Source organism: Rissa tridactyla, chromosome 6 (genome assembly GCF_028500815.1).
Source record: "Rissa tridactyla isolate bRisTri1 chromosome 6, bRisTri1.patW.cur.20221130, whole genome shotgun sequence".
NCBI classification, from domain to species: Eukaryota; Metazoa; Chordata; class Aves; order Charadriiformes; family Laridae; genus Rissa; species Rissa tridactyla.
Genome location: NC_071471.1, coordinates 2,556,111 through 2,791,943, shown reverse-complemented (window position 1 = coordinate 2,791,943; position 235,833 = coordinate 2,556,111). Strand labels below are relative to the sequence as shown.

Sequence of the window (235,833 nt, the reverse complement as noted above, 5' to 3'; positions counted from 1 at the left end):
TCTGTGATGCCTTTTCTGCTAGAAACCAGACTCGGACACAGTTCACATCATCCATCAGGCTGTGTTAACACGGTAACAGTTTCTAGTCACTAATGACCTGGGCTGGATTCGACTGGGCAACAGGCCATAAACAAGAAAGCCTCCCTAAACCATTACCAGCTCCTCCGAACCATTCAAACCTCTGTAATGCTGGCAAAAAAAATAGGCACTTTTTAAAATAAAGCTTCTCACAACTGACAGAGAAGCAGTCGCCCCCGCACACACCTTATTCACTCACTGTACTGAACTGGCATTCCTTCAAGAGCTGGGAAGGGCCCAGAGCTGCTGATTCAAAGACATTCGGAGTTAGAACTCAAAAAATTGAAGGTTTTTGTTCCTTTCTGGCTTCTTGCTTCTTTCCTTGGACTGCTCTGCCTGCCCATGCTGAATGGCAATCAGCAGAGCAGCAGCACCTTTGCAAAGAAGGACCGAGTATCTCGGCAAATACATTAACAAGTGTGTGAAAAAAACCCAAAACCACAACTCCGGAGAAGAAAAGGCTGGTTTGGAGTGGTGGAGGCTGAGTGACAGGCAGGGACAGAGGGTTAGGAATCGATAAAGTCATACAATCTTATCTAAACTAGAGCAGACACAGAGGTGTCTTTTTTCAGAAAAGACTTCTGAACAATCCTCGTAGTGCATCCACAGCTTATTTTCAGAGACATTTGCTCATATCACATACCCCTGGAAAAATTCCCAAGAAAATTGCCAGAATCAGTTGCTATCTGCACTTGCAAAAAATTGCACCTTATGTCAAAGCGGTTGTAATCAACCCAAAGCATTTCTCAAAAAAGGCAGCTGCATTTTTATTCAAGTCTCTGCCACCTTATAATTGACAGCTATTTGGTGTTCAGTGCCACCTTGGAATGAGTAACAGCTCAGAAGTTTATTAGGAATTTCTTATGAACCTGGGGTTAGGACCAGCCTAAGTGAGCAAGCAGAAAAAAAATTATCTGAATTCAACAAATTCAAGTCTCCCTCTTCGATGGTCTGATTAAACTGGATCATCTTGATCTTTTATAACTACTGAATAGCTGGGAATCTGTTTCTTTTGCAACCTGTCAGTTTGACAGTTACATTTAAAAAAGGAGCTGTTTTCCTGACGATTACCATATGAAGCTCTAAGTGACTGAGCATCTCATCTTTCCATTTCAGCAAAGAAATGTTGTATTTACTATTTATAATAACATTATCAAGGTCAATACAACACGATATTCCCTACAGTTGTTTAAATTATCAATGTAACATTTTGAACCTTAAAATAAATACAACTGTTTTAAGATGGCTGGTCAAATTCTGCAGCTACGTTGATCAAAATCCTAAACAATTCCATTCACTTCATTAAATTCATGGCAGTTTCAAGCACCTGTAATGGGGAAGCTTTTGCTTGCGTTACTAAAACAGAAAAAGAAAACAAAAGCACCCAGTAGTGCTAATATGAACCCTAGCATTGTCTCCACTAGGATAAGGAATACTGTAATAAAAAGATAATTAATCTTTTAAGGCTAAATCGTGTTCAACCCTCCCTGTTGCACGGACCGGGTAGGCCTCTCAGAGCAAACACGAGAAGAGATCTGGCTGTTCTTTGGATTTCTTCAAGTTACCTGCTAGATCCACCGCAACAGGAAACCGGGGAGTTGAGCAATAGACCTGGCACAATAACCTCATTGATCTCTCAATTATTTCTGCTAAAAGAAAGAAAAATACAGATAGTAAAAGGAACTGGAGAAATCAGGATACACTGGCTTATGTGTGCATTGCAGAAATGATTAGCTAAGGTAGAACATCAAATGGGATAATGTCCCTGCATGATTATCTTCAGACTGCCCTGATCGGTGACAAAGGGTAGAGAGCTGGAGATCTATACAAATGTCATTAGCCCAAGGACTGTAATGTGATTTAGTGACATGGCTACAGTGAGAGCTGGTTCCCTTGACACAGCAAAACAAAGGGTGTTTTAGCATTGTTGGTTGACTACTGTGCTAAAAAGCAAGCATCCAACGTGAATGCTTGTCTGTAAGAGTAGACAAGCAAGAGGCTGATGCTTCTTTGCATCACTGTGTATTAAACTGATGGCTTAAATTGGCATAAGGACAGCCAGGTCCTAAGACAAAATGTACTTCAAAACACTGCAACTCTGCAATGCGGTTTGATCTTTCCAGCACACAAAATAAAGATTAATTCCTTTTCCCACTGTTCCCCTTCCTGTTTTTCTTTCATTCCCGTTCACCTTGCTCCATCCTGGACTCTGGCACTGCCTTCTCTTGGTGGCACCTGGCGGGTAATGCCTTCTGCAGAGTTCTGTTTCAGGGGATCACCAGTCCCAGTCACGCGGGCTGGGCTCCAGCTGGCCATGCTAGCGCTCAGATCGCTCCTGCTGGCTATTTATTGGGCAGTCCTCATCCCATAATAGAGCAATTTTTAACTCTTCTCTCAAGGGAAGTAGCAAGAAATAAACTTACTTTGGGATAATGAGAGATAATGCTGCTTGCAACCCCATAAAACTTTTAGGGTTGTTTTTGTAATCTTAATTATATCCTGGTTGATTTAACCCAGTAGTCTCTGCAATACAGGAGCAGGGACTCATCTACTTCAGGGCATCGCACCAGGAGAGCCAGAAAAAACATCTGTAGGAAATTGCCCCAGTCCTTTTGTACTCTTCAGCTAATTAAGAATGACAGAGGCCCTCTTCAATGACTAGAGGATCGGAGTCTGGGTGCGTTCAGTGCAGCAATGTATTCATAAGCAAATGGATTTTTGTTATTAAATGATACAGTTTTAGGAATAACTGAATCTTAATATAATTCTTTGCAACCAACTTCCATCCATCAACAAAATCAACACAAAAAGACATTCTTAGTGAGTACATTGGACAGAATGAAGTTAACTATTTGAAATCTTGGTTGTCAAATTCATATTGGTGATGAGGTTCTCTATAGACTAATTGCAGCTGATCTCTTTTTTAGCATTTTACGGTTATGTCTGTCATCATCAATCTACAAAGCATATGAATACAATTTTCTGTTTTACAACCTTGATTTAATTTCATCTGTAAACGCAAGGCAACAAATTTAGCAGTGTGCAACTGATGAGCAAGGCACCGAAACACAGTGCACAGAACCATATGCCCTCTATGCAGTTCCTGGGCACCTTCTTTCATCGTCATATTGTTCATACCAGTGGGAGTTTGCTCCCTCGTGACATACGAGTGGCAAAACATCAGCGTGCATTGAGAACAGATACTCTGCAACAGTTTTCAGACACTCTGCATCTAAGGAGAGATGAATGGAATGAAAATATTCTCCGCCTAAGATAGGAATGGAGGGACAGAGGCTCCAGCACTTCCTTGAAGGCCTTCACGACATAAATAGTAAATTATGTACCTGATAACGCTCAAACTCATTGACAAAGCAAGGAACCAAGTCCTCAGCACTAGTTTTGAGTGATCATTTAAGAAAACACTATTTCTGTGATGGTTTCGTTTTTCTACAATATTTGTAAATTCACAAGGGAAGGAGAGAGCTTAAGCAGAGAAGACGGTACTGCGCTTTCTGTTTATTCTGGACACAAAATAATACCCAGAGCTTCCTCTAAAAGCCTGCTGAGAACATAGACTAAGAGAAAGCCTCCAAGAGGAAGTACTGAAAAGTAAATAGGCAGCGCAGGCAGCGCTGCTGAGACTCCCTCCAGCAACTCTGTCAGTGTGTCAGAGTTTTGGTTAGTACCCTGAGCATAAGCCTGGCAGACCAAAATTGCCATATAATTCTTTCTGCAACATGTAATTACATTCTTAACCTCTTTGTCTTTTTTTCCTTTTTGATAAAGAGGAAATAATTCATTTCCAGGAATATAAGTGGCTTTAATTCACTTGGATCAAGCCTCTTTTTTTTTTTTTTCCCTTTTTTTTTTTCTGATTCAGTGCCTGACTCAGAACCATCATTCTTATTGCTTCTGTCAGACTATTCCACATTTCCCAGCGGTTTTCACTACTGCAGTTTGGAAGCACTCTTTGTTCTTATAGTCCCAGTGCCTACTAAGGCTTTTCTTTTCATGTTCTTTGACGTTTATTCCCTAGGAGCTGGATCCTTGTGTCCTTACATGTGAGCCAAATCTCCCAATGAATTTGCAAACGTGCAGGATCAGCAACTTAAAAAGTTTATTTATTCTTCAGGGTTCTCTATGTTCACAGGAAAAAGGACGCCTATAAGCAAACACTGCATCACTAGGTTTCATCTTCACAAAAAGGAAGCTAAGAGAGGAAGGAAGGCACAACAGTGCAAAGTTAACGATTAAAAAACAAAAGCCAGCCTTCTCAAGCTTTTTTCCTGAGAGGCTGGTGGTTGCGGATGCACTTACAGGACACTGAAGTTACACATTTCTTGAAATACATCAAAAGACTCCTTCGCTGGGCTGGCACACTGTCAGAAGTAAGAGCTGATTCCAGAGTGTTGTCAAAATAATATAGATGTTTGGATATATTTTTGAGACATCTTTCAACTTGGATATCTATACTACATTTACATTTAGGCACCTGAAATTTCTAATGGCCTGACACCTCAGGCTGGAAAACACCCCTGCTCCCATTTACTTTGGTATCTGCGTCAGAGAATGCTGGCCCGGCGTGTTAGAAAATGTAATGTATTCAATTTATGTCCTACATAAAAGTTGAGATCAGCATCAATGGCTAGATCCAATCTGCAGCTTTAATTCAAACAAGCAGCGCTGCTGACAGCACTATTTCTGTGGATAAGTACTCCATCTCACAAACTTACATATTTGACAGTCTTCAGATTTCACTTTAATGTAGATGTCCCTCTTCTGATGTCAGAAATTTTATGGCGAGTAGTCTTGGTGATAAGCCAACATTTGACACGATCTAACTATCTAATTTTGTGAAAATTGTTGGTGAGACAGTGCCGTTAATATCTTCTTATGCAGCAGAATGAAAACCTTCTCTTGCTCTCTGTCTGCTGTGCGCATACAGGACAGAGCTATTGCGATAGACTCGTGTATTTTCCAGCCAGGGAGATTATTCTCATCTTTTAGTCTGACATTTTCCAGCAACAGAGTCAACGGTATTCCCTAAGTAGTTCCTACATCAGATCCTTTAACTTCTCAAAGTTAATTCGGATTACATGTGTGTAGTTTTATGTAGACAAACCCTCAATTTACTGTGCATGTGAAATACCACGTTTCTTATCTAGCTACGCTAATGTTTAATGACCCACGCTAAGAGAGACACATGCCTCACTGCCACTCTGACTCCATCTGGACTCAGCTTCCTGCTATGGGATCTAAATACATTCCAGGCATGTATTTTGTTGCACTGTCCATTGTTTCAGTGTGATCTAGCTTGGGATATGTAAAAGTGATAAATATACTTCCACAGTTGTTTTACAAAGACTTTTACTCTAATTTTATTGATTTTTTAGGTCCACCATCCTTAGTTTTTCTACAAAAATCAGGCAGATCCATTCACAATCATTTACACAGTTCAGTTTTCTACGTTGCTTCTATTTAAACGGAGATAATTTCCATCCACAGCAGGTCAGTCTGCACCCAAAAAGCACAGCACAGGGGTTTGAATGCTCAGCTAAAGTCAGGCCTAAGGCTCAGGTAGTTCTACCTCTTGCTGAGAGTATTTTTTACACTTCTTTGTTTAACCTTGAAAACAGAACATGCAAGACAGTGCCATCACCTATAGATGACGCAATAAGTGTATGCCTCATCAGCACTACTTCGACAGCATTCCAACAGGAAATTGTATTTTGTAGAGGATATTTTATTCTATTGGCATTATAATAAGTGCCAAGGCCATCAGTGAAAGTGTTAAGCAGACAGAAAGTCTGCCAGAAGATCCCAGTTTGGTGCTACTGCACGTGCCTTTAGCCCTGACAGTATCCCCCAAACCAAGAGAGAATAATCTTTTTATGAATAAATTACTTTAAATTCAGAGAAATGCATGCTAGAGCAGTGAGATGCTCCGGAATACTGAAACAGCTTGTGAATGGAAAAATCATTCGCTAGTACAAAATAAGGGCGCTGCTGCATTGTCTGCAGGAGACGGCAACGATCAGCCTTCTGGGGGGATACAGCAAGGAAAATTTAATGCAGCAGGAAATCTTTCAAAACAACAAGTTGGCCACCTGCTAAAAACTGTATGCATTTTATGTTGTAAAAACTTCCTTGTATTTCTATTTCTTATTATCATTCTCTTTCAGATGCTACTCTTTCAGGCAATTTTAAGGAGTCGCCTAAAAATAGTCCTTTTCCTAAAGAAAATAAATCTCACAAACCCATGCAAAGAGGAACAATTCTTCAATAAGGGTTTTTTTAATTATACTATATCTTGTCCCTCCAGCCACCACCACTGAATATAGAATTTCTTCTGTCTTTTTTTTTTTTGGTGCCTGTTTTGCAGACTGAAGAAAATGACTGTAAATCAGTTTGCATTCAAAACACCACACTTGCAACTAAAAGCACAAGATATTATACCATTAACAATAAGATTCAGTATAACAGTAAAAATTTTGTGACTGACAGAGGAGCACCTTTTGAGTCATAAATTCTCATTTTCAAAGGACAAAAGGGACTATCACAATCACTATCTGAATTCCTACACAACAGAGACAATGTAATTTCACACAATAATTCCTACGTCAGTCCCCTGCCTTCTGATCTGCAAGAAAAACTTCTACTTTACATGTCACACCCCGCAAGCAAAAGACCCAGGGATTCTTCAGCTTTATCCATGAGAATTATTAAACAGATTTACAAAAAACATTATCAGCAACAAGGCAGAATCAAATCCTGGCTCTAAACAATCTTGAACACAGATGAATCTGCACAAGCAAATAATGATAGGATGGGAATATTTTTTTAGCGACATCATCTTTTACAGGATGAACACAGGGTAAAATCAAACTATTTTATACTTCACAAAGTTCCTGTAATTGGATCTTGCAAAATGGATAAATACTGTAATGGATCTGTGGCTTCATTAGCACACACTCTGATAACCTGCAGTACAATATCCATCAAGCTCTTCCTTCCCTCTGGGGAAGGCTGCTGCAAGGGGCTGACAGAGACGTGAGTCAGGCTCTGGAGGATCAGCAGATTTGTGTTTTTAGCTTGCATTTGGTCTGGCAAACAGGGGACCAGGCAGTTTGGAGCCAGGGTGCAAGAGTTGGAGGGAGAAGAGGTTGTTCTCCCTGAGAAGGGGACCGGTGCCATTTACAAGTCATTTCTGCTGGTTTTGACTCACCGTGAAGCTGTCGTAGGTGACCCAAATGGGTGAGAAATAGATTATACCTTGGCCAAGGGAGTTTCAGGCCCATGGGTGAGCATTCGTAACTTGGAATGAGAACCTTTGGCCTTTGTCTGGAAGAGTCACAGCTTCGTATTCCTACCCCTGCCTGCCCATAACAGTAAGTTAAGAATTGTAGAAAAGACAGTTATGAGTAGCTCAGGTTAGAAAATCTTCTAACAATAAGCCTAGTTGAATATTTCTGTCCATGGCCTAACTAGTACAAAAAGCCTAGGATGAGATTTTCAAAGGTTGTGAGACACCCAGTCCTATGTTAATCTTAACTTCCAGGTTATACTGTTTCTGTATTTCTATGTGTTTTCTTTATTAGATCATCTCTAATTTGGAGCAGCTTAATATCTGAAACACCTTGCTGGTACCACAGGAACATTAAACAGGAGTCTACATTACAAAACTGGAATTAAGTTAAAGCCTGAAAATGTGACCTCTGTCTTCAAGCCTGTCTTAGCTAATAGGTTTGTAATCGAGGCCTAGAGGTCATAGGTGGTGTCAAAAGAACTTGCACCAAATAGCCCCAAAACATACCCATGCTGAGCAGGACACTTTCCTGGACGTGGAGACTGGAGGCACCATTTACGCCTGCCTATACTTTTTTACTGTACATTATTTCTTAACCTTTGAACGCTTCATTTTACAATATGAATATTGCTTTGTGTTTTATTTTTGAATAGAACAGTGATTATACTGGCAGTAACACTGACATCATTCTCGTGCTGTGAATCCCATAGCTACACTTACATTAAGAACTGCAAAACACAGATTACTCAGATCAGATAACCTAACCAGTGGGAAATAAACACAAAAAGCTCACTTACCATGACAGTTTTGGAATTGCACCAGGGATGAACTTGCCTCTGTGGGCTCTCCCAGCTCCCAAGTCCTAAAGCATCATCTGCAATGTTTGCCAGGGTTGCAATCCAACATTGTTGCCCTTGCATTTAAATAAAAAGCCTCTCAGCCGAGCTCTATCTCTTTACCTTCCCATTCACTAGCAGTTTAAGCAGACATTTGATTTTTCTGTTCTGTGTTTGCCTGTAACTATTTTTAGCAGCTAATAACTGACACCCTAGGGAGCATGATGTCATCACACTTCGCACTTACGGAGCTCTCGAAAGTCAAAACCAGACGGCAGGAGCTGTCATCGCAGCGAGCTGGCTCCTTAGGCGAGGGGAAGGGAGGGACACCCCCAGAGCTGGGTTCAGAAGACCAAACAGGAGGAAGGTCAGTAAGAGCTCGAATAAAGAATAGTTCTTTCTTTTGTAAGTAATCTGCAGCCAAGATGTGAAAAACAGTATGCATTTTGTAAGGCTGCTGGATCCTTTTTACGGTACTAATAACAATATAGTCTTACTGGCAATCCCCTTGTCAGTGTCACGTCCAAAAGTTTTGGGGACTTTTGGAATTAACACCGGTCAACGCTCCACTGCTGAACGGGCAGCAGCTGGCAGCTTTGTTAGTGATCTCAGCAGAGAGGTGAAAGACTGAGTGGTCATGTACACTAAACCTATCAATTTATCAATATTTGCTCCCAGTATATTTAATGAATGATTCATCGCCCTAGAAACTTCCATTTGGTTGGGTATACGAGGCATTTCTAATTTCCCTTCAAAAGATCGAGCTTCATTCCCTTGTTCATCCTGTAACTCTTCTTTGCACTTCTCACAGTTTAAGTTCATTTGTCTGAAAATAGCTAAACACAACTGGAGGAGACAGTTAACTCAGGAGGAGTTAACACTCCTTGTAAGATGGCAACGATATTTCCTTCTCCCTGTTAAAAGCCTCTTACCTTCCAAGACTGCATTATCTTTCCTACCATATTTATATTCCACTGTCTAATTGTATTCATCCTTCCACTGCTGTTACTTCCAGTTCATAAACCACCAGGTTACAGAATAAGTTATTATTGAACCTAAAACGTATGGCTTTGTACAGTATACTACTTACTTACAGCATTTTACGAGCAAGCGAGTAAAAAAGTTAGTCTGATTCTTTTTGAACAACAACCCAGTCTTCCTCAGCATTGGCAGTGCTTCCCAACTTTGTCTTATCCAGAAATTTCACCGCGACACAATGGTAAATATATTAAATATAACAGGTTCCAGAGAAACACCACTAGTAACATTTCTCCAACCTTGTCACTTTCTTTTGAATATTATTTTTAGTCAGCGCTTTGGCCAGATCACAATTCTTGTGTTTACTGCCATCATTTCCAAATTCAAGAACAATTTCCTGTAGTATATCGGTTACTGGAATTTAAGTGGATTAAGCTCACTTTTATTACTCCTAAAAAAATCAATTATCATATTGAAATATATTGAGCATTATGATCTACCTTTGATAAAACAATGTTGTAATTTATTCCAAAACAGGTCCACACTTGCTATTTTCATAGAATTACAGAATGGTTTAGGTTGGAAGGGACCTTAAAGATCATCTAGTTCCAACCCCCCCCACTGGACTTTTTTCCAGTTGCAGGAAAAAAAACCCAACTTCCCAAAGAACCCAAAGAAAACAAAACAAAAAACCAACTCACTGCAAACCCCATGTTACTGCAGTTTCTTCAGTATTCTGGGAACGATCTGCATCACCTAAATTTGTCTTACCAGCAAGCTTTGCTTCCCCACCAGCAGCTGTAATTTCTAGCGCATCACTGTAATTCGTATGATAGTGTTATCACTGCTCTCATCAACTCTAGTGATAAGGGAGGCTAAACATTCATTTTCAGTCGATATGTGGGTCACACCTACCGAACTGCTAATCTGTATCCTGGCCTTTGTATGAGGCGTCCCACTTCCTTCTTATTTTTGCATTGAATATAAATTGTCCATGCAGTACAATACACCTTGTTTTGTATGTGCACACAAGTTGTAACAGATTCTTTTTGCAAATAACAAGTATCAATATAGAGACCTAACCAGGAATACCAATTACTGAAGAAATGCTGTGTGATATTTTCATTCCGGAATATCCCCTTATTAACAGTTTTCCTTTTTCTCCCTAAACGCCCTTGACACCTTGAGCACCTGGAATCTCATGCATGTGGCTGAAATTCATGGGGAACATTTTTTTCCTCCATGAACAATTAAACACTTAGAATTTACCTTGGATTTTGTTCATTCTTAACTCTCTCTTGTAACCTCCTGAGGCAAAAATCTAAACAAGGATGTTCTAAATCTCCTTAGCACATTGGGCACACAGTCTCTCAGAGCCCAAGATGAAAAGGTCCCTTTCAAGTATCAAAGATGATGTCCCCTAGAGAATCATGCTGTGCGGCTTTTGCCCGCTCCTTTGAAATGCTGTATCAGGAAACCTCCCCTTATCAGTCACATGAAAAATACCAACTAGTCCCCAAAGCTGAGCTGACGTCAAAGAGGGACATTTAAAGGGTCTGTCTAAAGGCAGCTGAAAGGCTCATTATCAGCCACAGCGTAGGAGGACCCACATCAGACAAGTCCAGAGGAATCACTGGCACCAGAAATAACAGGATGACACAGTGGTGGCCCTGGGGACGTGGAAGCAGGCTGCTCACCGAGAGCTCTGCCTAGAGAAGGACATTTTGCCCCTGTACTGGGCACTGGTGAGGCCCCACCTCAAGTGCTGTGTCCAACACAAGAAAGACATGGAGGGGCTGGAGCGTGTCCAGAGAAGGGCAACGGAGCTGGTGAGGGGTCTGGAGCACAAGTCCTGTGAGGAGCGGCTGAGGGAGCTGGGGGGGTTCAGCCTGGAGAAGAGGAGGCTGAGGGGAGACCTTCTCGCTCTCTACAGCTCCCTGAAAGGAGGGGGCAGCCAGGGGGGGTCGGGCTCTTCTCCCAAGAAACAGGCGATGGGACAAGAGGAAACAGCCTCAAGTTGCGCCAGGAGAGGGTTAGGATGGATATTAGGAAAAATTTCTTCACCAAAAGGGTTGTCAAGCATTGGACCAGGCTGCCCAGGGCAGTGGTGGAGTCACCATCCCTGGAGGTATTTAAAAGACGGGTAGACGTTGCGCTTAGAGATACAGTTTAGCGGTGGTTTTGTCAGAGTCAGGTTGATGGTTGGACTCGATGATCTGAAAGGTCCCTTCCAACCTACGCGATTCTATGATTCTATGTGTGTAACTATGTTCACAGTCAAAAAGCACACCAAAAAAACCCTGAAAAGAACAGTAAAGCTTAACAATGGTGCAATGAGTAGGTTTGTATAGGTGTGTATTGTGTATTTTCTTTGGCACTATAAGAGTTTAGCAGTAACAAAGGTACAGGTTGCGTGCGCTTTAAGGGTCTGGATGAATTCATTGTTTATGAATACAAGTATCAGAGAAACAGGAATTTTCTCTCCACAAAACATGCATTCACGAACAGTATTAGTGTATTTTTCCATCAGATTCATGACATTTCTCAACCACAGGGTTGAGGATATTTTGTGTCTCTATGTATAACTTTCCAAAGTCATTTATTACAGTAGTTATATTTAGAAGTTAAAGTCTACTTGCTAGAATTTTAAAATGCATTTCCCTTTAGTTGTCTTTGCCACCCCTTTGCTCACTTTTTACAAATGTTTGAGTGGTTCGCTGAACAAGTCTTGTTTTATATATTTAAACCATTTCTTTGTTTATCCTTGTGCTCTTTCCCTTGAGATTTTTCCTTTAGGTAGTCCAATTATTTTTTTTTCCACATATTTACCCTTATTTACATACGCAAGAAAATAATGCTCAGATTCCTAAATAAAAAATCGTCTTCGTTCTGTTATCATCTCCAAGACTGAATTACCATCCTGCATAAACATCCGTTTCCTTGCTCAATTCCAAATTTTTCAGTTTTGGGGCAATATACCCGCTACAACTTTGCTATTCCATGCTAAGTATAAGGGAGTTCATTTCCTCATTTTCTAGCTAAGGGCATCTCTGCTCAGTGTTTCTAATTTTTATTTTAACTGAAATTATTTCTCTCTCCTCTGTCTTATGGAGTACTGTAGGACCAGAGATGGTCTGGTTAATCAACTGACCTTACGACCAAGACTGACAATTCTTGTTCACACAAGAACTAAACATCAAATCAAACAAAATTACAGAAAAGAATTAACATATTTCTATTTCATCCTTTGGCTAATGTGAAATTGTTCCTTAACACATAATATGTAATATTTTCTGTCCAGGCATAAAAGTCCAGTAACAGGCCTTTCACTAGGCCGTTTTAAAGAGTCGGTCTAGCAACAGGGCTTCAGAACGGTTTTGTGGCATGTAGCACACAAAATTCCTTTTCAGATTCCCTCCCCTAATTCCTAAATCTAACTCTGATCATACAGTAGTAAAAACTCTGACCAATGAGTCTGTCCTTAGTTCTGTCATAGGACCAACCCGGAACTCGTAACATCATTTCCAAAGCAAACTGCCATTTTTTACTTCTGCAGCAGTATTTACATTGTCAACCTGATTTTTAAATATTGCACATACTTCCTGATGATATTATCAGCTAAACTTGATCTTCTCTGTATAAAGGACCACTTAATAGGAGGATGAAGTTTCTTCTTACCCCTTTATTTAGGTATGGTAAATGCTTATGCAAGGACTGGTGATGAATGTCAGCCAAAAGGAAGAAATCCTTTCTTGCACCATGAAACATATTAATGTCATTGTCCCCCTGCTTCATTTAGGTTAAAAATAGTTTCCTATTAATATTACATTAAATCAGAACAGGCTTTTTTAATGGAGATATATACAGGAAAAAAAAAAAGCCGTTGCTTATATTTTTAAGTCTCAGTTGCAGCAGTAAGTGAAACATACAGTGAATATCAAGATCAAATCATAGCATCTGTCTGTAAAGATTTGTTGGTATAGAGCTGTCACCCACATGGCTTCTTGTCTTCTATTAATCAAGACAAGTGCAACAGAGAAACATGAAAAGTGTTAATAGCGCTGCAAGTCACACACAAGGGACAGAGAATTCAACAGATCTTCTGAAGCTAGGCCTTGGATGCAAAACTTTCAGTAATGATATTTGAAGAAAGTGTTTTAAACCATAAATAAAAATTTTTAATCCTTCCTGAGTTAAATTTTTTTTATCCATTTTAAGAAAAAGACAGATTTTACTTGTATTCCTTTTCAAGTAAATACTGCTTTCTTATTAAATCAGACATGGCACAAAAAACTATTGCTCCTCTTTTGATTACGAACTTTTCTCTATTTTTCAGAGATCTTGTTGAACCAAACAGCACCATTTATGATTTTGTCAGGGACTTTTACAAAAGCCAGTCCTGCTGAGAGAAATAACCTCCCATCTCTAGGAAGGAACATAGAAGCGGAAAGTCCTTGTGTCTGTCTGACCTTAGCTTCGGATAAAAATGCAATGCACAGATCGACGGTACTCTCTTCCATTGACTTTCCTTGTCTTTCAGACAAACTATTCAGCCTCGGCACATGAAATCTGAATGTCGCATAAAGAACAGAAAGAGAAGTCTGAGAGGAAAATGGAAGTTTCCCAAGGTGACGGCATACAAGGAAAGAACATTACCAATATTAGGTTTGCTGTCCTAGGTAGAAAGTTGCCTTTGCAGTGTCCCTACATGGACTGGGTTTTTACCACTGCTTAAATTTAATACCAAACTCAGGGGCTTACGGTACGCAGTTAATTTACCCAAGTCTCCTACATAATCAGTGAAGTGTCAGACTCCTCTAGAGGTGCTTCAGAGCAGAAGCCATACTTGTGGATTCTGAATTACTTTCTAAAAGAACATCCTCTGCATTTAATCTCTCAATAGCCCAGGAAAAATTGTCTTCCTCCTTTAGGCACCTATGTATGTAAGGATAGGCATAGGAACTGCCTTACACGTCTCTTTCCCTTGGTTTCTGCACTCTGTTACTATTACTTTCACAAATTATGCTGAAGCTAGAAGTAGCAGATTTTATCTGCACTAACTGGTTCAACCACACTCTTTCCTGCTCTTGATATTTCTGGTTGTTTGCATGTCTGAACAGCATCTCAGTCTTTGATCCCCTCTAGGGAGCATGCGCTCTTAAATCTGACTATTTTTAGTACCTCATGTATGACCGTCTTCTCCAAGATGAAAGGCAAAAGAGGAAAATTTCTTCACCAAAAGCGTTATCAAGCACTGGAACAGGCTGCCCAATGAAGTGGCTGAGTCACCATCCCTGGAGGTATTTAAAAGACATGTAGATGTGGCACTTAGGGACATGGCTTAGTGGTGGACTCGGCATTGTTAGGTTTATGGTTAGACTCCGTGATCTTAAAGGTCTTTTCCAACTGAAATGATTCTATGTCCATTCTATTCTGTATATATAACATGGGAAGATGATGCCTATGTAAGTTTATGAACTGCTTACATACTGATGTGTGAAAATCCCTATTCAGGCATAGCATATTGTATTTTTATAATTAATCAGACACAGAGTATGGCTGTTACAGTCTCCTGTATTTCACCCAAATATCAATTTATTTACTACTTGTAATTTGTCACACTTCAATAAAATCAATTTCCCACTTCTGAGAAGACAGAACACTGATTAATAAAAACTCCAGTCTACTGCACGTCCTCCCTCCTGTGATTTGTGGGCACGGAAAACACTAATACATTTTCTTTGCTGAGGAAAAAAATTCTGTAACAACAAGAGACATGGAAAAGAAGGCTTAAACTTTTTGAAGCAAAAAATTATAATAAAATTCTTATGGAAGAGCCAGTACATTATGTGATTCCCTGCCAATAGAAACAGTCTACATAAACTATACAGATAGACAGCAAAGACCATAATCACTGTTTTGGGATTAGAGGTACAAGTCAGGAGGCTCCAGCAGCTTGGTTCCATCCCTCTCAGAGACCCTACTGGACACATTGGGTCTGGATCCAGCCTGCAAGTTATTGTACGGACCACTACCAAGTCCTTTAAAAGTGACCCAGTCACAAAAGCTGGTAGCTAGCCAGAGGAGGAAAGGCATAAAAGAGAAACCAGGCTAGCTTTGTTACAGAGCAGATGTCAGTGTCTCTCAGGGAGGTCACAGAGATGTAAATGGCTGCACAAAATATTCCCAGCTCCACAGCAGTCACTTTACAAGGGGAAACGTGGAATCTGTCATGCTAAGGATTTATAAAGGGGTAAAGACACGCAATATACAGCAGAGTACCGTATATTCAGGAATAACCATATCTCAATGCCTCTGGAGACAAAGCGAAGAATTTGCACGGTACTGAGCAGGTCTTCAGGGGCTGCTCATGAAACTCCAGGGGTTTCTATGCAGCCATCATCCTACGTAGGGATTGCTCTCATTCTTAGCAGGGTAGTAGCTGAATGCCTGCTTGGATTACTCATGCTTTGGGGACACAAATGTACCTGGACATTTAGGTAGGAATTTTATAGGAGACCTCAAGGTAGGAAAATCCAAGCCTGGGTAATATTTGTTTTGGTTTTTTGAATGTCCTTCCTGGCTTGTATCACCACCATCTGAAACACTACTAGAAATACAAGTCCAAGCCATAATGAAGCTGGTATCAGATGCACAGATGAAAATATAAATACTGCTTTGGTTTGGTGGATGCGGAGAACATGAGACCTGCACCTGGGTTACACGACTTGAGTTTGTTCCTAGGTCTGTTACCAAGCTGCTCATTGATCTTAGGTACTCACTTCCTTTTTCTGTCCTTCCATTTCTGTAAAATAAGGCCATGAGATTGACCTTCATTATAAAAAACTTTGAGATCTGTGGATGAAAACTACTAAATGAGAACTAATTATTATCATTATACTGGATAGAGAACCAGAAGCCGTCAGTTTTCTAGTTCAGCTTTCCTTGTGAATATAATTATAATCTCATCAGAAGAGTTTGGCCTAAAATGGCAGAAATCTCCTAAGGATAATTCAGAGTATTTTAATGCAGTTCTATTAGAAACCCTAGCTTTACTTGAAACTCAAGTCTCAAAGTCCAGCCTTACCTAAATCTCATTGTCTGTGTGTCACCATAATTATTCATAGCTGCATTTCACTATTTAAAAGTTAGAATGCCTGAAAACAGAATTACTATTTGCTCTCAAAACAGTTGTTTTCCCCTTTACTACAAACTGAATGAAAACAAGCAGATACAAACGGGCAGTTATAGTTTCAAGCTGATTAGATTTTATAAAGCCATTCAGAAAATTATCAAAAGTATATCCTGTGTTTCTCTAAGACCAAAAATATTACCCTCGATTCCGTAAGATTTCAGCTTTTTCTTGACAACCCCACTGCTCCTTTTGGATGGTTTTTAATCTTTTTTTAAACCTCTTTAATAGGCAAACTGAATCCTGCCTCCTGACAGCATACCAACATACCTAAAACAAGAAAGTATATGTGCAGAACGTTTCTTTTGCTACAAGCTGATCAAGGCTTTGATGAGAAAAACACATTCTCTTTGTAAAGTTGAAACACTAGCAAATATTGGTGCAATATATCTGCTTTATTATAAAGAAAATCCTCTTTAAGAAAGGGCTCTGAATTCAAATTCCCAATCCAAACTGTGCGTCACAGACTGAATTTCCTAGTCTGATAGCACTACCAAAATGCCTCCCAGAGACTAAATTCAGCCTTAATTGAGGTTTGTCTGGCCAGCAGAGAATTAAGGAAAGCCCGCAGCAGAGCCTAATGGCTCTACCAGCTTCTCTGCTAACTCCCATATTCCCTCCACATGGAAAGGAGCTGGGAAAAGGAGCATTCCTCAAAACCAAATGTTTAAGAGGAAGACGAAAGAATCCCCACCCCAAGTGGGCAATTCAGGAGTAGTCCAGCTCTAGACAGTATTTCTTTTTAACCTCCCTTGAATGCTAATGATTATAACTCTAAATTCCTAACTTGTTTTATGATGTTCTTACTACATTACATCATGCTACCCTGTGTATAAAAACAATGGAATGAAAGCCTCTAATTTTAGCTGTCATAAGTTAGAGAATAAATGGCAGCAGAAACTTTCACTTATAATTGCAGGATTTTAGGTAGCTACAAAAAAAGTTATCTTTTCTGTATGTGAATAAATGCTCACACCTTCAAGCAAAATTTCAGAAACAGAAGTTGTGTGTGCTTAAGAGTTAATGGCGAAGGTGTCACTATGCTCAGAAATAGAGCCGACTTTTCCATGTCACATTCAGCTTATTAATAACCCAATTATTTCTGTCGCAATGGCACATGTCTCTCTCTGCTTTTTGTTATTGTTATGCAACTAGAACAGCTTTCAGAATCACTTTTGGCTGAGCTTGAACAGGTAAACTATAAAATTCAGCTAGAATTGAGTTTTATGCTGAAATGCTGTTGCAATTCAATAGATAGATGGTGAGTGACATAGAGTATGCAATTATGCAAGAAGACTGTTTGCAACAAGCCATCTTGGAACTACTTCCATTTGTGAGAGGATTTTTTCACATCCTGAATCTGAATACATTAAAAAGCCTGTAATCAGTTAATAGAGTCAGATCTGCAATTCTTAATTCTGAATACCTTCTGTAACAAGATGAGCTTCTCAATTCTTGTGATTAACTTACAAACAAAGCCAAATGCAAGAAGCTGGTTCAGAAAAATCAATGCAGGGAATCATTGCCAGTTTTCTCATAAATATTTCTCCCTTAGAAACCACTGAAATTTACACTCTCTTTATCATGTGCTGTATAAGGCTATACGCAATTACAGCACTTCCTACATAAAATAATATAGATCTGAGTAAGATCTTGCATAAATGGATATAAAAACTATATGCAGCCTCCTGGCAAATTGCCAAAGCGGCCCTTATGCTTACAAAATAGTGCATCAATCGAATTTAATCTCTGTGCGTACACATGTATGACAATATTACCACAAAGCTCCTTTGTTTAGATGTGTATTTTCATGACCTTCAAGCTCAGGATAACGTATTTTTTATTCTATTCAGTATCTTCACACAAGGATATCTACAATCATTATAAAAAATCTCCAGTCGGAGGAGTGGGAAAAAAAAAGGGACTTGAACTGCTCAGTTTCTAAATTAAGCTACATCTGAAGTTAAAAATAGCCTTTCCGCCTGAAGATGCTATGCTGCCTGAATTTAAATAGCCTGTTTCTTTCCCTGACAGATAACATTTATTGTGCTCTCTGCTGCAAAAAAAAATGTCTTCTATAAGGAGGCTACCTTTTTTTATAGTCAGTGTTCCAGCCAAGATGTTTATCCGTTTTCCCATAGATACATTTCTCAAATTTTACTAAAGAGACCTAAAAATATGTATGTGTATATGTGTGACTTTTCCTAGCTCTTTGTGCATATTTTTCCGGGAAGATCTGTACTAAGAATACATTGCCTGAAATGCAATCAGTTTTCTACAATACATGTCCTAGAAGTCCTTGTGCCCATCCCTACCAACCTCTCTTGTTTTCATTTACTTTCTTATGTATATAAAAAGGTATATATTTATAAATGTCATTCCTAGATGTTTCATTGCTGATTCTAGATAAAAAGAAATATTAAATGCAATGACTTGCACTATAGGTGAAATGGTTTACTTGCTGCTTTTCCCCAAAGCACTGCATGGAAAAGTGTAGAAGCCGTATCCTTTTTCTCCCTGGGCCTAACACAGAGCCAGCATCACCATATTCCATCTGTATTGCTACTGTCATCAGAGGTGAGTGGTCAGAATTAAGTTATGCAAGGCCTGCTTGTGCTACTCTCATAGAGTAACTCAGGCAATGGCTTTATATTGCACGCAGATTAGAAAGGTAAAAATTATTTTACTCCTTCCAGCCCCTTCTTGCCAAAGCAGGCTAGTTCTTTTTGTTAAAATTCTAGTGCTCCATCCTGTGTAGTTTTAAAGTTTCAAGCACTGCCTCCACGCTTGCCCGTGGGAAACTGTTAACTTTCTTCAATATTCATTCTAAATTTATTGAACCTTAATTTCATCATTTTACAAGAATTAAAATTAATCAGATTCAATTCTACATTTTTTAGGCAGGAAAATAAGAAAGGCATACTTCTAATGTACAAAAATGAAACTTGAATCTTGCTATATTGAGACAACCCTACTTTCCCCCTCCTTGTTAAATTGCGTATTTTATATGAGCACTCCCAAAGGAATAGCACAGAAAGACTCAGGAATAAGTAAATGAAAGATGAGATGGATATAAGTACTCCTCTTACCCCCAGGCAAGACTTTCACATTGCAGTCAATTTGTGGACTAAAAGCCTGAAAGATCCCTGAAAGCTTTATAAGCATCAATAATATTTGCAATGATGTAAGCCAAAGGCAGTGATCTAAATTCTGCAGCCCCTAATTGAGTAAAACACCCATTGAAGTCAATAGAAATTGCACTCAATTAAGCTGTACAGTATTTCAGGTCTATAGCATTTTACCTAATGTTACTACATAGCACCTACGAGTAGTTTTATTTGTACAGGGCAACGTTTGCAAGGTGCAAACCTCTGTGGAAGTAGACGGGACTGGAACACCCATATGTGGTTCAGTAGTTTCAGCTGAACCAAACTGCAGTCATCAATGAACACCACATGAAGACAGTATGCCCGTTCAGTTATCCAACACCACGTGAAGACAGAATGCCCGTTCGTTCAGTTTTCCAGGTGAAGTTCTAAGGCTACTTTGATGTGTAGCCCTGAAACAGCAAGGTCATAGGAGGGCTGAATTTGACTCAAGTTTTACATAAAATGGAAAATAAAATCAAATTCCTGCAAAATTTCAGGTGCATGTCCACAGCCCGTAATACTCATAGTACTGTAATTTTTCTAAACAAGTTAACCCAAGCTATAGCCTCAGCTGTTAAACACAAATAAACAGGTACGCGTATGGCAGAGCTGTGTTATGTTAAACAGAATAGTTTATATAAGGTAAACCTGGGTCAGGATTTACAAGGCTCCCGGACTTCAGCAGCTGGAGTCCTTAGCTGTCACACGCCTCACTCAGCTTCATTACCGAGCACGTGAAACGAGAGCCACATGTGTTGCCAGTGAGGAACAGGAGAGGAATGCGAGTCGGTCTGCAGCTCTGGCACTGCAGATGGTTTGGTATCACTCCTGCTTCTGGGGAAGACAGGATCATGGCTGCCAGAAACCATTCGCATTGCGCTGTGTCAGAGCGCTTCACAAAAGCATGTAATAATGCATGTAATGAGTCTCCAGAATCATGTTTGTGAGGCCTGGAGAATGTTTCTCTTTCCAAATGTGAACTACTGAGTCATCCTGTTCATGAGAGACAGACTGTATTCTCTTCCCGGAGAGCTCCTTTGAATCACTATTACCACCAGATAACAGATGTTGCTCTCCAGGAAAGTTTTTCATACAAGCTCTTATAATCATACGGCTTATTTCAACTTGACCTTGTATCTACAGTAGAAAAACAAGATGAACTGGGGGATCTCAGAGGGCTGTGGGTTATAGTACTTTGCATATCTAAGTAACTAGGCCCTCAACAACATGACTCAAAACACTACACAAAAAATAACAGATAACGTCCATAGTCTTACAAGGTAAATACGACTTATTCACAGCTTACATATGGGAAGAAGCAAGCCCTAAATTGTTAATGGACTTCTCCAACACACATTAAATATGTAACAAATCAGGAATAAGCGATCCAATGTCCAAAAGCATCTGTGTTCCTTTGAAACTTAGATCCTACAGACACACAATGAAACTCAAGTTAAATCATTTGAAAATAGGTCTAAAAGTATAAACTGGAAGTTTTCAGTAAAGTGCTTTAAAATGCCTGTCTTTTTACAACCACTTCTTTTTTTAAACCACAAGACACTTTCTCTCTAATTATTTGTTCAAAGTGAACCTTACCATGCACTTTATAAGAGACGTTGAAAAGCACTGTAATACACACTAAATTTCAAACTTTCGTAACTATTCATACTTCTGGTCAAGTAACAGTAACTGTCCTTCTGCCTGTCTTTGTTGTGTTCCTGGATTGCCACTTTGGATGATAAAGCACATTTTCACCACTCTTCCAAAAATGCCAGAGAGTGGCAATTTGAAATGAAACGTCTATATTGTAATTGTCAGCGACATGGACAGTGGCATAGAATGCACCCTCAGCAAGTTTGCCGATGACACCAAGCTGTGTGGGGCGGCTGACATGCTGGAGGGAAGGGATGCCATCCAGAGGGACCTTGACAGGCTGGAGAGGTGGGCCCATGCCAACCACATGAAGTTCAACAAGACCAAGCGCAAGGTCCTCCATCTGGGACGGGGCAATCCCAAGCACCGATATAGGCTCGGTAGTGACTGGCTTGAGAGCAGCCCTGAAGAAAAGGACTTGGGGGTGCTGGTGGACGAGAGGCTCAACATCAGCCACCAGTGTGCACTAGCAGCCCACAAAGCCAATCGTATCCTGGGCTGCATCAGGAGAAGCGTGGCCAGCAGGGCGAGGGAGGTGATTCTCCCCCTCTACTCCACTCTGGTGAGACCCCACCTGGAGTACTGCGTCCAGTTCTGGAGCCCCTACTACAAGAAAGATGTGGACGTGCTGGAACGTGCCCAGAGAAGGGCCACGAGGATGATCAGAGGGCTGGAGCACCTCTCCTATAAGGACAGACTGAGAGAGTTGGGGTTGTTCAGTCTGGAGAAAAGAAGGCTCCCAGGAGACCTTATAGTGGCCTACCAGTATCTTAAGGGGGCCTACAAGAAAGCTGGGGAGGGACTTCTTAGGATGTCGTGTAATGGTAGGACTAGAGGGAATGGATTAAAACTAGAGATGGGATGATTCAGACTGGACGTTAGGAAGACGTTCTTCACCATGAGGGTGGTGAGACACTGGAATAGGTTGCCCAGAGAGGTGGTGGAAGCCCCATCCCTGGAAGTTTTTAGGGACAGGCTGGACAGGGCTCTGAGCAACCTGATCTAGTAGGAGGTGTCCCTGCCCATGGCAGGAGGGTTGGAACTAGACGATCTCTAAAATCCCTTCCAACCCTAACAATTCTATGATAACTATTCCTGTGCCTTCTGGTGCCACTTTAACTAAGTTCATGCAATTAAATTATTTCTCTAATGCCCTGAATACACGCATTTCATGATTTCACATCAGAGTTTTGGAGTTGTATCACCAGATCCCAGAAGTAATAGAGCTATGCTTATTCATAGCAGTGGACAGGCAGGCCCAGGTAATGTAATAACAGCTTGGATTCCAATCAGCAGCAACAAAATACAGAAGCATAGGGCTTTGGTTAGATAAAAATGAATTAGTAAATTTTTCATCAGATGGTCTCATTAATCACTACAGTCATGAATTAAAACTCACAGTATTCCTTTAAGAGAGATATTATTCATTTAAAAAAACAAAAACAACAACCTAAACCAACAAAACAACAACAAAGGTAATGCCAGATCATGGATAGATGACGCTTATTAGATAAAATAATCTACCAGGTCTCGGGAGAATTAACCTCTATAGCAAAGGCCATGGGTTAGGCTGAGCTGTCCAGTGCAGTGACAGTACTAATATTTTACCAATAATGATTTGCTTTGTCATACACTATGTTTAGAAACTATTGTTCACTCAACAATTATTCACCTTCATTTATTTTTTGCCTTCTGCTTCTCAAGGGATGAGGACTTTGGGCTACTGAATGTTTTTATATATTCTTGCACTTATCCAGCATGTCTGAATCTTTCTAGGATAAGCACTGCTTCTCTTTTGTGATCCTAACTTCTCTTCCCGTGAGTATCTCCTCATTTTCCAGCCTGCGCCATACTTTTCCATCCTGGTCTGAAGCCTGACTTTTCACCAGTGGATCAATTTGTACTGGTAATTCTTCCTCTTTTTTGCTACATATTCAAATGTAGAAGATAAAGAAACAACTGGAATTCACCACTCCAAAGTTTCCAGCAATAGCCATGGCATTAAAAGGGTTAAATTGCTCAAAAGCACTTATGCTGCGTTATGGGTATTTACCCATTTACAGTAAATTACACATTTACAATATTTACCACATCCCAAACTTTAGTGTCTGTCTCTACCCAACCTGTGTAGTTTCTGTCCTCGCCGGCTTACCACCCCAGACCCTGCACACCAGTTTCTCGAGATACTCCAGGACTCTTTGTACCCTGCTCCCTGGAGCTCTCTGATACTTTGTTAGTTTACTGCACTCCCAGTACCAGTGCTGCTAAAACCACTTAGTCTCCCCTACCCTTACAGCTTTCCTTCATTACTCCCAGTCCATTTGCCTCCTGATTTCTCAGACTTGTTGCTGTAGAACTATCATCTCCTGCATCTCTCCTCAGAGCCACAAATACCTTGCCAGAATTGTTGACAGACATTATACTGTGAACAACTCACAATGCAGACTTCGTTCCCTTCTCCTCCTTCCAGCTTCCTTCTCTCTGTCCCACTGTCCAAAAGTAAACTATGTCCTCTGCATAATACAGTTACGGAGCATTTTCAAGTTGGAAGGAGGGAGATGGAGAAGCAGATAAGACAGGAAAAAGGTGAACAGAAAGATAAAGACTGAGGCTTGCTACCCACCATCTTCTCCAGAAAGGTCTACCTCTGAATCTCTCATTTGAAAACCTACTTTACTAATTAACATAATGATGACAACCTTATTTAGTTGTCATCGTGTTATATTTCTGTCATAAGACACTACCCGGAATACAAAATGATCTTTTTGTGGTTTTGCTTCCCAGATTACTGAAAATGGTGGAATCCTGTGGAATGCTGATAAACTAGGAACATTAGATAGTGATAAATTTTCTTTGAGCTTACTGATTAGTTTTCCTCCAGTGTAAGCATTTAACTATTATTCGTATCTTAAACTGCTTGAAAGTGATACCCAGAACAGAGATGTCAAAAAATCAGTAACAATTTTTAGAAAGAGGAAACAGGTCTACTTTCTGAACAAACATATTTTTCTCAACAGCCTGATGAAAAGATCATTTTTTCCTCAGACTAAAATTGTCACTCTCCATTCTCTTTTCTCTCATATGTATACATATCCAGAGTCACTGCTGTGCTCCAGTTGTTTTGATAATGCAAAGCTATCATAAACACATCTGAATACATAGTAACAGCTAAAATTCAGCAACTGGAATTTACCACGCAAAATTAAATGCCCTAACGGTATATTTCCATTGAGGAAAAGTGTGAGTCAAACTCACACTCTGTACGTCTTTGCAATAAGCAGGAAATAAATATATGTGCTTTATTCTGGTTACTATTATGCTGTGCCCATCCCGACACGTGAGATTGCCAGGATGTGAAGCACGTGGAAGCTATACGTAGGTGCAAAAATATTAAGCAGGAAATAGTAACTTTGATGAGACAGTCACTATTTTGAACTTTGATATCTTAGCATTTCTACAAAACAAAACACAGGCACCTTGTCAATTGTCCCTTCCTCCCAGGAAGCCGGCACACAAACAGGGGACTTTACCAACAAACATGCCCTTGACTCAAAATAATTCCAATGTAGTTCACTTAAAACAACAACAACAAAAAACCCCACCCCAAACCCGCCACTTCAGTCATATGTCTCATAACCCAGATTACACGTAAATACTTCATAGAAACTTCGGAGGTCACTAGGAACTTCTGAATTGATGCTTTTTGCCTCCTTTCCTATGTATTATTTATGTGCCCGCACATGCAAAAGAACAAAATCTGGGCCATTCTGCGAGGCACTTATCACCACCAGCTTCCACCGATAGCATCAGTTCCAGAAAAACAACCTGCAATCTGGTTGCTCAGTTTTCTTATTGCCCACAGGTGAGCAAAGAGTTAGCCTATGAACTTGCAAGTGTCCACTTAATAGACAAAATTTAAAAAAAACAGGAGTTCAACAGCTTACAGGATAGGGCTCAACTCTGGATTTTCAGTTTCCAGTTGATGTGGCCTATTATATACATACAGTACAATGAAGACTATTCAGAATTTCCCGTTTGCCTTAGAGGCAACCACAGTTAATGCTCTGTAATCTGCATTACAACACACTGTGGGTTTTTTTGTTTTTACTTAATTCTCCTGAAAATATTTTTGGGATGAGTGGATGTATATGGTGAATGTAGTGGTGAGAAAGGCTGTGGGATTCATAATTACAAAGCAAATAAAATCCTGACCTGCTGTAGATGCAGCACTACTAAGATTTCATTGTTCAAATTAGGCAAAATCTCTCTGCTATTACTAATTTCAAGGTCAGCTACACACATAGCAAAAAAAAAAATTGGTAATGATGCTCAATGTTTTGAATTAATCCAGACAGAGCCGTTAATAAAATAGAAAAGAAAAATCCTCACTTACCTCAACAGTTGTAAGCTGTTATTTCATACTCTGTAAACTTTCACTCCCTACTAACTAAACAAAAGTTCTGCAATCTTGATGCTAGAATAGCTCTCAAATACATACTGCAGAATACCAAAAAAGAGAAAGCCTATGTTGTCCTTACTAGCAGGCATCTCTCCAGGGATGATTGGTCATTACCCTGGCAACCCTCACAAATGGCAAATGACGTAAAGAGAGTGGGAAAAAAGCCACTGAGAGCAAAAAGCACTATATGCATTATAGATAGTTCTGAGAATCCATGCTCACATATGCATTAAATGGCTTCAGAGGAGCACAAGGGACCTTCCATTTTGCAGAGATGCCTGCCGAGGTGAATAAGAAACTTTCTAATTTTTTTTAATCAAAACACGGGAGCATCTGTAAGTCTTTAATTGAAGCAAATTGGTTTCTGGTGATTTTAATAACTCAGACACTGTTTTTATTCTCTTTTTTTTCAATTCTGTTAAAATTTCCCATTAAATTAGCTCACAGTGGTATTCAGACAAGAGTGGATGCATTTTTCATTATTCCTTTTCACTTTATTTATTGATATGTGAAGTTACTTATTATTACATTTATTCAAATTAGCTCTCATACCCTCATTTTTCCCTAACAATGCATTTGTAAAAATTATACAAGTTCTTATGCTTATGTCATTAGAAATAAAAACATTAGCAGTTGTATTTAGTGTTGCCGATAACTATATTCTGCCTAAAGACGACAAGATTCTAGCCAAACATCAGAGAACAAATTAAAAAGCATTTTGTTATTTTTGCAAAGCGTGATCACAGTGAATTTGACCCCACTATGAAGTGTACATCACAGAGCTAGAGAAATGTGGGTGTGGTTAATTCTTCCACAATTAGATGGAAAAAAAAAATCACAAGCAAGATAAAAAGGAAATCTGCTTTCAGATTCTTTAGCATCTGCACCACCCTTCTTTACACTATTAAGTAAAACTGAAGGAATTCCGGGTACAAAACCCAAGAAAAGCATCTTCCAGCCCTGCTTGCATATCTTACCAATTACAGTTCAGGGTCAGGCATCCTTTAACTTGCTCTTCTTTGGACCTCAGGATTTCTGGATTCCTAAATGCACGTAAGCCAACTTCCAAAGAGCATATTGGAAAGCATTAGCACTCAGATCATTTTATAAACTAAAGGAAGGGGCAATTCTCAGAGATGAAATAAGAAGAGCTAAGGAAGTATGCAAACCACGGTAGCTGCTCTAACCACTTAGCGATTATGGAAAAGTTGGATGGGAATGGCTCTACCACGACAACTGAGTTTTGTGCTGAACTGAGGAAAACACGTTAGATGTATTTGAACTCTGCCCCCTCTCAAACCTGACGTGAAACAGAAGTAACCAGCAGCTGCAACTAGGATATTTCTGTACCTAACTACCTAAACTCAAATAGTTAAAACTTTAAGGAGTAAAATTTAGCACTCATTGAAATTTAGATGCATTCAGCTTTGGTGTCCTTGAAGAAGAGGATAGACAGGCTTTAGAAGCCCAGCTTGTTCATACAAGAATAAGGGCAAGAAACTTTGCCAACTCCTGTAGTTAAAAAATTACATCCAGGTCATTCAAGAGCAAACAAACTATAAAGGTAGGACAAATCATCATATCAAACACAATGTACACCTTTCTACCAACAAAATTCTGTAGAAAATATAATTTTCTAAGTGTAACAGAAGGAAGACTCTGACCTGGCAATTGTACAGAGACGTACATGCACTACTTCACCAAATAAAGAAGCTGACGTCAAAAACCAACTTTATCAGAACAGTTGCTCTGGAATAGTGAGATTTCCTTATGGATGTAGCAACACTTACAGTCCTCGGTTTCAGGGTGTGGCAAAGGCATGACATTGCACGATCAGCAGCAGGGCCCTGATTCTCCTCATGACTAGAGCAGTGAGCTGAGATTTAAGAAGACGCAAGTTGAATTCTCAGCTATACTACAGGCTATACTACTTGCTATACTACTGGCTTCTTGGATGAGTTCTCACAAAACACATCCCCATCTGTACAATGTGAATAAAGATTCTAATTCCTTAAAAAGTGCTTTCAGTGCTATCATTGAAAAAGTTTATATAAGAAAGGGCTTCATTTCTATTATTTTCAAAATCTACTATCTCCCTGCAATCAGGAAGATTAGTGTACTGCCATACACTTGTATCATGACAATTTTCCAAAAAGGCTGAATGAGCCATTGCAAGTGACTGGATTTTATGACAAAACAAGTAATACACAAAAAGAATATTCAAAAGATAATGCTTCATTAGGTGTACTTTATTTATTTCCTGAAGACAACTCATTTTTAATTATTTAAACTCTGGCAACATCATACTAGCAAATGTTCTGATGGGTTATAATTGACAGAAATATCTTGATCTGAGTGAAGTGAAACCTCAGAATAACATTACCTCTGATATTACATTTTTCCCGACAGGAAGATAACAAGCACTACTTTGTTTTTAAAAACCACAGAAGGCAAAGTTCACCAATATGTAGATAGCCAATGCCTGCTCTATGCTTCCCACGAATCTTCCTCTTTGATGGTCCAAATCTAAGCATCTCATTTTTTCACAATTACCCTTTGTAGAAATTTAGATTCAACTACAAACTTTCCACCTACCTTCCACTCATAACCACAACTGAACAAAAATCTTACCCTCAGTGTTCCCAAACTTGCTTCTTTAAGAAAAAATGCAGTCTGTCATAGACATATTTTGTATGAAATGTTAAGTGTAAGACCAAAAAGTATTTTCTAATATACAAAAACTTTGTGGTTTTGCAAAAAGATGGTCTTAATAAAACTTTCATCTTTTTGAATCATGCCCAACCCTACCAACTTGCTTTTGACTCAGCTTGTGCAATTGACTCATGTGAATGTTCTGGGCAGCACAACGGGGACAAATCCAGTCAGTGAACGGGAAGAATGGGAAGACACTGGTGCAGAACTGCAGACAGGGAACAAGGCAATCTTAGGAAGAGGCACAATAACAGAATTTTACACTCATTTCACGATGTTGTGCATCAGTCATGCTGCTGAATCTAATATACGTAGTGCCTGATGGAAAAGTGGATTGCCAATCCTAAAGAATCCTTTCCATACACTGATAAAATTTTCCAATACATTAGAAAATTAAATTAAATATTGGTCAGTACATAGAAAAAAAAAGACTGGAGACAGAAATAATCAGATAAGTAAGTTACTACTGATGTTATTCTAAGTGATTCATCTGAAGAAAGGATCAGCTTAGTCAGTGGGAGTTAAAAGTCTGCAGAATTTTTCGGGACCAAATGATGGTGACACCTGCAGTCTCTCCTGAATTACTTTCAGAGCTGCTAGTTCAGATTAACCTTCAGCTACCAAGTCAACCAAACCACACTTTGGTACGTGGTACAGCCTCAGGATCCACACCACTAGAACTTCCAGTAAGCAACGTAGATTTTAAGTTCCTAAGACTGGCTATCCCTGTGCTAGCACCAGCAAGCGTGAAAGCGCTAGCTTCGAGAAACTGTTTGTACAACTTTGTTTAAGGCAGATCTAAGCAAGCCATTGAAAATAAGCAGCTTCTGAGAAATATAGCTTAAAAGGCCTGGTTTCCTCCAGTTGTGTTTCATGTTTGGATTCTTTTGTGTGTCTCAAAAGCAAAAATTTGTGATCCAAGCTCTTACTAGGATAAAGATATTAATGCAGTCTGTGTTCTAGATAGATTATCTGTTGTCAACTAACGTAATACAGCTTACACTGCAACCTTATCATCTGTGGAAGCAATCAAAAAGGTAGCACAAGCACAGTTTTCCTAAAAGCACTAGTTTAAAAATACCCGAGACTTGCTCACGTTAGCTCACCCCTACCACAAGCACTCCACGGTGCTTGACAGTTTTCTATCTCTGTTTTTCTTAATTGTTCAAAGAAAACAAATATCATGAGCGATAGTAAAACTCTCCCCCTAAAAGCCTTCGATAGTTAAAAGTTTCAAGAAATTAATAAAAACAAAATACCGAGACTATGATGGAGTGGTGCTCTTATATGCTGTTTACTTCCTGTGAGAAATAACATCCCTGACCACCCTCCTAGCCAGTATGCTCTATGTCATAGCTAATTTTCATATAAAGGAGTAAATAATGAAGACTACCCACACACGTAAAGTGACATATAAATACTCAAGGAAAGATCATCACCTGCAGATCTTGTCAAGTTCTGCACTGTACCACATCTTTTCCTGACAACACTTGGAAACATTAGTTCCTCTCAGTTTCACTTGCAAGGAAGATGTCTCGGGCCTGATGCACCTCTTGGCTACAGTTCTGCTGCACTGAAATAGAAGACGCTATGCCAGCGTAAAAGCGGTCAGAGAGAAGAATCAGACTCCAAGATAACCCCATAAGTGGAAGAAAAAGGGATTGCAAATTTGTATGTGATATAAAAATGGGAATTCTTATAATAGTTATTAAAAATGCCATGAACTTATCTGTTACAGCAATTTCAATAATCATCAAATAATGCAAAGATGTTCTATACCACCCCATCGGCTTTTTAAAATGAAGCATACTAATACAGATGTGTGCTGATGCTGTAATTTAGGAGATGATACTTTTGAACAGTAGTAGCGTGACTGCCCTAGAATACAGATTTTCTGTGAATAAATATTCAGATAAAGCACTGCAATACTAAGCTTCCCTGTATAAATCAGTGTCTCCTGAATGAAAGCACACCCTTTTCTGCATCAGACTTCTTGCTGGAGTGCAATTGCATTGCTCTACATACTCATTTTGGACGATAAAGTGCACACTTGTCATAGTAATGACCTGAATGAATTCAGGAAAAAAAAAAAAAAAAAAAAAAAAATCGACAATCTCTTTGCAAACATACCCATCCAGCAAATACACTATTATTTTTCCCTCACTGACCAACCATTTAATAATTAAGTTTATAACAATCTATTTTTTTGTGATACAGTAATACATAAATCTAGAAAATCAAGCTGATACCTTGTTTTTTTGAAACCCAGTAGAAATAATGCTACTCTAGTTTGTATTCCAAAACCACCTACATTGATGTTGATTGCCAGTGTCTCTGCCCCCTGCTTTGCCTATGCCCTGTCCTGGTAGTAGAACAAGCATTTTACGGAATAGACGTGGTGACACCAAAACGTCCCCTTCACAACAAACATTTCCAGATGTCAAGTGAAAGCAGCTTTCTATAATAAAACAGGTCAAGATTCCAAGCCTAACGGGGTTCCAAAAAGGTAACATAAAGAGCGTCACAACTCCCATAAGATCATTGATTAGCCCACCCTTACAGCCGTACTCCCAAGACTGCCGTATTTCACCCAAAATAGAATGCATATGCAGAAATAGGGACTCACGGCTCTTCTCTCGCAGAGGAGCAGGTTAATCAGCAGGATTAACTTTTATCCTTTTGGATTCCTTACCCCTGGCTGCACAGAGCCATGATTCTTAGCTGCATGGTATCACAGTTCAAAACTACTAGTGAGGAAACATAGCATCCTCCTTGAAAGCTGGGAATAGGAATTTGCAGCTCATCAGGCTGAAGACAGAGCATCTAACCAAGCAAAGGAGATCTGAACTCCATGCTACCTGTTCAGCTATTACAGTCAAATTTCCATTCTAGCACAGGGGATCAAAATGCCTCATATAATGGTAAGGCTCAGCTGATACAAAGATCTTCTGTTTATCAGGCTAAGCTGGCTTCCCAACTGTAAGTAGCTTTGTTTGTACAGATGAGAGGTACTGAGCCAGGTCAGGTTTGGCCCAGCTGCCAAGCTAATAAGCCCTGCAAGAATCCAAAGTGACTACAGACCAAGTGCTAAGCCTGAAACAGTAAGTGCTGCCAGATCTGCGCCAAGTGAGACATATGTACACAAGAGACTCATTTGAGAAGAGCAATACAGGCACACTTAAGTTCTGGCCAGGGCTGGCTTAGCCCAGCAGAATTCTTACCTCAGAACCAGTCCCAGGCAAATGGTGCCGTACCACCTTCACACTTAATCTGTGTCTGTGAATTCATACTGTGCCTGAGCTAAACAAGGAAAGTGGTCAGGAACCCTCCAGTCTGGTTTCACAGGAACCACTTACGGTTCAGAACAAGAAAACAGCACTAATATTATGCGGGTTTTTTCCCCATTCTCCAGTGTATCTAGCCACCATTATTCCAGCCAGAGTCAGCTGTAATCTCAGTATGCATTCTCCTCCCCCCTCACCCCCCGAAAACTAGTCAGGCCATCTATTGGTGATGGAAAGTTGACTGTGTATTAACAGCAAGAACCATCACTTCTTCCTTCAATCACGTTCTAAAATACGAGTCATGGATCTTTCACAAAAGGACAAGTTAAACACACCAGTTCCAAAAGAAGATTCTGGGACATATATCGCCATGACTACCTTACTGGAGTCACAGGCAGATTTCAGACATATCTCCTTTCCTCGGCATTTTCAACCACTAAGCCAAACGTCTTGTAGAGTGGTTACACTGTCACAAACCCAGTTTTAAGTTGTCCATCTTTAGTACATTTTAAATGAAACATAACTCAGTGCCTGGATTCCAGTCTGAGGTAAGAACCTAAACGCCAGGTGTGGCAATGTTGAGGCCCCTTAGTGAGGTTTAGCATCTATTTTGTGTTATAGCTCTTTCTCTGCAGAAGGATAGTAGCGTATTTATACTCACAGTACCCCTGTAAGGAAGGGAAGTATTAAAATTGAGAAAGTACCCAAGTACTTTAGCAAAGAAAGTGGAAAGTTGAGAGGTCATACAAAGTTCTTGAGTGAATAAGTATTAGTGATTGTTTTCCTTTTTCATTTACAGATGCTTTTGTAGTTCACATAAACATTTAAGACCTCTTCTGAAAATAAGAAAAATAAAACCTTTAACACGCATTTTGCAATCAAGAAACATGGAGGAACACAGACATTATGAATAACCCATTGTCACAGACGGTCTGCTGCCACATCTATAGCTGGCACTGCAGCCTGGGAGACTGACTGGCAGTTGTATGGCACTGTTCAGGAACAACAGGCCATCAGCCACCCAATGGGGAAGTCAGTGCAGCTTGTTGAGAAACAAAAAATCATTCTGTTCAGTTTTGGCTTGACGTATACATCACTTTCTACATTGCTTTGTATTACCAGAAAGGTGAATTCGTTTGCTTGAAACAATTACATCTTAATGAAGTTGTAAAAATCTCAAAGCAACAATGATGGAGTTTCAGATTCTCCAGACTAACACTGATGAAATTAGCTTTTGCTTACTTGTAACCCTCATCATTTGGTGCCTTGATTCATGCCTCACTTTTAAAATTATGCTTCTGTTTATTCCTGTAGACAATTTATGTTAGTGTCTAGATCTAGAGTTGTTATATACAATGTCACATACAGTAAATCAGTATGTGATATCCCATGAAAAGCACATAATTTCCATTATACCTACACCTGCAATTCCTGCCAAGATACTATGGCAATTTGTACCAATATGGGAACCTAGATAAAATACATTCATTGCTTCCATCTACTTTGATTTTATAATCCTTGCTTCTCAGTAAACTAAGCAAAATACTTTAAAAAACCCCAAAAGTATTTGGGTATGTTATGGACGGTGGTGGCAAAGCTCTAGATTCTACCTGCTCTTATGCAAACATAGGATGATGTGCAGGAATTCACCAAAATAATCCTAGATCTGTGTCTCTCTAAGCAAGATTGGACTCTGCTGAAAAAAGATGCCTGCAGTCTGTTTCTCTTGGATGTTGAACTTTGTAGGGTTATACACACTGTTGTAAAGCAAAGTCATTGTAAAATGTTATCAAACCACAGTGATGATGTTCTACACACTTTCCACTGATATAAATGCCTATAAAAGTGCAAGGCAGAGAAAAGTAAAACCTAGACAGTTGTCAGTCTAAATTTCCTTCCCCATATCCTCCAGGCTTCTTGAGGATTACATAGATTTGGCTTTATTTCCTGATGCTTGTCAAATCCTGAGACTTCTAGATATTAGCATGATTTCCAGTGCACGTTACCTTGCAGTTCCTACTATCGGTGCGGATCAGCCACTGGAGCAGTAAAGATGAGTCAGGCCCAGGCACGCCCTCGCTCCATGCCTCACACAGCCACAAGCCTCTTTACTCTGGTACACAGTTGCTGATGGCATCACCGGAATTCTTCTGTGTTGAAGAAATAAGGAATTAAAAATAAAGCAGCAGAATGCTGTGCTTGTTTCTGGCTTGCAGATCAATCTTAAGCAGCTCTCGTGCAGAGAGCAGTATCTGCCTTTAAGTGTCAATTATCAATACCAAATATCAATACAATGAACCATTAATACAACAATAACGTAAGTACAAGCAGGAGATAAATGAAGATCCTCTGGCATCGTAATTCCAAATTTTCTGAACTGCTTTTCCCATCTGCAATTAATTCCTCCTCCTCAAACAACTGTACCTTGAGTATTAGTGCCACATACTGGAAATCATGATAACACATTAACTTTAAAAGACTTCATAATACAAAATCGAGGTGCATTGACTTCATGAGGTATAATCAGTGAAACAGTAGTATTCATATTTACCTTCCTAATGCTAGCATCTATATTTTGTAGTTGTATTGTATTATAACTTATGTAAAAACTTCAAATTTCTTAATTGCACAATAAAATGATGAAGTTTCCTCATTAAAGAAACTGAGAATCAAACTGTGTGTCAAATTAAATTCCTTGCCCTTGAGAGTCAGTAAGTCCAATCACCTCCTGCTATTCTCGTAATTGTGCTTAAAACCCCCACCCCACTGGTTGTCCCCTACTGTTGGATTTTAATATTTTTCTTATGTTTTGATTCAGAATGACACTTAAAGAGGGACTGACAGTCACCAGCCTAAGATTAACTGCGGCATCTTGGGAACTTTTCTCCTTCACTAGCATAAAGCTTGATGGAATTTGTAATAATCATCTATTCTATTTACAACAGCTTTACAGACTTCCTGAATAAAACTACCAGGTACACCAAATGTAAATTTTCTCTCTCTTCTTACCTCACTGATTAAATTCAGTGTAAATTAGGACATATAATTGAAACTTAAGTCACAACCAAAGCTTTGTAGGAAGTTCTGAACTCCCTATCATAATAGGACAAAGTGAGACTCATAGCACTAATTTTTAGTTTACGATGAAAACATAAGAAACACTTTTAAATTATTTACAGTTCAATAATCAATTGCTATTAAGACAAATATTATGCTATGTAACACTTTATAGGTAAATGCAAAGGTAATTAAAAAAAAGTAATTCTATTATGCTGACTAAATCTAATCACTTGGGGATCCTTACTACAGAAGTAAGTTACACATCTTACGTGAACTTGAAAAGAACACTCATGATTATACTAGGCCACACACAACTACTCCCCAGCCCTCAAAAAAACCCCCCACATCAGTTCATGTAGGAATTCAAAAAGGTGCACAGCAGGAATGCTTGTACTTTAAGCCAGTTCCCCCATTCTCCAGTTAGAATTTTCTCTGGTGTTAACCTCTGGCTATGCCTGAGGTCTTTCTTTTGTTCCCTTTAATTCCTACAACTTTATAGTTTCCCCTCTGGTCGTTCTGTCTGAATACCAAGTTTGGCTGAGAACTCTTGCTGCCAAACAAGACAATCCAAAATCCTAATTACAAGTTCAACAGCTAAACGGGCAGCTGAGCTGGCAAACCAGAGCTGCCCAACCATCCAGCTCGCCTCAAGGATCAAGGTCTGAGGTGCAGAGGGGTGCCCCAAGCGAGAAAGGAACACCACAAGGTTGGGATATCAAGATATACTTGAAACGCGTTTTATTCTCGGTGGAAGAGCCCAGAGGAGCAGAGACAGTAGCAGGGGAAGGGGCCAGGGAGGGCCCCGCTGTAGTAGCTGTCGCTCCATTCCACAGCGGCCCCTCTCCACTCACCGCGCTCCTCCCTATCCCCTCAGGCGGCAGCAAGCCCACCCTATGAGCCCTCGGGATTCCCAAGATACCTTTCCCCACCCCGCCGAACCCAGCAGCTTTCCCCACCCCGCCGAACCCAGCAGCTTTCCCCACCCCATCTGCCCGCCCCAGGCACCACCGTCTCGCTCCTCACACCTCCCGCCTCGCCACTCTCCTCACACTGCCGCTCCCGCGCACTGCACCCACGCCTGATTGCCCGCCTTCCGCTTCCTGCCTCGTGATTGGCTCCCCACGGCATAGCCCCGCCTTTCTCCGGCCGCGATTGGCCCTTCTGCTGAACGGCGAGCGCTGCTATTGGCGGCAAGGCGGCAGCCTGCAGGTTAGGTTGATCACCGGTGGAGAGCGGGGCGAAGGCGCTATTGTTGCCGGGTCGCTGAGGAGAGGAGCCGGCGGGCGGCGGGGCCGGGTAGCGCGGGCTCAGCAGCAGCCATGAGCGGCGGCGTGTACGGGGGAGGTGAGTCCGGCGGCTCCGCTCTTGCCCGTCCTCCCTCCCTCCCTCCCTCCCTCCCCTCCCCCGCCCGGCGACTGTGGAGATCGGCGCCGTCCCGTGAGGCGGCGCGTGCGAGCCTCCCCCGGGCGCTTCCCGCCTCCCGCCGCTCCCTCAGGCCCCGGGCGCGGGGGGCCGCGGCCCGACCCTCCTAGAACCCTCCCGCAGCCCTCCCGGTTCCTCCGCAGCATGCGTGAGGAAGAGGAGGCGGCAGGCCTTGTTTACGTCCCTCCCGGCTGTCCCCGGAGATCGGCTCAGCCCCAGCCTTGGGCTGAATTAGCGCCGCTCGAGTGCCGGCTGGCCCCAGAAGACCCCCCGCGCTGTGGAAAGTGGGGTTTCGTTTCCTCCCAGGGCACTTCTGCCCACCCTTCCGTGAGGAGCGGTGTCCAGGTGTTTTGCCTCAGACTTTGGTTTTCCCGAGGGCGTGCAGAGCACCTCAGCGAGGATCGGGGCCCACGGGGGTGAGGTGTGGCAGCCCCCGCTGACAGAATTGGTGTTTTCAGGCCCACCTTGCTAATTCTCATTGCCCCCGGGAGGTCTGAGCTCACCTGGATTCGGGTGACTGTCAAGTTAGCACTTTCTGAAAGTTTTGTCATCTTTAGATGCAACTGTGTTGTCCCTTTTCTGTTAGAATTCCCGTTTTACTTCTGCTAAAGGAAGGTATTGCAGTGTCCTAGTTAAAGCGTATCTGTAGTCTTGTAATAGTTCTCTGGTAACTGGAGGTATGAATAGAGTTTCTTCTTGCCTTGGAAAAGATGCTTCGACTTGCTTTTCTTCTTTTGCGAGCAAACCAGATGGGGTAGTTAAAAAGTTCACGATCGTGGTAGAGCGTAATAACCATTCACTATCTCTTCATCTTTTCAGATGAAGTTGGGGCTCTTGTTTTTGACATTGGCTCGTACACAGTGAGAGCGGGCTATGCAGGCGAGGACTGCCCAAAGGTGAGAATCTGTGTGACTCAATAGAAATAAAACATGAATTTGTGCCTTAGGTCTTGTGTGTTAGTTACGAGCTTTCAGAATATGCTCGTTTCTGTTCTGACTGTATTGTGTAAGGAAAGCTCTGAATTTATGAGCAAAAAAACACCCAAAACATTAATAATTCTTATATACTGCTTATCTTTTGCCTTACAGGTTGATTTTCCAACAGCCATTGGTGTGGTGCTAGAAAGGGACAATGGCAGCACTCTGATGGAGATAGATGGTGACAAAGGCAAACAAGGAGGCCCGACTTACTACATAGACACCAATGCCCTGAGAGTTCCGAGGGAAAATATGGAGGCCATTTCACCTTTAAAAAATGGAATGAGTATGGTGCTCTGTCTTTTTCTACCTGTTTTTAAAATAGCATTGCTAGGCTGCAAAAAGTCCTAGGTTTCATGTAAACATATGCTATGTGTGGCAACAGAAGCCATAAGAACGGATACCTGATTTACAAATTGCATGAAGTATAGTTGGTTTACAGAGTCAGTGGACTTTCATCATAATTCTTGAAACATTATGATCGTGATGCTTACAGAGAAGAGAACTCTGCAAAGCTATGAAGGGAGGTGTATGTCTGCTGAGGACAGCTTTCGACTAAGGAGCTCTACTCAAAATAAAACAAAAAAGGCATTGGAAAACCTTTATGTATTTGTGAAATGGAACAAAACTTAGAAGTAACTACTCTGCTCGCTTCAATGTTGTTACAGTTGAAGACTGGGATAGTTTCCAGGCAATTTTGGATCACACTTACAAGATGCATATTAAATCTGAAGCAAGTTTGCATCCTGTCCTTATGTCCGAAGCACCGGTGAGTAAAAGCAGCTTTGCCTTTTGAAAAGTCTTAACTGTATCTTCTTGCTGACTCTGCAAACACGAGTCTTGGGCAAGTCTGACATTGGCTTGAAGGTTACGAATGTTAAAACTTAGCTTCAGAAATAACAATTTTAAAATACTTTGCCAGGTTCTGGGAAGTAATCTGTTTAAGAAACATGTCTAAAAAAGAAAACAACTTGAAATAGTTTGCATGAGTTACATTAGAAATTATTTACAATGTGCTATTGTTTTTCACTTATCAAAAAGGAGTCAAAATTAAAGAAAACATAAATCTCTTTTTACTGCCTAGAATAAAAGCAAAAATATATTTGGATGTCTTATTATGTATTAAGTTACACTTAATAAAACGCCACTGAAAATCTGTCGCTTTGTTCAGCCTTACAACTAATATTACATGATGGAAAATAAATATTTATAGTGGAGAAGTTTTGGTTTTTCTGTCTTCGTTTCTGTAAATGGCCCTGTAAGGTAAGTGAAGTGAGCGAATACAAATTTCTGGGAAAACGTGGACAAGGTTTCTGTCATTTAATAATGCTCAGCATTTGAAGGGTGGATTTTAAAGTCACAATGCAAAAGGTAGACATGCCATATAAAAGTTATGCCTATCTTTAATAAAATCTTATTAAAAGGATTTTCTTTTTCATTATTCCCTTGTGTTGAATTGTAGCTTGTGGAGTATGGATGAATTTGCAATGGTTATTTCATGTTTGATGACTCAGTGGATGTCTGATTAGAGGTTCCCATTGGCATTCTCCTTACAGAACTAATCTTACTTTAACGTATTGGCTTGGAAAAAACTTGATGTTTTCAGCAATGTGTAGAATATTTGATATATATATATTCTGGCTTAACTGCAAGTACAGTAGAACAGTAGAAAAATACCTTGGAAACAGGAAAATCTGGATTTATTTTTCTTTCAACTGGGCAAGTTATTTCATGTATCTTTCCCCTTGTAAAATGGGCATGTTACTTGTTTTAGAAAGTTCTTTGAGAGGCTGATACTGGAAGAGCTGTAGAAGTGTAAAGAAATGTCTGTTTTAACAGTAAAAGAGTATATCACTTTTGCCCTTCATTTTAAGAGGTCCTTCTGTATTTGTTAGTCGATACTTCTTTATTTCTGTGTGATGGATAAGCATTAATGTATTGTAGTAGAATTGGAATAAAAAAGGTTCTAAAGAAGTAAGTTACTAGAAATCTGTCTCTATAGAATTTTAATATGATTTGAAACCATGGGTATAATAATTCTAATTACTTCTTTAATGTGTTAGCATTCTCTTAGTGTGTTCTAATATAAACATATCTTGCTCTTGGTCACTTATTTGTGGTTTGGCTTATTTTTTTTCTTCTAGTGGAATACTAGAGCAAAGCGTGAAAAACTGACTGAACTGATGTTTGAACACTACAACATCCCTGCTTTTTTCTTGTGCAAAACAGCTGTCCTAACAGCGTATCCTTTGGAATGTTTCACTGCTTCCCCCCCTACCTCCCAGAAATTACAGTAAACTTATTCTAGGTAATTCCTAGTAAAACAGCATGTCTAACTTCTCTGAAATTAATTTTTCCGTAAACATCTAAGGATGAAGTAAACAAATTCTGTTTCTGAACTTTAGGGCTGTTTCTGAGCTTTAGAGCTCAGTTGTGAAATTCTCCTGATGCGACTGTTTTCCCTGAAGATGATGTCTCTCTTTTATGTTATTTTTTTCCCCCCCCATTGTATACCATGGGTAAGAATATTACAGACTTGAAATGGTGTTTGTCCAGACTACTAAATACAGTAATTAGAGCTTGAAGTTCCCATAGCCTTAAGATGAATATTTGGAATTATTTTAAAGTAATAACATGTTTCAGCTTCAGAGTCTAAATTAATTGCATACACTTAGAGCTTGCTGCATCGTATTGACTTGAAGTCTCACCTTTGTATGTCCAAAGCTCAAGTTGGTTCACAGACAGAAGTTAAATGCCATTCTCTCTTTGAGGTGGTGCGCTTCATAGAAAGATGATTTGCACTTGAAAATGGCAAATCCTTTTGTAGAGCCAATGAAAAACACATCAGGGTCTTCATTCCTCATTATGCTCTTAATTGTATGGCAATATTTTTTTCCTAAGGTGAAAATTACAATATTTTCCTTAATCATTGTGGCTAGTTTTGCTAATGGGAGATCTACAGGTCTCATTTTGGATAGCGGAGCAACACACACCACTGCTATTCCAGTGCATGATGGATATGTACTTCAGCAAGGTAAAAATTTTCATGGATAACAGCATTGCAGTATCAAGGTCAAGTTGGCTTTCTTTCTGCTTTTACACAGATTTAAAACCAACAAAACTCTTATCACCTTAAATATGGAAAAAAAACCAAACCAAAACAAACCCTAATGGTGTTCACTGACAAATAGTTTGTTGGGAGAATTTATTCATTATTTCAGTGCTTTCTAGGCTGGGGGGTGGTATTTGTTTTTTTGTTTCTCTTTCTCTAGTTTGGGGTTGGTTTTTTTTTTGACTTTTAGGTATTGTAAAATCACCGCTTGCAGGAGACTTTATTACTATGCAGTGCCGGGAATTGTTTCAAGAGATGAACATAGAAATAATTCCTCCATATATGATTGCTTCAAAGGTGGGAAAGGAACTTTATTTAGTAAGTGCTTGCTTGGGGAGAAGCTTGAATGGTTAACTGTTGGTCATGTTTCCTCCGATCTCAGGAGGCAGTTCGTGAGGGGTCGCCAGCAAACTGGAAGAGAAAAGAGAAGTTACCCCAGGTCACTAGGTCTTGGCACAACTACATGTGTAATGTAAGTAGGTCATTTCTCCCACTCTCAAACTTCCCTAGGCATCTCATAAAGAGGTTTTGGTTGCAAGTATATCAGGTTTTCCTCTTGAAGAACTAGAAAGTCTTTAAAAAAAAAAAATCAGTATCAATTTTAAAAAGTCTTTCAAACTCAAGACTGAAATTGATATAACCATGTTATTCTTCACTCCATAGTGTGTCATTCAGGACTTTCAAGCTTCTGTCCTCCAAGTATCAGATTCAACCTATGATGAACAGTACGTCACTCTGTTTTTCTTCTTGTAAAATTGATTATCAGTTGTGCGTGGGGTGCTTCGCCTGTTATTGCTGTCAGCTGGGTTTATTACAGAAGAAGTTTCTAGATAAAATCTGTTTATTTCTGAAAGTAGAAATACAGTCTACATACAGGTGGTAGGTTTTTTTATTTAATTCCAAGGTGCATGAGATAATAATAAATATCAAAAGTGTAAGTCATATGTATCTCAATATTCCAGTTGAAACTTTGGTTTATAATGCTACTTAGATAGCTTAACATCCTGTTTACGTTGTGTTGCTTTAATGTGTTACTTTCTGACGAATGCTCCAGGGTAGCAGCACAGATGCCAACCGTTCATTACGAGTTCCCCAACGGTTATAACTGTGACTTTGGTGCTGAGCGTCTAAAAATTCCAGAGGGATTGTTTGATCCTTCTAATGTAAAGGTAAAATAACTGTGATACGTAGTAATTGTAAGGCTTTAAATTACTAGATTATTGCATTACTTCCTTTTGTAGGATGTTCTTAATTTTGTGATTTGTATGTGTGTATTTACGCTCTGTGGTTCTCCTGGGGGTACAATTTGCCTGTGTTGGTTTTGGGTTGGGCTAGCAAAGAACAAAATGTAGTTCAAAATGGGTGGTGATGAGCTGAATGGGTAAATAGGATTTTTTTTTTTTTTTTTTCCCTAAAAAATGCTTAGCTCCCTCTAGTAATATTTGTATATTCAACTCATTCAGGGCTTCTGCATGCCTTTCTCTTTTGAAGCAATGATATGTAGATTACTAATTTTAATTCTAGGGTTTATCTGGTAACACGATGTTGGGTGTGAGCCACGTTGTCACAACAAGCGTTGGAATGTGTGATATAGACATCAGGCCGGTAAGTGTTAGTCAGACATGTTTTATTTTAAGGCATAGATATTTTTGTGCTGATAGGATTTTTTGGGACTAGAACACTGTTGTTGAAGAAATGTGGATTTCCTAGGATGATGATAAACACATTAGAATAATTCTCTAAGTACTACATATTTGTATAGAGAAACACGTAGAATTACTGTTTTGTCTTACAAAATGCTAAATCAGGATTTTTTACTCTTAATCAGTGTTTCTACCTATATATAAATAGCTAATGTCTAGATTTTGTGGCTGGCACTGCATAACGTGCATTGGATTGGCTTCAAATGAGCATTTTATGCTCATAACTTTGAGTGTTATCTTCAGATTTTTGGGTGTGGCAGATAGACAAAAGTTCCATATGATTGGTTATGTCTAGAAAGTAGAGAATAGAAGGAAGAGAAGAGGTTTAAAAGAAAAAAACCTTTCTTTTTAAAACTATGTTCTAACTTTCTCAGGTGTCAATTTGAAAATATTCAAGTTTGATACGGACTGCATGGGGGTTGTTTCAAAAATTTTTCCTCTTCCGTGGCGTCTCGGGTTGGCTGAGTAGGCCAGGCCATGAGTTGTGTTCACCAACTGCAGCATTAGTGAGACTGAAAACTGTTGCAGTGCTGTGGGGTTTTCCTTTGTGGTTGGAACATCCATCTGTAAGGAAACCAACAGTTCGGATACTGGAGGTATCTGTAGGTGTAGGGTTCTCTACAGTAGAAAATATTCTGTGAAATCATTTAGAATCATTAATCACATAGCTTCTGTCTTTCTTACGTAGTTTAATATTAAGCTGCCTTCAAATATTTTTCAAGTGATTAAAAACCTAATTGGATTGTGAGAGGTAATACTGTTAGCACCAAGTGATGTATGTATTATTGCTCTCGATTATATGTCCTTGAGTGCCATTCCTCTCTGTTCTGTGAAACAGTTGTTTTCAGAATGATTTCAGAGTTAACATTGTAGGTTACTTATTCTCTTTTTAGGGCCTCTATGGCAGCGTGATTGTAGCAGGAGGAAACACTCTAATACAGAGTTTCACGGACAGATTGAACAGAGAGCTGTCTCAGAAAACTCCACCGGTAAAACAGCTCTTTAAAGTGCTGCATTGAGTTACTTATCATTTTGCTTTTCCGCCGTATAAATACACAAGCGTGTATCATAGTGTTGACTTTGTTAGGAACCCAGCAGCTGAGGAGATTTCTGTGGGGTAAAGAAATCTCTTCTCTAAAGAAAAGAAAGAAGTCTCAACAAGTTCTTCTATGAAATTAATTCCAGCAGATATTATAACTGCTTCCTCGATATTTTACTTCTCCGTTCCTGCTTTCAGGTTGTGATTCTAAGTTCTGTAATTGTCCTTCAGCAACAGTCACTATTTCCCATGATGGCCTCTCCTGAAGTGCTGCTGACTAACTTGAGGCACATTCAGTCTTTCTGGCTGAGGTCTTGTCACTTTGTCATAGGAATTGTTCTTCCTGGATTCTACGGACAACTCAGCCTACTTGTAGATGAAACCTGGTGGTTTAACATACTTGTACTTATTTTTTTAAAATCACTTGATGTCAAAGAAAGTATTAATACCTTACACCTGTGTTCTCAAGAGTACATGTAGCTTATGATATTTCTTGAAAATTCGTATTCAAGAAAAAATGCTCTACTTGTAGCAACTCCGAAATCATGAATGTTATGAGAAACTAGGAAAAGTAGTTCCTTGCTGCTGCTATAATAGCCGAGGAGGAACCCACTGAAATTCAAAGATCTTACTGCTACAAGGCATTTCGAAAGCAAAAGGAATGAATGGGTCCAAAAAGGACCAGAGGAGTGAAGTTCAGCAACGTTAGACATCTTAGTCCCAGTGCATGTTTTAAGTAGCCAGGTGTTAGAGATGATGATATATACTGTGAGCGTTATTGCTCTCTACCTGCCCTATTTCTAGCCTTAGGCATTTGCTGCTGCTCCTTGTTGGGAGACAAAGATAAAAGCCGCACGTGCTCTGTTCCGCTATGGCTATTCTTCAATTCTAAGCACAGGGCAGATAAGCATTATTGCAAGTTTATTAAAATTGACCTTGTTCACTCGCATGTTGGAATACACACCAAGTTCTTTGCGCTGTCCTTCTCTTTTCCCTAAAGATCACCCACCTGCAATTTGTATGATTGTTCTTTCATTTTACCTTCTTTTCTGTTCAGAGCATGCGCCTGAAGTTGATAGCGAACAACACAACAGTGGAGCGGAGGTTCAGCTCTTGGATTGGTGGTTCGATTTTGGCTTCTTTGGTTAGTAAACCTCTGTTACTATGTTGCTACACTAAGGGACACTGGCACCCAAAAATGTAATTACACCTATGTGTGCATTGCAGAGTTTGTGCTACCATAGCAATCACAGTCTTGTCTATCCTCCTGGTAAGGTAAAGAGAATCTGTTTAAAAAACAAGACAATATGAGCATTTCCATTCAAAAAATAACTTGCCATTTTTAATGGCAAGGTGTGCATGCTTGAAATACGGTATCTAGAAATGACATGTATATGGTGCACCATGACAGTAGCATACCTGTTTCTGCGTCACATTCCCAAGCTTAATTCTATACGTTACTGAGTTACAAAATGGTTTGTGGGGATTAATTTAGCAGTATGGGAAAGGGAGACAAATCAGCTTTCGGTACTGCAACTTCCCGTCTTTAGTTTAATCGCTACCGATATAAAACTCAAAGGAAATAGTTAAGCAGGTCAAGTCCTCTAACCTCATTTAATATAAAGACTTTGGTAATTTTTTCCTCCTAGGAAAAGCTAGTCATGTTTCACTTAACCTTTTTTTATTGTGTGTGTTGTTTTGTTTTTGTAGGGTACTTTTCAACAGATGTGGATTTCTAAACAAGAATATGAAGAAGGAGGGAAACAGTGTGTAGAAAGAAAATGTCCTTAGACCTCTCACTGTGAAAACTGCTGCCTGCTCCGTGCTCCTTCTGTTTTATAGCTTTAGCATACTCAGGAATGGGATGGACTCTTTTTTGTAGAAAGTTTATATTGGATTTTTTGCATAATTCAAGTTCCATTTTTAACAAACCTTAGAAATTTTGAGAGACCTAATTGGTACTATCATAGAAAAAAGATTTTTACATCCCTTGTAAAGCAATACTTCATGTAACAAGCATTTTATAATTTTGTATAAATGTCTATTTTTCTCTAGTATCTTTTCCTGGGAACAGCTTTACAGTTTAGCGAGTAGAGGCATAACCTTGCAAATGCCCGTGCAAATTTATTAAAAATCTGTTGTCTACTTTAATATATTAGTCTTCCTTGCTGGTACTTTGGCCTTAAATTGCTCTTATTTTTCTCTTAAAAAAATAAAATTTGGTCTTTTATTTTGAGCAACTTTGTGAGTACTTGGAGAGAAAGTTACTCTTCTGTTTTAAAAATTGAAAGTTTGTATTTAGTAATCTACTATAAAGTGACTCAGTTCAGTGTAACTTTGACTCTCTAATGACAGTGTTACATTCCATGTAGTGAATGTTCTATTAAGCACTGGTTTGCTAATTTTCTATTCTGGAGCAATTTCATTTCAGTAAACTAATCAGTGCTTTCCACTTGATTTCTAAGAATGTATTTAATGCCTTTGTGATGTAGGTGAGAAGCAAAACTTGTTCGAGACAGGGAAATTAACACGAAGAATCATCTCTCCAGGACAAGGAGCGTAGTCATAGAAGAGCTCAGGATGTGGCTTGGCATTTTCCAGGGAGCTGTAGCTCAGAGGGGTGGCCACTACTTGTTTATTGCTGATCGGCTCCCTCGGCTGACTCGCAGCAGGGTCAGTAAGTGCCTGCGTCTCGCGGGGGGAGTGTGCACTCAGGGTCAGAGGAAGTAGGAAGATTTTTTTTTCAGCAGGAACCGGCTGTCAAGATGCAGCTCTGTGTTGCTGTTCAGCTTACTTCGGTTTCCAGCTGTGTGATGTTCTGTATTGGGACACAATGAAGTTTTGCTCCTTATCTTAAAAGCTGTGGAAAACCAAATAGCATTTAACTGATTTAAAAAAAAATAATAAAATATAAACAGTACCGCTACACTTTTTTGCTTCCTAAAAGACCTCCTGGGTAAATAATGATGAGGCCTCTAGTTGAAAACGGTTTGACATTACCTCCAAACAATAAAGTAATATATCAAAACAGCCTGCCTTTGTCCTATCATGGTAACCATTAGTTTGCTCTTGTGACAAAGTTGCTTGCTCTAGATTTTCAAAGCTATTGACAAACAACATTTCTGTCACAAAATGAGGCAAACTTAAGTCAGCTACAACAGGTGACATAAGTCACCAGCTACTGTTGTCACCCTGGAAGAAAAAGACTTAGTCTAGTTTGCATCCAGGTAGAGTGTGGAATATCAACTGAACTTGTATCTTAGCACGCCGCAGTGAATAATGCTTTATAAAATTACTGTGGCATCAGTGAAGTACTAAGATTGACTGGGCAGCTTGTTGCTGTAAGTGAAGATATAAAGTAGGCTTTTTTTGGTTTTCTTTTGGTTTAGACTATGAATTTTAAGCTTTCCTTCTGTGTCATGTGCTTGTGTTTCATTATGTCTAATCAGCTCTTATCTTCTGTGTATCTTAAAAGAATTGCAGTACGCTGGTAGTATCTGTGAATGTTCTAGCACCATATGGAGAGCAAAATGCTTTCTGGGGTTTTCTCACCACTGTAAAGAGTTTCTGTGTAAGAAGTGGGTATTTTGCGTGATGCAGAGGAGTAACTGAAGGTCAAGATGATGGAGATAAGACATACCTATCTCCTACAGTTTTGGTTCCCTTGGAGCTTCCAGTGTTTTACCAGATTATATTGTAGCACGTTTACTTCCTGAAAAACCAGTATTTGTGACTTTATTCTAAGTTTCTACACAACCTCATCTGAAGGTTAAAAGCTTTCATGAAGTAGGTGTTTACCATCAAGTGAGAGCAGTAGCAGTACCTTTCTACTTCAATTTCATAGAAAACTATTACCAGTCTTCCTTCAAACACTTTGCACACTGTAAAAAAGCACTGCACAAAATTTGAATTTATACCTAGGAATGTAGGTACAAAGACGGCATTGTTAAAAGTTCACATGCTAAATATTTCATCCTTTCTAATAAACCAGTTCCTTTTAGCAGACTGAAGAGCGTATTTTCCCATGTCTTTATGCAGAAAGCACAGGTAACTTAGGTGATGTACCAGTAACTCAGATGATCAGGGAAACAACGGCTAGTACGTGAACTTCTGAGGCTCTCATCATCCTATCTGGTTTTAATGCACACCTGTAAACCACACCAGGTAAATATTATCCCTACACTTTATACTTTCATCTGGCAGTCAGCTGCTGCTTTTCATATTAATGATGTACGTCTCTTACAATAGCTGATTAATATGTCAATTCTCAAATGCTTTTAGAAACAATTGTTAGGATTAATTTGAGTTATGCACCAAAGCTGCTTTGTAATTCCAGATCACAAGTTTAATTTAGGTCAAATGTGGTTTTAAAAAAGAAAAAAGATGGAGACTCTCAGGAATGCTCAGTCAAGTTGTTCGCTGGTTTCAGGACTTGTTTCATGTTCCAGTCACAAAGATACTCGAGCAATTGCTTCAGCACTCTTCCAGCATGTTACTGACTCTGAGACTTCACAGCAAGGTGAGGGAACTTCCTTTCCAAGACCTTCTGCCTCGTCTTCTCTAGGTTTTTCCGCCTTGCCCTTCTACATAAAGACTTTTCAAGTCTGAGCCTGAAATAAAGTCAGTGCGGTTAATTTCCAGATAGCTTGTAACAACCTTAATGAGTTCACCCCCTAGTCAAATAGAGGCTCCCAGTGATTAACAACTTCAGTATTAATTTGCTTGCAATATGCAAAAGTGCCTGCAAAGCAAACTTTTTTTTTTTGCTTTTGAATTCTACAAAAATTCAACCTCTGGGAAGATCTCGGGTAGTCTGCATGTAAAGTTACGTTTACAGTACAACTTCAGAGATAACCAAATCTTTTAATAACTAAGATAGGAAGAGCAAAAGAAGAAACAGAGCAAGCTGTAACTTTAAAAAGCTTTGTTTTCAGTCTACTAGCTGTAAAAACAAGATTGCTCCTATTTTTACCTTGCAAAGTGGAGTAAGGAGGACTGAACACCAGATCAGAAAGTAACTTGCAATGTCAAAAAAGTCTTTTTACCTGATGAAGTGATTCACATGAGGTAAGTAATAGAATTTCCTCTTTTTGTATTTTTTGTTCAAGTACCATGGTATTGGCCATTCCTTGTACGAGTACCTGTTAAAGATAGATAAAAGTGATTATAGAACGTACGCTTTTTTGTCTTCATTCGTAGATTCTACCAGTTACACTTGGTTACAGTAGGGTAATAAAGCGGTCTGACGGGTAGATCACAGAATTTGTATGTGGGTATTTACTTCTGGCTCTGTTGCTGGCTTAGTGTGTAACTCCACCTCGTACATCACTCGGCGTCTTTCTGTAGAAAGTGGTCTTGCTTTAAAAACGGTAGATGTTTGGAGAGAGGGCCCAGTATAGATAAAGATTCTTTGCATTTATATTTTAAAGTTACTCCTTCGTAACAAAATGTTCAAAAGCTGATGTCAACAAGCTGTGTGTAAAGCTTTATTTCTACTGCAATTTTCTTTTAAATGCCAGTGTTGGAGTGTCATGTCAAGTGCAAATCTGCCTGAACATAAGTCTTTCCCTCTAAATATAGACTTTATTATTTCTGCTTGGGGTTTCTCTTGCATATGGGCTGCACAGATGGTTTGTGCAGACTTACCTACAGACTCCAGTGCATCCAGACTGTGTCAGACCTACTACTGTGCGTGTGGCAGTTTCTGCCTGTGCTTACAGACCATTTTGCATCACCTGCCCCTTTCCTCCTGCTTAAAGTGGGGACTGGACTTCCAAATGTACGAGCAAACCCTTCTTTGGGAACAACGTTTCCATGCAGAAAGAGGTGTACAGAAGCCTTACCCTAGAGACGTAAGTCTACTGGTTAGTGCATTTGGTACTCTGCTGATCTATATTTAATGGGTAAATAAGTGGATAACAACTGAATATTCACCATTATAATAGTGTGTGACCTTGTGTTGTCTACACTGTTATTGCAGAGCTGAATACTGTAATTAGTGCTTCAAATGCCAGTATGATGAGGGTAAAATACTGGTTAATGAAATAGCAGGTCCTGCCAGAGCCTTCAGCATCGTCACCTGAAACTACAGATTATTGAAAGTATCTGGACAATAAGTAATTCTACAGGTAGATGCTTCTAAGTTCAATATCTGCAAAGACTAGCAGGGAATTCCAGCAGATGTTTATCTGGCCGCAACCAATACTTTGGGTAGTTGTCCCCCAATATGTTTTGCATTATAACTAGGGAAGTCCAGATGGTTCAACTTGAACAGTACTCCCTGGTTCATTCATGCGTTACAGAATAGCTATAGTAACAGACATGTCCTAGTACAGAAATCATATTAGTTACATGGAACTAGTTTTGTTATAATTACTGGTCAAGTTTGCCACTGGATTATTTAGCAACAGTTATAACCACGTTAAAAAAAACTAAGCCATCCAAAACTCAAGAAGAACCTGAATGCTGACCAGAAAACGTGTTTCTTTCTATACAGAATATGCATCCTTTCTTGATTAGATAAGGATTTTTTGGTAAAGAGGGACACCACAAGAAAAATTCACATATATGAAACAAACACTCTCTTTTTCATACCAGTAGGTGCGTCCTAAGAAGTCATGTCTCCACTCGCCAGGTACTGGTTTTTCATGGCCGGTTTGTAAAAGCCTTAAAGCAATTTCTCTTTCTCTGACAACCAAGTCTATATTTTTCATAGATTTTTGTACCTGGAAATAGGAAATAGTTTTAGGATGAGCCAAAAAAACAACACTGACAATCTAAGAGATCTCAAATGAGCTGCATCTAATGCTGATGCCAGAAGGACAGAAAGCTGGGAGCAGGGGCGGGAAGGAAACAGAAGATACACTGTATGTGTTTCTGTCAGATGGTTTGTAATGGCTGTTTGTTGTTCTAGTGTTCACTTTGGAGCCTGGTCACAGCCTCAGCGATGCCCGTTGATCGATCAGGAAGCTGCCTTGACCAAAGTATGACATTAGTGTTGAAGGTTTTTAGTCAGGTTTGTCTCATAATATTATTGTAACACACACTATGTATGGCAACACATTAAACACTTTGAGAAGCTGCTAGAGCTAATTTTAATAAGCAGATTGCTGCATTTTGCCTCTGTGCGATCATAGTATTTAACTGGTGCTTCATTTTACTTTTCTTTTGCTTCAGCCAAAACCAAACAGGCAATTAGTAAGATTTGACTTTTTGAAGTGTTGGGACCACCTGCTTCAGTTCCCTCCCAAAACAAGTTCTTCCGTGATTTGTAGTTGCTGAATATGGATGTGTAGGTGGGACCAAGCAGAAAATACCGTTCAGTACAGTGATGAAACGACAGGAGTAGGAGACCAAATAAATTCATGTCTGACACAAAATACAGAGATCATAATGCAGCTGCAGATGCATGTGATGGCAAATAGCAGTTAAATGATTAATGATACAAAGAAATTCAGGGGGAAAATGTAAAGGTCAGACTTTTCCCAAATTGTCCAAGAATCTCTCCTGTCAAACAGCTGGATTATTTAACTGGACAGTGAAGATGTAGATTTCCACCTGTGAGACATAAGTGTAGAGAGGGCAGCTGATGTATAAGTAAATGAAGTTTTCAATGATACCGAGGAAAGAATTTAATAAATTAGCGGTAGAATCACAATAATGCAAAAGAAGCAGGGGATGACAAAAGTGAGGACAGCAAAGACCCAAAGGACACAAGTTTGGAGAAGACAGTGTCAGGCAAGAAGCTGGCAACAGTTAAGAGAGAAAACAAAAAAAGTTTGAGAAGGTTTATCAGGAAGTTTCTAGAGATCCTCTAGTGCCGTTTCACAGCATGAAGATAGCAAAATATTTCTTAACATATAGCAGGTGGAGAGGCCCTTCCCACTATATTGCTTGAGCACAGTGTTTGTGCTTACACTAATATCAGGGAAATAATTTTAAAAATGCTCTTTAACAAGTTTACAAACGCTTCAGCTTTCACTCAGCAATTTTACTTAAGAGTTATGTTTTTAGCTAGTATGAAAAAGTTACCTTTTCTAATCGTTCTGGACTTGGCATAGGCCTGTGTTGTCGTTTTGATTCTTGCTCTAAAGTTAAAAGCATGTTTTTTTCCTTCAGTAGGACATACCTAGATCAGAAAGCACAGTACTTCAAAAATAAGTTCTAGATGCATTGGCAATTATTCACTCACTCCCCTGCTGGATAGAGCACAGTTGTCCAACCTATAATCCCATATCCTATACCCACTGGCTTCACATAAAAAAGCAAAAAAATACTGAAAAATACTGGAGAAAGCCCAGCAGAGGTGGGCAGGGGAGGGCTGGCGTACAAGACGCACAAGGAGAGGCTGAGGGAGACAGATGTACTTAACCTGGAATAACGAAGGCTAAGGAGGGAAGAGGTTAACACCAGGTAGTCTTCTGCTACCTGACAGAGCCAGGCTCTTCTTACAGGTGCACAGCAAAAGGACAAGATACAGCAAGGACAAAACTATTCACAGTAATACTGAAGTACTCATTTAGCCCTGGCACAGGTTGCCCAGAGTAGTGATGCAATCTCCATCCTCAAAGACTTTCAAAATCAGGATGGATGCACGCTTGAGCAATCTGATCTCATTTAGAGACCTCTAATTTAGAGGTCCCTTACAAGCCAGTCTGTCCTGGAGTTTGAACACCCCCAAAGGGCTCAAACTCAGCCTCCTCCTACCAAACGTGAGCCCTTTCTACTGGGCACAACTATCACACAACCCCCTGAGTACAGCTTTCGTATTCTGAGCAGTACCACAACTCGGGCTGCTCCAAGCCCAAAGCGGGCTAAAGTGTGCAGAACTGCATGGCACACTAAGTTTCCTGGCTATTCAGTTCACTAGTCACATTTTAATTAAGCATGCAGAGCTGCTTTGAAAGAAGAGAGTTCACTAAAACTTACTTACCAAAGTTTGTGCAAGTCTTCACTACTCTTGCCCCTTAGCTGCTTTATATTCCATGCATCCCCTGTAATAAAACCAGCAAAAAATAATCAATTTAACAGAACAAAGTTTGCTTATTCTGAAAAAAAAAACCAGTGCCTCTAGCAGCAGGCTCAGCTGACTCAACAGACCAAGGATCACTTTTCTAAAAAACACTGCCGCTTGGAAAACTATCCTTGTAGATATTCAGCTTTGCTGTAAATATACAAATACATTAAAAAGGCAATGACGCATACTGTTTATTTGTTTGTAAAAGGCTAAACACAGCGAAAGCTGTAAGATGAATCTTTACATCGGAACATTTTTCTTCCATGGTACTGTATATTTCATCAAATGACATTTGTGATACACTCTCATTTAAGAGCAAAGCAGAAGATTTATAGCAAAATATTTTGCTGCATAATAGCTATTTACTTTCATAAACACAGAACACACAGAAAAAATAAAACTGACAGGCATAAAAAGCACAAGCACATGTATGTACATATAAAAAAAGGTTTTATGTAGCTATGAATACTTTCTATAATGGAAAAGAGTACGTCAGATTTCAGCTCAAAAATCACTATCAGAAATGCTAAATATAACTCACCAGACTTTACTGTTTTTTCTCCCCAGTTTCTCGGATCATCAAAAAACTCCTCCAGACCTTTCCGAGACAGAGTAGTGTGCAGAAACTTCAGCTGGTGGAGCGGCTCAGCTTTTGTAAGGTTCTTGTGGAAGAGGTTCTGCGTCAATCTGCATAAAAATTAATGGGGAATTAGATATCAAAGAAAAAATATTCGGCTAAATGAGAGTATTTCTTTCATTCATAAAGGCACATAAAGGTCCTACAGACAGGTGAATACCACTGTCTAGGGGCTAAAGATGCAATTTCACTTCTTCATAAAAATGTCATTTAAGTGTTTTCTCCTTTACCCTCTATCATTTGTCTATAATCAGGGATAAAAAAGTTTGAAAATTAAAAAAAAGAATAAGATTGAGCTACACTGGAGAAGAATACATCCTCCTACACTGACTTATAAATAGCAAAAGCAGAAAATACACGGTATAAGCAGGAAGAACCCTCACGCTGAAGCACAACGACCGCAGACTGGCGATGCACAGCAGACGCCTCACACCGCGTTTACGCGGTGCCTCGGAGCATAAACCACCCCGCGACCGAGGCCCCGACAGCCGGCTACGGCGGGGGCAAGGCCGCTACGGGCGGCTCTCCTCCCCCCGGGACCCCGCGACGGGCCGCAACTCGCCGCATCCCGCGCCCCGGCCTCCCCGCGCCGCTGCCCACCCGCGGAGGCCGGCAGCCGCCGAGCCCAGCCGCAGGGCGCCCGTGAGGCGCCGACACAGGGCGGCCATCGCCACGGCGGCCGCCATCGCCGCGCCTCCCACAATGCCCGGCGCCGGAAGGAGCGCTGAGGGTCTGCCCTTTTCCAAGATGGCGGCCGCCTAGCTTCACCCCGCCGCGGAGAGCGGCGCCGCTGGCTCCGCCCCCCTGCCAGTTCCAGCGATGGCGGCCATGAGCCTGCTGCTGCGGGCAGCTGCTGCCTGGGGAGCGCGGCGGGCAGCGAGCGGCGCGGCGGGCGGCTTTCGCCTCCCCTGGCTCGCCGGGGCCGCCCGCCTCCCCGGCACCGTCGGTAGGGCCTCGGCGGCGGCGGGAATGAGGGGAGAGCGGGTGTGCCCGGGGCGAGGTGACCTTGGGGAGCGGAGGAGCGGGCCCAGCTGAGGAGAGGGACCCGGCTGAGGAGAGCGGGTGTTCCGGCTGAGGAGAGGGGGGGCCCGGCTGAGGGACGCTCGCCTCGGGGGGTGCAGCGCGTATCTCCCATTTCTCTGAGAAGTTGCAGTTCTTGGGTAGATGGTGGATGGGAATTGGCGGGCGGCCAAGCTTCCTAACATACTAATTTGTGAATTTGCTTGGCCCTGTGTAATGACATTCTGTCATGTATTTGTGGGGATTTACATGTAGAAATGGATATACGTCTATATGTAGAAGAAAAATAGGTTTGTTCTAGGAGAATAGTAAATCAGGCAGGCTTTTAGGAACATTGATATCCTCTGGAAAACCAGCTTGCCACTCCTCAGCTGCTGCCGTATGCTGGTTTGTTTGGTTTTTTTCACGTGTGTTGCTGACCTTATCCTGGCACAATCACCAAAGGGAGAAAAAAACCATAATACTTTGGTTCAATTTTCAGCTCCTGTACGACATAGCAGCGGCCACGGGAAGAGAATGTTTATTATCAAGGCCACGAGTTTTTATGATACTCGATTTCTGAACTTGTTGGTGAGTTAAAAACAAATTTATTACATTCAGTATAACACATCCCTTGCAAATGGTGTAAGAGCATCTAAAATATAATTTTCTCTATTGTTTATGTGACAGCATCTAAAACGTGGTTTAGATTCTATTCACATAAACACATAAATAAGAATTTCCAGCCCTCTCCTAAAGAATTTTTTTTTGTCATGTGTTGTAAAATCAGGGCCAGGTGAAGTAAAAAGATCCAAGATCAGCGAAATGGTGAAGATTGTGATGGGTGCTTAAATTAACGTTGCGGTAGCATTCTTAAATCATGTATCTGTGTTCATATATGTGTAACCTACAAATGCTTTCCACTCCACCCTCTTTTTAAAAATGTATTAGGTTACTCTTCTGCAGGGTTTTTGCCTTCAGTTATTTAAACCGCTAATACCAGAGATTAGACTTGGGAAGCCTGACCTGCGTTCGACCCCTAAAAAGCCAGGTTTCGGATAAGGCCTATTATGATGGGTAACAGCCAGCCTGATACAATTCCCTTCGTGCGATCAGGCTTCCTTTATCTGTCTTCTGCAGTCACCAAAGCCAGCAGCGGTTGTATTTATGCTGGATTATATTGCAGCGGTGTTAGTGCCTCATTCCAGTTAAATGATGGAGCCGGTCATCGCAAGGTGCTGAGCCAGCGTTCAGTGATGGCATTACTGTCTGCCTCTGCAGAGACTGACCTCTCCGGAGACTGAAAGCTCATGGAAAGCTCTAAATAGGCTTAGGGACTGACACAGCATCGCTGTTTCTGTATTCTGCTTTGTTAATTAACTCGTCTTAAGCAGCAATATGTCTTTACATCCAAACCCCTATCCTATGAATGCAAACCTGAGAATAATTGGCTGTTCGTCATTTTCAGACTGACTTCATCTAAATTTTGTCAGGCTGAGTTTCCCATACCGTTTCTTTTTTCTTTTTATCCCCTGGACAGAGATTCTATATATTTCTGACGGGAATACCAGTGGCACTATTCATAACATACGTCAACATCTTCATTGGTGAGTGTTCTGTCATGGCTAAGCTAAGTACGCAGCCCAGATTACTAAACGGAAGCTAAGTATGCTGGATAGAAAAGAGAGATCTTTTAGGGCTTGCTCTGTGGAAGACCATGACATAGGCCTAACAGTTGTGATAATATTGTATAAGTACATAGAAGATGTTCCCTGTATTTTTATTTTTCTGTAGTTGTTGCTTTTTTTAAAAAAGGCTTTCCGCATTTTTAAAAACAGAAAAATTCCATCTTTTGACAGTCTTTGAAACACCTGTGAGGTTTAGTGAACAGTACTCCTGTATTCAAATGAGGAGTTTGTATGACCTTGTTTTGTGTCTTTAAGAAGGCTGCATACACTGCAGCTGTAGCTTTTTATCTCTCAAAAAAGCCAAAATTCTGCTTGGCAATATGTGCTTTAAATCTACTGCTGTAATAATACAGAATGAATTTAATAGAGAAATTAGGAAAAAAAATCCATACTTTCAGCTTATATACTTTAAAGGGCATTTCTGTGGACTTAGGTATTTGTTCTGTATAGCTGCTAATTTCACCCTTTTGTTGTGTGGTTTAAAGTCTATGAGCTAGATACGGGCAGCATCGAGGGAAATGTCTGGAAAAATTACAAGTCCAATTTTTCTGAATTGAGGTCAGATTGAGGGATTAAGTACTCTCCATGTGAAATAATGATCTTTTAATGATCTTTTCCTAATGTGAAAGGCAGAACAAATCTAAGGTACTTAATTCAAGTATTAGTGTTTTGTTTTTTTTTTAAATGTTCCTCCCTTCCTTTCCTTGTCAGGTGAAGCTGAACTTGCAGAGATTCCCGAAGGTTATATTCCAGACTACTGGGAGTACTACAAAGTGAGTGTAACATGTGAGAGGGTGGCATGTTATGGATAGCCTTCCTCTTGATGGTGCTCTGGGGAGTACGATAACGAGGATGACCACATTGGGTATCAGTGAAGTAGAACTTGAATTGTGCAATTATGATTTTGGGAAACTTGCTTTTTTTCAGCTTTATGGAACGTACATGTTGCTGTAGGAAATCTGTTCATTGACACAAGTAGATGGGAATGATCTGTAACCTTATGCAAGCGAACTGCTGAAGCTATATGCCAAGAATTCTTTTATAATATTCCTAAACAGTAAGAACAGTCTTCTGTTCTCTTTATTCTTAGCATGCAGTCCTTGTTTTGTCTTTTGTTTCTTGCTCTGGAACTACAACATCTGAAGATACTGGAGTTTAAAGTGACAATACTTTCTTTTGTTTGCTAGCATTGTTTTGAAGTCCAACATCACGCATGCTTTTATATCTAGAATTGAAGATTTTTATAGTCAGAAACTCAAGGTTACACTTTTTTAATTTCATTTTATTTTCCTAAAATTAGTCCCTGGCTTATTGCTGCAAGCACTTTTTTGGTTTTGATAGGAAGTAACTGAATTCAGCAATACTATTATGATTGTTTCAACTCATTTAGACTCTTGCTTCTAGTAAAAATGACTTCTATGTGGAAGCAAAACTTTAAAATGTTACTGATTACTGTAAGAGGTTTGGAGTCCATTTCTGTGATTAGAGTGGCAGTTTAAGGAACTTTACTTCAACAGAAAGAAAATACATCACATGTCTTCCATTAACTTTTGATTTTCCTATAGAATAGTTGTTTACGGGTTTATCTTGGCATTAAAAATGGTAAAAGAAATACAGCTTTTTAGGGTTCGGATCTTACAAATAGTTGAGCGTGTTTTTAACTTTACTATTATCATTTGAATGGCAGCATCCATAGTGTTGATGACATATTTTCAGGACTGGGAACATGCAACACGATTCAGTTATGATGACATTTCTGTGTGGAAATTGTATGAATAATCTTTGCTTTTACATTTTCCAGCACCCTATAAGTCGCTGGATAGCTCGTTACTTCCTTGACCCCCCTGAAAAGAACTATGAGAAAGAAATGGCTTTGCTTGATGTTGAAGCGAAGAAAACTGAGATGAGGTATGTTACGTAATTGAGGGTTTTAAAACACTAATACGTGCTGTAGTTGACTCTTTTATTTTGGTTAACATACTGAGTTGGATGCTGACATAACATGCTTATTCCTGCATCACTTGACCCCGAGTCCTCGCTGCACTGGCTGGCTGTGGTACCTGCCCTGCCTTCTCAGTATTAAGATTACCAGAACTGCAAGGATCCAAAGGCAGTCTTGTAAATCAACAGTGTCTCTTCAAAACAGTTCATATCTATAAAGGTATCTTTAGCTCTCTCTTCGCAAGGCAGGAAACAGACAGCTCTTTCTGCCTCTGCTAATGCTCATAGCTTAATTGAGTAGCTGAACGGCAGTTGACAGGACCGGTCATGTTCCTTGTTGCTGTTGAAAATTTTGTGGGCAGCAACCACAGTGTTGTACTGATTTATTCTACACAGAGGAAACCGTGGCGGTAGAAGACAGTCTGTGTTCCACTAACTGTTGCTATTGGGACCAAGACAGCATAGTTCTTTCTACCATCATATTTACTTCCGATTTTTTTGCTCCTGTTTATTTTTAGTTGAAAGCTGTATCAAGTCTAGCCCCTTACTAAGCAAGAACCTGTGACAGAACTCCTGCAAGTATTTTTATTACCCTTTAGTGAGATGACTTGCTGAAAAAAATTGAAATAGAAGGATGTAATAGCTCATGTTTTAGTTGAACCCTTCATATTTTGGTATTGCCTGTTTCAGTAGTATTTTTAAACCATAGATGCTAAACTCATTGCTGTTGTCAGTAATGCCCTGATGTTAAACATTGATATATGTACAATCAAAACTAATAAACTTCATGTTGAGTGTGTCCGTTGCTCTTTTTTTAGGCTGATGGAATTGGAGGCACGCAGACTGATGAGACACAGGGGAGATGGACCTTGGTATCATTATGAAACACCTGACAAAAATCTTATTGACAATTCTATGAAATCTACACCTGACAATTAAACAGACAATTAAACAGTTTTAAGACAGTATGCATGGTCTTAAATGCATACCAACAAATTGTGACTGAGCTATGTAATATACATCCTGCTGTTCCACTGACCGAAATGAATAAAAATAAACAATGTTTGTGTTGATTCCGATAACTTGAAAGACACTGTGTGGCAGTTAAGCTCATGTTAATCAAAGAAAATGCCTTATATCAGTTGCCAACAATTAGTCCTTTTCTCCAGAACATCAATGTAGAATGGGCTTTGTGACCTAATATATGTGAGGCAATTTGGTGATATTAGTCTTCATCATATGATTTCTAGTATTTAAAGTTTTAAATGAAAAATACAGGAAACGGCGAGGCTTTTTTCTTTTATGATGCCTTGTGTCAGATAATTTGTGGAAGAGGAACTAAGAAAGAAAAATACCTTCAGATCTTTGGAATATTAGGATTATATATACAACTTTAGCCAAATATTTTCTTTCTCATTACTTGTAGTCAAACTCATCTTCCGTCATTTTTTCCCAACTTGCATATTGTGCAACATGTGCTATCATTTTCTCTGCACTATCTCAAAAGTTTCTCTCTTTAGATATCTCTTGGTTCCGTTCATCCCTGATAGTGTCAGCCATGATGCTCTTCCTTTATTAGTTCTGTCACTAGTTCTAAACTTTTTTCCTCGTGTATGCGTAATTTATGCTTGTCTGCTCTTTCAGTTTCTCCAGTCTCACCTCCTATACAGCCTGTGTCTGGAAAAGACTTCTTAAAGACTCTTTTAAAAAAATAAACAAACAAAAAAACCCCCAACAACAACAAAAAAAGATCCCCCAAAGATGACTGACAGAATTCTTTGCATCTTTCAGAACTGGACGCTTCTCTGTGTAAATCATCCAAAAGGTGGTCTTTCTAGAACATCTTTCTATGTTGCTCTGGTTATTTTTTTGATTGCTTTTTTTAATGGTTTGTTTTTACATGAGGTTTAAAAGCGTAACAGGTATTTTTGCTATGATATGTGTATGGTAATAGACCTAAAACAGAGCCACATACTGCCTTTGTGGCAGAAAGGATTTTCATTGATGAAAACGCAGTCAGGGTTCAGTCGTATGCTAATATTTCAGAAAACTCCTAGTGGGGGGTACCTACCATTGTCACATAACTTTCGTATTTTAAATATGTATCTAGCGACATGAATGAAGGAAGGATAGCCTCTAAAATTAATTTTAACAAGGCTTTGGCTTTATTACCTCAGCTATCTCCTGTGTTTCCAGAAGGCAGAATTAAGATGGAAGCGCTTACCTAGACCTGTGACTCTCTACACTGTCGGATGTAGGAGCAGAAAGTAAAGGAAAGGTTCTTAAACATTAAAAAGCATGTGGTGCGTATAATTTCACATTTTAGTAATTTTTGGGAGACTTTATAAGCCTAAGTCTTTCATATACTCTTGAAAATACCCCCACACTTCCTAGGCTAAAGTCTATGCTTCGTCATGTAAAGCTTGTCACGAGAAGGAAGAACCTAAGTGGACAAATATCAAACTAAGTATTTTCCTAGTAACTGCTGTATATCCAACATTTTTAGCAATATATTCAAGTTATTGATACTGTTGTTAGCTTTCTGCTTCCCGTAACAGGCTTAGTAAGATGAACAAGGGAAAAATAGGAACCTGCTTATTGAAGGTTGTTGCGGAAGGATTGCTAGCTGTCTGGATAGCAAGGATGATGTGGGAAAGTAACTGAAGATCAGCGAGATGATTTGTAAATACACTGAAATGACTCCCACCGGGGGTGCTGGGAACACATACACCACACTAATTGTTGTTCAGCCTTACGTGCTTGCTAGTGGAACATCTGCACTTAGATAATGTAAGTCTGCTATGGACTCAGGGACACCTCATGTGGCTGCTTGAGAATCCTGCCCTGTTGTTGAAGAAGATCAAAGCACAGTGGGAAAGCTATGCCTGCTTGAACCCTTGAAATACCAGCAAGAGCGGGGAGTCGGCGTGCTCCCGCTCTCTCACTCTCTTGCTAACAAGGTCTCTCTTGCTAATAAACACAGTGCCTGTGTCTCCTGCTCATGTGCCTCTGCCCGGGTGCTGCTTCAGAGACTCCCCAATCCATGAGGTATCAAGATTAAATTTGTTCTTTTCCTTTCATCCATGGTTTCGTGGTTGTTCATGCGTCCTGCCTGCATTGGCTCACACAGATGAAGCCAGGGAGAACAGTTTAGGCTGATGATAGTTAATGGGTTTTATGGATCATCTTATCACTGCTGGGTGAACAGATACCATCTTCTACTGTGCGATTACACAGCTTCTAGTACATAAAAACGTAAGTCGTACGCAAAATCTCAAGATGAAAATATCAAACTTTATACTCCCAATGGATTCAGCGTAGAGAGGCTGTGTAAGCGATTTTGGAGATGAAAAGGGTGAAGCTTTCTGGTAACGTTTAGGGTAACTGAAAGGCTTCCTTTCAAGGGTGAACTGGAATTAAAAAAAGCAAACTAAAAGTTTATATGAAAACTCCAGTGGAAATGTGCCACGCAACTGTTATTAACCAAGGAAAAATCAAGAAATAAATAAGGCAAGCTGCACCTGAGGACATCCGCACACATACCTGCCATGCATTTTCAGAGCTGTACAGCTATTTTTGTACCACTTTTGACAACGGCCTAGGGAAGATAGAGGGCGCTCCCTTCCTCTGGCAGGCTTTTGCCACTAGAGGGATGAGCTTCCTCGGGTTCTACCGGCCACGGTCCTCCTCCAGATTTAATGCCTCAAGAGAGTGATGGCAAGTGCTTCTTACAGTTTGTGACCCGAAACTACCTGTCCGTATTCAAAATTCCCAATTTTTTAAGGAAATAAGCCCTAGTCCTTTAGTAACCCCTGATCATCTTGTGGTTTCAAACTGTTAAAACACACAGATTTCCTTCTGTATGTTCAGCAACACTGAACAGACTATTTTAAGCAAAGACCACCTCGTTTGCTGTTTCTAGCATTGCCAAATATTAGAAAGACTCTGATTGATTCTGTATCAGTGCTTTGACTTGTCCTTTTTGTTTGAGTCAGTCTTTCAGGTTAGACAGCTCGTATGTCTTATTGTGGCTCTCATTGTTTGTAAAAGCTGAGTTAATCATAAGAGAATCCATTAAAAAAGCACAAAGTCTTCTCACGTAAAATAAATCTATCCGGTGAGCCTGTATTATTTTGTGGTTTTTATCCAGCGTCCAGCTGTCTTTGAGTAAGTCTAAAGCCACTCCATTGACATCATATTCTGCCCTCTATATTTCACGTTGTTCCCAACACTTGATTTTTTTTGCTAGAAAAATTGCTGAGAACAGACTGCCCTGGTCTGCTCATTCTCACAGCCTGTTTCTTCATAGCTGGATACAAACTCACTTTTCAGTTCTGTTGTTTTGTTTTGGTTTTTTTTTTTCCTTATTTTTCAACTCTGTTTGGATTCTACTAGAACCACCTTTTGAAACTTTAATTTATGAAGTAAAAGGTGGTTCTAACAAAGGTCCTATCACCTGCTTGGAAGCAATCGATGAATCCTTGGATATAATGTGGACTATGGGTGGAAGGCTATTAATCTACATTATACATCTTCATTTTAAATGGATTAGTCACTTCTTTAACCTTGCTGCTGTCAGGCATATGCAATAGTTATTAGATATTGCTTGAAAAAAAAAATATTATTTCAATATTTTTTCCCTACGAAGTTACTTCACTCTATGCCTCCTTCCCCTAACACTGTTCTTTCGAAGTGAAAAGCAAAGAGAAACACAGCAAACGCAAAAAAAAAAAAAAAAAAAAAAAAAGGTAATTTTAAGCAAAGGTACTGTCCCTCGAGCCGGCAAATGTGCGTTTGGCTGCCTCAAGCTCCCCACATCACCTCAGCCGGGGAATCCCGCTCCCTGTCCCTCCGCAGCGGCCCGTCCCGCTGCCCCGGCCCGGTTACTCGGGAGGGTGACCGGCTCCCTCAGCCCCCGCCGGGGCGGCCGCCTCACGCCGGCGGCCACCTAACGGCCACGCGCCGCGCGCGCCCGGGGCGGGAATCGCCTCAGGAGAGCGACCCCGCCAGCACCTCTCGAGGCCGGGGGAGGCCGCGCGGGGGCCGCCCGCCCCGCCCCTCCCTCCCGCCCTGGCTGGGACCCCCGAGTGCCGCCGGCGCAGCTGGTGCCGCTCCCGCTGCCATTGGATTAAAAATAGCATCTTCCCTCCTCCTCCGCTCCCCCTCCCCCGGGCCCCGCTCCCGCCGCCGCCGCGCCCTGCCCCGGGCCCGGCTGCCCTCCGCCTCCATTGCCCTCGCCTCGCCCGCTCGCCGTCGGCCGGCTGGAGGGAGGGAGGGAGGGAGCATGCAGCGGGCCGCGCTCTTCAGCGGCGGCGATGCGCAGATGGCCGCCGGCGACCTGGGCGAGCTGCTGGTCCCCTACATGCCCACGATCCGGGTGCCCAAATCAGGGGACCGGGTCTACAAGACGGAGTGCGCCTTCTCCTACGACTCGCCTGTGAGTGCAGCGAAGCCGCCCCCGGCTGCCTCCACTCCCCCTTCCCCGCCGCCCACCTGCGCCCTGCGGCAAACCCGCCCCTCCTGCCGCCCCTTCCCCGCAGCCCCCTCTCCCCGCGCCGCTGTCTCCCCCTCAGCCTTCCAAAATCTTCCCCCGTCCCTTCCTCGGCCAGCCCGCCCGCCTCCACCTGCCGTGGAGCCGGGTCTCCCCTCGCCCTCCCCGCCCGCGGCTGCTTCGCGGCAGCGGTGTTCCTGCGCTTGTTTATTTATTTTTTTTCCTCCTTCCGGCGGTCTGAAGTGGTTGCTTAGACGCGAGGGTTTTGCGGTTTTGGTGGGTAAAACTTCTCGGCCTGCGGGGAAACGGGCTGCGGCGGCCCGAGGGCTGCCCGCTCCCCCTGTTTTCCCTCACACGCTGAGGCAGCAGCGAGGGGCAGCCCCTGGCCTTCTCCTCTGCGCGCTTTGGATACCAGGTGCCAGTCGTTTTGCTTTCCTGCTGCCTCGGTGCTCAGTCTCCTTTTTAAAATCTTCAGCGAAAGCATCCAAGGTAAAGGCTGGACCTGAAAATCAGTGTGAAAGTCCTCCCGAAACACTTTCTCTCCCAGGGTTTCAGTTGTGTCACTGGACTTCAACCAACTTGCCGTGTTTCCCCACTAGCTCCTTGAGTTTGCTGTTAAATGAATGTTCGAGGTACAGTAAACTTTTTATGGTGTGATACCTGTCTTGCAGAACATCCACGAGCTCCACAGACTGCATGTGGCAGATTTGGGGCCTCACTGGTTTTTAACTTCGCTGACAATACTTGGAAGCCTTCTTAGATAGTTCAAGAAACAAGTGCTTAGAAATTATGCTTTTTAAACGGACCTGAAATTTTATTAAAAGTTGCTTCTCTACATGAAGCTGAGGTTTCCCAGAGGTGATTGAGCACTACATATTGTTGTTAAAGTCAATGGCAGCAATCAAAAGGAAGCTCAGGGTTTACATTACAGAATATTAAACGAAAGATAAGTTTCAGACAGATTTTTTAATCCTCCTCTCCCCCCCCCCCCCCCTTTGCTAATTCCTTTTAATGCAGAAAATCAAAATTGGTTTTAAAGGTGACTCAGCTGTCTGGTGTTCATCATGTCTTGTTGAACAGAGGTTATTTTTACCCGCACTCTTCAGATCTCAAGTGTCACCCAGCAGCCCTGACTGTACTGGGGGGCGGTCTGATTAAAACTGCCAAATCAGACTCTACTGCAGAGGCGCTAATTGCATTATATACTTAATAAGGGATTTTGGGGGGAAATCAATGCACCACAATCTTTCCTTCAAACTTCTGCTCGGCAGAGCACGTGATTGATGATTTTAGTTACACTTTCAGGCTTCTTCCACATTGTGGTTTACAAAATATTTCTGTTAACCAGTAAGAAAGGATATTAAAAACTGCTACAAATTAAAAAAAAAACAATCACCACCCCCACCAACAAGCCTCAGGTAAACACAGCAAATGCTGTGTTTAGTAGAACAGTTTGTTTCAACAACATATAAAATGTTTGAGCAAAACTTAACAGAAACTATATGTAAGAGTAGCAAAGGATTTGGAATCACCATGTGCATGTTTTTTTTCCCCAAGAAACGTTTCATCCTTTTGACTTTATTGGGAAGAAATTTCAGATTTTGGAAAATGTTGCCCTCCATTATTAAGGCTTTTTTTAAAAAAAACTGCATTATAGGCATTCACTGGGCAAAAGGCTGGAGCGAACCTATGCAGTACCAGTAAAAATAAGACTAGTCTCAGTGTGTATTGTTTTCCACAGCTTTTCAGCCCACACCACTCCTCAGCTTAGCTGGGCAAAGGACTTGTCTCAGATTTTAGTTTTTATTCCCATATAATCTAACAGATACTTGGATACTGTTTCTAGGATGACGACTCTAAAGGGTAGTGCTTTCTTGGGTAAAACACTGGCATTTACAAATTGAAAATAGCAAAGTTGTGTTTTTACAGTCTTTCATTCAGAAGGAAAGTGAAAGGGTAGAGGCGGGTTGTTGCCTTGGCTAAAGGGAGACGTTTCTCTCTGTGTGCTTTGTATTAGGTTGGGTTAGTGAGTTATTTTCTTAGGTTAGCTACGTATGACCTGAGCAAGCCTCTGCTATTGAGTCTGCCTCTTTTGAAAGAAGATGCACTGGTTGTTGTTTGGTTTGTTGTAATATTAAAGCAAATGATCGCTGTTAAAAAAGATGCTCTTGGTTTTATTATCCATGGTAAAATTCCAGATTACTTTTTTGACAGGGGAGGTGTAAGCTTATTTCTCAGTATTTTGTCATCTCTTCTCATTTTGCCATTTAAAATATGCTCCTTGTTACAGTTCTAACTTCAGCATGTCTCTGTTTGGAGCCAACTCAATGCAAGATGTTTTGTTCTGTCACTTTTCTTCAATACCAGGTCTTATTTCAGTAGTTTCTTTCATTAACGCTATAAGTTAATGGTTAACGCTATAAGGTCCCTCAAGTTTTACCCTTCTTTTTTTTTTTTTTTGCTTCTCCAAAGAGCTAAATTTCCTGAGTATTTGTCTGTATCTTTTAAAGCAACATACCCAGTCACACAGCAGCTCTATGCTAAAGTTTCTTTAGCTATACTAATTGTATATTATTACTTTTCCTGTAAGGAAGTGCTGTGATCTTTTAAATACACTAAAAACCATCAGGCCTGTGAGGATTAGGGTACAAAGTATTATTATTATAGAGAAAGATTCCGTCTTGGGCTGCCAAAGACAATGAGGTACTGGGTGTGAGTGGCTCTGTCTTTTACTTCCAATAGTGCAGACTTCAATTCAGTGTTCCAATTCACGTGGCTGCAAGACCTGGATTTTGCAGACCTGTTTCACACTCTGTCAGTTGCGTCTCTTGTCCGGATTTGAGCAGCGTAGTGTCACTGATGATCCATGTTCTCGTGGTTACAGGCAGCTTCACTGATTGTTCTCAAAATTGGTTGACTCACTGTTCCCCTTCCATGAGTTTTAAGTCTTACTTCCTTGGGTAAAGATGTGAGAACAATGGTGCCTTTGCACTACAAAGAGAGTCGTTACATGAGAGATTTCAGAAGTGCAAGTGTAGGAAAGGTACAAGTGGATATTCAGTGTATTTTTTTCCATGTGAATTAACCGCAGCATGATGATCTTGTCAGAAACGTGGTATTGTTAGAAAGGCCACTAAACAGGTGAGAAATTCATGTCTTCGATTTGGCCTATTTCTGACAGAACATACTAGGGTTAGTTTCCAGGAAATTCAGCAGAAACAGGAGGGAAATTTCTGAGCACTTAAGAGCCATAGTGACAGTTTTTACCTTGCTTGTCTCATAAGATTAGAAAATATGCCTTTCTATGACTTAATTTTTAATTACTTTTCTGTTTTTTTGGTGGCTTCTTGAAAAATTGCGTTTCCCTGATGAGGGCTCCTACTCCAGTTAGCCATTGATTCTTTATAAGAGAATTGGGAAGGGAAGGAAGGCTGCCTACAAAACACGAGTGTGTCCATGTGTTGAGTATCTCTCTCTCTACTGACTGGCACAGCAGCCATGGTGGCCTCTTGCTTCCCAGAGGTAACGGGCACAAACTTGAACATAGGAAGTTTCACCTAAACAGGAGGAGGAAGTGCTTTCCTGTGAGGGTGGCAGACCCTGGCACAGGCTGCCCAGAGAGGTGGTGGAGTCTCCGTCTCTGGAAACATTCCAAACCCGCCTGGACGCGTTCCTGTGCCACCTGCTCTGGCAGGGGGTTGGACTGGATGATCTCCAGAGGTCCTTTCCAACCCCTACCATTCTGTGATTCTCTATAATTTGACGGATGAAATCCAGTACTTCTGATATTTCAGATCTGACGCACAGTCCCTCCTGGTGACCGTTTTTTCCGTATCTGTGCCTCTGATGTAGGTTTCTTCTCTCCTATTTTGTCCACTTGTGACCTCACATCCTCTTTTGGTGGATGAACTTGACTTTGTGTTCAGTAGAACGCAGGAGGCAAAAAGGTTGTGTTTATATATCTTTTAATATAATCTTTTGTCCTCTTATTATTTATATAGAAGTATAGTACTCAGCTGGAAATTCAGCCTTTTAATGGGATCCTTGTCTCAAAGACCTCTGACCATTTTAGATAAGACTCATCTGAGGGAGAGGCAACTGCCGGAAAAGGGATGCAAACTGGGATTCTAAGAAAGGCTTACGTGCAGGCTCTGCGTGTTGTGGATGGATATGCTCTGCAGCCTTTCCCATGAAGGGCAGGGGTTACAACTACAGCAAAAGGCATGAGTCCGGCACGGCGACAGGACCATTCGAGTCCCATAGTCGAGTTCTGTAGATTGCAGGACTGTGTTTGTTTGAGCAGCTTAAAGCTTGGCTTCACTCTGCTGGAAAACCTTGCTGCTGACAACAGCGTCCTTTGTGAATCTTGCTGACTTCATTTTTGTGGCTCAGGGACTCAGTAGTGGTTATGTTAGGACAATTCCCGAAGGCTAAACTGTGCTGATGCTTGGCTGTTTATTAGACAGTATAGTGGAGGCTGAAATCCTTGAGAGTTTGGAGTGTGTAATGGATATCAGCAACTGTGCTACATAAAACTTTCTAGAAATAATTACCTCCTATCTGGCTGTTCCTTTGGTCGATATTCCTTGAAGAAAATTAGAAAGTCACTGGGCCCACTGTCTGGGAGAGGTAGGCTGGTGTCTTGTTTCTATTGATGGGACGGGAGCATCAGTGAGGAAAAAAACCAAGAGGACTGAATGCACCAAGGCAAATCAAATACTCCAGACGAAAGATTTTTGGCCAAGTTATTGAAGCAGTGAATTGCTTGGTGGTGGGTGATCACCCAAAAAATCAGAGCAGCGGTTTCCCTGCTGCATCACAGGGAGATACCAAAGCTGTCCCATGGGCAAGTGTTTTGCTGGCTGGGAGTGCACCAGGACACTAAGGTTAACTAAATGGTCTTCCAAAGTTGGAGAATGGTAAAATCCATTTGTGCATGACCAAACTTTAGTTATCCTGTTATCCAGAGTGATGGTGGACTGTAATATTTTGGGTAGCAGAGAGACTTTGTAAGGTACCTGGAGCTAAATACAGAGATGAAGATGAACAGGCAGCCCTGGAGTTCTGCTGAATTGCTGTGGAAACATTAGGTTTCCTGTAAACTCTTCTTCCCAGATCTTCTGTTCTGGAAGCACAGCACTGTCTTTGTGAGCAACAGAATTGTACATCTAGGGGTCTGCACAGAGCAAAAATCACCAGGCTCTCTCTAAATCTAAGCTGCCGTGGAAGCAGTACAGGTGGCACTGTTTAAGCTGCAGTACTGGGAAGTAAACCGCAATGGATCTGAGACATCTCTATCAGTGGCCCACGTAATCTGCACCTGGATAATCTGACCCCAAACAGTGTTGATTGATGGGTGGAAGTTCTGTATTCCTGGCTGCAGGTCAGATAACTCACAACCTAATGTTGCTTTTGCCATTGTATCTGCTCACTTATCATGAAGCCTTGATCCTGCCTGTGAATGTGACTTGTACAAGATACTGCTTCGGAGTTATGTATGCCCCGCTCAGGAGTCCGCCCATGCCTTGTGCACGTGAGTGAGCAGTCAGGCCACCTCTTGGAATGGTGGTTTGGTTTCATTTTAGTGACTGACTGTCCCACGCAGCTTTTTTCTTCCCCAGTAATGTTCTAAGTGCTGTACTGGATTGGCCTTGTCCCTGAGCCTGTCTAGAAGCTGCAATGAAGATACCAGACATCTTTGTGAAGCAATTGCTTAACAATCTGCTCATAGGGAAATATCCAGTGCCATCCTTACTAGTTGTCATTTAGCCCAGAACATGGAGGACTTTAAACCTTTCAAAACTGTAATATAGTTGCTGATATAACTTTATCTGGTTGTCCACATAACATCAGAACCCTAGAGTCCTGATACATTTTTAATTTCAGTGACATGTAGTTTCTGTACACTGTTCAGTATTTTGCATGTTGCTGTCACAAAGTGTGATAAAATAGTAAATAGTAACTTTGATCTCTCTTTCTGTCTTTCTTTTTAAGGGAGAGCAGGAGAAGGATTTTGTTGCGCTTGAAGCTAACAGTCCAGTTATTAGAAGCCCAGCACTTTATTTTCTGCTGCCAGGACATTTGTCCTTTCTTTCTCTGCCCAATCCAGCTCTTCTTTTCCCGTGTCTTTCACCAGTTCCAGTAGTACATGCCTCCTCTTTACTGTTTGTGTATATTCTCACGTCAATGCTTGTGTACGTCTGTGTCGTTCTGTTCCCTTTTCTGATTCTGTTGCTTCTCCTTCTTATCCTCTTTACTAGATGTCCAGTTTTGCCTTCTTATTATTCCTTTTCTGCTTTCCTTTTGTCACCATTGCTTTCTTGTCATCGTTGGGTGACAGAGGACAGTTGTCTAGAAGGCAGACTTATGCCATCGTTCATACCCCATGTTCCTTTTGAATGTGATTAGATATGTTCCTGGCCTTTGGTACACATTTTTTGGGTTGACTCCCACCCTCTCTTCTCTCCTCTCCCCTTAAGGAAGTTACCACATTTGTTGCAGTGGAAGCTTGAAAATGAATTTTTTGTTTTGCTGGAGTCATCTCTGTGTTCTGTTGTGTTCAGTTGGTTGCCTGTGATTTGCTTTGGTTTTTTTTTTTTCCTTGTTTCAATGTAGGTAGTTTTGGTGCATGACAGAGAGACAGGCTTTCTTTTTATTCCTCGTTGTAAATTACTATATGCTGTTGAGATAAATATTAAGTGCTGAAATGGCTGTTATTATTTTTAAGCCTGTCCCGAAATACAATACCTGTCATTTAGTTACACCATTGTGGGATTCGATGCAATATGTGTATGTTAGAGAATATTCTGTGGCAGAATGAGCAGAGGAGCCAGTGACCCTCTGACATAACCGGCACTTTTTACTTTATGTGTGATAGGATGAACAAACTTCTCATTCTTTATATTTGGGTGTGGGGGCTTGTGAATACTTGAGGTGCCATTTTATTCTCTTCTCTGATACCTGTATTAGCACATTTTACCGTTGTTCTAGTGGATCTAAAGCAAACACCTGTATAGTAGACACTGTGCCCAAGTCTGTAACTGTGTGCTGTGTTAGTAGATCACCACAGCAATTGTGTTTTTATAAAATCATTATTTTCTGAGCCACCTCAGGAGTTGAAATTGGTAAACCCTAGATTTCCCTCAGGGGTCTAAATGGTTCGGGGGTTTGGTAATGGGGTACAGGTCATTAGTTCAAATCCTGCTCAGGGTAGTAGTGTTTGAAAGCTATAACTGTCTGATGCCATGAGCGTGTGTAAAGTGCGGTGGTGAACTCTCTCTGGTTCCTTGTGGATTAGCATTTGTGTTTGCCAGACCTCTCATCTGCCAGCTTCCTTGCTCTGCTTTTCAGGCCTGAGTGGGAGTAACTGTAGCATTTTAGCTCTTTCACTGTGGATTCCCTGTCCCTTTCCTTCCTCATCTTACCTCTGCAAAACATGAATTATTGTCTAAATAAGTAAGATGAGCTACTTCATGTTTTAAAGTACTTCTCTCCCTGGTGCGGACTGTGCGTCTCCCTCTCTATCAATAAAGCACTTGGCATACTGTGACCATCTTAGCAGCAACAAACAGGAAGAAATACAGTGAATAGCAATCACTTTTCCTTCTGCTTAGAGGGCAAGAACACTGGCCTACTCTCGCGTGGCCTTCTGGGTAGCGACCAAGGCCTAAGCAAGTACAAACTTGTGCCCCAACAACGTCTTTAGACTGGAGCAATAAGGGAAGGCAATGTTAATATTTTATTTTATCATAAACTTCACACTACATGCCGAGGCAAGCGTGGAGGGGAAAAAAAAACAGCTAAAATTCCTGATTGTGTCTCCCAGGACAAGCTGTGTTTTTCTGGTGTAAAATAGTGTCTTCAGTACATTAGATATGTTGCCTTCCTCCAGAATAAACTTTCGCACATATCTAAAATGAATATTGATACAAAGATTTACATGGCACAGCCTATGTAAAACATCATTCTTCCCAGAACTGGTTGTGTGCTCAGTAAGGTTAAATTAACGAGCACAAATGCTGCTTAAATTGCAGTCAAGTGTCCTTTGAGCACCAAACAGGGGCCTAATCCTTTATACAACCTTCTGCAAAGGTGGCTTTTTCACAGGTGCGCCTGTTTTGCTGTGACCTTTTAGGCTTTTGAACAGCCTGTACACTTCTTTCCAAGTTGCGTGAGAGAATAGTCTGCCTGCGTTCTCCAGCAGAAATAACTGTTTTGTTAGTAACCACAACCAACTTACTCAGATTCTACATTTAGCTCATATACTGAAAGTGTCAGATTGTTGTCATAGGCTGCTTATCAGAAACGGTTCAGTGGTCTCTTGGACTCCTTCCCGAAAGAGAGAATGGTCTCCAAGAAAACAAATTTGTAAACAAAGTTCCTGAGACCCTAGAGTGACAAGACCAAATATTTTTATTTAGGTTGGGTGCCTGTAGGATCCTCTTGTAGAGGACACATCCACGACTTTCTCACAGAAGGAGATAATGCAAAAGTATTTGGAATATAGGATATAACAGCAGACAGCAAAGATATAATAGGCCTTAAAGCAGATAAATCTGTGAAAGAGTAGTGGAAATTAAAATAAATGTAATACATTTTAAATACAATTATATTTTATGCATTTTTTGAGTACCAGATTTGGAGTTTTCTTTTAACCACTTTATTACTTTTGAGCACAATTGCAGCTATCAAGTCTGTTCTCGAGGCTGTGTATATTTAAAATTCAAAGGAGCTGTGTTTTTTGTTGGTTTTTTTTTTTTTTAAATAGAATCTCAGTTAATTGTTATGTGGATCAGAAATGAGATGGCTAAATATTTTACTATTTACTCTGCAGAGATAATCATTGTGATATCTAGATGCTGAAAGAATGACTTCATGGTATATGTTAAGTGTGAATGGCAGATAGTCTAAACCCTTGTTTCAGATCGTGTATTTGAAGCTTGGAATGCTTAATGCAATTTTTTGTCCTTTAGAGGTAATTAAAGCAATGTCTGTATAGTTCATTACATGTTCATCTTTCAGCTAAATCTGGAAAGCTGAAGCTTGTATGTGTTGCTTCATGTTAAGAAAAGCAGAAGAGATGGGTATTTTTGAAAGTCTTGGGGTCTCTAGGACATCATTCTCTAGTCTCTCTTCATGTTCTGTTTCTCAGCTCGACGGCTCCGCTGGTCGCTGTGGAAGTACCAGTATTTAATTGGTGTTTGAGGCAGTTCTTCAGTTCTGGCTTTAGTTTTATTGATAAAAATGAACATGTTTGAAAGAGTAGCATATAGATATGGAAAAAGGCTGTAGGTAAGCTAGAAGCTGAGATTCCTTCCACTCCTACAGAAATACTCTGTGCCAGTCTTTGAAACCAGCTGGGGAGAATTGCCTGGGTTTAGAGTGGCACATTCAAGCCTGGTTTTGGGGCAGTGGTAGGAAGGGGGAGACTTGTCAAGCCCCAGCTGGTCTGTGCCAGGTATCAAATGAGCAACAACTGCTCAACACTATTAGCCCTTCAGCTTCCTTTTCTGGAAGAGAATAAGGTGTATCAACCTGGTGCTGGTTAGGAAAGTATCAGAGATCAGCTGTGGTCTCTGTCAGACTTGCCCTCTGCTACTTGTTATTAGGCCACGGGACAGGAGAGAGCCTAACTCGTGGCTGGCAGGGCAGGATGGCCAGCTTTGTGCTGGCTCTGGGAGGGGACCTGGCTGAGATCAGAGGTAGAATGGAGGTTCCTGCCTGGCAGAGCCCCAAAGAGAGGTGGGCCAGGCAGGAGAAAACTTCTTGGTTCACTGTATTGGATATGTTCCAGGTATTGCACTCTCAGATGGTATCCTTTCAAAGCAGTTGTTGCTGTAACAATTCTCAATACATGATTATGCTCATGTATGCACCTAATGTGACTTGTTTCTGGAGATAACGATTTTTATTTTTTATTTTTCTTTAAATTTCCTTCTAAGGTGCCTATGGATGAGTTTAATTCATGTTGTTCTTTGGGGAATTTAACATGAGATGTTCTGTACTATCCAATAGCACAAATGCATTCACAATAGCAGGAAGGTCATGGTGCTTCTGAAAGGCTCAATCTTTGTTATGCACCACCTATTCAAAACAATACATGCTAGAGAGGGCTTAAAAAATTGATCTAACATCAATGAACCAGATGACTGAAAGTCCTCCTGGCAGTCTGAATGATGGAGGAGAGATCTGGGAGTGGTGATAAAATGGAACAAGGCCCTCATAACAGCCAGTATCAACACCCAGCTTTTGGGAGAGCAAAAAGTGATGGAACTCCTGCCAGGATATGCTACTGAAATGCCAGCATTTGTGATCGGTACCAGGAATATATATATTTGTATTTATTTTGTAGCGCCCTTGTTTCCAAGCACTCTCACTGCATGAATAGAGAGAATCACTGGTAGATACTGAAGAATGTTCACAAAACACTTGCCAATTTTCTTGTTAGCCAGTTCTAAGAGCTGTAAGATCACTTGAGATCTGTTTTTCTTGGACAAGATTGTGATCAGTAGTAGAAGTTGTGGCTGAATCAGTCCCTGAACCATCAGCTCTGCTGCGCTTCTGATTTGGAATGCTGTTCTTGCCCAAAAAAATGGCCAAAAAAAGTTCGACTATTTCAAACAAATGTCTGTGTTTCATTATTTCTATGCTTTACAAATTTCTGCATGTACAAATCTCTGGGGATTGGGCACTCAAATGGAATTTTTCAAGACTGACTTCTAGACCTCCAATTTGGATGCTCACTAATCTGTAATTGTAAAGTAAGCCATTTCAATGAGTTTCTACAGGCTGTGATATGATGTGGAAGTTTCTTAGAGGACTGGTAATGTAAACAGCATAATGTGCTATGAAAGCCATGCTTTAAATGCCTGATAACAGAAAGGGTTTGCAATTCTTTGGTTTTTTTCTGCTTGCTGCATCTTTTCTGTCCTGATCAGTTCCTTCTGTGCTGTAACTATTTGTGTCATTCCTTTTAGGATTCAGAAGGAGGTCTCTATGTGTGCATGAACACATTTCTGGGATTTGGAAGGGAACACATTGAAAGGCATTACCGGAAAACAGGACAGTGTGTATATTTGCATCTGAAACGACGTGTGATAGAGGTGAGACTTGTGGCTTCCCAACTAACTACCTTGGCAGTTCTCGTGTCTCTTGTGCTCATTTCAGTAACATGTTTCAGTAACACATTTCAGACATAGACCAAACCTTGAATGACAGAAACGAACATGTTCAGATTTGGGGCTGGATATCAAATTCAGGTGCTTGGATCCCAACCAATCCTATAGCTTCAGTTCTGAGATGAATCAAAAGCCCTAAAGAGTCAGATCTTAAAGGCAGGTCATTGCCTGAGTTCCAGTGGTCTTTTTCATGACACGCCTCTGTGTATCACATGCATATTGTCTGCATATTATGTGCATGTGTTTTGTCTGGCATCTTTAAAGGGCTGTTAATGACTGCTGACCTGAGCTATATGGAAGGCACTGGGTTTGCTTGTTGCTCACTCTCCTGTAAGCTCTGTCTCTTTTGGCAAGGTAGAGGGCCTAAAATAGCTGCTTGGAGCGGGATAGAATACTTCACGTTTCTCATTCTACAGCAATGTTTCCCCTGGGTGATGAAGTTATGAGTTATGTGAAATGCCCTGACTACTTATTTTATTCTAGTAGATGACTGTTAATTTTCTTATCAGAATTATAGTGAGGTGGATTGTATGTCTCCCAAGTTGAGATTGTTAATGGTGTTTGTTATAGTTTAGAATTGTCTTTCCGTGTAAGGGTGATAGCAACATTTTCCTTCACACGGTAACTGAGTTTTTGGAGAGCCTAGTCTAGTTTTAGCAACAGTTCTTCTGAGTGAATTTAACACTCCTGAAAGATGATAGCTAGGACTAGAGATTGGCGGGCAGAAATCCTGTTGGCTTTCCTTGTATATAACTTTCTTCCAGCATGTGACCTGTGAATTTTCAATATTAAAGTAAACCGGGGCTAAAATGAGGCCTTGAAAATTCCTTTCCTGGATAAAGGTGAGGGTGAAGAACTCCAAACGGAAGAAACAAATATACTGGCTGTTGTTTAGTGTTGCGTACCCCTTCAATTGAACTACTTCAGTGGTTCCTGTTTTTCTTCCTGTGTATCATGATGTAGCAGAGGGGCCTGGCATCTATGTTTGAAGGTGGTGACACACTGGTGTGCTGGGTAATGTGGCAGGAAACAGTGTTTGACTATACAGTACAGGTGAAGATTGTGTCATCTAGCATGGCTCATAGATAGGATTCCTCATACGTTAGCTGTGGATTTTGTTTACCATGAGTGTTGGCTTCTTACGTGCTCTCCATGGTTTCCTTTGAGCAGTGTGAAACATCAGGCCTTCACTGGAACAGTTTTATGAAGTGTCTGGCACATGCTGCATTGTGGTTTTGTATTTTTAAGCCAAGCTTTTGATGGTGTGGGATACAGTAAAGCCAAAGGCATTGGATATGCTATCTTAAGATTCTTTTAGTAAGGCAGCTATTCTTGCCTGTGGTTCCCTTGGCATCATCCTTGCAGAATGCACTGCATTGCTGCAGAAATCCGTTTGCTTCCGATGGTATTTGGAATAAGTATCAGTTGTGTATCTTGTCACAATTCAATTAGAAAATATGGGTCAGATCTTTAGCCTAATGAAGAAAATAGATTTTTTTTTCCTTTTCACAGAACTTCACCCTTCAGAATTTTTAAACCAGCCACGATGACTCATACACAACTGCCTGGCTAGTATTCAGCCCCAGGAAGAGCTTTAGCTTGGTCTATAGTGGTACCTCAGCCCTGGTGAAAACACTGGGCAGAGAAGCATGAAATGTCCTACAGTGATGGGTTCCTGGATATTATTATAATCCTTGGAGTATGTGCAATTTATTCATAATGTATTTGCAACTGGTTGTCTTGTATCTCTCTGCTGCTTTTTAAAAATAGATTTGTATTCTTGGCTACTTCCTTTCCACTTGTTAAATTCCAGTAGTATTAAGATAAAAAATGTTGTGCTTGTTATTTTCACTTCATTGAGGAATTTTATTTTATTTTTTTTTTTTTTTTAAATGCTGAAGTTGCAACCCTGAGTTTCCCTTGGGCTCATATGTATGGATAATAGGTTGTGTTCTTAAGTGCAGCCAAAGAGTGTTAGTTGGTATCTGCTCTTTCTAAGAATGGAAAACTTTCCTATGATGTATAAGACCTCACTGATGATTCAAGCAGTCTGCTTTGGCCAAAGCTTTATTTACATGGTGAAGGGAACCACCCAAAATATGCGACCCTTTCACTTACCAAGGAGCAGAGGCAAACATGAACTTTCCCCAGGCTGACGGGTTCTTGGCTGGTTTCTCTCCACCTGCTGTATCCCAATATTATTATTAAAAAAAAAAGGTGCCTAACAACTTGCCAGTTACACTAACATTATACACTGCATAATGCATCACGTTGGCATTATAGCCACAGAGACTTATTTGATTTAATTTGATTTGATTTAGTGGTGCCTGTTAATAAACAGCTTAAGAAGCAAGTGCATTGACTTTTACATTTCCTCACCTACTGGTGTTTTCTCTAATATTTTGAGGTATTTTGAACTGGGAAATTAGTGATTGAAACTGAATGTCACTTGGAAGTTACTGTTCTCTGCTGTGGTGCTTAAATTAAAAAATAAAATAAAATCCCCCCCAGATAATTACTTGGGTCTTGTCAGGTTTCCTCCATACTTTCTAATGTTAAGAAAGCATGGTGGTAACTTGGATTGATCTTAGTGGAAGCAGGCATGGATCCTGACAGAAAGGCCTTTTTTTCTGGATAGAAGAAAATTAGCTGAACTAATAAATCACAGCAAAGTGGTCATACTGGAATTAGTTATGAAGGATTGACTCCCTTATGCCGATTTCTTCCCCTCTCTTGTTGAGCTTTCGTCATTAAGAAATACTGTAGGGGATCTAGTAGTGAGAGGTCTGAGTGATGCTAGGTGTCCCTGTCTTGTTGATAGAACAGCAGTCACCCACGGTGACTGTGAGACATGCTCTGCTTAATTGCCAACAGCAAAGTATGAAGGATTCAGATAGTGGCTTTCTCACTTTCATGAGGGTCGTAAGCAATGATGAGTCCCATTGTCAGAAGTGAACGAAGAGGATTTACGTTCTTGCTCAGCAAGGACTGTGGTTTAATAGAAGGACCATGAACAGATATATGTGTGTTCGAAATGGTGATGGTATGGGGTTGTTGCTGATTTACTGTTGTCTCACTTGATAGATTTTTAATTGTTTGTTTCTTTCTTTCCAGAAGGTACCAGGGGCATCTGGTGGAGCTTTACCAAAAAGGAGGAATGCTAAGCTATTTTTAGGTATTGTGAACAGCTGCTTTCACAGAGTCCTTTTTTGACCCTGTCTGCATGTTTACTTGGGTTCTGTCCACCATTGTGTCTGGCTTTGGGGCTCCTTCTGGGTTTCCTTTTTCTTTTTCTTTTGTGGTTTTTTTTGGTTTTTGTTTTTTTTTTTTTTTTTTTAACTTTTCGTTCTAGTTTTTAAAGTTGGTCCAGATAAATAATAATTCTTAGCAATTTTGGTGTATGTCAAGTGATATGTATATGTATACTTGAAACATTTTAATTTAAAGTAGGCCCTCAACTATTCTCAAGCAGCCTAGGGTTTGATGGTATTTTTTGGCTAGTTCTGTCCCTTCTTTCTCTTTGTGATTTCCACAAAGCATCCTTTTGCTAAAATGTTTATCACTACTTAATGTTCAGATATAACAGGGCCTCAGTGTGGCACTGTTCTGCACAGTGGCTGGTGATAGGAAGGGTTGTTAGCATTGCAAAATTGTTACCTAGGTAAATGTTCCGAAGTGATGTTGTGGTCTCTCCTGTAATGAATGCAACAGAACATATATCATGAGCATCTCTTACCAGTTCTTATTCTGTTATGTCCACAGTTATTCCCTTGCTTCACAGAAAGCCGTTTTCTTACCATGTCCATTTCATCCAATATCCATTGATTCAGATTACCCAGAAAACCTGAGGGCCTCATAAATACGGATGAGGGGAAATGATGTAAAGTCTATATTCTCCCTCCTCCGACCACTTGTGGTATTCCTCTCATTCATCTATTATTTTTTCTCTCTGTATTAATAGCAAATAGTGAATTTTTCTTCAGGTAATGAAGAGGTTAAATATTTTCTTTACCACTGCCAAGTCTTATGGCTAAAAGGAAACAATAGCATTGCCTCCCTTTGGAATTGCTTTGATCTGTGGAATGTGTCCCTAAGAGGCCTTTGCAGATTGTGATCGATTTAGTTGTTGTTGTTAGTGTCTGGAGTAAGTTTTGCAAGGAGGACTTAGAGAGAAAAAAAGTCTTAAGATGAGTCATAAAGAAATGAAACTTCTCTTGTAGGAAGAGACTGTTAAGTCACAGATGCTGGTCTAAACGCCATTTTTTGTCAGTTTATATTGAAAATAATGTTTGTCACAGGATGCTTGTAAAATAATTGGTTCAGAAACAAAGCTGGCTGCAATGCAGCAATAGTTGTACAGTGTTAGCAATGTGAGTGTAAGCAAGAATTACAAAAGCACGGTCAAATTTTATTCTTGCTGATCTACTGCTACGCTTTGAGGCTCCTGTCATTGTGGTATGCCAGCACACAGTGTACGTTGCACAGTATCTCTCATGTGCCGTGTTGGAGTCCTCAAATTCCATCCTTGCACACAAGCATTTTGTTCCCACAGAGCAGATCTGGTGCAGCAGTTCCAAGTGTCCTGGTCCCAGGGAACTTCTGAAGGTGGTGCAGTTTCACTGTGGTGGATTTAGCACGTGGAACTATCACCATTTAATTCAGCACTTCTGGAATCTAATGCACGTTTGAAAATATATCTCATCTGGTCTGTTGTTCTACCGCAGTCCTCTTTGCAGCCCCTGCTGGCTGGGAGTAAAATGGTATCAACTCTCTGCTCTAATCCTTGAGATAGTACTTCCATGCATCCAAATGCTTTGTATCCACTTCTTTGGCTCAGCAAATTTTATTCTTTTTATGTCCATGCTTAAAGAACAAATTATTCCTGTCCTTGTTCATAGCTGAGGAAAGGAAAGCACAGAGATGTCAGCTGATTCGATAATTTTGCATGAGAGAGCAGCAGAGATGGTTAGCAAAATCTGGCATTTTACCTCTTAATCCAACATCTTTCTCATTGGTTTGGAGCTGCTGGACTTCTTAACAGGTTGTTTTAGTTCTGTCTTTCTCATTGTGACCTTGGGCACCTACGGTAGAGGGCTGCACCAAACTGGCTGCCACTAGCCTGTATGTGTATCCTGCCATTTAGGGCTTACCCTGCCAGACAAGCATAGGCAATGATCAATGGGTGACTCTAACATCACTCTGTTTCTAGGTGTCTTTGAATAATTCCCTGAAGGCCCAGAGATATAAGCGTTGTGTACAAAGTCAACCCAGTTTGGGCATTTGTTACATTGCTTCTTATAATCCTCTTTGATGTAAAGCTATTAAAGATACTAAACCCTTTTCAATCTGTGTAGTAATAGGAAAACATCTTTTGGATGCTCACTGGTTACTTTCTAGCACTGCTGCTCTCCAGCAAATGCAACAGAAACACAGACTGGTTGGGTCACTCAATTGAAAGCTTTATCTTTCCCTAAACATTAAAAGATCCATAGCAAAGTGTGTGCATGGGCATTAGGTTTTGGGCTTGTTTTGTATTTCTTTTGGATAGGGCTGGAGGGCTGTCAGTGTTCTATGTAATCAGGAAGCATAATATTGTCCATTGAAATGTGTGAACTGCCTTTAATCTAGATTATTTAGGTGTTGCTAGGCAGTGTGGTTATGATAACTGCAGCTCAGGCTGTGCAAGCTTTCAGGGGATTTGGGGTGATAGTTAAAGCAGACTGGCTGCATCACAATGCATAGAGTAGTATCCTCACTGCATTATTATCTAGGCTGGCAAGTTTGAAGGTACCTAGTGCTTGTCAATATGCGTGGCTATCGCATAAAGAAGTTTTAAATCTGGTCTGTAAAATGGAAAGAAATTCATTGATGGGGCAAGGTGGTAGTTCCCCATGACTTCACAAGGCTCAGATCTTTCAGATAAGAAACAGCTGCACTGTCGTCTTTGGTATGCAACCTCTTGTTTAAATCAGCCACAATATGATAAACGTGATACCAGTTTGGGGGGAAAAAAAAAAAAAAGACATGATGGACCAGGAGAAGTATCATCACTAAATTTAATTTTCATATTAGCCCATCTGTAAGAAAAAGAATGGATCAGAATTGATAGAAAGGCATATAAAGATGACAGAAGAGAAAAGAACCCTTTTGGATTTTCCAAAGTGAAGTAATGGTTCTGGGTCTGCCAAAATGCTCTGGGACTATGTGTTGCAGTCCCCCTATGTATTCAGTGACTTATGTGAATAAGAGCAATTAGATTAACAGAATGTACTATGATATTCCTTACAAGATCCTGGTCAAAAGGAGTAGTAGAATAAGAAGGAAGATCCTCGTATTGAAGGGATTGGAGGCCCAGTTCTTACAGTAGAGTTACAAGCAGAGCCCCCCTGACCTGTTACTCCCAGGAGTTATCAGCAGCGTCCTCCATAATGCTCTAATTATGAAGAATTAATGCGATAGTAAATGGTCTGGAGAGGGACTGAAAAATGAGGAAATGGAGTTTGCTGGGTGATTTAAAATTATCTAAGAGATTAAATCTAAAAGTGATTTTTAATGTGTTACTGAGTAACTAAACAATAGATGAAATAAATGTTGAAAAATGCTAAGACGACTAGTGCTTTAACTGTATGTGCACAGTGTTGTGGTTTAAATTAGCTATTACTGTTCAGAAAGGTATTTCTGAGAGAGAGATGGTGTGAATGGTGAAAATGTCAGCTCAGTTGTTAGCAGCAGTGAAAGACTCAAGTGGAACATCAGTAGAGCAACATTTTATATTTTGTTCTTTATTACTTTGCTTTATAAATAAGAAGTGAACCTCTCTTTTGAAGAAAGAAACCACAGCTGTGTGTAGTATCTCCCCCTGTGCCTCTTTCTCCAAAACCAACCAGACAATCAAACACAGACACACCACCCACCCCCTGCAAACAAAAAAACCCCGATAGATATTTGGAAGCTGGGAGGTATACACTGAGGGAGGAATCACTGCAGTTTTGCCTTGTTTTGGTACCCTCTTCCTGGGCATCTGTTGATCCATGCCAGAGCCTGGACCTGGCTAAGCAGAGCTGGCAGAGTGGCTGTCATAAAACTTGTCCATAGACAGATGTCCTCTTCCAGATCAGTTACCACAGCAGTATCTGCCAGTGCAGCCAGTTGTCTGAGCTCTGTTTTGAGCAAAGTCAGGGCTAACTTATCCCATCAATTAAGTGCTTGGAAGTACTCAAATGAACAGCTCTGTCAGCAGATCTGTGAGGATGGTAATTGCTGGTGGGGAGTGTTAGTGAGGAGCAGTATCCACGACACACAGTTGATCTCAGAGAAGGACTCGGAAAGGAAGAGAAAGCATCCACTTAGAAAGTTTGTGAGAACATATAAACTTGCTGAGTTTTTCTTGCATGGCACCTGCCTGCCTAGGGCTGTGAATGCGCTTGTGGCTACCATTTCCAAAGGTAAAGACCATTCATAAAAGTGGCCATACTGGATTTGATCACAGCTCCACTTAACTCTCCTAGATCTCACAGCAGCCAGTAGCAGAGCTCTGTTTTCAGTAAGGATGTTTTTGTTTGGTAAGCTTCTGAAGAAGACCTTTACCACAGTGGTTTAAGTTTATATTTATGTAAGTAAGCATATAGAGTATATATCTGTGAATGGAAAGCTGTGATTTAGAAGGAATTGAGTGTTTCCTGACAATATTTTTAAATTTTAGCCCAGTAAAGTTGTGCATACTCCCCAACGGTGGCAGTGGAACTATTATACCATGAGTTGAAGGTGTTGCTTTCTGGTTTTGCCATCTAAAGTTGAGTTGAGTACGGAATGTTGAGCAGATACCTTACACTAATAGAGTCTTAACAGTTTGCTGGTTTAGGTAGAACTGCAGAAATTAAGCTAGGTTAACAAAGGCTAATGCTGCTAGTAAAATAGTTAAGAATTTGAATTTGTGTTGTTTAACTTTGCTTGTTTAACCCATGACTGTGCCAGAAATCCAAGGGGTGAGGTCTATATCTAGCAATAAGAACAGCGTACTAATGCTTTGGAGATGTAGCAAGCAATTTGAATGTTATTTGGCAAGTAGTGAATGATCCAAATGATCCTACTAGAAAATTTTGCTTTTCCTTTTGCCAGAAAGGAGAACGTTATGACTCTAAAGTGAATCTTTCTAAATTATTTTTAATTTCTTCTTTTTTATAGTTCGTCTGATGAGGTCAGTCTTTTAGATGTGCCTGAAAACCGAACTGAATAGCTTATAGTTTGCAAAGGGCTGCTACTGTGGATCACTATTATTTAGAGGCTTCAGGAGGAAATGATTTGATTTAAAGACTCAGTCTTCTACTTCCAAGTCAATACAAATTTGCCCATTGCTTCAGTGAGAGCCGGATCAAGCCCAGATTCCTAAGATGTCTTTCTAGGGTTTCAAAACTAGTTGCAAGCTCACTAGTCAACATCCTCATTCAATTTGCACGTTTGTATTCCCTTTCATACGCAGACAGACGCATCTATAGGCACAGGAAATCCTGTTTGGGGGTCCTGCCTGGAGTCTCCTTTTGCCACTATTATTAGTGCAGTCTGTTGGTAACTTGTCTAAATCTGATCTGGGCACGTCCATTCCTTTTCTTCCCCTCTGGTGGGTTGGTTTACAGTACTCTGTCTTCCACTTCCAGCTGCTGTTTTCAGTTAGTTCAGAAGCAATGCATTTCTCACTGTCGCTAATGTGATGCCTGTGAGCTGGAGTAAATTTACTCTACTGACCGCTTGCCCAAAATAACGATGTCAGTCGAGCCTCTGTTTTAACATGTGTGCTATTTTGCTTTGCCTGTCGTCCTAGCCTCCCAGCACAACACTTATGACCTACAGACACTTTGTTTTAGTGACCACAGTGTTTAACTGGGGCTCTGAGGAGGCACCGTAAAGCTCTTAGTCCACTAGAAGGGAAACAATGTCATGTGGACATTCACCATCAAGCTGTCAGCTCTTTAAAAACATTACAAACTGGTTCATTGTCTTGTGGCTCGGTCTTAGAACTGAGTAAACCCTTTTTTGCCCAGAGATTCTTCTACTCACAGTGCATCTTGGAAGAACATCCTTGTCCAAGAAACAGCTTTGTATGAAGTATAGCGCTTGAAAGTTCATATTTTTCAGTGCCTTTAGGGTTACAGTAATTTTTGATCATAGAATTGTCTAGGTTGGAAGGAGCCTTTCAGATCATCAAGTCCAGCCATGGATAAAACACTGACAAAACCATCATTATCACACACCATCACCATTGCTTCTCAGCCTTCTGGCTAAGATCAAGTGTAGTGTGTAATCAAATATCCTCCATTTGTAAGTAGATTTCCCCCTGCTCTGCTTTCCTATAGTTACTCTTCTTCCTCTCTCAAATTCTACACAATTTATAAAATCCAAGTTTGAAAACTGCCCGCAGACTGCACATGATGCCCCGTGGCTACAGGGTCAGCCTCTGCCCTCATTTAGCGTGGGCTCCATTGCCTTCTGAAGTAATAGTCGTCTGTTTTTATTATATCTAAGCTCATGGCTTTCTTAGCCATGTTGGCCCTTGCACAGGCACAGAAAATATGATGCAGGTCGAACTTCTTACTGAACTTAGCAATTCTGGCTCTCAGCACATACAAGCCAAAATTTTAAAATATGAGTAGTGATTTGGGGGTTTTCAACTGAACACCATTAAGGGGCCTGTCTGCCAGTCAATAAAAGGGATTAGTTTATATGGTCATCTGCTGTATCAAGGGATTTCAGTCAGTGACCTTAGAAGTCCTTTCCGCTCTTACGTACTGGATCTGAACCTTGAGAAACTGAGTGATAATTGCGAAAAAGCACTGGTGGTCCTTTTAGTTCCTATTTAGAGGGAGTACGTGTGTGGAGTGGAAGTGTACTAGCTTTACCTGGTCACCTTCAAAAGTGGAATTGCCAGTTAAATCCTCATGTTTTTTTTTTTCCTGGAAATTATGAAGCGGTGTGCATCTTTCTTTAAAATAAGAAGTGTGATGCTGCTGTATCAGTGTGTCAGACATCCAGAATGCCACGCTGACAGGACATTGTTTTCTGCTTTTCTGGTAACGTGAACGTTATGAAGTCTGAGAAGGTAAAAAGGAACTTTCCGTCCCTACCCATTGCACACAAAAGGCTGATGCTCCGAAGTGTGTGAAGTCCTTAGATGGCAGCAGATGATTGCTAATAGGATACTCAGTCTTTCATCCCAGGATCACTAGTTCAAATGCAGGTCAGGTCAGTAGCAGTAAAGTCCCTACTGTCTGGCTGATGTTGTTTGACTTGTGAGATGAGCTGAAATGTGTGTCTGAATTTTGAACCCAGGCAGCTGTATCATTGCTGTTTCTGTGTAGCGGCTTGAAAATACTATAAACTTAATGTCAGTATCGCAAGGAAATGAAAATACCAGCAGGTCTTGCTCGTATCTACAGATAACAGCAGCTGATGTGAGCTGTCCTCAGGTTCCCTCTGGTGGCTGAGCGACGTGTGTGACTGCAGGCCCCGGAAGAGGTGTTTGCTGCCTTTAAACCTCTGTTTACATCCACTGAGTTGTTATCCTCTCTGAGGAATCATTGTCATATTTAGGAGATGGTCAGTACTTTTAGTTTTGCTATGCTGGCCACCATTGAAGTTCTGGGCATTACGTGAAAATTCTCTGTTTCTTTGCTTCGTAGAGCAAAAGAGCTTACTGTTGCAGACTGCATCTGTTGAGATTCACTACTTTATTGAAACACAGGATTGTAATACAAGCTGGGAAAGAAGACCAGAGTAAAGTGAGGTCGCTGGTTATCTCTATTATGCTGCAGAAAGGGAAGGGATTGTTACGAAAATAATGTGATTCAGGGAATTAGTAGTGAAGTAGTATTTTCTTTATAAATGTCATGCTTTCAGTATAAGAAAAAGTTCTTGCTTTTGTGTCTATATGCAGCTAACGAGAAGGGGCTTTTGTTGGTTGCTGCTGAGAAAGAGGTGGTGATGCTGGAAGTCGCTGACAGTGGGTGTTGTCACCCCGCAGGACTAGCTGGTGCAGCAGGTGAGGCAGGAATTGAATGGAAACTGGATTATGTTCCTCTCAAGAGGTGGTTTTTCCAGGTCAAGTTAAAATATCTTTTGATACTTATTTTATCACTTAGGATGTTGAGGCTGTTACTGCCCACTGGGTAAATAGAGACCTTAGTTTTCTGAGTCTGGCCTCTGTCATCCTCACCTCTGTCCCAAATATACATTTGAGATTTCAGGCATTCCCAGAGTGCAGTGGTTGCTGCCCATATTCGTTTAGTATTGAGCGACTCATTAAGCATATGCAGTTACTTGGAGTGAATAAAAGCCAGCTTTAGCTACTGCTAATGCATCTTCTTTCTTGGTTGAACCTTATTATGTCAGTGACTGACTGGTACATCGGAATACAGCAGATCTGGCATCTCCAGATGGGAGAAGGATCCAGAAAATCCCATCCTTGCCCAGGCTGTTCTTGCAATTGAATCTTGTGAAATGTCTGACACAACAGGCACATGTTTGGTCTTAACTTTCTCAGTTGTCCTGGAAAGCACTGAGCAAGATTTTAATGTAGTCTTGTCACTATGGGATAATTATGTTTTTGATGAAGCTAGAGATAAAAACTCTAGCTGTTTAGTTACTTGTATGCCCGCCTGGCTTCTCCCTGGGTCGACTTATTTCTGGACAAGCATTTTAGCTGATGTTGCTTGATCAAGGCTCATATTTAAGCAAAAAAGTCATCCTTACACTGGAATAAGAGTTTACGTGAACACTATGGAAGGCTTGATCTTCAAAGGAAAGCTTTATTAGTTAATAAGTGTGTTTTAAATAGATAGTTACACTGATTACAGAGTGGAGTTTGCAAGACGGATAGTGTTGGTGTAACTGTACTGACTATTTGAGACTATGGAGGAGATGCAGGAATGCTACAAGCCATGGACGTCTTCATGGGAGGAAAGGCCACAGGTTCAAGATGCATGGGAGCCATAGCATGTTTCAGCCAGGTCTGGAAAATAAGGGGGGCTGAAACAGAGGTGCGTTATTCCTGCTCTGCAATTTGGGCATGGGTAATGTGACCTGGTCTCCATATTTTATAGTGTTTCAAGATCTTGGGTAAAAGGCACAGCAGTATCACATCCTGATTTTGTCCAAAATGAGCAGAATTTTTTTGGCTGCTTTCCAGAATGTGACGTCTGCAACAGTGCGCTGCTTGGAGAGGGGATAAATAATTCCTGACTGGGGTTGAGATTAAGATGGAAATTCTGGTCGTCAGAACATCCTCTTGCAGATTTCAGTTTAGATTAGGATTTCACAAACATTTCTAGCTGGAAGAAACTATTGACAGTGTCAACTTGCAGGCTGATGCCAGGCAAGCAATGCTTCAGAGTGGTACCCCAGCCACAATTTAGGAACCTTGGTCTCGGGACAGTCTCCTAACATTCCCCATCTTGTTTTTCAGATCTAGAAACAAACAGTGATCTCAACAGTGATGACTTTGAATATGAAGATGAAGCAAAACTCGTTATATTTCCTGATCACTATGAAATCTCATTACCCAATATAGAAGAGTTACCAGCACTGGTCAGTGAGTGTGTGCAAGTGGTGATAGGAATTGTCTCCTGCTTCAGTTTTTATCAAGATGGTGCTTTATTTTCTGATGTGTGGTGCTTGTTTTTACATAAAGAACTTTCTTAACCAGCTATAATAGAAGAGAGTGTCAGTGATTTTTAAAAGTCTGCTTTGTCTTTGTTTCTTGGATTTCCTTTTCCCTCCTGTATTCCTTCTCTTATTATGATGCCAGCTTGTCCCAGGGAAGCTCACATAGTACATGTCGTGCTTACTTCCCTGCTAAAATAACAACAACTGCAGTCTAGAAGATTACATGCATATTTAAGTATATAAATAGTTTTACTGATATCCAGTTCTGTATGTGGTTAGCAATGGGCTGAATGCCAAGTTCTGTCCAGTCACTGAATCCTGTTAGGTTTTGATTGACATTCATTTGTCTTCCAGGTGACGATAGCTTGTGACGCACTCCTCAGCGCAAAATCACCCTACAGGAAGCAGGACCCTGACTCCTGGGAAGAAGAGCTACAGGCATCTAAACATGCCAAAACACTTGTACAGTTAGACAATGGTGTTAGAATTCCCCCCAGGTGAGGGTAGTAAGGTTTGTTCATTGTAGGCTCTCTAATACAGTCCAGAGTAACAGAACTAAAGCCAGCAACTAAGACGACAGTTCTCTTGCATGACTCCAGGCTGGGTGTGTATGTTTGGTTTGACCTACCATAAGTGGAAATAAAGGACCGGTTCCTGCCTTACTTATTTCTGTCCTTCCTTCCTGTTTTCTCTTACAGCGGCTGGAAATGCTCAAAATGTGACCTGCGGGAGAATCTGTGGCTAAACCTGACAGATGGTTCAGTGCTGTGTGGGAAGTGGTTCTTCGATGGCAGTGGGGGCAATGGGCACGCAATAGAGCACTACAAGGAGACGGGTTATCCCCTGGCAGTGAAGTTGGGAACTATCACTCCTGATGGAGCAGGTCAGCCACCTGGCAGGTTCTGAGATGGGGTATCTTTTGTGCATGCGACTAAGGGTGTCTAATAAGACTGTTTATTACCAAATGGGTTTATGCTTCTAGTACAAATGTTTGAGAAACCGATAAAGGAAAGAAAACCCTGTGAGTCTGCGAATCTTCATTGGGGCTGGGAAGAATGACACGCACTCCATTTGGAGAAGCCCCTTACCTTTTTTATCTGCTCTTTTTCTCCTGTTTTATATTTTGTGTAAATAGTTTTTTGAGTTTGTATAATAGTAGATTTATGATAGAAGAATGGTATTATTTTGAAACAGCAGAATCCGGAGAAGTGGTATTTTTCAGTTCTGCTACATTTGCTAGGGCAAGTGGTTCAGTCTTATGTAATATAGAAACAATTACAGGGTAATGATTTTTGAAGTCAGAAAAGTCTGTTCTTATCAGCATGTATGCTTTTTCATCATAATGGAAACTGTACTATTTTTCCTTATTGTTTTGGTAACGTTTTGTTCAGTCTAATGGATGCTCATCTTCATGGGTGCTGTGATGCTCATTTGTAAAACGCCTGTTGATCTTAAGAGGGGAAAAAAGCTGTAGATGTATTCTTGTTTGCCTATTCTCTGAGTGTGATGTTCTGCATTGTTGCTGTGGAGAGGATTACGGTGTGAGAGGATTAGATGGAGTAAAAACATGAGAAGCTGAAAAAGTCATAAGCTTTTGCTGCAGCTGTACAGAGAAATAAAAAACGGAAGAACACATAGCATGATTATATTTTGGTTTTAGTGCTTATGACCACATGGATGAAAAATAGCTGTTTAGAGCAGCCCCTTGTTTTAACACAGATCAGTTGAGAGTTTTTTATCTTTAAGTCCTATTCAGCGTCAGGGAAAGGAGACTGTAGTCAGATTCAACCAGCTGTGCCACAGAAACACTGAGCAAAATTCATTCTGTTCTTTCCCAGATGGAATATTGTTTCCTTGCATGAGCCTGGTCTCAAATGATTTCTATCCGAGTCTCTCAGTTATTGAAGTTGTTTAGGATTTGCCCAGTTTCAAATGCATCTAAAAAATAAACAGAATATTCTTTAGTGTTTTTTTTCAATATTTTTTTCTTTTTGTTCTCATCTTCAGCAGCAGTGCTTGTTTCCTTATGGCTGCTGTCCTTCTGCCTTCCACTGATCAGCTGCTTCCTCTCTTAGGTGGCCTTTGGGATAACAAAGGACAGGCTGTCATCCTTCCCTGTGAATGAGGGGCACCAGCTGTTCCCTGCAGATCTTTGTTCTTCTGGATGACATTTTCCTGGTTTCCCTATAGAAAAGACTTCCCTCCCCCAACCCTCCTTGTTTCCTTTTCAGGAATTATTCTCTCTCTGATCTATATTGCAGTGGTAATCATAACCTCTCGATAGGGCTGGATGACAAATGAGCTTCAGGAAAGAAGGTCTGTGGCTGATTGTGACGCAGTCTGTCTGGTTTCTGCTTCCCTGGGCTGGAGGTGAAGAAGTGATGGTAGAGGAGTAATAAGCATTAGTCCCTCTGCTGACATAACTTATTCCTTTTTCACATCAGTAAGAAGGAGAAAGAGGTGGTGCCTGAATTCCACTTATACTTACCCTACATGTACACAGAGGGAGCAGAGGAGATCTCCTTGTCTTCTCTTGAGAAATCTGTGTTGAATACATCATGAAAGATTTCTGGGGCATTAGCCCCATTTTGTAGCATTCTGTCACCAAACAGATCTGGGATCGGGGCAGAAATTGAACAAATCTTCTGTCTTGCACTCTTGGACAGGATGCACAAGAGAGTCAGAAAAGTTGCTTGCTTCAACAGGTTGAGTGCTACTCAGCAGACTGCGCTGCCTGCTGCCTCTCTCGACCATACCTTTAGATTTCAAGTTATTGTGAGGTTGTGTGTTTGAAACTGGTTTGAGGAATGGAGTGGGGGTTTGGCAGTGGGAAACCCTGTCTGACAGGTACTTGAATGAGTTGCTTTGTGGCTGCCAGTCTCAGCAATTGCAAGATACTTCTTTGCGGGATGCCGAGCAACTTGTTTCTTCAGGGACAGGGTTGCCATTGCCTATTATGCTTTAAGTAGGAAGGAGTGATGTTACACAGCCAGAACAGGTGTAAATCTTGAGCTGTGGAAGAAAAGGAACTACAGGTAGCATTGTCATCTTTCTTTTCTTACCATAATATGAGTAATAATGATTAATCTCTGTTTAATAATATTGTGTTGTCTGTCTCAGATTTTTCTTGGGTTTTTTTTGTTTGTTTGTTTGTTTTTTCCCCCTTATTCCTTCCTTTTTCCCCTTTCTCGTTCTAATGATACCATCTTTTGTGTGTCACCTTTGCTGACTTGTCTACATTTCTTATCTACTGGAGTCCATATGACAGCACTACAGACCTGTGTTTGGGGGCTCTCATCTTCTTTCTTTCATTTACTGCTCTTTGATTTTTTCGAAGTAAGTGAATTCTGTCTCTCCCATGAAATTAAGTTTGCTACACAGCAGAAAGAACTAAAATGTGTGACACGAACTGGGCTTGAGCAAAAGATTAATGTGTCTTGCGTTCCATTTCTGCTGCTCTGGGACAGTAGTCCCTGGTGGCTGCTCTCTCTTCACTCGCCAGAGCTGAGAAAAACAAAATCAAAGCTTCCACATTGAAAGTAGTCACCCAAGATTAGTTGATGTGTAATCTCATTCCATTAGGTGTTTGAACTTTACAGGATCTTTTGGCTGTGCTGTGACCTCACCAGAAGACTATGGGAATGTTGTGATCTCGTGTGTGTGGATGAACAGTCATGTCATCTGGGCATGCTTGCTACCACGCAGTGGAATTCCAGCAGATGGGCAGCTACAGTCACACACATGCCAGAGAGGTCATCGGGACCAATGTTAATAGAGGGTCTAATGGCTAATCAGCAGCTGGCAGCACGACTCAAAAGCCCAATTCCCTGTTTTGAGGCAGTTAATGTTTTTCATAGGGCTGGTAAATTTTAAAAGTTGCATTAAGTCTTTGAGTTCTTGGCTAACCTTCAACCTATTGATGGTCCCTTGCAACCTACACAATTGTACAATTCTCTCATTTCAGTGTGGGTTTGGTACTAGCAGACTTTAAGTAGCCTGCCTTTTTGTTAAAGTCTCATGTTGGGGATGGGCTAAATCAGACCCAGGGTCTGTAGTTGAAAAGTCAGGACCTTTCAGAAGTGGTATTTGTGCTGTGAACATCCTTCCTCTGGGTTCCTGCTCTCTTCTGAGTTTGTTTCATCTTTCTCCTGGCTAAGTTTTCTCTGTCAGCCTAGATCTGGTCATATGGGGCAAGGTCACTGTGAGAAACTGCTGGGCATGAAGGAAACTTGGCTGAGGGAAGTGCAGGCAGAGTAGCAGAGGGATTCTGGGGTTCGATACGAGTAGAGACCAAAGCAGGGGAGTAGTCATTCACTACAGAGGAAGAGGCCAGAGAAGAGAAAAGATGGAAGGCCTGTTCAAGTCTTACTAGTGCGTGTCTTACCACTTATATCCTTTTATCATGCCTGCAGCTTTATTCCTCTTGGTTCAAGTAGGTGAAACCTGCCCTGGGCTCAGCGTGGTAAACACTAAAAATGTTTTTTTTTCTCTCAACCATTTTGTCCTTCTGTTGTATTTATTAAACTTGGTTTCATAATGAAAGTATCATCACTAGATATATTGCTTCCCTCCACAGTTTGAACTTTGCCCTGCCTAAACGTTTGTGGGCTTTTACTTAAGGCCGTAAGGACCCATCATAGAGCTAGAACTGAAACCTAGATCTGCCATGCAATAAAGCAAGACACCTCAGTCATGAAATCAGCCATTCTCCATAACCACAAGATTAATCTTCGAAGTCCAATCCAATGGTGTCCAACGCAATAAACACGTCTTCATTTCTAATAAAGTTTTTCTCAGTTCTCCCTCCATCTCTGTGGGAAAAGGGCATAAGTGGATTCCTTAAACTGTGCTAGAAATTAAAATACCATTTGCGGTAGTCAGTTCGCCCTATATACTCGCAGTTTTAATGCGTCTGCTTGTATCTAGTAGCTCCACAAAAATTCAGAATCTTTTGTCGCTGTGTTCAAAATGAGGACTGGCCACGTATCTGAGAATTTTGCCACCCCGCTCTTCGTTTTCACTACAAATTTCTTATTTGGGAGGGGGGGAATACTATGATCACTATAATATTCTTAGGTTTTAATACTGTGAGGACATGTAATTTCTTTTGAGGAGAGTAGTTGAGGTGATTGTGTTGAGAACATTTATGATATTTACTGAGGTCTGTGGATGTGCATTTTTCTGCTGGTCGTAACTAAACTTAGAGAATGTGATTAAGGCATCTTGCATAGTCAGTCATGTACTGAGAATGCAATGTTGGTAAACAAAGACAAGGGGTAATATTTGATACTACAGCTCATCTGTTTCTCTCTGCTTTTGTAGATGTCTATTCCTTTGATGAAGAGGAGCCGGTTTTAGATCCTCATATAGCAAAACATTTGGCACACTTTGGAATTGATATGCTGCAGATGCAAGTGGTAGGAAATCCATCTTTTATTTAGTTTGTTGTTTACTTGTTGTTTAGTTGGGGATGGGAGAGAAACGGGAGAAGAATGATACTTGTAGCTTATATTTGTGTCATTCCTTCAGACTGTTATGATAGTATTTAGTTTTGTAAAGTTCAGCCAGTCAGTTCATGTTTTATTTTCTGAGGTCTGAGATGAGCGGATCATTACTCTCAAATCCGAAAATCGCCTTCCAAAAGAGTTCCTTTGTAGTCTTTAACTTACACATTTCACTTCTCATGTGTTGTATACCATTTTCCTTCAAGATGAAAAACCTCATTCAGTTAGAGAATAATATCTAGAATATTTAATTACAGTGTGTGAAGGAAAGCCTATTGCATGTGTAAACGGATACAAATCTTAAGCAAAAGATCTTAAGCAATCGGTAAGTAAAAAAGTGGTTGAAAGGTTCTTTATGGAAAGTTATAAATTTCAGTTTAGGTCTTGTTAGTAAATACATTACAAAATGAAAAAATACCTTGTCTCAAGTCTAGAAAACAGCATGGTCTGTGGTGTGGTATGCTAGAAAGGGACTGCGGCAAAAAGGGTCCTGTTCCTGAACATGTTGCTGGTCTGTGTTAGTAAAGAATTCCTTTTAATAATTTGTATCTTAGTGGGTGCTGATTCCAGTTCTGTTTAAATCATCTAAGAAGTCTGAATGGATTATGTTTGTAAAGGCAGGTGGCTTTGTTTTTATTTTTATTTTTTCACTGAAGCACATAGCCTAGTATCACTACCTGAGAACCTGAACATGAAAACTGTTAAAAAAGAACAAACGTGGTACTGGTTTAGTGTATTTAATTGCCCAAAGGGAGAGAAAACTAATAATAACTGTAAAATGATAGAGAAGAGTCAAACTGCAGTTTCAAAAGCCTTCATGGTGCTAGTATTTTTGGTATGCTAATTTCCTTGTCAATATAATGAATAAATAGTGTCTTTTATCCAGCGATCTTTCTGGAAAACCTCTTTTACTCAGCAACCTTGAAAACTTAGTCTCAGCTGTTGCAAAGTTTTGCCTCCAGTTTTCAGACCCGTCTGAAAAATTCTTAAGTGAAGTGGTGAAGCAGTGCTAGCGGTAAACGACACTGCAGTGACCTGCACATACAAACTGTGAACGAGCTGTGGATCCAAAAGCTGAAAGCTGAGCTCTAAAGGGGAGAAACTTTAGCATTGCACATTTTGGCTTTTCCCATTTGAAAGAAGGGAAGAGTTCTTGGATCTGCAGCTTTTCATCTGGTTTGTTTGCTAGCGCCAGCTTCTACAGCAGCAGCTACTCCTGGCCATTACAAATAGAACGTGAAACCTGAAAAAATGCAGATGCTGATGCTTGAGGTCACAGCCCTGAGAGAAGTGAAGCTCCCAGCTGGGACTGAGGTCACAACTAGGAACGCTCAAAAGAGCCTGTGGTCTGTGGTAAAGAGCTAAAAGGTATATTGGAAGAACAAGCTGCTAGCCGTCTGACCCTGATCTTCTCCTGTACGTGCAGGGCTTACCTCCTTTTGCCTATTGGTTTGACTTTTCTAGAGTATAGAACACAAAGTTGGTGGTGATGATAGTGGAAGCATAATTGTTGTAGAACTAAAACAGATTAAAAAAGATCTTGTTGCTTTCAGACAGAGAATGGGCTAAGAGATAATGATATAAAACCAAGAGTCTCTGAATGGGAAGTGATTCAAGAAGCTGGTGTGAAACTCAAGCCCATGTACGGCCCAGGATACACTGGCATGAAGAACCTGGGAAATAGCTGCTACCTCAATGCTGTCATGCAAGCCATTTTCAGCATCCCAGAGTTCCAGCGAGCGTAAGTAGCTTCAGACTCGTTCTTGTCACTAGCTGCTGCATTCCTCAATCTCTTGTTTTTCTAAGCACAATGGTATTTTGTCTCACCTAAACAAGTCTCTTTCAGTCAGTTCAGTGGCCGCTTAGAGGATTTAGTGATTATATTGTTCTCTTCTGGAAAAGGTTGGAACGCAAAATCCAACCTGCCTTTGAAATCAGAACTTACTTAATTTCAGTGGTGGGAAATCATATGCTACCTTGCAAACTTGATTGTTCTGCCTCTGCTTTTTATACACATACATACCTATCTCTATCTCAGTATCATCAGTGTCACATTAGGGTTTTTTGTACTGGCCCATGCCTTCATACAGCTGCAGGAATCATTCTATTGCTCCAGTGTCATTTGTGCAAAAAACTGTACCGGCACAAACATGTTAATATTGATCCGTGGTAGTGAAAAGCAATGCACCTTTTGCATGCAGGTCTGGCTAAGAAGAGGGGAAACTATCAGAGGCATTATTTGAATTAAAAGTCTCATTAAAAAAAAAAAATCTCATTTCACAGAAAGGGTAGTGTGAGTATATTCTTCCACTGAATAATTAAAAGAGTAAAAGGACAAAAGCGCAACAGAAGAATATGAAATATTCCTGACTGATCAAAAATGAACACATCACTCCAAGGAGAGAAGCCTTTGTATAAAGGACAGTCTATGGTTTGCAATAAAATTCAGAGTGCTCTTTTATTCCACAGCAGTAATAGTGTGTGCGCTGGAAGTAAGGCTTTTAGATTTTGGAAAGCCTCCCAGGTTTTATGTAGCACTTGCCTTCTGGAGAAGAAGAGTGAGAAAACTTGTATTTGTTTGCTCTGTTAGCCATATGGAGTGCAGCCTGTAGATTCATTAGGTGCCAGCTTTTCTACCTCCATGTTTGAAAAATATCAAAATGGACTTTACTAAGGGAGGTTGTTTTCCACAGTCTGGTCCTAGAGTTACCTAGAGCACTTAGTATCAACAAAGTAATGGAGATCTTTGATCAAAGAGGGACCAGGCAGAAATTAGATGTGTTCTTTCAACATGGCCGTACCTACCTAGCCTGTTTTTATTCTTGTGGTTAAAGGAAGCAATGCTCCAGTAGAGTGCTATTAAATACTTCTCATTCCAACAAACTGGCTAGAACAATGCATACCTCAGTGTTTATTGTCAGGAGTTAGCCTTTGTTTCTCTGAAGAAACTCAGTAGAAACATTCTTTTTACACTCTTATCTTTGGTCCTGATACAAATTTGGAATTTATTTGGCGATGCTGCCTGGGAGTAGAAAGTACATTGGTTCTCAGCCCAGCCCTATGGTTTTGAGCAGCACCGTCCTGCAGCTATTTCAAGATCAAGAAACAGAATTTAAGTTCTGGGTGAACAACACCACCATATCCTTTATAGCTAGAAGCTTCTAAGCAAAACTTAAATGTCGTTTCCTCATTTCTTTACTATTATTTTTCCATGATGGAAGCACTCACCAGAGATAGATTAAGTCATTGCTATGATGCAAAATGTGACTTGTTAGCCCAGAGGAAGCCTGCTGATGTATCACTGCTGAGGGCTGAGGATCTGTTAGGATGTTCTTGAGTAAATCTAGCTGTGATATTTGAATGTTTCTGCTTTGTTGTGGTTGCCCAGGTATGTGGGAAACCTTCCACGAATATTTGACTACTCTCCTCTTGATCCAACACAAGATTTCAACACTCAGATGTAAGTGACACTTCTCAATGGTTTACTTGGTCAAGTTAAATAGAATCTAAATAATTTAATGGCAGGGCAAATGAACACCCCTGCATGGGTTTGAAAGTGAGATATGGCACAAGGTGGAATGGTAAGATTTGCCTACTTAATTGCAGGTAATGTTGTTTCATCAGGGGGTCAAAGACAGTAAACTTCTTTTTTGCTTGGAATAAAAATCTTCTCCTCTTTTCTGTTTTTCTCACATGTTTGTTTCCACCCCGCCACTTTTTTCCCTACAGGGCTAAATTGGGACACGGCCTCCTTTCAGGCCAGTACTCTAAGCCACCCATGAAATCTGAGCTTATTGAGCAGGTGATGAAAGAAGAACACAAGGTATTTGACTGAGTTTGTGCAGCCTGGTAACTAGGTAAAAGTGATATCCTGAGAAAAGGGAACAGGTGCCGGGCATTGAAGAACATGTGTGGATCCAGCATGGGATGCTTGGCAAGGTGGAATGTGCAGGATTCTAGTCAGGAATATATTAGTCAGGGGCTATTTGTGCAAAGCATTAAAACAACCATTGGTTCTGCTAATAAAGTATTCTGCTGCTCCAGTGATGAGTGCAAAAGTTCATAGAATTTGGAACTTATCCTCTTTGAGGAACAAAAAAAACCCGAAGAGCTATTAGAGTCCTCAGTATTTGGAAGCAAACTTCTAAACCTTCTTTAAATTTGAGAAAGAAGTATAAAGAGCTAAAGAGTTGTTTCCAGAAAGTGTCTGACGATATTCCACCTGATTTCAGGAGAAATTCAGGACAAATCAGGTCTAGGTAATACAAGATTAAGTGGTGCTGGAGGCTTTCATGTAGATGAAGGAGGGGCCATGCAGAGCCATAGAATCATAGAATAGTTTGGGTTGGAAGGGACCTTTAAAGGTCATCTAGTCCAACCTCCCTGCCACAAGCAGGGAGATCTTCAACTAGACCAGGTTGCTCAGAGCCCCGTCCAACCTGACCTGGAATGTTTCCAGGAACGGGGCATCTACTGCCTCTCTGGGCAACCTGTTCTGGTGTTTCACCACCCTTATTGTAAAAAATGTCTTCCTTATATCTAGTCTAAATCTTCCCTCTTTTAGTTTAAAGCTACTACCCCTTGTCCTATCGCAACAGAGCCTGATAAAAAGTTTGTCCCCATCTTTCCTGTAGTCACCCTTTAGGTATTGGAAGGGGCTCTAAGGTCTTCCCAGAGCCTTCTCTTCTCCAGGCTGAACAACCCCAGCTCTCTCAGTCTGTCCTCATAGGAGAGGTGCTCCAGCCCTCTGAGCACCTTTGTGGCCTTCTCTGGACCTACTCCAACACATCCATGTCTTTCCTGTGTTGAGGGCTGGATGCAGTACTCCAGGTGGAGTCTCACCAGAGTGGAGTAGAGGGGCAGAATCCCCTCCTCTGTCCTGCTGGCCACGCTTCTTTTGATGCAGCCCAGGATGCAGTTGGCTTTATGGGCTGCAAGCACACATAGAATCATTGTCAGCTCACGTCCAGCTTTTCATCCACTGGTACCCCCCAAGTCCTTCTAAGCAGGGCTGCTCTCAGTCCTTTCATTCCCCAGCCTGTATTGATACAGGACCCCGCACTTGGCTTTGTTGAACCTCATGAGGTTCACGTAGGCCCACTTCTCGAGCCTGTCCTGATCCTTCTGGATGGCATCCTGTCCCTCAGGCGTGTCGCCGCACCACTCAGCTTTGTGGCAGTGGGATCTATCCTGGAAACACAGTAGTATGTGAGGTTTTGGATATAAACTGAAACTCCAATTGCTGGGCAACCTGGGGAGAACAGTGTATATATCCTGATTTGTAATAATTCACAATAGAAAAAAACCTTGGAATCAGCTTTCTCAGAATAGGCAATTTCAGAACAAAGGTATTCTGAGGGGCAAGTACCATAAGCTAACATGCTAGACACAATGGAGAGGGGGATGAGATAACCTTTTTTCCCATGTTTATGTAATACAGAATTTTATTTGTCATAGTGAATGTTTTGTCTTAAGCAAAATATTAGTTATTGGGACAATGTTACCTACCCAAGGAAATCTGTTATTTTACATTTGGGTTGCTATTCAAACTGTCTACCTCAAAACATCTTGTATAGAGTGATGCTGGGAAAACTGGACCTAGAATATATTTGTGTCCCCACCAACCTCTGTTAATGTGACCCCAAGCAGCACAGGGAGTGAAACCACAGACTCCATAGATGGGATATTTAGAAATGAAAGGTCAACTGGTAACGAGTACTGAAAATACGACCTGTAGAAAAGAGCTGTCTTTATGGAGAAAGAATCTGATACTAAGTTGTAGTTTTATACACAGTAGAAGTCACGCATGCTGTTGTCACAGAAGCATGGCGATAGTTTCCATGGAAACAGATATTTTCCTCTACCTTCGTCTATCAGCTATTGATATAGGAATTTCTCCTTCTGAAATCAGAACGCCAAGGAGATTTTGGACAAAGATAGAGCAGCCAGTATGGAGTAGTTTGCATGATCTGAAAGTCTTGTGTCTCCTGCGTAATTGCTTTGTACAGTAGCTACTGATTGTTTTGGAATGACAAATGAATCCTGCTTGTTTCCTTTAAATAAAGTCTACAACTTAACACCACATCACTGTGACTAAGGAATAGTGGAATAGATTTCAACAAACTCCTCACATTAAATTCTGTATACTGACTGACCTGCTTTCTTCGACACATACAGAATACGAATAATGTGCTGGAAGTTCAGGGACTTGAAGCCTTCAAATAAAGCTACACCTCCATGTTTAGCCCGGCAGCCACTACTAGCAGTGAGATATTGAGAGCTTTTTAATGACAGATGCTATAAAACTCTGTCAGGCAGTAGTAGCCATCTACTGGCATTTAACAATAGTTGTGTTATTCGTAAGTTCAGTTTAATAAGGTTGAAGTTACATGTATTAGGTGAGTTCTTTATCAAGCAATTCATAGCACGTATAAGGCTTTGAAACAGCTTTTAGTGCTTTTGTTCCTTGTTGTATTGAAGATTTATTTAGAAAAAGAAAAAAAGTATAGATATTTTCTCTGTTCCCTCGCTCTAAGCATACAAATCTATGCTTTGTCGGTTTTGGGGTGCTTTTTTTGTTTGGTGTCTTCCCCCCACATCATACTGGTATACATACAGATAGTATTTTATCATCCAGAGAGTTGTACTGACATTTATAATACATCATTTTCAAGTGCTTCTGCTTTGTGTCTATAAAATCAATTATTAATTTTATTTTTATTCCTTTACCTGTCCCCACCCCCCCACCTCCTACATGCAAATAGGTTCTCTAGCTTTCTGGGTCTTTGGAATTCATCCAAAGTTTTGGGGAGTTGTTGCCTGTAAAAGCATTCATATGAGATCTGCAGTGGTCCAGCACAGTCTATATTTAGCTAAACTGTTTTGCAACTGTTGATGGGGAAAGTGTGCTAGGTATTCTATAAATATTCATGGTACTGGGGACCTAAAATTTTTCACCACAGGAGTTTAATCTGGAAATGGCAGTAGTTTTCTTGGACTCATTTTAACATTAAAAACAGGCTGAAAGCCTAAAGGGTCATCAGCTAGGGCTTGATTTTCTGTTTAGAGCTTTGCTATTTCTTCTCTTATTTTTCTTGTCCTTGAGATGGAAAGGGTTTAGAGGGCAAGATCCGATCCTCTTCTATAGACTGCCACACATGGCATGTTTCTCTTCTCCCTGCTGAAATGGCTGAGTAAAAAGTGTATAGATGGAAACAAGGCTTAATTCCAAACTCATTGCATTATACATTAGGGCAAACGTGCCACCTTGACGTATTCTTGCTTCTGACACAAAGAAGCCTGGTGTATAGTCATTTGAGCTGGTTTATGTGTTTCTCTCCCCAGTCCTAGCTTTGATGAAAGGCAGCTGAGGACACTGAAGTGATATATAACCTAAGATTCAGAAATCCCTAGAACATCTCTTTTGTTCAAGCAATACTGAGTCTCTCTCTCTTTATGAGAGCCTTTAAAGAACATCTTAGCCTAATGTGGTTGCTGGTGTACTGCCAGAAATTGAAAAAGCATTAAAATTGAGCATCTGCTCCTGATTTCAATGGGTCTATGAATACCTTACCTTGGTGAAACCAAGAATAAAATTTTGCTCTTTTAGTGTGTGTTTTATGTGCCTTTCATTTTATACTGCTTTTGCTATTTTTATATTGGTATGTTAGCGCAATGGTAGTAAAGAATGAGATTGGCTGAGTATTTAACAGCCTCTGACATATCCTAAAGGCTACACTTTTGCTTGAATTGTCTTGAAAATTATTTGGTCTACTGGAGGGTGAGAACAAATCTGAGTAAAAGATTCTGACCCTTTTAAAAGCGTTATTTAAAAGGGATGATAGCTAGCGTTGTCTTGAGGATGCAACTTGGGTTGGTTGGGGAGGCTTCTTAAAATGGTATAGAGGGTGAGAAAGTCAAAACTGGAACTCTCTTGGAAGAGAGGGATTTTCGGATTTGGGGTAGTTTCCTACTGATGTAACTGAATGGCTAAAGGCAGTATGTTACTGTCCTTCCAACATGACCAACACCTGCAAATTGCAAATTCATGTCTGTTCTTAACCCATCTGGGAACGCGTGCTGCACACATTTCTTGTTTTCTACTTGATTCTGTAGAGATCTCTGGAAAGGTTTTGTCCTGAATAAAGCTGCTAATTGATACACCGAAGTGCTTCAATGCCCACATACTTTTGGGTGGAACAGGGGTCTGAAAGGAATGTCAAATATTAGAAAACAGTGCAGGCTTTTAGCCTTTCTGAAAACTACTAACCTTTAGCAAACCTTCGGTAATTTCTTTTAACTTGCAAATGCCATAGAAAAGTCAGATAGAGTGAACGCTGTAGGGACTATATCATAAAAGATATTCTAAAACCCCTAAATAATGTTTCAGGACTCTTTCCATTTTTATTAAAAGGGAAAATTAGATGAAACTGAAACTGTCTTTTCTCCAGTGGCAGAAATGGGCCATAGATAGATCTAGTGGAGTGACTTTGGGATACTTGGTCCAGGAATGAATAAAAATCCTTCTTTAAAAGGTTTCTCTTTCTTTTATTTAGCCTCAACACAGTGGAATATCTCCCCAAATGTTTAAGGCTTTTATAAGTAAAGTCCATCCAGAATTTTCCTCTAATAGACAACAAGACGCACAGGAATTTTTTCTACATCTTATAAATCTGGTAGAGGTGAGAAAATCTGATTTCTGCTTCTTTTCCCTGGTTATAATAGACAATGAAGGTGGAGCTGTTATATGAATGGCTTATTTTTTTGTTATACTCTTTTTAACCTTGGATATGTAGAAAATGGCACTAATTTAAATGTATTTTGGTTTAGAAACATTTGTTTCTATAATTCTCCCTTCACTTCAGACTCTTGCATGACCACACACGGGCCCGAGGCTGCTGGTAACAACTGTGAGAGATATAGGGAGGTCAAACATCACCGTACAGGCTATAAAATTTATAAACATATGTGACTGTCCTTTTAAATTGCTGTTTGTTTTATGATTGCATGCTATCCATTTGTTTACCATATTGCAGTCTATCTTGGAATATTAATGAATTGGGTAGTATGATTATTCTTATTATTCCAAATCTATATCATCATTGGGAGCAAACTAATTACCATGTCCAGTTCTTTTACAAATCCCAGCTGTACGTCATTGAATGAAGGACTCCCCTGCTGAAAACAAAGTGACTATTTGTCAGTTGAATATTTCTGTATAAAATATTAGTTCCACTGAGCTCCAGCTCAACGCTGCGTGTAAAAGAATCAGTACTGTGAATTTTAATGCTGTCTTTCTGAAAAGGAAATTTACAAATACGTGCAGTTTTGATTTAAAGCATTTCTTTCTTTTCCATCTTTCCTCCTTCTTTTTTCCCATTTTTCCCAAGAATTGAGGGTGTTTATTCATGTATTACAGTCTAGATGAAGTTATTCACATTTGCATGCATAATGTTCCAGATCCCAAAACGCATGTACTGATTATAGGGTGGTTAGAAGACATTTTTCTGGTTTTTGCCTGATAACAGACATTAACATGAACAATAAAGAGGAGGTATTTTATTTGTGTGACATTCCCATCTGGATAATGAGCTACAAGTTGCTTGTTCTGTTTCAGTGCAGATTCAGAACAGTAGGAACAATTCTAGTTGCTGAAAGGATGCTCCGTGTTATTTACCTGAGCTTTCTATCTTTAGTGTAACCTGCCACCTTCCTACCTTCTTCTGTTCGCTTGACTCAGTCAGATTCATTAGGTACATGCTCTGCAAGCTGCTGTGTGTAGAAAGATACCGCTGTGTATGCAGACTTGGTGGACTTCAGTGGGATTCTCTGTGGGTACAAGTGTTCTGCATGCAGTAAAATGCAAGCTGAGCTGTCAGATCTGGGTGCAAGATGGGTGTTTTTGTGCTTGCCATAAAACAGCCAGCAGCCTTTGGGTTTTCTGGTCATTTTAATGATCATCACTTAAATGATTTGATCTAATACTCCTTTCAGAGGAACCCTGTAGGTTCAGAAAACCCCAGTGATGTTTTCCGGTTCCTGGTGGAGGAGCGCACGCAATGCTGCCAGTCCAGAAAGGTCCGCTACACAGAGAGGGTGGACTATATCATGCAGTTACCTGTTGCTATGGAGGCAGCAACAAACAAAGGTAAATAAAGGAACTGGTCCATTGACTGACCTTCTGGTGACTCTTTCAACCCTTATGTAGTCTCTTTGTATGGATAGAATGGTTTGAGGCCATGTGGCAAATGAAACCAATGAGCTGATCAAGGGAAAATTACTTGGTTTGGGTTTCTTTGATTATACTTTCAGGGAAGAAGGATTCTACCTGGATACTCTTGGTAAGTTTTCAGACAGATTTATTTTCAGACTATGGGACCACCATTAAGTGTCACCGCTCAGGAATATATCACTAAGAATGGTAGCAGTTTGTATGATAAAGGTGTCAGAGATTTGTGACTTAAAACCTTAACCTAGATTTGACCCAGGGATGTGCCACACCACTTGTAGTACAATTTATTTACCCTTGTTTTAAGTGCATGTGTGCACCCAAAGATCCTCATTAGCATTGAATTTCCCTTGTCCTGGACAGTGAACCCATATATAAAAAGTTCTTAATCCTTAAAAAGGAACTGAACATACTAGCTAATGACTATCTTGTGAAAACAAACACACACACAAACACAAAAAAAACCCCAAAACAAAAAACATTTCTAAAACTTGCGAAAAATGAGACTGGTAAGGTACATCATAACCACGACAATCTTCATTTAGCTTTTAGTGTCATGTACATTTCTCAGATGAATTAATTGCCTATGAATTGAAGAGGCGAGAAGCAGAGGCTGCAAGGAGACCTCCACCAGAGCTTGTCCGTGCCAAGATCCCGTTTAGTGCGTGTCTGCAGGCCTTTTCTGAACCAAGCAATGTTGAGGATTTCTGGAGCAGCGCCCTTCAAGCAAAATCTGCAGGAGTTAAGTAAGTGTGTGTCTGACTGCCAATTGAAAATCCATATGGTAGTGCTCGTGCTTATCTTGCTACCTGGACATGATGCAGAGGGAAACAGGCAAAGGCGTAGTGGGCTTCGGCATTGTATTGGTGGTGGGGCTTCTAAATGTAACACGCAGCTCAAGCCTGGCAAGAGTTGTAATGACCAATTGATCAGCAAATAAATTGTTCTCAACTATCAAACTTCAAGGGATGATGGGGTCCCGTTGTTAAGAGCTTGAACTTTAAATGCTTGTAGCTTAACTGTCTGCTCATGTTTTAAAATCAGATGCTACGGATCAACTAGTGATAGAGCTCTGTACAGTGTGGTAGGAGATACAGTCTGGATCTCTGCACTTGGTCTTTTGATGTCTTCATTTGACTAAAAATGCTGAAGGGTGATGTGTGGCAACAAAGCAGAGTGAAGCAAATGAAGGTTGTTTTTCTTGTGAGAAAGTTCTTTAGATGGATGCAAAATTTTGCATTGTGAAGTGCTATGCTGAAAACTTTTTTTTTTATTATGTTATGTTTTATGTTTGTTGTTTGCGTTTGGATTTCAACCCATCATCTTTGTATGCTACAGTGTTTGTTTGCATCTGTTAAGTTTGCTGTCACTTACATGAGGCCATCGTACAAGATGGACATATAAAAGAAGGAACCCATCTTGTGTGTTTATAGTTGGGTGGATAAAAGAACCAAGAACAGCTTGGTCTTAAAAAAGCATTAAGAAATAGGATGTCAGTCAGAGAACAATGCAGTTTTCAGGGCAGTATTTCATGCTGAGAACAAGAGTTACTGCCTTATCTGGTTACATTTCTCTGTCAGCAGCAAGGAGTGGTTGAAAATGGGGCTCTGCAACTGCTTTGCTGTGGCTAGGTACCTTCTAATTTTAGATCACTTAACATATCAATGACTCATCGCTGGTTTAGCATACTGTTTCAGTGACATATTGAAAATTGGGAGACAAGTGCACATGGTGAAGAGAAATGTAGCAGAAATCTAAAGGCTTGTATTAACTGTGAACATGGTGCAAGAACATTCTAGTCTTCAAATAGATCTAGGGTTAATTTGTAATTTAGCCGTTACTCATCCATTAGGTCTTTAAAAGCATCGAAAGATGCAGAATAATTTGCTATTTAAAATTCAAAAGTTTCGTGCTGCAGATGATAAAGTTAATAAAATTGCAAGGTGGTGCTAACAAGAATTTAGAAAGTAGTTATTTATAGTATGATAGGAAGGCCTTATATTTATGATACATTTACTCTATTTTACCCAGAGTTAGTTGAATTAGAAGAAAGAATGGTATGTGTGAATGCAAGATAAAGGGAAGGGTGCAGGGATTAAACGTGGGGAAAATGGGAGCATAGAGAAGGAGAATGGCTGTACGTGTAATGTTAAATTGTGTTCAAGATTAAACTTTTTCTTTTCACTAAGAGGGCAAATGTCAGAGATCCCCTGAAACTCAACAGTCATTCTCTATTTTGATAAAGATCATAGTAGTTCAATAAGAATATCATGTGGGTTTTTTTATATAGCACTTTCATGTGAAAAACTACAAATGACAGCTTTTCTATTTTTGCTTAATGAACTGCTTTATTGGTGGACTGATACCTCATGGACAATGCTACTGTTACTAGAAAGGCAGTGAAAAAAATGCAGAATTAATTGTTACTCCATTCTGTCTGAGCTGTGTTTTAAGCCTGTGCCCTGAAGTTCTAGACAATATGTCATTCAAAATTTATTTCCTGACATTCAACTTCAGAACAACTTGAATAAGCAAATTTAACATTATTTGTAGTTGTTTTCTATGATCTTCCTATAAGCTGAATTGTCTGCAAGGGTTTGGGCTGCCATTCAGGATATGAATGCGTAGAAAGCTACTACCATACTTCTCCACTGTACTTGAAAACTTTTTTGTGAAATTTGTGTTTATAAAATCCATGACTATTCATCTCACTCAGAGCTAAAGTTACTCATTCAGTGTGCATGAGCTACTGAAATCTGAGCCGCTTGTGATTTTGTTGCCTTGTTTCACTGAGTTGTATTTCTTGTGTTTCCCAGGACTTCTCGTTTTGCTTCATTTCCTGAGTACTTAGTGGTGCAGATAAAGAAATTCACCTTCGGCCTTGACTGGATACCCAAAAAGCTTGGTATGTGCCTTTTATATTTACCTTTTCCTCATTCTATCCAAGGGAAACCTGTAAGGTGTACACACTTTGGTCTATAATGAGGACCTGGCCTGAGTCTCAAATTTATGCTGTGAAGATCCTAATTCTATCTTCTTTTCTTTTATGACAACTTAAACCCATCCATCAGATCTGTGGAGTTAAAATACAGTTTAATGTAGTCTGACCTTCTAGTTAAATTGTGCTTTAGTATTCCAAATTTCTCTAATAACCGTTTTCAGATGAAGAATCCTGGCTGTGTTTGTGGCTTGAGTACCAGAGTCCCCTCTCTGATGGGGCAGGTTGTACCATGAGGTCATTTTGCTTGATTCATATGCTGAGCCTGTTTCTCTGCTTTTGTAGATGTTTCTATAGACATGCCAGATTTTCTAGATATCAACCACCTTCGGGCCAGGGGTCTCCAGCCAGGAGAAGAGGAACTTCCAGACATTGCTCCTCCCATTATCATTCCCGATGACCCAAAAGGTATTTACTGACTACATCTCTTTTGATTTTCTGCTGAATTCCCCTTTCCTTCCAGCACAAACTGATTCTCCTTAGCTTCAACTTTTGGAGCTATGGACAAAAAGCAGCTCTGTGCTTCTGTAATTGAAGACTGTTTCTTTTACGCTGAAGTTCAGAAACAAGAACGTTAGAATATACTCCTTCCTCATTCCTTGGGACTGTCTAGAGAATGAAATGGTTTATAACAAGTAAAATCACGTCTTTATAGCATGACCTTAAACCCAGGTTGCTGCTATTTCCTCCAGAGGGCTTAAGTTTGAGTGCCTCAATATTTAATAGGAAACCAGTAATGAAACTACTCTCATGACACGATTGCCCCATTTGCTTCGGTATTTATAAGAGTGGTGGTATAATATCAAGCTGTATGCACGTGAAAGAAAGCTAGTACCAGAAATCGTGTGTCAGAGCAAATTTTTGTCGTGGCAAAATTCAGTTCTCCAAAGGTTTTAATTTTGTCCCTTATCGGTAAGTTCCTTACCAAGGCCTATTCTTTTTTATCCTCTTGCTCAATGGACTGACCTAGTCTTAGTGTAAGTGCATGGATGATGGTACCTTAGTTATAGCAAAATAGATTTTTGCTTAAGTAGGTTTAGGTCAGCCATCAGCTATATTTCCTACTGGTTTATAGTACCAGTGACACTTTGCTCCGAGTTGAGTTAGGGAGATTACTGGGCAGAAACATCCCTAGTCTAATTCATGGCAAAAACGTCAGGGATGTAAGGATGAACATGACCTGCCTGTATGAGGTGAAATGTTTCTATGACTTTAAGAACATGGTATTATTTTTACCATATGCATCTACTTAGCCTTCACGTAAGTCCTTTTCCGTGTTTTTCTCCTTTCTCAATTTTCAGATCGTATGGCAAACCATTTGGTGGAGTGTACGTATCTCATTGTTCTGTGACTGGTATTTCAGCTGCTTAAAAAATGGTCATGCTTCTTTTGCTCCGCCAATGGCTTCTCTGTCCTCATGGAGATGCATGGAGTATTGCCTTGCATGCTTCTAAATAACAGATGATTTTTGTACTCATTCAGCATTTATTTGCATGTGTACAGGATGCTTAAAGGGTCTGTAGTAGCATCAGCGTATCCAGAATATGAGCTGCTCCTCTATCTGCTGCTCATCAGCAGGATCTTGCAGTGCTGCGGGTCACAGCTGCTTGATCCTGGCTCCCTCTGGACTCTGATCTCAGCTCACCTTCATCTCCGTCATTCAGAGATGAAGTTCAACTGGAGACTGCCAGATCCAGCAGTCGTTTCTGTCACCTGCAAGATTCTGCCTGTAAGAGGGGTGATTGCTTTTGGCTGCCATCTCTAGCTAAGCTCAGCACCCCTTGAAATCCAGTGGTGAGTTTTTTTAGTAAATAAAATCCTGTAGGAATTCATCAAGATTTAAGAATCTATGTAGATTACTGATACAAAAGATTACCAGTAATCCCGAACAAATACCATAATGCTTTGTACAAGGCTGTTTTCTAATGGGTGTGGGTTTACTGCAGAACTAAAATAAACACAAGAGATAAGTATTGTAATATGTGGCACCATGAATAACAATAAGAAATACTATACAATGGATGAAATTAGACTTTTATACTTTAGAAGGCCCTTTCTTGTAGCTCTAGATATCGATGAGTCTTCAGTTATGCAACTGGCAGAGATGGGTTTTCCTTTGGAAGCATGTCGGAAAGCTGTGTACTATACAGGCAACCTGGGTGCTGAAGTCGCTTTCAACTGGATCATTGCACACATGGAAGAACCAGGTCAGTGATTTGAAGGTTAATTTAAACTCAACTGCTTGTATATTTTGGCAGTCGGTAGAAAATTTATAACGTGTGACAGTGAAACAATAGCCCCCTTCCCCACCCCAGGAAACCTGGAGGTGTGAGTGAATTTTCCTAAGCTGCTACTGGGATATGCAGATCTTGACTGTTATGCGGCATCCTCTGCCTAGAAGAAGACAACAAACCTAAGCTACATGAGATGTAGACTCTCCTGCCCTCACTGACTGTGCGGGCCGGCTCTCTGTTTTCCACCCTTTGGCTAGGTCCATGCTGCTAAGGGGGAGGCTGACTTGTGGTCAAGTGTAAGTACAAAGAATCCTGTGGTCTGGATGCTTTTCTTCCATATCAGCCTTCTCTAGCTCCGGCTAGAGCATTCGTGCCGTACTTAGAACTTGGGCTGTCTGTTGATGGACAGGGCTGCTAGATGTTCTCCACTTCCTGTGCTTCATCCATGCAAAGTTTGGAGCCATGATTCAGCACTGGGTATACCTGAGCACTCCCTCGCCAGGGAACTCCAGATTTGGTTGAGTTCACACTTCACTGTGGGCTTTTGTGTTGCTTGTGTAAATGGGGAATGAGTTTCGTGTGGGCTTAAATGACATATTTCAGCTATGGAATCAGTTCATTTTACATCCATAGGTGTATCGGCTGGGTTGTCTACTATTCTGGTGTCATCATGGCTTCCATACCAATCTTGGCAACTTTCCTGCAGTTGTTTCACTCCTGTGATGTGCCAAGTTGTTTTAGCCTGCTCAGTTTGAGTTTGTCCACCTAGGTATTTTGTAATATGCATGTTCATCTTGTTCCTTTTAAGGCTTTCCACACATCTATGTCCCAACCAGGCCAGTGAAATGAACTTACATTGATTTCAGGACTGCTTTTGAAGTCCTGGTTGTTATTTGTTTGTGTTTGTCGTTGACTTTCCAGTTCAGAGGGGCAAAAGAACAAGCTGATGAATGTTTGTTTGTTGCAGACTTTGCTGAGCCATTGGTCATACCTGCATTTGGAGAAGTTGCTTCCAGTGGAGCAGCTGGATTTGGAGCTGTTGGGCTAGATAACCAACCTCCTGAAGAGATGGTTGCAATTATCATTTCCATGGGCTTCCAAAGGGATCTAGCAATTCAAGCGCTGAAGGCAACAGTAAGTTCCATGGGTTATTGGTAACACTTGGGTTTCGTTTCATATTATGTGCTCTGTACGTGTGCACGCTCAGATGTCTTTGAAACGTGCATTTAAAAATCCAGCTAGCGGATGGTGCACATAGAACTATTTTGGCAAAGTGTGGGATGCTTGACTTGTCTGGGTTAGAGTGGGGAAGGTGGTTTGTGTGTTTCACATGAATCTTAAAATGTGGAGGAAAGTGAGGAAAACTTAGCTTCTTTTACCATCTGCTGAGAAAAATCCTGGATGTCTAAAACTATGCGTTTTCAAGATGAGAACCCGGGGGCCGTGGGGATTAATTGTGGGAGGATGTCTTTTTCCATCTGCCAAGCTCCTGCAGAGTGCTTGTTGAGTACTATTTTCCATGGAGGTAGAGTATGTATTTTACAAGTTTTAAGCGCTGTCGAACACAATCCTTACTCTGTTCAAAGACTGATGATGGTAGACAATGTACTAAAGGCTGCTCTTTTGCTTGTTTAACTCACAGAACAATAATTTGGAGCGTGCGCTGGAATGGATCTTCAGCCACCCTGAACTTGAGGAAGAAATTGAGCCTGCTATGGACATGATGAATATGGCGAACAATGCTAACGCCAATATCCTTGCAGAGACAGGGTCAGAGGGACCCAGGATCAAAGATGGCTCTGGAAGTAAGTTCTCCTTCATCTTAAAACTGGCTGTCATGTTGTTGCGTCACACCTACACACCTTCTGTTTTGAAAGTAGCTATCATGGGGTTTTGGACATGATCCAGGCAATTTACTTCCCATCTTGCTTCTGGGGCCGAATCCAACTCTGGGGCTGCTAAGCTCTTTGGACTGTGTTTGCTCAGAAACTCTTTCCCTGGACTCACTGAATAACCTGAGTCTAAGTTTCTTGTTGCCACAGCATATAAGTCTCCTGGCCTAGCTTTACTTCTTGTTTTGTTGCTGTAAGATAAAAAGACAAAGAAAAGCTAGAATGTTTGAGTCTTCAGAGGCCGAGCATCCTAAAGATAACGCTGCTGTTACAGACCACCTGAGTTTCTGTCCTCCTGTGGTCTGATGAGAGATTTGATCCCTTCAACCAAGTTCTTTATTCTAAATATGGCAGGTATAGTTGGTATCCTACATGTACTGCTTTGCTATTTTCTTGTGGTTTTCTCTTTGAGATCCTCAGTCATGCTACCGCTAAATAAACCACAAGATGGGGCTAATGTGCAGCGGTCAAAGTTGTGAAGTAGGCAAAGAACTTCCTGTAAGCGTAAAAGCACTGGAGTACAAAAGCTCAGCGGTGGTTCTAACATAGGGATATCACATGACGTTTTTTGAAGGGTCTTTAGTGACCCGTTCTAATAACTATAATATGTTCTAAATTTGTATCTCTGATCTTGACTGTAATGGTCTTATAAAAAAACCAAACTAACAACCAATTTGATTTTTGTTTCTGAGGTTGCTGTTATTATATAAGAGCGTTCGTTTCTTGTTTCTAACATTATAAAGACCAATCTTAAGTCGCTTGCAGACGTGGGAAACATTGATTAGCATTAGGTTAAAACCAAAAGATTTGGAATAATTATTTTTTATGGTACTTAGCCTTTATAGACTGAGACCATTTACTGAGTGCCTGAAATCCTGATAACCAACATGATACTGTAAAATGGCTCCAGAAAGCCCTCTCCACCAAAATCCAGGCCCCTGTCCTTATGCAATATCCTGAAAGAAGGTACCCGTTTACTTTTGGTGGTAATTTGGGTGAATGGCATGAATGGGTGGGGAGCAAGAACCAATGCTGAGTTCTCCAGAGACTCTAAGCACAAAAATGGTCCTCGTATTAAAGGAAGAGGTTTCTTTCCTGTCCTCTCTTTTATGGGCTGCTGAAATTTAAACTTCTGTTTTTAACTTGATTTATAGGGGATCTGTGATCGCACTTTAGATATAGCTAATTTGCGTGCAGAATGAACTCCGTATCTGGCACTTCCTCTGGTGCTCTCTGTGAATCTGCTGTTTTCTCTTTCCTGGTAGGGGCTGTGATCACAGCCCGGCTGTATGCGCACAGATCTATGTGGGTTTGACTTGGATTGGTTTGATGTTTGATAATGAATCTGAGAGCTAGTTAAAGCAAGAATATGCTGCAATCTTAACAGAAACTGTGTTTGGGGATGCAGAGTTTGAGTTAGGAGTGCTAAGCTGCTTCTCCAGCATTAGAAAGAAAGCTTCCTCTGGAGTCATATTGCAACGTTAGCAAGAAAAGACTTATGCTCCCCTTCGTGTTTCTTAAACAGGATACGAGCTGTTTGGGTTCATCAGCCACATGGGAACATCCACAATGAGTGGCCACTACGTTTGTCATCTCAAAAAAGAAGGAAGGTGAGTGGAATTGGGAGAGACACAAGGATGAGCAAATGTTTTCTGTGAAGCATGCAGCTGTACAGAGCAGGGTGTGCATTCATGGCAGACAAAACGTGCGTGTCATTACCACATATACATTTCCCACCAAAGAATGAAGATTGTTACGGACTGTAGGTGCGATGAGTCGGTTCTGATTCCCCTGAGGTCTATGCCGAAACCTATCATCGGCTCTCCTGTGCTGGCTGTTCCAAATCTCTGTTCATTTTGGGTCATCAGTTCTGTATCTGGCTTTGTTTATCTGAGCTTCCCCCAACTTCTTTCATTCCCCATCGATTGAAACCCATCAAACTATGGGCTGATACTAGTGTTGCTATTACTGCAGTGCTGATCTTGGCTGTGACTTTGATATGTCTCTATTATTTGGCCTTGGGAATCCATGGTTTTCCTTCCATTGAACTGTAACTGCGCATTCCTCTGTGCGTCCCTCTTCCTGACTCTGGCAGTAAACCTGCCTTGGCTGTTTCTCTGATCCTTTGTTCTTGTTGCAATGCCTAATTTTAGATTCTAAGCTCTTTGAAGTTTGGGTCTCAGAAATCCCTGATAAACTTGTGATGAGTTTTATACACATGGAAGGTAATCAATGTTGTTTTCATTTCAGATGGGTGATCTACAATGACCTTAGAGTCTGTGCCTCAGAACGACCTCCCAAAGACCTGGGCTACATTTATTTTTACCACAGGATACCAAGTTAGGCCTTGAATCTATTACCTGGCCTTAAGAAGCCATAAGCCTTTTTAACCTGCCCAAAAAAAAGTACAATAAAAAAGAAAATCTAAAACCAATGAAAGACCCCTAAATCTTGGACTGCCAAAAAGCAAAGGAAAACATGGGATATTTATAGTTTATTTAAAACCAGTCGTTTGATGCTGCCTTAAGTGTTAGAGGGAAAATTTCTATTAGGTGATGTATAGTATGTTGTTTTAAATTTATACACCTTAAAGGATACCTTAAGACCATGCAGATTACTGGTGGAGTTTGCAGCAGTATATGGAGAAAACAGAAGTTTCAGAGTTGAACAAAAATAGCCCAGTTCAGCCCAGCTCCCGCCTGTTCTGTCCATGCATCCACTGGAGACCAGGAGGAAATATTTGCGTCTTTGGGAACTGGGAGCCAGTGTTTTCAAGCAGAGTTCAGAGCATTTAGAGAAATCACATCACGTACAAAGTTGGAGGGAGGGGGATGTGTGAGTGTTCTTCAAAGCAGAGCATCTTATTTAGGAGATTGTTTTCAGTACAGTGAGAAAAGTCAACTGAAGTTATATCTGTTGGAATTCAGTTTTATAGTATTTTGGTTTGCCTTTTTGATGCATAAACCTAAGAAACTAATGGAGATGGAAGCAATGTCCTGTCAGTGTCCTGTACATTTTCTGCCAAAGAAAAATAGTAGATTTTATTTTAGCAGACATAGGTTTCTTCATCTTCTCTTGAATGTTTGTTTTGCAGGTTTTCCCAACAGATTCAGGAATACAGATGGTTAAAAGAAGCAGGCTATAAAATTAAATGCATACCCTCAGGAAAGGCAAGGCTATTATTTAACTTTTATTTTCTTATGAAGGAGGTAGAGAAAGGGGTTAATGTCCCATTATATTTATTTCAGGGAAATTTGCATCTAGACATCTCACATTCCATCTGAAATTAACTCCCTTACAAAGTACTCACAGTGCAATTCTGCTTTCTGCCAAAGATTGCTTAAATATTTAGTCTGTCCGTGAGTGGGGGAAATTGCTTAGTAAAATTGACAATTTATTGATTTGCCATTCTCTCCTCTCTCCCTTAAAAAAACCCCTAAAGCAACAAAAAGCAAAACCAACAAAACCTAACAACAAAAAGAAACCCACCTTGAAATGATGTTTCAGCTTTCTTGAAACTTGCAAACACACCAGTAATCTGGGCTCTTCCACAGCCACCTTCTAAAAGGGCGTTTATATCTCTGGCAGGGCCGAAAGGGCGCGTAGGTAGGGGCTGGCCTTTCCTGTCTTTTTCTTTGGATGTTATTTCAGTTTGTGTCACAGACAAGAATATGTATGTGAGTTTTTAAATTGTATTTGAGAATGCTAATTCTAGAAAAAATGCAATGGTGAGTGCGATACCTTTCATAATTCCATAAAAACCCCAGAGGTTCACAGTGTTGGCCGCTGCTTAGAGACTGTTGCTGCACTGTTACTGAGCCCTCAAAATTTATTGCCAAAAAAAAAAATCCTCCTTACAGAGTGCAAGAGAGGCAGGGAAGTATAATTAAATTTTCTCTGCAGTCAGTGCCTGCCAGTTTAATAGCAAAATTCAGGCAGCTACGCACTACAGAAGAGAACCCAAATTAAAAATCTGGTTGTGAGTAGGGCATTTTATTTTTTCCAGCACCAGGGGAGCAATGGTTCTCCCTCCAGTCGTATAGCCTCATGCAGAGCCAAAAAACACTGTTGATTTTTTTTTTTAATCAGTTTTTGATCTTAAAAGATTATGAGAAAAATTCTAGTGCAATAATTCTGCAGTCTGTAAATGGTGCCTAATTGCTGGGAAAGCTTCCTGCACTTAGTGCTCTTCCTGACACATAAACCCGACGTCCTCGCACATCAGTAAGTGGCTCCTGTGAGATTCAGCTGCCATGTCATTATTGAGCCACCAGTTCTGGACAAAATAAAAGCTGCCAGTAATTTTTTTCTCCTCTTCCAGGCTTTGGGTATGTGTCTATTTCACCAGAAAATGGGATCAGCAAATTATGCAGTGACACACCTTCTATTTAAACTGAAGGAACAAAACTTCTGTATATCTATGTTTGTGCTTTTTCATTCTGGCAGTACAAAAAGGACAAAATGCTTTTCTTTTTTTTTCTTTTTAAATTTTTTTTTTATGTCCAGTTGTATTCCAAGGAAGTTCAATACAACGGCTTCCCTCTTGCCTCATGAACTTAAAGGGCTATTTATAAACTAACAAGTTCTGGTGGCCACTACCTTTTTATTTAGAAACCTTGGGTAAATAAAGGCCAACACAGTTGTTCCCATATTCATTATTAAACTGGAAACATGGCTGGTCTCGTAGGATTAAGGATGGAGCTTGGACTCTTGCAGACCATTTGTCTGGTACATCCTAAAACTGGAATGGCTGTGGGACTGACTGGTCTCAGTTAATGGGAGGCGCACTTAGAAAGTGGGTGGTAAACTGGAAATGGGAACTGGAAGGGGAGAGTGGTTCGCTGGGGCTGGTAGGGGAACTGTAGCACCCCGGCTTCTGAAATTCCTTTCAGCTCATCGTTCTTGGGTACTGGCTGCCCAGACTACCAGGTGGGTCAGAAGTGCAAGGAGCAGCTTGGGGGAAAGGCTTACGGATCTTCTAAAATTTAGCACTTGAAAATATGTTAAAGTTCTTCAGCTCTTGGAGGAATTATTGTCTCCTAAAGTAGTGGCTTCCCTCCTTTTTCAAATGGCGTGTTAAGTCATCTCACTTTTCCGATGGGATGTGTGTGAAGAACATCCTGAATCTGGAGGAGTGGGATGTAAAGTCCTGACTCTTCAGGGAGAGGAGTTTTGGGGTTTTTGGTTTGTTTGGCTTTTTTTTAAACTCCAGCATGCAGAAGCCACAACCAAACAGACTGTACTGAATAGATGACTAATTTATCAGGCTTTGCCTGTGAAGATTTGTGTGCACTTAACTGTGCCGGGCCAGGCCTCGGAGCGCAACCCGGGCAGCGGCTGCTGGGGGAGCTCCATGGGTTGGGTACTGCAAGCGCTGGCGGGGTGTTAGGGGTGCTGGGAGCCTCCCAACAAAAAAGCATGGAGGAAGAAAAATCACTGTGAGCTGTTTGAGACAATCTAACCTGAGAATTGTGGAAATCCAGAAGAAGAGCAAATTAACGCTCTTACTTCTTGGGATGAATTTTACTTTTTTGTATGATACATTGAGGTTAGGAGAGTGGAAGGAAGAAAAACTGAACAACTTTTCCCTTGGTTTCCTTTCCCTCTCTCATTCCTAGCAGCGTGCTGGATCCAGTAGACCCCTCATTCCGAGTCACAGTCTCCAGTCTCCAAAACACATGTAGACACAACTCCTATTTAATCTTCTTACCTAAAATATAATTAAGATAAAAATTTAATTTATTCAAAGCTGCGGTTTAAAAACAAGCCTAGATGTTTCTGGACTACTGTCACTTGCAATTCTGCTGGGTTTGGTGGCATCACTTCTGACTCACTTTGGTGTAACTGAAACCAGAATCAGTCCATTTTGTTTGATTCAGGCAGCCTCCACGGGGTCGTAGTGCACGTTTGGAACACAGATGCAACCAGAGCTCGTTAGATTGTTTTAGAAGTGTCTCCAATTCATTCCTTTTGTTCTCCATCCTGGCAGCAGCCATTTTTATCTTCTTCGCTGTTTTCATGCATTGAAAGACTATGCAAAATATTTAACTGGACATAACTTTTTGTTCTTTTCCCATCACCCTTCCTACCTTAATGGCTGAGATCAGTTTCTGATTTTTATTCACTCTTCGGTGGTTTTACTGTTGTGTCCTGGAAGCGTCTGTACTGGTTTACTTTGCACCATTCGGAGTTGTTTGCTTGAAGCACTGTTAACATTTTAGAGAGTATTTGTCTCAGATGAGAAAGGTTGTGAATGACATTGTTGCAACTGTTTTAAATTAAAAAGAAATATTCTCACATCTTGCGACTGTGTGGATTCTTGCTTCTTTCTTTTCTGTCTGAGCTGAAGAGGAACAGACTGACTGAGTGTGTTTTGATACTCCCTCTTTTCTTACTCCTTTTGGTCATGTTTGGTGTTTTACTTAAAAAAAACGTGCATAGGGAACAAAGAGCTTTGTGAGAGTCTTGATTTCTTGTGACTTGTGGCACATCTATGGCTGGAAAAAAAATAAAATAGAAATCCCCAAGCCCTGAGTGGGTATAAACCATGGCAAAAATAGAGAATAAGATTTAAACTAAGATTAATTTTTTCCGGTTTTAGCTTCTAAGCCAGGTGATGCTCTTTGAACACAAGAGCTCGCAATGTTCATGTGGAAGAGTGTTGCCATTTCACCTGCAAATTCCTGCTGTTCAGTCACAGTTTTATCTTTGTCTGTAACTCCTCGTACACAGTTAGAAATTTGACCTGCTGTTCGATAAGAAGTCTTTTTTCCTCATGTGTAAGGGCTTTCCGTAGCAGTGTGACCACTGGAACTCTTTGGTAGATGCAAAAATAGGCCAAAAAATAGGATTGAAGGATGGCAACCCTTGCATCTTTGTATAGGATCATGGGACCAGGAACTGGAGGAGAGGTAAGAGATAAATCCACAGGGCTGTAAGTGAGATTTCCTGACATGGAAGTAGAGGCCATGTGAAGTGTTGAATGATAAGAAAGGTAAAGGTGGTTCAGCTCCTGAAGTTGAAATGTAATGATCTATTTTGGTTTCTTTTCTATCACAGATGTCCTCTGTGACCACGGCAAGTGACACCGTGCTGTGTTCGCACCACCTGTAGCAACTGGAAGAGGTGGGAGAATGTGGCTCCTTGCACGAGCTGAAGGGCCCTGTTCAGACTTCATGCAAGAATTTCCTGTGCAGGATTTGCCTGCTGTCTTTTTCGGCCTGCTTGTGGGAGGCAGTATTAGATAACTGACAAGTTAACACCGCCCCTGGTCTCTGTTCCCCCTCACAAAACTGGGAAGTGACACCTCTCTGTCCCTCAGGTGTGCTACAGGGATGACAGGAGTAAGGGAGGCGCTGACAGCTGTGGTGAAAGATGAGTGCCATAAAAATGCCGAAGACAGATAGCGCATGGCTGGCAGCTGGTGTGGAGTAAGTGATTATATTTTAAGACTTCTTTACCAGTATCCTTCCCAGGGATTTTTTGAGCAGTTTTATACCTAGGATTTGGCACTGATGCTTTTCTCCCAACCGCTCAGTTTGGCTTCAGGACTGCAGCGCTGGGTTCCTGGACCGTGTTTCTACAGAGCCCGTAACTAAAGGGCATTTCTGCCGCGTCTTCATTGGTACATTTGAGCACCAAGAACTAAACTAACCTTAACATCTCCTGGCAAAACATGCCAGTTGCCAGTGCCGCAAAAGATTGTGTTCTAATATTATTTCTTCTGTTTTAATTTTGAGATGTGCAGTTGCATGATCCTCAGGAAAAATTTGGACCTACTTTTTTCCCTTCTTCGTATGGAGTGTATGCGCAAAATCCTTTGGGCCAGACCTCAGCTAGTATAAATTCCAGTTGTAAGTATAACTGATCAACATGTTGAAATAAAAATGAATTGCAAAAATAACTCTACCTCAGAGTAACGATGAATTTACGAAAAATGTTTGGTAATGAAAAAAAGCCTCTTCTGGGCTTGATTTTTAAGCAGAGAAGCATGTTCACATGGTAAACAATAGGATAGCAGACCTCATTAAAAAAATCCTTTATTTCACTTGGAGAAGCAGGTCCCTCCTTTCAGTTCAAGGAATCATAGTCAAGACCATTTTCAAATTGAAAGATATTTTGAAATATTTGAAGCCACAGACAAAGTTTATTTTTAAAACATATTTAAAAATCGCACAGTTATAAATACAGGTAAATAAATACAATTTAATATGTGGAAAAGAACCCAAGGAAGGCATGCTTCCATTACAGTACAAAAATACTACATTAAATGTGGTGCTCTGCAAATAGTCATCTATGACCTTAATAAATTTAACACATCCAATATGCGCATCCTTCATTTTTGAGGAAATAGATTATTTTAAAGAGCAGTGCAAGGAAACACCAAATTAAAGCATCAGTAAAACTACAGGTCTGTGTTTAATATTATACACAGCTGATAATGCACTAAGTATACAGAGGCAAAGTTACCTGTAGTAAGAAACTAACCTTTTACTCCGTCCGTACTTACAGACTCAGGTTCTCAGTCTGGGTCAATCTGAACCTTTGGAAGGGATTGTAATCATTCAGGTAGGGCTGAACTCCCACCTCCGCACCCACCGCCTGCCTCGCTGCGAAGCCTCGCACCTACACTTAACGGGCAACACAAGGAGTTGAGTGAGTGATGGAGGTCTCAGATGGCCCAGGCGAAAGTATCTACCAACCCTTTAATCTCCTCTTTCTTATATGTTGGCTTAAAAATAAAGCCAAAAAAACTGATGCAAGATTGCAAAGGTTTTCGAACCGTTTACAGCATATAGAAGAAGCCGCACGGAATGCCTCTCAAAACTATATAGCTTTATTTTACTCTAGATATGTTATACTCTGATATATAAAATATATTTATAAATGCTTTGATTTTTCTGAATTTACAATAGATTACTGATATTAAAAAGGCTATTTAAATTAAAGGTTTAGCCAATGTCGATGGCATTCTGTAAATGCGGAAGGGGAAAAAAGATCAAAGCACATTAAGTCTTGACCATGCAAGCTCGCTCAATGGGCTGTCACATGTGCAAGCATTTGTAAAGTTACATCTCATTTGAGGAAAATTTGGATTCCTTCTGTCTCTTTCCCATACCTATTCCTTTGTGGCTGAGGCTCTGAAACCTCCCGTGGATTCTGTGACATGCTCCTTTTTCATTTTGCCTAGGTTTGTTCAGAGTGTCAGTGATCTCTTCATGCATGGTACTCCTTTTCTCTGATTTATTTCACCAGTCCCGAAATAGTAGAACTGTAATGAAGGAATCTGATTTCTAGGCTAGATGAGGTTTGAGTAGTAGATAATACTGTATTGTGTACCCACCATTTTTTCACAACGTGCAGTGCATTTTGTCTGTCACTTTTCTCTGTGAATACTCAGTATTTTATAAACATTTATTACATAAATTCACTGTACAGACTGCTAAGCTGACAACACTGGTGACCAGAAATCTGTTTTTCAACCGTGCAGGTTGTTTGTGAGAAGTAATTAATATGTCTCATTTTGCAGACGCACGTTTGGGCAAAAGGGATCTACAACCAATTTATGTTTCACTCCAGTCCTCACTGGCTCCAGCAGGCAATGGTTGAGGCCTCTGTGGCTGCAAGTGATGTTATCAGTTATGATTTCTGGGGTGGCGTTTGTGTTCTGGAGGCCCGTGCTCTGTGGGTGTTCCTAGGGTCACCTAGCTGATCTCTTGGTGGTGTCAGGTTCCTCCTTTTCATCTGACTGACAGGCCCAGGTTTTCTAAATTGGCTCATTAGCTCTTCATCCTTGATTTCTGAGCTTTCAGCTGAGTTAAGTGTCTGCAGCTGAAATGAGGGATGCAGCAGATGCTCAGATCCTGTGAAGTTTTGTATCTATGTATTTCAAAAAAGGCAGTGGGACGCTGAGCTGCCTTCAGAGCTAGTGGGTGAGTTCGGAAAGCCTGGCCTGTGGCAAGTAAGTGTAGACCAAGACAATAGTTGTTTCACTGGATTTGGGGATCTTTTTCTCTGGTTTGGTGCTATCTGGTTTAGACTAGAGAAGAAAATGTGAAAATCCAAACATCCAGCTTCACTGTGAAAGCTGCGCACATTTAGCTTTTTAATTCTTAAGAGGATACTAAAACATGTCTGCAAAGGCTGTTACTACAGGTGTCTGTCATTAATTAAACACTTGGAGCAAACATGAAATCCACAACACAATATGATTTCAGAGGATGGAATTTAACAGGGGCTCTGCGTTTGATCTAACCTGTGCCAAATAACATGAGCAACTCAGTTTTGAGTTTGGCAGATGCAAAGTACTTCAAAAATATCCCATAGAAGATACCAATCGATAGTTTAAAAATACCCTATGTGTGGGCCTTCTGCGTGCATTCTGTAAACATATACTTAAGTAGCCTTACTGCATGCTTTGTCTTAATACTTCAGTGTGGTTATTTGTTAATGTAGTTGCGTGCAGTGTTGTCATGTGAGGTTTTGTGTCATTTGAACTTCCCCCTCGATATTTTTACAAATGCTGTGATTTATCAGATCATAAGAAAATACCATTACATACAGACGTGTATATGCGTTTACCTAAAGATCAAACTGACATAAAGCAGTCTGTTGCAACAAGGTTTCTAGAGTCATTACAGTTTAAAGAGATGAGCTTTGGTCACAAAGCCTCACTCCATAAATAATCACTTTGATTTCAGCGCCTGTTCAGCATGTGCAGTGGTATCAGAGGCCAGCCCTCGTCCGGCATCTGAATCCACACACACCAGCTGATCACACAAAGTGCTGAGCGCTCCCGTGAAGGATACAGGCTCGCAGTGCTCAGCAGCTTGATGGATCAGACTTACAGGTCAGACGTACTCAAAAAGCTTTGCAGAGGAGGGACAGTCACAAACTGGGGTTAGGAAAGCATTTTTTAATTGCATGAAATATAAAATGGAAGAAAGACTCAAAAACTTGAAACTAATTGTCAGGCAGTTATAAATCACCTCTGGAGAAAGAGGGGAGTAACAAGAAGGAGAAACGGGTGGGAGATGATGATAAATCATTGCAGTGCACTAATTTGGCATCACCCCATAGATGCTTTGCAGCTGTAATCCTGAAATGTCTCCGAGACTCTTCTCTGCTGAAATAGCTTGTCTCTATGTAAAACTGCTTCCTTACTTAGACCTGAGCAACCTTCTGTTTGTGTGTTTCCTTTCAGTTTTTGCGAGCGCTGACCTCACCTGTGCAGGCCATGAGAGAGCGGCGCTGCCCTGTTCTCGTGTAGTGCCATCCCATGCCACGGCTGTTGTGTGCCCATCTTCCTTCCGTGCACACCTGGGCGAGTCAGGGATGGCAGGAGGGTTTGACTTGGTCGAGCTCATGGGGAGCACAGGGAACAGGACCCAGATTTCCTGTCTGTCACTCTCAGGCTCAATCTGCCACAGTTTGGCAGCCGCCTTATTTATTCTACCTTGTGCCTGGCTGGAAGTACCAGTAGATGAATTTTGTTTTCAGGGTGTTAATACGTGGCAGCCTTCTCACACTTTTCCTCGTGCTGTTTCAGGCAAATACACACGCTTGCCACTGAATATTTAAGAAACACCATGAGGAGGTCAGATCAAAGCTGCATCTAATCCCGTCTTCTGCACTGACAGTGCTTGGCAGTGGGGGCTAAAGGAGGACGATAAAGCCCAGGATATTGAATAAATCCCCCAAAGTACCAAGAGCTGCTGAGCCTGACCTTTAGAGTGAGGTGAGCTAAGTCATCGGCCACTCTCCCACACAGACCAGGCCAGCACTGGTGTCTGGTAAGAGGAGATATGCCACCATTCTCTGTAAGGCTGTCTGCTTTAGTCTTTCCCTCACGCAGTGCCTCGGTCAGTGGTAACTGGACACAGGCTATCTAAACGAGGAGAAACAGTTGGGATAATCTCCAAGAGCGTGCACAACCTCTTTGGATAGGCTTTAGCCTGTGTCCGTACAGCAGAACTGCAGTGCTCGGGATGGACTGAGTCCTGAGTATCCCCTTGGGAGACAGCGTTCAGCCCTGGTGGTTTGTTTCTAGGTTTTCAGAGACGACTTTCCTTGTACCAGTCGCATGGGTGTGGACATGTATTGGCAGATGAATGCAGTTTTCAGCAGTGCATCCCAGGATAAATCAAAAGCTACCTACTTTTTCTATTCTTTTTTGGGGAGGCTAGGAGTTGCACTAGGTTTTCCTAACAGAATTGCTGTGTTACTCGTCCACACACTAGAGGAGAAGAGGTTTAGTCAACTGCCATCAGTGTCAAATTCTCCTTGTCGTTCTGTCTCTGAGAAGTCAAGCAGTTAAGGGTTTTGGTTTTTTTATTTGAAAGGTATAAAAATAAAGCTCTTGAACAGCTAATTCCTCTGGATAAGCACTGATTATCCTACACAACGGCACAGAGGATATTCTGGAAGAACTTGTGTGATGGCAGGGCATCAAGCACAATCTAAGCACATATGCCTTTGCTTTACAGCCTCTTCTCGGAGCTGCCTCCCTTCCCTCTTATCACTTCCCAGATTCAATTGCACTGCACCTTCTGCTCTGCCTTATCAATAAAGAGCTGTCATCACACATCGCTGTCAAAGCAAAAGAGCAAACTGTTGTCAGCAGATATGCATACAGCAGCCCACTTAGCTACAGTGACATTCCCAGCCAGTCCTTGATAACCAATCCTTAGAGGAAGTTCCGGGAATCAGTTATGAAACGCTTAATAGATAAACAGGCATATATATATATGAACAATGAACTAATAAAGCACTACTAGAAAAATTCCTGTAGCTGTTTCATCTTCTCTATTCTGTGGGAGAGAGTGAGGGTAAGCCTTTTATTTTTTTAATGACAATTTATTATTTTTATTTAACAAACTATAGTTGGTGATTAGATGCAGTGATTACACTGTCTTATATGGAATTTTCCTTTAAGTGGTTGCTCAAAATAACAGACAGCTGCAAGAAACTTTATGTTTGTACTGGTGAAACTGTCCAATTCCCACAGAGCTGCTTTCTCTGTGATGTCTGCAGTTAAATTTTTATTTTTTTTTTATCCAGCTGATTGAGCTGGATTTTTCTTTTAATGCTGTTTATAGGAAATGTGCTTCTTGTCCCACTTTAACACATTCTAATAGCTACCCTGCACACTGCATTCCTAACCACAGATCAACACAGTAGCCACCTAATCCCACTTTTTATCTTTCATTATTTAGGAAAAACATTAAAAATACCAACAACTGAAAATTACTTCTATAAAAATGTCTATTCCTGTCTTTGATTGACACGTTCACCTTGAGCTAAATGTGTTTGACTGTAGTCGAATCAATCCATTCATCCTGTGGCAGGGTCCTGCCCCCGGTGCTGTTCTCCATTCATCCAAGCGGGGAAAATTAGGATGGTGTAGATGTATACATTTTTAAGCAGCTACAAATAATGATGTTATCTAAGGATTTAGTCTGATATCATGGAGGTCACTGAGACTTCTCCTACTGCTTACCATAACGGCAGGATCAAATTTAGTCTCAATCCTACAAGCATTATATAGACCATTGTTTTCAGGGAAAATTTTCCCTTGAGCGTGGTCTGTGGGCATTAACTCCTATGAAGACTTTCCTTTATTAGCAATAAAGGTCTGTGGCTTATTATGTTCTGAAATGACATAATTCACATACAACATGTATGTGCATGCACATGCATGTATTTCCAGTACCTGATGGATGCATAATAGAATAATCTTTCTACTAGATATTGCAGTTTATACTGTATTTGCATTTTTTAAACATAAGAATATTGAAAACCCTCTCATCGCATTTCAGGAAATGATATTTGGTCCTCGATGCCAACAAGGCTATCCTGTACATTCTGTTGTTAGTAACCAAAATAAAAGCATAGCAGCATAGCACTTTTTTACAAAAAGAAAGGTTAAAGTGCATAAGTAGATAGATAGGTGCAGATCCTGCTCTGAGCTCCTTTGAAGCAGACGCACTCTGTCCAAGATCAAGGACAGCTGGTTTAAACAGCAACAATTCTAGTGCAAATTACCGCTTTGCTGGCAACACTTGCCTTTCCCATATGGACGTGGCCTAATCCCAAAGACCTCCGTTCCTCTTAACATCGCGCATGGTTTATAACTCCATGAGCCTGCAGAACTGGGCCCAAATAATTCGAGGTACCTTTGGAAGCAAAAATTTTCTTGACTGCCAACTGATAAATATATTCAAAGCAAAATGCATCCATTTCACATGCATCTATTTTCAGAGCTCTGTTAAAAATGGACCTTGAGAAGACTTTTCGACAAAGAAACCAAAGGATAGGGAATCCACGTTGTAGGGCAAAGTGATGTCAGCATAGTGCGATGAGCTACTAAGCAGGTTCCTTGGATGCATTGCTTGCCATTCTCATGTGCAATAATGATTATCTAGGTTTGTTCTCAATATATTTTTCTTTGTATAGCTGTGTACATATAGAGATATAGCTTGCATGGGATGAAGGTTCTTCAGAAATGGCTATTTCATCTAGTTCAGGGCTTTGTCAGCTTAGCCACAGCTCATTTCAATCCTTTGAGTTTGACTTTATTTACATTATCTTGTGCTTTTGAACTTCTCCTTTTTGAACAACGTCCGAGAGAATTCCCCTACTGATCTACAGCCATGATCTTTTGGAAAATGTGGTCATTTCGAGATGAGTAATAAAAGAGTTCTCTGTTTCCTAATTTAATCAATTTGTGGATACTTTTTATTACGGCTCTAGATTGAAAGCTCTTAAGAGAATGTCTAGATCACCCACATTGGCAGCTTGAAATAGTTCTGGCTGGTCCATCATAGACAGAGCAATTCGAAGTGCTGCCCAGATATTGCCTGATAGAGCAGGATGGGGAACCTGTTGTTGATTCCTGCTCTTTCTTTGCAAACTGAGAGCAGTGAGAAAATTGCTGACGGCCTCTCTGTAGGGAAGGAGAAAAAAGAAACAAGCAATATAACTTGCTTAACAACTAGAGTAAAACTATCTAAAGCTCTATGCTAGACTCAAGTATATCATTTTCCAATGCAGTTCATCGGTCTCTTTGTGTTATTCTTGCTTGATTTTCTTTAAACAACTGGATGTGGCTTGTGGTAATGCAGAACTCAGCCTATTTATACATCTGGGGTATTGTCTTCATTGCTGTGTAGCTCCCCTTCATCTTAACTGTTTAAAGCTGACAGCCTGGAATATCACCTGTGATTCCTGAAGGATGTACTGAAAGTGGTTTTGACGGCATTAACTACTTGAAGCAGTTTAAGTGAAGTTTCTCTTCTAAAGACAGGCTCTTATATTTTCTTTTAGAAAAGCTCTTAAGCACAGGACTAAGTTTATGTGTGAGAAAAATCCCACTGATTATAATAAAAGTACTTGCACTTAGAGCTAAAAAAATGCTTAAGCAGCTTGCTGAATAAGGGATTTATTTTCTTTTAATAGAAATTCAGTAGTTCTGTTATATCGAATTTGTGGCTATAAGAAAAGTATCATTGCTTTGTTAGTACTTTGTAAAAAATTTTACAATAGCTGAGATTATGTAGCTCTATTCTGATGGTTTTTTTCTTAGATAGCTCCAGCTAGAAAGTGAATTTTCAATTGGTAGTTATGACGTCTGACTTTTTTGTAACTTACCTGTATGCCCCTAGGTTGATGCAGCTTATCCCTAAATTGTATCTGGACCTAATGAAGCCAGGTTGTATTTCTAAAGCACGCGTGTAGGCCTCCACAGCTTCCTCGCTTCGATCCCCATTTGCCAAGGTCGCTCCAAGACGGTTCCATAACGTATAGTCCTGGTGAGAAAATGAACTTTCTACTGTAGGTATCAAAAAGGGACATAATAGCGCATTTTTGCTTTCAAAGGAGGACTGCAGAAAATAACAGTATTGTATCTTCTCTTAATTGACACAGAATGTGAGGTTCTGACTCATGGTTATAGGTAACTTTATATAACTAGTACAATTAATCACACAGCTAGAAATTGAACTTGTATAAATCTGCTTCTAAATGGGACTGTTTTGTAATTAACATTTCTATTTCAGGTATTAAAATTTTAATGGCTGAAGTGACATCTCATTAATATTAGCCTAATCAAAAGGGGAGAAAGAAAATGGCCAGCTAAATTCTTAAAAATGTAAAAGCATAAAATGTACCTCTGGTCGAACAGTTAATGCAGCACTAAATGCATCTATCGCTCTGTTAAATTCTCCATTCAGGTGGAAAAGAACTCCAAGTCCCGTCTGCAAGTCAGGGTCTATCATATCACCATTCTGGTGAGCAGCCTCCAGGTACAAATCCTTTACTTCTTCAAGTAATGAGCTAGACAAGGGTGAAAAATAACTGAAAGTTCCATCTTACAGTTCTTTACAAATATTGCAATATTGATTGCAAATTAGAATCCTCGTAGTGGATTTATCAGAAGCGGTATACTCCTAAAATTTGAAAATAAGCTTCTTAACTTTATCATGGCAAAGATTTACTTCCAGGTGCTGTTGTAAACTCATGTTTGGAATAAAAAAGTTCACCTATATAATGAACTCAAAGTGAGATAACATGAAGGCTTATTAAAACTATTTAAATTAGATGAGTTTCTCAGACATAAAAGAGTTATTTACTGGCAAAAATAGTAGTCATTCTTAAGAAGAACAGATCAAGCGACCAGCGAAGATCCCTGAAGAAAGTTGCCAAAATGTAAGACTTCTGTACCCACTGTAGGCTTCATAAAACCTTTGCACTGACAACACCAGATGTCAGCAGGATGAAGCCAAAATAGAATAACACCCTTAGCTATTGAGCAGGACTTGCATGTTTTATTTTTGCTTATGCTAAATGATCTTGTCAACCCAGAGCTTGTTTAGAAGGAATACAGAGGCAGCAGACAGGGTCAGAGGAAAGTGGTGGGAGCTGAGGGAAAGCATCTCTTTTTAGCTCTTTTATTTATTATTATTTTTTAAGTGCCAGGGCTGGAATAACATACAGCCTTCAGTCGCTAAACCAAATGTCCTGTGTTGGCTTCCCACTCCTGCCAGTGGAGACATTGAGGCTTCCATCACAGGGAACAGGCTGGACTTCTACAGAGTAAAGGGGCACAGCACGCACCATCATTTCTAGTGATGTCGTTAAAATTCCCACCATCAGGATTTACACTGCATTTACCTTTCATCTGATGTCTTAGACATTCTCCTGGTAAGTGCTGGGGACCCTTTTTTGCTTTTCGCTATATACTTGTATTTTGGATTTTGCTTTATCCAGTTTCTTAGAGCTTGATAGGCTTCTTGTTGATGGCCAGTGTTAGTATAACTTACAGCCAGGGCCATCAGAGCTTTTAGGTTGTTTGGCTGTAGTTCCAAGCACCTAGGCAGAAAATAAAAACAGATGAAGGTATTTTTTTAGCCAAACACTATTCTTGAATTCTTCCAAAATAATCTGCCTTAAAAAAAATCACTCACAGAAGTAAGGTCTACCCAGTCATCCTTTAAAGAAGGGACTTTGTCTTATTTTTCTATGGGAAGTGCATTAAGCATATGCACACACACATGCACGTGCACATTGCTGTGCACACACACCTATGTACATAAACGTATGCAAAAAAGTTTTGTTTCTGTCCTTCTGGTCATGAGTAAATGTAGGGATATTCATTTTTATAGTATCTGTCTAGTAAACAAAGAGCAGCTTTATGTAAATTCAAGTGAGCAATTTAATATGGTTTGCAGCTATACAAAAAAGTATTTTGAAGACAAAATTTCTTTTTGTGAACATCATTGTTGCTTGTTTCAAAACTGTGGGGATGAGAAAGCACTAAATCAGGCAACCCCTTGGATTTCTATCCAGGTAAGCTAATAAATTACATATAAATAAATTAGATTATCCTTAGGTGAAATGACTCGATGGTTACCATTGCTAATGCAACTGAATGTGGAGAGGGTACTTGCCTCACATGGAAACGTGAAAGCCCACTACAGAAAGATAATAATAATGCTGATATTTTGGAACTGGTATTTTACATAGACACATACTGTGAGCTTCACATCTCTATCAACCTAAAAATGTTGTCAGTTTAGTATTCAGCAGCTGAAGGGAGCTCGTTCCAGTTAAGAAAACCTCTTCATTAGGTTTCACAGGCTCCAGAAAATATGCCAAGTGGCTAGAATATTAAAAAGTCACTTTATTTGCATTATGTCTAATTCATGTTTATCAGGCCATGTAGCTTTTCCTTTGTGCAACTATTTAAATTACTAGATTAAATATTGCACTTATTTAAGAAAACAGAAATATTAATTGCTAGTCATCCCTCTGAAGTCACTGGGAAGATTTCTATATCTATGTCAATGCTTTACTTAGTTAACTAAATGCTTTATGTTACAAGATAATTATGATGTTAAATATACTTAGGCCACTGTTACCTAATAATCATCAGACCCCTTATTTAGCAATTATTTTCATCTACCTTTGGAGGGCGACAATGGCTGCCTGCTCGTTCTCATTCTCTGCCTGTGTTATGCCCAGGAACTGCCAGGCCTGCAAAAACAATCATAATTGTGTTATTTTGTTATATATACCCAACTGCAAGCAGAGTCACAACTAATTCTACTGTTAAGCAGCTGGCTGAATAAAAATAGCAGATCTTTCCAGCACTAACTGCGGATTTTTCTGTGGCGTGCATACCAACAGTACCAATCAATGCAGTTTTGAATGTCTTTGGGCCTGATAATATTTATAATCAATGAATGCAAAGGTATTCTGTCAGTGTATGCTGATTTCTTAAATTTGAGGTATTGTACATTTTAAATGTTGCAAGAATTTTATGGAAAACAAGAACAATTATTAAGTTGTATAGGTTTAAGGGACTCCAGAGGATCTGAGGGTTCTCTCTGCTTTTCAAAATACTGCTGCTTAATTTGATGTAGCAATAGATTCAGAGACATAGATACTTACACCATAAATATTTTTCTTGTTTCATAGAAACTGACTTTAAATATATACTCATTGAAAACATCAATATTGGGGAAATTGATATAACTTTTAAAAATTTGTCAGCGTTCTTGTTAAATCAAGTGTTCATCTTTTCAATAGCATTGTTTAAAAGATAGTTTGAAAACATCAGGAAAAAAAGGAAAGGTTTGAAATATTGTCTCTTTTGAATACGCTTAAACGACAACTTGGAAATGCTATAATTTCAAAAATAGGGTCTCATCTTATGGAGAGCTCACCTTTATCTATTTCAAGGCATACGCTATTCCAAAACCACCGTTAGCATTCCGTCTGTTTCAATCAGTCATGATCAGCAAAGGTTTGGGCCCTGAAATCATTCCATCATTGCATGCTAAAGGGAGCCCCCTTTTCCTTTACCAGTAAAAGGCACGTGAGTAAATATACCTCCGCATCATTGGGTTCTTGTAGAATAGCGGCCTCCAGGTACAAGATTGTAACGGGCAGGTCACCTTCCTTCATTTTTTTCAATCCTTCCTCAAAAGCACCAGGCCAGTCTTTGAAGGGATTCTCAGTATGGAAATAATAACCCTGGAGAACAGAGACAATGGGCTCATGATGAAGCACTGTAGCACGGAATGGCAACTCTATAAAATTAAATGACTCACTGTTTTCCAACTGGATGTAAACATCCCTTGTTCTACGAAAACGGGATGAGATTCCCCATGAAATTTTGACAACAAAAAGTGTAAAAAGCGAGCATCACTGGACACTTATGTTTCTGCTCTCTTTATGTTTGCTTTAGCTCTGGAGTTACACTTACTGGTCCTCATGTTGGGCTCTCCTGCTCCCATCACAGATAATGGGCACAACTCACACTGACTGCAGTAACAGCAGAACTGGTCCTGGCACGAGCCCAGTACCTCCAGTCTGATGGTAAAGAGCACACATCAAGCAGCTGGCTCCCTCCAGTGCTTGTAACCTGATGTCTGTCCAGTTAATAGCCTGAAATCTTCAATTAACCTTCAAGGTACAGAACAGTGTTGCAAGCACCTGAGTTTATTTTAATATTTCTTTAAATTTTGCCTTTTTCTTTTCTTGCCACTGCAGTGTAAAGGTATGCTCATATCAGCTACATAATATAAATCAAATTAAAACATACAATGGAGGGAATGAAGAAGAGAGACAGAATCTCTAGCATGTCTATCCTCAACAGTGTTTGAATGTGCCAGCCCAGATTTTTCAATTTGCTGCTCTTCCTTAAGTGCCCATCTTCAAAAGTGCCCACAATCCAGCAGTTTGCTTTGTGACCCTTTCAGCAGAATTCTTGCAGTGTGCAAGTCTAAATGTAGTCTCGCTATGGCAAGGTCTTTTAAATCTACCCCACTCACAGACAATTAAAGAGGATGAGCTCTTTTGGGTAAAATTAGCTTCCACGTCCAAAGAGTTTGCTTGGGTTCCCTTGAATAGCCGAGGCTGATCTCAAAGTTTCACAGGAAGGATGTACTGAATTAAAAAACCGTGTGTTACCTTCTCAATAGTTGAGATGGTGACTTGCCCTGGTGCTTCCTGGTTCTCTGAAATCCAATTTCTGCGAGCCATTTCTTCCCATTCTGCTTGCATTTTATCCCAAAACTCTGTATCTGACTAGGAGAGAGAGAGGGGAAAAAGGGAAGAAAAATGAACACCTAAGCCTTAAAGTAAAATGGTAAGCTTTTAATTTCTTTCTATGAGTGGTCTGAGTCTGGCAATTTTGCTGAGCAGTATTAATTCTATTAATAATCATTACTGACTGAAATACTACAGCACAAAATTGGAATTCCATATAATTAAATTTCATGTCTTGTATTGTTGCGTTTCGTCAACAGAAAACTCTCTATCTCAGAGGCAGCGTATGTTCTATTTGCAGCAGGATTTGCAGCAGCTTACACTGCATCTTACTGATGCTAACAGCAAAATGTTACATCAAATTTGAAGGAAATGAATGCTGCTAGTCCCTGGCAAAAAAAAAGAAAGAAAAAAAGAAAAATTAACTAAGCATACATGCTAAAGAATAACAATAGCTAAAACAGTTTAAAAGACAACAAGAATCCCACTTTGGTATATTCAGCATAATTTTCAACTATGTAAAAGAGTAATGGCAAGGCTCAGACAGAGGGTGTCTGCACAAGAGAATTAATACAAATGGGGCTTTTTGACATAGTGGAGAAATCTTGATATTTATCATAAACCGTGATGGTGAGAGGAACCTATAAGGGATTATAACACTGTACAGTCAGATTAAAATTCAGTTCAAAGACAAGAGTGAAAAATGCGTATACAAGAGAAAAAGAAGTGATGAGATTTAAGATGTGTAATGACTAGAATGAGGGAACCACTGTGGCTACTAGAAAATGATGCCAAGAAATTGAAATAGGATTAAAAAAAAAAAGAGGGGAGAATCCAAGTTAAGGTGCTATTTTTTCAGCCTCCACGCATTAGTCACAGTCCCTGAAAAGCAGTTCCATGGCAGAATGTATGCTTGGCACTATGAGCCTTTGCAAAGTTCTCCAGTGCCTACCAGGACGTGGCCAGAACTTCAGTGAACTGCCACTACTGAGGGCACAGTTTCTCAGCTTATTCATGTCAAAGACAACAGCACAAATAAATCGACTGAAGTTTAGACAGAACTATTTGTGAGTGAGGTGCTAATCAAAATTAATTGAAGGTATTGTAAACCGGTCCCGATAGTTTTGTCTGAATCTTCATTATGAGACTGCCCGCTTTGCCACCGCTCCATCGCCACGCGTGATTTGCTTAGTCTGTGATTGCGTGACTTGCTCCAACCCTCCTTAGGTACTTGGCAAAAGGAAAGCACAGATGATGACAGCATCTGGGTGTCAGTGATGAGAATGTTTGAGAGTAGGTGTGGAGGGTTAGGAGGACTTGCTCTGGCTAACATCAGCTGCTGGAAATCATAAGGTGCTTTACAAATGGGAAGGTGCATCCCCTCTCTAGAAATCTAACGGGCGTTTCCTTTTGGCTCAGACTGGAGCATGTGCCTCCTGATACCCAGCACGTTCTTCCAGGAGACTCAGAATTGTCTGAATTATGCAATTATGGGATCTATGAAGGTACCTGTGATATTCCCCTGTGGACTAGGAAACAAATGGGAATCATTCACTCCTGGAGAGGAGATTTCACTCTTTGTAACAGAAATGAACAGAACTTGACAACTCTGTTACACAACAAATTCCGAGATTTCAAAATTTGCTTTCATTCCAAATGTGAAGGAAATAGTCTTTTAAATAGATGTGAGATTGTGCTGAAATGTCTGTTTAGGGTTTTAAAAGGCTAAGGTAATGAATCACATCGCTCCCTCTTCTACTCTTACCAGCCATGAGCAGAGGCCCTTGAATTTCTTTAACTTCCTGTTCAAGAGACGTCTCTATCAACTGCTTTGCATTCAGTGCAAACCTCTCCTCCATGGAGGAAAAAACTACCTGGCCATCGTTTTACTAGCAGTCATTTTGAGATTCAGGATGAGGAAAAGGACTGGAAATTTCCCTTTCCTGCAGATCAATATTAATAAAACTACTGAAAAGTAATGAGAAATTCCTTTTTAAACAGATGAACTTATAGAAGCAATTATATATAGATACATATATATATATGATGTTTATATTAGAATTTTTGCTTATCCCACAAAAATCCCTGATGAACCAACGGTTTGGAAACATATCAAATCACATTTCTGTAGATTGTAGGCAAACATATAAGTGGTTTTAGGTCTGAAGTTCAAATTCTGCTGCTTAATTACCGATTTATAATTGACACATAAGTTCACTTGTGCATACTCCACTTAAAAAGCTAATGAATTACCATGCGTTCAAGTAGCCGCGCTTAGTGTCTATCTGTAGTGAGTCAAAGGTGGAGGAAAAATGTAATGGGGAGAAGACCTGTTTTGCTGGAGAGTCTCTCAACTCATCATATGCTACTTGGACACGGGCCAGGACCCAACTGTTATTTTGTATAAGCAAAGATTTGCTTGTTTGGGCCAAATGGGCTGAAGTCCCAGCGACAGCTTCCTAAGCACAGCCAGTATGTGGGCTTCCGAAACTGGTATGGCACAGCTGTGCTGAGCCACTGGGTCATGCACAATTATGGCACCCGATAAAACGCTATAATATTGCCATGACATAACAATGTCAACAGCAGAGCAGTTTAATGTCCTTGAGGAAGACGATCATAAATATTAGAGTCTTTGTTAAAGGTCTAAGTCTATCTCAGCTGCCATTAGTAGCAATTTTTTCATTGACTTCAGTGGCAGGAGGGTTAAATTAATATTGAGTGTTTCTGAAAATCTGGCTTTGGATCAAGACTCCTAGATCTAATTTTAACTCTATTTGCTATGTGACTGGTGCCAATTACTTCCTTTCAATGCTTTTGCTACCTTAATGCCAGCAAATTACTTTGGACATGGCAAAAGTTTTGAGACCAGTTGAACACATTTAACACGTTCTCAGATCATCCGCGGCAGTTAAATGGAATGACAACCAGGAAAAATGTTCGTACCATCTGACTGCTTCCAAGCAGAATATTCTGCATTTTGTCAAAGAGGCTATTTTTACTCTTAGTACTTAAAAATATGCTGAAGCAGTTAAACAAATGGGAGGCAAAATATTTCCAGGCTTTTTCCTTCCAATGTGAAAGGGGGTGGGGTGGGGGGTGCACTTTCTGAATATTGCTGCTTAATCTCTAAACATACCTATTTTCATAACTTTTAAGAGTAGAATTTTGCCTGTTCTGTACTGCCAAAAATTAATTCTCAATATTTCTTCTTGACCAATGCATAAGAAAGAAAGCTTCTATGGTTGTTCTTTCTTTGAATTTCTGCATCCACATACTATTCAATGTGCAAGACGCAGTAAGGCAGGCTTACCTGCTAACTACGTCAGACTTCCTTAGCCAATATCTTCTCAAAACAAAATTCGAAGTATGCCTTTTTAGTAAAGTTTAGAGCTACAAAATGTATATCAAGGCAAAGATTTCCATTGTGATTTGGGAGAGTACCAAATGAAATGCATCTGAACGACTCCTAGATCCCAATTTAGAATGTGGTTTAGGCACTTAGGCACATCCAAAGGGATGTCGAAATAGCGAGCCAGGAATACCATAGGTACAGGAAGGATTCTAACCAGTGTTCCTGGGAACCACAAAACTGATGATTCTGGACTACATTTTCCTAGGCTAGAAGGAATTAATCCCATCTTCTTCCAACTATTGTCACATAATTTAGCTGTAATATGTTCTGACACTTCATAGCAGTATATTATAGTCCAGATGGCTCATGTGAATGGTGGTGTAAATAAAATGATGCTGAGAAGGACAGCTCAAAATTTCCTTTGCCTAAGCTCACAAAACAGTGTGGCATCTGCAGTTTGATCTCTACATCAGAGAATGTGGAATAAGAAAATATCAAAATTGGTTTTTTTCCCATCTCTGAGACATTTCTCAGCTGGAAGTTTCTGCACTTCCTTGGTTTCATTTTTATTTATTCTAACTCTTTACCAATAGGATGGTGGATGGTAAAACAGTCATTTTAATAGAATATAGGTACAGGATGGTTCTGAATCCCCATGCTGGCATTTTTTAAAAATTCAAAATACCAATTTTTGGTGAAACACAGCTAATTGTTAGAAAGATTACATTAAAAAATATTTGGTATGGTACTTGGAAATCTTGAAGCCTTTAGGCTATTTGTGTTTCCCTCACGTGCATAGCAAAGGGATGAGGCAAAAATCAAATCCAATTTCCAGAATGACAGAAAAAGTAGCGAAGTCTGCAAGCACCCAACCACGGCAAGTGGATCTGGACCCTCTCTGGTAAAAGAGCTAATTTACTTACCTCTTTATTCTTAAAAGATTCCCCAATGGCATAGACATCTTTAAACCTTCTTAAGAAAGAATTACCTCAAGGATCTTCATTAATCGCAAAGTCTGACATCTTAAAACCATTCCCAAAGCTCTAAAGTGAATACTGGGTGGAGGATCAAGTTTGGTGTCTTCATTTACTGAATTGTTAATTAATTCCTTTCGAACTAGGCCACAAAGAACCTGAGATTTGCTTCCTTTTCTTGATCATTTTTCTGGCTAATCTTACCACTTTGAGCTTTCCCAGTTGAAGAATATTACAGAAACACCCAAAGCCTAAAAGATGAATTTTTGAACTGTGTCTATTCTCTGCTTAAGAAAGCACTAATCTTTCTGAGATGGGCTGCAATTTATTTCAATCACTCTAGCTTTCTTACCACTTCATTTTAGCTAGGATGAAAATTCTCCTCTTTTCATATGCAAATGGAAATAACCGCTCTATAAGGTCTTGAAGAATCCTTTCCTTTACATTTTAACTACCTGGTCCAAGTTTCTATTTTAAGCAGAAAGAATAAGACTGCTGGCTACACAGTTAGGGAAACATTTCATTAGATTCTTTTTAATAGCAGTTTTTGAGACTACACTAAAGCATTTTAACAACCTGTCTTTGTTGTCTCAGAATGACCTTTTAATGTGCAGGGTTTTTTTTTTTTTTACAATATATTCTACTCCTTACTTTTCTCTGTAAAGTAATTCAATAACGTTTTGTTATCTGTTGTTGGCCTCAACTCGTTTTTCTTTCTGCTGAATGTCTGGGAAGTCCCCATCACATGTAGTTTCTGGCATTTGCAAGAGCACTGACATCATTTGCCTAACCGCTAACCGCACCACAGAGGTGTTCCTCATCAGATTCCCTCTATCGCCATCACAGATTACAGCGCAAGAAGTCCCACCCTCAGGATCAGGCTGCAGTGCAGTTAGGAAGATCTAGAGCATCTTCAGCAGTGACCATTTGAAAGCCAGTCTCTCCTTTCCTGCCAGGAGCAAATGTGTATGATGTGGGACATCAAAAAAATCTATTGTGTGTCACTAGCAGCTGTTTATAAAGAATCTATTTCACCAGGAAAAAACAACGCACTCAAGAAAAATGCATTCCGTGTACAGTTCAGCTGACTTACTGATTGTGCCCATTTTAGCCTTGTGCGAAAAGATCCTGAGAAACCACGGATGAATCCATGCAGTCTGACCTTAGCATATCATGAACAAATCCTACAAATCAAATTAATTCCTTAAATAAGAAATTCTGTCTCTAGCTAGAAGCCAGCATATGATTTAGGCCTAGTTTTGTTTGTAAACAACCAATATTAATCTAAAATAGTTCAACTGCCAACACTGGAATTATAATGGTATAAATCTTGAGTTAGAGGAGTATTAAAATACAGACACTAAAATTTAAATCTAAACCCAAATATCCTTAAAGTCTTCTAGATGTTTGGAGACTAATGAGACTGCAGTTCATGCTAAAAATAATCAGCTTTGAGCAATCAGTTCACAGCCTCATCCTTTCTACCTGAAAAACTCATTCCAGCAGCCGATACATAATTCAGTCTGAGCTTTCGGCCTGGGTGGATGCAGCTGCCTTGGCTCTGGGTGGGGATGGGATTTGGAAGGGTTACCGACTCAGTCCCTGAGAAGATATGATGCTCAAGATCGATGCTTATATCTGATTTTTTGTTGGATTCTGTTAAAAAACCTGTATGCCACCTTGTCTCTAGACAGGATCGGAATTTCAATTGGAACTAGTGGTAGAGGACAACACTCAAGAGGCATTTTTCATGTTGGAAAAGTAGTAGTTAGTGAAAAAAACAGAAGTGCAATAGGAGAACTATCCAAATACCTGCACTTTTTCAAACTAAATCAATTTTTCAGGAAACGAGAGTACTCCTGCATTTAACATCCAGCCACTAATTACAAAAATTCATTGGTGCATGGTTACTGCTGTACGTGCAGTTGCCCGTTAGAGCAGCTAATCGCTCTGTTTATCAGTGATGCTGAATTCCACTTTCACTCTGGAGAATTGGTTTGTGTCTCAGCTTAAATAACTGACTGCACACATTCAGTTGCTGGGGAAAAATATGTTTCACACTTATACTTTAAGTTTAGAAGTACTTACACTTGTGGGGAATTTTTCTTGACCCACTTGCTATAGCCATAAAAATCGAGCTTGAAAAGTTGGTTCTGTCTAATCTTCATTTATAGCAAAGGGTGGTTTTTTTTTTTTTTAAGGAGAAACTGCTATTTTAGATGAGTAACTCCAGGAAACATATATTTTCTCTGCTTTAAGTAATCCAGTTCTAACTTTCTCCTATATTTGTCCTGCAAGATGAATCAGAATCCACAGAACATCACCTGAAAATGAAAACAGTAAATGAAGTAATACCTCAACAGCTGCCTTCGCTCTTTCAAATTCCTCCTCCAAGGAGTGATTTCTGGAGAGAAGAGGCCCTCCCCAACGCTGCTCCTTCGTTGATCGTGCCTAAAAAATAAAAGAATAAATCAGAAAGAGGTGACATACTCTCTGCCACATTTCTGAGTTGTTTCCTTAATTGCCTAGAGCTCCAAGTGGCCTTTTTCCTGGGCAAAACTAGTTCTGTCCCTGCTTCAATTCCCTTACACTGTAGCAGAGATCATTCCTCATGGGAAGCAGAGTAATTTATCTTTTCCAGACTTTTCTTTTCACTCAAGATGCATGAAAGATAAAGAGACATCCAAGAAAAGACAATGCAAGAGTTGGGCTACAAAGGGAAGAGCCGACTATTTTGTAGAAGACTTTTAACTCAATTGTTCCTTCTCCTGTATTATGACTGTGGCAACACATTCCACTCACTGTGCTCCAGGAAGAAAGCATCTCATTTTCCCCGTACATTTTGTGTTTTTCTTTCAGGTTCTGTTTTGGGATCACATTGGAGAACCAAGTTTGCTACGGATTTCACTGGAAGGACAAGTCTTCTTTACAATCAGTAGCTCTCTCTTCTGCGCCTTACTATCAGCCGATCCCATTGGAAGTACATAACAAGTTTCTCCCTCTTCTTTTATTGAAAACATTTTTTTTTTTTTGCACAAAAGGCACGGTACAAACCCAAACACTATTCAATGGTGGCACAGAAAAGCACAAAGTGGCCTAATCTTGCTAAAGAGAGCTCTGACTGCTAATCCCTTAAGGCCCTCGTGTTTGTCAGAGGTTAAACTCATTAGCCATTTGCCTGACCATGGTCCCAATTACATTAATTTACGTGATTATATTTCTGATGACTGTACTTGTAATATTGGATTTCAATGAGCCACAGAGCTAAAAGACTCATTTTGCTCGCTTCAGACTCGTCGGGCTGTATCTGCGAGTGTTGGAATGCGCACTGCTGGGATGAAACATCCAATCCGTTCCGGGGTTTGCATATAAGTAACGCACAGGGCATGGTCAGACACGTGTGGCTCCGTATGTACGCACAGGGGTTTTTGCCTAGAAAGATGACATTCGTTTGTCAATCTAGCCCTAAAATTTCTGTTTTGTTCCTGAGTCTTCAGTCTCTCAAGTAGAGATTGATGAGTGAAATGTACAGATTGATGAGTGAAATGTACATTGTGTTGATGATACACGTATGGTTAGAAAAGAATAATACAGCAGAATTTCTGTGAGAAGCATGTGGTGGTGGGGGGCTCTGCTTTCCTCTGTGTTGGCTTTCAGGCTTTGCTGGAAGTGACGGGAAGCAGAAAGCAGGAGGGAAGGTCAGCTCTGAGGATTATCGTTTGTTTTCACACCAACAATCTCTGCTCCATGTTGTTTGGAAAATATATATTTTCTTTGGTGAGGCCAGGAAGAGATTTCAGGTAGTCCGTGAAAGCATACCCAAAGACAATCCTATACACTAAACAGCTATTTTATGGATTAATAGAATTTAGGGCAGAAGAGATAACTGGTTCAAATCGTCTGTTTGTCTGTATATCACGTGATGGTATTTGTCACTCAGCATCCACAGATGAGACTGACGTTCCACAGAGAATAAACTGGGGTTGTCTGGAATATATGTCTTTGAGGAAGGTGCTTGGATGTAATTTAAAGTTATCAAGAGACCTTAATCTTATCACTTTGCAAATTTGTTTAATTGCCTTCCTTGTTTCTCTTGCTAATTTTAATTTCTGTTTCCAACTATCACTTCTTATTCTTTTTCCAGTAGTTTAAAGCACTTTTTAGTACCTCTTTTTTTCTCTGTGGAAAGATACTGATGACTTTAATCAGGTTTTAATTGTCTTTTAAATGATATAAAGAGATTGAGATCTTAAATTCTCTCATTAAGAGGCATTTTATTCAGACTTCAACCTTCTGTTGTGTCTCTTTTACTCTCCCTCTTTATTTTTTTATAGCTTTATTTTTTTCATAGCCATACAGTCAACCAAAGCGAAGCCTATATTCCAGTACCTGTCTTGCCGTTTCTCTGTAGAGAAATCAGGTGATCCCCTATCTCCTGCTAATTATGTCTGCGTCTACACGCTCTTCTTGCCCCAGTACTGCACAGGGAGCTCTCATGCTGACGTTCTCGTACACTCTGAACCAGAGATTCTTTTCAAATTGCCTTCCAGCACAGTGTTGTAAGTAGAGCCTGCAGTCTTGTTCTGAAATGTACGATTTTTCAAGCGACTCTATTGGAATATATATTTCGACAGATGTCTTGGTCACTAGCTCATTTTTATGACTCTCTTATTTACATTTTTTTCATGCCACTCTTGCATCATATGCAAATTTTCTCAGGAATGGCTTGCATATTTATGACGGATCAATAATATCAAAGATCATGGTTTCTCTTTGGAGTCACAGAAGAACCCCCATGTGATTACAATTCCTAGTAAACAACTACTGTACTTGAGAACTTAAGATACCCAGTTTTGATCTGTTTAGCAGCTGATTTATTCATATTGCATGGTGTTAATTTTAAAATAGAATATGGTACGTTAATTCAAACATCTTGCAGAATATCACAGGGCAACATTTATCAACCCGGCCCGTAATCTGATCAAAGAATTAAATTTGGTTTTCTTGACACAAAACTCTTTTGATAGACATTAATTATGTTCCTAGCCTTTTCAGTATTCACGAGTTGGCTCTTGCAAACTGTTTGATTACTTCTGCCTTTTAATCTTTTGTTTCCAGTGACTGCAATTTCCTTAGGTCAAGGACAATAGTGTAAATCAGGATGTTCAGGCAGAAGGGGAGAGTGAGGTTGTTGGGGTAGTAGAGAGGCGAGCGGGAAGAGGACAAGAAGCACAGAAGTCCCCTCCTCTGCCACATGTCAGAGCATATGCATTGTCCCTGCAAAATCCCCACAGAAAAATACCTTTTCCTCCATTTAACGCATACCTGCCCTCAACCAGAGGGAAAAAAAGAAGTCATTAGCAAAACCCACATGAGGTGCATTTACGTATAGACAACGCAGAGTCGTATTCTGCGTTGTGATACCCAGAAATGAAAGACCCCACAAATAACAAACATGCTGCCTTTTCGCTGGTGCAGGAAGAGAGGGGATGGGAATGGAGTGCCAGCACTGGAGAACTTCTCATCTCCAGCTGGTGATGGAGTGGGACTCTGCAGCTGCCTCCCTTAAGGGGACCGCAAGGTGGGGCAGGGGTTGGGGTGGAATGGGCACGTCGGAGGCGCGGACACTCCGCATACGCTGTGGTTTGATATGCTCACCACTCTACAGCGGAAGTGCTGTAGCTGATCACTGGCTGCTGTCTTCAGGGACAAAATCTTCCATTCCAATGCATTTGCACAAACTTCCCTGCGTTTGTAGTCTGCTTATGTGCTGTTGGACCTTCACTGTTGGTGAGAGGCTCAAATTATAGTCTTAACTTTTGAGCAGGTCTTCAAATAATGAGCTAAAGCCGTCCCTTGTAACTCTTCATTTCATTAGAGTACCTGGCACATCCAGGGGGAGCTCAGGCCATTAGTCTTACTGTAGCCATTTGGGAGAACTGGGGAATAAACTTTGCATTCTAAATACTGTTGCCCCAAACTGTGGATTTCTGAGGTTTACAGGCTTTGCACTCTATCTTTGTCTAAGAGTGCTGATGTATTAGGTACAGTTTTTTAGCATGTCAGGGTATTTTTGTATGCCTTCTGAGTGAGCAATAAAATATCTAAAATGCCCAGGGAGGCATTTAGAGAGTTAAAACATGAGCAGACTTTACGCATATACGATTGAACATATTATCTTCCTCTGCAGTTTGTAATTAAAAGAGAAAAAAAAAAACTCCAAAAAAATCACAAACACTGTAGGATATCTCAGTACTAACAGAAGCGTAACAAGGAACTTTCCGGAATGGCAGATAAAAGAAAGAACAAAAATACTTTGGGGCAATGCAGTTTTAAGAGTTAATAATAGGTGACGTCTGATGTGAGTAGAATACTGAGAAGCAAGGCGGCCACATCCAGTGACAGCCACCACGCTATTGCCCGTTCCAGCCTTCAAACACGTTTCTTCCTTATTCGTTCAAAGTATGCCTGTGTGATTTTGTATTGGCATACGTGCTGGTAAACACAGGATTTTGTTAAGAAGATTTCGTAATTTTAATGAAAATATGACCTAGTTATTTAGTATTTCACTTTGAGGAATGAAATCTAACATGTCAAAGATGAGTGATGAAGGTGATTGTCTGAGAAATCGCTGATGGAAAACTGCAGCAAGTTTGACAAGATGAAATCTTTAGGGCTCGGCAGAATCTGTTGCATATGCAAAGGTTACCCTTAAATGAGATAGACAAGATCTATAGAGGACAAAGTATGGAAAACACATGCTTTGATAAAAGCTCTAACGTGATTTCTTTTACAAGCAGATTAAGAACTCAGTCAAGACAGATGAGGCTGTTTGTTGGGAGCTGACAATTTGGCAGTCCAAGAGTACGCAGGATGAAGCAGGCAGTGAATGAAAATACTAAATGTATAAGTAAACTACGTAGAATAAGAAGGCAATCTCACTTCAGGTCATTTCTCCGCACTACTAATTACCAATTTAACAACATTTAATGACTTGAATGGATCACAAGTTTGGAAAAAAGCAGCTTATGATAAAATAAAACGAAACAAAACATGAAATACACCAGAACAACAGATAAGAATTTTATACTCTGCTTATTTTTCAAGTTGGCTGATTCAACTTCACATTTTTTTTAATTTTGAAATACAGTCATTTTACAAAAGAGTATGGAGCCTCAACTGACTGAACTTATACTGAATTAAAAATGTGGATTTTTGGTCCTTCAGTTATTCTAGTGGAAGATAAACAGGAAATAGACCATATAAAGTGGAGATGTGAAATACTAAATTTGTAACTGCTTTGCAGAAAGCCACAACACTTAAATTCTTACACACATCTCAGCTAAGCACAAACTTCCTGGCATTTAGATCTATTAGGTGGAGGAACAGCCTCCTAAAAAGGGGTTAGAGGTACTTAAAGATAAGCTGGACAAACACCCTGTCCATCTCAAGTGGATGATATTATGCAATAGATCTTTTCCATTACTTAGATGTAGAAATCTATTGCACAGAAAGGCAAGAGATCGTGTATTACAACTAGTGTTAGGCTTTCCAAAGGGAAAAAAAAGTCCCGTTTGTAACATAGAGATGGCAGGGAAGTAAAGGAGACTTTTCTCCTAAGCAAAACACAGGAATGGACCCTGATAACTGGGTTCTGTTTCTGTTTTCTGCAAAAACTGCTGCGTAATCTCAGGAAAGACATTTGGTGTTTTAGTGTCACATTTTTCCATTTTCAGATAAGGCTATAATTTTCCATTAATTTCCAGATTTTCCATCTGACAGAAAGGTTTTGAAGTTCAGGCCTTAAAAATAGCTGTGGAAGTGGAGAAAATTATTTCCAACTAAAAGTTAATCCAGCAAACAATTCTCTCTTCCCCCTGCCAGTGGAATTGGCCGAACTTGAAATTTTTCAGTTAAACAATAAGAAGTAGGAAAGAAGGTGTATAAGCAACCTGATCTATGTGAATGCCTATATAAATGTGTGTTTGCACATATACATGCATACATACATATCTAAAACCATACAACTCTATGTAAGAGTTTCCACAAGGTCCTGCCCAATATGCAATATGGCAGTGGAACTGGGCAAATCTGCAAACTTTCAGCCCAGATCCCTCTCTATTAGAGCTCCTTTTCCAGCAGGAAAAAGTCCTTTGACCGCATCGGTCTCCCACTTCTGGAGATAAACTGCTAATGAACGTTGGTCTAATGATTCCTTCCTGTATTCCTTAGCCATTTCCCAAATCTAGGGATCCTTGGTTGACCAAGAGACCTTGAGAATAGATATATTGCAGGGAGAGGGAACCATTAGAAGTCTGAATTTTAGAACTGGAGGAGGGAAAAAAGATGATGCTGTAAATTGTAGTTTGAAGTCTTTCTCTCTGTACAGGAAGGTCACAGTTCACTGTGGTATTTAACTCTGAATGTTTGAGATGCTGACATAGTTAAATTAGTTTCATAACATCTTAATTGGAAGCTGTGTGAACATTCGGCTGTATGAGTCTTTCAACTGATGATCCTGAAAATATTCCTCAAGTAGTTCTTCCAGAATGTGAACAGTTAGCCAGTGGGACAATTCCTACTTGCCTTTTAATTGTTAATTTATGTTAATGTTTAATCTATCAAATCCTCTTACCTGTGTTGCAGGTGCAAGTTCTAATTCTGACATTGAATCAGAGTCCAAGGCACTCTTGACGTTAGTCAGCTCAGACTGTGATCTGTTTTCCGTGGACCTAGAAATAACGCATTTACACACTCATCACTGCACACTAAGACATGCTGCCTTATGTCTTTCAGGTTCATAAGCACATACTGATCAACTAGGCTATTTCTTTTAACAGAATTATTTAATTTGCAGTTACCAAAAGTGCCTGGACCCTTCTCAGCGTTCCCACTCTTGCGCTTTTCAGTCGCATGCAGACAGTTAATACGACAGAACAGAGTCAGGCTGATTCACCAGCAGAGCCCTGGGTATGTATTGGCATGAAACCAGTATGATGGAATGAAGACTTTGCCTCTCCCACTATGCTTCTATTTCATAGCCGGGCAAAATGAGGTTAGGCAATGACACCAGACTGTACCTGCAGTCAGTGTCTAAGAATCAACCATATTACAAGACTTCACCTTGGCATATGTGCATTTTTGTGCCACAATATCCCAGTATTCTTTCTTCCTAGACAACAAAACCCTGGAGACCAAAATCAAGTTAACTGAGCAAAACTTGAGCAAAGCTCTAGGTTAATGAAACACACAGATAAAGGGCAGGTTAAGATACAGGATAAGCGTTATTTGGTCAGAAAACTGCCTCTCATGTATGAAAATGCTAATTATGGTCATGCATAATGTAGTGAATGAGTGTTGCTTACATATCAAGAAGGCAGCAGAATTAATCTACATCAACTGTTCCCAAAGGCAAAGTCCGATTCTTCCCTCATTTACATCCCCTGCAATTTTAGTTGAACTGCGTGAAAGGTAGTACTTGGCTGGATATTTTATCTTGCTTCTTCCAGTTATACACAGAAATTCTGCCCTCTTGGTAGCAAACCCCAAATACACTGGATATCCAGTGCCCGTCAAATCACTGCCAAGTATCCCTTTTTGCTCATTTTACTCATATGTTTGTCATTGCGTTTGGGTCACTGGTTGCCTCTGTAGAATTCTCACCACCAGTTATTTAGTAATTGCACCTGCTACTTTTCACAACATTAAAAATTGCCATCAAAATGTCATTTTATAGTGTACTTGCTTATGGTACATTGTCCAAAATGTCTGTTTGACCGCATTTAATGTAATCATAACAGATTTAATAATATGACTTGTCATCAAGTGAGCCTTTCTGTGAATTAAGAGAGCTAGACTGGAAATGTAAGGAAAGCAAACAGTTGTACCATAAAAGCTCTTTTGATGGAGCTCTAGATGATGACGATGTTCGCTCTGCAGAAGGGTGGACCTTGCTACTCCTGTCTCCATGAAAATTGACATCATCCCATTTCTCTAGCTGTGTCTGAATATCAACTGAAAAATAAGAAAAGAAAATATGAATCTTTTAAAGAAACTACTGCAGAAAATGTTACCTCCTCTGATAAATGTAGGTCATAGTGAAAATGGTGCCACCAAAGACTATATTTTAGTTAAAGTCCAATATACAGAAATGTTGTGCAGCTTTCTAGCTGATATTCTGTGACAGTATTTGGGAATTCACAACATTTTTCTAAATCTGTTAGCATTCATGGTCAGAATGTCAGTGGAGCTCTTGACTTAACATCAGTGATTTGTGTGTAATTTAGAACTTTTGATAAAATTATATTAAGTATTTGACAGTTCTCGATATTTTTTATTTCCTAATTGTAGTAAAATCATAAAAATACAACTTCTTTTAGTGACTGCCATTTAAAAATGACTGTGACGGGAACTGATATTATTCAGTCATATGTTGGACTTGCTTTGCAAAAATTAAATGTTCAGCTCCTGTTTGAAGATAAAGTTCTCTCAAAGAATTTCTGTGCTGATGAGTGGAAAATTTGCTACCTTGCTATAAATTACATTTACCTTGCAAATTTCTCAGTTGCAGTGCAAGTAATTTAGTTTGGATGGAACTAAATTAAATTCACCTTTTCCAAAGCTCATCTATAGATCATGCTTGGCAGATACTGAGTTGTGCTTGGGATTTTTTTTTCAATCTGTACAAATATAGTTCCTTTGTCAAGAATGGATTTTTTTTCTCTTGTATACATAGATAGAGCAGTATTTACAAATATGGGGTGCATTTCTGACATCTGCAGTTCTGAAAAGGACATCCAGTATGGGCCTCCTCTGATTTGTGTGCTTTACCCATTTCCCATGATACCCCTGTAGATTTTTCTACCATTTTACTGAAGCTGACTAAATTCTTTTTTGAAAGAATCCTTTCAAAACTTTATTTGCACATTTAGTGACAACTTAATAGCTACGATGGCAAAGGCAAAAGCAAGATGTGTTTGCAGTGACGAAGTGTTTCAAGTGGTTTATAATGTGGAAGAAAGGTTACGCTCCCTGCTAAAATGCGGTGCAACAAAAAGTCTGGTGTTGCTCGTTATTTTGTGATAGTAGCAAGGAGCAACTTGTGCTAAGTAAGGCTACATAGCACTGATAGAATAGCTACACTCTTACCTAAATCTAGTGAAGACTTGTCTGAAACTCTGACAGTCTGGACTTTCTGCTCAGTATCCACACTGATAAGGTCAGAATTGTCTGTCTTCTTTCTGTGGGTTGAAGCTTTTAAGCCTTCACTTCTTGATGGATTCTCTGATTTCTTTACTTTGTTTTGGGTTTGTAAGACAGGTTCACTAAGATCCAAGAGATCCAGACCTGCTGATAATACTTAGAGACAAAATGTTAGAATTTAATGTTGTTTTAACTCAAATAGCTCACTTTTTAAATTTTTTGTTTAATTGGAAAAAGATTACTAATGTATTTGCATTTGCCTAGAGTAGGTGTATATTTCCTGGCTGAAGATAACGACCAGCACGCTCAAATATGACTAGGGATTTCAGGTGCTTAACTGGATGTGGTTTTAAAAAGCCTGATTTGCATAAAAGACTTTTCCTCTGAAAATCTTAAAGACATCTTAGGTCTTAAGGCTGTGGCTTTACAGATTTTCTTATGTTGTGAAGGTTCCCTGGACAATTGACCTTCTAGGTAAGATTTGGTTAAATCTTATGCTTTATCAAGCGCTGGTAACAGCTGCTTACGGCACTGCTGTTGTGCCACCTGCCATTACGGAAAAAGCTGAAGAGGAGACAACTTCTTGGGTCATGAAGGAATAATGGAATGTTTAGTAATGGTTTCTACTGTTGTTGCTGTTTATCTTTTGGGGGACAAATAGTGAATATAATTATAAATTCTACTGCTATTTCTATTAAGGACTATATCAGTATGAAAGGCGTGTTCAGTCTGAGTTCTTTATTTAAAAGTTGCTTAAAAAGTAACATTTAAAATTCTTTAGCACATAAAAGATAGATAAACTCCCTCTTCATCATCAATTTATAGGGTGGGTGGTTTTGGCCAATCAAGTTGTATTATCTCTTGCAGTGCTTTATCTGTGTTCTTGGTAAATCACTGAATTTCATCAATCTTCATAGAATAAGAAATGTTTATTTTCTTATTAAATAAATCTAATTAACCCCCCCAAATCTGATTGATATTCATGGCAGATATAGGATCTACAGATACTTACTTTTTTACAACAACCACTCTTAAACAACCTGAAATATTTCTATTCATCCCTGTTAACATCTTTAGCTACATATAAAAGGAAAAAAATATTATTTACAATTGTTATTTCAGCCAGTGTTCCATTTTTTGTTATTAGAACTTGCATACTGCTTTAGACGCATATTAATTAGATGTGAAGATAATCATCCAGCTGTCAATTATTCATTTTAATAACTTGTATGTATATAGATTTTAATTAAATGGCTTCTAACAAGCCAATTCATTTTTATGAGATAGAAACAGAACACAGTAGCACTACGCTGATTTTATTGTATCTCAGTTGATCTGCTCAACCGCTTTGATTACCTTTGCACAAATACTGAATAGGAGGAGGCCGATTTCTAAAAACACTTCCAAAGGACAATATGCTTCAAATATAATTCAATATAATTCAAAAGGCTTTCAGGCTTCACTCTTCATTTTTATTATCTGTTCTACTATCTCACCGCAACACAAAGGAGCTAAGAAACGTGTTAGATCCTTTCACTAACAAAGTGTCCAAACCCAGCCTGGATAAACTGTTTTGATATCTCTGCTCTTTTCTCTGACATCCCATTCAAATTTTTATGAAAGAAAATCTTTCTAGAGTCAGGAATGGGTTTGGTTAAAACCAGATTAAGTGTGGCTTACCCATAGGTTAAAATTTTACAAAACCCAAGACTGAGCATTGGTCAAACTGGTATGTGCTTCCTCTTGAACTGAACCAAGTTCCCTTGAATTCAGCCCCAGAGATCTGCTAGAATACAGCTGATTTGCGTCGCAACAGGTTTGCCCTCAAACGTAACAAACACAGTTTCTTCTACTAATAGATCAGGCAATTATAATTTAATACTAGCTTGTAATTTTGTGCAAATAGTAACAAATCAAGAAACCACTTGACAAAAATGTACCGTAATTAAGATAAAACTGAAATTATTTCTCTCCAGTGAGGGATAGCAAAGAATTTCGTTTACCTGCAGTATTTGATGTTACAGGCCTTGCAACAGCTTCTGGTTTAGATTCACAGAGAAAGTCGTCAATGGAGGGGCTCAGAAGGGGTCTGCTTTCTTGTTGCTCATTCACCAGCTAGCAACAAAAAAACCCAGGGTCACAGAGTGTTGCTGGGGTGCAGAATTTAAAGAAAGAAAACATATTCTCACAATATCATGCGCTTTATTTTTGATTGGGAGACAGTAAGATATTGCAATTAGAAGATGTACAAATAGCGCTGGGCTTAAAATAGAAAACTTTAGTCACTCTTTTGGGGAAAAATGATATTCTAGTTTTACAAATTGCACAAAAATAAAGCAGCAAGGTGATTTTTCCATTGCAATTATTGCATACTATTGCTTATAGGGCTAAAGTATACAAGGCCTGATGTAACTCCCCCCAAATCAATGGGTGAAGTTGGCCGCCTCTATTGCCAGGAGACTAAGCAGGGCTTTTTTACGATTTGGAAGTGGTAACTGGCCTCCCCACAGAACTTGCACAATGCCATTTCATCTAGCAAATATGCATTAGCCCATTAAACAATAACCTGCTGAGACAGAAAACACTTCTCTGCAATGCAAAGACATATGAATGACAGTGGATGGAGCCTGATGAATGTACGAGCTTCCTGAGTGAGCTTTGACTGTGTGAAGACTCATAATACAGTTTTTATTTATGAGCAGTTTTCCCTTTTTATTGTAATTGCACCAATGCATTGGTTTTCTGCTACCTAAAAGAAATCTCTGCTATTTCATGTATTAAGGATTAAAAAGACAAAACAGTAAAACGGACTCATAAATAAAAGTCTCCTCTCTGCAATCTATCTCTGATTGGAGGATCAAGACCTAAGCTGAGCTGGATGGATGCCTGATGGTGTGGCCTGCATTTACTTTACCTTTAATAATGTAAAAACATGTGTTCCTCTGTCTGTTGCTTTCATCTGGAGCTATTTCAGCTTTACTTTTATCCCCTCTTCTCTCCTTTCCATTCTGTTCTCGCTCCCATTGTTATATTTCCAAAATTTTCTCTCAGATATATCTGAACTTTTAAATTTAGGATGCTAACATGGACAAAAACTGGCAAAAAAGGTATTTACTCATCCTTATTTTTTATTTGTTAATTACTGGCATTTAGCTACTCCAGTAGCAGGATTGCCTCTAAAGTTATTACAGCAAAACAGCTTGGATTCACTGTTGTTCACTAATTGGTTTCTGTATTACAAAGTTCCATGAAAATACCAGAGCTATTGAAATAAAAAGTTCATTATTTTGATGGATCAAACATTTAAGCTGGTACCTAACACTGATTGACTGTATAATAGGTGCACTTGTTCACTTGCCTAGAACCTTACAGTTTTGCACTGAAATACCAGCTTACGTGAGTAACATGGAAGACAGATGGGTGATTGCCTGCCCAGCTCTGTGTAGCAGAACGTGCAAATGTGGGCATTTAATTTAGAAATCTGGCAATGATACTGTCCCAAACTCTAATTCTGCATAGGCTAAACCCAGACTGCAGATGCACCTTACAGGTGACTTAATCACGTGGCTTTTTAACTCTCCCAATTGATTGTCCAGGTTGCCGTCTCATTCGATGTACAGAAGTTACTTGCTTAATTTGGTAGATCTCAACGGTTGATTGGAAATTGCATTTATACCAGCTGCACACCTTCGGTTGCCATTCAAGGTGGCTCTACAGTACCAACGTTATCTCCAGGTCTATACTTTTACCTAATACTAATATTTAAGACTTAAGAGGACCTTATTTTTATGTTTATGATTTGGTGACAGTCCTTACTCATTTCTGTGCATGAAAAAAAGGAGGTGGATGCCTAGTTAATTCATGTCCAAATTACTTTTAATATTTTAGAAGTTTTATTATTATCAAATCCAGGTATCAGCAAAAATTGCTTGAATACATTCTTCTTTTTGCATTTACACATCCCATTCTAGGAACTAGCAGCAGTAACAGCTGCTGCACTTTTGCAACAAGTTACACATTCAGGTAAACATGCAGCAGAAAGATTGTCAAAGCCTCTGGATCAGCTAGATCTTCAATGATCTGTTCAGTGATACACTAATAGCATAAAGAAAAGTCCTACACTATTTGGAGGGGGCCAGGAGGGAAGAAAGATGTTCTATAGGAATCACTGTAAATGTAAAAACTTCACAGAAAATATTGTTTCTCTATCCATAAGAGTGTATCAATAGGGTACATCATCGCATAAGGTTTGGATGCTTATCAAGTTTCCCATTACTTTCCATGGAAATTTTCTTTAATAGGAAGGAATGGGAGAAGGAGGGAATGAAGAAGGATTATGAGAACAAAGACAGCCAACGCCACTCACTGGAGACAGTGAAGAATAGAAAATCTGAAGACCTACTGGAAAGGCAATTTATCGCCCAAACCTGTTGTGGGGGTAAGAGGGTAAACTCTGGGAAAAGCAGCAGTAACGCTGAGAATCAGAATCATGGAGGGGAAGGAAACTAGAATCAACAAAGATCTGAAATTCTCCAGGGTTCAAGCAAAATATGAAGTAGCAGATGTCTGGCAATTATTTTTTTCTTTTCAAAGCTGGTTATCACATCCCTAGACATTTCTTTATTATGTTGTTTATATAACAAAGGCCTGCTCAGCAACAGGCCTTCATTAGTTTGATACCAGCAGTGTACTGTTCGATATCCCCTTGATAAAATTCTACCATAAAACCAAAAGAAGATTGGCAGTAATATCCACTTCATCAATTTTGCCAGCAAACACCAAGATTTAATTTTTACTAAGTTGTGTCTTCTTTCTGCTGCATTTGCAGCATTTTTGCTTAATTAGAAAACAAATAGGTTCCTCTTCTCTGGCTCTCTTTGTAAAAATATACACTAAATTCATCAGAGATGGGCCACCCAAATGATCAGAGGAATAAAGAACTCATTTTGCAGGGAGACTAAAAGAGTTTGACTTTCTTAGGCTAACAAAATGAAGATTGAGTAAGAATATAATTATTCTTCATGTATACATTCAGGGTGATTGGTTAGATGACATTGGAGGAGGAAAGTTATTTCAGCTATTGAGAAAGGCTCTCACGACAACAGAGAACTAAACTGGCCGTCAATAGATCTGGTCTGGGAATTAAAAGAATCTAACTATCACAGCAGTGAACTGTACAAAGAGCATTTTTTATAGGGTAGGGGGACAAAAAGCCTAACTATTTAAATGGCCTTTGACAAGCTTTCTCCATGGCTGTTTATAATGTGATTGCATCTGAGAAGCGGACTGTGGCCCAGAGGGTCCTTCCCGGTCCCGTGTCCTATGCTCCCACGACTAAGGACTGGAAGCTGTAGGGGTGTCTTCTTAAAAGGATTGTTCCTGTGAAAAATAATCTGCTTTCAACTGACATATCTGTGTCAAAACAGATAGCAAACACATTACCAAGTCTACCAATTCTCAGTAAATACAAACTATGTACGCATAGCAATACAACAACATGTGTTTGTCATGAAGCAGACATTTCATGACGAATCAAACCTTAACATTAAAGAATGCCATGAGCTGATATTTTTGCTGGAGGTAAGTGGCAGTGGGGCAGGTTTCTGACATTACTCTGTATGAGATGCCACTTGGCAAGTCCTCGGTCTCACACTTCGAATTTCGTTTTGCTACCTCATATATTGTACCAAATTTATCCCTAGTTTAACTCTGCTCAAGTTATTAGAGTTATATCAGGCATGAATTTGGAGTAGTGCTATAAAACATTCATGAGATGAGAACTATTATCTATATTAAAGTAATAATTTATGGTTCTCAAGCACCTTTCAGGGTGAATATCACAGAATGCTTTAAAACATTCATGAATCAAGCCTGGCACCACTGCAGAGCTGAGAAGCATTATCTCTACATTGCAGATGAGAGAAGCAAAGCGAAATTAAGAAAGGGGCCCAGCGTCACCCGGCGCTGGAGCAGGAGCCGGGCGGCTGGCGCTGCGCAGCGTTCCTGCCTGCAATATTTGTACACACGCCAAGCGGCAGGGACTCAGCCTGCGAAACCGTTGATTTCCAAGTGCTAACTTAGCCAGTGAGTGCCGTAAATCCTCATAATGTCTCTAACAACTTAATTTTTTCTTTATAAAATCCATTTTGATTAAAGAAAAAACCCACACGCTCCTTTCACTGAAGGACATCTAAGCTCTGTGGAGGGTGATACTCCCTATTACTAATACATCCAAAGAGACTCATCCAGAGTATAAAATACTGCTAAATTAAAATGAATTTTCGGTGACTGACTTCTGCTGTTGGACAGCACCAAAAAAAAAGGTAGTTTTTCTCATCCCAGTACTGCTATTGGACTTTTTTGTTCCAAAAAGCATATATATGGGGCTTTTGTCAACACTGGGAGAGTCAAAAGTGCCATCAGATGGCTGATATCAGCCCCCCTGCTTAAGTACACTCAGAGCGAGGATTATTTAGCAGAGATCTGAGACAAGGCGCAGAGGCCAGCCCAGGCAGTGGCAGTTGCAGTGCTGGAGGCCATGTCTGCCATATTTCCCCTCAGTGCCCAGGACTGTCCAGCCTGTGCTGAGGGGAACCACCTGGGCTCCATTTTCTGTGCCCTGTCACCCACCCCCTGCCCAGCTGTCTGCACTTACTCAGCTGATGTAGTTTATTACCTGCAGCTGCCTTTGCTGCTGAATTGTCCTTTCCTCAGTGCTCTGGCTTGGCCAGTGCTCTTTATGCTGCACCCAGAGCTGCTGTGAGACAAGGAGGAGGAAGAGGCAGCTCGTGGTGGTTCTCCCTCTGGGTGCTCCTCAGGACTAAAGGGTAGGTGGGAGCCCAATGAATTGTGCTGGAGCAACTGGTTTGGGGTCAAAAAAAATCAAACTCTAGGTGGGCCTGGGCATGAGCGTGCTGGTGTGTGAGGGAGATGTGCCTGGGGAAGAGGCACAGTGCCAGCCCCCTGACAGGGAGCAGCGGCCATGGGAGGGATTTCTTCTCTCTCACTAATGTCCAGCTTGGTCTCAGCTTCCCTCGGTCACCCACCTGGTGCCTCTTCCTCTTCCCTGTGGTCACCCCTAAATCCTCCCAGGCCTTCTTGTCTCCCCTTGCCCCACAGAGGGCCCTGCCTGGAGCCTCGGCCCCAAGGTCTCTCCTCAGGCCTGGCGCCTGCATGGGGCACAGCGAGCCCATCCTGCTCCATGGGGGCAGCTCTGCTGGCCTGTAAAAACCTGCTTTCTGCTCATCTTTGGGGCCTCTGGCTTATAGTTTTAATGCAGATGCCTCTTGCGATGCTGGGGTTGGTGTGTTTTACTGTGCCAGAGACAACGTGAGATCATGTGTATGTATACAGCAACTGCTATGGCTTTGCGTTTGCTTTGCTCCCAGTCTACATCTTACCTTGTAGTAAGAGAGTTATGAAACATCTAGGGAGTAGCCTGATTTACAAAAAAAAAAAAAAAAAGGCAGGAAGGTGAAGTGCTCTGTTGTGAAAAGTTCCCACAGAGCAGCTTAGTTTGGCCATAAGGCAGAGGGAGCTGGAGCACTCCTGAGGCTCAGGGGAACAGCGGAGAGGACCAACTTCTTACCTAGTGTTGCATTTCCAGTTGATAATGTTCACCTGCAGAACCTGCCCTGCTCATGGCTACAAGTGCTTTGTCTGCTTTCTCTTCTTAGACTGCTGGCCTTATGCTGTGGGAGTGCTGGAGCGCACCGAGGCCGTCAGTAAGGTAGGGTCCTGGCGTTCTGTGTTTATATGCTCTTTTACTATGTTCCTGATCTTGATCTGTTTGCAGATCGCCATGCATGCTGTTTTGTTTCTTTTTTTTAATGTTAGTAGGGCATAACATAATGCCAGTCTTTAAGATAAATTATTTGGAATCTAAATTGGGGGGTTCTAGTCAGGCATAGGCAGTTAATTAGCACCTATGTTTTGAGCACATAGTGAACTAGTTCTCTTAAATTAAGTGCCTAAATTCCCTCCATGTTCAATAGGGAGAGATAAATGCCTAGAAAAGCAACTCCAGAGGGAGATCCTGCCTGCCTAATTTAGGCTGTCCCTCAGGAGACTCTCAAAGGCACCTAGCTTTCCCACTGGCTATATATGGAATTTATTTTAGAAGGACTGGTTCAAGAGGCACCTAAAATTTAGATGTAATTAGCTACCCAAGTTAGCTGGATTGGATTCTACCCATTTTGTCAGCTGAGGCTGATTGAATCACTCAAGGCACTAATTTAGGAAGCACCAAACTACTAATGGGTAATCCCCTGTATGGTTCAGCAGCAAGGCTGCTCCTGGGCTCTTACACCTTGTGCTGCACTGCCCGCTCAGTGTGCAGGAGAGAGCGTGGTTGGGCTGCTGACTGCATCAGGGAAATGGTCTGACCTAGAAAGCTCAGGGTGTGGTAATGAATGTGTGGTAATGAGCATGGGAGAAAGCAGGAACCTTTTAACTCAGATTTTCTATTGGAGAAATTGTCTTTTCAAACTTTACTCTGAGCAAATTATCTGCTGCTTGGGTGAGACTGGACAAATAGATGAATGAGTCAGACTAATTTGAACAGTTAGTGTTATACTGTTCTTTTAACTTTAACCAGTGGCATCTACTAAAGCATGAACTTCAGTCACTAATTAATTTGTATGATACACAGCAACGGTTTCTTGATAGATAGGTTCTCTGCACCTGTCTGGCGTGTTGTGATCTTTGGTGGCACTCAGTAGGGTAAGAGGAAAAAAGTGAATTCTTTTCCACTAACTAGCTATTTCTAAAAACTGAGAAATTGGAACCATAACTAGAAATGGAGGTTACTGTTTTCTAGGGCATAATTGGAAGTACTGGCCTGACAGTTGTGTCTGCAGATGACTATCTTGGCAGGATAAGAACTGGAAGACCTGCTTTTCCTCTCACTGAGGGAAGTCTGGAAAGGGAACTCCTGACAAAATCACTAGTCCCATGCTAAAAGTTCAAATTGCATGAATTATGTTTTTCTTCACCCACTTTCCTAGCATGTCTATAAATGTTTCACAATCAAATGATCACCTCACACAATTTATTTAATAATGTATAGTAAGTGTGATCACTACTTGACTTTTTGCATCATTCTTGTGCTAGGGTCATACTAATCTTTTCTCTGTCACTCTAGTGTGAATTTATATCCCAACAAAACTGACATGCCAGACAAATATTTGGTTTTCACAAGAACAGAGAATCAATTCACAGGGCACACAGTATAACTGACTTCCATCAAATGTGAATTGCGGGAAGCTCTAAAACTGAGACAACTCATTTGATCCCCCTGCAAAGAGCACTTTGGTGTTGCTACCTCTCTGAAGACTAGTCTTGCTTAGCAGGTGATAACTGGAACTCTGTTGCTAAGTAGTAGTAGGTGTGTGGAGTGGCCTGTGAATCAGAGGTGACAATATTTTACCTGAAATCACACAAGCCAAGTGACCCCCTGGGGCTTACTGCAAACAGCTGATGGAGGGCGTGTGTGAAGTCAGAGAAGCTGTGGGTGGATTACTACGGAAACCGTATTGGATTTAAACTGTATTGGATTAAATTTAAATTCACATGTCAGCTGCGTTGTTTAAAACCTATGCTTGATGTCTAAATTGGTAAATAACATGCTTATGTTGTGTCTTCATGGCATTGCGTGGTGATAACTCTTGCTGTGATTGCTGTGTCACAGTAGCATCCTATGTGTATTTGTAAGTGCCGACCTTATATAAGTTATGGTATATTTTTTGCAAGGTAGAACTAAATATCTCACTGCTCACCATCTCCTTCCCTCTGCTCCTCTTGGTCTGGATAAAGGAAACTAAACATGGGAATTGCAGTTGTATCTGGCTCCTGCATTTTGGCCTTGCTCCAGCAAAGCACTTAAGCATGTTCTTAACAGTCTTGCTGGAGCAGAGCCGGGGGAAAGGGAGGAAAGTTGCTCTTATCAAATTTTGACCGTGACTGACAATTTGGCCTTTACTACTCATATAAAAAGGTGATTTACTGTAAATCTGTCTGTTGCATTAATGCCTGCGTACTCTATATGCTTTTTAAGTGAACGAAGCTTTTTACTAAAACAGATTGCCTCCCTGGGTGTTAGATTTTATTTATTTATTTTCCCTCACTTGGCTACGTGTTGTCTTTGTGATGTTGCCCTGCTATTTGTGTTTTAGCCTCTCCTCTTCCTCATATCGCTATCTGAACTGGAGAACTACCCTACAACACTGATCAAAACCAAAATTAAGCCATCATCATAGATGCTTAGACATCCTTGAAGTAATATAGCCACTAAGAAATTACAAAATGTTCCTTTAAAGAAATGATTTCTGTAATGTCAGTTTACTCAAGTACTTAGTCTGTGCTCTTAAAATGGCTTGCTAGTTAATTGAGGGACTAACAAATCTGACATGTAAACTGAGTAAATGCAGGTTAGGAAAGTCTTGTAGAACAGGAAGGCTACAGAATCCAGTTATCTGAGAAAGCCCTGAAGAAACCTATATTGTGGGAGGAGGCACAAGTGTCATGACAGTATCTACAGGGAACAAACGATAACTCATGATGATCGATTATGGTTTCTGTATCATTCATTGAAATTACGTTTTATGTGGCAACTCCAGCTGAAGGATGAAGTCTGACTTTGAGAACCACAGTTCTCCAATGCTTTTAAATGAGGTGCAGAGGACAAAAACTCGAGCAGTCCTGTTTCACTCACACTGTAGGTATTACATTTGTACTCTTGCAGCATCTCTGGGAGTAACTATGATGGTTGCTTACAAAATATTAGAAAACTATTTAATGTTTTTCATTAGCTGACAGTAAAGAAGGCTGCCAGCATACGGAACTGAGCTGCATGTACAAATTCTTTGTGAACGACCAGTGATGCATAGGTAAGTTTGTAGTTTCAGCAGCAGTGGACTGTATGCAGCCTCATGCACTATTCTGAGTATTGTACATAATCAAATGTCAATTTAGGTGGAAGATGCACAACTGCTGCTTTAAGACCAAATCTTCATGCTATAGCAGCATGAAGACTGTAAAGATGAAAACAAGAGAATTAACAATATCAAATATGTCATGGCCTGTCACAAAATTTAATTTTTGTAAAGCTTATGCCATTCCATCTTCAGCTGTGTAGAAGATGCCCTTTGTTGATTTCCCATGCAACAAAATTCATCTTTTACTGTACCCTTGCTATATCTTTGTGTATAGGCTGTAAGTACTTTGCAACCGCACTGATTTTTCTTGTCCTTTCTGTCGATTTTTCTTTTAAAATAGAGTTCTGTAGCATATCTAGGATAAGGCTGTGGTTTTGGATGCATTACTGTGGGCAATCATAGGAAGCAAGTAATAATTTCTTGTGAAGTTATACAGCCTTTCTCCGTAGGGATCTGTCACGGTGTGTGTGCCTGCTTTGAAAGGTTTTTTGCAGATTGAAAAGCTTGAAACGCAAAAGCTGTTTGTGTATTTTTCTGGACTTGCAATTCAATAGAACAGTCTGACTGTACAAACAGCACATTCATTGAATATAGAACAACTGTAGTACATGGCTTGCAACTCTTTAACAGGATAGTATATTTTTACTTAGAGTATTCATGAATGAAGAACCAACAAATTTCTGAAAAATAACTCCTATTCATAAATAATTCATGTTTAAAAAAAACAGAGTTAAACTGGCATAGTATATTATTTACAAAAAATATTTGTCCAAATTCCTCTGTGCTTATGGAAAGGTAAGGCATTTTGAAATGTATGAAATGGTATGGTTAACTTCTTATTTTATGAAAAAAAATTACACCCTCAATTCCCATGGTAATTTCAAATTAAAATTGTTATTTCATGGAAAATGTATTTAATTTATGTGTCAGGGAAATCTGTATAACTTTAGGCAAGCAGCCAATGTATGACTTTTAAACATATTGTCAAGGCAACTTTATTATACTCCTGAGAATGTTTCTGCTGAAATTATGCATACTGCCCTAAAAGCAATAATAGTGTTGAGCAGTATTTAACTTAGAGATAAAAAAATCAATCAATATTTGTACTGCTAAGCATGCATTTATGAATTTTGTATTTTCTTTTTTACTCTTCTATTTACCCCGTTTTAATAATAGATGAAAGAGTTATCAGTAGGACTTAAGACATATACCCTGATAAACTACGCAAAAAAAACTTATAGTAAATCAAATGAGACAGATTTGAGACTTACGGAAAATACTGCTAATGAATTTATCATGAATCCTTTAAAAAAGAATATAAAAATATGGTCTCAGGTGTAGTACCCCTAAGATGAGGGGGTAAATTGCCACTCTTGTCAGAGAGCAGATTGGAATGTACAGAGAATTATTGTAGTCTGAACTTAATTATAGTCATTACCTAGAACTGGCATGATTTTTGCCCTTTTTTAACATTAATGTATATCAATTAGTTAATATGGATTTAATTCTGGTCTCGATTGGCATAAAAGAGAACAGAAGCTAATTACATTCACTTTAACTTTCAGTCATTCTGTTATAATGTTATTTAGTAAACATTTATGGGGTGGGCTGTGAGTCAATGCAAGTCTAACATTAAGAAGCTTAGAATGAACACGATTGATTCAAATGGGACTGTTAACTTTTATATGTAAATCTGTGACTATGCAATCAAATTCATCTAGTGAGTCCTTGACATACACGTCAGAAAATATGCTAACAACATTGGGAGCAGAATATTAGCTATCTTTACTCTGTTTCCTTTATAAAGTCGAAAGGAAGCATTTGCAAGATTTCCTACTAGAGTTTAAAAAGAAAACAACAGGGGGGAAAAAAAAACCCAACCAAAAAAACCGCAGAACAAAACAAAAAGCCCAACCAACTGAAAAAAACCACAAATCAGTGGAATTCAGGCATTGGAAGTGTTTGAGTATTTTACTCAAGTCCTTGAGCAAATATAAATGTGCTTGGATCAACAAATGGCATGCAAATGAAGTTCACTTTAAAAAAATAATAAAAAAATGATCCTGAATGCTAACTAATACCTCAGAGACTATAAAAAAAGTCTTAAGTATCTGGTGGAGTTAATTGGGGTGTAGTCATGAAACATATCTCTTGTTTTGACAATTTGTGCAGTGTAGCCTGCTTTTTTTTCATGGGAAAGGATAAATTCAGCTTAGCATCATAGAATGTCTGGAAGGCAACTTGAAGACCACTGAGTTCCACCCCCCTGCCCTGGGCAGGGACACCTCCCACCAGCCCAGGTTGCTCCAAGCTTTGTCCAGCCTGGCCTTGAACCCCTCCAGGGATGGGGCAGCCACAGCTTCTCTGGGCAACCTGGGCCGGGGGTTCACCACCCTCAGAGTGAAGAAATGTTTCTTATCATCCAATTTCAACTTTTTAAACTTATTCTTTCCAGTTCAGATTTGAAAAGCAAGCGTTCTGTAGGTTAACTTTTAAAATTATAAGCAGCTAATATCAAAATTCTACTCTGATCAATGGCTGTGTAGTTCATGTACATTTAAGTAGGCAGCTCCCATATTTTTCATTTATAAACAGAAGCGAGGATAACTTTCAACATAAACTTTGCTTTTTTTTTTCTTACTGGTGAATTTTTCATGAACTCTCATTTCTGTTCCGTATGATACCAGAGTATATTTGCCTGCAGGATCATCTTGGACATGAATTGTCTCCTGCAGGTCTTAATACCTTCTATTATCTTTTTAGGGATCCTACCATCACCAGCTTTCCAATTTATGTACTCCAATGAAGACTCTAAACTAGGTGTGATGGATCTGGGACAAATAACTCCTGTGACACTGTGAGATTTGTTTGTTTAAAATCAGGCTGGCAAGGCAGTTAAGCATGCACTTTTTTACTGCTCAATAAAGCAGTTAATCATATTTTAAAGCATAAGTGTGGACTGAAGTACTTTATTGAATCAGATCTTTTGAAGTTCACTGACCTGTAGTAAATTGGGAGTTTCATAGCTGACTGTACAATTAAACTTTGACTCCAGGGGATATTTAAGTTTAAATTTCTCATTAGAAAGTAATTCTGAAGTGAGCTTTTTTTCTCCTGACAAATGCAAAGAACCTGTGAAGAGGTTAAACAAAAATTTTGGTTTTGAATTCAAATCAAGCTTTTATGCAGAATTTTTCTCATTAATTTCTCTGCTTCAATTAGAGGTATATTGGTTCGTAGCTTAACTTGCAGTTAATCTTTGAACTTTCAGCAAACTTTCTTTCACTTTTTCTAGGTTCTATTCATATTAAAAAAATATGCAAAATACCTTTTTTCACTTGTTCCAGGCTCTTCTGAATTCTTTTTAAAAAGATAAAGGGAGACAGCAACATGGTATAGAGCTATGTTCTACACAATCCCATTAGTACTGAAAGCTCATGCTCTGTTGATGCTTGAAGTGTTAAATTTGGCAACTACTGAATGCTTTCTCACACCAATAAAGTGACTTTAATTGAAAGTAATTGAGAAAATTAAAAAAAAAAAAAAGGGATACTGAAAGGCCTATTGAATTATCAAGAATACCCCTCTGCTTATTGGAGTATACTCATTACTGCTGGAATGATGGTCAAGATTCCTAGTTGCCATATATTGGCATAGCCCCACTGGAGTCTGTAATACTTTTTTGGTTCATGTTATTTGAAGATTTGCCTCCAGATGTGATGATATAAAATAGTACCTGATGATATAAAATAAGCTGTGAATTGGAAACGTCATTAAAATTTAATTCACAGTATTTACATCGACAAATAAGTGTCATATTTGAGAAGCAGCACTTTGCCAAGAGCATAACAAAAAAAATGCGAATATTTATCTGGCTTGTTCTGTGTTGGATATGTTTTTAACATTTTCCAGAGGAAGAGAGAAAACAGGCATCTCTAAAAATATAAATTCAGGGACATCCACACATTATAACTATTTCTTTCAAAATAAGGATTTAGTCTTTTCTTTGTGTGTCAGATTCCACTAATGCTTCCTGTGGAGTCTTCTTCCACAGCCAGATACGATTAAATCCTACAGTCATTAAGGATTTTGGAAAGAGATTTCACTTTTCTTTTTCCTTTCTTTCAGAAAAGCCAGTACTCCTCTATCTGGGCTTGATCCGTGCATTTTATTTGCAGGTTTCTTGCTTAGCTAGTTGTAGGGATGGAGCAACATGGATATCTATGTAAATACTTCTCTCTTAAGAGAGACTGGTGCCTGTACTGGGTTTGGTGGTGGTAACTTTGGAAGGACCAGGCCTTATTCTCGTGCCCCAATTCACTCTGGCTTGGGAAGCTTGTTTGCAGCCAATTTGGAACTTGCGTGTTTCACCCTGTGAGCAGCAACCACATCCATCTGTTTCATCATGTAAAGAGCAGACAAAAACACTGGGATGGTGATGGCTAAATGTATATCACAATATAGCGGTGCGTTATTCTGAATGAATGGTCTGAACGAGAGGTTTACACGGACACACTCAAGAGGAAGCATCTCAAAACAACATTACAGCCAGACAATTAGGATACAAATGATGTATGCAATACGGTCACGTAACTGCACATCACACATACATGATGCAGAGATGGCTATGGAAAATACTCACTTTTTCACTTGATTCTGCTTCCTTTTGGCTTCTGCACCCCTTTGGTGCATAGCAGGGAAGTAGGTATTTGTGTTTAGTGGAAGAAATTACACTGACTAATAGACATAAGCATTTTACTCACAAATTTATCATAGACTATTGCTGCGTAGACTGACAACCACTACAAATGGTGCATTAAACATTTAATGAACCCAGGCTGAACTCCTGGCCCTGTTGAAGCCAATGGAAGTTTTGCACTTTTTTTTTTTGGGGGGGGGGGGGGGGGGGGAGGTTGGGTAAAGGAGGCAGCATTTTATGTTGGATTCTAAGTGTTTGTTAATCACTTAGTAGAAAATTAGAAATGATGCCTCAAAGGGAGCATCCTTTTCCTTTGTGCAGTTACTTCACGGACATTAGAGTTCACCACAGGCAAAATATGGTGTTCAACGGGGGCTGAGGAGGAGATTTCCAGACCTGGTTTCCAAAGTAGTAGATGATATTTCTACAACGTTTGTGTATTAGTGCAGCACATCTGTGATGCTCTCTAAGAGGAGGATGCACTGGCCTTGTGTGCATCTTAAATGCTTTCAAACAGCATAGTAGCTGTTATCCTGAAAATGTGGAAGGAATAAAACAGGAATGTGGATCTTGTTGAAGGCTCTCACAAAAGAACAATTTATGTGGTAAGATTACTTCCATTAAACCTCCTGATGAGTAGGAGTAACTTGTGCGTGCTAAATATTAAGAGTAAAATAAAGGCACTTGCTTGGGGAACAAATTCATGTATGTGAGCGACAGGAGGGAATAAAACCAACTCTTGTAGTGAGATGGAAGTGCTGTGTTTTACGGTAGTGTTCAGTCACTGTCTTCAAGAAACTAATGACAGCACATAAGGTTTGATGGCTCCTCCCAGGTGTAAGGTTTAGCGATGGTGTTATGTCCTTCCTTCGCCTGGAGTTGTGGAAATGAAAGCAATGGGGTGTGCAAAATAACACATTCTGACCTGGACCAGGAGCAGAATCCCAGTGAGAGTTTAGGGATGGGATCCGAGATATTGAAAAGGATACTACTGTGAAGTGGTTCTTTCTTATTTTATATATGCATTGAGTATAAGTATTTTATATATGTAGTGCAAATGAATATTTGTGGTGTGAATATTGAGGGCGTGAATTATAATTGAAATTTTAAATTGGTTTAAAATAATTTTCTGTTAATGGACATATACTGTACTTTCTACAGATCCCTTGATTTAGGGAGGAAAAAAAAAGCATTTTTGCTTAAGTTTTCATGTCAAAACATCTAAACCCCCAAGTGATTACATTATTTATTTTACCCCATGCTATTTTTCCCCACATGGGCGAGGAACGGTGGTGACACTGGTGTGAGATCCTCGAGTAGATTTGTCCACCAGCTCTGCTAGGACTGCAGTTGCACCGAGGGGAAGCCCAGGAGCGGCCGAGGTTCCCCTCGGGCTTCGTGTGCCGTGTTTCGCGTGTCCGCGGCCTCCTCAGAGCCCCGCGCTCCGCCCACCTGTGATGTCATAGTAAGGAGGGGCTTTTCTTCTGCAGACTCCTCCCTCGGAATCTCCTTCATCACCATGGCAACAGCCTTATCTGCCGCCCTAGAGCCTTTCCCCTACAACAGCGAAATCAACAATGGCGCGAGTCAGCAGCTGGGCTGGCAACAACCGCCTCCCAACAACACACCCCACAACCAGCCAGGCCTTGCACTGACGGTGTTTACAGCTGGAAGCAAACCTTGGCTGAAGGTAGAGTACACAAACGCAGTTTAAAAATAGCAATAATTTATCTGTGAAATGGTTCGTTACCAATGCGGTTGGGGTCTAGCCGTAGTCCCGTGACTCGTTAGAGTTGCCCCATTGAAGTCAACGGGAATACGGCACTGCCTTGGTATGGGGCAAGGCTGGCTGGAAATACTCCAGTGCCAACGGAAGGATTTGGACCTTCTGCAGGACAGGATCTCCACAGGAGTAAGGTCTGCAGGACCAGCCGCATGATTTAATTTGTAACCCAAAAGTTTATACCTGAAATACCTGTTTTTTTGCTTAAAAGTAGCTTCAAGCTGATTTTGCAAAGAAAGCACAGATCCTTGTAGTTCACTGAGGCAAATGCTCCCTGAAATTTGAAAGTATAACCTATAGGGCTGGGCCTACAGTGTTTATAGCTCTGGTAACATTTTAAAATAAGCAATTTACATCATATAAACAGTCTGGTTTTTGCTAACAGAATATATGGAGCCAAATTCTGCCATCATAGGCATTGTTACAGTTCTCCAAAAAAAAGGTCATTGGTGTTGAACTTTAAAATTTTTTTTTTAAACTTCACTTTTCTTAAAATTCACTTAATGTATTATAAATATTCAAGACAGTTAGACTGTTTTAACAATATTTAATTTTAATATTGTAGCCAAACAAAAAATGCACTGTTTGTGCCATACTCTCTTTGAAGCCATGCTCTTTATTTGAAAAGGGTATTTATCTTCTCAATTTCACATGGACTTCTGTATTTTGATCTCTTACACTCTTGTGAGTGACAAAGAAGGTCTGAGCACTACAGATAAAGCATAACAGCAGAACTGTATTATGCTCATGACCCTGGGTATGTCCTTATTTTTATACTTATTAAGCTCCCATTGATTTCTGTGGAAGTTTTAGCTGTGCAAAGACTGCAGGATCTGGCTCCATAAAAGCAGCATTTTACACTAGACTCAAATACATTTAAATACTTAAAAGTCTATTAACAGAAGGGGTTCTTTACTACCACATCATATACTAGAATTACTGTCACTAGCACTGTATTCAGTGTCCAATAAAAATCCCGATGCTACTGCTTATACTGAACTACAGGTTGTTTAGAAACATTTCATCAATTGCAGGTAAAACCGTTACATTCTGTCGCGGGTTTTGAGCAGACTTTTTTAATCATTAGGTCAATGTTAGGTTAGCTTGCTTGTGCAACACATCGCCGTTACCCTACAGAGTTCTTTGCATGCTGCAAGAAATTCTCAGAGCAGAAGTGTCATAAATGATAAGCATGCTGGATTTGTGATGCCTTTGATATCCAAAGAACTGCGAAGTTATTGTAAAATTAAGTATACTGAGTTCAATGAGAATTACTTCTAATTAGTACGCATATCAAAGGTTCTTGGCCAATTACGTATCGCTTTGTTCATGATTCATATGGCATATTCCAGGTCTATGAAGCTTGTTTCTAGCATGACGTGTGGAGCTATCATTAGCTAGCTCTAACAACATGCTATTTGATCTCTATAAAATGTAGGCTGTTTGTGCTGAGTGATAGAACAAAATAGTTTATCAGCTAGAAAGGATGCATTGGAAAGCATGCAGTGCTTTTTATTTCTTGCAGAGTAAAAACCCACCAAAGCAAAGGTCAGGTCACTTTTTTGAAGACAGAGCCACTTTTTCTTCAAGGTTTCACCTACTGCCTGAAAAGAGTCATGATACTCGTATTAGTGCCTGCTTTTAATCTTTCATAAACATAACTCTGCCGACCCCTGGGAGTGGCTGATACCATATATAATCTGTCTCATCAGTTTAAAGTGGCTATAGTACAATGTAGAACAGCTGATGAATGCCCCTGTGGTACTTTTTATGAGCAGACTCTGTATTTCTGCTAGTCAAAGCAAGTGGTTCGATGCTATTTTTTTTTTATTAGGGCTTTCTTTCAGCTTTCCTAAAAGACTACATGTAAGCCATGTAGATTTATGTCTGACTACTCGGCCTATGGTATGAAAAATGTCACTCTGAAACATCTAGTTAGTGGCAATTTCCTGCATACCAAAGAGAGACACTGCGGTGAAGTAGTTTAAATTTTGAGATTATGGTGGAGAGATACACAGGTGATAAGTTCATTGGAAAATCTATTTTTTTTTCTATGCTGGTGACTAAAAATGGATTTTGTTGTCCAACATAAGGTATGTAAGCTTGAAAATTTTGGTCTCTGTATTCACTACAGTGAATACTACCATATTCAGTCCTTCCCAATGAAGTGATTAGGCAGAAGAATTGGAGAGGAGTAAAAATAGTTTGTTTATGATCAGGACAGCCTTGTTGCTGTTGTGAATTGCAGCTGAAATTAAAATCTCTAACACATATATTACAGTAACTATTGAAGAATTGGTCTTTAAAAGAAAAAGTAAAAAAAAGTGCAATTTACTTCGCCTCCTTCAATGTTAAGTGTTTTTTCTTAGCGTTTTGGCTTGCTGTATGTATTTATCTGTTACAGTAGCTCACTGCTCAAACCCTCTAATTCTGTAGCAGCTAATTTTACACTTGCCAGGTCTTTAAAATGAACAGTTTGTTGATAGTGTAGATTTGTAAGGTAAGTTATTTTCTCATGTACTATTTTCTGCAGTATATAGTTGGAAACAATTGTGATGCAGATCATGACAACCCGTGCACAAATCAAGACAAACACAAATTGATGAAGGAAAAATGTATTATTTGTTTTCATAGAACCTACTGCTTAGGGGAAAAAGTAAGAAACATGCCAGTGTTTCATTATTTCATACATTTAAAACCAAACAGTTCCTTTAGGTGATATCTCAAGAGCAAAATAAAGAGGAGAGCCCAGAGTATTCCCATGATGCTAAATATTTATAATAGAATTGGGTTCAAAACTTAATAACGGTTTCTCTAGGTTTATCCCTTGGGATCAGATAATGGATAGTAATAGACGTTTTCAAAGGAGTATGCTGATTTGGCAGGATTTTGTAAGGAAATACTCTATTTTTTGCAGCTGGTGTTTCTGAATAGTTCCAAATCAAATTCTGTACAAGTCACAGTATTTACATGTGGTATTTAGTAATGAGTATTTAATTAAGCTACTGTAAGAGCATGTTAATGTAAATTTCTAGTTAAGCATACAGTTTTGTTGTTTTTAAATCAGTGATGCCTGTAGCTTTGTAACCTTGCTTATGTATGAGAAAGCTTTTCTTTTAATACATGGGACCAGTAGATCACCTTCAAGTCACGATGGGGGGGTCAGTTAGAAAGAATACATGGTCATACTTGCTACTGTTTGGAGAAATACTATATAATTCTGTAATTCTTCTATTCATTACAGTTTGCAAATTTGTTCTTGTATATGAAAAGCCAATGGCCAGTGCCTTTTAAATATTTCATATTTTGACAACAGTATTTATAATGATTAATTACGAAATTCTTTGTCATCTTCTGTGCAATAAAAGGATTTTATCTAAATCCATAACATAATTCACAACATAATTATAAGTTTGCTTTTGACTAATACTTAAGGTACTGGAGTCCCAAATTCACCTTTCAGGAATATTTATGCCACTTGTTCTTGTGAGAAAGTGAGCAGAGAGAAATTGAGGGAGTGATCACGTGCCTTTAAAAAAATTATACACAGAGAAAGAAATTCTGCCTTTATATATGTGCTGCTCCATTTATTTTATGAAGATCCTACCAAGCTGTTTCAGCTTTACTTGACACACTACAATGCATCACTATTCAGTGAGCGGTTGCAAATCATCTCAACATGGGTATGCTTTAATTTAAGCTTTTGTAAAATAGAAGTTTTAACACAGCTTCCCTTGTAAAGAAGTTTGATAGGAAAAAAAAATATGCAGACAGCGCTAGTATACGTATGATGTGATTACTGATTTCCTGTGGCATCTCTCCTTTCTAGTTCAGGAGAAACAGAATAAAAACTTTCTGTATTTATGAATAGAATGCCAAAAAATTGACCAGCTATCCTGAATTTTTCACATTGGGCTATTGAATTGAAGTGTGGTGTGGTTTTTTTTTTTAAAAAAAAGCAATAAAAAAAACCACCAAGTACTTTTCAGTCCAGAGTATCTTGAAGTACTGATCTGCTCTTTCAATAGCTTTAATAGGTTGGGGAGGGGTTTTATAAAGCAAACTTTCTGAAAGATGCATTAGTGGTAATGTGAAGTTATAGGAGCTGTAGTTCCTCTTTGTTAGGAGAAAGACCAGCCAGAGCTACTGTACGTGTTGGACTTGGGCAGCTTGGCTGCTCTCCACGTCCCCAGGCAGCTGATGCATTAGAGTACCAATTAAGCAGCCTATTCAAAATGGATTTATGCACCACAAATCTTTGTGGTTTGTGCAATTTAAAAATAAAAATGAAGGAACAGGCCTGACTTTATTGTTTAAAATTATGCAGTGCTAACGCTTTTGCCTCTCAAAATGAGCACACACAGCTATGCAATGGTACTGTGAGAGTTCTAGTGTCCACAAAATGACTGTGAGCTCTTGATTTCACATGGGATCTGTGTTCAGTACTTTGTATTTTTCCCTTCTCAGGCTGTTCTGAGCATGTTTTCTCCATATGTCTGTCTTTTCATCATCTATGCTTTTCTACTGTTTTCTAGTGGCGTTATATCTTGCATCTTATATATATCATTAAAAATAATGAGAAACCATATGGTGAGGCAGTTCTATGAACCAATACAAGATGGATATTTAAACAAAAAAAATTTTTTACATCAAAGCTCTTAATAGTTTTTTCTTATAAGCATAATGGTGAGGTATACGTCTAAAGTAAATGGGAACGTAATTCCTTTTAGGCAATGCTCAGTTGAGTGTGGTGTGGAGACATCTGGACAAGCTCTGTCCCCTGAACTGGAAGCAGTAACGTCAAGGTAGACAAGCTTTCAGGCCCTGAGCTGATATCGTACTTGCGTCCTTTGGAACCTCTTATCAAGCTTTCTGTTAGTGATGGTCCACCCTCTCTTGACTTATAAGAATGAGATACTAAAGGTCATGAGATTATGATGAAATAAAAATAGTATTGGCTGCGGAGATGGAATCTGGTGTAGGAAGACTTGCCTAAGAAGTAATTTACAGTAGGGCAGCTAAATCCGTATTGCTGAGTTCAAAGCGTACTACTCATCTTTCATTCCTTTTTTTTTTCATTCTTATGTTGATGGAATAACAGATTTCAATATTAATATGGGAAGACTTTTCCTTTCTTGGCAAAGAAAGAGATAATAGCTGATAAATGGGAATCATCACAAATGTTCACATTTACCTTCATTGGATTGTATCTTATGTTCATTTAAATATTAATACTGTGGTTAAATCACATTCCACTTTGAGAAGAACTTGCATTGCAATGGCATTGTTAGGTTTTCTGTTTATTGACCATCAGTAACTGTTGCGTTACATGAGCTTCCTTTAGAAGTTCTCTCATTCTGATGCCTATAGATTCATTCTGAAAGCCAGGTGGGACTGCTTCCGAAGCATCTCTGGTGAAAGCTCTGCAAGACTCATTTTGCTCTCAAGAACTTATGCAAAATTATTGTACTTAATGCATGCGAACACGTTATAACTGGAAATTAATAAACAATTCTGTCAAATCTAACTCATTCTCTATAAACTAGGATGATTCTTGCAGGCTAATAGGAGGAAAAGTCAAAAAGTTTTATTTGGAATATACCTAGGCAGTGTATCTTTTTGAGCAAGGTAACACTTTCTAATGTTGGAAAAATAATGTTGACCTAACTGTAAACAGTAAATCATAAATCCAGCCTGAATGTAGAGCAAAGTTGGTAAGTACCAGAAGAGCGAGGTTTGGGACAGAACTAGCTGCTTAAAGGTTGTTTAAGGTCCTTTTATGAGCGAGTTATATAATGTGACAGCAGGGTTGGGGAGACATTTGCAGCCCTTTGCATTCTGTGTAAGCGTCATCTTTTAATCAGGCCATTGTGAATATGTAGAAACTATCTTTTTAGCACTTATTTGATTGACTTCTTGATAATTTGGAACTGCGTTATCAAAGGAGCGAGTCTTTTGACTGCACAATGTTATTTGACTTCAAAAATTTCAGGGAATAGCTGTAGAACTTCTTTCATCTCTGCTTAGTCTGTGTCAAGGAACACTGTGAAATCATTGGGTTTAGCAACTGGCAGTTTCAAATTTGCTTGGTAGTCTTCAGGGAGAATTAATACTAAAATATTTTCTCCCTCTCAACTGGGGTTCATTTTATGTTGACTTTGGTACCATGAGCCCCAATCATAACATACACATAATAACAAAGAATTAGTTTATTACTATGATAATACGTGTACTGAATATGGATAAGGCATTCCTCTAGTACTAGTTCAAGTGAAATTCAAGGAGCTCAGGTCGCTTTCAAAATAAACAGATTGGTGACAAACGCTCTGTCCATTGTTTAAATGTGTGTTTACTGCACACGTGATGTGTAACCTATGTATGTGGCTCACTCGCTTCCTCCCAGCACGTGATGTCTTGTTCTCTAAAGTGTTAGGGGTTCCTCGCCTCTGAAAGCTGCTGCACAATTTCTAATGATTTTGTTTCATTAAGCGTTCAGAGAACTCAGACAAACAGTCTATGGCAAACATAGCAAGATTAAAGGCCATACAGTAAGTCCAAATTGATACACATAATACTACTGATGAAACAAGTTCTGCTGATATGAATTCCAGTTCTGTGCGCTTCTCCACATGTTATCTTTAGTGGAGTTTGTCAGGATGTGGTTCACATTGACAGAAGGGCTACAGCGGTGGCAGACACTAATGATAAAGTTAGGAGCAGATAGCTCCTGGAACAGAGAAGTTCTGCCATGATGTACATGTGTGTGTAATGTAGAGCTTGCTTGCATGGCACAGGAGTGGAGAGGATATAATTCCAATGACACTTAACCACATAGATGAACAATTGGGCATTATATTTCATCTGCTTTTTCCAAATGATGATTTAAATCCCACTTCCTAATAAACAGTACTGCCTGAGTTATGTATCTGTGCTGGAACTGTGGTACTTTGTCAAAAACTCACATCAGTGAGAAAGCAGTGAAATCTGTGCCTTAAAACATTTGCTGCACGTACATTCTGATTGATAATTAGCAATGTTACAGCACATAAGAAACTGGGCAGGAGATAATTTTGAATAATCTTCCATGTGCTTGTCTTCAGGTATGCATGTGGGAACATGCTCTAGAAAATTTTTCTTCTATTTCTCTGGGTTCACAAACCCAGATGTTTCCACAGACACAGGTTGGTCAGGGGACCATAATCATGGAATCATAGAATTGTTAGGGTTGGAAGGGACCTTAAAGATCATCTAGTTCCAAGCCCCATAAATACTGAATGGAAGAATTTTTGATAGATCGATAAGATTTCCTATCAGCATAAAGCGTCCCCTCTTCCACAGACCCTTCTTAATGTGCCTTAAGAATTAGTTAAAGTTTAGTTCATTTCCTGAGTAATTTGAGGGCGAGAAGTTTGATCATCAGTAAGAATTCTTGAGAATTTTTACTTAAAACAGACAGTAAAGATTTCAGCATTTGATTTTAAAACTGTATCTAAGAATTATTTAGTTATTAAACGTTTTCTCTTTAAAAATCTAGACTTTGTTATTTTGGGGACTAGAAGGTGAAATTGCATTTCAATTCTTGTACACCCTGCCCCAGACACAGATGATGTTAATCCAGACTGATGAGTAAACCATTCAATACAGCTGAAATCAGTTTGGATTATAAATAATCTGTGGACATGTAGAACTTTTGTATTAGTGCTAATGCTGTTCAAGATGTAATGCCCAAGCTGGACTAAACACAGAATTGATGGTAAATCGAGTGAACAGGACACTTAGAAAAATATGTACATAGCTTGTGCTTTTTTAAAAAAAGAATTGTTTAAGGAAAACAGTGAAAATAAACTGAGAGGTGGTATTTTTTAATGTGGAAAAATTAGAGGCTTATCAAAGAGCAGGAATACAGAACAGTCTTCATAGGGAATTCAGAAAATAGAATGTTGTTCTGAGCTAACCGATGATTACAAGACAACTGCTTGTTGTCTTGTATTTTGTCTTGTGTTAATTATTATAATATAATAATAAGCCTGTCTTATATAAAATGTTTTATAGGTGTAGTGGTAGGGTAACCCTCAGTGAAATTAATAGTGGTTCTTATTTAACCTCAGACAATGGCTTGAGCTACAAAGCCTGAGACAAGCATTAACTTTTTGCACGCTTGTCACAAATGTTTATAGATGTTGAGTATTGATTTTGATGGTTTTGCTTGGATCTGCTTTTGCATTATCTCTGCCTTTAACTATTTTGCTGTTAGAGGTCCCTGTACTCTCTCATGTGGTGTCCTGAGAGTCAAAACATTAATTTATTGATATTAATACAGCAAAGGCAGTGTTCACCAGAGCAAAGTGTGGAGCCAAGTCATGGCAGAGCTTCAATGTTCCTGTTTATTTTAAAAACCACCACCACAGATCCAGATGTTCCCAGAAACTGCTGTGCCTTAACTGTTATGTCTTGATATCAATAATGCGTCTAAATAAAAGAAATGCACTTAGATGTGGCAACATAGAGGTATTTTGGCCCAGTACCTAGTAGCAGAGAAAGAAGTGGACGATCTCTGGGGAGAGATCAGTTTGTGGGTTCTTATTACTTCTTCACTCGGGACCAATGAGACTCTGAAAAGTGTATGACAATACTTTTAAGCAGCCATAAAAGACAATTAGAAGTATAACTGTGCCTGGAATATGATGCAAGTTCCTTTAAAAAAGAAAGTGATGCATGTTCTGATGTTAAAATGGTATAATCTGTGCTCTCCCTGCCTGAAACATAGAAGAAATGTGTATTTTTTCCAGCTTTTTTGCACGCTTAAGTACTTTGTTCTTCTTGTTCCAGTTATCGTTATAAAACCATTCACTTCACAGTTGTATGGCTGTGTGGCCAAAAAAGGAATGAGATCCCATTAGCCAAATCTTGTTTGTGAATACTTTCTCTAGATGGGGCAGAGACTCATCGGACACTTAGAATGACAAAAAGAGAGGCAAAGAAACAAACATAATTTAAAAGAACAAAAAATTTCATATAGAGCTGAAAGAAGGTTCTGCACACATAGTAATCTGATCATATCCTAGAGTTATTGTTCTATGAGAGTCATTTAAGTCTATGAGATCATTTAAGTCCTGAAACTGTGGTCTTCTGCACAGAAAAGAACTGGCACAGCTGCAGAAGATATAACACAATTTTTTTAATCAAAACTGCTTGTTGGACATAGCGGTTGGCTGCTGTTTTCTCTGGCCTTTACACTACCAGATTAAAAGAGTTTATGTTGCTTATTGCCACTGTAGGGATGGTTTTACTCTTGTTTTGAAAGCCCTTAAGGGAAGTGGAATTCCTTAGGAAAGGTGGAATTATGTTGAATGAGGGCAACTGTTCAGATGCCCTGTAAATTCAGAGTCAGATAAAATTCTGCATAGTGTTTTGAATAGTAAGGTATGTATTCACATAAATTAATTGCTGTATGTCTCTCACTAGGTGCCTGATTTCAGAACGTTTTTAAACTTGTATTAATTCTAAAATGACAGTTATTTTGATTGTTCTGGTTTTGTTTATGAAGGAAGACAGCTTGGATGCAGAAGGCAGTTTGTGATGTGTTCTCATCAGTATTAACTCTTATTGAAGATTAGGATGAAAATCTCAGTATTTGAGTTCTATAAATCTGGGGTAAGCACTATGTGATCAAAATCCGTGCCTTTGGCTTAATTCTTTCATATAGGTTCTTTTGTGATTTGTATATAATAATTACAGGTAAAAAATTAATTCCGTTTAGGATTTTTGTCTTTCTTTGGCTCTTTTGTTAAACACTTTACTCAAATGCTATGCAAAAAGAATGGAAGTTTTTGTTATCATGAAATGCTAAAATATATTTAATTCTGACATGACAATATGTGTGGTTCTGCTGCCTGGAAGGGTAGAAAGATGGTGAGGCAGAGAATGAATGGAACAAAAAAAAAGTTAAAAAAATAAAAGTGTAGATGGAAGGTTATGATCTGGATTTGCTTGAAGCAGATTGTTGTTAGCTTCTTATCAGGCCTGTGATTAGATCTGCATATATTAAATAGTGAAAACATATCATACTAGATGACAAGTTTGAAAACAACAGATCTGGATAGTTTATATTGAAAAATAATTTTAGGACTTTATTTTCTTGACCTATTTGAGTTCTCTCCAGCCACTGTTCTGACTGCTGCCAGGAAAGATTTTAGGACGGATTTCTGTAATACAAATATTTGATTCCTACCATAATATAAACATTTCATACCCTTGAATGTATTATGTCAGTTTTCTGCTATAACCTTAAGAACTAAGTCATTTCTACAGTGAACGGAGACTAAAGTAGAACTCTTACAGCACTTTGGTGATAAAGGGGCTTTGTGCTGTATCCTTGACCCAAAATTCATTCTGTGTCTCTTGTGCTGTGTGATCTTGGTAACAAAGGTTTCTGAATCTTAGTGTGCTTACTTGCTAGAATAAAATGCTTAAAACTCTTTTTAACACAGTGGAGTTGAATATGTTTACCCCCTTATTTTTATTCCCTAAAAATAGCAGGCTGTCATTTATCAGACAATAGCAATAGTGGATGAGGCAATCGGATAACAGTGTGACTACAAAATAACTTCATGTCCCTGACCTGGAGATGGCCTCTGCGCACAGTTTCAGCTTTGGAATGATCTAATCTGAAGTACTGAAGTATGGTAATGCTGCAAAAGCAGCATTAACAGCATCGTATAAGCCCATTTAGAGAGGATTATGCTGCTGTCCCTTCATTTAGCCCCTCGTTTATCACACAGTTTGGAAACCTTCAGGAAGCAAGTTCTTAAAATTGAGGTATTATGAGTGTGCTTTTAAAAGATATTTCTAATTCTTTGATGTGTACTATTAGTGAAGAAAACAGACTTTTCTATTGTAACACTGCAAAAATGTTGTAATTACAAAAATGAAAAAATGTACACTAGTAGATAATTTCTTCCAGACCTAATCAGAAGTTCAGCTGTGTTGGACAACCGAAAGCTCGTTCTTCTGTCTTTACTGTTTAAGATAATTTTTTAGCATAAGGGGCCACATCAGTTAAATTCATATAAATCTGCCGTTTTGTGTATATTTGCGAGTATTGTGTATTTTTTTTGGCTTTAGTGGATTTAATTTCATTTTACGCCAATGCCAGTGATTAGCATTTGGCCTGTTCGAGAAGGAGCCAAAAGCAGCATCTCTATTTCTAATAGCCAGCACATCACCGATAGCAGATATGCTCTATATTGTTCTGTTTAAACAGGCATTCACTCTCCTAGATCGGTACTGTAATGCAATCAAAAGGACTATTTTTCATAAATTTCCTTTTTACATCTTTCACTTATTTTTGCACACTTATAAAGTAACAAGCATCTATTAAAGAAAAAAAAAGAAAAAGATGTACTTATTCACTCAGTTTACACGTGCTTTTAAAAAGTATCCTTTAACGTTATAGAATAATAAGGTTTATAAAGTACACCACGTTTTGCAGTCCATGTGTGCTTAGGTATTCAGGTTCCTCATTAGAGAAGTAAGGTGTCTATTTTTTCTCTGTAACTCAACAGTATTTCAAAATTCAGTTATTTACTCAGTGTGGGGATGTCTGTAAGTCTGCAGTATAACTGAAAAGGTGGTGAGGCCACACCTTCTGTAGCAACCATTTAAACCAGCGTAGTTTGGCTGGCAGGGTAGTGATTTTTGCTTAAAAACTCTGTGAGTCCCTACAGCATGATATCTGTAAAAAGAAGCTCGTAATGGTGAATGCCTCTAGAGAAACATTCTTGATTCTCAAAGCATCTTAATTAAGATTTTATATGCAAAATATTGTTAAATGATCAATTATGCTTGCTGTGAAGCTTCTTTAGCACTTACTTTCTTGGGATGTAAATGATACTGTTTGTATTACAAAACTGGCTTCTGGTACACAGAAAATCCCTTGGCTGTATTGTGGCACTAATTAGTGGATTCTGCCTCTTCAGCGGGGATGTCAAATCCAGTGCCAGCCTGTCCTGCGTAGTTAAAGCTAAACTGAATCTTCCCTGTAGTTCAGAGCATAGTAACCTAACGCTGTGGAGGTTAAGTGGCCTGACAATAGCCCGACAGCTGTTGTCAGAAATACTTCTCCTCGGAAGTTCTATTAAAAAAATCTGCATTAATCTCGTAGTCCAGTGCTGTATGCTGCTTGTGTCCCCTTCCACAGGAACACGTTCATGTAGCATGGACTCTTCCTGAACACCAAAATAAATCTTGATCACGTGAAAGAGCAGGGGTGAGTTAACCACTCCCTGAAGTGCTTGCAGACAGCCTCAATAAATGTGCTGATTAGCAGAGAATTAACAAACTGGTATCTGAGGGAAAAGGGTGCAGCAACTTGCGTGTTTGCCGTTTGTACTGAGCAATAGATGGGGATGTGGCAGACAAACGTGGGGTGGGGAATATAGGTATTTCTGGGGCCGCAGCATGGGTGAGGCAGGTGTTAGGCCTGGGTGTAGAGAATAAGCCATGATATTTTGTATAAAGAGTGGCTTGGCTTGCTTTGCTTTTTAGTCTGAGACCCCTCTGGAAGCCTGTGTGTGTCCTTTGCCGTTGCTGGCTCTGCGTGAGGATGTAGCAGATAAACCAGCAAGAAACTAGTTTTGAACAATCCTTTTCTAGGAACTAAAAGAAGCTGGAATGAAAGCGCCATCCCTGGCAACATTCAAGGACAGGTTGGACGGGGCTTTGAGTAACCTGATCTACTTGAAGATGTCCCTGCTCATGGCAGGGAGCTGGACTAGATGGCCTTTAAAGGTCCCTTCCAACCCAAACGATTCTGTGATCTGTATATCTATCTGCTTTTTACTCACTGAGGAGAGCAACTGAGCCACCACAGGAAAAGAAATACTAGTTTGTCAATGGCGTAGGCCAGTGGTAATACATTAAATTCTCTCCTGGTGGCTTTAGGAAGAAAGCAGAGTGGCCTTGGACAGCTTTTCTAGTGACAATGCTCCGACTGTCTGAAACTGGTCTGTCAGGCAGCCCTCTGAATTTTGTACTCCCTGAAACACACTGCTGCTCCATTTCACTCTAAAAAAGGAGGTCTTGATCCAGACTTGATTCTTTCCCATTAAGCTTCAAACACTTTATGTTAATGAAACCCCAGTGAAAAGATGTGAAAGATGACATTGTCAACTCAGATCAATAAAAATTAGTTGAATAAATATGTAGGTGTATGCTTAAACTGGCAAGGATTGGAAGTTTTTTTCAGCTCAGATAGCATGAGCATAATTGAGGGGAAAAAAGAAGCTGTCGCAGATGGTGATAGCCGTGAGAGGCCCAGTGACAACCCCAAGTTTGCTACAGGGGAGCTCCTAAGGTAGGATAACGTACCAGAGCAACTGCCAAACCTCCGGCTCTAAGAAACACACTTATTAGCAAATCAAACTTGCATATTTGTAAAGAGAGTGAATGGAATCATTGCTTCCTATGGAGAGATGTTCACGAGTAGAAAAGTGAACTGAGAAACCTGTGTCTTGGCCCCAAGGGATCAGTGCCAGAGAGCATCTGGCAGAGATGAGGGAATGAAGATTTCCAGGAGTGCGGCAGCCTGCGGTATTGGCATGGTGTAGCGACTGCATGGTCAGAGTAAGGAGGAATTACCTATCATTATGCAAAATGCCTGGTAGAATTGGAAAATACCGGTGTTTTCCTGTAAGGGAGGGTGTTACCTGGGTCAATATGAGCTGCCTTGTTTGAAACCCTGCCGAGCTGGGGCTGATCTACAAAGGCAGAGCTAAGAGTGTACACAGCATGGCCGGGATTTTCTTCTTCCCCCTCCCGTTCACACCTTAACATAGAGTGCCCTTGGAGCCATTAGCAGCCAATAAAAAAATTCAAGGAGCCGATTCATGGTCAGTGAAGTGGAAAGGATAGCTTGGAGCTATTTTCACATGCTCCTTTCCGAATGGAACTGTCTTCTCATCAACTGCACTGGAGTGTTTCACACATTTTGTCTAATATCATTAAGAAAAGAAGTTTCTTTGGTCAGTAACAGTGCCAATGATTGAAGACAGTTTGGCTAAGGTAGACCAAGAACTTGCTCTTATTTCCTAGTACATGAAAGATGTTCTCCTTTCAAATGTTACGGTGTTATCCTGAAAGTGCTGAAAAGAACCCTTATTTCTTTCATGCCCCTGTGCAGGCAGAGGAGTAACTCCTTGTACACCTGCTGAGGCTGTTGCTATTTTCTCCAAAGGTGTTTTTTTTTGGTGTTGGCATTTATGTCAAATGCTGACCTTTTATTTCTTTATTGCCTGTGACAATATAGTTTAAATTCTACTCTTCAGGAGTGAGAACTCAACAGTATTATTAACTGTGTTATTTCTGCATATGCGCTTTTTTATTTATATTTGCACTCTGTAAGCGTCCCGACAATACCAGAGGCTGTAGGTGAGTTTTTAGAAACTACTTTCAAGATCTGCTTGCAAATGTTAATAAAATTCATGTTAGCGTCTGTACATAGATAGCTGGAAATCAATGGTTCATAAAAATGAGACTTTGCCTTCCGTGCAAAAGTGAGCTTTTTGAGAGTAAATGTAGATGACACACGTGCAGTGAATACAAACAAGTGCTTGTATTTTGTGCTTCATGTTGAAATTTCAGTCCGAAGTTTCCTTGTTTAACTGTGTATCAAAGGCTACGTGCACAACCACTTTCCTGTGCGCAAGAGAAAGATCAAGAACAAAATACAGCTGCCTAATTTAGAAACTCCTATTACCAAGCGTGACTTGTTTATGACTGTTTCAAGTTAGCTATTTAAGTCTAATAAGAAGTATTGCAGATATCGCCAGATTGCCAAATTACAGATGACTTTCAATTGTTACAAATATTGTAGGAGCTAAGAAAAGGAGGATTTTCTTTGCAAGGTTCTGCAGTAAGGTTTTTTTGAACCACTAAGTAGCTTTAAATTTCTGGCTATGCGATACCATGTGATGGTAATTCCTAGTAATTCATAGCTTTTAAGGTTATAATATTCTATGTGCTTATGTTAGTTGACCTCATATAACCAATATAAAGAACATTTCTTTGTTTTATATGTCACTTGTGTGTCATAGGGAACATTCTTAAATATCACAGAATCACAGAATGGTTTGGGTGGGAAGGGACCTTAAAGCCCAGCCAGTGCCACTCCCTGCCCTGGGCAGGGACACCTCCCACCAGCCCAGGTTGCCCCAAGCCCCGTCCAGCCTGGCCTTGAACCCCTCCAGGGATGGGGCAGCCACAGCTTCTCTGGGCAACCTGGGCCAGGGGCTCACCGCCCTCACACCAAAGAATTTCTTCCTAATATCTAATCTAAATCTACTCACTTTCAGTTTAATACCGTTACCCCTTATCCTGTCATTACACTCCCTGATCAAGGTTCCCTCCCCATCTCTCCTGTAGGGCCCCCTTTAGGGACTGGAAGGGGCTCTAAGGTCTCCCTGGACCCTTCTCCAGCTTGAACAACCCCAACTCTCTCAGCCTGTCTTCATAGCAGAGGTGCTCCACTCCCTCTGATCATCTTCATGGCCCTTCTCTGGACTCACTCCAACAGGTCCATGTTCTTCTTATGTTGGGGGCCCCAGAGCTGGATGCAGTACTCCAGGTGAGGCCTCACCAGAGCAGAGGGGCAGAATCACCTCCCTCAACCTGCCGGCCACACTTTTTTTGATGCAGCCCAGGATATGGTTGGCTTTCTGGGCTGAGAGTGCACATTGCCAGGTCATGTTGAGCTTATATATATATATAAAATTAAAAATATTTTAATATATATGTTTTTATAATAAAAACGTTAGTTGATGGAATTTGTAATATTCTGCTCTTGAACCTCTGTAGTGCTGCTCTTACTTAAGAGCAGCATGTTTGTTGACTACCTGACCTCTCAACTCAAAGAAAAAGCAAGCTCAGATTAAGACTGTCTTGTTCCCTCCTCCTGCCTCATGAGATGCATCCACAAAAACCATTCTGCTGTTCCCTTCATCGTGTCCGTGCCTCACTTCTCCAGTGGGAGCAGACAGTGCAGAATACTCCCACAGGCAAGCGACTTCAGCCGCCTGTTCGAGTGGCATTACGTGATCTGAAGGGGAATGTTTTCTTTTGGAAAGCTGCTACCTTTCTTCTCCTGGGTCCATGCTTCAGGTCAGGCGTGACATTGTGCAGAGAGGATTTTGTTAATTTTCAGCTCTGTTCTACACCTCCCTTCAGCGGCCTTAGGATTCTCTGCTGGCTTTCCTCTTTTTTTGTGCTGCTACTTTCCTACTCTACAGTACAGCCCAAAAGTAGCAGAGCCTGCTATCACAGTAGTGTTCTATCGCAGGCAATCACTGAGTTTCAGATAATCATTTGCTATCTGTTTCAAGTTATGATTTCTATAAAACTTACTAGGAAATACTCTATAAAATAGTAATGAAGGCTAGTTTTTGACCCTTAATTTTACTTTATGATGAATATCTCAACACTTGAAATTCATCCTCTGAGAATTACATGTTCAGTGAGTCAGAAATGCTGTTACAGAACTAAAAATTAGGTATTTCTGTTTCACTTTTTGATTAACAGGAGGTTTGTCCTGATGTGTATTGCCCACTATTCTGTTTGTTATACTGAATGTTGTACCTAGAAACAATAGGTGGAGTTTGTAAAGCAGGATGTGAAATATTCTCTAATGAAACTGCCGAGTTAAATTACACTGTGGACCAAGAAAGCACAACTGTGGCTTCTTAGGAACGCGTGTTATATTGCAGTAGCTATTGTACAATGTTGACATTTCTCCTAACTTGTTTATATATTAATTTAATATCATTATTTAGAAAGAGAGATGTGAATGGTGTGGACTACTGAGCATCTTGCAAGATGATCTGAATTAAGTGATGTCCAAGCATAGATTTAGCAGGAGAGCCGCTGCTCAGGTAGGACCAGCAGCAGTGCACGTGCTATGGGAATACCCTTGTGAATGTTCTGTTCGTATCCAGGTTGCCTCTGCCTCTTCTGGTGTGTGAGTAGTTGTCTTTGGCTCATTGGCTGGTTAGAAAAATCACAATAAAAACATATTGGTTTTTGACCCGCAACTAAAGTGACAGTCACTGCAGTGCACAATTATGAAAATATTTAACTTTGAATCAAATGGGATGTTTATTAAGTCCAAGTCTGCTAGTTATTGAGGTGACAGGAAAAAATATAGGTCAGAAGGAAATCAGTAGCTGAACATCTGGGACTGATATCTCCAAATATTTTTCACAGAAGACTGACACCAAAAGCTGGGGATGCTAATAAACCTATGGATGACAAAAGACTTGAGGGCATCGTTAATACAGAGGGTTATCAGAATAATAGAACTAGGATGAAATGTCCTTCTAATAACAGGGAACTTCTGTTGTCATCTGGGAGTCTATCACTTGGAAATAACCAATAAGCAAAAAAACTGTATTAGACATCTCTTCTTCGTGCTATTTCCATGGAAGAATTCCAAACAAACAAAAAAAAATTCATATCTCCTTTCTCAATTGTTCACTTTGCAAGAATGAAGTAGTGTTCACAGCAAGCGGAATAAAACCAGCAGGACTAGAGGGATTTGAAGGAATTTCTGAATTTCATGGCAAGGCTCGGTGCTCGACAGGAAATCTTTGCAATGCGGTTGTCATCTCTCTAGTAGAACAGAACAACTTCTGAGTTTGATGTTTTTCTCCCTGGGGTCCTGGTGGGTGGGCAGATGTGAGGAAACACTCTATAAAGGAGTATTCACTTCTTAAAAATTGTTCAGAATTGTGAACTAAGGCTAGAGGCCATATAGCATCATACTGGTTAAGAGGATACTAGTGTGAAAAACAAATTAAAAGAAATAAAGGAATGTGTCACAAAGGGTAATGAATAAACACAGCTGTCCCTTACCACTTTAAAGTATTTTTCTATCATACAGTTCTCTAAACTGGTTTTGGTTATTAATGTGAAATCAAAGCAGAGACTGTAGTTAAATTTCTTGGAGTAATAATGTCTGTAGTCTTTTACTTCTTTCAGACATAAAACTACTGAAAAAAGAGTGAAAAGCAACAAAAATCATATGGGTGCTTTGTCCCATCTAGGTTGCTGGGAATTTAAGCTGTAAAATAAGCTATTGGAAAATCACACTGGTTTTGCTCAGAGAAATAGAGAACAGTTATTAGCTTTTGTACTGTAAAACTAGCAATTATCAAAATGTCTAGAAGCCAGTTTAAAATATTACAAATACTCCTATTGTAAGGTTTTATCCTGCTCCCGGTCCGTGTTGGTATTGCTGTATTACAAGCCCATGAGAATATGAATGCAGTGTGGTCTCTACGTATTTCCTAGAGTAAACTGTTGGTAGCTCACAGCAGCAATAGGTAGTTTTGCATATCCCCTCCACTTTTCTTAAGGTCTGAGTAATGCAATTATAAACCCAGAAACTGTAGCCTGCATTCTACTTGTAGCTACATGTGACACTTGTATTAAGATAAAAAATTGTTGAAGATCTAACAATCTATTTTAACATGTATAAAGACTAAATCTCACACATTTAAATACTAAATACAATTTCCCGTCTGTAGTTAGGCATGTGACACAGGCTAGCATTTGTTGTCTGCCCTTAGAGCATTAACCTGGTGGAATTTAGTGGTTATGGCCTGACCCTTTAAGATGTTAAATGCTCACAATCCCGTTGCCTTCTCCAGCTATAAGGCGTGCTCGGCAAATCCCGTAAGCAGGAATTACATTTAGCAAAATAGGTCCTCCTTCTCTTATCGTAATCGGTTGAGTTCCTGAATTAGTGGAAGCATTCAGAATCCATTAAAAATAAACACTCAAAATCAGCCTGAAGTTTATATTCAGTCAGCACAAAACCATGCCTGATTTGAAATTTCTAACTTTAGACTAAGCTTGGTTCCAATCAGCAAATGAAGCTCACAATTGTATTGTATGAATGGTAGGGAATTATGATCACAGAACATCTTGAATATTTAGAAATGGGAGAGGCTGGAGGTAGCCCCAGTCAGTGCACACAGCTGTGGGCAAGACACGGGCCTCCTGGATGGTACATACTCCTTATCAGTTATTCTTTGCACAGCTTTAAAAAAAAAAAAAGTTGTTGACAAAATTCCCAATCCTATTATCAGTTTCACCACATCTTCCTGTTCCAAATACCATCAGGGATTAAGTATACTTATAGAGAAATACTGCTTTTGGGAGAATAGAGACAGCTGTGGAGGTGAAAAGTGCTGAGGTCAGACAGAAGAGAGAACCCAGATAATGAAAAATGTCAGGAGTAAAGAGAAGGGAAAGACTGATGAGATCATCAGCCATGGGATAATGATGCTGCAGCCCTCACGAAGTATGCTGTGGGATGAGCTCAGCCAAGGGTTTATAAGAGGCAAAGGTGTTAGACATAATGAAGCGAGATAATAAGCATATACCACACAGTGAAAGTTTCTCTGCTTATACACTCACGTATCTGTAGCACTGAATTTTTTTAGAGCATGTTTGTGATTAAAAGCTCAGAGGGGAAAAAAACCCCACTTCTCCTGTGGACTTTGACAGCCTGATCTTTCTAAAGAATCTGCCACTGAACTCGTAGCACAGGGAGCTTGAAATGCATGGGACAATCCAGCTACAGTGAGTGATGCTCGGGAACTGTATCCGTCTAGAAGTAATTCATCGTGGCACTGCACTTTCACTATTATTTGCATTTATAGGTACTGATTAACATCTGTGGATTTCAGAAGACTTCCGCTCAAGTTAGAGCAGTCTCATGGCAGTTGTGAAATTCGAGTTGCTCTAACTGTACCATCTTGCACTTGCAACTTGTCCTACGTACTTATTTTGAGGGAAGGTAAAACAGAGCTAGCTGCCTTTGGAGTTCTTCTGCATGTAGCTGGCATCACTCCTCTGTTTCCCTGGTATGATTTGTTTTGTAATAATGCATTTTTAATAAGTAATAATTCTATTAAAGTAGGCAGGTAACTGACATATGCTTGTGCAATTTATATTTTATGTCCCAGATTTTGTGTCATCTCTTCTAGTTTTTCTTATATTTTTTTTTAATTGTGTTGTTGGCTCTTCAGAGAGGTAGATCTCGTATGTTTGACAGACTTAGGAGACATACACAACGATATGAAGTCGTGCTACATAAGGACCAAGTTCCCTAGACCTCTTCACAAGGGAGGAAGGATGGTGTCTGTCTAGGACTGTCCAACAATTGTAGTGGTTAAAAGCATCTTTGCAAGTTCATTTATCATTATAGAAGCTTTGCTGTGATTTACTGAAGCTCAAAACCATCTTGTGTCCAGTCTTTGCAAGTGTCTGCACTGCAAATGAACTTGAAATTCCTATATAAAGTTCAAATTTGTACTAAACAGTGAAAGTTGACTGTCTTAAACTCCAGAAATATATTGTACAAATACGACCCGCAGTAATCCTACAGCCCTGCATCTCCATGCACTGCATGTGGTTAGAAAATATTGTCTTCAGCTGCTGCCCGCAAAAGGCATTGTATTCTGAGGCATACCATATTTCTGCAGGGATACATTAGCTGAATTCATATGTATCCCCTTAAAAGTCATAATCTAGAAAATTAAGCTTTTAAACATGTGTGATCTACCTTGTATAATGAATTTGTCTTACTGCTTAAATTAGTGAAAAGACTCAGTGAAGTGAGACATTTAATTTCACTAGCGTGAAATCTTTTTAAAAGGCCAGTTAGGAAGAAGATTCAGCAACTGCAGAAACACGAATATGGGACTTTTAAAGCTTCTAACTATTGGATGGTCATATTTCAACAACATGCAGTCATTTGCAATTAATCCCGTTATCCATCATACTTTCCTTAAATGTACACAAGGGTGTAAATAGGTACGTAGATTTCAAGTGAAAAGTCACGTTATTTGCAAAATCTTGTGGGATTCGTGCCCATGATATTGTACCCATTGCATATGTAAAATATCAAATAGTCATAAGTTGCTCAGAGCGTGCAACCTTTCTTTTTGAGACTAAAGGTCTATCATACGGTCAAACATAAAGTAAAACTTCCAGTAAAATTCCACTAAAAACTAGAATTAAATTATTAAGAATACTAAATCAGCCTTATAAGTAGCCTGTGGAGTTTTACTCTATACAATTCTCTTCTTACAGCAGATTTCCAGCTCTCTGTTTGCATTCTGGCAGTGGTAAGAGTACTGTGACCGGGAGCAGCTGTTTATGATGGTATCCAGCAGCTGAAAAAACCCTGATAGAGAATGCCAAAACTCTGAGGCTTTAAAATCTACTCTAGGAACTTTTTTCCCCCTATTCCCCCATAAAACAATTTATTGACAAAGATTAAAGTTAATTTTGGAGGAAAAAAAAAATAAGATGTAAAGAGTTTATAATTTTTTTTTCTCCTGTCTATGTCTATGCACCTTCTGAAACTTAATTGGGTGCCTTGGCACATCATATTGTTTGGCTCTTCAGCTTTAGCCATGTTACAAATTCAGTGTGCCCTTTCAAAAAGACTCAGGTGTGAAGGGATGCCTCCTGGGAATCTCCTGCACCTGGAAGGCCAGGTGCCTCGTTCCTCCTAATTCTGTCTTGGTAATTTTTAATATGCCCTTCTTTGAGCTGGCAGCTCCCATGTGTCTGATAGATCTTTGCCAGGAAAATGTAGTTGTATTTTTGTTGCAGTATCTTTTAAACCAGTTTGAAGTATGTGTGATCCTGCGTTCTCCTCTTGGCAATTGTAGTGGACTTGTACATTCGTATAGAAGCAGGACTGGGGCCTAGTTGTTGATAGAAAGGTTGAAGTCAGAATTGCATGTAGCTGCGTGTGGTCCCCATGTTTGTGAGTCACACTGAGAAGTTCTGCGCTGCCACCAGGCAACCTCAGCCCTCTGTTCCCAGCTCACCAGGATGGATTCCGGGTACAGCTGTAGCCTTGTCTCCTGTACACCCCTCTGGAGGAGCTGGGTGAGGAGCGCTCCAGGTACTGATGCAAGCAAGAGGAGCTCAGATAATCTCTTTCTTTTTACTGTCCTCCTGTCTAAGCCCACTTTATGTAACTATTATCTCCCTGCTAATACTGTGATTCAGGCTTTGTGTTAAATGGAGGAAGTAAAGGGCACCGCAGCATGGTGCTGGAACTGAGTCATTGCAAGTGCTACTTATAAGACACTAGTGGCTTCTCTAACTTCCTCAAGAGCTTTCTTCAAAGGAGTTACTAAATCTCCTTTGCTATAGAGAGAGCTTTGGTCCCTGGGTGCATCTAAAGAGTTTCATCTTTTTCAAAATGTTGTACTTGGTGCGTATCCACGGAAAATGCCACTGAAGAGGTGCCCAGACAGCTCTGTCAGGGGGCAGCTTTCCACAGCGTTCCCTCTGAAATTGTTTGTAACCAATTTTATGAACATTGCTGATGGTGTTAATAGCTATGGGTTGTAGGCACAAATGACTAAAACTCTTTGCAGTTAACTGAAGTGCTATAATCTGATCCTAATCTCTATTTCAAATCTGGTTTAATTTATTTGCATTAGAAGGAATGGATGATCTGGACTGTACCTGGCATTTGATCTTTATATTACGCTTATTGTGTTCATAGCATTTAATTAAAAATGTGGCAGGGTATATTCTTAGCTATAGTAAAATTCTTTCAGTAAATGATGGAATTATGGATTTTTCGAAAGCAGTTTGTCCATCTCTTTGTATTTTCACTTTGCTGTATTGCTGTCATTAAAATAATTTAAAAATAGTATTTTTTTTTTTTTATAGAGTACGAATACAATCTGCAGGCAGCATCAGAAAGCCCGTTGATCCTCTTGTCAGTGGGTCCCACAATATTGGCTGATTATAATTTTCTTTTTATGTGAGAGAATGTATTTTGGTGGAAGCACTCCAAACTTAAAGAACTAACTTGAGAGTTTTAATTAAATGTCTTTTGCATTTGACTGCTGCTGTCTGTGTGTGGAAGAGTGGGATGACGCAGCTTCTTGGTTGCTTTAGCTGTGCTACGGTGCCCCCGAGTGAAGCTTCCTCTTTGCCTTTTACAAGAAGGAAGACAAAGTAAAATTCTTGTTTGAAGTGTTCATTCCTTCTGTCTGTGGGACTCGGACCACGTGTGAGGCAGGAAATCATTCGTATTTGGGAAACTGTTGTTAATGCTTATCACGGGAGCTTGAATGCGTTTCCCAGTTAAAGCCTATGATTAGGTCAGCCGCTGGGTATCAAAAGAACAAAGGCTGTCAATTCTGTTTGCATTTTTTATAAGTTCAATTAATTTCTATGTCCTGTGAAGGAAATTACAGGATGGAACTCTGAACGAGATTATCTTCTGCAGATTTATAGATTCTTTTTTGTATTATATAAATAGCCCTACTTTGGTGGGGCACAAACTAGATTATTCTACGATTCTACTATCTTATCCTGAATTTAATCTTCACTTCCTTTTAAGAAAAAAAAGAAATAAATTTTTAACAGCAGACCCAAGGTGAGGGAGCACAGAGCACGTGGTGCGTTTCTGCCTGTGAATGATTCAGTACCGAGGTAAGAACCGAGGGACAGTTTATGAAGTTGTCCAAGGTTGTTCTTATGTAGGTGCCACCTGGCAAATGACTTTCTTACAAATGTTGGGAGTATTTAATCTACAGTATGTCATATAAAGCATGTACTGTGTGATAATCCTGAAAATGTGAACTGCAGCAAGTTGGGTCCTGACTCAGGGAAAAGCAGCTGAAGGAATGTGAATGAGCTGGAAATATGAAAACACTTGAACTGAGAGAGTGAATAATTAGGTATCTGAAAGGGAAGGGTATGAAATCCCAATTCTTCCTGAACTTGATTGTAAAAACCGAGTCCGTTGGGCACAGGGAGGTGCAAGCCCTGGCAGCCTGTCGTGCTCGCCCTCCTGCCTCCGGTCAGGGCCCTTTTGGTCCGGAGCAGGAAGATGGTCCCCCAATAACAGGCAGCGGTCTCAGGATGCTCTCGCTAATCGCTGACAGGAACTTGGCTGTTTGAGCTGCTCCTCTTCTGAGTCTGTCACTTTGATTAATTTTTGTAAGGATGTTCTCCAGAGTCAAGGCTGATGATCCAAGATTAGTTGGGGTTAAAGAAAGGTCTTTGACACATTTCAAGAGTGATATGTATGAGCACTCCTCTTGTGCAGAGAAGAGAGTGGCTCATTAGGGCACTTCCAGCGGAAGGTAATGTTACATTCTTTGGTTGTTATACGATGCAATAATTTTTAGAATTACAAAGTATTTATTTCAGTACTAAAAGAAAATTACTCTGTTTAATAACTGGGTTCCACCAATATTCCCATTAAAAGAGGGTATATCACCTTCTGTTCTCTACAGAGTAAAAAAATGTTATAATAATGAAGAATGTGTTGAATAGACTCAAGGGATCTTTTTGCTAGAAAGGTACTAACTGGTGAAAATGTAAATGCATGACCTTTAGATTTCTGTTGGGAGTTCTGAATGTGTACCTTTGTTTTGAAAAGAGAAATTCTTACATGATTTGTGATGGAGTTGATGGACAATACGGCTCTAAGGACTAAAGCGTGAAAGCTGGCTGTGGAAATAAGGTGGTTTCTGAAGAAATACATATTGCTACTGTGTTATGTCAGGAGACTATAAACAAGAAATAATTGTAAATTGTATTGGTCCCTCTCCAATAATTTCACTTTACTGGCTTTTCAGAAGTTGTATAAAAGCTTCAGTTGTTATCCACCTTGAAAAACATTTAAAAGTGCAGATAAACTGAGTTCTTCCTGTAAAAGGACTGAACCCTACAGACTTGCTAAATAGGTTCAGGAGGATGATCTCCTAGGAGATAATGATCACCTTCATTTTCACGCTTCTAGAAAATTCTTGGTACCTTACAGAGTCATTGAACTAAGAAATTAATTTCTTACCTGTACAAGAACAAAAATGTCTCCAGACTCACTGTTTTCAAGTAGACCTTTGAGTACTGATGTCTGCATCAACTTGATTTTCACATGCAAAATTCTAACAAGAAAAATGGCCACAAGCTTCCACTTCTTTATTTTCATCTCTTCCTGTCTTGTAGCTGTTTTAAACCGCAAATTCTTTGTGTTGGTGGACATCATTTGGTGTATGTCACCACACAAATACTCTGACAGATCCACGCTCACTGAATTTTCTTGCTATTATATGAAATATGATGTGAAATCAGTTCCTGTGTACTTGAAGCAGACGGGCGCTCTCTCTTCTCCTGAACATCGTGTTCTTTCCAATCATATTAACTGTGATGTAGGCACTGGCCCCTATTTGCATCCTTCCTTGAAATCCATAAAGAAGTATAATCTAAAAACTAACCAGTTTTCAGTGTTAGGCTGTAAATTTTGCATAATCTTTTTAATTAGTAGTGTGTCGCCCACATAGCCATTGAGCTAAAATAAATCTTCAAAAGAAAGCAAGCATGCCTTAAAGGTTAACAACTTGGAGTGTAAACCTTTTTCTCCAGCGAGTATTTTAGTGAATCGTATACTACTTTATAAACGGCACTAGAGATGGGTTGAGTATTCAGAGTATTCAGTCCTCTCTTCTTGTTGAGAAACCACAGTGTGAACAGTCCTTGATTCTCAGTTACAGGCTTTTTATTCAGAATTATTGAACGGTTTCTCATGTAAACACATTTCACTCTACTGAAGGATTACAGATGTGTCGTCAATTCCCAGCTTCTTTGTGACTTGCTACTTTGAGGATGTGGTATTGGCTCTCTGGGTTTCTTGGTTGAAAGAATGTAACTCTAGCAAAGACTTGAGAAAAATAATCAGAGCTAAAAACATTTTTTTTGCGAGCTGATAGAAGACGACTGGCTGAGTAAGGGATCTTTACGTATTCTATTCTGGGTTTGTTGAGCTGAACCTTGCCAGAGGCATTGTTACAAGGAGAAAATATCCTGTATAAGATTTGATGTGATGAAACTTAAAGCATATGTATGCGTATGCATTTCTGTGTCAGGACTTAAGCCTCGGGCACTGTGGACCGTTCTTCAAGCCCTTCTGTTAAACCCATTAAGCATTAGCCTCTGCAGAGCTGTGTTAATCATCACCAAATTTTGTAAGTTAAAGGTGATAATATATGAAGGAAGGAAGAGTTTGCCAAGCAAATAAATTTAAATTCATGGATATAACTTGCGTATCGTGTCAGAGATATTGTCATTGTTCTGGTGCTATCTATGCCTGGAAACTCTGCATATGGATTTTACCTTATTTTGTCTTGCGGCAAAATACAGGGAATAGGAAAAAGATAGTTAGCAGAGTAAGATACGGTTGATCATCATGTGAAAAGCGGAGGGAAAGAGATGTGGTAACACGTACTATATAATTTACAGCCAGAAACGAATTCTCCTTAGTTATGTATACTGTTAATCTCTCCTTCAGTTTCTCTCCTTAGTAACTTTTTGAAACAATTTGCTTACTAATTTGCTTAATGCAAATTTCTACTGAGCTTTCAATTTTTTTCTTTGCTAAATTGGTGCTGAGGATAGCTGTGTTTAAAAGGTAAGTGGGTCCTGGACTAGGTACAACTGTTTGCATATGAACACGTGGACACTCTTAATTTAAAAAAGACCATGCCTTTTTCCATTTCTAAGGGTCTCTTTTTCACCTGCTTATTACATTCTTGAGTATTTGTCATTGTCCAAGCTGTAGCAGACTGAAATTTTGGCAGAGTTGTATATTTGGGGCATATGATCAGCTATTTTCTTGAAGACTTTAAGGCTTATAATTGTGCCTGTAGCCAGGTTGTGCAGGATTCTTCTAAAAACACTTGTATTGGAAATCAGATATAGATGCTTTTTCATTAAACTTACAAGCAACTAATAAATGTTGTTTAGTTTGAATTCTTTATACGTTTTGTCCTAGCAAAGTTGCTGAACTTTACTCTTAGAAACCTACTGTGAAGGAATTGCTATATTCATTACTGAAATGTAGCAGACTCTGAAATGTAATTTGGGTTATGAATTATAATACAAATATTACTAGGTGGATCAGCATTCAAACAATTTGTAGCAATTTATTAGCAAACTTTTCAAACTGACTCATGTTGAAACATTTTTGAAGTCTTTTAGTGAGGGACGTTTTTGAGTTCCAGATGCATTAAAACTTTGAGAATTTTGAGAAAATGTCTGGGCGAGTGTTTCTGTCAGTTTGAATAATGAGTGTTGAGTGACCACACTTGCAGTCGTTAGGTGTGTGTTTGCATTTGCATATGCAATGCCAAGAGCAGTCACGTGTTGGCAGGCACAACGAGAGCTATCTAACCTAAATGATAAAATGGTGCAGCATCCCCTTCAAAATGACAAAACTGTCTATAAAAGCCTTGGGAGTTTGCAGATGCTTCATTTGAAGTTCTTTATTACCTTCTGCTTTTATGGAGTTTTTATATTCTTCCTGTTTTTCTACTGAGAAAATTATGTTATTCCAAGACTTGTCATCTTACTGAAGACAGCATATATTATGTGATTTGAAATAGAACTGGAAACTAATAGTGTTGCCCAAGATGCAGAGACCATTTTTTAAGAAAATTGTCAGTGATAGGGCATACTGTTTTCAAAGAGAAACCTCAGGAAGCCTTCCCCACAGAAAACCTGTATGATTCCACTTCAGAAATGTAGCTGCTGAGCAAATGAGATCGTTACAGAAGGCTTTAGATAAAAGGTGCTGACCAAATACGATATATTGCAGTACCTTATTTTACAGATTTTAGTGATGTTCTTAATTTTGTGCATGTTACGTGAAACATCACTCACATTTTTGAGTAAATCAAGATAATCCCTAGTGAGATTTTTATGGCTTCTGAAGAGGTTTTAGGAGTGGGGTTATTTTTGTCGTCACCTTTCTGTTGAGTTATCATTGCAGCATCTGAATGCGTCAGAACTACTTATCTTTGCATACCCTTACCACATCTGTCTTGAGCCTGGCAAAGGCAGCACTGACCCTGTCTCTCTCAGCATATGGGCGCTGGCCTTGGGAGTCGCCCTACCTGTGTACCGTGAATCAGGCAACTGACAGGTTTTCAGTGGTCTAGGCTGCACTATGGAACACCTTCTCTGGAATCCAGTGTGGCCTGACATGAATTTCTGACTTCATGGTATAGCCAAGAGGCAAGGAGATCTTGCAGAAAGAGATTAAGACAAATTTTTAAGTTTTTAGCAGCCTGGAATGACTCAATGACTAGTTGCATTTTTGAAGCATCTGTATTGACCAAAGCCCTCTGAATACTCAGTGTTATTTATAACCCATCGCAAAACATTTGTACCTTATGTTACTTCTACAGGCTTGATTTATTTTTTAATGTTGTTTTATTTTTTTATTATTGTGCACTTGGTAGATGTATCTTTTCTCTTGGACAGCAGGGACAACATCCTTGGTTGTTACTAGCTGTAATAACTCCACCAGCAACATCTTGCCATTTATACCCCCCTTGAGCCTGTATTTCCATACTGACAGGTAAATTCACAAAGTAGATAGATCTTTTGATACTTTGTGCACTGGCATTTCTGCTGGAGGAGGAAATCTATAGAAATCCCAGAAATGGCTGGGGAGTACTGTTGAGAATATTGGAAGCTTTGGCTGTCTTTGGACTTATAAATACTTATGGGAGGCATTTTAACGTCAGTCTTTAGTATCCAGAAACCGTGAAACAACAAATTCCTGTATAAGTACTTTCTTCCTTGTGCAAGTGCAAAATGAAATCTCTTTTATGCTGTGACTGAACATGTCCAAATAATTTTAAACTACTGATTGATCTTCTCTTGCTTCCTGTAGGGTCTTTAGTGTAATAGAACAGTTTGAGCAGTGGAATGCAGAGTGACTGATTTTACCCTGTATGACAGTTAAGGGATGCTTTTTCTTCATATTTTTTCACAAAAAATCTTTAATTTATTCATAGCTGCGTCATAAATGACTACACAGTTGACTGGGTGCTGTTTCTAATATTTCTTCTTCCACAGCACGGTAAAGTGAGTTAATCCACTGATAATTACAGTTAGCTTCTTTTATGAATGTTTCTGAAATAATTCAATCGACAGCTGTTCCTCCATCTAGTGACACCTATTGACAGTAATCCATTTGAAGTGCACATCCCTAATGCTGTCTCACAGGGATCTGAGGAGACCAGGATGTGCGTGCCCTGGCTCGCAGGTGGAGGCTCAGGAATGGAGTAACTAATTTGCTAAGGATCGCATCAGTGCACGGCTGATTAGAAACTCGCTTTCTAATCAATGAATTGTTCTGTCTCTCCCGGGCGGGACCATGGGTACTATTTTTGAATCTTTTTCACTTGTAGACCCATGTATGCTTCCAGTGGAGGTACGAACCTCTGCAGAGGGAGTTTAGACCTAGCCACTGTGACGCTGCTTTTGTTAGTGGCATTTCTAGTCTCCCTAGATATTACCAATGAATATTCCTTAATTGTGAACTTTCCCTGTCTGTGGGCCACAGGTGGAAAACCACTGGTGTGGGCTTAAGGTTTACTGGATAAAGCAACAATATGCAGCAGACAGAAAAAGAAAAGTAGTAATGGTGGTGTTTTTGGTTTGTATTTTACTACTACATCTGGATGGTTCTGAATGTCACCTGGACATTCTGGATCAGATTTTGTCCCCAACTCATTTTTTTTCCTTTGCAATAAATGGTTACTTAAACACTAGCTGTTACTACCCTCACAGTAAAATTTCATCCCCTTATACAGTTTGTTATCTAAATTTGACCACTACTGTGTGGCCAGAAATGAGAGGAAGTTTTCTCCAGTACATCTTCTATCTTTGAGAGTAACTAACTGCCAGCTCATCAGAAACCACACCGCTTCCTGTCACTTCGCACTTATTCATCGTTGCAGAATCATCCCACTGAAAACTGGCAGTAGAATTTTGGGTAGTTTTAATTAGTGGTAGGAAAACTATCTTAGGATCTACTTAGATTGCATAAGCTGGAGGTATGCAACACCTGCCTGTCCTGCACACGAGAATTTCTACCAATTCACTGCTTTAAAGCCTGTTCTTCAGTTACCTGCCCTCTGTACTGTCTCAGATGTCTTGTTTATCTGGACTTCTTGGCTGAAACCATATCAGTCCAGCACCAAAAAAGTGAAAAACAAAGCAAATATCTCCTGCTTTGCTGCCCACCTTCTTCTGATTGCTCCTTCTGTCAGCCTCCTACTCCGCCTTGTAGCAGACTTGTGAACCAGACGTAAATGTTGGTATGAGAAACAGGAGGCAGAAGGGCAGAGCTGCAGAAAATCAGCAGCAAGGAGGAGTTCTAAGATAAAGTACCAACGTTATTTCAGTCAAAACCAGCTTTTCCTTTATTTGTAATGAGAAGAGACATATATGCTCCTTCTGCATAACTTCCATATATCTTCAGCCATTCTACCACAACTTCATTCTGAAAGGAATGATGCTTAAATCAACATGAATAGGTTCAGCTCCTGGCTTAGATACAATTTTTTTTGTGAAACTTTGCCCAGATTCTTATTGTTTCAATTTGTCGCCTCTTAAGAGGACAGTGATGACTAACTGCCCGTTTACGAAGTAAGAATAAAAATTTCAAATGTGACAAATTTTTTAGGACCTGGTGTTTCTTTTAAAGCATGATTCCTCTTAGATTTCTGCCAAGTTTTTGGTTGTCAAAAGATGCAGATCCAGTGGGAAATACAGCTCTGAACCCTCCCTGAACTGTGCATTGCAACTTCTCCTCAAACTGTCCAATCTTATTGTGATCAACACGTCAAAATCTTAATATATTCTCATGCTTATTTTGAAAATGTGCATGTTAGCATTCATAAGCTTAAATTTCTACTTTGTATGTACAGTGCTAGCATATTTGTGTGTAAATAGTGGTAGACGTGCAGAGCTCAATGTGTAAGTGTGACCTCTGGGGTCTTCTGCTTTTGCACCTTGCCGAATGCTTCTCTCGGGTGGAATACTTAATCTAGTTATATTTGCAAAGTGAGCGGAGAGGCTCAGATGGAAGGTGAAACAAAGGTGCAAAGTATTATAGTTACACGATAATTTATGCTGAAGGTAAAGGGTTCTGAACAAAAGAACTCGGGGGACTTTTTTAATGACAAAAGTAACACTTCGCTCTAGGTTTTTTGCTAGTCTTAAACATCTCATATCTCAACATTTTGCAGGCCTTGCTGTTATAATTGCATCTGCAGATGATGAAAAGAAACAACTTTTCCTGTTGAGAATATCATCAACAGATGCTGAATTCACAGTAGATTACAATACACCGAGTCTTTGCAGTTTTTCCCAAAGAGGACAAGAAATTGCTGAGACTACACATTCTTATGTTGGAGACAGCATAGCAGGAATACATATTTTCTTCCACAGTTGGTGGAATTTATTCTCCTAAGCCAGCTGAAGTCCACACACTGAAATATATCCATTCAGCCAGAAAAAAATATTAATACAAATAATACACCAACCTTTCTAATTTATGTTAATTTTCAGCTAAATGGTTGTTACATGAATTATCTTAATGCATATAGTGCAAACTCTGGTCATACAGGATTGTTCATGAGGACTGAGGTTGGTGGAGTTACTCCATTGAAACTGAGAGAATAGTTTGACCACAAAAGAGAAAATGTGCGTATTTCCCATCCTAATTAAAGCTGTCTATTGACCTCAAATTGGTTTAGAAGAGCTTGACTCAGATGTTTTCATTTCCATTCGCATTAAGACTGGCTATTGATTTCAGCAAAATACTAAAGAACAAAAAAGGGAGCGCTAAAGGAGCTGCCTGTTGCGCACACGTGTGTGCAGCTGGTTGGGACGTCAGGCAGGGTAGAGGCTGGAAGCTTTGCACCCTGATCAGGAAAGCACAGATTGAAGCTGAAAGTCAGCAGGTGATTATGAGAAGACACTTTAAAAGCTGAGAAATGTTTAAAAAGAAATGTCTAAAAGCCACACCAGCTTCTCTGTGCTCAGCCTGTACTAATAGAAGCTCTGTGTGCAAAGTGACGGAGACAAAGCTGTTTGTGTATTAAACACAAATCTGAACATCCACACTTCCTAGATTACAATAAACCTTATACAACTTTCCACAGCGTGGCATTTTGTGTTTATTGGCATTCCTGTCCCCTTCAACAAGGGGTACCTCGCTTTATGTACCTATCACAAGAAAGAGATGAGAACTTAAAAGAATTGTCTAGATTAAAGCCCAGTATAAATTACCATGCTCAAAGAAACCAGAAGCCACCTGCTTCTTACAGCTTTCAACAAACAGCACATCCCTCTTTAGAATGCAGATTTGGTAACAGCTAATTAGTTTATGTAGCTAATCTTTTACACAACCTTTTAGGTTATGAAGATAAACTAAACAGGATGAATAAGGAAAAGCATCTACAGCACACTAACGATAACCAATCCCTACGCATCTCCCTGGCTTAATGTCTATTGAAACATCTTTCAAAGCCAAATGCTGTTGGAACAGCTGGGAGAAGCTGCCGAAAAGCCAGGAATAGTGGTTCGCCTCTGACTACTCTTGAGTTACGTACAGAAGGGCTGCTTACTGTAAGATGGTTTTTGGTGTTGGAATTGGGGCTTAGGAGAGAGCAGAGGAAAAAAGTGAACCCGGGCGATGCTGGGGAGGGAAGAAGCAACCTGGTTAATCTTCCCCGTGCTGTCATGGCAAGAAGGAAATAGGGTGCTGTAACTGTGTTCACCTACATGGATTTCAACTGAGTGAGATGTGGAAAAGCCCATCTTACAGTGAAAAAAATCAGAAGAGATTTTTTTCAGCCTACTGTTACTTAGATTTACATGGCACCAGTCAGGTTTTAATGACCATTCTCATCATCAATATATTTTGTTGCTTTAGCAACGCTCTCTTCAGTCACCAAATTTAAAGGTATGTGTGCCTTTGTTTTTAAAAGAAAATAAGTTCTATTTTTTCAGTGTGTTATCTATAGTTCCAAGTGCAGTCCAGTCAAATCAGCTTAAACATGAGTGATCTCTTATTTTTTTAATAAAATAGTCCTTTTTTTAATATATACTTTAGCATTCTAGGAGTACGTGTACGATTCACTTTGCACACACAAGTATTTTCAACCTGAGGAGTTTTATACACTCAAATTCTTGAACTTGTCCTGCTTGCGGGTGTATGCCTTCTGAAAATTTGCTCTCTGAGGAGAAAATTTCATGCCTTAGATTCAGTGTTGTCCCAGTGTGGCTCTGCAAGTCGTGAATTTCTGAATTCCTTCAGGAAATATGAGCCAATCCATTAAAAATAATGAGGTAGGAAAAATGAAATTGGCGATCGTTTTACTTGCTTTCTGGTTTGTGTAGTCTTTAAGTTTTAAAGTTTCTCTCAACTATAAAACCTAGAAACATTTTTCTGAAATAAAGAGAGGTTTAGATATAATCATGGAACTCTAGGGATCAGCTGCCTAATAAAGAAAAGAAAGGAGACTGAATAGCAAATTGGTGAAAATGAAATTGACGGAATAATAAGAAAGAAATGTAGGGAAGAAAGTTCCTTGTTGTGGTACACAGGTGCCTGGATTGAAGTCGACTGGACTTCATTGCGTGTGGTTATTTTGTTTATTAAGCCAGAAGAGTGTGTACGGGGAAGGGACAACTTATGCAGATTATACAATCAAGGAAGCGACGGTTGCGTGTAACAGCTTGCATCCAATTTATGTTTTATTGAATGTTGTCAATAGACAGCTCAGTGAATGGCAGAGCATCTGTCTATTTTAACATAATTAAATTCTCGCTGATTTGCATCTCAGATCTGTTCTCTTGATAATAAGCTGTTCTGCGGACATGACATCATCTATTGAAACTGTTTGGAACATTGCACAATTATTAATATATTATCACTAAAGTGATAGTGAATGGTTTTCCAAGTCATAAAATGAGAGACCAGATTATTTTACAATAGAAAGGATGTAAAATAGCTAATTACTTGGAGTGAATTGCCTAACTGATTTTATTCTGCACTTTGTATGTTAAATGCTGACAAATGAGGGCAATTAATACTGTAATAAAGTTCAGGGTGTACAATGTATAGCACAGAGTGCCGAGGGAGGTTATTTCCTTCTCCCCGCTACGCCTGTATTTCACAGTTAGTCGCAGGCACTAGCGCCCACCTCCTCCCATTTCAGGCCAGACTCCAAGAATCTGTGTTACCATGTTTGTATTGTTTCTGTACTTGCCCATATGTATTATATGTGTCATATGTCACGTGACATGTGCTGTTTGTGCTAGAAAGCTCTAGAGTTCTTTTAATGTTAATTGAAGGTAAAAAAAACTCCCATCCTTGAGCCGAAGGGAGGAACAGGCCCAGGAGGACTCCGAGTGCTGAGATCTTCTCCCCTGTTATATGGCTTCACAGCAAGATGGTCCCTATTCCTTACCACTTCACATAGTCTCAAACATTGAGTCAACGGATAGGTTATTTTTCAATTTTTTTAAATATTAATTACTAATTATAAATTGTACACATGTCCTCTTCTGTGCATTGCCGTTCTCTTGTTGTGATGATTTCCTTTAGGTAGGCAGATTTTGGATACAAAATTTCTACTCCAGGCACTCAAGTCCTAAATTTTAATTTGCCTAATCAAATGCTGTCTTGCCCAAAGACCTTCCAAATGAGGTAAAAGCTCTTTGTGTGTTTTGGAAGCTATTTCATTGGGGGAAGGGGGTCCTTATATCAAAATTAATCATCTTGCAGTTTCTCAGCTACCTAGTTTTGCTTCTGGACGTCCTCATCTTGATAGTACTGAGCTGTCTATAAGATTAACGAAATAAGTGCTCTCACGTCTATTTTGGCTGCTCATTTTAATCTGGCAGGCCTTCTCGGAGCATGTCAAGTCCACACAGCCATAGAATCCTTCTCTGCTTTCACGGCATAATGCCACGGTCAGAATAATCATTCTGTGCCCCGTTCTTTCTCTTTCTCAAAACTATTTGAGATTCCTCACCCTCTGAGTGCTCATGTGCCAAACTGTAGGATACCCCAGGGTAGCTGGACGCCATTCTAGTTACGTTTTTTTAATCGAAGCAACTCTAGCTTTTGTGGAATAAATATCTTTCAGGGGCCTGGAGAAAGCCTATGTTTATCAATACAGAGAAACCCTGAGGTTCAGATCCTTGCTCTAGTGAACATTTCATTATTTATTTTTAAGTTATCAGCAAAAGAAAGCCTGAAATTCAGGTGTTTTTTCTTTCCAGCATAACTACTTTGGCTGCTGGGCTATATCCAAGTTTGCTTTTATCCCTTTTCTGACTGTTGCTATGAATATTTAATCAATTCCATGCACAGTGGAGCAAATTCAGCAGTAAGGAATGAAAATGCCATTAATATAGCAGATTGTCCTACATCTGTTGGCTTGGGGACACCTTGAAGACGGCAGATGTTCTGTTGGATTCCTCAGACATATTCTAGAAGGGGACACCTCTCTCTGGAGCCTGAGGAAGTGCTGCATGCCCGAGAGGGCGCTGCTGCTCCCCCATTTTCCGTATTTTGAGAAGGAGGACTTAACCACTCTAAGTTTCTTAACAGCAAAGTGTTTGGGTATCAGATTTGTGGTAAGGGGTCTAAGGGACGGGGGTTCTGTAGCCCAGAATTAGACCAAATCAGCCTTGTCTGAGCATTGGATTTTTTAAGCAGCTCCTGCTCTCGCTGCTGATTTCAGGCACACACTCACCCCAGCTGCCTGGGGCCCAGCTTGAGCTATAGATTTCGGGAGACAGTGCAATACTTCCCAGTTAGATGATGCCCTCTTCAGCGCCACGGTGCCTCTGTGCTTCTGCTGCCCCACCCAGTGCTGGATGGAAAGATAAGAATCCTAAGCAGCAAGTGTTTTGCAAAGGTTTCACCTCTTCTCTCTGTATTTCAGCTTAAAGCATTCTTTTTAATCCATAAGGATTTTCAGAATTTTCACAATAATAAAATAAAATGGTTGCTCAAATGATAAAATTTCCTGCCAGCAATACATGGAAAAGGCAAGCTGTGTTTTTAATGATGCAATTTGAAAAGCATACGTCAAAACACGAATGAAACCGCTTACTAAAGAAGATCATGCCAGGTAGGTTAGCAAAGCACAGTACTGCAGGATGAAAGGCAGTGAATAAAAAGCTATGGCTTCTGTCTTCCTTGTTAAGTAGCACGTTACGTGACCTTCTCCAGTTCTTGAGCTGCAGAGCCCCAGTAACACTCGCAGGTGCAGTAAAGAACTATTTTGGTCCTGTTTTACAGATAGGATAATTCAAAGCAAAAAGAAGTAAAAGTACAAAAGCAGAGGAGATGTAGAAATATTCTTTGTTTCTTTTAGCTCACAGGCAAACTTTAATCCCCACACCATTAATCCCAGGACGTGTATGACAATGAGGGCAGAGAAGAGCTGGGAAGTGTGGTGATATTCATTTCCGATACTGTTTAATAGTAATCCCAGATAGGTCTGGTTCTATCTGAGCTGTGTGTGAACTTCTCTCTCTCTATTCCAGTCTAGAGGCAATGTTGTTCTTTTTCCTTAGTAGACCCTAGAGGCACTTGAAATACGCTGCTTCCTCCCTCAATCGTTTAGGCAGTGTCTTACTACAAGGTGATAAATAACTTGCCTGCGGTTTCTGCAGCTCACTAACACCACAGACAGGAATAAAACCAGCCAGAACTTTTCTCCCTATTCATTTTCTGCTTAATGAATACTGAATAGAAATATTTTCTATTAATGAACATAGATGGAAGCTGAATCCTGGACAGGATGGAAAGAAAAATAGAGAACAGTGTTATCTTCTGTACCCAGTGACACTCTCCACATTCCTCCCGTGTGGTCCCACAGATGTCAGCTTTGATGCTTCGTTGGACCAGTCGTCTTCCAACTGCATCCTTTTCTTTTCTGCAGCTGTGTGTGCTTAGGATGATCTTTCTGAGACAGGTTGCAAAGCCTCCAGCCTTTGTCTAAATGCTATTTTCATGGTCCTGCTCTCAGGAAGGAGTTTTCTAGCAAGAGAGTCAGAAAGAATGAAAAGAAAGCTAAGCCTTGATACAGATGAGTGAAAACATTGTGCTGGTGCAAGAATCAGTGCTGTGCTTGACTTGTTTGCTGTAGTTCATCTAATAAATGCCTGGTTCTTCAGGACTTTCACATTTAATTAGCTGTAAATTAATTAGGATAATTTTGACTGACACTGCTGACTTGTTTTTCTGCTGCTTATACAAAAGTTGTGTATTTTTGCTTAGTTGTGCAGTTATGTTTTGCTGTGGCAGAATCTAATTGTAAGCTATGAGTGGCACTGCCAGGAATCACCACGGAGGCTGGTCTCCACTTATTAATGGTATTGCTGTCTGGTATTTTCTCTATTATCATTAATTTAGAAGTCTTTCTTACACGTCTTAGCACTCAGGCAGTCTGCTTTTATTTCTCTCCTGACTGTTTCCCTACTGGCCTCAGCAGTTTCGCCCTAGTCTCGTTTGGCTCCCTCTCCTTCTCTTCTTTTTTAGTGCAGGTTCTCTGTTATTGTTAGATCTTTAAATAGCGAAGCTACATGATGGGCTTTTATTCGCTGCACTTTGCTTCTCAGTCTGTCGCAGTCGTGCCAGCAATCCATACTTGGGTATCTCCCACATTCTGTTTTCAGAGTATTTTTCTAGCAGGAACTGGGAGAGGAACAAGATAGTGTAAAAACGATGATATTTCACCATCTATTTTATGTGTCTAGTAAGTATGGAACATTACTGACGATACTATCTTTATGTTGTATGGAAACTTAGCAATAACTATTGCTTTTGTAAGAGTTAAGATTAGCAGCAACAGTGAGAGGCAGGTTTCTGAGCAGTGATGAGCATGGGAGGGGAAGGAAGAGGCGGTCAGGAGAAATCCCGTGATTTTTGTCCCCATAATCTTGACTAAGACATTTCATTTGGTTTCATGTGGAAGTTTGAAAGTTCAAATTAAATAAAGAAACCTTCAACATACCCCTCTTCTTACTCAGTTCCACAGTTACTTCATAATGCATTGTCATCGGTATAATAAGATTAAACTGAAATTGCCTGTATTGAGTTAGATTTTGCTGAAGAAGGCACCCTGTGCCCCAAAGCATGCTTGCTTTTTCGAGCTGTATCAGCTAATCTAATAAAAGATACCCTTTTTACAAAGCTCTCTTTACTTATGCCCATTCCTCATATCCTCCTAAATCAATAAATAAAGTTAAGGGAATCTAAAAATAAACTGGGCTGTTTTCATGGAAGGTTCCCAAGCATACCATGTGAAACACCTTGAAAACCTGGCTATGTATCTGCTCAACAGTAGCTCTCCTGGGAGACAATTGCTAGCAAGAAAATTGAGAGATGAGGACCTGAAATTCTTTTTAGAATGTAACTTTTCTCATTTTAATAAAAGACTTATGTACAGATGTTGAATCCTAGAGCCATGCGAAGTGGTACGGTAAATAGTTTACTTCTCAGTGGTTCCTTTCCTAGGAGCGTAACTGCCTAGAGCAGCACAATTTCATACACCACCTGATAGTGCGGACGTATTGCCGCCTTATATGCTTGATTTGAACTGGACACTGTGTATTGCTGTAAGTAAATGAAGTCCATTGCGGGTAAAGAGATCTGAAGTGCATTTCTTTAGTGTATGCTGGAGGGTTTCAAGCAAATATCTCTTAGTGACACATTGACTCACTTGTACTCCTGCAGTTAGTAAGGCAATGTTCCTTTGAAGTTCTCAATCCAACGTAATGAAAATATTCATATTTATCTAACCTTTTGCTTCCCATCTGAAGATTTAGCGTTCTGAGATGTGGTTAAATCTTACAAATGCAAGACTCTCTTGCAGCAAAGTAACCTATTATTGCTGATTCTAATTGTTCATATAGCAAAGAAATAACACCTTTTTTTTTTTTTTTTTTCTTCCACCTAATCAGCTTCTTAACTTAAGTAGAACCTTCTAGGAGAATGTCAGAAGTGATATCAGTCATTGCCATGGTTTGTTTCCCACTGTTGATCTAGTTTCCATTTTTTGAAATCAAAGTACTTCTATGGTACCGTAGTAACCACGAGACCAGTATGGTACTGGAGATGCTCTTAATCACCAGCAACTGTGAAGTACTTCATAGAACTGAGACCTGAAATGTCTGTGGGGTCATAGATTGCTTGTGAAGTGAGAGAGATGCCCATCTAATGACGTTGTCAGATACTGGGCAAAATATCTGTTGAAAGATTTTTTTTGAACCTCCCTAGTATGTTATTCTAGATTGTCCTGTTATCCACAGATTTTGTGTTGATTGTGAGATACAGAGAGTACTGTCCTTACATGTGGCACAGATTCTGAAATTCTTACTTTCTTCACTAGTTGGTAAGAACTCACGTTTATAGAAGTTACAACCTGAGGGCAGGTAATCAGGATCTAAATCAAAAATGAGGACCTTTTCTGATTTTCATTTTGCCTTGACTATTGAAGTCACTTGATTAGTATAAATTTAAAGATATACCTTTTTTTTTTTTATCCTTACAAAAGGTACTGAAACACTGTTTCACTGAATATTCCAACTAAAAGGCAAAAACCTCTTACAAAACAACCCACTGCGGCAAGTTGCTTGTGCATTTTTTCCTTTGCACATCTTCTGAGATAATCAAACCACTCCGAGAAGGCAGGTTATCACCTCCCCAGATGAAGAGCAGACTTAGGTCTTTAATCTTGCTTGCCTATGTGAAAAGCAGGCAACCTGGAGGGAAAACAACACACCTCTCCCTAGTGTCAGAACCAATCGTTTACATTAGTGCTTGAAGACTGATCTTGTACTTTTTCAGTTTTCTCTGGCAGGATTCAGACTTTTGTGAAGTAGAATGAGCTCACCGGGGAAAAACAGAAGTCGGGATAGTGTCAACTGAACCTTTTCTTTTTTAAATCTACCTAGGTGTACAGTAGGAGGAGAAACTTTTCCCTAAAAATATAGGTATATTTGAGGAAATTAAGAGTATTTATATGGATATTGTAGTTAAAATTCAAGCTCTCTCCCAATTTCTCTGTGACAGACAACTTGGAACCCTCTGGAAAGGGTTCTGCTACATATCAAATATTAAATTGATGCAAATCAACTTATACTGAGTTATACAAGGTGAGCATCTGATAACTCCTCTCTGAGAGCTTTCAGTGATACTGCTCCCAGATTGTGCTTAACTTGATTATAAAATGCTGTCCTGGGTTGCACCCAGTGTCTCCAGAGTCTAGGACGTGACAATAAAAGAAATGTTTAGAATCTATTCTTGCTGTTAACGATAAGCTACGTAAAGCAATGGAGTTGTAGAGAATTTTGACTGATTTCAGATTTGAATCTGACGTATAATAAGCAGCTGGACTGAAGTCTGAGGTAACTGTACTTTACTTCCCTGTTTTGTGTGAATCTGCCAGATTAGGAAGCAAAAAGCGGCGCTTGCCTTTTCTTCCCTGGCACGTGACCTGGAAACCTGTTGGGTTGTGAAATACAACAGGCGCAGTGTGTGGAGGGGAAACTTGAACGATCGATGCCTGTACTCAAATAACTCATTCCTCTCTGGTTTCTATTATTTTAATACAACAATCACAAGGAAAGAAAGAAAAAGATGGAGCATTGGTAGCGACTGCAGGGAAAGTCAGGAGGAGACCTTGTGCTTCTAATGCATCAGTCCTCGCTTGTGTTATTAGCAATGATTCAATGGTCCGCGAGCAGAGTCCTTATTAATTCACCTTCTGTTCTGCTCACTCCTCTGTGATTAGCACTCGTGAAGCAACTCGCCACCCTTTGCTGCACATTCAAAATATAATGTTCCCATTTAACCAGCAAGGCATATGGAGCTCTTTGCATAAACACCGTGAGGTGCGTCTGCATACTTACAGAGCAATAATATGACTGCAGTTATTACCCAATTAAACAGACAGAACATGACAGGAATAATAAAATCAATGTAATAACTCCAAGGGAGAAATTGTTAGGTAAACATTATCTTTATCCCAAATACTTTTAAAATTTCAAGATTTAAAGGGATTTGTTTTTGTGCTTATTTTATGAATTACTTAGGTTGGTAAGGTGTAAGTCAGATACCACTGCTAATACCGGTGAAGTCCTGTAATCAAGATTATGCAAAATAAGTCCTGATCAAAGTGAATTTTCTTTCTTTTATATTTCGTTTTTGCTTTCCCAAAAGTGAGTTCTGATCAAAAACAAATGATCAAATAACGCAGATTTTGATCCACTCCTATGGCATGAGCTGATACTAATTATGGCATTTGTGACTTTTATCTGAGTGGAGCTCAGACTGGAAATAGTTGTGTAAGGGCTTGGTTGATTAACAATGTGGCATCTGAGATTTTTTTTCTTGCTGCACCAAGCAGACCAATTTGGAAGGCAATTGGGTTTGTACTGTGCTTCCAATTTAGAAATCTGCCGGTGAATTGTGCTGGAGAGGAAACTGTAATTGAGAAACCGCAGTCAGGTGATTGCATTTGGATATATCTAGACAACCTTCCTTAAGGGGACTGGGGAGAGCATGAAGCGAAAGAACTCCCCTTTGTTTTTTCTTGCCTTCTGTAAAACAGTACGTCTGAACTGGTCTACGTACTTTTGATAGATGGAAAAATGTTAAGCTTAGCCTGTAGCATCCACCTCTATCAAACTGTGTATCCATCTGTTCATGCCCATAGCGAGCTGCTGCGCAGCCCTGCTCCCTGTAGTGACACCAGCCACACTCCTTTTCGCTGTGCAAAGACTGCTCTGGTTTTAGGACTACACAACTGCTTGTGTCCTAGGATTGGACTCACTCCTCAGGACCTCAGGCAGATCACTGACTCTGAAGCTGGAGCGCTATATTCCAGTCTGGACATCAACAAATCTGGTAGCCCCTTGGGTTCGTGCAGGCTTTCAAAAACATCCCTCCTGGGGCTCTCAAAATCAGCTGTATACTGAAGTTGGTCTTATGACCAAAGTGGGTACAAGTGTTCCTTTAGGTACCTAGGATGTCTTTTAGCCTCTTAGGAGATAAATTGTCTTTGCACAGGTTGTCTCTTATACATGGTCCAGTACAGTATCATGAAGAGTTTGCATAAATATTAAATAAAGCAGCTCAATGATCTGTAGTAAATGAATGTTTGAGGGAACAAAATCTCAATTTGATGGATTTCCTGGCTCGCTATGACAGATCTGATGTCATGCTCCATGCTGGAGTAGTTATATTATTTCATGCTGCTGGCACTGAAAGAACCCAACCACTTCCATCAGTTGGGAAGAGATTTTGGCAGGAAAAGCTTTGAAAGTAGCGATGTTCCCTACGATGTTAAATTAGATTGGACCCCTTGGACAGCTGTTTGTTTGTTTTGTTGTTCGTTTGTTTGTTTTTAGAAGAAGACTGGCTTAGTGTTAGGATTCTATTCATTGAGAGTGAGATTCAGTCTTGCAAGGAAGTGATCTCAAAGCGTTTGTCCATTACAAGCATTTGGACAGGACTTGGACACAGGAAGGATAAGCTAATGCTGACCAGTAAGAATAAGAAGTGTCTTTAGTTGACTGGTGTAATTTATGCAGATATTTAGTCTATTGCAGATACTCTTTATCTTTTTTTAAAACATTCATTGTCTTAAATCTCCAGGGTTCACATAATATCAGTGCTTTCCAGGTGAGAATTACGTAGGGAATAAACCCGCGCTCTATCCTGGTCTTAAGAAAAGGTATGTCAAACAAATTCTTAGTTCCAAATCTGCAACAAGCATTAGATCGTCTATGATTTTTTTTTTTCAGAAAGCATCATTTATTTTTTTGACAAAAGAAACTGCTGAGAATGGCTAAAACAGCAAAATGTACATATCACCCAGAGACATCAGCACAGTCTATCTGCCCTTTGCTGACTGCTCATTTTCAGATAATTCTGCATATTTTTGCATAATGGGCATGTTATAATTTCTACTAATGCGTTTTCAACTTGGAGATTTTAAAGCAAAATACCATCTCTCTCTCAGCTATGACAAACTTCTTCCCAAGTCATCATTACCATGTAGTTAGTGGTGGGTTATACAATTAGGAAAAACTAATGAGACAAAGCAGGTAACAGTGCTGAAAATACACCAACTGTGTGCGTTTGAAGTGAGCCGCCGCATACTGTTTAATTGTTAATGCACTGAGGAATGCAGTAGTCTGTCTGTCTCTTGTCTTTCTGTCAAGATTGCCTGGCTTTCTAAAAGATGCATTCTGAACGCAGACTCGTGGACTCAGCTGAGGGATCTGAGTCGTATTCTTTGGCTTGCGTTGCTGCAGATCAGACTAGATGGTCATAGCGGTCCCTTTCACAGTTAAAAGCTGTATGTGCCGTATTGCTGGAACCAGCCCATACAGAACCAGCGTGTGAAGTCTGCATTTCTGCTGAGAGCAGAATGGTTTGAAGTTGGAGGGAGAGAGCTGTGAGTATTTGGAGCCAAAAGTGATTCCTGTCATGGAGTAAGTGTTGTTTATACTCACTGTGCAGTGGAAGAAATTGAGGGTTCCTCAGTTCCTCTGGTTATGTGTGTTAGTAAGAAGTTAAATGGACCTAGGTCCATTCCTCGTTGTTGAACCTTACTGGCATAGACCAACTGGCATCCGTACTACCAAACTCTTACCCTCCTGCAAAGGTGCCCTGCAACCAGACTGCCACGGGAATGGTCACTGTCCTCTGCCGCCTCCGCCTTCCTGGTTTGGAAGACCGCAAGTTAACACGGGCCAAAAGCATGTCAGGGACCATTATGGCACTCTAGGAGTAGAGATGGTTACAGTCCAGTGCCCAGGCACTTCCCCTGACCTTTAACGAGCACAAACATAACAGCATTTAGCTTAATTTCTCAGACTTTGTGCTTGGGGTGGCTGCCTGTAGGTTTTTTAGCAATGCCCGAGTTATTATTTTAAAAAGAAGCTATATTTTGAAAAATGAAACTTGAAAGCTCTTTGAGGGTACTATAATGTTACTGCTTCCTAGATTTGAGAAGTGGAAAAAAGACGCACATCATGTTACTTTCTCTGCTCACAGATCAGGATTATTCTCTGTGACTTTTTTTGTGTGTGAACCAATTTTAAAGCAGACAGATGACGTGCTTCATAAAGATTTCTGGTACAATTATGTTATACTGGAGCATCAGAATGAAGAGGCGTCAACGTTAAGATTTGCAATAGAAAACGTAACTTGTTCATTTGATTAAAATTGCTGACTGCAAGTTGGTTTGTGTTCTAGTTGTGCTCTAAACGCGTGAATTTGTGTCAGACAAATTGTTGTTGCTTCATGGGGGACTGCAGAAGGAGGAGTTTTCTGTAGATTAACCTCATACGCATATGGCATGGGCTTACTGGAATTGCAAATGCCCTTTCCTTCGAGCACTGACTCTTGGAAGAGGGAAGGAGCTGAATGGGGAAAAAAAGGGTTGCGTTATTGAGTGGGATTTTGGAGTCAGTAGGTGGCTATTTGTATAACCCAGCATTAGGCACCTGGCTTAACTGATTCAGTTAAGGGGACAGCCTGCATTTGCTTTCCAAGGGAGCCTGCTCACTTCCAAGGCACCTAGGGAGCTAATTTAGATACTGAAATTTAGATATACAAATTCTGCTTTGTTTTAACTTCCAGTCTGCCACAGGGAGTTGAAAAGTGACTTCTTTCTTTACATTTTACCATTTACAAGATTAAGATAAAACTACTGCCCCAATTTCCAGTTACATTCTGGAAATAAGTCCGAATTGTTTAAGATACTGCACTGATAAAGCCACTAGGTATGTAAGAAAGACAGTAGGTACAACAGCTGTCTCTGCTGCAACCTCAGTGCGGTTGGTGATTGCATACCAGCCTCTAACCAGAGCTGGGTCCCATTTCTGACGCTCACCCCTTACTCCAGTGGGTATTTTAAGGCAGAGCTCTTTGTTACACTCGCACGTCTCTGCCTGAATATGAATGAGATGTGTAATTAGTGCGTATTTGTAATTTTTTTCTAAGTCATTATGGAGATACTGGTAAAAATGGAAGAATTAAAGGTACTGAAAACCTGTATTTATAATATACCCACAGAACAACAGAACCAGCGAGGGCTTTCTTCACATTACCCAAGGGCCTGAGTCCCAAAACCACTTGGAGAAACCATGTTAGTGTATCCAGGTCGTCTGTCTATAAATCTATCAGCTATGGTAAAGTTTTGCAATAATTTTCTTATTAGTTAAAATCTAGATTGAGACTCTCCGTGTGTTTTTTAGAAGACACTAAATCTTACGCAACTTAATTTTTCTTGCACATATGTGTGGAAAATGAGCAGGCTTTTGCAGGTAACTGGGGGTGCTCATTAGCCTGGGAGAAATAGAGTTAGATAAAGGGATCCCCTTTGCAGCTTTCTCAAGCTGATGTCTCACCCCAGCTTTCCTCTTGTTTTTCTCTCTTGGTATCTCTTTGTTCACTACTGCCAGCAAAAGGTGCCGAAGCTCAATAAGATGAAGTAGCTAGGTCAGACTGCAGAAAGTGCTGATGTGAGCTGTTTCTTAACAGGTTGAGCTGTTTTCCCACACAACCCTGTGGATGTGCTGAAACAGTAGATTTTTCTTAGTGTCTATCTACACATGTTCTTCTTGGACTTAAGCTATGTATGTACAGAATGACTTTTAATGGTGCAGGATTTAGCATTTCCCATCCTATGCCTCAAAAATAAATAATTTGCTACGCTATAATAGTTAACAATTCACGCTGTTTCAAGATCCAGATTATATAAAACAAAAACCTGGAATGACACAGTCGGAAACCTTGCTGCACATAAAAATGTCGTGTCATTAAAACACAATGCTAAAGGGATTATATAATTACTCTAGGACAGTGATGGACAAAATGTGTGCTGGTAGGTCTGAACGGTTTTCTGAGCGTGGTCCCACACTGACCAGGTAATTTAGGACTTTGTCTTCATCTAATTTTCATATGTACACATTAGGTGAAGTGGTTAAACTTGTCATGATAGAAAGACTCCTAAAAAGAAAAAAATGTGGTTAGAATAGTGAACGAGGCAGGTAATTTCTGTATTTTGTGTAGGTTTGGATGGCAGGGAATGGGGAGAGAATTGAGAAAGTTAATTCTCAGATGAAGGGCTTCACCACAGGCCAGAAAAGCATTGTAAATGATGACATAAAAATGAGGAAAATGGGAAAAGGTGACAAAAATTTCATTTGCTGCTATGTGGAGCCTCATTTTAACTTTAATTGACAACAATGAAAAAAGTTTCATATATTTTAATGAAAAAAATACATCTGTGCTTTGCATAGAAGAAGAGGATAGTCTCTTTTCCCCCTGCATGCATTTTGGGAAGCTAGTGTGTTTTCTACCTTGGTTTTGAACAGCCATTTGCCAACACTTATTCCGGTACCATTTCCCTGTTTCACTTTTTTTAATCCAAGCATCTAGTAGAGGCACTTGACAGGCATCAGTGAATTAAACCACCTGGTAGATCTCTGAAAGGTAGGTTGGTACTGTCCCTAAAGTATTTCTATAAAGAGAGAAATTGAGGCAGAGAATCTCAGATAACAGAGGACGGTATTTACTGGACACATGGTTCAATGTGCCTAAAATATCCTCCAAGGTGCTCGCACTTTTCAAATACCTTGGAATTCTAATAAGATCTTTTGGTATGTGCAGGACTGACAACATACCAATAAATATTGCTGTGAAATGTTTATTCTTGATTTGCTGACTTTGTGGTCTGTACGGGATGATTTCCAGCATGGCACTAAGGTTCATACTCGAGACGCAGGAGTTAATAAGAAAATATTAAAGTCCATACAATGTAAGAATTTTTTAGAATTCCTTTGGAGATGATATTCTGGTGTTTACTGTCAGCTTTCCACTAATGTCATATTTCTACTTTGATTTTATTTTTCTGGTTCTGTATATAAAAATAAAATCTTGTTTTGCCAAAATGCATTTAGAATTTTAGTCTTAGTGATTAGATCTAATAAAGACACAGTTATTGATTTTTCTGGGGACAAGAGTGCTCTTATTACGTAGAGGTTACAGTTCTACCAATTTTCACAACATCATGAAATATTTGTTCATTATAAGTCTGGTAGGAAGTCAGAATGGAATTTTTTTGCAGTCTCTTTTTGTGACCTTCCAAATGATTCTCTCTGAACCTGCACTTCTCTGCCTGAAATACTAGTTATACAAGTTGCCTATTTTTAAAAGTTCAGTTCTTTATTTCTCTTCCATACAAATGATCCAAAACTCATGTGGAAACAGATTTTGATTGATTTTTATAGTTCATTCTTAAATCTATCGTTTGTGAGTAGTAGTCACATAGTTAAAACCAGCTTTTTCAAGTAAGTATGGCTATAGAGCTGGATATATTCAAAAGTGTGTTGGTTGGAAAAGGTCCCTCATAATCTTAGACAAATAGCTTTATTTCCCATAAGGCTCTCATGATATTCTGCAGTAATTGAGCCACAAATGCTGGTTTTACAGGAAAACTTCACTTTTAAATACACTTCACATTTTAGATAAAGCGAGAAATTGTTCAAGACACTTGAACTTCACATTGCTGTGTTGATAAAACACGTGGAGCTTTATTTTAAGAAGTTCCAGAACGGTTCAGCCGCTGCATCAGGACCTGCAGCAGCTGTGGCCTTGCCTGCTCCTTGTCAGGGACTCGCATGTGCAGATCGATGCTGACTACCAGAAAGTTCCGACAACTGTGTATTGGCAAAAAGAGTTTACTGTTAGGTGTTTACATGTTTTTAAAAATTGTTATCTTACTTTTGGCATCTGCCCACAGTATATAGGGTTGGTTGTTTTTTTAGCGTTTAGAGTACAAAATATACAGGATCTGCAATTTCAAGCCAAAAGATAAAAAGATTCTGTCTCATGGTAGGATGTTGATGCTATTTTCTTGGAGCCATTGGAAGTTTGTTGTTTTTTTCCACTGTATCGTCGTGGTTTGATATATTGGTAACTCTTAGGCACTGAATTAACTTCAGCTCCTAGTCGCTCTTCATGCAGAAAGCACTTTAAATGCTATTTTTTGTGGGAGGTGATGGAGTGAAAGGGGAGTAAAAGTAATTAAAATAACACGTACCATTATTCAGTAACGTGATGTCCTTTTTTGAAAGTACGACTGCAGCTTGTTAAATTGCACACACCCATATGAAGTTAGCTTTAATTGAGTTATATGGAGTAGTGAGCCAAAATCCCACAAGTCTGACGTACGGGGGAATTGCAAGTCCCTCAAAAACTGTGTTATTAATATATTGCATTCAGTTTCTGTGAAAACTCTTCAGTATAACTTGCTACGTTAGATTGTCAAAATGTTATTTAAATAATACTGATGGATGGTATTCAGGAGATAGGCCTCAGTTAAGCAAGATTCTTAGCACTCTGTAGTTATTGATAAAGGTTTTAATTATTTTATCTTTTAGTAATTCCCTTTCCAATATTTTTAACTGTAACTTAACCCCTAATTGTAATAAAGTAAGCTTTAAAAAAGAGAGAGATGCCTTTTCCTGGGAACTTCCAGCTAACAACTGAGGCTGTTCTCGACATGGCTCCGCTGCCAGGGAACCCCTCACTGTAACCTGCAGTTACAGTCCCCAGCGCTCAACAGTGACAGTGCAGCACACAGACTCATGCCAGCATTGTTTGTTCATAGCACATTAGACCAGGCGGAGCTGTACAGCCAAGCCCAGGCATAGGCGGCCATCCCAGCCCTGGGATAACTGCCCAGGCTCTGGCAGCGCAGGGGCGGCTGCTGTGGGAGGAGGCCAGGGGCTGCCCAGGCAGGTCACAGCCGGTTCCAGCCAGCTCCCCAGTGGCCCCAGCAACAGCTCAGCCAATCAGGGGAGAGTCTGACCCCTCTGAACCAATCAGAGGCGTTTGTGGTGCCTCTGCGGAGCCATCTTTAAGAAAGGGCGGCAAACGCTGCGTGAAGGAAAATGGTGGCCAGGGCTGTCCCGAGTTCCTCCATTAGCGTCCAAACAATGGACTGACAGGCACAGAAGAAACAACATGCCTTTTGCTGAGGACTTAGGGAACACAGGTGACTTTTAAATCAGCTAAATATGACACTGGTGCCCCATCAAAATAGCCCTCTTTGCCCTGCCAGTTGCCCTGCTCATCTGGGGCTTCACTGATGCTGTCCCAGCTGAGGGGATCCACATAGATTTGTGCAAACTCGGTGTCGTAGAGTGATGTGCCTTGATTAAGGCTTATTTGAATAGCTTTGTTTTGAGTAAATACAGCTGCAAGGGAAAGGTAGAGGCACATAATCTTGTCAGTGAATTATTAAGTACCAACTTTTGCTGCAGGATAAATACAATTAAAGTACTTGGGAGAGAAAAAAATAATTGGTCAGAATGTGAGAAATTCAAGGTACAGAGCTGCTTTAGCTAAGTAAGGCTGACAGCGTACAGGTGGAGGTTCACTGCACTACCTGAGGTCTGCTGTGACGGTTCTAAATAAAACAAGTAGCCTTTGCTTCATAAACAAGTCATTTCAACTAGTGAGTCTCTGTGGAGGGATTTTTTGCCTTTGTATTGTCATCAGGGAATAGTGGAAACATCCCTTCAATCCAAAACCAGCATTAAAATATATATGCTAGATTTTGGTTTGAATTTGAATAATTTCTGTGAAAGAAATTAAATATCATACTGTCCAAACTATATAAGCTTCTATAATTTAGTATTTCCTAACTGACTAGTTCAGGTAAATGTTCAAACACTTAGTAATGTACTTTGCAGGCAAGGTCACTCCATTTCTTTTCCACTTGTACACAGTACATTCCCAAATCAGTTCATGTCATTTTGGTATTAGTTGAACAGAAATGACTGCTATTTAAGTTAATAGATGGGGAGAAGGGAATTAATACAAGAAATTAGTGTCTCCATGCAGTTAACAGGACAGAAATGAATGCAGTGAATATAATTGGAAAGCATGGAATAGAGTTAGTGTTGTAAGTGCTGGTTGTATTGGCTTGGTCATCCTAAATGATAAGCAGTGGGGTGGGCAGTATTGTATGTAACTTCTCCTTTCCACTGAATAGGGAAATAAGATGCTACTAGTAGAGTCAACGCATTTTCTATTCTGACCTGTGTTTATTGTTACCTTGATTTACCAGCACAATGCAATTTCCTCTTTCAGCTTTACTCTGGTTCTTTTCTTGGCCTCTAGCATTCTTTTTTATGAGAGGATTGTCTCCAACTGTTGTCTGTTTAGTGCCTTTAAATATTGATTATTCTTCTTCCTAAATCAGGACATATGCTAACCTATATCTTTTACTGAAAAGTTCAAACTCCTTTGTCTTTCGCTTTTATTATGAGAGGGGGTAAAAATGGTGTTTCAATTTTTTGCAAATGGCTGAATAACCGTGTTTCCTTTTCGTGTATAAAGAAGAGAGGAGCTCTTTAGCTGTAGCCTTGTCTGATTATTGTTAGTGGGAATTGTTTTCAGGCTTAGAGACTGTCACTCCCTCGTCTGTTCATTGGACTGTAAAAACTCTTGTTGCCAGCAACTTTCTGAGAAAATTCTAAAATAGATGTATGATTAAACTACCTCAGAGTAGGTAGACTACATTTTCTTACTATAACATACAGGAATACACGGTCCTGACATATATATGCAATTGGATTTTAAACAAAGCAGCCTTCCTGTTTCTTGACCCAGCTGTTTTCTAAAAGTTGATCACAGCTCCCTCCCGCAAGACTAGATGTGAAATCCTGGTTCCTCCAAAAGCAATGTAAACTCTTACACTGTAAGATCATTTTCTGCCACATATAGCAAGAGGCTGCTGCTGCCTTGAGGGTTATTCCTCTAACTCCTCCAGCTCCCACTTTTGTCCACTGTAAGTGAACTGAAATGCTGTGTTGGGAACAAGAAGATAGAGACTTTTAACTGATTCTTTGATGTCCTTATTTACGCAGGTCCTGACTGAGTCAGGTACGCTCTTCGTGCCTATAAATATAATTTCAAACCTTCTCATTATAATTCAGCTTACCTGAGAATTCTAAAAATATTATCTGCTTCATTATATTCTTGTGAGATAGCTTCTAATGTATTGTGTATGTGTATGAAAGAAATGTTATATGTTGTTAATACTCACTAGGAAAACTTTGAACAACCTGGAGAATCACTACTGGAATATCTTGAGCAAGTAACAGTAGATTTCCCATTGCTTTAAGTCTGTAAACTTAAACTAGATGCTTTTCCCAACTATATGCTGCTCTTATTCAAATGATGATCTTAAAGCTCAAATAAGTGGTGAAGTTAATCGGCCAGTATAATGTTACAGTTCATATAGGATGACAATGTATTAGAACGCTTTTTTGTGTGTTTTCAAGTGTGCTCCGAATGTCAAAAACATTTGCTAGTTTTACTATTAGTTGTGCACCTCAGTGTATGTTTATTTGTAATGTATATCTCGATCCTAACTCCTTAATCTTGTCATAGATACGGTGCCACCATTCAATGGGAGCTTCTGCCTGGTTTTGTTTGCAGTTGCTTACGGAACATTTGTATATACGTGAAAACTTAAAATAGTTAAAATTTCTGGATGATCAGCTTCATTTTTGATGTTACCATGAGACTGAGTTTCTAGAGTAACTAATATTTCCTCATTTCCCTTACAGCTATTGTTTAATTGGATTAGAATTTAATTTGGGGATCTTGTGTGTTTTGTCCTCTCTCCTTTGGGAATCAACTATGTGGGAATTCATCAAACAAAATACCTTGCTTGCCGCAGTACAGTAACTTTCAATAAAAAGGAGAATATTGAAGTAACCTTACTAAGTGATTAAAATTGTTCAAATGAATTACAAATGATATCTAAATGAAATTTTAGAGGAGACTGTCTAGACCTACGGAAAAAGAACATGACTGAAGCTCTACCACTGCTATTCAGAGAACAGTAATTATTTCACTCTCTACACGTAAAATGATTCAGTCAAAAAGAAATGCCTTCCATGAGGATAAATGGTGTGAAGAGGAAAATATTAAGCAATTATTTTTTTGTAACAAGCAGAAGTTTCAAGTGACAGAAACGTGTTTGCTCTAGAGAATAAACCACAAGAAGTAAAGAGGAAGTGGTGACTGAGCGCTGGTTTACGGCACCCTTACTCCAAGAAAAATCCTACTCCATTAGTAGTACTATTAAATCCAGCAGAGTAACTCTTAGAAAAAGCTCATATTACGTTCTTATAAATTGACACAATCTGACACTATGGGAATATTGTTTATAAGACAGCAATGAAATGTTTCCCTGTGGCTGCTCAGCTGCACATTCATAATTCACCTGAAATAACTTTTTTTAAGATCTGCATCTATTCTTGGATGTGATTTTCAGGCAGAATTCACACAACATCCTGTGTCCCTGATGTTTTGCAGTTTTGTTTCTATTGCTCCCCGAGTATTACTGTTGCTGTGTACGATTTTGTACATAGAACCAAGCACCGATGTGGTCAAAAGGTTAATACGTTGCAGGGAAGAAGGAAAGGGTTTCCAAAAGGTTATAAGCCTCCCTAAGGACTTCACAGCAGCCATGATACCTATATTCCTTTTAGATGGTAATATTTGGCAACAGACTCGCATGCTTAAATTAGTAGATATGCAATTTACATTCCTCTAGTTTGCTCTCAAAGCCTCACTGTTCTAAAGCAATCTATTGCTCTGTGATAGAAGATCCAGGTTTCACTGCCCAGCCTCCGAGTGTTTGGAAATGACCCTCTTTTCTCAAAGGTGGGAAATCATTCTAATTTCTGTACCTTATAGTCTCTTCTGCAAGCTGGCAGTTTCTTTTGCATTTAGTCTCTTTATCACAAAATACAAAACCTTCTTAACATTTTTCCCCTCAAACTTACCTTGCAGTATTTTGGTAGCATATTAGCTCGCACTGGACTTTCTTCCCTGGAGCCTGGTATCAGAGTCCAAATGAGGTCATTAATCTAAAAAAGCGTAGGGGTCTCATCCTAGTCTTTGTTATGGATGTCTGCAAATTCACATCGCAGAAACAATACCTCGCTCAGTCCAGTTCCAGTCAGCTCTGCAGGCTCTGCTTGAGAAAGGCTCAGGGCTTGAGTAGCGGTATTGCTAATGGTCAGGGCTGTACAGCCTGAGCAGTGCTGTGTCAGTATCAGGAAGCTTTTACTGTGCCTGGGTTCCTGTCAGTGCTACTAATTCAATCACTTACATATGCAATAAATTCACATGAAAAATTAACAAATACCTAGCCAGCAGCAATGCCTTCTGTTCTTTCTTTTTTACTGAAAAACTATGTAGCTTTCTCTGAAAACAACTGGGTTTAATGGTTTCTGGATGTTTTCAGCATGTTCTGTATTTCACCGTGTGGTGAAAAATAAGTTTTTCTTTTATTGCTAAATAGTTTCTCAGTATTAATCACTGAATTTATGTTATTTATCTGTTCCTTCTAATATCTTGCGTCAGGTTCTCTCCTACTTACATCTGTATCGTCCCTTGAACTGAGTGGGTCTCTGCAGATGTCAGAGGTAGGGTATAGCTCAGCAACTTGCAGTGATTTGTTCCATTCAACTTGAACTAGCTGATTTTACTCTATTTTCCATCACTAAGATCCACTCCAGATAATTTTTGGTATAATGAAGTAATAATAGCTCTAAAGGCAGCACAGTGTATAGAGGGAATAGGATTTAGGACTCCCTCCTCCTCCTAAACAAGAATCCCTAAGGAATTGAGATCCAAGTATCTTATCTGTCCTTACTAACTTTTTTAAGAGGTTGGTGATCTTCCCTGGAAAGCTGGTCTGTGATTCTACGAGCAGTAGCCTACAGCTCACATAGTCTAATGACAAGAAAGTGCATTCAAAATTGAGAACTACTTAAAGCAAAAGCTATGGCCCTTAACAGCAGGTTTTATTCAAACTGTTCTCAAGTAGCTTAGGAAATGAGGGTGGAAGTGAATGTATACCTCCTCTTCTACCCATGGGGCAGACTGAGATTTATACCAGTTATGAAGTTGCAGTCTCTTTCTGTAGAGAAATGCTGTTAAAGCAGCTGGTGACCGTGGTGATATTTAGGATGCCTTTGGCATATTCCTAATGGCTGGGGCTGTGTATCTCACAGCTATCTTGACAGGCTGGCCCACTCTCACCCCTGCTTTTTGACGCTGTAACAAACTAAGAATCACACGGCTGAGGATGTGCTCCAGGTAATATAAAGGCGTTAATCGTAAATTCCCCTGTTCACTAAAGTGTTTGATCTGAATTTAGTTATGGAGAGTAAAATATCTTAATTGTCTAGGGAATGCCTTTTTCTGAGGCCTTTTAACTCTTTCATTGGGTATCAGACAGTCTTTGAGATGTTATCTCATGTTGTTCTTCAAAATTTCAGGTTTATATACCTGGTAATTGTTGTGTTAGGGACGCTTTCCTCCTGCAAGTAGTGTGCTTTGTTTCTAAAAGTGCACCCGTTTTCTGGCCCTTTTCTCAGAATTATTCAAACTCGTATTTCAGATTCCATTATCCGTATATATCTTCCAACTCCCCTACCTATTCAGGTCTATGAAGGGCACTGAATCCAGTAGCATGCTGTACACTATAATTTCTGTGTGAAATCTGTCAAAAAGCTTGGATTTAAATCTAAAGGTTATTTTTAAGATTACTTTTCATTTTTATTAGAATTAAAAAATCATATTAGGAATTAGAAAATAAAAGTGGTCTCCGTAACTGCATGAACGTGTGCTTCTGTAAGTTTTGATGCATTTAGATAACACCCTGCCTACTTTGAGGCAAGGAGCGATGCTTCCTACTGTGAAAGATTCTAAGCTAAATCTGATATTAATGGTATCTTTGTCATTGATTTTACTGGAACCAGGATTTCAGGATTTCACTGGATGCGGAGTAGGTAAACATAGAGTAGCATCTTTTTAAATGAACCTTGTAGTACATGAGTACTCTGCCAGTAACAATTAATAAGCAGGTGACATAAGACAGAAATCTGTGATGAATTTCCTGTTTTGAAATTATGCTTCTCATATTTCAGAAGTTATTTTACTGCCTATAAACACAAAGTAAAACTGGAGGGAAACAAATGGTAACCAGATACACTAAATAACTGTTTCTCCTGTTATTTAGTGAGGACCCGTAAATGTAAGTCAGAGCAGAATTTATTTGATGTCTAATATGTTTATTTTGTCCTTTATGAAAATTATTTAATTATTTGAGGAAAAACAAATGACACACGTTGATGAAGTCTTAGGCAATGATTCTATTGTTTTTTCATGAAGTCTCAGTTAAAAGAATAAAAAAAAAAATGAAAAAAATATAGGTGCATTATTGTCTCTGAGTAGTAAACTTAGAGTATTCCGTAAAGTATTAGTAGGTCTTTGATAGGTATGTATTTAATTGTCAGTTGAAGTGGGAATGATAGTCCAGTCATCGTCTCAGTGGTTTCAAAATAAACCAGAATCTGTTACATAAATGTCATAGTGAAAAAACTAACAGTGCTAAGTTTCCACTTGTAGATGAGTGTAAATGTGTTCCTTTTGCACTCCTTGCTCACCCCTGTCCAAAAGATTATGCAGTTGAAGCAACTACTTTCTTGTCTGCTGAAATGCTAGGTAGGATTCTAATTTTTAGAACTGATGATTTAGCGAGAAAGACTAGAAATCAAAGAACGCCTGTCGGCAGTAATACCTTGAAAGCATTGTGCAGGCATTCGACTTATTGTAGTTGAAAAAAAAATTAAAATTGATTGTTTATTGTGGATTTGTGTAAACCAAGCAGTCCACTTCTTTATGAAGAGCTGTGCAAAAATCAGTAAAAAACTTACTATTCACGTATTTTCTATTTGTAATTCTTCAGCCAATTGCAGTTGTTCCGTCAGGACACTGTGTACATACATTTTAGCCATTTGTCAAACTTTGTCTTGATATATGGAGTCTTTCTAGTCTGTGTCTATCTTGTCTGGTTGGCCACTTCAGTAACCTAATGGTTGGAACTTGAGCAAGTTTGTGTGCAAGGAGTAGTAAATACTTTTGTTTGTAAAGTCACATAAAATTACTTTGCTTGGTGCTTAGCAAATACACAAAATACATTTAGGTCGTTGCATATATATATGTGTACAGCTTTTTCTGTGACGATTGAGTCTGAGTTAATTACTTAGAATTTTATTTGAAACTTTATTTCTGATATCAGTGACTACTTGAGAAAAGGGCAGTGAAAATTTGTTACTCTTTGGCAGCTGTAAAACACTTTGGAAATAAAAGTTTATTTTTTGTGTACCGGCAGGAAAAATTACTTAAGTCATTAAATGACCATCCTATTTCTTTGCTTAGTAAATTTAGCTTTTGTGTATCTTTGAGTAGCCATTATCCAGTGATCTCACCTATTTGGAAACTCTTTGCTGGCATGACTCCTGAAATGCTGAAATATGAGTAGCAGAGTGATGCTCAGTAAACTGCAGTGCAGCAGCTGCTAGCAACCAAGAGCTGCAAGGGTGTAATGATGGTATCAAGTTGTGATGGAGTGTTCACGGACATCTGCCTGCCTGATACATTGAGGGATGCAAGTCAGACCCATCGTGATCTGAAACAAGACAAGAACCCCAGCAATCGGATCCTGAGGTAGTTTTATGAGCCTGAATTAACACAGAAATAATTTTCTGACTCAGTCAACTAGAAGGGACATGGGACCAACTATAAGATGTGGTTTTATGATCCCTTCAAAAATTAGTTCAGTAGTTTTTCCTGACTGGGACTGCAAAACAGAGCACTGAGTTCTGTTATTTAAGAATGTATGTTCTAAGTAATGACCATCACATTTAGTTTGGAACTTAGGAGAGAAAAGTGAGCTGGTGGTAGTATGGAGAAAAAGATGTATCCCAGCTCTGCTGAGGTCAGGGAAAAAAATCCGTATTGGTTCTGATGGGTTCTAGTTTAGATCCTCATGCCCACACTTTGGCTTTTATGAAAATAAATTCAAGCTTACTGATAACGCATTGTTAACACGGTTGGTGATTTCAAACCCTCAGTGCCTACTTGCAGGAACATGAATACAAGATGGGGAAAGCTGCAGTGTTTTTAGCATGAACCATTGAGTTTAGCTGTATGGGGGAAATGCGTTTCCTCTGATTATTAAGGTTTTATATGTAGCAAAACTCTCAGTTCAGCCGAGTGGGAGACTCGATAAGGAAACTGGCACAGAGAGTGTTCAAATTGTAGCGCTCAGCTCTACGAGTAGTGAAAACAACGTTTAGGGCTAGGCAACGGGAGGAGAAGTGAGACTAATTGGTCAGTTCCTTTATGGCTCTATTAGCAGGAGGCCACTGAAGCTGTGAAGACAACCAAGCCTGCGACAGCCATATTGGAAGACTTTTGACTTCTTGATGTTGAGAATTTTGGTCTTATTGGACAAGAGCCAGGGTTTGTTTCTGCTGAAGTCACAGAAATTTCAGAAGAGGAGGGTGTTGCTGTGTTATTGAGGTTTAGTCTTCTGCTCTCACAAGCAGCATATAATACAAAGTCCTTCATAAATTGATTGTGTTTCATCTTTAAAGTAATTAGGTTTTTTGCCTACACTATTCCAGTTGGAAGGCTATTGGAAATCTTGATTGCTCTAATGATCAGAAACCTTCTTCTAATTTCCAACCTAAATTTATTCACAGTCGGTTAATATCCATTTGTTCCTGTGCCAGTTTTGTCCTTAGCTAATTTAGGTTTTTCCGTATCTGGTGTTTATCTCCCTGATGCATTTACATGCTGTGATTATGTTCCTGCTGAGCTGTCATTTTGCCAGTGAAATAAGCCAAAATCTTTTGGTCTGTTCTCATAAGATAAACTTTTCCTTCTCCTTAATCATCCTTCTTTGGACCTGTTTGCATGCCTCTCTTCTTGACCAGATCTGTACAAGATTCTCAATTGAAAATTTGCTAGTGGTATTGTAATCAGGCATTGATATTTTTCTGACTATTCTGGAAAAACCTCTTCTAAAACTAAAACTGCACCTGTCTTTTTTAATGGATATATCATATTAATAGCTTATAGTTATCTTGTACATGCCAGTCTTTCTTCTTAATCACTTCTAAATGATAGTTTACAGCTTAGGGTAGACATTTTTTTGTCACTGATGTTCAACAGCATATTGTGTTGTTAAACTTAATCGTATTTGTATTGTTGACATTCACGCAGTTCCTTTTGTATAGTGACCTGAAATTCATCAGCACCGATTATGCTTCCCAATACTGATGATGTTTCCCAGCATCAAGTAATCAACATATGTAGTCAACATCTTCCTGTTTCTAGCAGGTTTATGAATGAAACATCAGACATCAGCTCCAACACTCATCCACAAAGACTTCCCCTATTAAACTTCCCTCAGTCTGACAGTCCTTCCTTTTAATGCTGTATTTTTCATTTTCCCATGAATGAGTTTCTTGCCCTCTTTACAGACTTTCTACTATTTCTTACTTTCTCCAGCTTCACTAATAATTTCTTTCATGGCACCATAACAAATGTTTACCAAAGACCATATAGATCAAGTCAGTTGCATCTCCCTTGCATGGAAACCCAGTTACGGTAACAGAAAACGTTATCAAGTTAGCCTGACGTTATCTTCTCTTGATAAATTCAAGTAGTGTTTTTTCCGTTTTTCTGTGTATGTATGTTTGTTTAATTTTCCTTAAATTCTGTCCCCTAAAACCTTGAAGATTATGGATAGCCATGTGGATATCTGGGCTGTTGTCTTACTGTTTTTTCTTACCCTATCTTAAATCTTGACATGTTTTCTGTTGTCCTGACGTATGACACTATGTCTGGGTTCATAACTAGACTATTAAATATTTGCTACCAAGTCTTCAATATCATATACCGGTTCCATCAGCAGTTTGGGGTAGGGATTATAGTGTATCTCTGCATGAGCTGTTGTTTCACGCATTTGTAGTAATTGGAGAATTCGTATCTTCATAACCATTCTGTGTTTGCGCCATAAATTAGGTTATCCATAATATGAATGCCACTTTGAGTATGTTTTGCTCCCCTCGCCATCATGTAACTTAAAAACTTTCAACAGCTGTTTTAATATACTTGCAAGAGCTAAATAAGCTTTACTTTAGGCAACTTGTACTTTTTCCTTCTACCTTCGAGGAGCACTTTATCTCCATTCCTTGTGTGTTCTTGGCTTAGTCCTAACATTTTAACAATTGAAACTACGAGTTCGAAAGTTTCTTGGAAAATTTCCCCCCACTTTCTTGACATCCAGATTCCTAATGTGACCAATACCTTTGGTTTTCTGTCTTTCCTGAACAGCACATCATCTTTCATTGTGAGTGCTCCAAGGATAAGTGTTCTTTCACGGTTTCCATGTAGTGTCCAGCTGTTTTCTAATAATTCATATTCCTTTGTACAGGCAAGCCTATCCATCCCTTCTAGTTTTATATACCTTGGCACATTGTGTACCTTACCTGGATTAAGTACAGTGGTAAAATTAACAACGCTTTGTACTGTTCAGAACAGTAACAGCACTTCCTTCCTAGTTTCCATTCTTTTGCTTTATTTTTCTCTGTTGTGTTTTCCTCCTTTCTTTTATCTAACAAACTAGAGATAATATAATTCTCATCTAACCTTCTGTTGTCATTCTTATTTTGAGTTTTTTATGTTATGGGTTTTTACTTATTACTGCTGGTCATTCTTCCTTGTATTCCTTTTTCAAAGCCGCCGTAAAATTCTCCTGGATCTTGGAAGGAGTGTTAGATGACAAATAGCAAAAGATGAAAGATCTCGGCTACATCTTAAGTCTGTAACTGGAAAATTATCTTCCTTGTTAAACTTCAGTGAATGACAGCAGAAATAACTTTTCACTTTGAGACATGTGTCAAGCTACGCTTGTTATTATTTTATTAATCGCTTCTATGACATTTCTGTCATTATTTCTATGAAAGTATTGACCAAGGTCTTAGTGAAGACTAAGGCCATCCTTCTACTTTACATAAATAATATTAAGCTGCTGTTCTGTGTAAAATACAAGATTCTGTGTTTTATTTTTTCCAGATCTTCCTATTAGAGGATACTCCCTTGGATTTTAAAAAGCTCTGGCAGATTACCATCATGTCAGAATGTGATGATTTCTCTCATTTATAGTCTCTACTCATCCTATATTAACATTAGCAAACTCGATCTTAGGAAATTCTGTGAACTTAAACTTTAATATTCAGTGTCAGTTATAGAGAAACAGATGTCTATATTCCAGGGTAGGCTAAAACAGGCAAGTGTTCTCTCTCAATTGACTTTTAATGAACAGTGAGTAAGAGTTCCTGAACTTTTTTTCTTGATACGCGTACCAGTTAGAAAATGTTGAATTAGAAAATGCAATTTGTAACAGCTTTTCTTCCCCTATTCAGGACATGCTGTATTCTCTATTTTACGCTGGAACTTTGGAACCCGACTGGTAACATTAGGAAGACAGGGATTAACACGAAAAAGGCTTGGAAGCCAATTATTCTCTTATTTACATCATTATAATTTCACTTATATTTATTCATGTAAAGATAGATACAGCTGGCTCTAATGTTGATGAGGCAAATTTTAAAGTTTGTTTCTTCAGCTTTTGAAAACTAGTCTATAAAGCCAAATGATTGATCTAAGGAAAAACAATACAAAGAAAAACTTGACTGGTCCTAAAATAAATGTATGTCAAAATCATTCTGAAGTTATAATTTCTAAATGTCAGTGGATAAGCGTATTTTAATTTCTTTTATGTATCTCATAACAGAAAAGTCTTAATGTAATCAAGAAAGATTGTTTGTCTGAATTCATTGCACAGTACTTTCCTTATCACATATGCTTTTATTATTATACTGACAGATTCTAAATGCATAGCTGTTACTTTGTACGTTAATTGAAAAATGCTGTCCAAAGACATTTGTATTCATGTAACTTGTATTATATTCAACATCCATATTAGAACAAGAGGCATTTTAAGGGATTGAGATGAAATTAACAGTGTCAAGTTACCAGAAGATAGTGGACTGCTGTAAGACAAGTGAACATAAGGTAGTAGAGTGTTCCCATGTTTTAGAGAAAGTCACAAAGACTGTAGTTTGGTTACTTTTCTCTAGGGATTGCCAAAATAGATAAGCATGTGAAAAAAGTGAGTTCCTGGACATTGGTCTACCCTACAAGCATACTGTAGTGGCTGTCAGTGAAAAGTCAGGTTGCTGGTTTAAAGCTACTTTTCTTTTCTTTGTGGTCCCCTATTGCCTCCTAATCTAGATTTAGTTTGAGAGCAGTGAGCTCTGCTGGCAGAAGAGTCCTCAGCTATCGGTTTGCTTTTTTCTACTTGTGGCAGTGAACTTCACTGTGGAACATCTTTGCCTTGTGACCAAGTGCTGCTGAGAGGTGACCCAGACACCATTGCACGTAGTGTACAGCCATAACACGGGTGAGCTTGGCTCCATAAATGAAACTGCAGCGCAAACATGGCAGGAGGCAAAGCGTTTTGAGAAAACCTTTGAACTCTGAAAAGGAGGAGAAAATGAACAAATAGGACAGAGTGAGAAAAGAAACACTGGCAGATCTATCTGGGTGTCTTGATAGGCCATGGAGAAGGGGAGGACGGAAGCTTGGGGCTTACATCTATTATGCCAACCTGACAGAACTTTAATGACAAACGTTTGGGAGGAACTGCAGTAATACTGTGACATATGACTCGTCATGCAAACTTTGGTTTGTGTTTTCTTTTAATGGGGATACATAATCTGATGAGACATGTTTTTTCCATTCAGTATAATGTGTTTCAATTACTTGATATTTTAAACTTTTACTTTATTTATTTATATGCAAATAAACCATTGGAAGTGAAACTCATGTAATGGTGACTCAGAATTTCAAAAGCTCGAGAAGAAAGAAATGAAATATCATACTGTTCGTAATCATTGTAACCTGGTAGAAGAATTTGCTGAATATGGTCTTTATGATCCTCAGGCATTTTTTTAGTATTGGTATTGCACAACGATGAAAATACGTAACTACAGAAAGTCACCTCCTAGTTTACATGTCATGACACCTGATTTGGAAGTCAACTAATTCTCTCAGTTTTGCAGTATCAGCTATATCTGAATTAGACTTTGCAAACTTACGTTCTGTGATACAAACAACTAGTAGATACTTCCTGTGCTGGGTATGTAAGAAAAACAAGCTGGTCAGATTCATTCTAAGTAATATCCCAATGCTTTTACCATTTTCATTTCTAACTAATGCAAAAAGGCTAGCAAATTAAACTAGATAGATGGTTATAAACAGAGCCGGTTTAGACATCAGACGCCTTTTTTTCAAAGTTTCTGGAGAATCAGCTTGCTTAAAAACAAGATTATTATAAATTAGGAATTATTTTCTACAGATGAATGTTTGAGACTGCATTTCCTAAAGGGAGCTGTAAATTTCTGTATGAGGTTATCTTATCTTCCCATCCTTTTGAGCACCTTGTCCTACTTGGATATTTCATCCTAGTCTAGCTTGTGGACGTTTTCCCAACTCTTTGGCCTCCTCCTTTGCATAGCAGTTGGATCTACATTCTTCCATTCTCAGACTGCTGGCCTGCCTTTTTTTCTTGCTGATATATTAACATTGGGTCCCATTAAACTAATTAGTTTCCAAACATGCGTAAGCCTAAACTTTCAAACAAACTTATAAGCTAAGTAATCAGGCTTTTTCGCTCTCTCTGTAGGTCTTCATGCAGCTCAGTGTTTTGCTATTAATCATCAATCCTTGGTTTTACTAGTTGTGCAGGAGCATTTTAGGGTATTTGAAAACATGATTTTTTTTTTTAAAAAAAAAAAAAAAAGCTTAGCATACGTGCTAGGTAAGCAGAGTAAACAACGTAGGTGGGGAAAATGGATGCATAGAAAGGTGACCGGGCTTACTGAAGCTATATGATAAAGCTAGAAGTAAAATCTAGGTTTCTAGATGTGTAGTTTAAAGCATCAACAACTGCGTCATGGTGTCATAAATTGTGACAATATTGGTAGATTTTTAAAAAAATACAGCAAGACTTCTTGAGTAAATGGTGCCTCTTTTGTGAAAGCTATACACTGGATTTAGACTAACATACTTACATACATAAATGACAGTGCTAGGGACTGTTTTTCTGTTTTGAATGAATTTAATTCCAGAATAGAGGGATGGATCCTTATTTAGTTAGTAAGAGTTCCTCTTAATTTGCATCCAGCAAAAATACACTGTATGCCAAGAGTTTCTGAGCCTTTGCAAGATTTTCTGCTAGGTTCTTGTAAAACTGCCTAACAGCTTCAAGGAGTGTTTCTCTATACCGACATTACAAATATGCACAATTTGTACAGTTTCAGTATGCGTCTTAGCCAAAAGCAGTATATCACCTACTTTCATTGAAAGAGGTTCATTCAAAGAAAGAGAGCTCATTATTTTTAGCTTGTTTCATTTATAAGCAGTTCATAATCTGCTGTTCATAACTTGAAAAGCTGCTAGTGAATGATTGGAAAATATCAAGACAAAATGGAAAACATACTACCATAAACACTGCCCTAGTATTATAAGTACTCTTGGAAAAGGCTTGTAATAATGAAAAATTATCAGTTTATCGTAATGGCATTTTTGCTAGGCTAGGAGTTATGGTTCATAGACATCACTATGGATCAGTTAGCATTCCAGCTATGTACCCAGGTTTTTAGAATTTTGTAGCTTAAAGTTATTGAGTTTATGTTGATCTTAACAGCTGAACAAAGACTCAGTTTAGCATTGAATTTATTTTTATGTTGTGCGTATTCTTTGTGAGTTGTTTTATTAATGTACAAAATGCATAGCTGAGAGATTACTTTTTTTATTCATAATTGATTAATAGCTTGGGTTTTATTTATTCTACATGGTAGTGTAACCAACACTATTACAGTATTTTTAATAGGTTACCAAATAAGCAAAGATGGGACTTGCATCTGTAGCTAATCTTGAGACAGTTCTGCTTGACTTCTCCCAGTGAGTTATCTGTGTCTTAAGTGTTGAGAAATCAGTGCAAAAATGTTTTTTATAACTTCTAAAATATTTAGCAACACTTTTCAGACACAGTAAAACATGTGAAGCCCTTGAGGTTTCATCTTGCAAGAATTTTCATGTGTCCATAGTTATTTTTATGTAGACCCATTATGATCATATAGATATGTGTTTGACTGAAATATTACTGAAGTGTGAATGATTAATATGTATCATTTCATGGAAATATGAAATGCCAAGGGTAGAATGTTAAATATCTTTAATAGTACGGAACACAACACAACAATTAAGGGCATGAAGTTGATTGCCTTATGCAAGTTAGGATACTAACTATCTGATCTGGAACTCGGCCAAGCCATCATGACTAACAAGCCTGTTCTTGCAAAAAAGTGCCAGAGGAACTCTGATAGCCGTGTGTGGTCAAGATTTCTGCTTTGTCTAAATTAAGCCATCTTGAAACATAACACTACCATACATAAGATCCAATGCCAACATTTGGCAAAGCACTTCTTCTGTTCAAGCATTTGTGCTGGAGAAAGCTGACTATATACAGCACAAGGCAAACAGCTTTGAAAGCATTTGTTTTGAATTTCCTAGGAAGCCAAATGCTGCTGAAAATCCCATTCTGTGATTGTAATTTACCCTCTGTCCATTTATAGAGCTCTCATAAAAGCCAATGGGAGGTACTGGTAGCACGTATATAATATACTGTAAAAACTTTAAAACATCTTATTGTTGGCTGTTAAAACGATAGACATTTTAGAACAGTGGCTGTGGGATGAACTCAGTTTATGTTCTGCTTCCATCTGGCCTGTTCCTGTCTCCTTGAAGAAGATCGAAAACAGCACACGTTGGGTTGTACATATTGTCCTAAGAGAAAAAGATTCTCTTTCACCTGTACAGCTGAGCATTTAGACTCAGTTCTTGTGCCATATCTGTGTAATCCCAGGGTGTGCTCTTTTAACCATCAGGTTTTATCCTGTCGCAGACTAAATTTACTGAATTAAACAAGACTTCTTACATAACTGAAGTTGTATGTATGTAGGCAAAGAGTCTGTGTGTCTCATCTGAAGTTCTCTTTCTCATGTGAAAGCCCCATCTCAAAGGTCAGGCTTCAGGAGGTAGCTCTACGCCTTAGAACCTATGTCAGTCCCTGTTAGGTTTTAGACAGCTACTGTGTAAACTGAACAGGTTGGTAAATAGGGCTAAATCAAACACTTATGCATATTATGATAGTGAAATAGCTTGGAAAGAGCTCCCGTGGCACTGTACTGCTCTGCATCCTGTTTCTGTTCGGGGTGCTGGCTCTGCAGAATGCCACTTTGCCCTTCTAGTATTTCACGTGAAGGCGTGTGATGCACAAGTAACGCAAAAGCTAGCCCTATAAAAGGTATGTGGACACATAAAGACAGCGTTGAACCAGTAACATACCTACTTTTTAGATGTTTTAAATTTCTTTTTACTGTCTTTGGAATTTTAGCTTAGGACCTTTCTAATATTTCTGTGTTGTGAGGATTCATTTATAAAAAAAGTTAGAGGGAAATCTAAACCTAAGTCTTTGGAATAAACTAAGTGATTTTCTGGGATTCAAAAAAAACCCAAACAATCTGTACTATAAACAAAAAATTAAGAAGAGATGGACGTATTATGGTCTGATGCAGTGCTTGCTGGACTTCACCAGTGCTTAAATAAAAGGTATGTTTCATCTACACTTGCAGAATTTACTGAGCTTAGTCAGAAATTCCCCACTGAAGCTGATAATGCTTGATGCCTATTCAAGATAGGTAAATTCTCAATCTCTGTAATTATGCTTATTACATTGTTACAGTTGTTAATGTTCTCACCTTTCAGGAGTCTTCCAAGAATTGGCTAAGTTACAGCAGATTATTAGTAAAACATCGGCTGTCTAAGTATCTTTTAAAGTACTTGGACTAAGGCATTATTTCTGCGGATTTTACTTTTACATCTGAGAACAAAACACTAGGAAAAGGGGAAATGACAACTGGAATTCTGAATCAGATCCTGCCTTTGATCACAATAGCTTCAGAAGGCCTTTTACCTTAAAGAGCGTAGGATCAGGCATTATATTATTGGCACATCATTTTGCATTTGGATGTATAAAGTGAGAAGCTTAAGTACCCAGGTAGGGTCCAGCCAAACACTCCGGTTTCACCTAAAGAAGTGGAAGCTCTGCGAGTGCTTGGTCTCTTTAAAAGGAAGATTGTTTTGCTTTAAGAGTCCAGGTAGTGACTTAGGTGCCTGGCTTAATCCACCCAAGTTTGGATGGTTTTATGGTTCACCTTATTTTAGATTTGGCAGGTAATTGCAGATAGTTTTCCTTAAGTAAGAAGTCTTACCGGAATTCTTGGGAGAAATTAAGAAAGGACCTGTAATGCTTAGGATGTGCCTAGATTATTGTTAGCATGTGCTTTGATACTGTACTTGTGTGGTAACTTTGATACTTTGTGTTCCAATGTGGTTTAATAAACATTACACTAGATCATTTCATTGCAAAGAAATTAGCTCTTTATTGTCTTTGTCTGACTCACTTAAAGGCTCTAATTAAGGATATAGTAAACATGAAAATCTCCTAATGCTTTAGGCTTTTTTGTGTGTTATCTGAAGAACATTAATGCTTCCTGTTAGAAAGGCAATATATTAAAAAGTTTAGTTGATGAACTCAGGTGGGTTTTTATTTTTAACAATTACAAGAGTACTCGATATGAATAGTATTTTTAATTCAGCAAACTTTTTAAGAGAATTTGGTTAGAATTTCATTACATTGGGGCTAGAAAAATAAAAATACTTTGAAAGAAAAAAAATTTAAAGGACATCAGTCACAACGTATTTGCATGTTTTGACCTGACTTTTCTATTGCAAATTTGATTTCAACCTTTTAATGACTCAGAAAATTTACAATGCTGTCAGACACCTCAATATTCCATTACATTTCCTTTTAAAGAGTGTTGTACGTTGAAACCTTGCAATATATTACTCATAGCAAAGAACTGCTTTCTTAAGGGTATAAATACCTATTTGGCAATGCCCAATTCAGTATCATTAGTTTACAGGATTGGTTTTGTGTTACCATGAAACAACGCATTCTTCAACCTTATTATCAGAAATAAGTAGTAATACGTATACTCCTCCCATTGATCACATTTCTTATTAAAACCTGTTTGCTCTCCTACCACAAGCGACATTATGACACATTATTTATCATTGTTGAGATCAGATAACACAAACATGAAAGCGTAGCTGCTATCATTCAGTTCTAGAAAGCAGAGAGTGCTGAATCAGAGTCCTCACTTCACTCCCAGAGATTGTACACAACCCTGGGTTTGACATTGACTGAAGTTTAATGTTCCTGATGAGCATTCAGCAGATTTTTAAATGCTGAGCAGAATCACACCCAACAGAAGTGGCCAGCTTACGCTTCCTAAGACTGCAGTTTCTCTGTAAACAGCCTTAGTACTAACAACACTACATGCAAGGCTGGTGCCACTTACGTGATAAAAGCATTTGCTCATTCCTGGCAATGAACACAAAGCCAGATGGGGTCCAAAAGCAAAGAAATTAATTTGGGGGATCAGTGTAAACCTTTACTCCACTTTGGCACTTCCTCCTCCTTCAAAATAGACTTGGCTTTTCAAGGAAGAGCCATGTGAAGGAGAGCGGGAGTCAAGGTTAAAGTCCGCACGTCCAAGGCACTAGTATGTTTTTATTGAGAGAGGCATTTTCTGCTTCGGTGATGGGGATCAATAGGATCATGAGACAAGATTTCTGCCTAAATGTTTAAGTCACTTAGACATGTGTTTGAATTCGTTCTACAAAGTCATTCCAAGGCTTAGCAAAATCAATCCTCATCCCATGTTGGGGATCCATCACCTTTAAACACAACACACTGTGCAAATTGACGGCTTTAGTGTGGCATGAAATCTTTGCAGATTTTGCAAAGCAAGTGCTCTGTCTTTTCCCTTATTGTTTGCCCTTCACTTGACATACAGGAAGAGATGCATCAAGAGGATGGCAGGAGACATGTGTCACTTAAAGCATGCCATAACAATGTTTGCCCTGGAATGCTCCCTTGAATCTGTTTGAACAAGCAGGCATAATAAATGAATAAATATACACAGAACTTCACCTAGTTATAAAGTTGATAGAACCCCTTTCCATCCTCCCCCTTCAGCAGAGCTAGCCCCAGGCACGCTCTTCGCTTCAGCCCTGAGCTGGAGTGCCACGATCATATTGCACCAGTTCACTTGTTGCACGGTGCCAAGGTGGCATCTCCCCTCCGCTCAACCCACAGAAACTTCACACAATCCCGTTTCAGAGCAGCCTGTTCAAAGGGCTTCTCCTCTCCAGCCTGCTTGCAGCCTCTTACCTGCATGTGTCCCTGGTACATTCTGCTTTGTCTGGTTCAGGTGCCCCTCAGGCCGACAGGTTGGGTGTACGCTGAGGTGGAGGCACTGCTCCTGTGCGTTCGACTAAAAGAAAGAAAAAAAAAAAAAAAAAAGCGCCTAACCCTGAAAGAGCTATTTTTTGCAAAAGATTCAGTTTGTCCTGGAACCTCCTTTACTGTTTTCCCTAACCCGGTGATCCGGGCTGCTTCCTTCCCTCCTCTGTCTCCTTTCTGCCTCCCCCTCTCCCCGTTACTGCGGTGCTGCCAACTGCACAGGAGCTGTTCCCCGCGGGGTGCTGGGGGGGGGGGGCGGGCCGGACCCGGGCGGCGGCGGCTGCGGGGCCGCCGGGCGGGGAGCGCGGCGGGGCGGAGCGGGGCCGCCCGCTGCCGGGCCTCGCCCGCCCGCTGCCGCACCTCGCCTCGTCCCGCTGCCAGCCGGCCCGGCCTGGCGGCCCTGGCCCCGGCGGCCCTCCCCCGCCTCAAGGAGGCAGCCCTGGCCTCCCTCCCTCCCCCCTTCCCTTCTCCCTCCTCCTTCCCCTCCTCCTTTCCCTCCTTCTCCTCCCTCCCTCTTTCCCTCCCTCCATCCTTCCCTCCATCCCTCCGCAGAGGGAGCGCGCGGCATCCGGGGAACGCGCGGAGCCCCGCGGCCGCCGGGCGGAGCCCTGCCGGGGTCCCGGGGGAACGGTGGTCCCTCGACCGCCCCCGCCCCCCCAGGGACCGGCCGTTTCCACTGCAGCAATTAAAAAAATAAAAAATAAAAAGAAAGAAAAAAAAAATAACAAGCACAACAACAGAAAAATCGGAGCGTCCCGGAGCCAGGACGCAGCAAAACCTGGATCTGGCACACGGAGCCTCCCGGGTGGCCGCGAGTTCTGCCTCCTCGCGTGGAAGGAGGGGGGGGGCGTGAAGGGAAAGGGGCCCCTGTGCGGGCGCACCCTGCGCTAATGGTTGTCCCCAAACCTAGGGTCGGCTGCCCCCTGCTCACAGCCCTTCCCCTGCTGCTGCCTGCAGCACCCAAAAGTTTGGTATTGCAGAATGAGAAGGATGTACCGGCTGTGGTCATAATTAAACTCAATTTTAGCAATGTGCTTGGGCTAGGCCCTAATTTGTGCTCTGTGTACAAAGAGCAAACATGATCTGTCATGATTCACAGAAAACATCAGGAGCCTCTTCTTCTGGCTTGGTAGTATTGCTTGGTAATATTTTTCAATGCTTACTAAAGATAATATCATATAGAAAAAAATCTGATAATAGCCTGTACATGCAAAATTCTGACCTTGTAAACTGGCATAACGGGCCTGGCAAGGGACATCTGCATCATCTTAAATCCAGCTTTTTTCTCCTCTCTCCCACCTCAAACCTTAAACTTCTTACCTGCTAAAAAGAGCAGCTGCCTCACTTTATGTCTGTCCCACCTAGTGTGTGTATATTCAGTAGCACAGAAAACATCTAGTGCTTGGAGTTTGCTAGATTGTATAATTTCTTGGCTCTGAGCTCTTAAGTCTTACTGTTAAACTACACAAAACTTTATGATGCTTTTGACTGACCAGAGCAATCTGACTTTAAGCGTGTTTCAGTCCTGCAGCAATGCAAAATAGATTTCTTATGCCTGAAACCAGCACATTTGTATTATCACAGCTCTTATTTCAGCTGACTAAATATGCCTTTTTGAAATGTTCCTGTTCAGCTAAAAACCAGCATTTTGCAGAACACGAGTTCGTAAAGTTGCCAGTGATTGCACAAGCAAACTGTAGCCAATTATTTTTTTTACTTAAGCTTGAGAGTTTTAGATACATAGCAAATATGACAGTTCTCTTACATCTGATGAATATGTGTCTAGCTCAGTGAGATTTTTAGAACAGCCTAGGAGTTTAGCCATGTATTGGTGATAAAAGGAAATTAGAAATGAATATTTTTTTGTCTAAATCCCGCAAGCTGCTTTGAAAACCTCAATTAAGAGCTGATGAGCTTAAAATATTGCTTTGGGATTGTCCGCATGTGTTAGATGTATCTTATTGTAAAACTTCCCTATGTAATACAAAAGGTGACTGCACTTACATAGATGAAAATATCAGATTTGAATTATTGTGGTTTCACTTAAAATATGAAATATGGAATGCAGATCTGTCAGATATAAATAACTGGCTGCCTTTGTCCTTAATTTAGAAGAAAGTTTAGGTTTAGATTAAAAAAAAACAAGTCCTATTTAAACTTGGGACCTTGGTGTCTTTGTTGGTTGTTGAACAGAGATTTATTAGACTCTTAAGCTTTTAGTAATCTTGAAGGTGCATTTTTTCACTCTGGCTGCAGTAGAGATCCAGATTATCCTTTCCTCAGTTAGTGTATAGTAGCTGAATTATTTTAAGGTATGTGAAAATTTCTTTTTCTTATTGTTGTTTTAAGTATAGAGCTCTCTTAGGTTTCTCAAGGAAGAAGCTGGGGTATATTTGTCAATGCTAGTACGTAGCAATATCTTTTTTTTCTAAATCTAAGTAGATGCATCGTGATTTAAATATTTCCTACAGCGTAGGAAAAAGCACACTTATAGTAGAAGAACTGTTAATTCAAGAATGATTGTTTGTGGCATGTTATTTGAGGGTGAGGGACAAACATTGGTAGAATTTGGCAAGATGCGAATGCTAGATGTGAGATTTTATGGTGTAGTGTGTGTTGGAAAAGGCCGTTTTCTTAATGCTTCAGGAGCAGGCGCATTCATTTCATGATTTGTTTATACGATGGCATACTGATGCCACAATTTGGCAGGAGCTGGCAGATCTAGTGAAGCCAGGTAGATCCAGCTTTTACCTTTTTTCTTAGCAGGGGGTAAATCACTTGGCACCGGTCAGTAAGAAGGCTGGCAAAGCAGCAGTCAGTGCAGTGGAGAGACACAGGGAGATGTTTGCATAGAGAGATGGATGGAAGTGGTTTCTTCTCAAGGAGCTGCTCTTTAAATGTCTTTGAGTTCAAGCCATGTGCAGGGCTGTGCTTCCACAAGTGGGAACTCTGCCTTTGCTCTAGCTCTTCACTAGGAGAAGCTTTGGCAAGATTGTTTCTCTCTTCATCTAGTTCTAATCTGGAATCAATGCATGGTATTTATTGTTCAGTTATAGTACAGTTTCAAAAGTGCACAATGGTGTGTGAGACAGAAAGCATTAATGTGAAATTCTGTAATGTAAATATAAATATAAAGGCAAGATCTTTACAGCTGAGGAAAAGGTGAGTGCCAGGACCCGTGCTGTTTGTGACTCTGCTCTATTTGTGAACGTGAAGGTCTGTTTTGTTACAGGGCATGTTTAATTGCACAAGGTTCACTTGCCTAAAATGTTGTACAAACATTTCTCCATTGTGGTCCCTTTTGATCTCTCTGTGTGGCTGCATTAATGTTTGAACCAGTGATGTCTGTGTGCTCTGGGCTCTCTAAGCTTTGTTGTTTGTTATGGGAAAAATGGGAAAAATGATGGTAGAAAATATGACAGTCATAATGTTTGTTAAGAAAAAGAAGAGTCACCATATGGCTCAACAGATTTTAATTAATATTAAATTGCCAGGGGAAATTTTGCAAAAAGTCAAATAAAAATCCTTTATTTTACAAATAAGTGCTCAGAATTTGTTTTCAAATACATTTCTGGGGCATTTAGGACTATTAGGAAGCCTAGAGGTCATAATGGGAGCGTAGGGGCATTTTCAGAAATACAGAAGGGCACAAGGTGGTTTTGGAGAATACTGGCACAAACCCAACATTTAACTCCCACTGGGAGGCCTATTGAGTTTCAATAGTGGTAGATACTTCATTGATATTTATATCATCCTGCAAATTTAACAAATAGCTTTAAATCACTGACTCTGAAAATGCACAAAACAACACATACAGACTCCAAGTTAATAACAGTTATTGTTGTATTCTTCATTAACAAAGTGACTAGAATGGCAAAGCCTATGGTTTCCATGCCAAGAAACCACATGGCAAGGGCAAGTCATGATTTTTATTAGGGAAATCATGCAATGATAAACAGACCTGCACATTCCAAGTCAGGAAAGTGAATATATACTTAGCATGAAACGCGTAGTTAAGAGCCCTTCCTTAGTAGAGATGCTTTTCTGAAGGTGGGTGACGGGTAACTCGAAGTAAAATGAGTTTCCATAGCTGTAAGTTGTGTGCAACGCTGTGTTCAATGGAAGAGTTTTAAATGCAAGTTGCGGGTGATGATTAGTGGCATTGGAGGCAGAGGTGGCCTGTGATGTGCTATATTCCTGCAGCTTCAGAAGCCAGACTTGGAGAGGGCACTTTGGGGAGCACAGACCTCTGCGTGCACAGCAGGTTGCGGTATGCATCACTCCACTGTGCCTCTCAGATCTCTCCGTGTCTTTTGGTATTTGTCATGTATGATAACAGATTGCGTTGCCAGTATCCAACGATAGCATATGTTTGGTCGTAAAGACACAGATTTGCTGCTTTGTTCAATAGTAGATTAATGTTCTGGTGCATATACCTTATATAAAACATCAGTCTATTAGCTCATGTAACCATGGAGATAATAAGTAATTTGCATACATGGAAACTCTTTGGGTTCACTT

General features: G+C 39.8%; 5 protein-coding genes across 7 annotated transcripts; 3 read left to right on the top strand and 2 right to left on the bottom strand.

The window, feature by feature from the left end:
- The first annotated feature begins 35,916 nt into the window (after nucleotides 1–35,916).
- On the top strand, nucleotides 35,917–45,412 carry ACTL6A (actin like 6A). Its single transcript, XM_054207274.1, has 14 exons — nucleotides 35,917–36,051; nucleotides 36,949–37,025; nucleotides 37,218–37,392; nucleotides 37,775–37,875; nucleotides 39,251–39,348; nucleotides 40,046–40,140; nucleotides 40,409–40,515; nucleotides 40,601–40,690; nucleotides 40,882–40,943; nucleotides 41,273–41,387; nucleotides 41,743–41,823; nucleotides 42,815–42,910; nucleotides 44,018–44,104; nucleotides 44,671–45,412. Exons 1-14 carry the CDS (start codon nucleotides 36,027–36,029, stop codon nucleotides 44,749–44,751), a joined length of 1,290 nt encoding a protein of 429 aa, XP_054063249.1. The 5' UTR covers nucleotides 35,917–36,026; the 3' UTR covers nucleotides 44,752–45,412.
- Nucleotides 45,413–47,283: 1,871 nt separating this feature from the next.
- On the bottom strand, nucleotides 47,284–53,331 carry MRPL47 (mitochondrial ribosomal protein L47). Its single transcript, XM_054207277.1, has 7 exons — nucleotides 53,214–53,331; nucleotides 52,518–52,663; nucleotides 51,893–51,953; nucleotides 50,992–51,088; nucleotides 49,555–49,685; nucleotides 48,006–48,101; nucleotides 47,284–47,570 (listed from the first exon to the last, which is right to left on the bottom strand). Exons 1-7 carry the CDS (start codon nucleotides 53,297–53,299, stop codon nucleotides 47,453–47,455), a joined length of 735 nt encoding a protein of 244 aa, XP_054063252.1. The 5' UTR covers nucleotides 53,300–53,331; the 3' UTR covers nucleotides 47,284–47,452.
- Nucleotides 53,332–53,400: 69 nt separating this feature from the next.
- Nucleotides 53,401–58,323, top strand: NDUFB5 (NADH:ubiquinone oxidoreductase subunit B5). The gene is made up of 6 exons (XM_054207278.1): nucleotides 53,401–53,559; nucleotides 54,115–54,203; nucleotides 55,153–55,219; nucleotides 56,012–56,073; nucleotides 57,102–57,208; nucleotides 58,060–58,323. Exons 1-6 carry the CDS (start codon nucleotides 53,433–53,435, stop codon nucleotides 58,178–58,180), a joined length of 573 nt encoding a protein of 190 aa, XP_054063253.1. The 5' UTR covers nucleotides 53,401–53,432; the 3' UTR covers nucleotides 58,181–58,323.
- A 4,125-nt stretch (nucleotides 58,324–62,448) lies between these two features.
- USP13 (ubiquitin specific peptidase 13) lies at nucleotides 62,449–115,723 on the top strand. The gene is made up of 21 exons (XM_054206569.1): nucleotides 62,449–62,678; nucleotides 73,709–73,834; nucleotides 77,024–77,084; nucleotides 86,364–86,485; nucleotides 86,918–87,060; nucleotides 87,262–87,446; nucleotides 91,886–91,980; nucleotides 93,621–93,808; nucleotides 95,456–95,527; nucleotides 95,797–95,890; nucleotides 100,623–100,748; nucleotides 102,061–102,214; nucleotides 102,867–103,041; nucleotides 105,112–105,200; nucleotides 105,579–105,701; nucleotides 106,595–106,621; nucleotides 107,357–107,500; nucleotides 108,495–108,661; nucleotides 109,170–109,332; nucleotides 110,945–111,029; nucleotides 111,670–115,723. The coding sequence occupies exons 1-21, from the start codon at nucleotides 62,526–62,528 to the stop codon at nucleotides 111,761–111,763; spliced, it is 2,586 nt and encodes an 861-aa protein (XP_054062544.1). The 5' UTR covers nucleotides 62,449–62,525; the 3' UTR covers nucleotides 111,764–115,723.
- Nucleotides 115,724–124,158: 8,435 nt separating this feature from the next.
- Nucleotides 124,159–164,517, bottom strand: PEX5L (peroxisomal biogenesis factor 5 like). Of its 3 annotated transcripts, XM_054207374.1 has the most exons (15): nucleotides 164,455–164,517; nucleotides 162,586–162,690; nucleotides 161,077–161,115; nucleotides 147,504–147,615; nucleotides 145,447–145,656; nucleotides 144,186–144,312; nucleotides 142,934–143,030; nucleotides 136,654–136,749; nucleotides 129,892–130,008; nucleotides 128,809–128,952; nucleotides 127,880–127,950; nucleotides 126,589–126,786; nucleotides 125,586–125,751; nucleotides 125,068–125,225; nucleotides 124,159–124,363 (listed from the first exon to the last, which is right to left on the bottom strand). In XM_054207374.1, the coding sequence occupies exons 2-15, from the start codon at nucleotides 162,652–162,654 to the stop codon at nucleotides 124,159–124,161; spliced, it is 1,809 nt and encodes a 602-aa protein (XP_054063349.1). In that variant the 5' UTR covers nucleotides 162,655–162,690; nucleotides 164,455–164,517. The 3 variants fall into 3 exon arrangements, with proteins under 3 accessions (XP_054063349.1, XP_054063350.1, XP_054063351.1); XM_054207375.1 differs by lacking the exon at nucleotides 161,077–161,115; XM_054207376.1 differs by lacking the exons at nucleotides 145,447–145,656; nucleotides 161,077–161,115 and having other exon boundaries at nucleotides 164,455–164,511.
- Between the last annotated feature and the right edge of the window lie 71,316 nt (nucleotides 164,518–235,833).

Excerpts from the sequence above, each read along its gene's own strand:
- PEX5L (XM_054207374.1), bottom strand. The coding sequence starts at position 162,654 with ATGGTGATGAAGGAGATTCCGAGGGAGGAGTCTGCAGAAGAAAAGCCC. Across the intron at positions 126,787-127,879 it reads GCCATTGTCGCCCTCCAAAG|GTGCTTGGAACTACAGCCAA; the intron begins GTAGATGAAAAT and ends TTTTCTGCCTAG. Across the intron at positions 125,226-125,585 it reads CATTAACTGTTCGACCAGAG|GACTATACGTTATGGAACCG; the intron begins GTACATTTTATG and ends TTTTCTCACCAG.
- NDUFB5 (XM_054207278.1), top strand. The coding sequence starts at position 53,433 with ATGGCGGCCATGAGCCTGCTGCTGCGGGCAGCTGCTGCCTGGGGAGCG. Across the intron at positions 53,560-54,114 it reads CCGCCTCCCCGGCACCGTCG|CTCCTGTACGACATAGCAGC; the intron begins GTAGGGCCTCGG and ends TTCAATTTTCAG. Across the intron at positions 56,074-57,101 it reads ACTACTGGGAGTACTACAAA|CACCCTATAAGTCGCTGGAT; the intron begins GTGAGTGTAACA and ends TACATTTTCCAG.
- USP13 (XM_054206569.1), top strand. The coding sequence starts at position 62,526 with ATGCAGCGGGCCGCGCTCTTCAGCGGCGGCGATGCGCAGATGGCCGCC. Across the intron at positions 87,061-87,261 it reads GGTGTTAGAATTCCCCCCAG|CGGCTGGAAATGCTCAAAAT; the intron begins GTGAGGGTAGTA and ends TTTCTCTTACAG. Across the intron at positions 109,333-110,944 it reads GATCAAAGATGGCTCTGGAA|GATACGAGCTGTTTGGGTTC; the intron begins GTAAGTTCTCCT and ends TTTCTTAAACAG.
- MRPL47 (XM_054207277.1), bottom strand. The coding sequence starts at position 53,299 with ATGGCGGCCGCCGTGGCGATGGCCGCCCTGTGTCGGCGCCTCACGGGC. Across the intron at positions 49,686-50,991 it reads GTCCAGAACGATTAGAAAAG|GTACAAAAATCTATGAAAAA; the intron begins GTAACTTTTTCA and ends TCCTATTTCCAG. Across the intron at positions 47,571-48,005 it reads CATGTGAATCACTTCATCAG|GCTCAGACTTGAAAAGTCTT; the intron begins GTAAAAAGACTT and ends ACTTTATTTCAG.
- ACTL6A (XM_054207274.1), top strand. The coding sequence starts at position 36,027 with ATGAGCGGCGGCGTGTACGGGGGAG. Across the intron at positions 37,026-37,217 it reads CAGGCGAGGACTGCCCAAAG|GTTGATTTTCCAACAGCCAT; the intron begins GTGAGAATCTGT and ends TTTGCCTTACAG. Across the intron at positions 39,349-40,045 it reads AAAACAGCTGTCCTAACAGC|TTTTGCTAATGGGAGATCTA; the intron begins GTATCCTTTGGA and ends CATTGTGGCTAG.